We start from the raw sequence: 287,377 nt of genomic DNA, 5'->3' as shown, positions 1-287,377 counted from the left end.
CCTTTAACGTAGTAAAACGTCCCAAGATGCGTCACAGGAGTATTTTAAGATTTTTTTTTTAAAATTTGACACCGTGCCAATTAAGAAGAAATTAGCGCAGGTGACCAAAAGTTGGGTCAAAGAGCTAAGTTTTAAGGAGCACCTTAAAGCACAATAGAGAGGTTTAGGGAGGGAGTTCCAGAGCTTGGGGGCCCAAGCAGCTGAAGGCACGGCCGCCGATGGTTGAGCAGTTTTAATCAGGGATGCTTAAGGGGGGAAGAATTCGAGGAGCACAGACATCTTGGGCGGGGTGGGGGTGTTAGTGAGGCTGAAAGAGATTAGAGATAGGGAGGGAGGCGATGCCCTGCAAGGATTTGTAAACGAGGATGAGAATTTTGAAATCGGGGCGTTGCCGGACCAGGAGCCAATGTAGGTCAGCGAGCACAGGGGGTGATGGGTGAGTGGGACTGGGTGCGAGTTAGGACACGGGTCAGCGAGCACAGGGGGTGATGGGTGAGTGGGACTCAGTGCGAGTTAGGACATGGGGCAGCGAGCACAGGGGGTGATGGGTGAGTGGGACTCGGTGCGAGTTAGGACACGGGGCAGTGAGCACAGGGGGTGATGGGTGAGCGGGACTGGGTGTGAGTTAGGACACGGGGCAGCGAGCACAGGGGGTGATGGGTGAGCGGGACTCGGTGCGAGTTAGGACAGGGGTCAGCGAGCACAGGGGGTGATGGGTGAGTGGGACTGGGTGTGAGTTAGGACACGGGGCAGCGAGCACAGGGGGTGATGGGTGAGCGGGACTGGGTGTGAGTTAGGACACGGGGCAGCGAGCACAGGGGGTGATGGGTGAGCGGGACTCGGTGCGAGTTAGGACAGGGGTCAGCGAGCACAGGGGGTGATGGGTGAGTGGGACTGGGTGTGAGTTAGGACACGGGGCAGCGAGCACAGGGGGTGATGGGTGAGCGGGACTCGGTGCGAGTTAGGACACGGGTCAGCGAGCACAGGGGGTGATGGGTGAGTGGGACTGGGTGTGAGTTAGGACACGGGGCAGTGAGCACATGGGGTGATGGGTGAGTGGGACTCGGTGCGAGTTAGGACACGGGGCAGTGAGCACAGGGGGTGATGGGTGAGTGGGACTCGGTGCGAGTTAGGACACGGGGCAGTGAGTACAGGGGGTGATGGGTGAGCGGGACTGGGTGTGAGTTAGGACACGGGGCAGCGAGCACAGGGGGTGATGGGTGAGTGGGACTCGGTGTGAGTTAGGACACGGGGTCAGTGAGCACAGGGGGTGATGGGTGAGTGGGACTGGGTGTGAGTTAGGACACGGGGTCAGCGAGCACAGGGGGTGATGGGTGAGTGGGACTGGGTGTGAGTTAGGACACGGGGCAGCGAGCACAGGGGGTGATGGGTGAGTGGGACTCGGTGTGAGTTAGGACACGGGGCAGCGAGCACAGGGGGTGATGGGTGAGTGGGACTCGGTGCGAGTTAGGACACGGGGCAGTGAGCACAGGAGGTGATGGGTGAGTGGGACTCGGTGCGAGTTAGGACACGGGGGTCAGTGAGCACAGGGGGTGATGGGTGAGCGGGACTGGGTGTGAGTTAGGACAGGGGGCGATGGGTGAGTGGGACTCGGTGCGAGTTAGGACACGGGGGCAGCGAGCACAGGGGGTGATGGGTGAGCGGGACTCGGTGCGTTAGGACACGGGGGCAGCGAGCACAGGGGGTGATGGGTGAGCGGGACTCGGTGCGAATTAGGACACGGGGCAGCGAGCACAGGGGATGATGGGTGAGCGGGACTCGGTGCGAGTTAGGACACGGGGTCAGCGAGCACGGGGTGATGGGTGAGCGGGACTCGGTGCGAGTTAGGACACGGGGCAGCGAGCACAGGGGGTGATGGGTGAGCGGGACTCGGTGCGAGTTAGGACACTGGACAGCGAGCACGGGGGGGGTGATGGGTGAGCGGGACTCGGTGCGAGTTAGGACACGGGGCAGCGAGCACGGGGGGTGATGGGTGAGCGGGACTCGGTGTGAGTTAGGACACGGGGGCAGCCGAGTTTTGGATCACCTCTAGTTAACGTAGGGTAGAACGTGAGAGGCCAGCCAGGAGTGCGTTGGAATAGTCAAGTCCAGAGGTAACACAAACGCACGGATGAGGGCTTCAGCAGCAAATAAGCTGAGGCAGGGGCGGAGACGGGCGATGTTAGAGATGGAATTAGAAGAGTTGTATATCCAAGTTTGCAGATGACACAAAGTGAGGAGGCACAGTACGTTTTGTGCATGGGAGCAGGAAGTTGTAAAGGGACACAAACAGATTAAGTGAGCGGGCAAAACTGTGGCAGATGAAAGACAGTTGGGGTCAAATTTGTTCTCATAATACTCCTGAGAAGCGTCGTTGGACTTTAAAGACGCTATATAAATATAAGTTGTTGTTGTCATCCACTTTGGATCCAAGGAAGACCAATGGGACTATTTTATTGGGTCGAGACTATGAGCTGTGAAGGAGCAATGGGATTTGCCACGTACACAACTCACGATGCAAGCGGACAGAAAGATATCAAATGCATGCTTTGCCTTTATCTCAAATAGGCTGGAATACAAAGGGGTGAAAGTTGTGTCAAGCTCTGGTCTGACTATATTAGACTTGCAAGAACGGTTCCAGGGATGAGGGACTTCAGTGACGGGGAGAGACTGGAGAAGCTGGGGTTGTTCTCCTTGGAGCAGAGAAGGTTGAGAGGAGATTTGATCGAGGTTCAAAATCACAAGGGGTCTGGACAGAGTAGATCGAGAGAAACTGTTCCCATTGGTGGAAGGGCCGAGAACCAGAGGGGACAGATTTAAGGTGAACTAAAGGCGACATGAGGGAAAATATTTTTCCGCAGCGAGTGGTTAGGATCTGGAATGCGCTGCCTGAGAGGGTGCTGGAGGCAGACTCAATCGTGGCTTTTGAAAGTGGATAAGTAGCTGAAGGAAAAAAAATTGCAGGGCTACGGGGAAAGTGCAGGAGAGTGAGACTGACTGAAGTGCTCTTGCAGAGAGCCGGCACGGGCTCGAAGGTTCCGAATGGCCTCCTTCTGTTCCTGTGTAACAGGCTCGAGGGGCTGAATGGGCCTCCTCCTGTTCCTGTGTAACAGGCTCGAGGGGCTGAATGGGCCTCCTCCTGTTCCTGTGTAACGGGCTCGAGGGGCTGAATGGGCCTCCTCCTGTTCCTGTGTAACAGGCTCGAGGGGCTGAATGGGCCTCCTCCTGTTCCTGTGTAACAGGCTCGAGGGGCTGAATGGGCCTCCTCCTGTTCCTGTGTAACAGGCTCGAGGGGCTGAATGGGCCTCCTCCTGTTCCTGTGTAACAGGCTCGAGGGGCTGAATGGTCCTCCTCCTGTTCCTGTGTAACGGGCTCGAGGGGCTGAATGGGCCTCCTCCTGTTCCTGTGTAACAGGCTCGAGGGGCTGAATGGGCCTCCTCCTGTTCCTGTGTAACAGGCTCGAGGGGCTGAATGGGCCTCCTCCTGTTCCTGTGTAACAGGCTCGAGGGGCTGAATGGGCCTCCTCCTGTTCCTGTGTAACAGGCTCGAGGGGCTGAATGGGCCTCCTCCTGTTCCTGTGTAACAGGCTCGAGGGGCTGAATGGGCCTCCTCCTGTTCCTGTGTAACAGGCTCGAGGGGCTGAATGGGCCTCCTCCTGTTCCTGTGTAACAGGCTCGAGGGGCTGAATGGGCCTCCTCCTGTTCCTGTGTAACAGGCTCGAGGGGCTGAATGGGCCTCCTCCTGTTCCCGTGTAACAGGCTCGAGGGGCTGAATGGGCCTCCTCCTGTTCCTGTGTAACAGGCTCGAGGGGCTGAATGGGCCTCCTCCTGTTCCTGTGTAACAGGCTCGAGGGGCTGAACGGGCCTCCTCCTGTCTTTCTGCGAACTGTTAGTTTGATTTTTCTGTGATTTCGAAAACTTTAAAGAATTTGTTTTCGGTGGACATGAGCCTGATGGGGGACAGGAAACATTTTTTAAAATGTTGGAAGGGATGGTTGTTGCAGATGTGAACAGGCTGTTTAACATGGGCAGCATGTTAAGCGAGAAAGACTGAACATTCGCCAGCTCCAGCAAGAGGAGACATGTCCAAGATGTTCCCTTCTGCAGTGGAAATGGATCAATCTTGGCAAAAACATCAAGGCTTAGTCAATTACCTAGTTCAAAGAGGAGCTGCATAGACACCTGGTTGGGAATGGGATTGGAGGTTACTGGGGCAGGTAAAGGGTCAGATGGTCAGTTACCACAGGACACGATTGTTCCAACACTGTCCCATCGAACACTCCCGGGGCAGGTACAGGGGGTTAGATACAGAGTAAAGCTCCCTCTACACTGTCCCATCAAACACTCCCAGGGCAGGTACAGGGGGTTAGATACAGAGTAAAGCTCCCTCTACACTGTCCCATCAAACAATCCCAGGGCAAGTACAGGGGGTTAGATACAGAGTAAAGCTCCCTCTACACTGTCCCATCAAACACTCCCAGGGCAGGTACAGGGGGTTAGATACAGAGTAAAGCTCTCTCTACACTGTCCCATCAAACACTCCCAGGGCAGGTACAGGGGGTTAGATAAAGAGTAAAGCTCCCTCTACACTGTCCCATCAAACACTCCCAGGGCAGGTACAGCACGGGGTTAGATACAGAGTAAAGCTCCCTCTACACTGTCCCATCGAACACTCCCAGGGCAGGTACAGGGGGTTAGACACAGAGTAAAGCTCCCTCTACACTGTCCCATCAAACACTCCCAGGGCAGGTACAGGGGGTTAGATACAGAGTAAAGCTCCCTCTACACTGTCCCATCAAACACTCCCAGGGCAGGTACAGGGGGTTAGATACAGAGTAAAGCTCCCTCTACACTGTCCCATCAAACACTCCCAGGGCAGGTACAGGGGGTTAGATACAGAGTAAAGCTCCCTCTACACTGTCCCATCAAACACTCCCAGGGCAGGTACAGGGGGTTAGATACAGAGTAAAGCTCCCTCTGCACTGTCCCATCAAACACTCCCAGGGCAGGTACAGGGGGTTAGATACAGAGTAAAGCTCCCTCTACACTGTCCCATCAAACACTCCCAGGGCAGGTACAGGGGGTTAGATACAGAGTAAAGCTCCCTCTACACTGTCCCATGTAACACTCCCAGGGCAGGTACAGCACGGGGTTAGATACAGAGTAAAGCTCCCTCTACACTGTCCCATCGAACACTCCCAGGGCAGGTACAGGGGGTTAGATACAGAGTAAAGCTCCCTCGACACTGTCCCATCAAACACTCCCAGGGCAGGTACAGGGGGTTAGATACAGAGTAAAGCTCCCTCTACACTGTCCCATCAAACACTCCCAGGGCAGGTACAGGGGGTTAGATACAGAGTAAAGCTCCCTCTACACTGTCCCATCAAACACTCCCAGGGCAGGTACAGTACAGGGTTAGATACAGAGTAAAGCTCCCTCTACACTGTCCCATCAAACACTCCCAGGGCAGGTACAGGGGGTTAGATACAGAGTAAAGCTCCTTCTACACTGTGTCATCAAACACTCCCAGGGCAGGTACAGGGGGTTAGATACAGAGTAAAGCTCCCTCTGCACTGTCCCATCAAACACTCCCAGGGCAGGTACAGCACGGGGTTAGATACAGAGTAAAGCTCCCCCTACACTGTCCCATCAAACACTCCCAGGGCAGGTACAGGGGGTTAGATACAGAGTAAAGCTCCCTCTACACTGTCCCATCAAACACTCCCAGGGCAGGTACAGGGGGTTAGATACAGAGTAAAGCTCCCTCTACACTGTCCCATCAAACACTCCCAGGGCAGGTACAGGGGGTTAGATACAGAGTAAAGCTCTCTCTACACTGTCCCATCAAACACTCCCAGGGCAGGTACAGCACGGGGTTAGATACAGAGTAAAGCTCCCTCTACACTGTCCCATCAAACACTCCCAGGGCAGGTACAGCACGGGGTTAGATACAGAGTAAAGCTCCCTCTACACTGTCCCATCAAACACTCCCAGGGCAAGTACAGGGGGTTAGATACAGAGTAAAGCTCCCTCTACACTGTCCCATCAAACACTCCCAGGGCAGGTACAGCACGGGGTTAGATACAGAGTAAAGCTCCCTCTACACTGTCCCATCAAACACTCCCAAGACAAGTACAGGGGGTTAGATACAGAGTAAAGCTGCCTCTACACTGTCCCATCAAACACTCCCAGGGCAAGTACAGGGGGTTAGATACAGAGTAAAGCTCCCTCTACACTGTCCCATCAAACACTCCCAGGGCAGGTACAGGGGGTTAGATACAGAGTAAAGCTCTCTCTACACTGTCCCATCAAACACTCCCAGGGCAGGTACAGCACGGGGTTAGATACAGAGTAAAGCTCCCTCTACACTGTCCCATCAAACACTCCCAGGGCAGGTACAGCACGGGGTTAGATACAGAGTAAAGCTCCCTCTACACTGTCCCATCAAACACTCCCAAGACAAGTACAGGGGGTTAGATACAGAGTAAAGCTGCCTCTACACTGTCCCATCAAACACTCCCAGGGCAAGTACAGGGGGTTAGATACAGAGTAAAGCTCCCTCTACACTGTCCCATCAAACAATCCCAGGGCAAGTACAGGGGGTTAGATACAGAGTAAAGCTCCCTCTACACTGTCCCATCAAACACTCCCAGGGCAGGTACAGGGGGTTAGATACAGAGTAAAGCTCTCTCTACACTGTCCCATCAAACACTCCCAGGGCAGGTACAGGGGGTTAGATAAAGAGTAAAGCTCCCTCTACACTGTCCCATCAAACACTCCCAGGGCAGGTACAGCACGGGGTTAGATACAGAGTAAAGCTCCCTCTACACTGTCCCATCAAACACTCCCAGGGCAGGTACAGGGGGTTAGACACAGAGTAAAGCTCCCTCTACACTGTCCCATCAAACACTCCCAGGGCAGGTACAGGGGGTTAGATAAAGAGTAAAGCTCCCTCTACACTGTCCCATCAAACACTCCCAGGGCAGGTACAGGGGGTTAGATACAGAGTAAAGCTCCCTCTACACTGTCCCATCGAACACTCCCAGGGCAGGTACAGGGGGTTAGACACAGAGTAAAGCTCCCTCTACACTGTCCCATCAAACACTCCCAGGGCAGGTACAGGGGGTTAGATACAGAGTAAAGCTCCCTCTACACTGTCCCATCAAACACTCCCAGGGCAGGTACAGGGGGTTAGATACAGAGTAAAGCTCCCTCTACACTGTCCCATCAAACACTCCCAGGGCAGGTACAGCACGGGGTTAGATACAGAGTAAAGCTCCCTCTACACTGTCCCATCGAACACTCCCAGGGCAGGTACAGGGGGTTAGATACAGAGTAAAGCTCCCTCTACACTGTCCCATCAAACACTCCCAGGGCAGGTACAGGGGGTTAGATACAGAGTAAAGCTCCCTCTGCACTGTCCCATCAAACACTCCCAGGGCAGGTACAGGGGGTTAGATACAGAGTAAAGCTCCCTCTACACTGTCCCATCAAACACTCCCAGGGCAGGTACAGGGGGTTAGATACAGAGTAAAGCTCCCTCTACACTGTCCCATCAAACACTCCCAGGGCAGGTACAGCACGGGGTTAGATACAGAGTAAAGCTCCCTCTAAACTGTCCCATCGAACACTCCCAGGGCAGGTACAGAGGGTTAGATACAGAATAAAGCTCCCTCGACACTGTCCCATCAAACACTCCCAGGGCAGGTACAGGGGGTTAGATACAGAGTAAAGCTCCCTCTACACTGTCCCATCAAACACTCCCAGGGCAGGTACAGGGGGTTAGATACAGAGTAAAGCTCCCTCTACACTGTCCCATCAAACACTCCCAGGGCAGGTACAGTACAGGGTTAGATACAGAGTAAAGCTCCCTCTACACTGTCCCATCAAACACTCCCAGGGCAGGTACAGGGGGTTAGATACAGAGTAAAGCTCCTTCTACACTGTGTCATCAAACACTCCCAGGGCAGGTACAGGGGGTTAGATACAGAGTAAAGCTCCCTCTACACTGTCCCATCAAACACTCCCAGGGCAGGTACAGCACGGGGTTAGATACAGAGTAAAGCTCCCCCTACACTGTCCCATCAAACACTCCCAGGGCAGGTACAGGGGGTTAGATACAGAGTAAAGCTCCCTCTACACTGTCCCATCAAACACTCCCAGGGCAGGTACAGGGGGTTAGATACAGAGTAAAGCTCCCTCTACACTGTCCCATCAAACACTCCCAGGGCAGGTACAGGGGGTTAGATACAGAGTAAAGCTCTCTCTACACTGTCCCATCAAACACTCCCAGGGCAGGTACAGCACGGGGTTAGATACAGAGTAAAGCTCCCTCTACACTGTCCCATCAAACACTCCCAGGGCAGGTACAGCACGGGGTTAGATACAGAGTAAAGCTCCCTCTACACTGTCCCATCAAACACTCCCAGGGCAAGTACAGGGCGTTAGATACAGAGTAAAGCTCCCTCTACACTGTCCCATCAAACACTCCCAGGGCAGGTACAGCACGGGGTTAGATACAGAGTAAAGCTCCCTCTACACTGTCCCATCAAACACTCCCAAGACAAGTACAGGGGGTTAGATACAGAGTAAAGCTGCCTCTACACTGTCCCATCAAACACTCCCAGGGCAAGTACAGGGGGTTAGATACAGAGTAAAGCTCCCTCTACACTGTCCCATCAAACACTCCCAGGGCAGGTACAGGGGGTTAGATACAGAGTAAAGCTCCCTCTACACTGTCCCATCAAACACTCCCAGGGCAGGTACAGGGGGTTAGATACAGAGTAAAGCTCCCTCTACACTGTCCCATCAAACACTCCCAGGGCAGGTACAGGGGGTTAGATACAGAGTAAAGCTCCCTCTACACTGTCCCATCAAACACTCCCAGGGCAGGTACAGTACAGGGTTAGATACAGAGTAAAGCTCCCTCTACACTGTCCCATCAAACACTCCCAGGGCAGGTACAGGGGGTTAGATACAGAGTAAAGCTCCTTCTACACTGTGCCATCAAACACTCCCAGGGCAGGTACAGGGGGTTAGATACAGAGTAAAGCTCCCTCTACACTGTCCCATCAAACACTCCCAGGGCAGGTACAGCACGGGGTTAGATACAGAGTAAAGCTCCCTCTACACTGTCCCATCAAACACTCCCAGGGCAGGTACAGCACGGGGTTAGATACAAAGTAAAGCTCCCTCTACACTGTCCCATCAAACACTCCCAGGGCAGGTACAGCACGGGGTTAGATACAGAGTAAAGCTCCCTCTACACTGTCCCATCAAACACTCCCAGGGCAGGTACAGTACAGGGTTAGATACAGAGTAAAGCTCCCTCTACACTGTCCCATCAAACACTCCCAGGGCAGGTACAGTACAGGGTTAGATACAGAGTAAAGCTCCCTCTACACTGTCCCATCAAATACTCCCAGGGCAGGTACAGGGGGGTTAGATACAGAGTAAAGCTCCCTCTACACTGTCCCATCAAACACTCCCAGGGCAGGTACAGCACGGGGTTAGATACAGAGTAAAGCTCCCTCTACACTGTCCCATCAAACACTCCCAGGGCAGGTACAGCACGGGGTTAGATACAAAGTAAAGCTCCCTCTACACTGTCCCATCAAACACTCCCAGGGCAGGTACAGCACGGGGTTAGATACAGAGTAAAGCTCCCTCTACACTGTCCCATCAAACACTCCCAGGGCAGGTACAGTACAGGGTTAGATACAGAGTAAAGCTCCCTCTACACTGTCCCATCAAACACTCCCAGGGCAGGTACAGTACAGGGTTAGATACAGAGTAAAGCTCCCTCTACACTGTCCCATCAAACACTCCCAGGGCAGGTACAGGGGGTTAGATACAGAGTAAAGCTCCCTCTACACTGTCCCATCAAACACTCCCAGGGCAGGTGCAGCATGTGTTCTGTATTGATGTGTGTATCGTCCTGGTACCTTAAATGTAATGTAAGCACAATGCTACCCCACAGAGGGCGCTGTGGTGGGAAACCTGGAAGTACCTGCAACAGGCACTATATAAGGCTGACCACCACACCTGGGAGGCACTCTGGAGCTGAACAATAAAGGACGAAGGTCACAGCAGTTAGACTTACACCAGACCGTGTGGAGTCGGTGATTTGTGTGCTACATACACCACATTGGCGACGAGGAAGCGGACGAACTCCACGTAACCATGGCTACTCTGGGCTCGCTAAAGGATTTTACCGTGGGCAATGATTGGGAGGTCTTTACGGAAAGGCTCGAGTACTACTTCACAGCAAACGACCTGACGGAGGACACGGACGCAATGAGAGAGAAGCGTAAGGCGATATTGCTCTCCAGTTGTGGAGATGAGGTTTACTGTCTCGTCAGGGATTTGCTGGCACCCGCGAGCGCCAGGGACAAGTCATACGAGGAGCTGACTGAACCCGTTCGTGACCAGTTGAAACCGAAGGGGAGCATCCTCACGGCCAGGGCCTCCTTCACAAGCTGCTAGCCACGGAACCCACAGTCACTCTGACAAAGGCCATCGCTACCAGCCGGGCAGATATGACCTCGACTTGCAGCACCAAGCAGATGATCCAGACGGTCTCGAACCCGGCAGGCACTGTCCACAGGATAGCGCCCGCCACGGACAAAACTGCAGAACGTGGCTCTGCCCGGGGCAGAGAGCACGGACCTCGGGGTCCTGGAACTCAGAGTCCGCTGAGGGGGGGCCAATCAAGCAGCACCATGCTGGCGCTGTGGAGGAAGCCATGGGGCTCACCGGTGCAGGTTTGCAGAGTACACGTGCAATACCTGCCACGTTAAAGGCCACCTTCAGCGTATGTGTAAAAGAAATCGGACTCACCGTGTGGCTGAGGAGATGGGGGATACTGTTCAGCGAGGAGCAGGCAGAAGAAGATGAGGTGTTGGGACTGTACACGTGTACCGACAATTCGCCCCCAGTGATAAGGGAAGTAAAAATCAACGGAGTCCCGGTGAGTATGGAAGTGGACACGGGCTCGGGTCCGTCGTCGATGAGTCGGAGAACTTTTGATAAACTGTGGATTAACCCAGCTGCACGACCCGAGCTGGTCCCGGTCACGGCGAAGCTGTGTACCTACACCAGGGAACTAATACCTGTTCTCGGCAGAGCGACGGTGCAGGTATCCCACGGGGACGAGACGCACGGTTTACCTCTGTGGGTCGTCGCAGGCGATGGGCCGACACTCCTCGGCCGGAGGTGGATGGGGACGGTCCGTGGGAGCTGGGAAGACTTCACCACTCCCCGGGGTGCTGCCCTGCCCCGGGTCCCCAGAGAGCAGCGCCGACCGAGCTGGAGCTGGAGCTGCAGCCTCACTCCACCCACAGGCAAGCGCCAGGCCCCCGGACCTCAGGCCACAGAGACCCTGCAGCCTCAGCCCCCACAGGCAAGCAGCCCTGCAAGAGAGGGGCCTAGTGGGTTTGGGGGGGGGGGCGCGCTGCGGGCGGGGTGCGAGGGATCCAGGATGGCCGGCGGATCAGAGGGGCAGAGGCGGGAAGCGGAGGCAGCAGCTGGAGGTCGGGGGTCACGGCGGCCGCGGGGGAGGCGGCAAGTGCGGCCGCCGGGGAGACCGCGACGGGCGCAGGGGGAGGCGGCTACGGCGGCCGCCGGAGAAGCGACAACGGCCGCAGGAGAGGCGGCAAGTCAGGCGGCAGCGGAGGGGAGCGGAGGCTGCGGCGGCGGAGGGCATCCGGAGCGGCGGAGAGCAAGATGGCGGCAGCATCGTGTTCAGAGCATCAAAGATGGCGGCGCCCAAGGAGAAGCCTCGTGGAATCCTCCTGCATCAAAAATGGCGCCTTAAAAAGGAAATGCACCCGGGAGTCTTAAAAGGGCCTTACCATGAGTTGGTCCCCACAAAGGGCTTCTGTAAGGCAGAGCGAGTCTAAAATGAGCTATGTTATGCAAATTTATAACAAGAATTAATTTTTTTATGCTGAATGGCCACATATTTGTGTAAAATAATGGATGAAGTACAATTAATGATAAGGGCTAACAAGGAAATCAAGGATCCGTTACCAGTCAATAACTAAGTTAATGTACCAGATAACATGTACCATACTAACGCACTGTCTATGCCTACCTGCCTTCTGTTGGACAAGTGTGATGTTCTGTATTGATGTGTGTATTGTCGTCCTGGGTCCTGGTGTGGGGGGGGAAGTGTGATGTTATCGAATGATGTGTGTATCGTCCTGGTACCTTAAATGTAATGTAAGCACAATGCTACCCCACAGAGGGCGCTGTGGTGGGAAACCTGGAAGTACCTGCAACAGGCACTATATAAGGCTGACCACCACACCTGAGAGGCACTCTGGAGCCGAAGGTCACAGCAGTTCGATTTACACCAGACCGTGTGGAGTCAGTGATCTGTGCGCTACATACACCACAGCATGGGTTTGTTTTTTTTACGCTGTCTGTCTCTCGGTGGGGTATGGGTGCTAACTGGCCTCCCATATGGCCATTTCTCAAGTGAGCCCAGTCAACCCATTCCTGCTGATGTGCGCACTTTCAGACCGGGATCAGGTGCAGGAACCCTGGCTGATTTCTCTCCTATCTCTTTCTCCCTTTTCCTTCCATCCCCCTTTTCCTTCCTCCCCTCCCCTAACTCGGAAGCAAGGAGGCCCGTGGAGATACCCCCTCTGGCTAAGATCTGCTCACGGCAACAAACCAGGGATAGAACTGTCGATCAGTCCCACTGAGCCAGAGGCAGGGAGAGCCGAGAGCCTTTGTGTAAAATATCTTGGGTTTATTTGTTTGCAATAGAGAGAGCGCGATACGCAAGAGGGAGGTGGATGGAGGGTCCCTACTTCTGGCCCTCGTCCGCAACGGCGGGTGGGATTAATTTCTTGAACGTTAGGTTCTGGAAGAGCGGCTGCATAAACATCCCGGTGGTCCCACAAATGCACACGACCACGAAGATCCACAGGAAGAGACGATCGACCACCATGGCAACGTATTTCCAGTCCTCGACCACCTGGAAGCACAGAAGAACTTGCATTTATATAGCGCCTTTCACTGCCTCAAGACCTTCCCATAGCGTTCTATGTTTCTATGGATGAAGCACTGTTTTTTTTGAACTGCGGTCACTGTTGTAATGCGAGGAACACGTCAGCTTAATATCTGTGCAGCAAACCCCCACAAACAGCAATGTGACAATGACCCAGATCGTCTTGTTTTGTGATGTTGATTGAGGGATAAATATTGGCCCCCGGACACCTGACAGAACTCCCCCTGCTCTTTGAAAGAGTTGCCGTGGGATCTGAGGGCAGACGGGGCCTCGGTTTAACATCTCAGCTGAAAGACGGCCCCTCCGACAGTGCGACGCTCCCTCAGTACCGCCCCTCCGACAGTGCGGCGCTCCCTCAGTACCGCCCCTCCGACAGTGCGGCGCTCCCTCAGTACCGCCCCTCCGACAGTGCGGCGCTCCCTCAGTACCGCCCCTCCGACAGTGCGGCGCTCCCTCAGTACCGCCCCTCCGACAGTGCGGCGCTCCCTCAGTACCGCCCCTCCGACAGTGCGGCGCTCCCTCAGTACCGCCCCTCCGACAGTGCGGCGCTCCCTCAGTACTGCCCCTCCGACAGTGCGGCGCTCCCTCAGTACCGCCCCTCCGACAGTGCGGCGCTCCCTCAGTACCGCCCCTCCGACAGTGCGGCGCTCCCTCAGTACCGCCCCTCCGACAGTGCGGGGCTCCCCAGTACTGCCCCTCCGACAGTGCGGCACTCCCTCAGTACTGCCCCTCCGACAGTGCGGCGCTCCCTCAGTACTGCCCCTCCGAAAGTGCGGCACTCCCTCAGTACCGCCCCTCCGACAGTGCGGCGCTCCCCCAGTACTGCCCCTCCGACAGTGCGGCACTCCCTCAGTACTGCACGGGGAATATCAGCCTGGATTTTGTGCTCGAGCCTCTGGAGCAGGACTCGAACCCACGACCTTCTCTCTCAGGCGGAAGAGCTACCCACTGAACCACGGCCGAAGATAGGATTAAAGATCCAACAACTATTTGGTCTCCTGCCACCCACACTGGGTTATTAATGAGAACTGAGATGCGCTGTGATCCCAATACTGACCCCTGCTGAACACCACTTCTCGGATCCGAAAACCTCCATTAACTCAGCCTCTGCTGTCTGACCTTTGCTGCCCATCCATGCCACCCCCACTCCCCTTAATACCATCTGCGCCTTAACTTTACAACAAGCCTCCTATGTGGCAGCTTATCCAATGCCCTTTGAAAGTCCATATACAATGCATCCACTGCAATTCCTTGATCAACACCTTCCGTTACTTCCTCAAACAACTATTACGTTTGGCCGACACAATGTGGCTTTTACAAATCCACGCCAGCCGTTGTTAATCCAGGTTCGTTTCCCGACCTCAACTCATTCTTTCCCAGGGTCTCAAGACTGCGGAAACACAAAAAACAGGAGCAGGAGTAGGCCATTCGGCCCCTCGAGCCTGCACCGCCGTTCAATATGATCATGGCTGATCCTCTATCTCAACACCTTATTCCCGCTTTCTCCCCATACCCCTTGATGCCTTTTGTGTCCAGAAATCTATCTATCTCCCTCTTAAATATATTCAGTGACTTGGTCTCCACAGCCTTCTGTGGTCGAGAATTCCACAGGTTCACCTCCCTCTGAGTGAGAACATTTCTCCTCATCTCGCTCCTAAATTTCCTGCCCCGTATCCTGAGACTGTGTGACCCCTTGTTCTAGACTTCCCAGCCCCGGGGGAAAACATCCTCCCCGCATCCAGTCTGTCCAACCCCGTCAGAATTTTATACATTGCAATGAGATCCCCTCATTCTTCTAAACTCCAGTGAATACAGGCCCAGTCGACCCAATCTCTCCTCATACGACAGTCCTGCCATCCCAGGAATCAGTCTGGTGAACCTTCGCTGCACTCCCTCTGTGGCAAGTATATCCTTCCTTAGGTAAGGAGACCAAAACTGCACACAATGCTCCAGGTGCGGTCTCACCAAGGCCCTGTATAACTGCAGTAAGACATCCTTGCTCCTGTACTCGAATCCTCTCGCAATGAAGGCCAACATACCATTTGCCTTCCGAACTGCTTGCTGCACCTGCATGTTTGCTTTCAGTGACTGGTGTACAAGGACACCCAGGTCCCTCTGTACATCCACACTTCCCAAGCTATCACCATTTCAATAATACTTTGTCCTTACGTTTTTCCGACCAAAGTGGATAACTTCACATTTATCCACGTTATACTGCATCTGCCATGTGTTTGCCCACTCACTCAACCTATCTAAATCGCCTTGCAGCGTCTCCTCACAACTCACAATCCCACCGAGTTTTGTGTCATCAGCAACCGAGGAAATATTACATTTGGTTCCCTAATCAAATCATGTGTATATATATATTGTGAATAGCTGGGGCCCCAGCACTGATCCCTTGCTTCCCTCATTTATTGCCTTCTACAACCAGCTGGCTTCTTTCAACATGTCCCCCCAGCGCCCAAGCTTGGTGGCATCCAAGCCCCTAGAAGCTGGATTTCCCTCGCCTGTTTCTGCTATTCTTACCAGGCGTGGCTCCCTGCATGCTGGGCCTTGGCCAATCCCCGGGGTTGGACGAACGGGAGAGACGCACAGGCAGCAAAGGGCAAACTGGTCCGTCAACCCACCCCACAGGAGTGCCTGGGCACATGGAGACCAGACACCAGGGGGGGGGTCGTAATTCGCACGCGTTTGATGGGGTGTCAACGCCCAAATGCCGATTTTTACCGCCAGCCGTTAGGTGCGGGCCAAATTCAGTTTGTACGCCCAAAGGTGAGAGAGCAGCGCTAAAAAGTGACGTTGCCCACTCACGCTCGGGCGGGAGCTCGGTGGGGGGGGGGGCCGACTGAATTTCGCAACGGGAGGCTCGCTCGAAAACGGGAAGAACCAAAGAAAACTCAACCTTCTCCGGCCCCACACACAAACTTCCCCACTGTTGCAATCAATGAAATGATGAAATAAAGAAAGAAAGAAACCTTTGCTTGGTCTCTGGGCGAATACGCCCGAGTAACCACGATGTTCCCTCCACTTTTCCCCGTCGGCCTAGCGGTTAGACACCCGGACAAATCAAACATCGCCGGAGCGGCGCACAGGGGGCGTTGCACGCTGGATGACGTCACCACACGGGTGGCGATCGAGGATGCAGAGTTGTCTCTTGGCCTCTCTGCCCAAGAGCCAACCAAATTTCTCCGGAGCCATGGTCGGCCCTCAACACCGATGGCAGACCCTTGCCGCCCCGTTAGTCGCCTATATTGACAACGAGCAGACACCGACGACGAGATCCAACACCGCCTCCAGTGCGCCAGTGCAGCCTTCGGCCGCCTGAGGAAAAGAGGGTTCGAAGACCAGGCCCTCAAATCTGCCACCAAGCTGACGGTCTACAGGGCTGTAGTGATACCCGCCCTCCTGTATGGCTCAGAGACGTGGACCATGTACAGTAGACACCCCAAGTCGCTGGAGAAATACCACCCAACGATGTCTCCGCAAGATCCTACAAATCCCCCGGGAGGACAGACGCACCAACGTTAGCGTCCTCGACCAGGCCCAACATCCCCAGCATCGAAGCACTGACCACACTCGACCAGCTCCGCTGGGCGGGCCACATTGTCCGCATGGTTCCCCCCCAGACACGAGACTCCCAAAGCGAGCGCTCTACTCGGAACTCCTTCACGGCAAGCGAGCCAAAGGTGGGGCAGAGGAAACGTTACAAGGGACCACCCTCAAAGCCTCCCTGATAAAGTGCAACATCCCCCACCGACACCTGGGAGTCCCTGGGCCCAAAGACCCAGTCCGCCCGGAGTGGAGGAAGTGCATCCGGGAGGGGCGCTGAGCACCTCGAGTCTTGTCGCCGAGAGCGTGCAGAAACCAAGCGCAGGCAGCGGAAGGAGCGTGCGGCAAACCAGTCCCACCCTCCCCTTCCCTCAACCCCTGTCTGTCCCACCTGTGACAGGGGACTGTGGCTCTCGTATTGGACTGTTCAGCCACCTGAGGACTCATTCTAAGAGACTTCCTTGATTCTGAGGGACTGCCTATGATGGTAACGGGAACTTCACCCTCCCCTCCCCCCCCCCACCCCGGCATGGTCGCCAAAGGTGGGGCAAGGGGGGATGCACAAGCGTTTGATCCCCAATTTCACAGAAAAACACAACGGCGGACTCACGCTCTGATCATCGTCCTCGCTTTGCATGTGATCGGCGATGAACTCCACACCGTCCATTGTCTCCTCGACCCTGTGGCCGCAGGACTGCGGGTGGGGCGACCTCTGCCGCTGGTCCCGCAGCCCGTCGGTGCCCTTGGGCAGCTCCGCGCACCGCGCCCTGCCCTCGCGCACCGAGGCCCGGTTGAGCAGGCAAGCGCAGGGCTGCGGGCCGTCCCTGGGCGGGAGCCAGGGGCCCCCGGGCCCCCCACCGCCGGCGCCCCCTCCTCCGGCGGCCGACGCCCTCCCCCGCTGCTGGCGCAGCCGCTGCTTGGCGCAGTTGTTGCGGGGCTTCTTCATGAAGAGGACGGCGGGCAGCTTGTCCAGGAACACCAGCTTGACCCACGGGGGCATGGTGTGGGTGGTGGGCGAGCGGTGGTGCACGTTGAGCACGCACACGCTGGTCACGATGGAGAAGGTCACCAGCACCATGGTGAACATCAGGTACTTGCCGATCAGCGGCACGTCCAGCGAGGTGGGCGGCACGATCTTGGAGATGAGCAGCAGGAAGACGGTGAGGGCGAGCAGCACGGAGATGCAGAGGGTCATCTTCTCCCCGCAGTCCGAGGGCAGGTAGAAGACCAGGATGGCCAGGGAGGTGATGAGCATGCAGGGAATGATGAGGTTGATGGTGTAGAAGAGCGGCTTGCGGCGGATGATGAAGTCATAGGTGATGTCCACGTAGGTGTGGTCGGCCGGGTTCTCGTTCCGCCGGCCCGGCAACGCCACAATGTCCCACTCGCCGCTCGGCGTGAAGTCGTCCAGGCTGGCCACGTCCGAGCGCAGCACCAGGTCGATCTCCGTGCGGTCGTAGGTCCACGAGCGGAACTTGAGCGTGCAGTTCTGCTGGTCGAAGGGGAAGTGCTTGACCTCGATCTTGCAGGCGCTCTTGTAAATGGCGGGGGGCAGCCAGAAGATGCTGCCGTCGTACGAGACCACCGCGTTGGAGTAGAAGGACACCTCGTACGTTCCGTCGGCGCTGCAAGGGAGAGAAAGACCTGCGTTTACAATCGCGCCTCCAAACACCACCCGCCACGGACGTCTCGAAGCGCCTGACAGCCAACGGACTCCTTTTGGAGTGCCGTCACTCTGGCAAACGTGGCGGCTCAATTTGTGCACAGCAAGATCCCACAAAACAGCAAGGTGATAATACGAACGTAAGCAATAGGAGCAGGGGTCGGCCGTTCGGCCCCTCGAGCCTGCTCCGCCATTTAATACGATCATGGCTGATCCGATCATGGACTCAGCTCCACTTCCCCGCCCGCTCCCCTTATCGGTTAAGAAACTGTCTCTCTCTGTGTCTGAAATTTATTCAATGTCCCGGCTTCCACAGCTCTCTGAGGACGCGAATTCCACAGATTTACAACCCTCTGAGAGAAGAAATTTCTCCTCATACATAAGAATTAGGAACAGGAGTAGGCCATCTAGCCCCTCGAGCCTGCTCCGCCATTCAACAAGATCATGGCTGATCTGGCCGTGGACTCAGCTCCACTTACCCGCCCGCTCCCCGTAACCCTTAATTCCCTTATTGGTTAAAAATCTATCTATCTGTGACTTGAATACATTCAATGAGCTAGCCTCAACTGCTTCCTTGGGCAGAGAATTCCACAGATTCACAACCCTCTGGGAGAAGAAATTCCTTCTCAACTCGGTTTTAAATTGGCTCCCCCCGTATTTTGAGGCTGTGCCCCCTAGTTCTAGTCTCCCCGACCAATGGAAACAACCTCTCTGCCTCTATCTTGTCTATCCCTTTCATTATTTTAAATGTTTCTATAAGATCACCCCTCATCCTTCTGAACTCCAACGAGTAAAGACCCAGTCTACTCACATCTCAGTTTTAAATGGACGTCCCTTATTCTAAGACCATGCCCCCTAGTTCTAGTCTCCCCCATCAGTGGAAACATCCTCTCTGCATCCACCTTGTCGAGCCCCCTCATAATCTTATACGTTTCGATAAGATCACCTCTCATTCTTCTGAATTCCAATGAGTAGAGGCCCAACCTCCTCAACCTTTCCTCATAAGTCAACCCCCTCATCCCCGGAATCAACCGAGTGAACCTTCTCTGAACTGCCTCCAAAGCAAGTATATCCTTTCGTAAATATGGAAACCAAAACTGCACGCAGTACTCCAGGTGTGGCCTCACCAATACCCTGTATAACTGTAGCAAGACTTCCCTGCTTTTATACTCCATCCCCTTTGCAATAAAGGCCAAGAAGACCCAGATCATCTGTTTTAGTGATGTTGGTTGAGGGATAAATATTGGCCCCAGGACACCGGGGAGAACTCCCCCTGCTCTTCTTCCAATAGAGGCCCCGGGATCTTTTACATCCACCCGAGAGGGCAGACGGGGCCTCGGTTTTAACGTCTCATCCAAAAGACGGCACCTCATCCCGGACTCCCGCTCCTGATCACCGTCCAGTGACTCTTGCATGTGTCGGATGAGGCCACGAGTTTCGCCCCCACCCCACTATTCCCCAGTCCATCCATTATAGGTGCATTTATATAGCACCTTTAACTTAGTAAAAGTCCCAAGGCGCTTCACAGGAGAGTGACAAGACAAAATAAATAAATTTGACACCGAGCCACATAAGAATAAATTAGGGCAGGTGACCAAAAGCTTGGTCAAAGAGGCAGGTTTTAAGGAGCGTCTTGAAGGAGGAAAAAGAGAGAGGCGGAGAGGTTTAGGGAGGGAGTTCCAGAGCTTGGGGCCCAGGCAGCTGAAGGCACGGCCTCCGATGGTGGAGCGATTATAATCAGCGATGGTCAGGAGGGCAGAATTAGAGGAGCGCAGAGATCTCGGTGGGTTGTGGGGCTGGAGGGGGTTACAGAGATGGGGAGGGGTGTAGGGGCTGGAGGAGGTTACAGAGATAGGGAGAAGTGTAGGGGCTGGAGGAGGTTACAGAGATAGGGAGGGGTGTAGGGCTGGAGGAGGTTACAGAGGTAGGGAGAGGTGTAGGGGCTGGAGGAGGTTACAGAGATAGGGAGGGGTGTAGGGGCTGGAGGAGGTGACAGAGATAGGGAGGTGTGCAGCGCTAGAGGAGGTTACAGAGATAGGGAGGGGTGTAGGGGCTTGAGGAGGTTACAGAGATAGGGAGGGGTGTAGGGTTGGAGGCGGTTACAGAGATAGGGAGGAGTGTAGGGGCTGGAGGAGGTTACAGAGATAAGGAGGGGTGTAGGGGCTGGAGGAGGTTACAGAAATAGGGAGGGGTGTAGGGGCTGGAGGAGGTTACAGAGATAGGGAGGGGTGTAGGGGCTGGAGGAGATTACAGAGATAGGGAGGGGCGAGGCCATGGAGGGAATTTGAAAACGAGGATGAGAATTTTGAAATCGAGGTGTTGCTTAATCGGAAGCCAATGTAGGTCAGTGAGCACAGTGGGTGATGGGTGAGTGGGACTCGGTGTGAGTTAGGACACGGGTCAGTGAGCACAGGGGGTGATGGGTGAGTGGGACTGGGTGTGAGTTAGGACACGGGGGCAGCGAGCACAGTGGGTGATGGGTGAGCGGGACTCGGTGCGAGTTAGGACACGGGGCAGTGAGCACAGTGGGTGATGGGTGAGCGGGACTCGGTGTGAGTTAGGACACGGGTCAGTGAGCACAGGGGGTGATGGGTGAGTGGGACTGGGTGTGAGTTAGGACACGGGGGCAGCGAGCACAGTGGGTGATGGGTGAGTGGGACTCGGTGTGAGTTAGGACACGGGGCAGTGAGCACAGGGGGTGATGGGTGAGTGGGACTGGGTGTGAGTTAGGACACGGGGTCAGTGAGCACAGGGGGTGATGGGTGAGTGGGACTGGGTGCGAGTTAGGACACGGGGTCAGTGAGCACAGTGGGTGATGGGTGAGTGGGACTCGGTGTGAGTTAGGACACGGGGTCAGCGAGCACAGGGGGTGATGGGTGAGTGGGACTGGGTGCGAGTTAGGACACGGGGCAGTGAGCACAGGGGGTGATGGGTGAGCGGGACTGGGTGTGAGTTAGGACACGGGTCAGTGAGCACAGGGGGTGATGGGTGAGTGGGACTCGGTGCGAGTTAGGACACGGGGTCAGTGAGCACAGGGGGTGATGGGTGAGTGGGACTGGGTGTGAGTTAGGACATGGGGTCAGTGAGCACAGGGGGTGATGGGTGAGTGGGACTGGGTGCGAGTTAGGACACGGGGGCAGTGAGCACAGGGGGTGATGGGTGAGCGGGACTCGGTGCGAGTTAGGACACGGGGTCAGCGAGCACAGGGGGTGATGGGTGAGCGGGACTCGGTGCGAGTTAGGACACGGGGGCAGTGAGCACAGGGGCTGATGGGTGAGCGGGACTCGGTGCGAGTTAGGACACGGGGCAGTGAGCACAGGGGCTGATGGGTGAGCGGGACTCGGTGCGAGTTAGGACACGGGGCAGCCGAGTTTTGGATCACCTCTAGTTTACGCCAGGTAGAATTTGGGAGACCAGCCAGGAGTGCGTTGGAATAGTCAAGTCTGGAGGTATTAAAGACACGGATGAGGGTTTCAGCAGCGGATGAGCTGAGCCAGGGGTGGAGACGGGCGATGTTACAGAGGTCCTTAAGAGAATGGGAATAATGGGAGCGAAGAGGTGCGACAAGGGTCCCCTTCATTTCTTGACCCCCCTCCCCAATTTGATCTTGTCCCCGGTAAAGTTGTGTTGCTTCTGTCCCTAGTCATGGACGATAAGCCCCCGGCCCCCCGAAGGGTTAAAGCTCAGCTGGAACCTCAGTGAATGGTGGAAGCCGATTGGTTACCTACTTGTTATACAGCACCACATCTGGCAGCCAGATGTGTGTGGAGGGTAGGCGAACCTGTTCAATCCCCTCGTGCTCCGCTGGGTTCCACCTCAGTCGATAATCGTTCCATTCCTGGCAGAGAGAAAGCCAACAGGTCACAACCCAGCCAACCCACCAAACACTCCCAGGGCAGGTACAGGGGGTTAGATACAGAGTAATGCTCCCTCTACACTGTCCCATCAAACACTCCCAGGGCAGGTACAGGGGGTTAGATACAGAGTAATGCTCCCTCTACACTGTCCCACCAAACACTCCCAGGGCAGGTACAGGGGTTAGATACAGAGTAAAGCTCCCTCTACACTGTCCCACCAAACACCCCAGGGCAGGTACAGGGGGTTAGATACAGAGTAATGCTCCCTCTACACTGTCCCATCAAACACTCCCAGGGCAGGTACAGGGGTTAGATACAGAGTAATGCTCCCTCTACACTGTCCCACCAAACACCCCAGGGCAGGTACAGGGGGTTAGATACAGAGTAATGCTCCCTCTACACTGTCCCACCAAACACCCCAGGGCAGGTACAGGGGGTTAGATACAGAGTAATGCTCCCTCTACACTGTCCCACCAAACACTCCCAGGGCAGGTACAGGGGTTAGATACAGAGTAAAGCTCCCTCTACACTGTCCCATCAAACACTCCCAGGGCAGGGTCAGGGGGTTAGATACAGAGTAAAGCTCCCTCTACACTGTCCCATCAAACACTCCCAGGGCAGGTACAGCATGGGGTTAGATACAGAGTAAAGCTCCCTCTACACTGTCTCATCAAACACTCCCAGGGCAGGCACAGGGGGTTAGATACAGAGTAAAGCTCCCTCTACACTGTCCCATCAAACACTCCCAGGGAGGTACAGGGGGTTAGATACAGAGTAAAGCTCCCTCTACACTGTCCCACCAAACACTCCCAGGGCAGGTACAGGGGGTTAGATACAGAGTAAAGCTCCCTCTACACTGTCCCATCAAACACTCCCAGGGCAGGTACAGGGGGTTAGATAAGAGTAAAGCTCCCTCTACACTGTCCCATCAAACACTCCCAGGGCAGGCACAGCACGGGGTTAGATACAGAGTAAAGCTCCTTCTACACTGTCCCATCAAACACTCCCAGGGCAGGGACAGGGGGTTAGATACAGAGTAAAGCTCCCTCTACACTGTCCCCATCAAACACTCCCAGGGCAGGTACAGGGGGTTAGATACAGAGTAAAGCTCCTTCTACACTGTCCCATCAAACAATCCCAGGGCAGGTACAGGGGGTTAGATACAGAGTAAAGCTCCCTCTACACTGTCCCATCAAACACTCCCAGGGCAGGTACAGGGGGTTAGATAAGAGTAAAGCTCCCTCTACACTGTCCCATCAAACAATCCCAGGGCACATACAGGGGGTTAGATACAGAGTAAAACTCCCCCTGAAGGAGGGCGTGTTCTCACTGACCTGTGTGAGCCAGACGTTGGTGGTCATTATCTGTTCCCGTTCATGCTGAAAAACAAGATACAACAGTTAACGTTTGATATTAATCAGGATTTCACAGAGATTGATTTCAGTCCTGCTACCTGCTGTGATCACCCACCCTTGAGAGCCTTACAGAAAGTGTCTGTCTGTGCCTACCTGTGTGGAGACGCTCTCCCCGACTGTTACCCCACACATCGAACACAGAGTGTGGCTGTGACGTGGGAGGGAGATAGTGAGCCAGGCTCTGCATTCCCCACAGACAGCCTGCCTCTCCTCTCTGCTTCTGTGTCTCAATATCGCTGTCTGCCTGTGTCTCTCTCCATCTTCCCCCGCCGGCCCATTCCCCTCCTCTCCCCCTCCTTCTCTCCCCGCACTCTCTCTCCCTCCCTCTCTCTCACTCTCCCCCCACCTCATTCCCCTCCTCTTCCCCTCCCTCTCTCTCACTCTCCCCCCCTCATTCCCCTCCTCTCCCCCTCCCTCTCTCCCCCCCCTCTCCATCCCTCTCTCTCACTCTCCCCCCCCCTCACTCCCCTTCTCTCCCCCTCCCTCTCTCCCCCCCTCTCCCTCCCTCTCTCTCACTCTCCCCCCCTCACTCCCCTTCTCTCCCCCTCCCTCTCTCCTTTTCTCCCTCTCCCTCTCTCCCTCCCTCTCTCCTTCCCTCTCTCGCTCCTTCCCTCTCCCCCTCCCTGTCACCCTCCCCCTCCTTTTCTCGTCCCCCCCCTCTCTCTCCCACCCCCTTCCTCTCTCACTCCTTCCCTCTCCCCATCTCTTACCCTTCCCTTCTTTCTCCCCTCCCTTTCCCCCTTTTACTTTACTCCCCCCCCCTTTCTTTCACCCCTCTCTCCCTCCCTCCCGCCTCCCCTCCCCCCGTCTCTCTCTCTCCCTCCCTCCCGCCTCCCCTCTCCCCCTCCCCCCGTCTCTCTCTCTCCCTCCCTCCCGCCTCCCCTCTCCCCCTCCGCCCCCTCCCCCGTCTCTCTCTCTCCCTCCCTCCCGCCTCCCCTCTCCCCCTCCGCCCCCTCCCCCCGTCTCTCTCTCTCCCTCCTCCCCGCACCCCTGCCCGCCCTCACTCCCCGCAGTGCCGGGTGCCCTCACCACACTGATGAGCTGTGCCAGGGAGACCATGAGCTGTACGGAGACCAGCTGTGAGCCGTTGGTTGCCGGGCGGATCAGTTTGTTGTAATGTGCGGGGTTCAGGAGATGGATGACCAGCCGTTCTTCTGTGGAGATCGACAGACCCCCTGAAACACAAAGAAGTGTTTTTTTACACAAAATAAATCTTCCACTCGTCCCCTGAAGGTGCTGACTCTCACTGGGGTACAGGTCCCCTCCCCTGAAGGTGCTGACTCTCACTGGGGTACAGGTCCCCTCCCCTGAAGGTGCAGACTCTCACGGGGTACAGGTCCCCTCCCCTGAAGGTGCTGACTCTCACTGGGGTACAGGTCCCCTCCCCTGAAGGTGCTGAGTCTCACTGGGGTACAGGTCCCCTTCCCTGAAGGTGCTGACTCTCACTGGGATACGGGTCCCCTCCCCTGAAGGTGCTGACTCTCACTGGGGTACAGGCCCCCTCCCCTGAAGGTGCTGACTCTCACTGGGGTACAGGTCCCCTCCCCTGAAGGTGCTGACTCTCACTGGGGTACGGGTCCCCTCCCCTGAAGGTGCTGACTCTCACTGGGGTACGGGTCCCCTCCCCTGAAGGTGCTGACTCTCACTGGGGTACAGGTCCCCTCCCCTGAAGGTGCTGACTCTCACTGGGGTACAGGTCCCTCCCCTGAAGGTGCTGACTCTCACTGGGGTACGGGTCCCCTCCCCTGAAGGTGCTGACTCTCACTGGGGTACAGGTCCCCTCCCCTGAAGGTGCTGACTCTCACTGGGGTACAGGTCCCCTCCCCTGAAGGTGCTGACTCTCACTGGGGTACAGGCCCCTCCCCTGAAGGTGCTGACTCTCACTGGGGTACAGGTTCCCTCCTTCCCTTCAGGTACTGGGAAAAACACTCCTGTATATATTATATAATAACACACTGTGTGCTACTGGGAAAAACACTCCTGTATATATTATATAATAACACACCGTGTGTTACTGGGTATAACACTCCTGTATATATTATATAATAACACACCGTGGGTTACTGGGTATAACACTCCTGTATATATTATATAATAACACACTGTGTGTTACTGGGTATAACACTCCTGTATATATTATATAATAACACACTGTGTGTTACTGGGTATCACACTCCTGTATATATTATATAATAACACACTGTGTTACTGATTATAACACTCCTGTATATATTATATAATAACACACTGTGTGTTACTGGGTATAGCACTCCTGTATATATTATATAATAGCACACCGTGTGTTACTGGGTATAACACTCCTGTATATATTATATAATAACACACTGTGTGTTACTGGGTATAGCACTCCTGTATATATTATATAATAGCACACTGTGTGTTACTGGGTATAACACTCCTGTATATATTATATAATAACACACCATGTGTTACTGGGTATAGCACTCCTGTATATATTATATAATAACACACTGTGTGTTACTGGGTATAATACTCCTGTATATATTATATAATAACACACCGTGTGTTACTGGGTATAACACTCCTGTATATATTATATAATAACACACTGTGTGTTACTGGGTATAATATTCCTGTATATATTATATAATAACACACCGTGTGTTACTGGGTATCACACTCCTGTATATATTATATAATAACACACTGTGTTACTGGGTATAATACTCCTGTATATATTATATAATAACACACCGTGTGTTACTGGGTATAACACTCCTGTACATGTTATATAATAACACACTGTGTGTTACTGGGTATAATACTCCTGTATATATTATATAATAACACACTGTGTGTTACTGGGTATAACATTCCTGTATATATTATATAATAACACAGTGTGTGTTACTGGGTATAACATTCCTGTATATATTATATAATAACACACCGTGTGTTACTGGGTATAACACTCCTGTATATATTATATAATAACACAGTGTGTGTTACTGGGTATAACACTCCTGTATATATTATATAATAACACACTGTGTGTTACTGGGTATAACACTCCTGTATATATTATATAATAACACAGTGTGTGTTACTGGGTATAACACTCCTGTATACATTATATAATAACACACTGTGTGTTACTGGTTATAACACTCCTGTATATATTATATAATAACACACTGTGTTACTGGGTAAAACACTCCTGTATATGTTATATAATAACACACCGTGTGTTACTGGGTATAACACTCCTGTATATGTTATATAATAACACACCGTGTGTTACTGGGTATAATACTCCTGTATATATTATATAATAACACACCGTGTGTTACTGGGTATAATACTCCTGTATATATTATATCATAACACACCATGTGTTACTGGGTATAACACACCTGTATATATTATATAATAACACGCTGTGTGTTACTGGGTATAATACTCCTGTATATATTATATAATAACACACCGTGTGTTACTGGTTATAGCACTCCTGTATGTATTATATAATAACATACTGTGTGTTACTGGATATAACACTCCTGTGTATATTGTATAATAACACACTGTGTTACTGGTTATAACACTCCTGTATATATTATATAATAACACACTGTGTGTTACTGGGTATAACACTCCTGTATATATTATATAATAATACACTGTGTGTTACTGGGTATAACACTCCTGTATATATTATATAATAACACACTGTGTGTTACTGGTTATAACACTCCTGTATATATTGTATAACATAGAAACATAGAAACATAGAAAATAGGTGCAGGAGTAGGCCATTCGGCCCTTCTAGCCTGCACCGCCATTCAATGAGTTCATGGCTGAACATGCAACTTCAGTACCCCCTTCCTGCTTTCTCGCCATACCCCTTGATCCCCCTAGTAGTAAGGACTTCATCTAACTCCTTTTTGAATATATTTAGTGAATTGGCCTCAACAACTTTCTGTGGTAGAGAATTCCACAGGTTCACAACTCTCTGGGTGAAGAAGTTTCTCCTCATCTCGGTCCTAAATGGCTTACCCCTTATCCTTAGACTGTGACCTCTGGTTCTGGACTTCCCCAACATTGGGAACATTCTTCCTGCATCTAACCTGTCTAACACCGTCAGAATTTTAAACGTTTCTATGAGGTCCCCTCTCATTCTTCTGAACTCCAGTGAATACAAGCCCAGTTGATCCAGTCTTTCTTGATAGGTCAGTCCCGCCATCCCGGGAATCAGTCTGGTGAACCTTCGCTGCACTCCCTCAATAGCAAAAATGTCCTTCCTCAGGTTAGGAGACCAAAACTGTACACAATACTCCAGGTGTGGCCTCACCAAGGCCCTGTACAACTGTAGCAACACCTACCTGCCCCTGTACTCAAATCCCCTCGCTATGAAGGCCAACATGCCATTTGCTTTCTTAACCGCTTGCTGTACCTGCATGCCAACCTTCAATGACTGATGTACCATGACAACCAGGTCTCTTTGCACCTCCCCTTTTCCTAATCTGTCACCATTCAGATAATAGTCTGTCTCTCTGTATTTACCACCAAAGTGGATAACCTCACATTTATCCACATTATACTTCATCTGCCATGCATTTGCCCACTCACCTAACCTATCCAAGTCGCTCTGCAGCCTCATAGCATCCTCCTTGCAGCTCACACTGCCACCCAACTTAGTGTCATCCGCAAATTTGGAGATACTACATTTAATCCCCTTGTCTAAATCATTAATGTACAGTGTAAACAGCTGGGGCCCCAGCACAGAACCTTGCGGTACCCCACTAGTCACTGCCTGCCATTCTGAAAAGTACCCATTTACTCCTACTCTTTGCTTCCTGTCTGACAACCAGTTCTCAATCCATGTCAGCACACTACCCCCAATCCCATGTGCTTTAACTTTGCACATTAATCTCTTGTGTGGGACCTTGTCGAAAGCCTTCTGAAAGTCCAAATATACCACATCAACTGGTTCTCCCTTGTCCATTCTACTGGAAACATCCTCAAAAAATTCCAGAAGATTTGTCAAGCATGATTTCCCTTTCACAAATCCATGCTGACTTGGATCTATCATATTACCTCTTTCCAAATGCACTGCTATGACATCCTTAATAATTGATTCCATCATTTTACCCACTACCGATGTCAGGCTGACTGGTCTATAATTCCCTGTTATCTCTCTCCCTACTTTTTTTAAAAGTGGGGTTACATTGGCTACCCTCCACTCCATAGGAACTGATCCAGAGTCAATGGAATGTTGGAAAATGACTGTCAATGCATCCACTATTTCCAAGGCCACCTCCTTAAGTACTCTGGGATGCAGTCCATCAGGCCCTGGGGATTTATCGGCCTTCAATCCCATCAATTTCCCCAACACAATTTCCCGGCTAATAAGGATTTCCCTCAGTTCCTCCTCCTTACTAGACCCTCCGACCCCTTTTATATCCGGAAGGCTGTTTGTGTCCCCCTTAGTGAATACCGAACCAAAGTACTTGTTCAATTGGTCTGCCATTTCTTTGTTCCCCGTTATGACTTCCCCTGATTCTGACTGCAGGGGACCTACGTTTGTCTTTACTAACCTTTTTCTCTTTACATATCTATAGAAACTTTTGCAATCCGTCTTAATGTTCCCTGCAAGCTTCTTCTCGTACTCCATTTTCCCTGCCCTAATCAAACCCTTTGTCCTCCTTGGCTGAGTTCTAAATTTCTCCCAGTCCCCGGGTTCGCTGCTATTTCTGGCCAATTTGTATGCCACTTCCTTGGCTTTAATACTATCCCTGATTTCCCTAGATAGCCACGGTTGAGTCACCTTTCCTTTTTTATTTTTACGCCAGACAGGAATGTACAATTGTTGTAGTTCATCCATGCGGTCTCTAAATGTCTGCCATTGCCCATCCACAGTCAACCCCTTAAGTATCATTCGCCAATCTATCCTAGCCAATTCACGCCTCATACCTTCAAAGTTAGCCTTCTTTAAGTTCTGGACCATGGTCTCTGAATTAACTGTTTCATTCTCCATCCTAATGCAGAATTCCACCATATTATAGTCACTCTTCCCCAAGGGGCCTCGCACAACGAGATTGCTAATTAATCCTCTCTCATTACACAACACCCAGTCTAAGATGGCCTCCCCCCTAATTGGTTCCTCGACATATTGGTCTAAAAAACCATCCCTTATGCACTCCAGGAAATCCTCCTCTACCGAGGCATGTCGTGAAGTCAAGATCACTCTGGACCTGCACCTTTATTTCACAGCTCTGGAATGCTGCACTTGCCTGAGACCTGTCCTTATATACCTGTCTCTTGCAAGTGCACCCCTGGTGGTAAGGTATGCTGGTGGTTACAGGTCATATCTTATTACAGTCATGTATAGCATGTTAGATACAGTTATATATAATAATGTAAGACACATGACAGAAAATGCTGGAAACACTGGGCAGGTCAGGCAGCAAGTGTAGAGAGAGAGAGAGACAGAGTTAAGGGTTGCAAGAACTCTTGTGATTAAAAATCTGAAACACCAACTCTGCTTCTCTGTCCAGCTTATTCGCAACATTTGATGTTGCTGTTTCCAAGAGCTGCAGGATTTTGCATTCGAACGAGAATCGGGGAATGGACATAATTTGGGTTGTTATTTGTGCAATCGCAATTTGTGGGTTGCATTTGACACAAGAGCTTTGGCATCGCAAGATTTTACGGCACAGTTACTCACCTGTGAGGCCGGCGAGGATCCAGACGCAGATCACAAAAGCCATTTCTGCCCAGCCAGCTCCGGCTTGACATCTCCCTGGAGAGCGGCGCTCCGTCCGGCGGTGGAAGAGGCCAAAGTGGGACACGCACGCCAGTCCCAGGCTCAGAGCCGGCATGGGTGGAGAGGGGAGAAGTGGCTGGGTGGGAGGGGAATGTCCTGGGGGGGGCCGGCCCGGGTGCTGGGAGCTGAATGGTCCTCCCCTTCGCCTCGCTGTTCAATCTCAGCTTTTCTCCTGCCCCCAGCCCCCAGCCGCTTGCTTTCAACCAACCACAGCTCTGCAGCTCAATGGAGCGAGGCTGCGAGAGCAGGACGGGGGAGGGAGACAGACAGAGAAAGGCGAACTCCAGATCCAGGTCTGGTGTGGGAGACGCCTGCTCCATCGGCCCACAGAGCTTTTGCTCCTGTTTAATATTGATCATCCACACTTGCAATCTTCATCATCAGACTATAGACTAGTGGGGGTGCCGCAGGGCTCAGTGCTGGGACCCCAGCTCTGTACAATATACATCAATGATTTAGACAAAGGAATTGAGTGTAATATCTCCCAGGTTTGCAGATGACACTGAGCTGGGTGGCGGTGTGAGCTGTGAGGAGGACGCTAAGAGGCTGCAGGGTGACTTGGACAGGTTAGGTGAGTGGGCAAATGCATGGCAGATGCAGTATAATGTGGATAAAATGTGAGGTTATCCACTTTGGGGGCAAAAACGCGAAGGCAGAATATTATCTGAATGGTGACGGATTAGGAAAAGGGGAGGTGCAGCGAGACCTGGGTGTCTCGGTACATCAGTCATTGAAGGTAGGCATGCAGGTACAGCAGGCGGTGAAGAAGGCAAATGGTATGTTGGCCTTCATAGCGAGAGGATTTGAGTATAGGAGCAGGGAGGTCTTACTGCAGTTGTACAGGGCCTTGGTGAGGCCACACCTGGAATATTGTGTTCAGTTTTGGTCTCCTAATCTGAGGAAGGACGTTCTTGCTATTGAGGGAGTGCAGCGAAGGTTCACCAGACTGATTCCCGGGATGGCAGGACTGACATATGAAGAAAGACTGGATCGATTGGGCCTGTATACATTGGAGTTTAGAAGGATGAGAGGGGATCTCATAGAAACATATAAAATTCTGACGGGACTGAACAGGTTAGATGCAGGAAGAATATTCCCGATGTTGGGGAAGTCCAGAACCAGGGGTCACAGTCTAAGGATAAGGGGTAAGCCATTTAGGACCGAGATGAGGAGAAACTTCTTCACTCAGAGAATTGTGAACCTGTGGAATTCCCTACCACAGAAAATTGTTGAGGCCAGTTCGTTGGATATATTCTAAAGGGAGTTAGATGTGGCCCTTACGGCTAAAGGGATCAAGGGGTATGGAGAGAAAGCAGGAATGGGGTACTGAGGTGAATGATCAGCCATGATCATGTTGAATGGTGGTGCAGGCTCGAAGGGCCGAATGGCCTGCTCCTGCACCTATTTTCTATGTTTCTATGTTTCTATCATAGGCAGTCTCTCGAAACGAGGATGACTTGTTTCCACGCCAAAAAGGGATGAGTTCACAGGTGTTTCAATGAAGGACCTAATATTCCGGATCCCGAACTACATCCTGAAGGGTGGACGATGCCTGTGGGTGGATTTTTTAACGTGGGGTGACCGTTGCACACCAGCCACCACACGGGCTTGACAGAGCGAGGTCTTGGTGCAGGGGCAAGGGTTAACCAGGACGACTGGAGACCAGCCCTGCTGCACGGGCCTAGTGCGCCCACATATCGCACAGTGTGGGCTGGGCCCGTGCTGTCCCTGGGCCCCGAACTCTCGCCTCCCCTGGGCCCCGATCACGTCCCTCTACAATCTCTCGCCGCTCCTTTGCCCCTCCTGCTGTGCCTGCCCGCACTGCAATCAGCGACCTGGCTTCGCAGCCGTCGCTCTCCTGCAGTGGTATACCGACGCACGCTGCTCCCTCTGATGGCCCCGGGCTGCTGATGGTCTTGCAGGCCAGGGTCGGGCTGATTTCCGGGTCGGGCTGCCGCATGTTGCTCACTCTAATGCAGCCTTTCAATCACAGTAAATCCTCTTCAATTCACTAACGTGGCCATCTGCAATATTCACCTGACAAAGATTTGCATTTGTATAGCGCCTATCACGACCACCATCCGTCCCACAGTGCTTTGCAGCCAATGAAGTACTTTTGGCAGTGCCGTCGCTGGTGTATTTGGACTTCCAGAAGGCATTTGACAAGGTGCCACATAAAAGGTTACTGCACAAGTTAAAAGTTCACGGGGGTTGGGGGTAATATATTAGCATGGATAGAGGATTGGCTAACAAACAGAGAACAGAGAGTTGGGATAAATGGTTCATCCTCTGGTTGGCAATCAGTAACTAGTGGGGTACCGCAGGGATCAGTGCTGGGACCCCAACTATTTACAATCTATATTAACAACTTGGAAGAAGGGACCGAGTGTAAAGTAGCCAAGTTTGCTGATGATACAAAGATGGGAGGAAAAGCAATGTGTGAGGAGGACATCTGCAAAAGGACACAGACAGGCTAAGTGAGTGGGCAAAAATTTAGCAGATGGAATATAATGTTGGAAAGTGTGAGGTCATGCACTTTGGCAGAAAAAAACCAAAGAGCAAGTTATTATTTAAATGGAGAAAGATTGCAAAGTGCTGCAGTACAGCGGGACCTGGGGGTACTTGTGCATGAAACACAAAAGGTTAGTATACAGGTACAGCAAGTGATCAGGAAGGCCAATGGTATCTTGGCCTTTATTGCAAAGGGGATGGAGTATAAAAGCAGGGAAGTCTTGCTCCAGTTATACAGGGAATTGGTGAGGCCACACCTGGAGTACTGCGTGCAGTTTTGGTTTCCATATTTACGAATGGATAGACTTGCTTTGGAGGCAGGTCAGAGAAGGTTCACTCGGTTGATTCCGGAGATGAGGGGGTTGAGTTATGAGGAAAGGTTGAGGAGGTTGGGCCTCTACTCATTGGAATTGAGAAGAATGAGAGGTGATCTTATCGAAACGTGTAAGATTATGAGGGGGCTTGACAAGGTGGATGCAGAGAGGATGTTTCCACTGATGGGGGAGACTAGAACTAGGGGGCATGGTCTTAGAATAAGGGGCTGCCCATTTAAAACTGAGATGAGAAATTTCTTCTCTCAGAGGGTTGTAAATCTGTGGAATTCTCTGCCTCAGAGAGCTGTGGAAACTGGGTCATTGAATAAATTTAAGACAGAGATGAACAGCTTCTTAACCAATAAGGGGATAAGGGGGCGGGCAGGGAAGTGGAGCTGAGTCCATGATTGGATCAGCCATGATCGTATTAAATGGCAGAGCAGGCTCGGGGGGCCGAATGGCCAACTCCTGCTCCTATTTCTTATGTTTTTATGTAAAGTGGGAGACGCGCTTGCTTTTGGGAGTCTTGTGTCGGAGCATACGGAAAATATGGCCTGCCCAACGGAACTGCTCGAGTGTGGTCAGTGCTTCGATGCTGGGGATGTTGGCCTGATCGAGGACACTGACGTTGGTGCGTCTGTCCTCCCATGGGATTTGCAGGATCTTGCAAAGGCAGCGAAACTCGACTCGAGACTCCCAAAGCAAGCGCTCTACTCGGAACTCCTTCACAGCAAACGAGCCAAAGGTGGGCAGAGGAAACGTTACAGAGACCACCCTCAAAGCCTCCCTGATAAAGTGCAACATCCCCACCGACACCTGGGGGTCCCTGGCCCAAAGACCTGTCCGCCCTAAGTGGAGGAAGTGCATCCGGGAGGGCGCTGAGCACCTCGAGTCTCGTCGCCGAGAGCGTGCAGAAACCAAGCGCAGGCAGCGGAAGGAGCGTGCGGCAAACCAGTCCCACCCTCCCCTTCCCTCAACCACTGTCTGTCCCACCTGTGACAGGGGACTGTGGCTCTCGTATTGGACTGTTCAGCCACCTTAGGACTCATTGTTAGAGTGGAAGCAAGTCTTCCTCGATTCCGAGGGACTGCCCATGATGATGATGATGTGAGAAACGCGGCAGCTCAATTTGCGCACAGCAAGCTCCCACACACAGCAATGTGATAATGACCCAGAGCATCTGTTTTTTTGTTATGTTGATTCAGGGATAAGTTCGACAAGACACCGGAGCGAACTCCCCTGCTCTTCTTTGAAATAGTGGCTGTGGGATTTTTTGAAGTCCACCTGAGAGGGCAGACGGGGCCTCAGTTTAACGCTTCATCCGAAAGACGGCACCTCCGGCAGTGCGGCGCTCCCTCAGTACTGCCCCTCCGACATTGCGGCACTCCCTCAGTACTGCCCCTCCGACAGTGCGGCGCTCCTTCAGTACTGCCCCTCCGACAGTGCAGCACTCCCTTAGTACCACCCCTCTGACAGTGCGGCGCTCCCTCAGTACAGCCCCTCCGACAGTGCGGCGCTCCCTCAGTACTGCCCCTCCGACAGTGCGGCGCTCCCTCAGTACCGCCCCTCCGACAGTGCGGCGCTCCCTCAGTACTGCCCCTCCGACAGTGCGGCGCTCCCTCAGTACTGCCCCTCCGACAGTGCGGCACTCCCTCAGTACTGCCCCTCCGACAGTGCGGCGCTCCCTCAGTACTGCCCCTCCGACAGTGCGGCGCTCCCTCAGTACTGCCCCTCCGACAGTGCGGCGCTCCCTCAGTACTGCCCCTCCGACAGTGCGGCGCTCCCTCAGTACTGCCCCTCCGACAGTGCGACGCTCCCTCAGTACCGCCCCTCCGACAGTGCGGCGCTCCCTCAGTACTGCCCCTCCGACAGTGCGGCACTCCCTCAGTACTGCCCCTCCGACAGTGCGGCGCTCCCTCAGTACTGCCCCTCCGACAGTGCGGTGCTCCCTCAGTACTGATGCCATCCATTTCTCTAAATTGGGTAGAGGAAATGTGTTCTTATTGCCAAGTAATGTATTGCCAGCCTGCAATTAAAAAGACAAAATGTTGGCAAACACTCAGCAGGTCAGGAAGCATCTGTGCAGAGAGAAATAGAAACAGAGTTAACTTTTCAGGTCGGTGGACTTTCATTACAGGAACAGGAGGCCATTCAGCCCCTCGATCCTGTTACACAGGAACAGGAGGAGGCCCATTCAGCCCCTCGAGCCCGTTACACAGGAACAGGAGGAGGCCCATTCAGCCCCTCGAGCCCGGTACACAGGAACAGGAGGAGGCCCATTCAGCCCCTCGAGCCTGGTACACAGGAACAGGAGGAGGCCCATTCAGCCCCTCGAGCCTGGTACACAGGAACAGGAGGAGGCCCATTCAGCCCCTCGAGCCTGTTACACAGGAACAGGAGGAGGCCCATTCAGCCCCTCGAGCCTGTTACACAGGAACAGGAGGAGGCCCATTCAGCCCCTCGGGCCTGTTACACAGGAACAGGAGGAGGCCCATTCAGTCCCTCGAGCCTGTTACACAGGAACAGGAGGAGGCCCATTCAGCCCCTCGAGTCTGTTACACAGGAACAGGAGGAGGCCCATTCAGCCCCTCGAGCTTGTTACACAGGAACAGGAGGAGGCCCATTCAGCCCCTCGAGCCTGTTACACAGGAACAGGAGGAGGCCCATTCAGTCCCTCGAGCCTGTTACACAGGAACAGGAGGAGGCCCATTCAGACCCTCGGGCCTGTTACACAGGAACAGGAGGAGGCCCATTCAGCCCCTCGAGCCTGTTACATAGGAACAGGAGGAGGCCCATTTAGCCCATCGAGCCTGTTACACAGGAACAGGAGGAGGCCATTCAGCCCCTCGAGCCTGTTACACAGGAACAGGAGGAGGCCCATTTAGCCCCTCGAGCCTGTTACACAGGAACAGGAGGAGGCCATTCAGCCCCTCGAGCCTGTTACACAGGAACAGGAGGAGGCCATTCAGCCCCTCGAGCCTGTTACACAGGAACAGGAGGAGGCTCATTCAGCCCCTCGAGCCTGTTACACAGGAACAGGAGGAGGCCCATTCAGTCCCTCAGGCCTGTTCCACCCTTCAGTGAGATCACGGCTTCTTAACTCCTTCTACCCACCTTGGTTCTTTACCCTGAATCCCCTAACCCAACAAAAATCTATCGATTGCAGTTTTGACATTTTCAATTGACTCTGCCCCCACGGTGCTACCTGGCCTCGACAGCTTTTGGGGGAGAGAGTTCCAGGTTCCCGCTCCCCTTTGTGTGAAGAAGTGTTTCCTGCCATCACCCCTGAACGACCGGGCTCGAATTTTAAGGTGATGCCCCCTTGTTCTGGCCTCCCCCCACCAGAGGATATAGTTTCTCTCTCTATCCTATCCCAGGTGAAAACTATCTTCCTCGGAGATGGTAACGGGGCTATAAAATGGGCAATACCAACCCACCCAACCCACCGCCCCAGCACTTTTGCTTAAATGTCTGTTCCATTAGAGAAACATAGAAACATAGAAAATAGGTGCAGGAGTAGGCCATTCGGCCCTTCGAGCCTGCACCACCATTCAATAAGATCATGGCTGATCATTCACCTCAGTACCCCTTTCCTGCTTTCTCTCCATACCCCTTGATCCCTTTAGCCGTAAGGACCACATCTAACTCCCTCTTGAATATATCCAACGAACTGGCCCCAACAACTTTCTGTGGTAGAGAATTCCACAGGTTCACCACTCTCTGGGTGAAGAAGTTTCTCCTCATCCTAAATGGCTTACCCCTTATCCTTAGACTGTGTCCCCTGGCTCTGGACTTCCCCAACATCGGGAACATTCTTCCTGCACCTTAACCTGTCCAGTCCCGTCAGAATTTTATATGTTTCTATGAGATCCCCTCTCATCCTTCTAAACTCCAGTGAATATAAGCCGAGTCGATCCAGTCTTTCTTCATAGGTCAGTCCTGCCATCCCGGGAATCAGTCTGGTGAACCTTCGCTGCACTCCCTCAATAGCAAGAACATCCTTCCTCAGATTAGGAGACCAAAACTGAACACAATATTCCAGGTGAGGCCTCACCAAGGCCCTGTACAACTGCAGTAAGACCTCCCTGCTCCTATACTCAAATCCCCTCGCTATGAAGGCCAACATACCATTTACCTTCACCCCCTGCTGTACCTGCATGCCAACTTTCAATGACTGATGTACCATGACACCCAGGTCTCGTTGCACCTCCCCTTTTCCTAATCTGTCACCATTCAGATAATAGTCTGCCTTCCTGTGCACCTCCCCGCCCCGCCTTGTACCATCATTTATTCCTTCCTGCCCGACACCCAACACCTCTATTCTTCCTTTCCCCCTAGCGCCCCGCTTTCTGTCTCTCGCAGTCTCCCAGTTCTGACAAGAGGACTTTGAGCTGAAACGTTAACTCTGTTTCTCTCTCTCCGCAGATGCTGCCCGATCCGCTCAGCGTAAAACCTCGCTCCTTCACCCAGCTTTTGGTCACCTGTCCTAACTCCTCCTTCGGTGACTCGGTGCCCAATTTTGTCCGCTCCTGTGAAGTGCCTCGGGACGTTTTATTGCATTAAAGGCGCTATATAAATGCAAGTAGCTGTTGTTGTGGGTGTTTGTGCGAAGGCAGTATCGGGCTCGGCTGTGCAACTCCCTTATGGTCCTGTAAAGTACTGCCTCTCCGACAGTGCGGCACTCCCTCAGTACTGCCTCTCCGACAGTGCGGCACTCCCTCAGTACTGCCTCTCCGACAGTGCGGCACTCCCTCAGTACTGCCCCTCCGACAGTGCGGCGCTCCCTCAGTACTGCCCCTCCGACAGTGCGGCGCTCCCTCAGTACTGCCCCTCCGACAGTGCGGCACTCCCTCAGTACTGCCCCTCCGACAGTGCGGCGCTCCCTCAGTACTGCCCCTCCGACAGTGCGGCGCTCCCTCAGTACTGCCCCTCCGACAGTGCGGCACTCCCTCAGTACTGCCTCTCCGACAGTGCGGCACTCCCTCAGTACTGCCTCTCCGACAGTGCGGCACTCCCTCAGTACTGCCTCTCCGACAGTGCGGCACTCCCTCAGTACTGCCCCTCCGACAGTGCGGCACTCCCTCAGTACTGCCTCTCCGACAGTGCGGCACTCCCTCAGTACTGCCCCTCCGACAGTGCGGCGCTCCCTCAGTACTGCCTCTCCGACAGTGCGGTGCTCCCTCAGTACTGCCTCTCCGACAGTGCGGCGCTCCCTCAGTACTGCCTCTCCGACAGTGCGGCGCTCCCTCAGTACTGCCCCTCCGACAGTGCAGCGCTCCCTCAGTACTGCCCCTCCGACAGTGCAGCGCTCCCTCAGTACTGCCGTCCGACAGTGCGGCGCTCCCTCAGTACTGCCCCTCAGACAGTGCAGCGCTCCCTCAGCACTGCCCCTCCGACAGTGCAGCGCTCCCTCAGTACTGCCCTCCGACAGTGCAGCACTCCCTCAGTACCGCCCCTCCGACAGTGCGGCGCTCCCTCAGTACCGCCCCTCCGACAGTGCGGTGCTCCTTCAGTACCGCCCCTCCCACAGTGCGGCGCTCCCTCAGTACCGCCCCTCCCACAGTACGGCGCTCCCTCAGCACTGCCCCTCCGACAGTGCGGCGCTCCCTCAGTACTGCCCCTCCCACAGTACGGCGCTCCCTCAGTACTGCCCCTCCCACAGTACGGCGCTCCCTCAGCACTGCCCCTCCCACAGTACGGCGCTCCCTCAGCACTGCCCCTCCGACAGTGCGGCGCTCCCTCAGTACTGCCCCTCCGACAGTGCGGCGCTCTCTCAGCACTGCACTGGGAGTGTCAGTCTGGATTATGTGCTCACGCCCCTGGAGTGGGACTTGAACCCACAACCTTCTGACTCGGAGGCGAGTGTGCTGCCCACTGAGCCACAGCAGATACTTTAAGGATTAAAGCATGGCCATCATGCGACTGTGGAGTTCCTAATCAGACCCTGGAGCACATCATCGAGCCCTGCCCTCAGAGGGAATTCCCAGGCACCCTGCGGGATCTCCACGCTGTTACACCGGAAGCTTTGGCCTGGATATCCAACTCGGATATTGACGTTTGATTTGCTTTGAGATGACCATACGGAAGAGGAAGCTGTGACGTTGGCCGCATGGGTGAGTGACCAGATGGCCAGGGTCTGTGGAGGTACAACAACAACTTGTATTTATATAGCGCCTTTCACCGAGTGAAACTATTATGTCTGTCATGTACTTATGATTGACTCCACGAGGCAATGTGTTGTACTCAAACTGTAGTGACCTTGGTCCTTTATTCGTAACTCCAGAGTGAGGCACACGTATGGTGGGCAGCCTTTTATACAGCCCCTGTCACCAGGGCAGGAAACCCCGGTCTCCACCAGTTGCACCCTCTAGTGGTGCCAGCATAGTATATACACAGTGTAAACCTTATTGATAGTACATCAGGTAACAAGTCTCCATCTTACGCAACTATACAGTGACTACACAGAGAGTACATCTATAGTCTGCATATATAACAGAAACATCCCAAGGTGTTTCACAAGAGTTTCATGCGATAAAAATTTAACACCGAGCTACATAAATAGAAATTAGGGCAGGGCTTGTTTAAAGACGGGGGTTTTAAGGAGTGTCTTGAAGGAGGAGAGAAAGTTAGAGAGGCGGAGATGTTTAGACAGAGAGTTCCAGAGCTTGGGGCCCAGGCAGCTGAAGGCACGGCCACCGATGGTGGAGCGATTATAATCAGGGATGCTCAGGAGGGCAGAGTTAGAGGAGTGCAGAGATCTCGGGGGGTTGTGGGGCTGGAGGAGGTTACAGAGATAGGGAGGGGTGTAGGGGCTGAAGGAACTTACAGAGATAGGGAGGGGTGTAGGGGCTGGAGGAGGTTACAGAGATAGGGAGGGGTGTCAGGGCTGGAGGAGGTTACAGAGATAGGGAGGGGTGTAGGGGCTGAAGGAGGTTACAGAGATAGGGAGGGGTGCAGGGGCTGAAGGAACTTACAGAGATAGGGAGGGGTGTAGGGGCTGGAGGGGGTTACAGAGATAGGGAGGGATGTAGGGGCTGGAGGAGGGTACAGAGATAGGGAGGGGTGTAGGGGCTGGAGAAGGTTACAGAGATAGGGAGGGGTGTAGGGGCTGGAGGAGGTTACAGAGATAGGGAGGGATGTAGAGGCTTGAAGAGATTGTAGAGATAGGGAGGGGTGTAGGGGCTGGAGGGGGTTACAGAGATAGGGAGGGGTGTAGGGGCTGGAGGAGGTTACAGGATAGGGACGGGTGTAGGGCTGGAGGAGATTACAGAGATAGGGAGCGGTGTAGGGTTGAAGGAGGTTACAGAGATAGGGAGGGGGTTACGGGCTGGAGGAGGTTACAGGATAGGAAGGGGTGTAGGGGCTGAAGGAGGTTACAGAGATAGCGAGTGTTGTAGGGGCTGGAGGAGGTTACAGAAATAGGGAGGGGTGTAGGGCTGGAGGAGGTTACAGAAATAGGGAGGTGTGTAGGGCTGGAGGAGGTTACAGAGATAGGGAGGGGTGTAGGGCTGGAGGAGGTTACAGAAATAGGGAGGGGTGTAGGGGCTGAAGGAGGTTACAGAAATAGGGAGGGGGCGAGGAGGCTGTGGAGGGATTTGTAAAGAAAGATGAGAATTTTGAAATCAAGGCATTGTTTAACCGGGAGCCAATGTAGGTCAGCGAGCACAGGGGGTGATGGGTGAGCGGGACTCGGTGCGAGTTAGGACACGGGGTCAGTGAGCACAGGAGGTGATGGGTGAGTGGGACTCGGTGCGAGTTAGGACATGGGGCAGCGAGCACAGGGGGTGATGGGTGAGCGGGACTGGGTGCGAGTTAGGACATGGGGCAGCGAGCACAGGGGGTGATGGGTGAGTGGGACTGGGTGTGAGTTAGGACACGGGGCAGTGAGCACAGGGGGTGATGGGTGAGCGGGACTGGGTGCGAGTTAGGACATGGGGCAGCGAGCAGAGGGGGTGATGGGTGAGCGGGACTCGGTGCGAGTTAGGACACGGGGTCAGTGAGCACAGGGGGTGATGGGTGAGCGGGACTCGACGAGTTAGGACACGGGGTCAGTGAGCACAGCGGGTGATGGGTGAGTGGGACTGGGTGTGTGTTAGGACACGGGGCAGTGAGCACAGGGGGTGATGGGTGAGTGGGACTGGGTGCGAGTTAGGACACGGGGTCAGTGAGCACAGAGGGTGATGGGTGAGTGGGACTGGGTGTGAGTTAGGACACGGGTCAGTGAGCACAGGGGGTGATGGGTGAGCGGGACTGGGTGCGAGTTAGGACACGGGGTCAGTGAGCACAGGGGGTGATGGGTGAGCGGGACTGGGTGCGAGTTAGGACACGGGGTCAGTGAGCACAGGGGGTGATGGGTGAGCGGGACTGGGTGCGAGTTAGGACACGGGGTCAGCGAGCACAGGGGGTGATGGGTGAGCGGGACTGGGTGTGAGTTAGGACACAGGGTCAGTGAGCACAGGGGGCGATGGGTGAGTGGGACTGAGGTGCGAGTTAGGACACGTGGCAGTGAGCACAGAGGGTGATGGGTGAGCGGGACTCGGAGCGAGTTAGGACACGGGGTCAGTGAGCACAGGGGGTGATGGGTGAGTGGGACTGGGTGCGAGTTCGGACACGGGGCAGTGAGCACAGGGGGTAATGGGTGAGTGGGACACGGTGTGAGTTAGGACACGGGGCAGTGAGCACAGGGGGTGATGGGTGAGTGGGACACGGTGTGAGTTAGGACACGGGGCAGTGAGCACAGGGGGTGATGGGTGAGCGGGACTTGGTGTGAGTTAGGACACGGGGGCAGTGAGCACAGGAGGTGATGGGTGAGTGGGACTGGGTGTGAGTTAGGACACGGGGCAGTGAGCACAGAGGGTGATGGGTGAGTGGGACTGGGTGTGAGTTAGGACACGGGGTCAGTGAGCACAGGGGGTGATGGGTGAGTGGGACTGGGTGTGAGTTAGGACACGGGGTCAGTGAGCACAGGAGGTGATGGGTGAGCGGGACTGGGTGTGAGTTAGGACACGGGGGCAGTGAGCACAGGAGGTGATGGGTGAGCGGGACTGGGTGTGAGTTAGGACACGGGGGCAGTGAGCACAGGGGGTGATGGGTGAGTGGGACTGGGTGTGAGTTAGGACACGGGGTCAGTGAGCACAGGGGTTGATGGGTGAGTGGGACTGGGTGCGAGTTAGGACACGGGGTCAGTGAGCACAGGGGGTGATGGGTGAGCGGGACTCGGTGTGAGTTAGGACACGGGGTCAGTGAGCACAGGGGGTGATCGGTGAGTGGGACTGGGTGCGAGTTAGGACACGGGGGCAGTGAGCACAGGGGGTGATGGGTGAGTGGGACTGGGTGCGAGTTAGGACACGGGGCAGCGAGCACAGGGGGTGATGGGTGAGCGGGACTCGGTGCGAGTTAGGACACTGGGTCAGCGAGCACAGGGGGTGATGGGTGAGTGGGACTGGGTGCGAGTTAGGACACAGGTCAGTGAGCACAGGGGGTGATGGGTGAGTGGGACTGGGTGTGAGTTAGGACACGGGGCACAGGGGGTGATGGGTGAGTGGGACTGGGTGCGAGTTAGGACACAGGTCAGTGAGCACAGGGGGTGATGGGTGAGTGGGACACGGTGCGAGTTAGGACATGGGGTCAGTGAGCACAGGGGGTGATGGGTGAGTGGGACTGGGTGTGAGTTAGGACACGGAGTCAGTGAGCACAGGGGGTGATGGGTGAGTGGGACACGGTGCGAGTTAGGACACGGGGTCAGTGAGCACAGTGGGTGATGGGTGAGTGGGACTCGGTGCGGGTTAGTACACGGGGTCAGTGAGCACAGGGGGTGCTGGGTGAGCGGGACTCTGTGCGAGTTAGGACACGGGGTCAGTGAGCACAGGGGGTGATGGGTGAGTGGGACTCGGTGTGAGTTAGGACACGGGGCAGTGAGCACAGGGGGTGATGGGTGAGCGGGACTGGGTGTGAGTTAGGACACGGGTCAGTGAGCACAGGGGGTGATGGGTGAGTGGGACATGGTGCGAGTTAGGACACGGGGTCAGTGAGCACAGGGGGTGATGGGTGAGTGGGACTCGGTGTGAGTTAGGACACGGGGGTCAGTGAGCACAGGGGGTGATGGGTGAGTGGGACTGGGTGTGAGTTAGGACACGGGGCAGTGAGCACAGGGGGTGATGGGTGAGTGGGACTGGGTGTGAGTTAGGACACGGGGGTCAGTGAGCACAGGGGGTGATGGGTGAGTGGGACTCGGTGCGAGTTAGGACACGGGGTCAGCGAGCACAGGGGGTGATGGGTGAGTGGGACTGGGTGCGAGTTAGGACACGGGTCAGTGAGCACAGGGGGTGATGGGTGAGTGGGACTGGGTGTGAGTTAGGACACGGGGTCAGCGAGCACAGGGGGTGATGGGTGAGTGGGACTCGGTGTGAGTTAGGACACGGGGTCAGTGAGCACAGGGGGTGATGGGTGAGTGGGACTGGGTGTGAGTTAGGACACGGGGGCAGCGAGCACAGGGGGTGATGGGTGAGCGGGACTGGGTGCGAGTTAGGACACGGGGCAGTGAGCACAGGGGGTGATGGGTGAGCGGTACTCGGTGCGAGTTAGGACACAGGGCAGTGAGCACAGGGGGTGATGGGTGAGTGGGACTGGGTGCGAGTTAGGACACGGGGCAGCGAGCACAGAGGGTGATGGGTGAGCGGGACTGGGTGCGAGTTAGGACACGGGGCAGTGAGCACAGGGGGTGATGGGTGAGCGGGACTCGGTGCGAGTTAGGACACGGGGCAGTGAGCACATTGGGTGATGGATGAGTGGGACTGGGTGCGAGTTAGGACACGGGGTCAGTGAGCACAGGGGGTGATGGGTGAGCGGGACTCGGTGCGAGTTAGGACACGGGGTCAGTGAGCACAGGGGTGATGGGTGAGCGGGACTCGGTGCGAGTTAGGACATGGGACAGTGAGCACAGGGGGTGATGGGTGAGTGGGACTGGGTGTGAGTTAGGACACGGGTCAGCGAGCACAGGGGGTGATGGGTGAGCGGGACTCGGTGCGAGTTAGGACACGGGGTCAGTGAGCACAGGGGGTGATGGGTGAGTGGGACTGGGTGCGAGTTAGGACACGGGGTCAGTGAGCACAGGGGGTGATGGGTGAGTGGGACTGGGTGCGAGTTAGGACACGGGGTCAGTGAGCACAGGGGGTGATGGGTGAGTGGGACTGGGTGCGAGTTAGGACACGGGGCAGCGAGCACAGGGGGTGATGGGTGAGTGGGACTGGGTGCGAGTTAGGACATGGGGTCAGTGAGCACAGGGGGTGAGGGGTGAGTGGGACTGGGTGCGAGTTAGGACACGGGGCAGTGAGCACAGGGGGTGATGGGTGAGCGGGACTCGGTGCGAGTTAGGACACGGGGTCAGCGAGCACAGGGGGTGATGGGTGATCGGGACTCGGTGCGAGTTAGGACACGGGGCAGTGAGCACAGGGGGTGATGGGTGAGTGGGACTGGGTGCGAATTAGGACACGGGGCAGCGAGCACAGAGGGTGATGGGTGAGTGGGACTGGGTGCGAGTTAGGACACAGGGCAGCGAGCACAGAGGGTGATGGGTGAGCGGGACTGGGTGCGAGTTAGGACACGGGGCAGTGAGCACAGGGGGTGATGGGTGAGCGGGACTCGGTGCGAGTTAGGACACGGGGCAGTGAGCACAGGGGGTGATGGGTGAGTGGGACTGGGTGCGAGTTAGGACACGGGGCAGCGAGCACAGAGGGTGATGGGTGAGCGGGACTTGGTGCGAGTTAGGACACGGGGCAGTGAGCACAGGGGGTAATGGGTGAGCGGGACTCGGTGCGAGTTAGGACACGGGGCAGTGAGCACAGTGGGTGATGGGTGAGTGGGACTGGGTGTGAGTTAGGACACGGGGCAGTGAGCACAGGGGGTGATGGGTGAGTGGGACTCGGTGCGAGTTAGGACACGGGGTCAGTGAGCACGGGGTGATGGGTGAGTGGGACTCGGTGCAAGTTAGGACATGGGTCAGTGAGCACAGGGGGTGATGGGTGAGTGGGACTGGATGTGAGTTAGGACACGGGGCAGTGAGCACAGGGGGTGATGGTTGAGCGGGACTCGGTGCGAGTTAGGACACGAGTTTTGGATCACCTCGAGTTTCCGTGGGGTGGAAGATGTGATCGTCAGTCAGCAGTGAAAAGGCTGGATGGGGACAGAGACTGCGCCATGACTGAAGTAGCCCTTGTCTGCAGAGCCCTATATATAGATTTGTGCCGAGGAGCCTGCGGGATATCTATAACCTACATACAAGCTCGAGCTGACATTACCCTTCAACTCTCACTGGAGTTGAGATGAATAGGGTAAAAAAACAGTGTCTGTAATAGGCACTGTGTTAATTTTTTTAATTGCGGTCCCGATCTCAGTGACCCATCATCATACTCTACTCATCTTCATCAGAGCCAGTCCCTCGGGATCGAGGGAGACTTGCTTCCACTCTTAGAATGAGTGCTTAGGTGGCTGAACAGTCCCAATACGAGAGCCACTGTCCCCTGTCACAGGTGGGACAGACAGTGGTTGAGGGAAAGGGGAGGGTGGGACAGGTTTGCCGCACGCTCCTTCCGCTGCCTGCGCTTGGTTTCTGCACGCTCTCGGCGACGAGACTCGAGGTGCTCAGCGCCCTCCCGGATGCACTTCCTCCACTTAGGGCGGACTGGTCTTTGGCCAGGGACCCCCAGGTGTCGGTGGGGGATGTTGCACTTTATCAGGGAGGCTTTGAGGGTGGTCCCTTGTAACGTTTCCTCTGCCCACCTTTGGCTCGTTTGCCCGTGAAGGAGTTCCGAGTAGAGCGCTCGCTTTGGGAGTCTCGTGTCTGGGGGGCATGCGGACAATGTGGCCCTGCCCAGCGGAGCTGGTCGAGTGTGGTCAGTGCTTCGATGCTGGGGATGTTGGGCCTGGTCGAGGACGCTAACGTTGGTGCGTCTGTCCTCCCGGGGGATTTGCAGGATCTTGCGGAGACATCGTTGGGTGGTATTTCTCCAGCGACTTGAGGTGTCTACTGTACATGGTCCATGTCTCTGAGCCGTACAGGAGGGCGGGTATCACTACAGCCCTGTAGACCATGAGCTTGGCGATAGGTTTGAGGGCCTGGTCTTCAAACCCTCTTTTCCTCAGGTGCACTGGAGGCGGTGTTGGATCTCACTCACTCACTGCTAACGCTGCCAGCTTTTAGTGGACTGTCTGTGGGACCTTTCCTTTTGCCAATATTCTCCACCCCTCCCCTGGTGGCTGTTTGTTTTTTTTTGCCTCTGTTGCCCCGATGTGGGCGTCGCTGGCAAGGCCGGCATTTATTGCCCATTGAGGAGTTGCTTCCCTCGTTCCCTCGCGCACTCGGCCTCTCTCGGTTCAAACCTCCGCGTCGGGCACTTTGAGAATCTGAATTCGCTGCAGAGAATCTGGAAATGAAGAGCAGGGTCTCAGTAAAAGTGACCACCAGGCCGTGGGATTGTCCAAACTGGTTCACGGATCTCCCTCTCAGGGAGGGTTCCTGCCGTCCTTACCCGGGCCGGGCTTATAAATGACTCCAGACCCCAATGGGCAAATAGGGATGGGCAATAAACGGTGCACACTGCAGCCACGGTGCGCCGGTGGTGGAGGGAGTGAGTGTTGAAGGTGGTGGGTAGCGTGGCCCATCGAGCGGGGCTGCTTTGTCCTGGATGGTGTCGAGCTTCTCGAGTGTTTGTTGGAGCTGCAACTCACCCAGGCAAGTGGGGAGTGTTCCATCACACTCCTGACTTGTGCCTTGTAGATGGTGGGAGAGGCTTTGGGGAGTCAGGAGGTGAGACACTGGCCACAGAATACCCAGCCTCTGACCCGCTCTTGTGGCCACAGTATTTATGTGGCTGGTCCAGTTCAGTTTCTGGTCAATGGTGACCTCCCAGGATGTTGATGGTGGGGGATTCGGCGATGGTAATAGCAAGGGGCGCTGGTTAGACTCTCGCTTGTTGGAGATGGTCATTGCCTGGCACTTGTGCAACGCGAATGTTACTTGCTGTTATATCTGTAATGCCCTGATGACTGACTCCACGAGGCAATGTGTTGTACTCAAACTGGAGTGACCTTGGTCCTTTATTCGTAACTCCAGAGTGAGGCACACGCATGGTGGGCAGCCTTTTATACTGGGCCCTGCACACCTATGCAGGTGAGCCTCAGGTCTCCCACTGCAGTGCCCTCTGGTGGGCAGCCTCTGCCACAGGGGCAGGAAATCCCGGTCTCCACCAGTTGCACCCTCTAGTGGTGCCAGCATAGTATATACACAGTGTAAACCTTATTGACAGTACATCAGGGAACAAGTCTCCATCTTATGCAACTATACAGTGACTACACAGAGAGTATATCTGTAGTCTGCATATATATAACACTTGCCACTTATCAGCCCAAGCCTGGATGTTGCCCAGATCTTGCTGCAAGCGGACACGGACTGCTCCATTATCTGCAGAGTTGCGAATGGAACTGAACACTGTGCAGTCATCAGCGAGCATCCCCACTTCTGACCTTACAAATTGTTCTGAAACCAGGTCTGTGGTTCCGTGTCCCACTCTGCCCTGAGTGAGTTGCTCTCTGGGACGGCGGGGGGAATGGGAGGGGGAGGGGTTTGCGATGGCTTTTGGTGCCCCTTGGGCCTGTAGAGATGGCCAGCGTTCCTCCCCCGATCACTGACTGACCCTGTGACCCCTCCGCCACCCGCTGCAAAGGTCACTTGGCTGAGATCAGGAGCGTGCCCAGTTTGCGGGTGACCTTCCTCCCACAGTTGAATAGCCCTCCGACACCCGCCGTCACGCACAGGAAGGGTGGCGATTGGGTAGTGAGAGAGAGGGCGGACGGTGCATGTGGGACTCCCGGAACCCGGCCAGAGTCAGAGACGAGAGGGAGAGAGACAGAACTATGTTCCATTACGTAACTGGTGCTTTATGAAGGTTATTACGTCATTTAGAGCGTTGGAAAAGCTCTGCTGGGAAAGGGAGTTGTTTGAGAAACCGGTTGAACATGAAGCTGTCAGCATAAAAGTGAGACTGGGCCTCGAACTGCAACACTCACTTTCCTCCTCTTGTCAGTAACACTCAGCTCTGAGTGTTACTGCCCTCTGCTGCTGGCTCAGGCACTGCAATTCATTTTTAACCTTGCTGTTCAGAAAGGACTGACTCTCACTGGGGTACAGTCCCACACACACTGACTCTCACTGGGGTACAGTCCCACACACACTGACTCTTACTGGGGTACAGTCCCACACACACTGACTCTCACTGGGGTACAGTCCCACACACACTGACTCTCACTGGGGTACAGTCCCACACACACTGACTCTTACTGGGGTACAGTCCCACACACACTGACTCTCACTGGGGTACAGTCCCACACACACTGACTCTCACTGGGGTACAGTCCCACACACACTGACTCTCACTGGGGTACAGTCCCACACACACTGACTCTCACTGGGGTACGGGTCCCACACACACTGAATCTCATTGGGGTACGGGTCCCACACACACTGACTCTCACTGAAATACAGTCCCACACACGCTGACTCTCACTGGGGTACAGTCCCACACACACTGACTCTCACAGGGGTACAGTCCCACACACACTGACTCTCACTGGGGTACGTGTCCCACACACACTGACTCTCACTGGGGCACGGGTCCCACTCACACCGACTCTCACTGGGGTACAGTCCCACACACACTGACTCTCACTGGGGTACAGTCCCACACACACTGACTCTCACTGGGGTACAGTCCCACACACACTGACTCTCACTGGGGTACGGGTCCCACACACACTGACTCTCACTGGGGTACAGTCCCACACACTGACTCTCACTGGGGTACAGTCCCACACACTGACTCTCACTGGGGTACGGGTCCCCCACACACTGACTCTCACTGGGGTACAGTCCCACACACACTGACTCTCACTGGGGTACGGGTCCCACACACACTGACTCTCACTGAAATACAGTCCCACACACGCTGACTCTCACTGGGGTACAGTCCCACACACACTGACTCTCACTGGGGTACAGTCCCACACGCACTGACTCTCACTGGGGTACAGTCCCACACACACTGACTCTCACTGGGGTACAGTCCCACACACACTGACTCTCACTGGGGTACGGGTCCCACACACACTAACTCTCACTGGGGTACGGGCCCCACACACACTGACTCTCACTGGGGTACAGTCCCACACACACTGACTCTCACTGGGGTACGGGTCCCACACACACTGACTCTCACTAGGGTACGGGCCCCACACACACTGACTCTCACTGGGGTACGGGTCCCACACACACTGACTCTCACTGGGGTACGGTCCCACACACACTGACTCTCACTGGGGTACGGTCCCACACACACTGGGGTATGGAGTCATAGAAGTTTACAACACAGAAGCAGTCAAAATCCCACTTTCCAGCTCTGGGTCCGTAGCCCTGTGGGTTACGGCACTTCAAGTGTACATCCAGGTACTTTTTAAATGTGGTGAGGGTTTCTGCCTCTACCACCCTTTCAGGCAGTGAGTTCCCCCCCAGAACCCCACCACCCTCTGGGTGAAGAAATTTCCCCTCAAATCCCCTCTAAACCTCCCCCCAATTACTTTCAATCTCTGCCCCCTGGTTGTTGACCCCTCTGCCAAGGGAAACAGGTCCGTCCTATCCACTCTATCCAGGCCCCTCATCATTTTACACATCACAGGCAGTCCCTCGAACGAGGATGACTTGCTTCCATACCCAAAGGGATGAGTTCACAGGTGTTTCAATGAAGGACCCGATGTTCCAGTCCTGAACTCCAGGGGTGGAAGATGCCTGTGGGTGGGTTTGTTTAACGTGGGGTGACCGTTGCACACCAGCCACCACACGGGGCTTGACCGAGCGAGGTCTTGGTCCAGGGGCAAGGGTTAACCAGGACGACTGGAGACCTGCTGTGCCGCACGGACCCAGTGCACGCACACATATCGCACAGTGTGGGCTGGGCCCGTGCTGCCCCTGGGCCCCGGGCCTCTTCGGGGCCCCACACCCTCATTTGCCGCACCTCCGCCCACGATCTCTCACCGCTCCTCCGCCACAAGCACTCACCATACCTCCGCCACGATCTCTCACCGCTCCTCCGCCACAAGCACTCACCATACCTCCGCCACGATCTCTCGCCGTTGCTCTGCCATGATCTCTCGATCACTCTGCAGTTCACCAACACCATCAGGGAGCTCCGAGGACATTCGGTTCATTATTTAGAGTAATAAAGTAGTCGAGGATAGAGTACAAAAGCAGGGAAGTCCTGCTACACCTGTACAGGGTATTGGTGAGGCCACACCTGGAGTACTGCGTGTTGGTCGGCGTATTTAAGGAAGGATATTGTCTTGGGGTTACTAGCCACCAGGGGGCGGCACTGTCGGAGGTCAATATGCTGCACGCACGTATGTGCGGGCCAGGTATATAAAGCTCGCCACCATGTAATGTGGGAACTTTGGACCGGAATAAAGGTGAGCCAGGTTTGCAACTGAATGAGTTTACAGTATTCAGTCTATCGAGTTATTACATACATAACAGATACTTGCATTGGAGGCAGTTCAGAGAAGGTTCACTCGGTTGATTCCGGGAGATGAGGGGGTTGACTTATGGGGAAAGGTTGGGCCTCTGCTCATTGGAGTTCAGAAGAATGAGAGGTGATCTTATCGAAACGTATCAGATTATGAGGGGGCTTGACAAGGTGGATGTAGAGAGGATGTTTCCACTGATGGGGGAGACTAGAACTAGGGGGCACAATCAGATGTTCCACAGATGCAAGTCTGTTCAGTCTTTTGTAGTTTAATAGTTTTGTGGTGTTGTAATTCTGCCCGCTTGCCCATCCCCCGATTTCCATCGCTCCACCATCGGCGGCCGTGCCTTCAGCTGCCTGGGCCCCAAGCTCTGGAACTCCCTCCCGAAACCTCTCCGCCTCTCTCTCCTCCTTTAAGGCGCTGCTTAAAACCGACCTCTTTGAACAAGCCAGTCATAATATGGCCTTGTGCGGCTCGGTGTCAAATTTTTATAATGTTCCTGTGAAGCACCTTGGGACGTTTTACTACGTTAAAGGCGCTATATAAATACACATTGTTATTGAATAAGAAACACCTCAATCAGGTCTCCCCTCAGCCCCCTCTGTTCTAAAGAAAACAACCCCAGCCTATCCAATCTTTCCCCATCGCTAAAATTCTCCAGTCCAGTGCAACATCCTGGTAAATCTCCTCTGTACCCTCTCTAGTGTAACATCCTGGTAAATCTCCTCTGTACCCTCTCTAGTGCAACATCCTGGTAAATCTCCTCTGTACCCTCTCTAGTGCAACATCCTGGTAAATCTCCTCTGTACCCTCTCTAGTGCAACATCCTGGTAAATCTCCTCTGTACCCTCTCTAGTGCAACATCCTGGTAAATCTCCTCTGTACCCTCTCTAGTGCAACATCCTGGTAAATCTCCTCTGTACCCTCTCCAGTGCAACATCCTGGTAAATCTCCTCTGTTCCCTCTCTAGTACAACATCCTGGTAAATCTCCTCTGTACCCTCTCTAGTGCAACATCCTGGTAAATCTCCTCTGTACCCTCTCCAGTGCAACATCCTGGTAAATCTCCTCTGTACCCTCTCTAGTGCAACATCCTGGTAAATCTCCTCTGTATCCGCTCCAGTGCAACATCCTGGTAAATCTCCTCTGTACCCTCTCTAGTGCAACATCCTGGTAAATCTCCTCTGTACCCTCTCTGGTGTAACATCCTGGTAAATCTCCTCTGTACCCTCTCCAGTGCAACATCCTGGTAAATCTCCTCTGTACCCTCTCCAGTGCAACATCCTGGTAAATCTCCTCTGTACCCTCTCTAGTGCAACATCCTGGTAAATCTCCTCTGTATCCGCTCCAGTGCAACATCCTGGTAAATCTCCTCTGTACCCTCTCTAGTGCAACATCCTGGTAAATCTCCTCTGTACCCTCTCTAGTGCAACATCCTGGTAAATCTCCTCTGTACCCTCTCCAGTGCAACATCCTGGTAAATCTCCTCTGTTCCCTCTCTAGTACAACATCCTGGTAAATCTCCTCTGTACCCTCTCTAGTGCAACATCCTGGTAAATCTCCTCTGTACCCTCTCCAGTGCAACATCCTGGTAAATCTCCTCTGTACCCTCTCTAGTGCAACATCCTGGTAAATCTCCTCTGTATCCGCTCCAGTGCAACATCCTGGTAAATCTCCTCTGTACCCTCTCTAGTGCAACATCCTGGTAAATCTCCTCTGTACCCTCTCTGGTGTAACATCCTGGTAAATCTCCTCTGTACCCTCTCCAGTGCAACATCCTGGTAAATCTCCTCTGTACCCTCTCCAGTGCAACATCCTGGTAAATCTCCTCTGTACCCTCTCTAGTGCAACATCCTGGTAAATCTCCTCTGTATCCGCTCCAGTGCAACATCCTGGTAAATCTCCTCTGTACCCTCTCTAGTGCAACATCCTGGTAAATCTCCTCTGTACCCTCTCTAGTGCAACATCCTGGTAAATCTCCTCTGTACCCTCTCCAGTGCAACATCCTGGTAAATCTCCTCTGTTCCCTCTCTAGTACAACATCCTGGTAAATCTCCTCTGTACCCTCTCCAGTGCAACATCCTGGTAAATCTCCTCTGTACCCTCTCCAGTGCAACATCCTGGTAAATCTCCTCTGTACCCTCTCTAGTGCAACATCCTGGTAAATCTCCTCTGTACCCTCTCTAGTGCAACATCCTGGTAAATCTCCTCTGTACCCTCTCCAGTGCAACATCCTGGTAAATCTCCTCTGCACCCTCTCCAGTGCAACATCCTGGTAAATCTCCTCTGTACCCTCTCCAGTGCAACATGAGAAGCGTTACAGGAAGCAAGCGCGAAACCGAATGGGAATTGCACTCATATGCACATTAATGCAAATGCCCATATTGCAAGGGGGTTGGAGTGCCAGAGTAACAAAGTCTTGCTACAATTGTACAGGGCTTTGGTGAGACCACACTTGGAGTTGTGGACAGTCTCGATCTCCTTATTTAGACAGGTTAGGTGAGTGGGAAAATGCATGGCAGATGCAGTATAATGTGGATAAATGTGAGGTTATCCACTTTGGTGACAAAAACAGGAAGGCAGATTATTATCTGAATGGTAACAGATTAGGAAAAGGGGAGGTGCAGCGAGACCTGGGTGTCATGGTACATCAGTCATTGAAAGTTGGCATACAGCAGGCGGTGAAGAAGGCAAATGCTATGTTGGCCTTCATAGCGAGAGGATTTGAGTATAGGAGCAGGGAGGTCTTACTGCAGTTGTACAGGGCCTTGGTGAGGCCTCACCTGGAATATTGTGTTCAGTTTTGGTCTCCTAATCTGAGGAAGGACGTTCTTGCTATTGAGGGAGTGCAGCGAAGGTTCACCGACTGATTCCCAGGATGGCAGGACTGACATATGAGGAGAGACTGGATCGACTGGGCCTGTATTCACTGGAGTTTAGAAGAATGAGAGGGGATCTCATAGAAACATATAAAATGCTGACGGGACTGGACAAGTTAGAGGCAGGAAGAATGTTCCCAATGTTGGGGAGTTCCAGAACCAGGGATCACAGTCTAAGGATAAGGGGTAAGCCATTTAGGACCGAGATGAGGAGAAACTTCTTCACCCAGAGAATTGTGAACCTGTGGAATTCTCTACCACAGAGAGTTGTTGAGGCCAGTTCGTTGGATATATTCAAAAGGGAGTTAGATGTGGCCCTTACGGCCAAAGGGATCAAGGGGTATGGAGAGAAAGCAGGAGTGGGGTACTGAAGTTGCATGATCAGCCATGATCATATTGAATGGTGGTGCAGGCTCGAAGGGCCGAATGGCCTGATCCTGCACCTATTTCCTATGTTTCTATGTTTCTATCACAGGCAGTCCCTCGTAACGAGGATGACTTGCTTCCATGCCAAAAGGGATGAGTTCACAGGTGTTTCAATGAAGGACCTGACATTTCAGATCCCGAACTACATCCTGAAGGGTGGAAGATGCCTGTGGGTGGGTTGTTTTAACGTGGGGTGACTGTTGCACACCAGCCACCACACGGGGCTTGACAGAGCGAGGTCTTGGTCCAGGGGCAAGGGTTAACCAGGACGACTGGAGACCAGCTCTGCTGCACGGACCCAGTGCGCCCACATATCGCACACAGTGTGGGCTGGGCCCGTGCTGCCCCTGGGCCCCTCGCCTCTTCTGGGCCTCACATCCCTCTACGAACTCTCTCCACTCCCTCGCCCCGACCTCGCTGCTCCTGCTGGACCTGCCCACACTGCCGTCAGCCGTCGCCTTCCTGCAGCAGCACGCACTGCTCCCTGCCGTGGTATACTGCCGTACGCTGCTCCCTCCACTGGCCCCGGTCTGCCGATGGTCTTGCTGAGGAAGGATATACTTGCCTTGGGGGCAGTTGCAACAGAGGTTCACCAGACTGATCCCTGGGACGAGAGGGCTGTCCGATGAGTAGAGATTGAGCAAATTGGGCCTATATTGGGTCAGCTGTGGCTCAGTGGGCAGCACTCTCGCCTCTGGGTCAGAAGGTTGTGGGTTCAAGTCCCACTTCGGGGACTTGAGCACACAATCCAGGCTGACACTCCCAGTGCAGTACTGAGGGAGCGCCGCACTGTCGGAGGGACTGTACTGAGGGAGCGCCGCACTGTCGGAGGGGCTGTACTGAGGGAGTGCCGCACTGTCGGAGGGGCGGTACTGAGGGAGCGCCGCACTGTCGGAGGGGCAGTACTGAGGGAGCGCCGCACTGTCGGAGGGGCGGTACTGAGGGAGCGCCGCACTGTCGGAGGGACAGTACTGAGGGAGCGCCGCACTGTCGGAGGGGCAGTACTGAGGGAGCGCCGCACTTTCGGAGGGGCAGTACTGAGGGAGCGCCGCACTGTCGGAGGGGCGGTACTGAGGGAGCGCCGCACTGTCGGAGGGGCGGTACTGAGGGAGCGCCGCACTGTCGGAGGGGCGGTACTGAGGGAGCGCCGCACTGTCGGAGGGGCGGTACTGAGGGAGCGCCGCACTGTCGGAGGGGCAGTACTGAGGGAGCGCCGCACTGTCGGAGGGGCAGTACTGAGGGAGTGACTGTCGGAGGGGCAGTACTGAGGGAGTGCCGCACTGTCGGAGGGGCAGTACTGAGGGAGCGCCGCACTTTCGGAGGGGCAGTACTGAGGGAGCGCCGCACTGTCGGAGGGGCAGTACTGAGGGAGAGCCGCACTGTCGGAGGGGCAGTGCTGAGGGAGCGCCGCACTGTCGGAGGGGCAGTACTGAGGGAGCGCCGCACTGTCGGAGGGGCAGTGCTGAGGGAGCATCGCACTGTCGGAGGGGCAGTACTGAGGGAGCGCCACACTGTCGGAGGGGCAGTACTGAGGGAGAGCCGCACTGTCGGAGGGGCAGTACTGAGGGAGCGCCACACTGTCGGAGGGGCAGTACTGAGGGAGTGCCGCACTGTCGGAGGGGCAGTACTGAGGGAGAGCCGCACTGTCGGAGGGGCAGTACTGAGGGAGCGCCACACTGTCGGAGGGGCAGTACTGAGGGAGCGCCGCACTGTCGGAGGGGCAGTGCTGAGGGAGTGCCGCACTGTCGGAGGGGCAGTGCTGAGGGAGCGCCGCACTGTCGGAGGGGCAGTGCTGAGGGAGCGCCGCACTGTCGGAGGGGCAGTACTGAGGGAGCGCCGCACTGTCGGAGGGGCAGTGCTGAGGGAGCATCGCACTGTCGGAGGGGCAGTACTGAGGGAGCGCCGCACTGTCGGAGGGGCAGTACTGAGGGAGCGCCGCACTGTCGGAGGGGCAGTGCTGAGGGAGCGCCGCACTGTCGAAGAGGCAGTACTGAGGGAGTGCCGCACTGTCGGAGGGGCAGTACTGAGGGAGCGCCGCACTGTCGGAGGGGCAGTACTGAGGGAGCGCCGCACTGTCGGAGGGGCAGTACTGAGGGAGCGCCGCATTGTCGGAGATGCCGTCTGTCGGATGAGACGTTAAACCGAGGCCCCGTCTGCCCTCTCGGGTGGATGTAAAAGATCCCGGGGCCACTATTGGAAGAAGAGCAGGGGGAGTTCTCCCCGGTGTCCTGGGGCCAATATTTATCCCTCAACCAACATCACTAAAACAGATGATCTGGGTCATTATCACATCGCTGTGTGTGGGAGCTTGCTGTGCGCAAATTGTGCTGCTGCGTTTCCCACATTACAACAGTGACCACACTCCAAAATTACTTCATTGGCTGTAAAGCGCTTTGGGATGTCGTGGTAATGAAAGGCGCTATATAAATGCAAGTCTTTCTTTATACTCTCTGGAGTTTAGAAGAATGAGAGGGTGATCTCATTGAAACATACAACATTCTTACAGGGATTGACAGGGTAGATGCAGGGAGGGTTGGGGAGTCTAGAACCAGGGGGTCACACAGTCTCAGGATAAGGGCTCAGCCATTGAGGACTGAGATGAGGAGGAATTTCTTCACTCAGAGGGTGGTGAATCTTTGGAATTCTCTGCCCCAGAGGGCTGTGGAGGCTCAGTCGCTGAGTATATTCAAGGCCGAGATCGAGAGATTTTGGGATATTAAGAGAATCGAGGGATCAGGCGGGAAAGTGGAGTGCAGAACCTCCCAAACCCGCGACCTCTGCCGCCTAGAAGGACAAGGGCAGCAGGCGCCTGGAAACACCACCACCTCCACGTTCCCCTCCCAGTCACACACCATCCCGACTGGGAAATATATCGGCCGTTCCTTCATCGTCGCTGGGTCACAATCCTGGAACTCCCTCCCTAACAGCACTGTGGGAGCACCTTCACCACACGGACTGCAGCGGTTCAAGAAGGCGGCTCACCACCACCTTCTCAAGGGGCAATTAGGGACGGGCAATAAATGCCGGCCTTGGCCAGCAACGCCCACATCCCAGGAACGAATAAAAAGAAGTTGAGGTGGCAAATCAGCCGTGATCTCATTGAATGGCTGACTCCTGCTCCTAATTCTTATTTTCTTATGTATCAGTAAGTTGCGCATGGTAATCCGGAATTAATTGAACCCACGCCCTTCTGAATCAGAGGTGAGTCATCATAGGCAGTCCCTCGAATGAGAATGGCTTGCCTGCACACCAAAAGGGCTGAGTTCATCGATGTTTCAATGGAGGACCCTGTAATGTATGTACATAAGGTCTGCCCACCACCAGGGGGCACTACCGTCGGAGGTCCTAGGGTCATAGGTACACTGTGCTGGGCCCGGTATATAACCTGAACTTCACCTTTGTATCTTCACTTCTGGAAGCCATTCAAGACTGACCTGGTCACTGGCTCACAGTACGGAGTTCAGTGTATCATTTCATACACCACAACTGGCGACGAGGCAAATACAAACCCAAAAGTATGGCGAGCACAGCACGATCGAGTAGTGTTGGAATTCTCGAGAGATTCAATGAGGGAGAGGATGCGGGAGGTTTCACGGATCATCTTGACCAGTACATCGTGGCAAACGACCCAAACAAAGATGAGGGTGCAGAGAAGCACAGGGCAGTTCTGTGGCCCCACAACCTCTGCGCTCATCAAGAATCTGCTCTCACCCACTCTTCCGACAGAAAAGGATGACAAAGAACGGTGTGCTCTAGTTCGGGAACAGCTTAAACCCACGGAAGGAATCCTCATAATCCAGATATCGCTTCCATACGCACGTTCGTCCAGAAGGCCAGGATGTAGCGGCATTTGTTGCCGGCCTGAGACGTCTTGCAGGCCCTCGCAAATTTAGGTCTGCGTTGGAAGACACGCTGCGTGACCTTTGCGTGATCGGGGTCAACCACGAGGCGATCTTAAGTAAGCTGCTGGCTGTGGAGACGCCGGACCTCAGCAAGGTCGCCACCACCGCCCAGGCTTGCCTGTCCACGCAGAAAAGCACGAAGCAGATACCGCGACAAGACCGGAACTCCACACCAAGTACTGTGTACAAAATTGTATCGGCGGCTGGCAGAGCTGCACATGGCAGGGCCTACCCGACTGCGTCTGCAAGGCCGGGAGCCGCTCAAAGCCCGCCTTCGAGGGCCTACCCGACCGCGTCTGCAAGGCCGGGAGCCGCTCAAAGCCCGCCTTCGAGGGCCTACCCGACTGCGTCTGCAAGGCCGGGAGCCGCTCAAAGCCCGCCTTCGAGGGCCTACCCGACTGCGTCTGCAAGGCCGGGAGCCGCTCAAAGCCCGCCTTCGAGGGCCTACCCGACTGCGTCTGCAAGGCCGGGAGCCACTCAAAGTTCGCCATCGGGCGCAAATCCGAGCTGAACGTGTTGGCATTGCGGGGGGGGCAATCACCGGCCCCATCAGTGCCGCTTCAGAGGGTGTGCGAAGAAGGGGCACCTTCAGCGGACGTGTGCACAGCAGAGCAAGCGTGCTGCGACACACCACGTGGACGATGATCAAACCCAGCGTGGATCTGGCGATGCAGCCCGAGGCATTTGAGAGCTCCGAGGAGGAAGTGTACAGCGTACGTGCGTTCCGAACAAAAAGCCAACCGGTAATGATGGAGGCAAAATTAAACGGCGTGTCGGTATCCATGGAATTAGACACGGGTACGAGTCAATCGACAATGAGCCAGAGGACGTTCAAAAAGCTGTGGGAGACCCAAGCTGAGTCCGATAAATACGAAGTTGCGTTCCTACACCAAAGAGCTCATACCAGTGATCGGTAGTGCAGCAGTAAGAGTGTCGTACGAGGGAGCGGTTCATGATCTACCGTTATGGATTGTCCCGGGCAACGGCCCATTGTTATTCGGCAGGAGTTGGCTCGAGAAAATAAAATGGAAATGGTACGATATCAAAGCTTTGCCATCAGCAGATGATGATTTGTGTGCTCAAGGGCTGAGCAAATTTCCCTCACTGTTTGAACCGGGAATTGGCAGCTTCAGGGGAGCCAAGGTGCAGATTCACCTCGGCCCAGACGCAAGGCCCATCCATCACAAAGCCAGGGCGGTCCCGCACATGATGAGAGAAAAGGTCGAGCTCGAACTGGACAGGCTACAACGCGAGAAGGTCATCTCACCGGTCGAATTTAATGAATGGGCCAGTCCCATTGTTCCGGTGTTAAAGAGCGACGGCACAGTCAGGATTTGTGGAGACTACAAGGTCACGATCAACCGAGTTTCGAAACAAGATCAGTACCCGCTACCGAAAGCTGATGACCTGTTTGCAACGCTAGCCCGGGGGAAAATCGTTCACCAAATTGGATCTAACGTCGGCCTACGTGACACAGGAACTGGTTGAATCATCAAAGAAACATACGAGCATCAACACGCAGAAAGGACTGTTTATTTACAACAGGTGCCCTTTTGGCATTCGTTTGGCGGCAGCCATATTTCAGAGAAACACGGAGAGCCTATTTGAAATCCGTCCCCAGGACCGTGGTATTCCAAGACGACATCCTAGTCATGGGTCGTGAAACCTCCGAGCACCTGCACAATCTGGAAGAGGTTCTGCGTCGTCTGGACAAAGTGGGACTCAGGCTGAAACGTTTGAAGTGCGTTTTCATGGCACCAGAGATCGAATTCCTTGGACGAAAGATTGCTGCAGACAGAATCAGGCCTACAGCCGCGAAAACAGAGGCCATCAAAAATGCGCCCAGGCCCCAGAATGTGACGGAGCTGCGTTCGTTCCTGGGTCTTCTCAACTACTTCGGTAACTTCTTACCCAAATTGAGCAGAGTATTAGAGCCTTTGCACAAGTTGCTCAGGAAAGGAGACAACTGGGTGTGGGATGAACTTCAAGACAGAGCCTTTGAGAAGGCTAGAAATCTGTTGTGTTCCCACAAGCTACTGGTACTGTATCACCCATGCAAACGTCTAGTTTTGACCTGTGATGCGTCATCCTATGGGGTCAGCTGCGTACCCCAGCAAGCCAATGAGTCAGGCAAACTACAACCAGTTGCATACGCGTCTCGAAGCCTGTCCGAGGCGGTAAGAGCTGACGGCATGATAGAGAAAGAGGCTTTAGCATGTGTTTATGGGGTAAAAAAAATGCACCATTACCTGTTTGGGCTTCGCTTCGAGGTAGAAACCGATCACAAGCTGCTTATATTGTTGTTCTCGGAACACAAAAGTGTTACATATGTCGACTTGTATTTACTCTGTACAGCCACCAGAGGGCTCATCCCCTGGAGTCCCAAGGGATCCCATAACCCCTTGGGAGCACAGGTATTTAAGGAGGCTTCACAGGTTGGAGAGGCACTCTGGAGACCTGCAATAAAAGACTACGGTCACACTTTACTTTGAGCTCACAGTGTTCAGTCTGACTCTTTCTCCATACACAACAACTGGCGACGAGATACAGATAGCAAACCCAAAGATGCAGAGAACAGTGGGCATCCTGGAGAAATTTTCGAAGGGAGATGATTGGGAAACTTTTGTGGAGCGACTCGACCAATACTTCGTGGCCAACGAGCTAGATGGGGAAGAGAGCGCTGCCAAAGGAAGGGCGATCCTCCTCACCGTCTGTGGGGTACCAACGTATGGCCTCATGAAGAACCTGCTCACTGCAGCAAAACCCACGGAGAAATCGTACAATGATTTGTGCACACTGGTCCGAGAGCATTTGAACCCGAAGGAAAGCGTTCTGATGGCGAGGTACCGGTTCTACACCTACAAAAGTTCTGAAGGCCAGGAAGTGGTGAGTTACGTCGCTGAGCTAAGACGCCTTGCAGGACATTGCGAATTTGAAGGACATTTGGAGCACAAGCTCAGAGACTTTTTCGTACTTGGCATTGGCCACGAAACCATACTTCGCAAACTTTTGACTGTAGAGACCCCAACCTTGAGTAAGGCCACAGCGATAGCCCAGGCGTTCATTGCCACCAGTGACAATACGAAGCAAATCTCTCAGCACACAAGTGCTGCTACAAGTACTGTGAACAAAGTGATGTTGTTTTCGAATCGCAACGTACAGGGCAGGTCACACGTACCTGCAGCTACATGTTCGCAAATGTCTCAGAGTCCACCATCGAGGGTGATGAATGCAAGGCCATTAACGCTTTGTTGGCGCTGCGGAGGTGATCATCATTTCCATTCATGCCGCTTCAAAGGATACGTTTGCAAAGGTTGTGGAACAATGGGACACCTCCAACGAGTGTGCAGGCGAGCTGCTAAGCCTGTTAAACCTGCAAACCACCACGTTGCAGAGGAGGATCACGACAAAACAGAGCCTCAGATCGAGAAGGCAGAGGTACATGGGGTGCACACATTCACCATGACTTGTCCCCCCGATAATGCTGAATGTTGAACTAAATGGACTCCCGGTGTCAATGGAGCTGGACACAGGCGTGAGCCAGTCCATCATGGGCAAAAAGACTTTCGAAAGGTTGTGGTGCAACAAGGCCTCAAGGCCAGTCTTAACTCCAATTCGCACGAGACTAAGAATTTACACAAAAGAACTGATTCCTGTAATCAGCAGTGCTACCGTAAAGGTCTCCTACGATGGAGCGGTGCACAAGCTCCCACTCTGGGTGGTACTGGGCGATGGTCCCACGCTGCTCGGCAGGAGCTGGCTGGGAAAGATACGCTGGAACTGGGACGACGTCTGAGCGCTATCGCCCGCTGACAACACTTCGGGTGCCCAGGTCTTAAACAAATTTCCTTCGCTGTTCGAACCAGGCATCGGGAAATTTCAAGGAGCAAAAGTGCAGATCCACCTAATTCTGGGGTCACGACCCATCCATCACAAGGCAAGAGCAGTACCGTACATAATGAGAGAAAGGGTAGAGATTGAGCTAGACCAGTTACAAAGAGAGGGCATCATTTCACCGATCGAGTTCAGCGAGTGGGCCAGTCCGATTGCCCCAGTCCTCAAGGGAGATGGCATCGTCAGAATCTGTGGCGATTACAATGTAACTAGCAATCGTTTCTTCCTGCAGGACCAATACCCACTACCAAAGACCGACGACCTCTTTGCAACGCTGGCGGGAGAAAAGACGTTCACGAAGCTGGATCTGACTTTAGCCTACATGACGCAGGAACTGAAGGAATCATCAAAGGCCCTCATCTGTATCAACACACACAAAGGTCTTTTTGTTTATAACAGATGCCTGTTTGGAATCCGATCAGCGGCGGCGATATTCCAGAGAATCATGGAAAGTTTACTGAAGTCAGTCCCGCACACCGTGGTCTTCCAGGACGACATCTTGGTCACAGGTCGGAACACAGTTGAGCACCTGCAGAACCTGAAGGAGGTTCTTAGTCGACTCAACCGCATGGGGCTCAGGTTAAAACGCTCGAAGTGCGTTTTCCTGTCGCCTGAAGTGGAGTTCCTGGGAAGGAGGATTGCGGTGGACAGCATCAAACCCACCAACGCGAAGACGGAGGCAATCGAGAACGCACCGAGGCCACAGAACGTAACAGAGCTGCGGTCGTTTCTGGGACTCTTGAATTACTTTGGTAACTTCTTACCGGGTCTCAGCACCCTGCTAGAACCACTGCATGTCTTACTACGAAAAGGGGCGAATGGTTTGGGGCAAAAGCCAAGAAAATGCCTTTGTAAAAGCGAGAAAATTGTTATGCTCAAACAAATTGCTTGTGTTGTATGATCCATGTAAGCGTTTTGTACTAGCATGTGATGTGTCGTCATATGGCGTCAGGTATGTATTGCAACAAGCTAATGATTGCGGGAAACTGCAACCGGTTGCTTATGCATCCAGGAGTCTGTCTAAGGCTGAGAGAGCCTACAACATGATTGAAAAAGAAGAGTTAGCGTGTGTTTATGGGGTAAAGAAAATGCATCAATACCTGTTTGGGCTAAAATTCGAATTGGAAACTGACCATAAGCCACTTATATCCCTGTTTTCCGAGAGTAAAGGGATAAATACGAACGCATCAGCCCGCAAGCAGAGATGGGTGCTCACGTTGTCCGCATACAACTACGCCATCCACCACAGTCCAGGCACAGAAAACTGCGCCGATGCTCTCAGTAGGCTGCCATTGCCCACCACGGGGGTGGAAATGGCGCAGCCCACAGATCTAGCCATGGTTATGGAAGCATTTGAGAGTGAGCAATCACCCGTCACTGACCGGCAGATCAAAACCTGGACAAGCCAGGACCCCTTATTATCTCTAGTCAAAAGCTGTGTGCTTCACGGGAGCTGGTCCAGTGTCCCAGTGGAAATGCAGGAAGAGATAAAGCCGTTCCAGAGGCGCAAAGGTGAAATGTCTATACAGGCAGACTGCCGTCTGTGGGGCAATCGAGTAGTGGTCCCCAAGAAGGGCAGAGACACCTTCATCAATGACCTCCACAGTACCCACCCAGGCATCGTAATGATGAAAGCGATAGCCAGATCCCACGTGTGGTGGCCCGGTATCAATGGGTCCTGCGTTCACAGATGTAATACATGCTCGCAGTTAAGCAATGTACCCAGGGAGGCCTGGCTAAGTTTATGGTCTTGGCCCTCCAAACCGTGGTCTAGGGTACACATCGACTATGCAGGCCCGTTCTTGGGTAAAATGTTCCTTGTGGTTGTAGATGCGTACTCCAAGTGGATTGAATGTGAGATAATGTCGGCTAGCACGTCCGCTGCCACCACTGAAAGCCTGCGGGCCATGTTTGCCACACACAACTTACCCGATGTCCTGGTGAGCGACAACGGGCCATGTTTTACCAGTGCCAAGTTCAAAGAATTCATGACCCGTAACAGGATTAAATTTCCTGGAATGTATTAGGGATGGTTTTCTAGACCAATATGTTGAAGAACTAACTAGAGAGCTGACCATCCTAGACTGGGTGATGTGTAATGAGAAAGGACTAATTAACAATCTTGTTGTGCGAGGCCCCTTGGGGAAGAGTGACCATAATATGGTAGAATTCTTTATTAGGATGGAGAGTGACACAGTTAATTCAGAAACTAGGGTCCTGACCTTAAGGAAAGGTAACTTCGATGGTTTGAGGCGTGAATTGGCTAGAATAGACTGGAAAATGATACTTAAAGGGTTGACGGTGGATTGGCAATGGCAAACATTTAAAGATCACATGGATGAACTTCAGCAATTGTACATCCCTGTCTGGAGTAAAAATAAAACTGGGAAGGTGGCTCAATCGTGGCTAACAAGGGAAATTAAGGATAGTGTTAAATCCAAGGAAGAGGCATATAAATTGGCAAGAAAAAGCAACAAACCTGAGGACTGGGAGAAATTTAGAATTCAGTAGAGGAGGACAAAAGGTTTAATTAAGAGGGGGGAAATAGAGCACGAGAAGAAGCTTGCCAGGAACATAAAAACTGACTGCAAAAGCTTCTATAGATATATGAAGAGAAAAAGATTAGTGAAGACAAATGTAGGTCCCTTACAGTCGGATTCAGGTGAATTTATAATGGGGAACAAAGAAATGGCAGACCAATTGAACAAATACTTTGGTTCTGTCTACACTAAGGAAGACACAAATAACCTTCCGGATGTACTAGGGGATAGTGGGTCTAGTGAGAAGGAGGAACTGAAGGATATCCTTATTAGGTGGGAAATTGTGTTAGGGAAATTGGTGGGATTGAAGACTGATAAATCCCTGGGGCCTGATTGTCTGCATCCCAGAGTACTTAAGGAAGTGGTCCTAGAAATAGTGGATGCATTGGTGATCATTTTCCAACAGTCTATCGACTTTGGATCAGTTCCCATGGACTGGAGGGTAGCTAATGTAACACCACTTTTTAAAAAAGGAGGGAGAGAGAAAACGGGTAATTATAGACCGGTTAGCCTGACATCAGTAGTGGGGAAAATGTTGGAATCAATTATTAAAGATGCAATAGCAACGCATTTGGAAAGCAGTGACAGGATCGGTCCAAGTCAGCATGGATTTATGAAAGGGAAATCATGCTTGACAAATCTTCTAGAATTTTTTGAGGATGTAACTAGTAGAGTGTACAAGGGAGAACCAGTGGATGTGGTGTATTTGGTCTTTCAAAAGGCTTTTGACAAGGTCCCACACAAGAGATTGGTGTGCAAAATCAAAGCACATGGTATTGGGGGTAATGTACTGACGTGGATAGAGAACTGGTTGGCAGACAGGAAGCAGAGAGTCGGGATAAACGGGTCCTTTTCAGAATGGCAGGCAGTGACTAGTGGAGTGCCGCAGGGCTCAGTGCTGGGACCCCAGCTCTTTACAATATACATTAACGATTTGGATGAAGGAATTGAGTGTAATATTGCCAAGTTTTCAGATGACACTAAGCTGGGTGGCGGTGTGAGCTGTGAGGAGGATGCTATGAGGCTGCAGGGTGACTTGGACAGGTTAGGTGAGTGGGCAAATGCATGGCAGATGCAGTATAATGTGGATAAATGTGAGGTTATCCACTTTGGGGGCAAAAACGCGAAGACAGAATATTATCTGAATGGCGGCAGATGAGAAAAAGGGGAGGTGCAACGAGACCTGGGTGTCATGGTTCATCAGTCATTGAAAGTTGGCATGTAGGTACAGCAGGCGGTGAAGAAGGCAAATGATATGTTGGCCTTCATAGCGAGAGGATTGGAGTATAGGAGCAGGGAGGTATTACTGCATTGTACAGGGCCTTGGTGAGGCCTCACCTGGAATATTGTGTTCAGTTTTGGTCTCCTAATCTGAGGAGGGACGTTCTTGCTATTGAGAGAGTGCAGCGAAGGTTCACCAGACTGATTCCCAGGATGGCAGGACTGAGATATGAGGAGAGACTGGATCAACTGGGCCTTTATACATTGGAGTTTAGAAGGATGAGAGGGCATCTCATAAAAACATACAAGATTCTGACGGGATGGGACAGGTTAGATGTGAGTAGATTGTTCCTGATTTTGGGGAAGTCCAGAACCAGGGGTCACAGTCTTAGGATAAGGGGTAGGCCATTTAGGACTGAGTTGAGGAGAAAATTCTTCACTCAGAGTGTTGTTAACCTGTGGAATTCCCTGCCGCAGAGAGTTGTTGATGCCAGTTCATTGGATATATTCAAGAGGGAGTTAGATATGGCCCTTACGGCTAAAGGGATCAAGGGGTCTGGAGAGAAAGCGGGAAAGGGGAACTGAAGTTGCATGATCAGCCATGATCTTATTGAATGGTGGTGCAGGCTTGAAGGGCCGAATGGCCTGCTCCTGCACCTATTTTCTATGTTTCAAACATGTCACATCTGCCCCGTTTAAACCAGCGTCCAATGGTCAGGCAGAGAGAGCAGTGCAAACCATCAAGCAAGGCTTGAAGAGGGTAACTGAAGGCTCACTGCAGACTCGCCTATCCCGAGTCCTGCTTAGCTACCGCACGAGATCCCACTCACTCACTGGAATCCCACCTGCTGAACTGCTCATGAAAAGAGCACTTAAGACAAGGCTCTCGTTGGTTCACCCTGATCTACATGAACAGGTAGAGAGCAGGCGGCTTCAACAAAGTGCATACCATGATAGCGCAAATGTGCCACACGAGATTGAAGTCAATGATCCTGTATTTGTATTAAATTATGGACAAGGTCCCAAGTGGCTTCCCGGCACTGTCGTGGCCAAAGAGGGGAGCAGGGTGTTTCGGGTCAAACTTTCAAATGGACTCATTCACCGGAAACACTTGGACCAAATCAAACTCAGATTCATGGACTATCCTGAGCAACCCACCTTGGACCTTACCTTTTTTGATCCCCCAACATACACACCAGTGGCAACCGACACCACGGTTGACCACGAAGCAGAACCCATCATCCACAGCAGCCCTGCAGGGCCCAACACACCAGGCAGCCCAGCAAGGCCAGCTGCACAGCAGCCCAGCGAGGGCCCAACAAATGATTCAACAACACCAGCTTTCACACCGAGACGATCAACCAGGGCAAGAAGGGCCCCAGATCGACTCACCTTGTAAATAGTTACACTATTGACTTTGCCGGGGAAGGGTTGTTATCTATGTGGACTTGTATTTACTCTGTACAGCCACCAGAGGGCTCATCCCCTGGAGTCCCGAAGGATCTCATAATCGTTTGGGAGCACAGGTACTTAAGGAGGCCTCCCAGGTTGGAGAGGCACTCTGGAGACCTGCAATAAAAGACTAAGGTCGCACTTTACTTTGAGCTCACAGTGTTCAGTCTGACTCTTTCTCCATACACAAAAGTTGTGTTCCCACAAGCTACTGGTACTGTATGACCCATGCATGCGTCTAGTTTTGACCTGTGATGCGTCGTCCTATGGGGTCGGCTGCGTCCCCCAGCAAGCCAATGAGTCAGGCAAACTACAACCAGTTGCGTACGCGTCTTGAAGCCTGTCCAAGGCATGGAAGAGAAAGAGGCTTTAGCATGTGTTTATGGGGTAAAAAAATGCACCAGTACCTGTTTGGGCTTCGCTTCGAGGTAGAAACCGATCACAAGCCGCTTATATCATTGTTCTCGGAACATAAAGGTATCAATACCAACGCGTCGTCCCGCATCCAGAGGTGGGCGCTGACATTATCGGCCTATGATTATGTCATTCGCCATAGACCAGGCACCAACAACTGCACTGATGCATTGAGCCGGTTACCGTTGCTCACACTGAAGGTGGAAACGCCAGTGCCCGCAGAGCTACTTATGGTCACGGATGCCTTTGAGAGTGAAGGGTCGCCTGTCACTGCTCAACAAGTTAACACCTGGACCAGCCAGGATCCGACCCTATCGGTTGTAAAACGTTGCGTTCTTAACGGGGACTGGTCGACCATCCCCAAGGAAATGGGTGATGAAACCAAACCGTACAGCCGATGCAAAGATGAGCTTTCCATCCAGTCCGACTGTTTACTGTGGGGTAATCGTGTTGTAATACCCAAGAAAGGCAGGGCGAGATTTGTACGGGAATTACATAGCACACATCCCGGGATTGTCATGCTGAAGGCCATCGCCAGGTCCCATGTTTGGTGGCCTGGCATTGACTCAGACTTAGAGTTATGCGTGCATCAGTGCAACACTTGCACGCAGTTAAGCAATGCCCCAAAGGAAGCTCCGCTCAGTCTGTGGTGATGGCATCCAAACTGTGATCTAGAATCCCCATCGACTTTGCGAGCCCCTTCCTCGGTAAAATGTTTTTTGTGGTGGTGGATGCATACTCCAAATGGATAGAATGTGTGATCATGTCATCCAGCAATTCCACTGCCACCATTGAGAACCTGAGAGCCATGTTTGCCACACATGGTTTTCCAGACATCGTTGTCAGCGACAACGGACCATGTTTCACGAGCTTGGGGTTTCAAGAGTTCATGAAACGCAACGACATAAAACACATGAGGTCAGCCTCATTCAAACCCGCGTCCAATGGTCAAGCGGAGCGGGCAGTTCAAACCCTCAAACGCGCAACTCACGGTTCCTTGCAGACACGCCTGCCACGCATACTGCTCAGTTACAGGACAAGGCCACACACGCTCACTGGGGTCCCGCCTGTGGAACTATTGATGAAGAGAGGCCTCAAAACCAGGCCCTCTCTAGTCCATCCTGACCTTAACGATCATGTCGAAACCCGACGTCAACACCAGCCGCAGTGTCACGCGACATATCTGTAAATGACCCAGTGTATGTTCATAACCATGGTCAAGGGCCCAAGTGGCTCCCGGGTAATGTTACGGAGAAGGAGGGTGTATATGGTATATGGTTAAGCTCAAGAATGGGCAGATGTGCAGGAAACACATTGATCAAATCAAGCGACGACGAACCGGAACAGATGGAAGAAGACAACGCGAGCTTAGACGACCAGCCAACTCCCGTCCAGCCATCAGAAGAACCCACTGTGGTCAACCCCCAGCCCCGAGTCGAGAGAGACTCGGAAAGCACTGGGATTGTACTGAGACGGTCAACCAGGGAGCGAAGGACTCTGGACCGTCTGAACTTGTAATATGGACTTGTGCCAACAACTGGGGGGGGGGGGGGGGTGATGTAATGTATGTACATAAGGTCTGCCCACCACCAGAGGGCACTACCGTCGGAGGTCCTAGGGTGGTAGGTACACTCGTGCTGGGCCCGGTATATAACCTGAACTTCACCTTTGTATCTTCACTTCTGGAAGCCATTAAAGACTGACCACGTTACACCTAGCCACCGGCTCACAGTATGGAGTTTATTGTATCATTTCATACACCATAGACCCGATATTCCAGTCCTGAACTCCAGGGCTGGAAGATGCCTGTGCGTGGATTTTTTTAGCTTGTGGTGGCCGTTACACATCAGTCACCACACGGGCTTGACAGAGCTAGGCCTGTATCCAGTGGCACGTGAGTAGGGAGCTTGCTACCCACTGAACCACGGCTGGGACTAAACGATAAATATTTATTTGTCTCAGAAAGAAAAAAGTGCTGTTTCTGGCCCATTTACTGTTGGTCGACTCCCCATTTACCGTGACTGTGCGTATCCATATTTTCTGCTGTGACTAAACACTATACCAGCTCCCCAGGTACATCTTTACTGCTTTGGGTGATCTGTTCCCCAGGCTGAGCACGACATGGGATCATAGAAAGTTACAGCGCGGGAGGAGGCCATTCGGCCCATCGTGTCCACGCCGGCCGACCAAGAGCCACCCGGCCTAATCCCACTTTCCCGCTCTCGGTCCGTAGCCCTGTAGGTTACGGCACTTCAGGTGCACATCCAAATGTGGTGAGGGTTTCTGCCTCTACCACCCTTTCAGGCAGCGAGTTCCCCCCCAGAACCCCACCACCCTCTGGGTGAAGACATTTCCCCTCAAATCCCCTCTAAACCTCCCCCCGAATTACTTTCAATCTATGCCCCCTGATTGTTGACCCCTCTGCCAAGGGAAACAGATCCGTCCTATCCACTCTATCCAGGCCCCTCATCATTTTATACACCTCAATCAGGTCTCCCCTCAGCCTCCTCTGGTCTAAGGAAAACAACCCCATCCTATCCAATCTTTCCTCCACTAAAATTCCCCAGTCCAGGCAACATCCTGGTAAATCTCCTCTGTACCCTCTCCAGTGCAACATCCTGGTAAATCTCCTCTGTACCCTCTCCAGTGCAACATCCTTGTAAATCTCCTCTGTACCCTCTCCAGTGCAACATCCTGGTAAATCTCCTCTGTACCCTCTCTAGTGCAACATCCTGGTAAATCTCCTCTGTACCCTCTCCAGTGCAACATCCTGGTAAATCTCCTCTGTACCCTCTCCAGTGCAACATCCTGGTAAATCTCCTCTGTACCCTCTCCAGTGCAACATCCTGGTAAATCTCCTCTGTACCCTCTCCAGTGCAACATCCTTGTAAATCTCCTCTGTACCCTCTCCAGTGCAACATCCTGGTAAATCTCCTCTGTACCCTCTCCAGTTCAATCGCATCTTTCCTGTAATGTGATGACCAGAACTGCACGCAGTACTCCAGCTGTGGCCTAACTAGTGTTTTATACAGTTCAAGCATAACCTCCCTGCTCTGGTATTCTATGCCTCGGCTAATGAAGGCAAGCATTCCGTATGCCTTCTTAACCACCTTATCCAGCTGGCCTGCTGCCTTTACGGATCTGTGGACATGCACTCCAAGGTCCCTTTATTGGAGGACACAAAAAATCTGCAAAAGGACATAGACAGGCTAAGTGAGTGGGCAAAAATTTGGCAGATGGAGTATACTATTGGAAAGTGTGAGGTCATGCACTTTGGTAGAAAAAAAATCAAAGAGCAAGTTATTATTTAAATGGAGAAAGATTGCAAAGTGCTGCAGTACAGCAGGACCTGGGGGTTACTTGTGCAGGAAACACAAAAGGTTAGTATGCAGGAACAGCAAGTGATCAGGAAGGCCAATGGTATCTTGGCCTTTATTGCAAAGGGGATGGAGTATAATCTCAGGATTGCTACCAGTGCCACTTGCTAGTCAGAGTAGGAATCGCAGGATAGCGCAGATGAATATGTGGCTTGAGGAGTGGTGCAGAAGGGAGGGATTCAAATTCCTGGGACATTGGAACCGGTTCTGGGGGAGGTGGGACCAGTACAAACCGGACAGTCTGCACCTGGGCAGGATCGGAACCAATGTCCTCGGGGGGGTGTTTGCTCGTGCTGTTGGGGAGGAGTTAAACTAATATGGCAGGGGGATGGGAACCTATGCAGGGAGGCAGAGGGAAATAAAATGGAGTCAGAAGCAAAATATAAAAAGGAGAATAGTAAAAGTGGAGGGCAGAGAAACCCAAGGCAAAAAACAAAAAGAGCCACATTACAGCAAAGTTCTAAAGGGGCAAAGTGAGTTAAAAAAAACAAGCCTGAAGGCTCTGTGCCTCAATGCGAGGAGTATTCGGAATACGGTGGATGAATTAACTGCGCAGATAGCAGTTAACGGATATGATGTGATTGGCATCACGGAGACATGGCTCCAGGGTGACCAAGGCTGGGAACTCAACATCCAGGGGTATTCAACATTTAGGAAGGATAGGCAGAGAGGAAAAGGAGGTGGGGTGGCGTTGCTGGTTAAAGATGAAATCAATGCACTAGTAAGGAGGGACATTAGCCTGGATGATGTGGAATCGGTATGGGTGGAGCTGCGGAATACCAAAGGGCAGAAAACGCTGGTGAGAGTTGTGTACAGACCACCAAACAGTAGTAGTGAGGTTGGGGACAGCATTGAACAAGAAATAAGGGATGTGTGCAATAAAGGTACAGCAGTTATCACGGGTGACTTTAATCTACACATTGATTGGGCTAACCAAACTGGTAGCAATGCGGTGGAGGAGGATTTCCTGGAGTGTATTAGGGATGGTTTTCTAGACCAATATGTAGAGGAACCAACCAGGGAGCTGGCCATCCTAGACTGGGTGATGTGTAATGAGAAGGGACTAATTAGCAATCTTGTTGTGCGAGGCCCCTTGTAGAAGAGTGACCATAATATGGTAGAATTCTTTATTAAGATGGAGAGTGACAAAGTTAATTCGGAAACTAGGGTCCTGAACTTAAGGAAAGGTAACTTCGACGGTATGAGACATGAATTGGCTAGAATAGACTGGCAGAGGATACTCAAAGGGTTGACGGTGGATAAACAATGGCAAACATTTAAAGATCACATGGATGAACTTCAGCAATTGTACATCCCTGTTTGGAGTAAAAATAAAACTGGGAAGGTGGCTCAACCGTGGCTAACAAGGGAAATGAAGGATAGTGTTAAAACCAAGGAAGAGGCATATAAATTGGCCAGAAAAAGCAGCAAACCTGAGGACTGGGAGAAATTTAGAATTCAACAGAGGAGGACTAAGGGTTTAATTAAGAGGGGGAAAATAGAGTTCGAGAGGAAGCTTGCAGGGAACATAAAAACTGACTGCAAAAGCTTCTATAAATTTGTGAAGAGAAAAAGATTAGTGAAGACACACGTAGGTCCCTTGCAGTCGGATTCAGGTGAATTTATAATGGGGAACAAAGAAATGGCAGACCAATTGAACAAATACTTCGGTTCTGTCTTCATGAAGGAAGACACAAATAACCTTCCAAAGGTACGAGGGGACAGTGGGTCTAGTGAGAAGGAGGAACTGAAGGATATCCTTATTAGGCGGGAAATTGTGTTAGGGAAATTGATGGGATTGAAGGCTGATAAATCCCCGGGGCCTGATAGTCTGCATCCCAGAGTACTTAAGGAAGTGGCCCTAGAAATAGTGGATGCATTGGTGATCATTTTCCAACAGTCTATCGACTCTGGATCAGTTCCCATGGACTGGAGGGTAGCTAATGTAACACCACTTTTTAAAAAAGGAAGGAGAGAGAAAATGTGTAATTATAGACCGGTTAGCCTGACATCAGTAGTGGGGAAAATGTTGGAATCGATCATGAAGGATGAAATAGCAGCGCATTTGGAAAGCAGTGACAGGATCAGACCAAGTCAGCATGGATTTATGAAAGGGAAATCATGCTTGAGGAATCTTCTAGAATTTTTTGAGGATGTAACTAGCAGAGTGGACAAGGGAGAACCAGTGGATGTGGTGTATTTGGACTTTCAGAAGGCTTTTGACAAGGTCCAGCACAAGGGATTGTTGTGCAAAATCAAAGCGCATAGTATTGGGGGAAATATACTAACATAGATAGGGAACTGGTTGGCAGGCAGGAAGCAGAGAGTCGGAATAAACAGGTCCTTTTCAGAATGGCAGGCAGTGACTAGTGGAGTGCCGCAGGGCTCAGTGCTGGGACCCCAGCTATTTACAATATACATTAATGATTTAGATGAAGGGATAGAGTGTAATATCTCCAAGTTTGCACATGACACTAAACTGGGTGGTGGTGTGAGCTGTGAGGAGGACGCTACGAGGCTGCAGGGTGACTTGGACAGGTTAGGTGAGTGGGAAAATACATGGCAGATGCAGTATAATTTGGATAAATGTGAGGTTATCCATTGTGGGGGCAAAAACACGAAGGCAGAATATTATCTGGATGGCGGCAGACTAGGAAAAGGGGAGGTGCAACGAGACCTGGGTGTCATGGTATGGATGTAACTAGCAGAGTGGACAAGGGAGAACCAGTGGATGTGGTGTATTTGGACTTTCAGAAGGCTTTTGACAAGGTCCAGCACCTTGCAGGTACAGCAGGCGGTGAAGAAGGCAAATGGTATGTTGGCCTTCATAGCTAGGGGATTTGAGTATAGGAGCAGGGAGGTCTTACTGCAGTTGTACAGGGCCTTAGTAAGGCCTCACCTGGAATATTGTGTTCAGTTTTGGTCTCCTAGTCTGAGGAAGGACGTTCTTGCTATTGAGGGAGTGCAGCGAAGGTTCACCAGACTGATTCCAGGGATGGCTGGGCTGTCATATGAGGAGAGACTGAATCAACTGGACCTTTATTCACTGGAGTTCAGAAGGATGAAAGGGGATCTCATAGAAACGTATAAGATTCTGACGGGACTGGACAGGTTAGATGCGGGAAGAATGTTACCGATGTTGGGGAAGTCCAGAACCAGGGGACATAGTCTTTGGATAAGGGGTAGGCCATTTAGGACTGAGTTGAGGAGAAACTTCTTCACTCAGAGAGTTGTTAACCTGTGGAATTCTCTGCCGCAGAGAGTTGTTGATGCCAGTTCACTGAATATATTCAAGAGGGAGTTAAATATTGCTCTTACGGTTAAGGGGATCAAGGGGTATGGAGAGAAAGCAGGAAAGGGGTACTGAAGGAATGATCAGCCATGATCTTATTGAATGGTGGTGCAGGCTCGAAGGGCCGAATGGCCCATATGTTTCTATGTTTCTAAAAGCAAGGAAGTCTTGCTACAGTTATACAGGGTATTGGTGAGGCCACACCTGGAATACTGCGTGCAGTTTTGGTTTCCATATTTACGAAAGGATATACTTGCTTTGGAGGCAGTTCAGAGAAGATTCACTCGGTTGATTCCGGGGATGAGGGGGTTGACTTATGAGGAAAGGTTGAGGAGGTTGGGTCTCTACTCATTGGAATTCAGAAGAATGAGAGGTGATCTTATCGAAACGTATAAGATTATGAGGGGGCTTGACAAGGTGGATGCAGAGAGGATGTTCCCACTGATGGGGGAGACTAGAACTAGGGGGCATGGTCTTAGAATAAGGGGCAGCCCATTTAAAACTGAGATGAGGAGGAATTTCTTCTCTCAGAGGGTTGTAAATCTGTGGAATTCACTGCCTCAGAGAGCTGTGGAAGCTGGGACATTGAATAAACTTAAGACAGAAATAGACAGTTTCTTAACCGATAAGGGGATAAGGGGTTATGGGGAGCGGGCAGGGAAGTGGACCTGAGTCCATGATCGGATCATCCATGATCTTATTGAATGGCGGAGCAGGCTCGAGGGGCCGAATGGCCGACTCCTGCTCCTATTTCTGATGTTCTTATGTTCCTCTACACTTCAAAATGGCCTACCATTTAATGTGTATACCCTTTCCTTATTAGCCCTCCCCAAGTGCATCACCTCACACTTCTCCAAATTACATTCCATTTGCCACTGTTCTGCCCACCTGACCAGTAGATTGATATCCTCCTGCAGCCCATGACTTTCCTCTTCATTAATAACCGACTCAGCCAATTTTAGTGTCATCTACAAACTTTTTAATCATACCCCCATCTTCAAACTTATACCACAAATGTGTACCAGAAAAAGTCTTTCCCCCTCTAAATCTATCAGCATAACCCTCTATTCCCTTCTCCCCCATGTGTTTATCCAGCCTCCCCTTAAATACATCGATACTATTCGCCTCAACCCCTCCCTGTGGCAGCGAGTTCCACATTCTCACCGCTCTCTGGGTAAAGAAGTTTCTCCTGAATTCCCCATTGGATTTCTGGGTGACGATCTTATATTGATGGCCTCTAGTTATACTCTTCCCCACAAGTGGAAACATTCTCTCTGTATCCACTCCATCAAAACCTTTCATCATTTTAACGACCTCTATTAGGTCACCCCTCAGCTTCAAGAGAAAAGAGACCCAGCCTGTTCATCCTTTCCTGATATATATACCCCTCGCATTTCTAGTATCACCCTTGTAAATCTTCTCTGCACCCTCTCCAGTGCCTCTTTATCCTTTTTATAATATGGCGAACAGAATTCTGACGGGATTGGACAGGTTAGATACAGGAAGAATGTTCCCGATGTTGGGGAAGTCCAGAACCAGGGGTCGCAGTCTAAGTATCCCACAGCTAATTAAATGCCCTCTCGATCATGATCGATTGACTCGCCCCCGTGTCCAGTTCCATCGATACCGGTATCCTGTTAAACTTCACATTAATTAAAATTGGTTTACTCTTGGTTATGAAGGAGTATAGTCCATACACTTCCTCCTCTGGTATCTCGGATTGTGTATCCAGATCTGCGCTAGTCTGAGTCTCATCCTCCACGTGGTGCGTCACAGCTCTCTTGCTCATCTGCGGACACTTGCGCTGAATAGATAGGCGTTTCTGCGGCCGCAACCGAGACTCCAGGAAGGTATGTTGCCTCCCTGGTGCAAGGGTCAAGGATGTCTCGGAACGGGTGCAGGACATTTTGGAAAAGGGAGGGTGAACAGCCAGTTGTCGTGGTGCATATAGGTACCAACGATATAGGTAAAAAATGGGATGAGGTCCTACGAGACGAATTTAGGGAACTAGGAGTTAAATTAAAAAGTAGGACCTCAAAAGTAGTAATCTCAGGATTGCTACCAGTGCCACGTGCTAGTCAGAGTAGGAATCGCAGGATAGCTCAGATGAATACGTGGCTTGAGGCATGGTGCAGAAGGGAGGGATTCAAATTCCTGGGACATTGGAACCGGTTCTGGGGGAGGTGGGACCAGTACAAACCGGATGGTCTGCACCTGGGCAGGACCGGAACCAATGTCCTAGGGGGAGTGTTTGCTAGTGCTGTTGGGGAGGGGTTAAACTAATATGGCAGGGGGATGGGAACCTATGCAGGGAGACAGAGGGAAATAAAATGGAGTCAGAAGCAAAAGATAGAAAGGAGAATAGTAAAAGTGGAGGGCAGAGAAACCCAAGGCAATAAACAAAAAGGGCCACATTACAGCAAGATTCAAAAGGGGGAAAGTGTGTTAAAAAGACAAGCCTGAAGGCTCTGTGCCTCAATGCGAGGAGTATTCGTAATACGGTGGACGAATTAACTGCACAGATAGCAGTTAACGGGTATGATGTAATTGGCATCACGGAGACATGGCTCCAGGGTGACCATGACTGAGAACTCAACATCCAGGGGTATTCAGCATTTAGGAAGGATAGGCAGAGAGGAAAAGGTGGCGTTGCTGGTTAAAGAGGAAATTAATGCACTAGTAAGAAGGGACATTAGCCTGGATGATGTGGAATCGGTATGGGTGGAGCTGCGGAATACCAAAGGGCAGAAAACGCTAGTGGGAGTTGTGTACAGACCAGCAAACAGTGGTAGTGAGGTTGGGGACAGCATCAAACAAGAAATAAGGGATGTGTGCAATAAAGGTACAGCAGTTATCATGGGCGACTTTAATCTACACATTGATTGGGCAAACCAAACTGATAACAATGCGGTGGAGGAAGATTTCCTGGAGTGTATTAGGGATGGTTTTCTAGACCAATATGTAGAGGAACCAACTAGAGAGCTGGCCATCCGAGACTGGGTGATGTGTAATGAGAAGGGACTAATTAACAATCTTGTTGTGCGAGGCCCCTTGGGGAAGAGTGACCATAATATGGTAGAATTCTTTATTAAGATGGAGAGTGACACAGTTAATTCAGAAACTAGAGTCCTGAACTTAAGGAAAGGTAACTTCGACAGTATGAGATGTGAATTGGCTAGAATAGACTGGCAAACGATACTGAAAGGGTTGATGGTGGATAAACAATGGCAAACATTTAAAGATCACATGGATGAACTTCAGCAATTGTACATCCCTGTCTGGAGTAAAAATAAAACGGGGAAGGTGGCTCAACCGTGGCTAACAAGGGAATTAAGGATAGTGTTAAATCCAAGGAAGAGGCATATAAATTGGCCAGAAAAAGCAACAAACCTGAGGACTGGAAGAAATTTAGAATTCAACAGAGGAAGACAAAGGTTTAATTAGGAGGGGGAAAATAGAGTATGAGAGGAAGCTTGCAGGGAACATAAAAACTGACTGCAAAAGCTTCGATAAATACGTAAAGAGAAAAAGATTAGTGAAGACAAATGTAGGTCCCTTGCAGTCGGATTCAGGTGAATTTATAATGGGGAACAAAGAAATGGCAGACCAATTGAACCAATATTTCGGTTCTGTCTTCACAAAGGAAGATACAAATAACCTTCCGAACGTACTAGGGGACAGTGGGTCTAGTGAGGAGGAGAAATTGAAGGATATCCTTATTAGGCGGGAAATTGTGTTCGGGAAATTGATAGGATTAAAGGCTGATAAATCCCCAGAGGACTTAAGGAAGTGGCCCTAGAAATAGTGGATGCATTGGTGATCATTTTCCAACAGTCTATCGACTCTGGATCAGTTCCTATGGACTGAAGGGTAGCTAATGTAATACCACTTTTTAAAAAAGGAAGGAAAGAGAAAGCGGTTAACTATAGACCGGTTAGCCTGACATCAGTGGTGGGGAAAATGTTGGAATCAATCATTAAAGATTAAAAAGCAGCACATTTGGAAAGCAGTGACAGGATCGGTCCAAGTCAGCATGGATTTATGAAAGGGAAATCATGCTTGACAAATCTTCTGGAATTTTTTGAGGATGTAACTAGTAGAGTGGACAAGGGAGAACCAGTGGATGTGGTGTATTTGGACTTTCAAAAAGCTTTTGACAAGGTCCCGCACAAGAGATTGGTGTGCAAAATCAAAGCACATTGTATTGGGGGTAATGTACTGACGTGGAGAGAGAACTGGTTGGCAGACAGGAAGCAGAGAGTCGGGATAAACGGGTCCTTTTCAGAATGGCAGGCAGTGACTAGTGGGGTGCCGCAGGGCTCAGTGATGGGACCCCAGCTCTTTACAATATACATTAATGATTTAGATGAAGGAATTGAGTGTAATATCTCCAAGTTTGCAGATGACACTAAACTGGGTGGCGGTGTGAGCTGTGAGGGGGACGCTAAGAGGCTGCAGGGTGACTTGGACAGGTTAGGTGAGTGGGCAAATGAGAGGCAGATGCAGTATAATTTGGATAAATGTGAGGTTATCCACTTTGGTGGCAAAAACAGAAAGGTAGATTATTATCTGAATAGTGACAGATTAGGAAAAGGGGAGGTGCAACGAGACCTGGGTGTCATGGTACATCAGTCATTGAAAGTTGGCATGCAGGTACAGCAGGCGGTGAAGAAGGCAAATGGTATGTTGGCCTTCATAGCGAGAGGATTTGAGTATAGGAGCAGGGAGGTCTTACTGCAGTTGTACAGGGCCTTGGTGAGGCCACACCTGGAATATTGTGCTCAGTTTTGATCTTCTAATCTGAGGAAGGACATTCTTTCTATTGAGGGAGTGCAGCGAAGGTTCACCAGACTGATTCCAGGGATGGCTTGACTGTCATATGAGGAGAGACTGGATCAATTGGGCGTGTATTCACTGGAGGTTCGACGGATGAGGGGGGATCTCATAGAAATGTCTAAGATTCTGATGAGATGGGACAGGTTAGATGCGGGAAGAATGTTCCCGATGTTGGGGAAGTCCAGAACTTGGGACATAGTCTTAGGATAAGACGTAAGCTATTTAGGACTGAGATGTGGAGAAACTTCTTCACTCAGAGAGTTGTTAACCTGTGGAATTCCCTGCCGCAGAGAGTTGTTGATGCCAGTTCATTGGATATATTCAAGAGGGAGTTAGATATGGCCCTTACGGCTAAAGGGATCAAGGGGTATGGAGAGAAAGCAGGAAAGGGGTACTGAGGGGAATGATCGGCCATGATCATATTGAATGGTGGTGCAGGCTCGAAGGGCCGAATGGCCGACTCCTGCACCTATTTTCTATGTTCCTATGTTTCTATGGAGATGCCCCACTCTCACTGAGCCTCTGCGACTATATTGCTTAAATCGGCACAGCTGGTGCCGGTGATTTCCCCTACAACGCCAACACGGAGAAGTCGGATACATTCCCGCTGGCGGACTTTGGGCAGTCACAGGTTTCGCGAACACAGCCGGATAGGCCCTGCCATGTGCTGCTCTGCCGATCGCCGAATCGATCGCATTTACCGTACTTGCCGAGGTTCGGTTCTTCACCGCTATTTGCTTTAGACTCCTGTCCGTCGTCACACATGATTGAGCGATCTGGATGGCCCTTTTTAAGTCCAACTCCTCCACCGCCAGAAGTTTGCACAGGGTCACCTCGTGGTTGATACCGATAACAAAAGTCCCGCAGCATGTCCACCAACACCGTCCCGAACTTACACGGTCCGGCTAGACGTCTCAGGTCGGCAACGAATTCCGCCGCGCTCTGGCCCTCCGATTGAACGTGTGTATATACCCTGTATCTCGAGATGATGCCGTCATCTGGCTTGAGGTGCTCCCGTACCAATGTACACAACTCCTCGTACGTTTTCTCTGTTGGATCACTCGGCATGAGTAGATTCTTTATCAGACCGTAGATCTTCGAACCGCACACAGTGAGGAACACGGCCCGGCGCCAATCTGTATCGTCGACCCCCTGCATTTAGTTGGCCACGAAGTACTGGTTCAAACGGCTCACACAGTCTTCCCAATCTTCTCCCTCCTCCACGAATCGCTCTAAAAATCCAATCGTGCTCATTTTACAACCAAAGGTTCTTGTATTCTCGTCGCCAAATGTTATGTTTGCAATAAAGGTTCAAACTGAGTAGTGTTTAACGAAGCAAGGTATACCCTTGGCTCTGCTTTATTTAGGCCCAAAGTGCCTGACTCACAGAATGGCTGGCCTTTTATACCAGAGCAGCACCATGTGCGTGCTACTCAGTGACCTCCAACAATGACACCACCTGGTGGCTACAAGCTGCATGTACATACATGACACTGTTGTAATGTGGGAAACGCGGCAGCCAATTTGCGCACAGCAAGCTCCCACACACAGCGATGTGATAATGACCCGGATCGTCTGATTTAGTGATGTTGATTCCAGAGGGCAGTTAAGAGTCAACCACATCGCTGTGGGTCTGGAGTCACATATCGGCCAGACCGGGGTAAGAGCGGCAGATTTCCCTCCCTAAACGGACATTAGTGAACCAGACGGGTTTTTTTTACGACAATCTGGTAGATTCACGGGGCCCGAAATTGAAGAACTTACCGCCCACTGCCGCTGAAATTCCTCTGCAACATTCGCCCAGTTGCCACTTTCGACGTGGCCTGGAACGGGCGGATGGCGATAGCCGCCGGGAAGCGTGCACCGATGTCAGCGGACGGCAGAGCCGCTAAATGCGAGCGGGAGTCAGCGGCAGTCGGCAGCAGAAAAACTGCGTACAGTTTTGGTTTCCGTATTTACGAAAGGATAGACTTGCTTTGGAGGCAGTTCAGAGAAGGTTCACTCGGTTGATTCCGGAGATGAGGGGGCTGACTTATGAGGAAAGGTTGAGTAGGTTGGGCCTCTACTCATTGGAGTTCAGAAGAATGAGAGGTGATCTTATCGAAACGTATAAGATTATGAGGGGGCTCGACAAGGTAGATGCAGAGAGGATGTTGAAACATAGAAAATAGGTGCAGGAGCAGGCCATTCGGCCCTTCGAGCCTGCACCACCATTCAATAAGATCATGGCTGATCATTCTCTCAGTACCCCTTTCCTGCTTTCTCTCCATACCCCTTGATCCCTTTAGCTGTAAGGGCCACATCTAACTCCCTTTTGAATATATCTAATGAACTGGCCTCAACAACTTTCTGTGGTAGAAAATTCCACAGGTTCACAATTCTCTGAGTGAAGAAGTTTCTCCTCATCTCGGTCCTAAATGGCTTACCCCTTATCCTTAGACTGTGTCCCCTGGTTCTGGACTTCCCCAACATCGGGAACATTCTTCCTGCATCTAACCTGTCCAGTCCCGTCAGAATTTTATATGTTTCTATGCGATCCCCTCTCATTCTTCTAAATTCCAGTGAATACAAGCCTGGTCGATTAAATCTTTCTTCATATGTCAGTCCTGCCATCCCGGGAATCAGTCTGGTGAACCTTCGCTGCACTCCCTCAATAGTAAGAACGTTCTTCCTCAGATTAGGAGACCAAAACTGTACACAATATTCCAGATGTGTCCTACCAAGGCCCTGTACAACTGCAGTAAGACCTCCCTGCTCCTATACTCCAATCCTCTCGCTATGAAGGCCAACATGCCATTTGCCGCCTTCACCGCCTGCTGTACCTGCATGCCAACTTTCAATGACCAATGTACTGTGACACCCAGGTCTCGTTGCACCTCCCCTTTTCCTAATCTGTCACCATTCAGATAATATTCTGCCTTCCGGATATAAAAGGGGTCAAAGGGTTTAGTAAGAAGGAGGAACTGAGGGAAATCCTTATAAGTCGGGAAATTGTGTTGGGGAAATTGATGGGATTGAAGGCCAATACATCCCCAGGGCCTGATGGTCTGCATCCCAGAGTACTTAAGGAGGTGGCCTTGGAAATAGTGGATGCGTTGACAGTCATTTTCCAACATTCCATTGACTCTGGATCAGTTCCTATGGAGTGGAGGGTAGCCAATGTAACCCCACTTTTTAAAAAAGGAGGGAGAGAGAAAACAGGGAATTATAGACCGGTCAGCCTGACATCGGTAGTGGGTAAAATGATGGAATCAATTATTAAGGATGTCATAGCAGCGCATTTGGAAAGAGGTGACATGATAGGTCCAAGTCAGCATGGATTTGTGAAAGGGAAATCATGCTTGACAAATCTTCTGGAATTTTTTGAGGATGTTTCCAGTAGAGTATACAAGGGAGAACCAGTTGATGTGGTGTATTTGGACTTTCATAAGGCTTTCGACAAGGTCCCACACAAGAGATTAATGTGCAAAGTTAAAGCACATGGGATTGGGGGTAGTGTGCTGACATGGATTGAGAACTGGTTGTCAGACAGGAAGCAAAGAGTAGGAGTAAATGGGTACTTTTCGGAATGGCAGGCAGTGACTAGTGGGGTACCGCAAGGTTCTGTGCTGGGGCCCCAGCTGTTTACATTGTACATTAATGATTTAGACGAGGGGATTAAATGTAGTATCTCCAAATTTGCGGATGACACTAAGTTGGGTGGCAGTGTGAGCTGCGAGGAGGATGCTATGAGGTTGCAGAGTGACTTGGATAGGTTAGGTGAGTGGGCAAATGCATGGCAGATGAAGTATAATGTGGATAAATGTGAGGTTATCCACTTTGGTGGTAAAAACAGAGAGACAGACTATTATCTGAATGGTGACAGATTAGGAAAAGGGGAGGTGCAACGAGACCTGGGTGTCATGGTACATCAGTCATTGAAGGTTGGCATGCAGGTACAGCAGGCGGTGAAGAAAGCAAATGGCATGTTGGCCTTCATAGCGAGAGGATTTGAGTACAGGGGCAGGGAGGTGTTACTACAGTTGTACAGGGCCTTGGTGAGGCCACACCTGGAGTATTGTGTACAGTTTTGGTCTCCTAACTTGAGGAAGGACATTCTTGCTATTGAGGGAGTGCAGCGAAGGTTCACCAGATTGATTCCTGGGATGGCGGGACTGACATATCAAGAAAGACTGGATCAACCGGGCTTGTATTCACTGGAGTTCAGAAGAATGAGAGGGGATCTCATAGAAACGTTTAAAATTCTGACAGGTTTAGACAGGTTAGATGCAGGAAGAATGTTCCCAATGTTGGGGAAGTCCAGAACCAGGGGACACAGTCTAAGGATAAGGGGTAAGCCATTTAGGACTGAGATGAGGAGAAACTTCTTCACCCAGAGAGTGGTGAACCTGTGGAATTCTCTACCACAGTAAGAAGTTGAGGCCAATTCACTAAATATATTCAAAAAGGAGTTAGATGTAGTCCTTACTACTAGGGGGATCAAGGGGTATGGCGAGAAAGCAGGAAGGGGGTACTGAAGTTTCATGTTCAGCCATGAACTCCTTGAATGGCGGTGCAGGCTCGAAGGGCCGAATGGCCTACTCCTGCACCTATTTTCTATGTTTCTATGTTTCTTCCTGTTTTTGCCACCAAATGCGGGGAGACTAGAACTCGGGGGCATAATCTTAGCATAAGGGGCCGCCAATTTAAAAACTGAGATGAGGAGGAATTTCTTCTCTCAGAGGGTTGTAATCTGGAATTCGCTGCCTCAGAGAGCTGTGGAAGCCGGGACATTGAATAAATTTAAGACAGAGATAGACAGTTTACTGAAACGATTAGGGAATAAGGGGAGCGGGCGGGGAAGTGGAGCTGAGTCCATGATCGGATCAGCCATGGTCTTATTAAATGGTGGATTAGACTCGAGGGGCCGAATGGCCGACTCCTGCTCCTATTTCTTGTGTACTTTAACGGGGTGGTCCGCTGGCTGGAGGCTGGTCTGTCCCCGATGGTGGAGAAGGAGATGGGGAAAAAAAAAAGGTTGGTGCACTATTTTTGTATTTTTTGTCTTTACAGGTACTTTCCTGGAGGGGTTGCCCTTAAGGTCTTCAGATGTTTTCAAAAACATTTTTCATTGATCCTTTTTGCTTTGCAGGTTTTCAACACTCCGTGGTCCCGACTCCATCCTCAGTGACACATGGGCGGTAAGCCCCTCTGCCGCCGGGAATGAGACCGCCCGCCGGCTGATGCCCGGATTGGCGATTCGAGGGACCTGTCCGATGAAAACCCCGCTCAAATTACCGTCCGGTACCTCGGCAATCCTTTGGGCAGCCGGAGGTGTTCATCAAAGTCGGGCCTTTAGTTACCATGAGGAGAAATGTTCTCACTCCGAGGGAGGTGAACCTGTGGAATTCTCGACCACAGAAGGCTGTGGAGGCCAAGTCACTGAATATATTTAAGAGGGAGTTAGATAGACTTCTAGACACAAAAGGCATCCAGGGGTATGGGGAGAAAGCAGGAATATGGTGTTGAGAGAGAGGATCAGCCATGATCATATTGAATGGCGGTGCAGGCTCGAGGGGCCGAATGGCCTGCTCCTGCTCCTATTGTCTATGTTTCTATGTTTCACCGATCATCATCATAGGCAGTCCCTCGGAATCGAGGGAGACTTGCTTCCACTCTAATGAGTCCTTAGGTGGCTGAACAGTCCCAATACGAGAGCCACAGTCCCCTGTCACAGGTGGGACAGACAGGGGTTGGGGGAAGGGGAGGGTGGGACTGGTTTGCCGCACGCTCCTTCCGCTGCCTGCGCTTGGTTTCTGCACGCTCTCGGCGACGAGACTCGAGGTGCTCAGCGCCCCTCCCGGATGCACTTCCTCCACTTGGGGCGGACTGGTCTTTGGGCCCAGGGACTCCCAGGTGTCGGTGGGGATGTTGCACTTTATCAGGGAGGCTTTGAGGGTGGTCCCTTGTAACGTCTCCTCTGCCCACCTTTGGCACGTTTGCCGTGGATGAGTTCTGAGTAGCGCGCTTGCTTTGGGAGTCTCGTGTCTGGGGGACCATACGGACAATGTGGCCCTGCCCAGCGGAGCTAATCACTGACACTATCTTTTTAATCCCAGATTTATTTAATTAACTGAATTTAATTTAGCCAGCTGCCAGGGTGGGATCTGACTTGTGTCCCCAGGATCAAAATCTTTGCCAGGGCGATGTCTGCTCGCCTTGGCGCCGTGCTGGACCACATGATCCACCCCGACCAGTCCTACACGGTCCCGGGCCGGACAATCCACGACAACATCCATCTGGTCCGGGACCTCAGCCATCACTCCCAGGAGGCTGGTCTGTCGGTCGCCTTCCTATCCCTCGACCAAGAGAAGGCGTTCGACAGGGTGGATCACGACTATCTGTTCGGGACTCTGCGCGCTTTCGGGCTCGGGACGCATTTCGTCGCCCGGATCCGACTTTTGTACGCCGCTGCGGAGTGTCTGATTAAGGTTAACGGGTCCTTGACGGCGCCCCTTCGCTTTGGGAGAGGGGTGCGCCAGGGATGCCCCATGTCCGGCCAGTTATACGCCGTTTGCGTGGAGCCTTTCCTGCGCCTCTTGCGGACGAGGTTGACGGGACTGGCTCTGCAAGGGCCGGGCGTGGAGGTTGTCCTCTCAGCTTACGCCGATGACGTGCTCCTCGCGGTAGAGGATCCCGCTGACCTGCGGAGGATGCGTGAGTGCCAGGAGATTTACTCGGCCGCAACCTCCGCCAGGATCAACTGGGAGAAATGTTACGGACTCCTGGTGGGTCAGTGGCGGGTGGACTCCCTGCCGGAGGAGCTTAGGCCTTTTGCCTGGAGCACGACCCATCTCCTCTATCTGGGAGTCTACCTTAGCCCCGACGAGGGAGCCTGGCCGGCGAACTGGCAGGAGCTGGAGGCCAAGGTCGCCGCTCGCCTAGGGCGCTGGACAGGACTGCTCCGAGTGCTGTCCTACAGGGGTCGAGCGCTAGTCATAACCCAGCTGGTGGCCGCCATGTTGTGGTACCGGCTGGTCACTTTGACCCCTCCCCCTGCGTTTGTCGCCAAGATACAGAAGGAGCTGGTGGACTTCTTCTGGAACAACAGGAAGCACTGGGTCTCTGCCGCGGTCTTGAGGCTCCCGCTTGGGGAGGGCGGTCAGTCGTTGGTGTGCGTCAGCGCCCAGCTCGCGACTTTCCGTCTTCAGACCCTGCAGAGATACCTTTACGTCGAGCCCCCTCCCAGGTGGCGTGCTCTGGCGGCGTATTTCTTCCGCCAGCAGCGCGACCTCAACTACAACACGCAGCTCCTGTTTGTGAGCTTGGGGGGGCGTCAGGACCACCGTCCAGGAGCTGCCTGTCTTTTACAAGGAACTCACCAGGGTCTGGAACAAAGTCTCCACCAAGCGCAGCTCTCCGCCGGCTGGAGTGGCGGCTGTCCTGCAGGAGCCGCTGCTCGGGAATCCGTACCTTCACGACCGAGGTTTTAGGTGGCGGTCGGACGAGAGGGCTGTGGCTGGTGAGGTGACCAGGGTCAGGGACCTGCTCGGTGGCGGAGGAGCGGGTTGGATGGCGCCAGACACGCTGGCGCGGCGCCTAAATTCGGCCGACGTCCGCCGCGCGGCCGATGCCATCGAGTCGCTAAAAACAGCTCTGGGCCCTGACTCCGTTAGGTGCATCGAGGAGGCTCAAGCACGTGGGGAGATCCCGTCCGAACTGACCCCCGTCCGGACAGAATTCCTCATCGGCGCCAAACCCCGGAACCTCCCTCAGGAGCCGGCGCCTCACAACTTGAGCCGCCTCGGGGAAATCCCCTCCGTGCCTTTCAGTTCCGCGCGGAGGGGTTTCCTGTACGGGCTGCTCCTGCATCACTCTCAACCTTGCCATCCTCGTCTGCCGTCCGGACACGCCATGGCGTACATCTTGCCGTCCGGAGGAGGCGGGGGTCCCCGATGGAGGGCTCTCTACGCGGGAGTCCTCCCACTATTTATCGGGGACTTGGCCTGGAGGGTGGTGCACGGAGCAGTGCCGTGCAATAAATTTTTAAGCCGGTTCACGGGCTCCCAGGCCGCCTGTAATTTCTGCGGTCTGGAGGAGTCCGTGTTCCACGTGTAACGTTCAGTGTGTGAGGTTGCAGCCCCCTGTTCCATTATTTAAAGGGGCTGCTCCTCAATTTCTGGTTGCACTTCAGTCCCACACTCCTGATCTTTGGGCACCCTGTGCGGGGGGGGGGGGAGCGGGGCAGGTCCGAGGGCCTCCTCGTAGGACTGCTCCTGGGCACGGCCAAGGGGGCCATCGGCCGGTCCAGGCAGCGGGCGGTCGAGGGGGTCGTTCAGCCCCGACTGCCTGCCTCTCTTCCGCGGTTACATCCGAGCCAGGGTGTCCCTGGAGACGGAGCACGCGGTGTCCACCGGTACGCTCGCGGCCTTCCGCGAGAGGTGGGCGCCGGAGGGACTGGAGTGCATCATCACCCCCGCCAACCAAACTTTAATTTGATTTTATATGTTTTAAAGTTTAATTTGTTTTTATTGCCAGTTTTAGTGTCCCCTCCCCTTTTATAGGGGGCACTTGTAAAATATATCATTTTAATGCCCCAAAAAAATCACCAAAAAAACTACAAAAAATAAACAAAAAAATAACACATAAAAGGGCCTTGAAAAATGTTTGGAGTGTCCCCCAGATTGATTTAATGTTTATTTTTTTGTCCCCAAAAGAGTTGTGTCCCCAGGATCTCCCTGCTGGATTACTGGTCCAGTAACAAAACCACTGTGTTATTGTACCCCCAAAAGCCAGGACATTGGGAGGAGGTCTCAGCCCAGTAACATCACCCCACGAATAGAGACTGGATCGACTGGGCTTTTAGTCACTGGAGTTTAGAAGGATGAGAGGGGATCTCATAGAAACATATACAATTCTGACGGGACTGGACAGGTTAGATGCAGGAAGAATGTTCCCGATGTTGGGCAAGTCCAGAACCAGGGGACACAGTCTAAGGATAAGGGGTAAGCCATTTAGGACCGAGATGAGGAGAAACTTCTTCACTCAGAGAATTGTGAACCTGTGGGGTGAAGGAGCGGCGAGAGATTGTAGAGGGACGTGATCAGGGCCCAGGAGAGGCGAGAGTTCGGGGCCCAGGGTCCCAGGGGCAGCACGGGCCCAGCCCACACTGCGATATGTGTGCGCACTGGGTCCGTGCAGCAGAGCTGGTCTCCAATCGTCTTGGGTAACCCTTGCTACTAGGCCAAGCCCGTGTCAAGCCCGTGTGGTGGCTGGTGTGCAACGGCCACCCCACGTTAAAAAAATCCACGCACAGGGCATCTTCCACCCTTCAGGATGTAGTTCGGGATCCGGAATATCGGGTCCTTCATTGAAACACCTGTGACCTTTTTGACGTGGAAACAAGTCATCGTCAAGTCGAGGGGACTGTCTATGATGATGAACCTGTGGAATTCCCTACCCGCAGAGAGTTGTCGAGGCCAGTTCGTTAGATATATTCAAAAGGGAGTTAGATGTGGCCCTTACGGCTAAAGGGATCAAGGGGTACGGAGAGAAAGCAGGAATGGGGTACTGAGGTGAATGATCAGCCATGATCTTATTGAATGGTGGTGCAGGCTCGAAGGGCCGAATGGCCTACTCCTGCACCTATTTTCTATGTTTCTAATATAAGCCTAGTCGATCCAGTCTTTCTTAATATATCAGATCTGCCATCCAAGTCATGTAACTGAAATTTGCAAAGAATTTAAATGTTTACCCCCAAATGTAGTTTTAAAAGAAGCAGGTGCCCAATGAATTAAGGGAGGGGGGTGTGGGGGCGTGGAGGAGGGAGAGGGTCAGAATAATAAATACATTTAACAACAAACCCACAGGAAGGAACTATTTCTGGCAGGGGGCAGCAGTGCCTTGTCATTTCGGTCGCTGGATGCAAATCTCTTCCGGGGTGGGCGCTCGCAGCTTTAAGAGCGGGTGTCGCTTTAAGAAGCCACAGTTCCTCTTTCTCTCTCTCTCTCTCTCTCCCTCTCCCTTCTCTCTTTCCCCTTTTCTCGGATCTCACGGGTTTTTGGTCGCGAACAGGATGGACGCCGGGACCTTGGGCTGTTCGCTGTCGCCATTTTGGGAGGTTGAGAAGAAGTTTTAGGCGATTTCCCAGCTTGGTTATCTGCTCTTTGGCCGGGGGGAGGGTGGGGTCGGGGGGGGGAAAGAGAAGACCCCCAAAAAAATCCACATTTTTTGTTCTGATTCTTGTTCCTGTCTCTCTCCGAGAGAGGGAGGAGGAGGAGGAGGAGGAGGAGGGAGGTGGGTGAACAGTCCTTGCCTGGCCCAGTCTGTAGAAGTTGGGCTTCTCTCCTCTCTCTCCAATCTTCCTCTCTTTCCCCCCCCCCCTTCCCTCCCCTCTCTTCCCCTCCCCTTTAGTCTTATTATCCTGCCCCCTTGCTCTCTCTCTGTCGCTTTGTGTCTGGGGGGGGAGAGAAATCAGACTTTGTCCAGGGGGAGGGCGCAGAGAGATTTGCTTTTTATATATTTCTGAAGCCTTTTTTTTTAAATTCCGGCCGTCGGAGATGGTGATAAAATGTCGAGTTCTGCGCTGAAACAAGAACTGAAATTACTCGAGTCCATCTTTCACCAGAAACACGAACGTTTTCGCATCGTGTCGGGTTCCCTGGACGAGATCAGCTGTCAGTTCGTCACCCAGGAGCAGGTTCTGGTCATTCACTGTAACATCACGGTAAGGAAACTGACGCGAAACTCGCACACGCAGAGCAGGAGCGGTAACTGATTCGGCCACCCAAGGGGGTGAAACTCACCCGAGGCATTTCTGTGCAGGGGAGACACGGGAGGAGAAACTCACCCGAGGCATTTCTGTGCAGGGGAGACACGGGAGGAGAAACTCACCCGAGGCATTTCTGTGCAGGGGAGACACGGGAGGAGAAACTCACCCGAGGCATTTCTGTGCAGGGGAGACACGGGAGGAGAAACTCACCGAGGCATTTCTGTGCAGGGGAGACACGGGAGGAGAAATTCACCCGAGGCATTTCTGTGTGTGTGTGTGTGTGTGTGTGTGTGGGGGGGGGGGAAAGAAAGAGACACAGGAGGAGAAATTAACAACGCAACGCAGCAATCCACGGCCTGAAACTCACATTTGTAGCCAGAAATTGACACACTGTTTCCAGGAAAAATAGCTACGTTTGTATCCCCCCCGTCAAAATGGCAACATTCATTCACCAAACTGCAACATTGTATTGTGCTGGGTTGCAGAGTGCAACATTGTATCCTCCAAAATTGTATCCGACACACAGCCTTTAGAACAATAACCAGGGCCTTTCACAGTCCCTGTCCCTTAATTTAAAACGAAGCGATTGCATTCCTCTCATTCCCAGCCCTCCCTTGTATCCAGAAAGGGTTCACCCCCCCACCTCACCTTTTAGTGTTACCCTCTCTTCGTCCTCCCGGAAAAAGGCAATACCTCCTTTTTTGTTAATGCGAGGCGTTGCAGTGTGTGTGTGTGTGTGTCTAAGCAAGGCCAAGAAATAGGAAAAAAATAAGGCGAGGCCTCAAAGTTTCTGCATTGAAAGGGAGCATTTAGCAAAACAAAAAGAGGGGGCTACTGGTTCCCGGAGAGGCGGAAGAGAATTGTGTGTGTGTTTTTTTTAAACACAAGCGTTGCACCAATTTTATAGATTTAAAAAAAAAATGCGTGTACATATATTTCTCTGTCGTGTTGCAAATCAAGATTAGGCTTGTAGTTAAATTAGGCCCAGTTCCTGGTTTATTGTAAACACAGACCAATATCAGTGTTGCTCAGCTGATTCTAAGAGTGCTTTTGTTTTGAACAGGCCTCGCAAGGATATTAGTATTTATTATTGGAGTACAGGTCCACAGATCCCTGAAGGCAGCAGGCCAGGTGGATAAGGTGCTTAAGAAGGCATACGGGATACTTGCCTTTATTAGCCGAGGCACGGAATACAAGAGCAGGCGGGTTATGCTTGAACTGTATAAAACACTGGTTAGGCCACAGCTGGAGTACTGCGTGCAGTTCTGGTCACCACGTTACAGGAAAGATGTGATTGCACTGGAGAGGGTGCAGAGGAGATTTACCAGGATGTGATCGCACGAGAGAGGGTACGGAGGAGGTGTATCAGGATGTTGCCAGGACTGGAGAATTTTAGCAATGAGGAAATACTGGATAGGCTGGGGTCGTCTTTTGGAACAGAGGAGGCTGAGGGGAGACTTAATTGAGGTGTATAAAATTATGAGGGGCCTGGATAGAGTAAAGTAATTGGAAGGAGGTTTAGAGGGGATTTGAGGGGAAATTTCTTCACCCAGGGGGTGGTGGGGGTCTGGGGGGGAACTCACTGCCTGAAAGGGTGGTAGAGGCAGAAACCCTTACCACATTTAAAAAGTATTTGGATGTGCACTTGGAAGGTGTGGGTATTGGGTGAAGGTACAATCACACTGCTGCATCCAGGCCTCACCCGAGGTGACATTTGGTGTCTGCGAATGTCTGCTTATCCCGAAACTCTGATGTCTGTGTCCTAACTCGCACCGAGTCCCGCTCACCCATCACCCCCTGTGCTCGCTGCCCCGTGTCCTAACTCGCACCCAGTCCCGCTCACCCATCACCCTCTTTGCTCACTGCCCCGTGTCCTAACTCGCACCGAGTCCCACTCACCCATCACCCCCTGTGCTCACTGACCCGAGTCCTAACTCGCACCCAGTCCCGCTCGCCCATCACCCCCTGTGCTCACTGACCCGTGTCCTAACTCGCAACGAGTCCCACTCGCCCATCGCCCCCTGTGCTCACTGACCTACATTGACACCAGTCTATCAATGCCTCGATTTAAAAAAAAAAAAAAATTCTCCTCCTCGTTTGCAAATCCCTCCATGGCCTCACCCCCTCCCTATCTCTGTAACCTCCTCCAGCCCCACAAACCCCCGAGATCTCTGTCCTCCTCCAATTCCGGCCTCTTGCCCATCCCCCGGATTTCCATCACTCCATCGGTGGCCGTGCCTTCAGCTGCCTGGGGCCCCAAGCTCTGGAACTCCCTCCCTAAACCTCTCCGCCTCTCTCCTCCTTTTAAGACGCTCCTTAAAACCTCCCTCTTCGACCCAGCTTTGGGTCACCTGTCCTGATCTCCCCTTATGTGGCTCTGTCAAATTTAGTTTGATACTTGCTCCTGTGAATCGCCTTGGGACGTTTCACTATGTTAAAGGCGCTATATAAATACACGTTGTTTGAGTTACGGGAGAATGGCTGTGAATCTGTACCCCAGCGAGAGCCTGGATGTTTGGGAGAGGAGACGAGGGGGCAAAAATTGGAAGGGGACTGACAGCGGGTCCCAGGTACTGTGGGGTCTGGACTGTGGGCACTTACTGTCCTCTCTGGAGTGGCAGACTGACGAGACCCTGCTTATCGGTTGGGGTGGTGCTGGAGGGAGCCTGGTTAAGATTAAGTGTTAAATAAAAATGATGCTTCTAGTGATTCCATCATTCTGAGGGGCTGATCCTGAAGGCTGCCTTCTGTGGTGCATTATATAATCCTAATTCCACAGAATTTCAGTTTTAGATTTATCGGGGCGTTTTGTCCTCGAGTCCACAATACCCCTCACTCCTGAACCAGTGTGCAAGGGCCTGTGGGTAATGCATGGAGGGTGGGTTTCATAGATTCTTTAAATTTGGGAGATATCAATGTTACTGGCTGCAACACCCCTACATAAATAATACTCCTGTACATATTCTATAATAACACACTGCGTTACTGGGTATAACACTCCTGTATATATTCTATAATAACACACTGCGTTACTGGGTATAACACTCCTGTATATATTCTATAATAACACACTGTGTTACTGGGTATAACACTCCTGTATATATTCTATAATAACACACCGTGTGTTACTGGGTATAACACTTCTGTATATATTCTATAATAACACACTGCGTTACTGGGTATAACACTCCTGTATATATTCTATAATAACACACTGCGTTACTGGGTATAACACTCCTGTATATATTATATAACACACTGTTACTGGTCTAACACTCGTGTATATATTATATAATAACACACCATGTGTTACTGGGTATAACACTCCTGTATATATTCTATAATAACACACTGTGTTACTGGGTATAACACTCCTGTATATATTATATAATAACACACCGTGTGTTACTGGGTATAACACTCTGTATATATTCTATAATAACACACCGTGGGTTACTGGGTATAACACTCCTGTATATATTCTATAATAACACACTGCGTTACTGGGTATAACACTCCTGTATATATTCTATAATAACACACTGCGTTACTGGGTATAACACTCCTGTATATATTCTATAATAACACACTGCGTTACTGGGTATAACACTCCTGTATATATTATATAATAACACACCGTGTGTTACTGGGTATAACACTCCTGTATATATTATATAATAACACACCGTGGGTTACTGGGTATAACACTCTGTATATATTCTATAATAACACACCGTGGGTTACTGGGTATAACACTCCTGTATATATTATATAATAACACACCGTGCGTTACTGGGTATAACACTCCTGTATGTATTATATAATAACACACTGTTACTGGGTATAACACTCCTGTATATATTATATAATAACACACCGTGTGTTACTGGGTATAACACTCCTGTATATATTATATAATAACACACCGTGTGTTACTGGGTATAACACTCTTGTATATAAGAACATAAGAATTAGGAGCAGGATTCGGCCATTCGGCCCCTCGAGCCTTCTCCATCATTCAATGAGATCATGGCTGACCTTTGACCTCAACTCCACTTTCCCGCCCGATCCCTCGATTCCCTCAATATCCAAAAATCTATCGATCTCAGCCTTGAATATACTCAACAACTGAGCCTCCACAGCCCTCTGGGGCAGAGAATTCCAAAGATTCACCACCCTTTGAGTGAAGAAATTCCTCCTCATCTCAGTCCTCAATGGCCGACCCCTTATCCTGAGACTGTGTGACCCCTGGTTCTAGACTCCCCAGCCCCGGGGGAAACACCCTCCCTGCATCTACCCTGTCAAGCCCTGTAAGAATGTCGTATGTTTCAATGAGATCACCGCTCATTCTTCTTAACTCTGGAGAATATCGGCCTAGTCTACTCAATCTCTCCTCATAGGACAATCCCCCCCATCCCAGGAATCAGTCTGGTGAACCTTCGCTGCACTCCCTCTGTGGCAAGTATACCCTTCCTTAGGTAAGGAGACCCAAACTGTGCACAGTACTCCAGGTGTGGTCTCACCAGAGCCCGATATAATCGCAGTAAGACGTCTTTACTCTTATGCTCAAATCCTCCTGTAATAAAGGCCAACATACTATTTGCTTTCTTAATCGCTTGCTGTACCTGCAGGTTAACTTTCAGTGATTGTTGTACAGGGACACCCAGGTCCCTCTGAACACCAACATTTCCCAATCTCTCACCATTTAAAAAATACTCTGCTTTTCTATTCTGACCAAAGTGAATAACTTCACATTTCTCCACATTATATTCTATTTGCCACGTTCTTGCCCACTCACTGAGCCTGTCTGTAGCCCCTTGAGGCCTCTTTGCATCCTCCTCACAACTTGCATTCCCACCGAGCTTTGTATCATCAGCAAACCTGGATAAATTACATTTGGTCCCCTCATCCCAATCATTGATATATATTGTGAATAGCTGGGGCCCCAGCACTGATCCCTGCGGTACTCCACTAGTTACAGCCTGCCAACCCGAGAATGACCAGTTTATTCCTACTCTGTGTTTTCAGTCCGTTAACCAATCCTCAATCCATGCTCGTATATTACCCCCAATCCCATGAGCCTTAATTTTGTTTAATAACCTCGTGTGTGGCACCTTATCGAATACCTTCTGAAAATCCAAATATACCACATCCACTGGTTCCCCCTCATCTATTCTGCTAGTTACAAGCTCAAAAAACCCTCTGATTTGGCAGACACGATTTCCCTTTCATACATCCATGTTGATTCTGCCCCATCCTATTAAAGTGCCCTGTCACCACTTCCTGAATAGATTCTAGCATTTTCCCTACTACTGATGTCGGGCTAACTAGCCTGTAGTTCCCCGTTTATACTCTCTCTCTCCTTTTTTACATGATATTTTCTCCCTTCCAATTCGCAGGAACTGTTCAAGAGCCAGTGTAATTTTGGAAGATGACAACCAATGCATCCGCTATCTCTATAGCCACCTCCTTTCAAAGCCCTAGGATGTAGGTCATCAGGTCCAGGGGATTTATTGGCTTTCACTCCCATTAATTTCTCCAGTATTATCTTTTTTTTCCTAATACTAATTTCTTTTCAGTTCCTCATTCTCGCTAGAGCCTTGGCACTCCACTATCGCTGGGAGATATTTGTGTCTTCTTCCGTGAAGACAGACACACACTATTTAATTTCTCTGCCATTTCCATATTCCCCATTATAATTTCTCCTGTCTCAGCCTATAGGGGACCCACATTTACTTTAGCTAATTGTTTCCCTTTTACATCCCTATAGAAGTTTTTACCATCTGTTCTTGTGCCTCTCGCTAGTTTACACTCATTCTATTTTCCCTTTTATCAATTTCTTGGTCCTTCTTTGCTGAATTCTAAAATGCTCCCAATCCCCAGGCATGCAGCTCTTTATGGCAACATTATAAGCCTCTTCCTTTGATCTAATACTATCTTTAACTACACTTGTTAGCCATGGTTGGGCCACTTTTCCTGTGGGATTTTTGTGCCTTAAAGGAATGTATGTTTGATGTAAATGATGTTTTAATTCTTTAAATGCTAGTTTTTGATGCCTACCTTTCTCATTCTCCCTTAGCCAACTCCACCCTTATACCGACATAGTTTCCTTTGTTTAGATTTAAGACTTTTTTTTAATATATATAATATATGTGGGTACTGGGTTATAATGCTGCTATATATATTATATAATAACACACGGTGTGTTACTGGGTATAACACTCCTGTATATATTATATAACACACTGCGTTACTGGGTATAACACTCCTGTATATATTATATAATAACACACTGCGTTACTGGGTATAACACTCCTGTATATATTATATAATAACACACTGTGTGTTACTGGGTATAACACTCCTGTATATTTTATAATAACACACCGTGTGTTACTGGTATAACACTCCTGTATATATTATATAATAACACACCGTGTGTTACTGGGTATAACACCATTTTACTGAATGAAACTGTTCTGTATGCCTGTTAGATAAAACAAGTGCACATATTTATAAATTGTTTGATTCTAGCCTGGTGTGATTTTGAGAGGAGGCACATTTGTGTATTTTGTTTAGTCAGTCGGCCCGAATTCAGTCACTGCAGAATCTGCTCCTCGGACACTCTATCGGTGAGCGTATGTTTATTCTTTGTTAATCTCCAGTATTGCTGACAGGACAGATTTAAAAAAAACATTGCCTCAGCAGCTAATGATCTCAGCTTGCTCATAAATTGAGTCCCAGGCTTGACTAGGCCCAAGTTGGTCATCGTAGCTGCAATTTAAGTCACAACTGAATTCTTCACAAATATCTAATTACCTTAAACAGCCACCAGACTTTTAGTGACAATTTTAAAAGGGTAATTTGCTTTTGCTGCTTAAATGAAAGTTGTTGGTGTAAATAGATTGATTCCCTTCTGTGTCTGATGTGGAATACGTTTGTGAGAATTATTGAGAATTTTAGCGATGAGGAAAGATTGGATAGGCTGGGGTTGTTTTCTTTGGAACAGAGGAGGTTGAGGGGAGACCTGATTGAGGTATATAAAATTGAGGGGTCTGGATAGGAAGGACCTGTTTCCCTTGGCAGAGTGGTCAACAACCAACGGGCAGAGATTGAAAGTAATCAGTAGGAGGATGAGAGGGGATTCAAGGGGAAATTTCTTCACCCAGAGGGTGCTGGGTGTTTGACAGGAGGATAGAGGTGGAGAGGTTTAGCGAGGGAGCTCCAGAGCTTGGGGCCCCAGGCAGCTGAAGGCACGGCCACTAATGGTGGAGCGATTTATAATCAGGCATGCATAAGAGGGCAAAGTTAGAGGGGCGCAGACATCTCGGGTGGGGTTGTAGGGACTGGAGGTGGTTACAGAGATAGGGAGGGGTGTAGGGGCTGGTGGTGGTTACAGAGATAGGGAGGGGTGTAGGGCTGGAGGAGGTTAGAGATAGGGAGGGGTGTAGGGGCTGGAGGTGGTTACAGAGATAGGGAGGGGTGTAGGGGCTGGTGGTGGTTACAGAGATAGGGAGAGTTGTAGGGGCTGGAGGAGGTTACAGAGATAGGGAGGGGTGTAGGGGCTGGAGGAGGTTAGAGATAGGGAGGGGTGTAGGGGCTGGAGGAGGTTACAGAGATAGGGAGGGGTGTAGGGGCTGGAGGAGGTTACAGAGATAGGGAGGGGTGTAGGGGCTGGAGGGGGTTACAGAGATAGGGAGGGGTGTAGGGGCTGGAGGAGGTTACAGAGATAGGGAGGGGTGTAGGGGCTGGAGGAGGTTAGAGATAGGGAGAGTTGTAGGGGCTGGAGGAGGTTACAGAGATAGGGAGGGGCGAGGGCCATGGAGGAATGTGTAAACAAGGGTGAGAATTTTGAAATCGAGGCGTTGCTAAACCAGGAGCCAATGTAGGTCAGCGAGCACAGGGGGTGATGGGTGAGCGGGACTCGGTGCGAGTTAGGACACTGGGGCAGTCGATTTTTGGATCACCTCTCCTTTACATAAGGTAGAACGTGGGAGGCCGGCCAGGAGTGCGTTGGAATAGTCAAGTCTGGAGGGGAACAATCCCACCTTGTCCTGCCTGTCCGAAAGTGGAGAGGTGATGAATTGGTGGGAAGTGTACAGGAGCCTCCCGCAGGGTGTAGCGGGGGAGGGGGCAGAGGTAAGGGGCTGCCAATGATCCTGGCTTGGCCGGCGAACGGAGTTGAGTCATGTTGATTTAAGGTGGGCCTGTCTGTCACGTGTCCTGCTCTCCGTCTCCTTCGGTCCTTCTTGTGGACAACAGCTGGTTTTGTTCGCAAACGTACTTTCGTACCCCTTTCCTGGGAAAAAAGACTTTCATTTCTATGGCGCCTTTCACGACCACCGGGTGTCTCAAAGCGCTTTACAGCCAATGAAGTACTTTTGGAGTGTGCTCACTGTTGTAATGTGGGAAACGCGGCAGGCAATTTGCGCACAGCAAGCTCCCACACACAGCAATGTGGTAATGACCCAGATCATCTGTTTTACTGATGTTGATTGAGGGATAAATATTGGCCCCAAGACACCAGCAATACCTCCCTGCTTTTCTTCCAAATAATGACCGTGGGATATTTTACATCCACTTGAGAGCAGACGGGGCCTCTGTTTAGTATCTCATCCCAAAGACAGTACCTCTGACAGTGCGGCGCTCCCTCAGCGCTACCCCTCCGACAGTGCGGCACTCCCTCAGCGCTGCCCCTCCGACAGTGCGGCGCTCCCTCAGCACTGCCCCTCCGACAGTGCGGGGCTCCCTCAGTACTGCCCCTCCGACAGTGCGGCGCTCCCTCAGCGCTACCCCTCCGACAGTGCGGCGCTCCCTCAGTACTGCCCCTCCGACAGTGCGGCGCTCCCTCAGTACTGCACTGCAGTGTCAGCCTGCATTATGGGCTCAAATCTCACGCATAGGGCTTGACCCCACAACCTTCTGTGAGAATTTAGAACTGTATAATGCTGGGGTACAGTACTGGTGGGTACAGGTCTGTCACTGTGTAACACTGGGGTACAGTACTGGTGGGTACAGGTCTGTCACTGTATAACACTGGGGTACAGTACTGGTGGGTACAGGTCTGTCACTGTATAACACTGGGGTACAGTACTGGTGGGTACAGGTCTGTCACTGTGTAACACTGGGGTACAGAACTGGTGGGTACAGGTCTGTCACTGTATAACACTGGGGAACAGTACTGGTGGGTACAGGTCTGTCACTGTATAACACTGGGGTACAGAACTGGTAGGTACAGGTCTGTCACTGTATAACACTGGGGTACAGTACTGGTGGGTACAGGTCTGTCACTGTATAACACTGGGGTACAGTACTGGTGGGTACAGGTCGGTCACTGTATAACACCGGGGTACAGTACTGGTGGGTACAGGTCTGTCACTGTATAACACTGGGGTACAGTACTGGTGGGTACAGGTCGGTCACTGTATAACACTGGGGTACAGTACTGGTGGGTACAGGTCTGTCACTAATTCTTCTGCTGAGAATCCTGCCCTCGGGAAACGTGGCTGAGGTCCGGATCGATTGGGACCGTGTTTTGCCGGTGTGGTGTGAGGCCGTACAAGCTCGATGGGCTGAACGACCCTTGTCTAGAAACCCACCTACTGTTGGAATGATTAAACGCTGAGGATATAATCGAGGGAGGCCTTTCAGTGAACTCTGTGCAGGCTGCAATTGCCACGCTGTTATAACTTTCCTTGCGCCTTCATTCACCCGCCAGAAGAAGATAGTGTGGGGAAGAAATGTGTTAAATAGCAAGGGCTTACCGCAGCATACCGTGGTTCATGATGGGAGCTATCAAACGTTGTAAAAGGGACTCTATCAAACGGTGAAGTATTGGACTCCACGTTATTGGCTCGTAGAATCATACGATCCGATTGGGCCCATCATTCCTGTGCCGGCTCTGTGACAGAGCGATCCAATCAGTCCCACTTCCCCCCCTGCTCTTTCCCCACAACCTGCCACATTCTTCCCTTTTTAAAGAAAGACTTGCATTTATATAGCGCCTTTCTAGACCAGCGGACGCCTCAAAGCGCTTTACAGCCAATGAAGTACTTTTGGATTGTGGTCACTGTTGTATTGTGGGAAACATCCATCAGAAGGATGCTGAGACGGTGGATATGGGATCCCGCCTGCTGTGCAGACAAGTAGTAATACTTCATTCGAATGCAGGAGTTTAGGGGGTGATTTGATGGCAGTGTTTGAAAATATGAAGCGCAGGTACAGCATGGGGTTAGAAACAGAGTAAAGCTCCCTCCACACTGTCCCATCAAACACTCCCAGGGCAGGTACAGCATGGGGTTAGAAACAGAGTAAAGCTCCCTCTACACTGTCCCATCAAACGCTCCCAGGGCAGGTACAGGGGGTTAGATACAGAGTAAAGCTCCCTCTACACTGTCCCATCAAACACTCCCAGGGCAGGTACAGGGGGTTAGATACAGAGTAAAGCTCCCTCCACACTGTCCCATCAAACACTCCCGGGGCAGGTACAGCACGGGGTTAGATACAGAGTAAAGCTCCCTCCACACTGTCCCATCAAACACTCCCAGGGCAGGTACAGGGGGTTAGATACTGAGTAAAGCTCCCTCTACACTGTCCCATCAAACACTCCCAGGGCAGGTACAGGGGGTTAGATACAGAGTAAAGCTCCCTCTACACTGTCCCATCAAACACTCCCAGGGCAGGTACAGCATGGGGTTAGATACAGAGTAAAGCTCCCTCCACACTGTCCCATAAAACACTCCCAGGGCAGGTACAGCATGGGGTTAGATACAGAGTAAAGCTCCCTCCACACTGTCCCATCAAACACTCCCAGGGCAGGTACAGGGGGTTAGATACAGAGTATAGCTCCCTCTACATTGTCCCATCAAACACTCCCAGGGTAGGTACAGGGGGTTAGATACAGAGTAAAGCTCCCTCTACACTGTCCCATCAAACACTGCCAGGGCAGGTACAGGGGGTTAGATACAGAGTAAAGCACATTCGACACAGAAACATAGACAATAGGTGCAGGAGCAGGCCATTCGGCCCTTCGAGCCTGCTCCACCATTCAATAAGATCATGGCTGATCATTCCCTCAGTACCCCTTTCCTGCTTTCTCTCCATACCCCTTGATCCCCCTAGCAGTAAGGGCCACATCTAACTCCCTTTTGAATATATCCAATGAACTGGCATCAACAACTCTCTGCGGTAGAGAATTCCACAGGTTAACAACTCTCTGAATGAAGAAGTTTCTCCTCATCTCGGTCCTAAATGGCTTACCCCTTATCCTTAGACTGTGTCCCCTGGTTCTGGACTTTCCCAACATCGGGAACATTCTTCCTGCATCTAACCTGTCCAGTCCCGTCAGAATCTTGTATGTTTCTATGAGATCCCCTCTCATCCTTCTAAACTCCAGTGAATACAGGCCCAGTTGATCCAGTCTCTCCTCATATGTCAGTCCTGCCATCCCGGGAATCAGTCTGGTGAACCTTCGCTGCACTCCCTCAATAGCAAGAATGTTCTTCCTCAGATTAGGAGACCAAAACTGAACACAATATTTCAGATGAGGCCTCACCAAGCCCCTGTACAACTGCAGTAAGATTTCCCTGCTCCTATACTCAATCCCCTAGCTATGAAGGCCAACATATCATTTGCCTTCTTCACCCCCTGCTGTACCTGCATGCCAACTTTCAATGACTGATGTACCATGACACCCAGGTCTCGTTGCATCTCCCCTTTTCCTAATCTGTCACCATTCAGATAATATTCTGTCTTCGCGTTTTTGCCCCCAAAGTGGATAACCTCACATTTATCCACATTATACTGCATCTGCCATGCAGTTGCCCACTCACCTAACCTGTCCAAGTCACTCTGCAGCCTCTTAGCGTCCTCCTCACAGCTCACACCCCCACCCAGTTCAGTGTCATCTGCAAACTTGGAGATATTACACTCAATTCCTTCATCCAAATCGTTGATGTATATTGTAAAGATCTGGGGTCCCAGCACTGAGCCCTGTGGCACCCCACTAGTCACTGCCATTCTGAAAAGGACCCGTTTATCCTGACTCTGCTTCCTGTCTGCCAACCAGTTCTCTATCCACGTCAGTACATTACCCCCAGTACCATGTGCTTTAATTTTGCACACCAATCTCTTGTGTGGGACCTTGTCAAAAGCCTTTGAAAGTCCAAATACACCACATCTACTGGTTCTCCCTTGTCCACTCTACTCGTTACAGCCTCAAAAAATTCCAGATTTGTCAAGCATGATTTCCCTTTCATAAATCCATGCCGACTTGGACCGATCCTGTCACTGCTTTCCAAATGCACTGCTATTACATCTTTAATAATTGATTCCAACAGTTTCCCCACTACTGATGTCAGACTAACCGGTCGATAATTACCCACTTTCTCTTTCCCTCCCTTTTTTAAAAAAAAAAAGTGGTGTTACATTAGCTACCCTCCAGTCCATAGGAACTTATCCCGAGTCGATAGACTGTTGGAAAATGATCAATGCATCCACTATTTCTAGGGCCACTTCCTTAAGTACTCTGGGATGTAAACTATCAGGCCCTGGAGATTTATCAGCCTTCAATCCCATCAATTTCCCTAACACAATTTCCTGCCTAATAAGAATATCCTTCAGTTCCTCCTTCTCACTAGATCCTAGGTCCCCTAGTACTTCCGGAAGGTTATTTGAGTCTTCCTTCGTACTCTATTTTCCCCCTCCTAATTAAACCCTTTGTCCTCCTCTACTGAATTCTAAATTTCTCCCAGTCCTCAGGTTTGCTGCTGCTTCTGGCCAATTTATATGCCTCTTCCTTGGATTTAACACTATCCTTAATTTCCCTTGTTAGCCACGGTTGAGCCACCTTCCCCGTTCTATTTTTACTCCAGACGGGGATGTACAATTGCTGAAGTTCATCCATGTGATCTTTAAATGTTTGCCATTGCCTATCCACTGTCAACCCTTTAAGTATCATTTGCCAGTCTATTCTAGCCAATTCATGCCTCATACCATCGAAGTTACCTTTCCTTAAGTTCAGGACTCTCGTTTCTGAATTAACTGTGTCACTCTCCATCCTAATAAAGAATTCTACCATGTTATGGTCACTCTTCCCCAAGGGGCCTCGCACAAAAAGATGACTAATTAGTCCTTTCTCATTACACATCACCCAGTCTAGGATGGCCAGCTCCCTGGTTGGTTCCTCGACATATTGGTCTCGAAAACCATCCCTAATACACTCCAGGAAATCCTCCTCCACCGCATTGCTACCAGTTTGGTTAGCCCAATCAATATGTACATTAAAGTCACCCATGATAACTGCTGTACCTTTATTGCACGCATCCCTAATTTCATGTTTGATGGTATCCCGAACCCTACTACTGTTTGGTGGTCTGTACACAACACCCACTAGCGTTTTCTGCCCTTTGGTATTCCGTAGCTCCACCCATACCGATTCCACATCATCCAAGCTAATGTCCTTCCTTACTATTGCGTTAATTTCCTCTTTAACCAGCAATGCCACCCCACCTCCTTTTCCTTTCTGTCTATCCTTCCTAAATGTTGAATACCCCTGGATGTTGAGTTCCCAGCCTTGGTCACCCTGGAGCCATGTCTCCGTGATCCAATCACATCATATCCGTTAACTGCTGTCTGCGCAGTTAATTCATCCACCGTATTACGAATACGCCTCGCATTGAGGCACAGAGCCTTCAGGCTTGTCTTTTTCACACACTTTGCCCCTTTAGAATCTTGCTGTAATGTGGCCCTTTTTGTCTTTTGCCTTGGGTTTCTCTGCCCTCCACTTTTACTTTTCTTCTTTCTATCTTTTGTTTCTGCCCCCATTCTACTTCCCTCTGTCTCCCTGCATAGGTTCCCATCCCCCTGCCATATTAGTTTAACTCCTCCCCAACAGCACTAGCAAACACTCCCCCTAGGACATTGGTTCCGATCCTGCCCGGGCGCAGACTGTCCGGTTTGTACTGGTCCCACCTCCCCCAGAACCGGTTCCAATGTCCCAGGAATTTGAATCCCTCCCTGCTGCACCACTCCTCAAGCCACGTATTGATCTGCGCTATCCTGCGATTCCTACTCTGACTAGCACGTGGCACTGGTAGCAATCCTGAGATTACTACCTTTGAGGTCCTACTTTTTAATTTAGCTCCTAGCTCCCTAAATTTGTCTCGTAGGACCTCATCCCTTTTTTACCTATATCGTTGGTGCCTATATGCACCACGACAACTGGCTGTTCAACCTCCCTTTTCAGAATGCCCTGCACCCGCTCCGAGACATCCTTGGCCCTTGCACCAGGGAGGCAACATACCATCCTGGAGTCTCGGTTGCGGCCGCAGAAACGCCTATCTATTCCCCTCACAGTAGAATCCCCGACCACTATCGCTCTCCCACTCTCTTTCCTGCCCTCCTGTGCAGCAGAGCCAGCCACGGTGCCATGAACTTGGCTGCTGCTGCCCTCCCCTGATGAGTCATCCCCTTCAACAGTACCCAAAGCGGTGTATCTGTTTTGCAGGGGGATGACCGCAGGGGACCCCTGCACTACCTTCCTTGCACTGCTCGTCCTGTTGGTCACCCATCCCCTATCTGGCTGTGTACCCTTTACCTGCGGTGTGACCAACTCACTAAACGTGCTATTGACGTCATTCTCAGCATCGCGGATGCTCCAGAGTGAATCCACCCGCAGCTCCAGGGCCGCAATGCGGTCTGTCAGGAGCTGCGGGCGGATGCAGCCTGATATCGAATGCAATGCTCAGGCGAGCACCCTACTTACTGTACCAGTGTGACGATCTTTATCATTTCACAAATCGGCCTCTGTGAGGCTGCCGGGTTAGCGATAGTTGCCGCTGGATTGTCAGGTTCCCCAATGGCCAGCAATGAGGAGATATAAGAGCTCGGTTAGTTGGGGTTGAGCTATGTACAAGCATGCCTTGCGTTTGTGTGTGTGTTGCGTCTATCACAACCTCCCGATGTCCCAAAGCGCTTTACAGCCAATGAAGCGCTTATTCTGGAACTCCCTCCCTAAACCTCTCCGCCTCTCTTTCCTCCTTCAATACGCTCCTTAAAACCTACCTCTACGACCCCAGCTTTTGGTCACCTGCCCTAATTTCTCCTTGTGTGGCACGGTGTCACATTTTTTTATCGTATAACGCTCCTGTGAAGCGCCTTGAGATGTTTCACTACGATAAAGGCGCTATATAAATACAAGATGTTGTAATCGCCTCAATCTACGCTCGAGGGAATACAATCGCAGTCTGTGCGTCCTGTCCTCGGGATTTAACCCTTGCAGCTCTGCTATCCGCCTGGTGAGTTTCCAGTCACGGTATGCGGGCCAAGACTCTCGATGGCGGCTGGACCCAGCAGCAACGGAGAATACCCGGGCTTTGGGGAGGGGCGGGGCTTTGGGGAGGGGCGGGGCTTTGGGGAGGGGCGGGGATTTAGCTCGGCGAAATTCCGGTCTTTCTCCCGAATCAACAGGCAACATGTGAACATAAGAATTAGGAGCAGGATTTGGCCCCTCGAGCCTGCTCCGCCATTTAATACGATCATGGCTGATCCGATCATGGACTCAGCTCCACTTCCCTGCCCGCCCCCTTATCGGTTAAGAAACTGTCTATCTCTGTCTTAAATTTATTCAGTGTCTCGGCTCCCACAGCTCTCTGAGGCAGCGAATTCCACAGATTTACAACCCTCTAAGAGAAGAAATTCCTCCTCGTCTCAGTTTTAAATGGGCGGCCCCTTATTCTAAGACCATGCCCCCTAGTTCTAGTCTCCCCCATCAGTGGGAACATCCTCTCTGCATCCACCTTGTCGAGCCCCCCTCATAATCTGATACGTTTCGATAAGATCACCTCTCATTCTTCTGAATTCCAATGAGTAGAGGCCCAACCTACTCAACCTTTCCTCATAAGTCAACCCCCTCATCCCCGGAATCAACTGAGTGAACCTTCTCTGAACTGCCTCCAAAGCAAGTTTATCCTTTCGTAAATATGGAAACCAAAATTGCGCGCAGTATTCCAGGTGCGACCTCACCAATACCCTGTATAGCTGTAGCAAGACTTCCCTGCTTTTATACTCCATCCCCTTTGCAATAAAGGCCAAGATACCATTGGCCTTCCTGATCACTTGCTGTACCTGCATACTAACCTTTTGTGTTTCATGCACAAGTACCCCCAGGTCCCACTGTACTGCGGCACTTTGCAATCTTTCTCCATTTAAATAATAACTTGCTCTTTGGTTTTTTTCTGCCAAAGTGCATGACCTCACACTTTCCGACATTATATTCCATCTGCCAAATTTTTGCCCACTCACTGAGCCTGTCTCTGTCCTTTTGCAGATTTTGTGTGTCCTCCTCACACATTGCTTTTCCTCCCATCTTTGTATCGTCAGCAAACTTGGCTACGTTACACTCGGTCCCTTCTTCCAAGTCGTTAATATAGATTGTAAATAGTTGGGGCCCCAGCACTGATCCCTGCGGTACCCCACTAGTTACTGATTGCCAACCAGAGAATGAACCATTTAACCCGACTCTCTGTTCTCTGTTCGTTAGCCAATCCTCTATCCATGCTAATATATTACCCCCAACCCCGTGAACTTTTATCTTGTGCAGTAACCTTTTATGTGGCACCTTGTCAAATGCCTTCTGGAAATCCAAATACACCACATCCACTGGTTCCCCTTTATCCACCCTGTTCGTTACATCCTCAAAGAGCTCCAGCAAATTTGTCAAACATGATTTCCCTTTCAGAAATCCATGCTGACTCTGCCTGACCGAATTTTGCTTTTCCAAATGTCCCACTACTGCTTCTTTAATAATGGACTCCAATATTCCGTGATTGCCTCACTTGGCCCAGTGTGCTCGATCTGATCTGTGCAGTGACTGCTCGTAAGCTGCTCTTTTATCCTCCCCTCCCATCCTGTGTGGAGCTCGCTGATATCAGGGTGGGGTGGGGTGCGAGGGAGGAGGGAGGAGGGAGGAGGGAGGAGGGAGGAGGGAGGAGGGAGGAGGGAGGAGGGAGGAGGGAGGAGGGAGGAGGGAGGGGAGAGTTACTGGGTTGTTATGATACCGCTGGGTGAGCGGCTCGGTTCCTGATCCGCTGACCCCTCCCACCCCGCACGCGTTTCCAATTTTGGGGCAGGACAGCCTCCGGCTCCGCCGCGATGCCTGGCTGTGGCCGAATAGCCTGCTGTTTTGGCTGGCCGCCTTCCCCGCCCTCGGGAGCCCGCCCCTGCGGAAGCGTGCCGGCTGCAGTGTCCAACGCACCCCGTGTCTCCCGACGCGGCCCGGGCAGGGAGCTTGGTGGGCTATTCGACTGTGGGAGGCGGCAAGGCTGAGCCCGAGCCCCTGCCCGCTAGGTGGCAGAGGTCACTTGGAGAGTGGGGAGTGGTGATGAACCTACCCCCTTCCCCACCCCACCACCCACTTGACCAATAAAGCCCAATTGTGACCCGTGACACTAGACAATGAGTGGTCAGAGAGCAGGGACCTTTGGAGCCTCCCTCGGTTCAGTGACGCATCCCCCTGTTGTAACTTTAACCTGTGCGTCCCTAGGGGGCATTTTAATAAGTTCCATCTCTTGCATTATTTGTGCTCGGTAAAAGACAGCACTGATGGGGTCTCGGGATCTGGCTGATCTCCTTCGGACCGCCCCATAAAAGGTACGTCTTCAGCCGCCTGTGGTTTTTGGGTGGGGAAGGGGTTCTGATCCTGGCCCCCTGCTCGCTGGTGACTGGCCTCTTCGTGTCCAGGTCGTCTCCTGGCCTTGCCACGTACCCACCCGATGCCGTGGCTGAGTTGCTGATTGTGGCTTTGGTCCCATTGGACCTCCTGAGGGAATTTGGGGCGAGGGGAGGGAAGAGGAGGGTGTGGGGAGGACGATGAGGTAATGAAGGGAGGGCGTGGGATGGGAGACGAGATGAGGGAGTGGGGTGGGAGAGGAGAGGAGGGTGATGGGGAGGACGATGAGCTAGTGAAGGGAGGGCGTGGGATGGGAGACGAGATGAGGGAGTGGGGTGGGAGAGGAGAGGAGGGTGATGGGAGGGAGTGGATCGGGGGGGGGGGCGTGGGGTGGGAGCCGAGACGAGGGGTTGGGAGGGAGTGGGGTGGGCGCGGAGGGAGTAGATTGGGAGACAAGGGGATGGGAGGACGCGGATGATGGGTGGGAGTGGAATGAGGAGGGGGCTGGCTGGGAGACGGAGATGGGAGGGTGTCAGGTCAGATACAGTCGCTTCTCAACTGGGTACAGTACCCTCGTGGTTATGATACCGGAGTAATGATCCGGAGACACGGATCCCACCCCGGCAGCTGGGAATTCCAATTCACTTAATCAAATAAATCTGGAATAAAGGAGCTAGTATCCGTGAATGGTGGCTCTGAAATCAGTGAATTGTCGTACAACCACATCTCGTTCACTCGTGTCCTTCAGGGAAGGAAATCTGCCGGTCTGGCCAATATGCGACTCCAGACCCCACAGCAATGTGATTGTGTTATGTCTTTAGATGCTCTGATAATAACTCCACGAGGCAATGTATTGCACTTGAACTGTAGTGACCTTAGTCCATTTAATACAACTCCAGAGTGAGGATCACACCTGGTGGCCTGCCTTTTATACTAGGCCAGGCACACCTGTACAGGCAACCTACAAGTCTCCCACTGCAGTGCCCTCTGGTGGCACATCATCTGTAATAGTACAAGCAGTAAACATGTCTGGATACATGACAGGTTGACCCTTAACTGCCCCCTGAAAAGGCCCAGCGAGACACTCGGGCTAATGAACGCTGGCGTTTATATCTAGAGGACTAGAATACAAGATGTTAAGCTGCAGCTGTACAAAACCCTAGTTAGACCACACCTGGAGCACTGTGAGCAGTTCTGAGCACCACACCATCACCATCTCGGGGAATGGGCTATAAATGCTGGCAGTGCCAGTGACACCCAGGAATATTTTATTTGGTTAAGTGGCCCTAGAAATAGTGGATGCATTGGTGATCATTTTCCAACAGTCTATTGACTCTGGATCAGTTCCTATGGACTGGAGGGTAGCTAATGTAGCACCACTTTTTTAAAAAGGAGGGAGAGAGAAAACAGGGAATTACAGACCGGTCAGCCTGACATCGGTAGTGGGTAAAATGATGGAATCAATTATTAAGGATGTCATCGCAGTGCATTTGGAAAGAGGTAATATGATAGGTCCAAGTCAGCATGGATTTGTGAAAGGGAAATCATGCTTGACAAATCTTCTGGAATTTTTTGAGGATGTTTCCAGTAGAGTGGACAAGGGAGAACCAGTTGATGTGGTATATTTGGACTTTCAGAAGGCTTTCGACAAGGTCCCACACAAGAGATTAATGTGCAAAGTTAAAGCACATGGGATTGGGGGTAGTGTGCTGACATGGATTGAGAACTGGTTGTCAGACAGGAAGCAAAGAGTAGGAGTAAATGGGGACTTTTCAGAATGGCAGGCAGTGACTAGTGGGGTACCGCAAGGTTCTGTGCTGGGGCCCCAGCTGTTTACATTGTACATTAATGATTTAGACGAGGGGATTAAATGTAGTATCTCCAAATTTGCGGATGACACTAAGTTGGGTGGCAGTGTGAGCTGCAGGGAGGATTCTATGAGGCTGCAGAGCGACTTGGATAGGTTAGGTGAGTGGGCAAATGCATGGCAGATGAAGTATAATGTGGATAAATGTGAGGTTATCCACTTTGGTGGTAAAAACAGAGAGACAGACTATTATCTGAATGGTGACAGATTAGGAAAAGGGAAGGTGCAACGAGACCTGGGTGTCATGGTACATCAGTCATTGAAGGTTGGCATGCAGGTACAGCAGGCGGTTAAGAAAACAAATGGCATGTTGGTCTTCATAGCGAGGGGATTTGAGTACAAGGGCAGGGAGGTGTTGCTACAATTGTACAGGGCCTTGGTGAGGCCACACCTGGAGTATTGTGTACAGTTTTGGTCTCCTAACCTGAGGAAGGACATTCTTGCTATTGAGGGAGTGCAGCGAAGGTTCACCAGACTGATTCCCGGGATGGTGGGACTGACCTATCAAGAAAGACTGGATCAACTGGGCTTGTATTCACTGGAGTTCAGAAGAATGAGAGGGGACCTCATAGAAACGTTTAAAATTCTGACGGGGTTAGACAGGTTAGATGCAGGAAGAATGTTCCCAATGTTGGGGAAGTCCAGAACCAGGGGACACAGTCTAAGGATAAGGGGTAAGCCATTTAGGACCGAGATGAGGAGGAATTTCTTCACCCAGAGAGTGGTGAACCTGTGGAATTCTCTACCACAGAAAGTTGTTGAGGCCAATTCACTAAATATATTCAAAAAGGAGTTAGATGAAGTCCTTACTACTCGGGGGATCAAGGGGTATGGCGAGAAAGCAGGAATGGGGTACTGAAGTTGCATGTTCAGCCATGAACTCATTGAATGGCGGTGCAGGCTCGAAGGGCCGAATGGCCTACTCCTGCACCTATTTTCTATGTTTCTATGTTTCTAAGAGATTGGTGTGCAAAATCAAAGCACATGGTATTGGGGGTAATGTACTGACGTGGAGAGAGAACTGGTTGGCAGACAGGAAGCAGAGAGTCGGGATAAATGGGTCCTTTTCAGAATGACGGGCAGTGACTAGTGGGGTGCCGCAGGGCTCAGTGCTGGGACCCCAGCTATTTACATTAATGATTTAGATGAAGGAATTAAATGTAATATCTCCAAGTTTGCAGATGACACTAAGCTGGGTGGCGGTGTGAGCTGTGAGGAGGACGCTGAGAGGCTGCAGGGTGACTTGGACAGGTTAGGTGAGGAGGCAAATGCATGGCAGATGCAGTATAATGTGGATAAATGTGAGGTTACCCACTTTGGTGGCAAAAACAGGAAGGCAGAATATTATCTGAATGGTGACAGATTAGGAAAAAGAGGAGGTGAAACGAGACCTGGGTGTCATGGTACATCAGTCATTGAAGTTTGGCATGCAGGTATAGCAGGCGGTGAAGAAGGCAAATAGCATATTGGCCTTCATAGCTAGAGGATTTGAGTATAGGAGCAGGGAGGTCTTACTGCAGTTGTACAGGGCCTTGGTGAGGCCACACCTGGAATATTGTGTACATTTTTGGTCTCCTAATCTGAGGAAGGACTATTACTATTGAGGGAGTGCAGCGAAGGTTCACCAGACTGATTCCGGGGATGGCAGGAATGCCATATGAGGAGAGACTGGATCAACTGGGTCTTTATCCACTGGCGTTTAGAAGAATGAGAGGAGATCTCATAGAAACACAAAATTCTGACGTGACTGGACGGGTTCGAAGCAGGAAGAATGTTCCCGTTGCTGGGGAGTTCCAGAACCAGGGGACACAGCCTAAGGATAAGGGGTAAGCCATTTAGGACCGAGATGAGGAGAAACTTCTTCACCCAGAGAATTGTGAACCTGTGGAATTCTCTACCGCAGAGAGTTGTTGAGGCCAGTTCGTTGGATATAGTCAAGAGGGAGTTAGATGCGGCCCTTACGGCTAAAGGGATCAAGGGGTATGGGGGGAAAGCAGGAATGGGGTACTGAGGGGAATGATCAGCCATGATCTTATTGAATGGTGGTGCAGGCTCGAAGGGCCGAATGGCCTGCTCCTGCACCTATTTTCGATGTTTCTATGTTCCTGCGTTGATCGTACTGTCGTATCCTCCTGTTCCAGGAGTCCTATCCCTCGGTGCCGCCCATATGGTTCGTGGAGTCCGACGATCCAAATTTGGCTGCAGTGTTGGAGCGTCTCACCGACATAAAGAAAGGCAGCACACTGGTGAGTGTCGGGTGGTGGGGGGCGGGGGGAGGGGTCGGGCGGGGCGGGGGGAGGGGTCGGGCGGGCGGGCAAGGGGTTATTAACACACGGCGGGAATTTTCCCCAATCGTGGCTTCCCGGTCAGGAACAGTAGTCGCGACACTGGTTAGCTAGGCTGTTTTTGTTTTTTTTTTAAATAAAAAAGCAAACCAGGAACTAGGGTTTATTTCTCGAGGGATAGAATTGAAAAGTAGGGAAGTTATGCTAAACATGTATCGAACCTTGGTTAGACCGCACTGCGCACAGTTCTGGTCGCCGTAATTATTTAGAAAAGGGATATAGAGGCACTGGAGAGAAGGGCGGGGTGAGGCCAAAGTTCAGAACGAGTGAAATGTCTTCTTTTGTAACCCAGTGGATTCAGAATCGACTTGTGCCTTTTTTGAGTAACATTTAAGTTCCTTATGCTCATCGATTTGTTTCGAAAAAGATGAATTTAGTCAAATTCGAGCCAGGCCGTTCAGGGGTGATGTCGAGAAGCACGTCTTCACACACAGGGCAGCGGGAGTCTGGAACTCTCTTCCCTCAAAAGGATGCATCAATTGAAATTTTTGAAGACTGAGCGAGATTTGTTATTGGGTACGGGCATGTAGGGATACGGGGCCAAGTGCTGACGTATGGAGTTCAGCTCGAGATCTCGTTCCGAGACAAAGCAATTTACAGCGCAGAAGGAGGCCATTCCGGCCCGTCGTGTCCGCGCCGGCCAACAAAGAGCCGCACGGCCCTCGGTCAGCACCCCTGAAGGTTACATATAAACCTACGAACAATGACCAATGGCGGAAAGGCAAAGAGCACCCACCAACCCAACCAGTCCGCCCCACACAACTGCGACACCCCTTACACTGAAACATTCTACACTCCACCCCGACCGGAGCCACGTGATCTCCCGGGAGAGGCAAAAACCAGATTTAAAAACCCAGGCCAATTTAGGGAGAAAAAAAATCTGGGAAAATTCCCCTCCAACCCACCCAGGAGATCACCCTGGCCGTATTCGATTCCCTGCCGTACTTATCATTATATCTGTGCCGGCCAACAAAAGGGTCATCCAGTCTACTCCCAATGACCAGCTCTAGGTCCGTAACCCTGCAGGTTACGGCACTTCAAGTGCCCATCCAAGCATCTCTTAAAAGTGGTGAGGCTTTCTGCATCCACCACTCTTCCAGGCAGTGAGAGTGACGGAACAGGCTCGAGGGGCTGAGAGGCCTCGTTCTCCTCCCACAATCCATCTGGTTCATCTTCTGCCATCCCGGTGGTTGCCGTGACACTCACAGCCATTTCTCCGTAAACCTCTCGTTTCCTTGTGTCAGAAACCGGAGCAGGAGTCGGCCATTCGGCCCCTCGAGCCCTGCTCCGCCATTCAATGAGATCACGGCTGATCTTCCACCTCAACTCCACTTTCCCCATATCCCTCGATTCCAACAATGTATCGATCCCTCTCTGCCTTGAATACCCTCAACAACTGAGCCTCCACAGGCCTCTGGGGCAGAGAATTCCAAAGATTCACCACCCTCTGAGTGAAGAAATTCCTCCTCATCTCAGTCCTCAATGGCCGAGCCCTTATCCTGAGACTGTGACCCCCTGGTTCTAGACTCCCCAGCCCGGGGGAAACATCCTCCCTGCATCTACCCTGTCAAGCCCGCTTAAGAATTTGATACGTTTCAATGAGATCACCTCCCATTCTTCTAACCTCCAGAGAACATGGGCCCATCCTTTAGATGGTTCTTTTGAGATCTGGCTTGTGGCCAGCTGGACTGGTGGGGAGCAGAGTTCATTCTGCCCCGTGCTCCTCGATTGAAAGATTTGGGGCTGTTCTTCAAATCAATCCAGTGGCCACAACGTGACATTCAAGGAAAAGGGGTCCGTCGACAGAGTGAGGAGGGGCATGGGAGGCCATGGGAGCATGGCGCCTGGCTGGAGAGGGTCGATGGGCTGAATGGGTGTCTCTGCCCTTCTGTCCCTCCCCCTCTCTCTCTCTGTCCCTCTCTGTCCCTCTCTCTCTCTCTCTCTCTCTCTCTCTCTGTCCCTCTCTCTCTCTCTCTCTCTCTCTCTCTGTCCCTCTCTCTGTCCCTCTCTCTCTCTCTCTCCTCTGTCCCTCTCTCTCTCTCTCTGTCCCTCTCTCTCTCTCTCTCTCTGTCCCTCTCTCTCTCTGTCCCTCTCTCTCTCTCTCTCTCTCTCCCTGTCCCTCTCTCTCTCTCTCTCTCTCTCTCTGTCCCTCTCTCTGTCCCTCTCTCTGTCCCTCTCTCTCTGTCCCTCTCTCTGTCCCTCTCTCTCTCTCTCTCTCTCTGTCCCTCTCTCTCTCTCTCTCTGTCCCTCCTCTCTCTCTCTCTGTCCCTCTCTCTCTCTCTCTGTCCCTCTCTCTCTCTCTCTGTCCCTCTCTCTCTCTCTCTGTCCCTCTCTCTCTCTCTCTGTCCCTCTCTCTCTCTCTCTGTCCCTCTCTCTCTCTCTCTGTCCCTCTCTCTCTCTCTCTGTCCCTCTCTCTCTCTCTCTGTCCCTCTCTCTCTCTCTCTCTCTCTCTCTCTGTCCCTCTGTCCCTCTCTCTCTCTCTCTGTCCCTCTGTCCCTCTGTCCCTCTCTCTCTCTCTCTCTGTCCCTCTGTCCCTCTCTCTCTCTCTCTCTCTGTCCCTCTCTCTCTCTCTCTCTCTCTCTCTCTCTCTGTCCCTCTCTCTCTCTCTCTCTCTCTCTCTGTCCCTCTCTCTCTCTCTCTCTCTCTCTCTCTGTCCCTCTCTCTCTCTCTCTCTCTCTCTCTCTGTCCCTCACTCTCTCTCTCTCTCTCCCTGTCCCTCTCTCTCTCTCTCTCCCTGTCCCTCTCTCTCTCTCTCTCTCTGTCCCTCTCTCTGTCCCTCTCTCTGTCCCTCTCTCTCTGTCCCTCTCTCTGTCCCTCTCTCTCTCTCTCTGTCCCTCTCTCTCTCTCTCTGTCCCTCTCTCTCTCTCTCTCTCTCTCTCTCTGTATCTCTCTCTGTCTGTCCCTCTCTGTCTGTCCCTCTCTGTCTGTCCCTCTCTGTCTGTCCCTCTCTGTCTGTCCCTCTCTGTCTGTCCCTCTCTCTGTCCCTCTCTCTGTCCCTCTCTCTGTCCCTCTCTCTGTCCCTCTCTCTGTCCCTCTCTCTCTCTCTCTCTCTCTCTCTCTCTCTCCCTCTCTGTCCCTCTCTATCTCTCTCTGTCCCTCTCTATCTCTCTCTGTCCCTCTCTATCGCTCTCTGTCCCTCTCTGTCCCTCTCTGTCCCTCTCTGTCCCTCTCTGTCCCTCTCTCTCTCTCTCTGTCCCTCTCTATCTCTCTCTGTCTCTCTCTATCTCTCTCTGTCCCTCTCTATCTCTCTCTGTCCCTCTCTATCTCTCTCTGTCCCTCTCTATCTCTCTCTGTCCCTCTCTATCGCTCTCTGTCCCTCTCTGTCGCTCTCTGTCCCTCTCTGTCGCTCTCTGTCCCTCTCTGTCGCTCTCTGTCCCTCTCTGTCGCTCTCTGTCCCTCTCTGTCGCTCTCTGTCCCTCTCTGTCGCTCTCTGTCCCTCTCTGTCGCTCTCTGTCCCTCTCTGTCGCTCTCTGTCCCTCTCTGTCGCTCTCTGTCCCTCTCTGTCCCTCTCTGTCGCTCTCTGTCCCTCTCTGTCGCTCTCTGTCCCTCTCTGTCCCTCTCTGTCTCTCTCTGTCCCTCTCTGTCCCTCTCTGTCCCTCTCTGTCCCTCTCTGTCCCTCTCTGTCCCTCTCTGTCCCTCTCTGTCCCTCTCTGTCCCTCTCTGTCCCTCTCTGTCCCTCTCTGTCCCTCTCTGTCCCTCTCTGTCCCTCTCTGTCCCTCTCTGTCCCTCTCTGTCCCTCTCTGTCCCTCTCTGTCCCTCTCTATCTCTCTCTGTCCCTCTCTCTCTCTCTCTGTCCCTCTCTCTCTCTCTCTGTCCCTCTCTATCTCTCTCTGTCCCTCTCTCTCTCTCTCTGTCCCTCTCTCTCTCTGTCCCTCTCTCTCTCTCTCTCTGTCCCTCTCTCTCTCTCTGTCCCTCTCTCTCTCTCTCTGTCCCTCTCTCTCTCTCTCTGTCCCTCTCTCTCTCTCTCTCTCTCTCTCTCTCTCTCTCTCTCTGTCCCTCTCTCTTCCTCTCTATCTCTCTCTGTCTGTCCCTCTCTGTCTGTCCCTCTGTCTGTCCCTCTCTCTGTCCCTCTCTCTGTCCCTCTCTGTCCCTCTCTGTCCCTCTCTCTCTCTCTCTCTCTCTCTCTCCCCTCTCTCTCCCTCTCTATCGCTCTCTGTCCCTCTCTATCTCTCTCTGTCCCTCTCTATCTCTCTCTGTCCCTCTCTATCTCTCTCTGTCCCTCTCTCTCTCTCTCTGTCCCTCTCTCTCTCTCTCTCTCTGTCCCTCTCTCTCTCTGTCCCTCTCTCTCTCTGTCCCTCTCTCTCTCTCCCTCTCTCTCTCTCTCTCTCTGTCCCTCTCTCTCTCTCTCTGTCCCTCTCTCTCTCTCTGTCCCTCTCTCTCTCTCTCTGTCCCTCTCTCTCTCTCTCTGTCCCTCTCTATCTCTCTCTGTCCCTCTCTCTCTCTCTCTCTCTCTCTGTCCCTCTCTCTCTCTCTGTCTCTCTCTCTCTCTCTCTCTCTCTGTCCCCCTCTCTCTCTCTCTCTCTGTCCCTCTCTATCTCTCTCTGTCCCTCTCTATCTCTCTCTGTCCCTCTCTATCGCTCTCTGTCCCTCTCTGTCGCTCTCTGTCCCTCTCTGTCGCTCTCTGTCGCTCTCTGTCCCTCTCTGTCCCTCTCTGTCGCTCTCTGTCCTCTCTGTCGCTCTCTGTCGCTCTCTGTCGCTCTCTGTCGCTCTCTGTCGCTCTCTGTCCCTCTCTGTCCCTCTCTGTCGCTCTCTGTCCCTCTCTGTCTCTCTCTGTCCCTCTCTGTCCCTCTCTGTCCCTCTCTGTCCCTCTCTGTCCCTCTCTGTCCCTCTCTGTCCCTCTCTGTCCCTCTCTGTCCCTCTCTGTCCCTCTCTGTCCCTCTCTGTCCCTCTCTGTCTCTCTCTCTCTCTCTCTCTCTCTGTCCCCCTCTCTCTCTCTGTCTCTGTCCCCCTCTCTCTCTCTGTCTCTGTCCCTCTCTCTCTCTCTCTCTCTGTCCCTCTCTATCTCTCTCTGTCCCTCTCTCTCTCTCTGTCCCTCTCTCTCTCTCTGTCCCTCTCTCTCTCTCTGTCCCTCTCTCTCTCTCTGTCCCTCTCTCTCTCTCTGTCCCTCTCTCTCTCTCTGTCCCTCTCTCTCTCTCTGTCCCTCTCTCTCTCTCTGTCCCTCTCTCTCTCTCTGTCCCTCTCTCTCTCTCTCTGTCCCTCTCTCTCTCTCTCTGTCCCTCTCTCTCTCTCTCTGTCCCTCTCTGTCCCTCTCTGTCCCTCTCTGTCCCTCTCTGTCCCTCTCTGTCCCTCTCTGTCCCTCTCTGTCCCTCTCTGTCCCTCTCTGTCCCTCTCTGTCCCTCTCTGTCCCTCTCTGTCCCTCTCTGTCCCTCTCTGTCCCTCTCTGTCCCTCTCTGTCCCTCTCTGTCTCTCTCTGTCTCTCTCTCTCTGTCCCCCTCTCTCTCTCTCTGTCCCCCTCTCTCTCTCTCTCTCTGTCCCCCTCTCTCTCTCTCTCTGTCTCTCTCTCTCTCTCTCTCAAGAACATAATAACATAAGAATTAGGAACAGGAGTAGGCCATCTAGCCCCTCGAGCCTGCTCCGTCATTCAACAAGATCATGGCTGATCTGGCCGTGGACTCAGCTCCACTTACCCGCCCGCTCCCCGTAACCCTTAATTCCCTTATTGGTTAAAAATCTATCTATCTGTGACTTGAATACATTCAATGAGCTAGCCTCAACTGCTTCCTTGGGCAGAGAATTCCACAGATTCACAACCCTCTGGGAGAAGAAATTCCTTCTCAACTCGGTTTTAAATTGGCTCCCCCGTATTTTGAGGCTGTGCCCCCTAGTTCTAGTCCCCCCGACCAGTGGAAACAACCTCTCTGCCTCGATCTTGTCTATCCCTTTCATTATTTTAAATGTTTCTATAAGATCACCCCTCATCCTTTTGAACTCCAAGGAGTAAAGACCCAGTCTACTCAATCTATCATCATAAGGTAACCCCCTCATCTCCGGAATCACCCTAGTGAATCGTCTCTGTACCCCCTCCAAAGCTAGTATATCCTTCCTTAAGTAAGGTGACCAAAACTGCACGCAGTACTCCAGGTGCGGCCTCACCAATACCCTGTACAGTTGCAGCAGGACCTCCTGCTTTTGTACTCCATCCCTCTCGCAATGAAGGTCAACATTCCATTCACCTTCCCGATTACCTGCTGCACCTGCAAACTAACTTTTTGGGATTCATGCACAAGGACCCCCAGGTCCCTCTGCACCGCAGCATGTTGTAATTTTTTCCCATTCAAATAATATTCCCTTTCACTGTTTTTTTTTCCCCAAGGTGGATGACCTCACGCTTTCCGACATTGTATTCCATTTGCCAAACCTTAGCCCATTCGCTTAACCTATCCAAATCTCCTTGCAGCCTCTCTGAGTCCTCTATACAACCCGCTTTCCCACTAATCTTTGTGTCATCTGCAAATTTTGTTACACTACACTCTGTCCCCTCTTCCAGGTCATCTATGTATATTGTAAACAGTTGTGGTCCCAGCACCAATCCCTGTGGCACACCACTAACCACCGATTTCCAACCCGAAAAGGACCCATTTATCCCGACTCTCTGCTTTCTGTGAGCCAGCCAATTCTCGATCCATGCTAATACATTTCCTCTGGCTCCGCGTACCTTTATCTTCTGCAGTAACCTTTTGTGTGGCACCTTATCGAATGCCTTTTGGAAATCTAAATACACCACATCCATCGGTACACCTCCATCCACCATGCTCGTTATATCCTCAAAGAATTCCAGTAAATTAGTTAAACATGATTTCCCTTTCATGAATCCATGTTGCATCTGCTTGATTGCACTATTCCTATCCAGATGTCCCGCTATTTCTTCCTTAATGATAGTTTCAAGCATTTTCCCCACTACAGATGTTAAACTAACTGGCCTATAGTTACCTGCCTTTTGTCTGCCCCCTTTTTTAAACAGAGGTGTTACATTAGCTGTTTTGCAATCCGCTGGTACCTCCCCAGAGTCCAGAGAATTTTGGTAGATTATAACAAATGCATCTGCTATAACTTCCGCCATCTCTTTTAATACCCTGGGATGCATTTCATCAGGACCAGGGGACTTGTCTACCTTCAATCCCATTAGCCTGTCCAGCACTACCTCCCTAGTGATTGTGATCATCTCAAGGTCCTCCCTTCCCACATTCCTGTGACCAGCAATTTTTGGCATGGTTTTTGTGTCTTCCATTGTGAAGACGGAAGCAAAATAATTGTTTAAGGTCTCAGCCATTTCCACATTTCCCATTATTAAATCCCCCTTCTCATCTTCTAAGGGACCAACATTTACTTTAGTCACTCTTTTCCGTTTTATATATCTGTAAAAGCTTTTACTATCTGTTTTTATGTTTTGCGCAAGTTTACCTTCGTAATCTATCTTCCCTTTCTTTATTGCTTTTTTAGTCATTCTTTGCTGTTGCTTAAAATCTTCCCAATCCTCTAGTTTCCCACTAACCTTGGCCACCTTGTACGCATTGGTCTTTGATTTGATACTTTCCTTTATTTCCTTGGTTATCCACGGCTGGTTATCTCTTCTCTTGCCGCCCTTCTTTTTCACTGGAATATATTTTTGTTGAGCACTATGAAAGAGCTCCTTAAAAGTCCTCCACTGTTCCTCAATTGTGCCACCGTTTAGTCTGTGTTTCCAGTCTACTTTAGCCAACTCTTCCCTCATCCCACTGTAGTCCCCTTTGTTTAAGCATAGTACGCTCATTTGAGACACTACTTTCTCATCCTCAATCTGTATTACAAATTCTCTCTCTCTGTCCTCTCTCTCTCTCCCTCTCTGTCCTCTCTCTCTCTCTCCCTCTCTGTCCTCTCTCTCTCTCTCTCTCCCTCTCTGTCCTCTCTCTCTCTCTCTCTCTCTCTGTCCTCTCTCTTCTCTCTCTCTCTGTCCTCTCTCTTCTCTCTCTCTGTCCTCTCTCTTCTCTCTCTCTGTCCTCTCTCTTCTCTCTCTCTGTCCTCTCTCTTCTCTCTCTCTGTCCTCTCTCTTCTCTCTCTCTGTCCTCTCTCTCTCTCTCTCTCTGTCCTCTCTCTCTCTCTCTCTCTCTCTCTGTCCTCTCTCTCTCTCTCTCTCTCTCTCTGTCCTCTCTCTCTCTCTCTCTCTCTCTCTCTGTCCTCTCTCTCTCTCTCTCTCTGTCCTCTCTCTCTCTCTCTCTCTCTCTCTCTCTCTGTCCTCTCTCTCTCTCTCTCTCTGTCCTCTCTCTCTGTTCTCTCTCTCTGTCCTCTCTCTCTCACTCTTTCCTCTTTCTCCCTGCAGCTTCTTCAACACTTAAAGCGAATAATCTCCGACCTGTGCAAACTGTACAACCTCCCGCAACACCCAGACGTTGAGATGTTGGACCAGCCGTTACCGACAGAACAGGTAGGGGGGAGCGTGGGAGAGGAGGAGGAGGAGGAGGAGGAGGAGGAGGAGGGGGAGGGCTGTGAGAAAAGCTTGTTCAAGGAAGGAATAACTTGCATCTCTCCAGCGCCTTTCACAACCGTTGGACGTCCCAAAGTGCTTTCCAGCCAATGCAGCACTTTCTGACACGTAGTCACTGTTGTAATGTGCGAACCACCAATTTGTGCACAGCAAGCTCCCACGAACAGCAACGTGATCGTCGTTCAAAAGATGGCCCCTCCGACAGTGCGGCGCTCCCTCAGTACCGCCCCTCCGACAGCGCGGCGCTCCCTCAGTACTGCCCCATCGACAGCGCGGCGCTCCCTCAGTACTGCCCCTCCGACAGTGCGGCGCTCCCTCAGTACTGCCCCTCCGACAGTGCGGCCCTCCCTCAGTACCGCCCCTCCGACAGTGCGGCCCTCCCTCAGTACTGCCCCTCCGACAGTGCGGTGCTCCCTCAGTACTGCCCCTCCGACAGCGCGGCACTCCCTCAGTACTGCCCCTCCGACAGCGCGGCACTCCCTCGGCACCGCCCCTCCGACAGTGCGGCCCTCCCTCAGTACTGCCCCTCCGACAGTGCGGCGCTCCCTCAGTACTGCCCCTCCGACAGCGCGGCACTCCCTCAGCACTGCCCCTCCGACAGAGCGGCGCTCCCTCAGTACTGCCCCTCCGACAGCGCGGCACTCCCTCAGTACCTCCCCTCCGACAGCGCGGCACTCCCTCAGTACTGCCCCTCCGACAGCGCGGCGCTCCCTCAGCACTGCCCCTCCGACAGCGCGGCACTCCCTCAGTACTGCCCCTCCGACAGTGCGGCACTCCCTCAGTACCGCCCCTCCGACAACGCCAGCCTGGTTTTAAATGCTCAAGTCCCTGGAGTGGGACTTGAACCCACAACCTTCTGACTATGAGGTGAGAGTGCTGCCCACTGAGCCCCGGCTGACACCAGGTATGCTGTAGTGAGGCCTGTGTCCGTGGGGAGGTATTGCTTTAGGAGGCAAATGCTGTGAGGCCTAAAGCCAGGAGCTTGCCCGCATGCCTTCTTGGGCAGCAGATAGTCTATGACTTCCCCGTTTACTTTAGAAACCCTGTCCCTCCCATCCGCATGACTCTCGCCCCATTTGCTGCCTGTCCGTCCAATTGGGAGTGACTTTGGGAGGGGGCAGTCGGAGGGAGGGGGTACAGATTTGTACCTGGCACCTCTCCGATTGGGCTTGTCCAAGTTTGGCCATTTGCCACACTGCCGGTGCCCACCCCGTTGCCTGGCAGGGTGCCGTGCGTTGCCTCCGGTTGGTGCTCGGTGTCACCACAGCCCTTTCTGTGAGCATGCTGACAATTTCTCTCTCTCTCTCTCTCTCTCTCTCTCTCTTTCAGAGCACAAGGGATGACGTGACGTCCGAGGAGGAGGACGAGGAAATGGCAGAGGTGAGGGCCTTCTCTTCACCCCCCCGTGAGCAGGAGGCTGTTCAGTTCAGGGTCTCCCTCCTCCCCTTAAAAGGAAAAAAGACTTGCATTTCTATAGCGCCTTTGAGGACCACCGGACGTCCCAAAGTGCTTCACAGCCAATGAAGTACTTTTTGGAGTGTGCTCACTGTGGTAATGTGGGAAATGCAGCAGCCAGTTTGCGCACAGCAAGCTCCCACACACAGCAATGTGATAATGACCCAGATCATCTGTTTTAGTGATGTTGGTTGAGGGATAAATATTTGCCCCAGGACACCGGGGAGAACTCCCCCTGCTCTTCTTCCAATAGTGGCCCCGGGATCTTTTACATCCACCCGAGAGGGCAGACGGGGCCTCGGTTTAATGTCTCATCCGCAAGACGGCACCTCCGACAGTGCGATGCTCCCTCAGTACCGCCCCTCCGACGGTGCGGAGCTCCCTCGGTACCGCCCCTCCGACAGTGCGGCGCTCCCTCATTACCGCCCTCCGACAGTGCGGCGCTCCCTCATTACCGCCCCTCCGACAGTGCGGCACTCCCTCAGTACCGCCCCTCCGACAGTGCGGCGCTCCCTCGGTACCGCCCCTCCGACAGTGAGGTGCTCCCTCAGTACCGCCCCTCCGACAGTGCGGCACTCCCTCAGTACCGCCCCTCCGACAGTGCGGCGCTCCCTCGGTACCGCCCCTCCGACAGTGAGGTGCTCCCTCAGTACTGCCCCTCCGACAGTGCGGCACTCCCTCGGTACTGCCCCTCCGACAGCGCAGAGACTAAAACTGTACGCAGTACTCCAGGTGTGGCCTCACCAACACCCTGTACAGTTGTAGCAGGGCTCTCCTGCTTTAATACTCTATCCCCCCCCCCCTTGCAATAAAGGTGAGGGGGCTGTGCCTCGCTGGGTGTTGTGACGGCCTGCCCATGTCTCCCGCCCGCTCACTGCTCTCGCTCTGTTTCCCCCCTCCCCCCCCCCCCCCTCCCCTCAGGACAACGAGGACCTGGACCATTACGAAATGAAGGAAGAGGAGCCGGCCGAGGGCAAGAAATCCGAGGACGAAGGGATCGGGAAGGAGAACCTGGCGATATTGGAGAAGATAAAAAAGAACCAGAGGCAAGATTACCTCAACGTACGTGTCTGTAGGGGACCTCGGCCGCCTGAGTTACTGTGACCTCTGTGCTTTGCGTGATGCTCGGACTCCGCTCGCGATGTGTGTGCGCGCGCGCGCGCGCGGTGTTTAAAGCGCCGGGTGACACCGAGCCCCAAGGAACAGCAAGATCCCAGGTTCCGTTCCTGGCCTGTGTCGCGTTGGCTGATTGCGGTCTGCGTGGGTGTGGAGAGGGAAGTGAAGGGTATAACGGTTGACTGGTGGTGATGTGACGGGAAGGCTGTTTCCAGTGGGGGGGGGTGTTCCCGCAGGGCTCCGTACTGGGTCCCTTGCTTTTTGTGGTACACATCAGCGATTTAGACTTAGCATGGCGGCCTCTACCTGTGGGGGGGTCGGGGCCATAAAAGGGGCAGCGAGTGACCCCCCGCCGGATGGTATACCACGGCCAGGTTCAGCGCGAGCTGGTGCAGGAGGGGCGACAGCAGCGAAGTGTGACGTCGTCAAGGTCCAGGTCGGTGATTGGAGCGCGGGGCAGGTACAGCAGGAGCGGCGAGGGCGAAGGAGCGCCGAGAGATTGCAGAGGGACGTGATCGGGGCCCAGGGGAGACGAGGGCCCGGGGTCCCAGGCCCAGCCCCACACTGAGCGCACTGGGTCCGTGCAGCAGAGCAGGTCTCCAGTCGTCCTGGTTAACCCTTGCCCCTGGACCCAGGCCTCGCTCTGTCAAGCCCCGTGTGGTGGCTGGGTGTGCAACAGGTCACCCCACGTTAAAACAATCCACCCACAGGCACCTTCCACCCTTCAGGATCTGGAATATTAGATCCTTCACTGAAACACCTGTAAACTCATCCCTTTTTTCGCCGTGGAAGCAAGTAATCCTCGAGGCACTGCCTATGACGATGATGAGACTTGAATGTAGGGGGTATGATTCAGAAGTTTTCAGATGACACTAACATCGGCCGTGTGGTTGATGATGAAGAAGAAAGCTGCGGACTGCAGGAAGATAGCAATGTACTGGTCAGAACAGTGGCAAATGGAATTCAATCTGTCTGGAGAAGTGTGAGGTGATGCATTTGGGGAGGGCTAACAAGGCGAGGGAATACACATTAAATGGTAGGGCACTGAGAAGTGTAGAGGAACAGAGGGGCCTGGGAGTGCAGGGCCACAGATCCCTGAAACATAGAAACAAGTTGCAGGAGCAGGCCATTCGGCCATTCGAGCCTGCACCGCCATTCAATAAGATCATTCACCTCAGTACCCCTTTCCTGCTTTCTCTCCATACCCCTTGATCCCTTTAGCTGTAAGGGCCACATCTAACTCCCTCCTGAATATATCTAATGAACTGGCCCCAACAACTTTCTGCGGTAGAGAATTCCACAGGTTCACAACTCTCTGAGTGAAGAAGTTTCTCCTCATCTCGGTCCTAAATGGCTTACCCCTTATCCTTAGACTGTGATCCCTGGTTCTGGACTTCCCCAACATCGGGAACATTCTTCCCGCATCTAACCTGTCCAATCCCGTCAGAATTTTATGTTTCTATGAGATCCCCTCTCATCCTTCTAAATTCCAGTGAATATAAGCCCAGTCGATCCAGTCTTTCTTCATATATCAGTCCTGTCATCCCGGGAATCAATCTGGTGAAGGTAGCAGGCCAGGTGGATAAGGTGGTTAAGAAGGCATACGGAATGCTTGCCTTTACCAGCCGAGGCATAGAATACAAGAGCAGGGGAGTTATGCTTGAACTGTTATAAAACACTAGTTAGGCCGCAGCTGGAGTACTGCGTGCAGTTCTGGTCACCACATTACAGGAAAGATGTGATTGCACTAGAGAGGGTACAGAGGAGATTTACCAGGATGTTGCACTAGAGAGGGTACAGAGGAGATTTACCAGGATGTTGCACTGGAGAGGGTACAGAGGAGATTTACCAGGATGTTGCACTGGAGAGGGTACAGAGGAGATTTACCAGGATGTTGCACTAGAGAGGGTACAGAGGAGATTTACCAGGATGTTGCACTGGAGAGGGTACAGAGGAGATTTACCAGGATGTTGCACGAGAGAGGGTACAGAGGAGATTTACCAGGATGTTGCTCTAGAGAGGGTACAGAGGAGATTTACCAGGATGTTGCACTAGAGAGGGTACAGAGGAGATTTACCAGGATGTTGCACTAGAGAGGGTACAGAGGAGATTTACCAGGATGTTGCTCTAGAGAGGGTACAGAGGGAGAATTTTAGCGATGAGGAAAGATTGGATAGGCTGGGGTTGTTTTCTTTGGAACAGAGGAGGCTGAGGGGAGACCTGATTGAGGTGTATAAAATGATGAGGGGCCTGGATAGAGTGGATAGGACGGACCCGTTTCCCTTGGCAGAGGGGTCAACAACCAGGGAGCACAGATTGAAAGTAATTGGGGGGGAGGTTTAGAGGGGATTTGAGGGGAAATGTCTTCACCCAGAGGGTGGTGGGGGAACTCACTGCCTGAAAGGGAGGTAGAGGCAGAAACCCTCACCACATTTGGATGTGCACCTGAAGTGTCGTAACCTACAGGGCTACGGACCGAGAGCGGGAAAGTGGGATTGGGCCGGGTGGCTCTTGGTCGGCCAGCACGGACACGATGGGCCGAATGGCCTCCTTCCGCGCTGTAAATGTCTGAGATTCTAACTGCCCTTTCCTGCATTGCCCCCAGACCCCTCGATTCCCTTTAATGTTCTTGGCGCTTGTGTCTAATGACCGCACGTGACTGCGGCCAAGCACCTGGTGCATGCTGGGAGCCGGCAGTGCGGAGGGTTAACTGTCGCAGATGTTGATCTTCCGCTGGCTGTTTTGTTTTCCAGGGGGCGGTGTCCGGGTCTGTTCAGGCCACTGACCGACTTATGAAAGAGCTCAGGGATATTTACCGGTCAGAGAGTTTTAAAGCGGGTAAGGACAAGCTGTTTACCGGTTGATTACGTCGCACTGGGGCCTGCGTTTACACCAGCTTCATCCCCCTGGCAGTATTTAAAAGACAGACTTGCATTTATATCGCGCCTTTCACGACCACCAGATGTCTCGAGGCGCTTCACAGCCAATGGAGCACTTTTTGGAGTGTGGTCACTGTTGAAACGCAGCAGCCAAATTGCGCACAGCAAGCTCCCACACACAGCGATGTGATAATGACCCGGATCGTCTGTTTTAGTGATGTTGGTTGAGGGATAAATATTGGCCCCAGGACACCGGGGAGAACTCCCCCTGCTCTTCTTCCAATCGTGGCCCCGGGATCTTTTACATCCACCCGAGAGGGCAGACGGGGCCTCGGTTTAACGTCTCATCCGAAAGACGGCACCTCCGACAGTGCGGCGCTCCCTCAGTACTGCCCCTCCGACAGTGCGGCGCTCCCTCAGTACTGCCCCTCCGACAGTGCGGCGCTCCCTCAGTACTGCCCCTCCGACAGTGCGGCGCTCCCTCAGTACTGCCCCTCCGACAGTGCGGCACTCCCTCGGTACTGCCCCTCCGACAGTGCAGCGCTCCCTCAGTACTGCCCCTCCGACAGTGCGGCGCTCCCTCAGTACTGCCCCTCCGACAGTGCGGGGCTCCCTCAGTACTGCCCCTCCGACAGTGCGGGGCTCCCTCAGTACTGCCCCTCCGACAGTGCGGCGCTCCCTCAGTACTGCCCCTCCGACAGTGCGGCGCTCCCTCAGTACTGCCCCTCCGACAGTGCGGCGCTCCCTCGGTACTGCACTGGGAGTGTCGGCCTAGATTTGTGAGCTTGGGTTCCTGGAGTGGGACTTGAACCCACAACCTTCTGACTCGGGGGGTGGGGATGAGAGTGCTGCCCACTGAGCCACGATCTCGGTCGCTATCGGAGCAGAGAACATTAAAGAATTGAAGAGGGGGTTCGAGGGGGAGAAAGTGAATGGATCGTTGCAGATTGGAAACGATGAGTTTGGAGACGGTCTCTTGGCGCAGCATGTTGATTGGCTTATTCTTTTGCCCAATAGGAAACTATGCAGTTGAACTCGTCAACGACAGCCTGTACGACTGGAACGTAAAAATCCTAAAGTAAGTGACTATTCCGAATGCGCGCGGAGTCTAACGTCCTCGGTAACGCGGTAAAGGGGAGATTGCGGTCCCTTGCCTGCCGTGTGGCCATAGTCTGTTTTCCTCCCCCCCCCTCCCCCCACCCCATTTCTATGGTAGGTTCCAATATGACTGCCTCCGTCGGCACAATCCAAGATGGCGGGCTGGGTGGGAGGGGCATGTGAAACGGCGACCAATGACCGTTCAAGGCTGGGTCAGCCCACCGCGCCCCACCCAATCAATGCCGACTGGCCACTGCGGTCACCCTGAAGGGAAGGTCAGAGGTCAGGCTGTGACCTTTCTGCTAACTCGGGCGCGATCCGACCCCGAGAGCGATGGGGCGACAGGCCTCTGTCCGCCCTCCCGTCTCAGCTCTCCGGGACCGTCCTGTGTCAGTTCATGCGGGGGACTGGGGAGCCCACGACACGAAACCGTCCCAAAAAAAACGTAGATTGAGAGGGGGCAGCTGCTTATGGAGATGATTCAGTAATTCCCACCCCACCCACCGGTCACTCACACCTGGGGACCGCACGCTGTCGGTGACCGAGATTTGTCTTACACACTTAGTTTGTGTTGTGTGATCATCTTCTGCTCCCTGCACTGCACTGGGGGAATAACCCCGCTTTTATCGGGAGCCGTTTCGGTCAGGAGTTCTGTTTTGTTGTAGTTCGTAGCGACTCTTTCGTCTTAAATAGATACTGTAGACTGTTTGCTGTAGTGTGCTGTTTAAATAGATTCTGTTATCTGTCTGCTGTAGTGTTTAAATAGATACTGTAGACTGATGTAATGTTTAAATAGATACTGTAGACTGTTTGCTGTAGTGCTGTTTAAATAGATACTGTAGACTGTTTGCTGCAGTGTGCTGTTTAAATAGATACTGTAGACTGTTTGCTGCAGTGTGCTGTTTAAATAGATTCTGTTATCTGTCTGCTGTAGTGTTTAAATAGATACTGTAGACTGATGTAATGTTTAAATAGATACTGTAGACTGTTTTCTGCAGTGTGCTGTTTAAATAGATTCTGTTATCTGTCTGCTGTAGTGTTGAAATAGATACTGTAGACTGATGTAATGTTTAAATAGATACTGTAGACTGTTTGCTGCAGTGTACTGTTTAAATGGACTCTGCTGTAAAATTGACTGTTGAGTCCTGCCATAAGTTCCCCCTGCCCCACCTCCAGCTCATTGGCTGACACGGTGGCGTCAATAGACACTCCCGAATCACAGAAACATTAGCATGCAGGTACAGCAAGTGATCAGGAAGGCAAATGGAATGTTGACCTTTATTGCAAGGGGGATAGAGTATAAAAGCAGAGAAGTCCCGCTACAACTGTACAGGGTATTGGTGAGACCACACCTGGAGTACTGTGCACAGTTTTGGTCTCCTTACCTAAGGAAGGATATACTTGCCTTAGAGGGAGTGCAACGAAGGTTCACCAGATGCCTGGGATGGGTTGACCTATGATGAGAGACTGGACTATGATGAGATACTCTTTGGAGTTTAGAAGAGGTGATTTCATTGAAACATATAAAATTCTAGGGCTTGACAGGGTAGATGCAGGGAGGGTGTTTCCCCCGGGCTGGGGAGTCTAGAACCAGGGGTCTCAGTCTCAGGATAAGGGGTCGGCCATTGAGGACTGAGATGAGGAGGAATTTCTTCACTCAGAGGGTGGTGAATCTTTGGAATTCTCTGCCCCAGAGGGCTGTGGAGGCTCAGTCGTTGAGTATATTCAAGGCCGAGATCGATAGATTGTTGGAGTCGAGGGGAATGGAGGGATCGGGCGGGAAGGTGGAGTTGAGGTGGAAGATCAGCCGTGATCTTACTGAACAGTTTGGTGATTTTTGTCTGGGGATTGCAGTGGTTGGAGGAGAGAAGCGGTCTGAGGACCCCTGTACCGTCGCTCCCGCGTGAGCCCTGGCTGGAAGCGTGCACGCGGGCGACCCTTGACCCTCCCGTGAGGGTTGTAAACTGTGACCTCCGCTCTGGTTGGCTGTCGCTGTGCGAGGGAGGTGGGTGTGCGCCATTGACTGACTTTTCGGCTGTTTTGTTTTGCTTGCAGAGTTGACCAGGACAGCGCTTTGCATAACGACCTCCAGATCCTGAAAGAGAAAGAAGCAGTCGACTTTATTTTGTTAAATTTCTCTTTTAAAGTAAGTTTACCCGGGGGGAGGGAGGAGGAGAGAAAGGGGAGGATGGAGCGTTCGGCTGGCCAGTGGGGCTGGCCCTTGAACACCAGCTACAGTGGTGGAGTATTGGCTGTGTGACCCGGACTGGTCATTTGGTGAGCGCGAGTTCCAATCCCACCACGGCACTCAAAGAATCTGAATTCTGCCGTACAACCGGCCCTGGTGAGACCACACCTGGACTATTGTGTACAGTTCTGGTCTCCTTACAAAGGTTGAGTAGGTTGGGCCTCTACTCATTGGAATTCAGAAGAACGAGAGGTGATCTTATCGAAATGTATCAGATTATGAGGGGGCTCGACAAGGTGGATGCAGAGAGGATGTTTCCACTGATGGGGGAGACTAGAACTAGGGGGCATGGTCTTAGAATAAGGGGCCGCCCATTTAAAACTGAGATGAGGAGGAATTTCTTCTCTCCTGAGGGTTGTAAATCTGTGGAATTCGCTGCCTCAGAGAGCTGTGGAAGCCGGGACATTGAATAAATTTAAGTCAAATAGACAGTTTCTTAACCGATAAGGAGTTATGGGGAGCGGGCAGGGAAGTGGAGCTGAGTCCATGATCAGGTCAGCCGTGATCTTATTAAATGGCGGAGCAGGCTCGAGGGGCCGTATGGCCGACTCCTGCTCCTATTTCTTATGTTCTTACCCAAGGAAGGATATACTTGCCATAGAGTGTCTAATATAGAGCTCTCTCTGGTGGACTACTGTGGTAGTGCAACTACTGTTGCGTATAAAAGGATCATGTGCCAAGGTCACATGTCCAGTTCCAGCGCAGCCATCTTGTGTATATGTTCGTTTGTGATGTCATAAAGAATATATCGCAGAGGGAGTGCAGCGAAGGTTCACCAGACTGATTCCTGGGATGGGGGGATTGTCCTATGAGGAGAGATTGAGCAGACTGGGCTGATACTCTCTGGAGTTTAGAAGAATGAGAGGTGATCTCATTGAAACATACAACATTCTTACAGGGCTTGACAGGGTAGATAGAAACATAGAAACATAGAAAATAGGTGCAGGAGTAGGCCATTCGGCCCTTCTAGCCTGCACCGCCATTCAATGAGTTCATGGCTGAACATGCAACTTCAGTACCCCCTTCCTGCTTTCTCACCATACCCCTTGATTCCCCTAGTAGTAAGGACTTCATCTAACTCCTTTTTGAATATATTTAGTGAATTGGCCTCAACAACTTTCTGTGGTAGAGAATTTCACAGGTTCACCACTCTCTGGGTGAAGAAATTCCTCCTCATCTCAGTCCTAAATGGCTTACCCCTTATCCTTAGACTGTGTCCCCTGGTTCTGGACTTCCCCAACATTGGGAACATTCTTCCTGCATCTAACCTGTCTAACCCCGTCAGAATTTTAAACGTTTCTATGAGGTCCCCTCTCATTCTTCTGAACTCCAGTGAATACAAGCCCAGTTGATCCAGTCTTTCTTGATAGGTCAGTCCCGCCATCCCGGGAATCAGTCTGGTGAACCTTCGCTGCACTCCCTCAATTGCAAGAATGTCCTTCCTCAGGTTAGGAGACCAAAACTGTACACAATACTCCAGGTGTGGCCTCACCAAGGCCCTGTACAATTGTAGCAACACCTCCCTGCCCTTGTACTCAAATCCCCTCGCTATGAAGGCCAACATGCCATTTGCTTTCTTAACCGCCTGCTGTACCTGCATGCCAACCTTCAATGACTGATGTACCATGACACCCAGGTCTCGTTGCACCTCTCCTTTTCCTAATCTGTCACCATTCAGATAATAGTCTGTCTCTCTGTTTTTACCACCAAAGTGGATAGCCTCACATTTATCCACATTATACTTCATCTGCCATGCATTTGCCCACTCACCTAACCTATCCAAGTCACTCTGCAGCCTCATAGAATCCTCCTTGCAGCTCACACTGCCACCCAACCCAGCAGGGAGGGTGTTTCCCCCGGGCTGGGGAGTGTAGAACCAGGGGTCACACAGTCTCAGGATAAGGGGGCGGCCATTGAGGACTGAGATGAGGAGGATTTTCTTCACTTGGAGGGTGGTGAATCTTTGGAATTCTCTGCCCCAGAGGGCTGTGGAGGCTCAGTCATTGAGTATATTGAAGGCTGAGCTCGATAGATTTTTGGAATATTAAGAGAATGGAGGGAAAGTGGAGTTGAGGTCAAAGATTGGCCATGATCTTATTGAATGGCGGAGCAGGCTCAAGGGGCCGAATGGCCGACTCCTGCTCCTACTTCTTATGTTCTTGTGAGCGCCTGTAGTCCGAGAGGTATCTTTGATTCAGATTTTGATTCAGTCTAAAACTCAAGCTATCTGGATTCAGGCAGCATTGCTGTTTCCAAAAGGAGTTGGATAGATACCTGGTCGGGATGTGATTGTAGCTTTTCACCATTTAGAAAAATCAGTGGAGGTCCAAAGAGACTTGGGGGGGGGGGGGGGTAAATAGTTCATTAAAATGTCACGGACAGGTCCAGAAAATAATCCAAAAAGGCCAATGGAACGCTGGCCTTTATATCCAGAGGAATAGAACAGAAGGAGGGTATAGGTTATACTGCAGCTGTACAAAGCCCTGGTTAGACCACACCTGGAGCACTGTGAGCAGTTCTGGGCACCTTGGGGAGGATATATTGGCCTTGGAGGGAGTGCAGCGTAGGTTTACCAGAATGATGCCTGCAATCCAAGGGTTAATTTACGAGGAGAGATTACACAAAGTAGGGCTGTATTCCCGAGAATTTAGACAGCTAAGGGGGTGATCTGATCTAAGTTTTCAGGATATTAAAGGGAACAGATAGGGTAGGTACAGAGACTATTCCCACTGGTTGGGGAGTCTAGGACCAGGGGGCAGTCTAAACATTAGAGCCAGACCAATTAAGGAGTGAAATTAGGAAACATTTCTGCACACAAAGGGTGGTAGAGGTTTGGAACCTTCTTCCGCAAATTGCAATCGATGCTGGATTAATTAATTTTAAATCTGAGATTGATAGCTTTCTGTTAACCAAAGGTATTAAGGGAAATGGGCCAAAGTCGGGTGTGTGGAGTTAGGTCGCAGATCAGCCGTGATCTGATTAAATGGCGGAACAGGCTCGAGGGGCTGAATGAGCTTCCTCCTGTTCCTGTGTAACAGGCTCGAGGGGCTGAATGGGCCTCCTCCTGTTCCAGTGTAACAGGCTCGAGGGGCTGAATGGGCCTCCTCCTGTTCCTGTGTAACAGGCTCGAGGGGCTGAATGGGCCTCCTCCTGTTCCTGTGTAACAGGCTCGAGGGGCTGAATGGGCCTCCTCCTGTTCCTGTGTAACAGGCTCGAGGGGCTGAATGGGCCTCCTCCTGTTCCTGTGTAACAGGCTCGAGGGGCTGAATGGGCCCCCTCCTGTTCCTGTGTAACAGGCTCGAGGGGCTAAATGGGCCTCCTCCTGTTCCTGTGTAACAGGCTCGAGGGGCTAAATGGGCCTCCTCCTGTTCCTGTGTAACAGGCTCGAGGGGCTGAATGGGCCTCCTCCTGTGCCCGAGTTCCTCTGCTTTTGATGCTTGGGCTGTGGAGTGACCATGAGGGGGAGTGTACATGGACTGTGGGAGGGGATTGAATGGGGCTGATGGGGTGGATTTGCTCTCTGGTACGGGGGTACTGAGTATTTGACCATTCTCTTGTTCTCTCGCAGGATAATTTCCCTTTCGACCCACCCTTTGTACGAGTCGTATCTCCAGTGCTCTCTGGGGGGTAAGTACAGTGTTTCCTGTCTATTGCCTCTTTGTTTAAACGTTGGGAATGACCAAACACAGATACATGAGAGGTGTTACACTTTGGGAGGAAGAATAGGGAGGTCACTTATTACTGGGAAAGTGTGAGTCTACGTGGGGTAGAGGAACAAAGGGATCTCGGATACAAATACTCAAATCACTAAAAGTTGCGACACTGGTTAGCAAGGCTGTAAAAAAAAAAAAGCAAACCAGGAACTAGGGTTTTTTTTCTCGAGGGATAGAATTGAAAGTAGGGAAGTTATGCTAAACCTGTATCGAACCTTGGTTAGACCACACTTGGAGCATTGTGTACGGTTCTGGTCACCATATTATAATAAGGATATAGAGGCACTGGAGAGGGTGCAGAGAAGATTTACAAGGATTATATCAGAAATGCGAGGGTATGCATATCAGGAAAGGATGAACATGCTGGGGGTCTCTTTTTCTTGAAAAGGCTGAGGGGTGAGCTAATAGAGGTCGTTAAAATGATGAAAGGTTTTGATGGAGTGGATACAGAGAGAGTGTTTCCACTTGTGGGGAAGAGCATAACTAGAGGCCATCAATATAAGATCGTCACCCAGAAACCCAACGGGGAATTCAGGAGAAACTTCTTTACCCAGAGAGCGGTGAGAATGTGGAACTCGCTGCCACAGGGAGGGGTTGAGGCGAATAGTATCGATGTATTTAAGGGGAAGCTGGATAAACACATGGGGGAGAAGGGAATAGAGGGTTATGCTGGTAGATTTAGATGGGGAAAGACGGGAGGAGGCTCGAGTGGAGCAGAAACGCCGGCACGGACTGGTTGGGCTGAATGGCCTGTTTCTGTGCTGTATGTCCGATGTAATCCATTCGGGAGCAGTGATCCTGTGAGATGGGCGGTGTTTACCGAGGACCTGTTGCCTCGCTGCTGTCTGTGATGTCAGAAATCTCAGCCTCCCATTCCATCATACGGTTCAGCATCCATAATTTTCCATTTTTCTTTTAAATGTATTTCCCTGCAACCACTCCGACCTTGACCTTTGGTGTGGGTCTGCCAGAGGATCCGTGAGAAGGTCGGAGAGCCCTTCAGTGTCAGCCGTGGCTCAAGTGGGTAGTACGCTCGTCTCGGAGCCCGAAGGTTGTGGGTTCAAGTCCAACTCCAGGGACTTGAGCACATAAATCCAGGCTGACACTCCCCTGCAGTGCTGAGGGAGCACCGCACTGTCGGAGGGGCAGTACTGAGGGAGCGCCGCACTGTCGGAGGGGCAGTACTGAGGGAGTGCCGCACTGTCGGAGGGCCGGTGCTGAGGGAGTGCCGCACTGTCGGAGGGCCGGTGCTGAGGGAGTGCCGCACTGTCGGAGGGCCGGTGCTGAGGGAGTGCCGCACTGTCGGAGGGCCGGTGCTGAGGGAGTGCCGCACTGTCGGAGGGGCGGTGCTGAGGGAGTGCCGCACTGTCGGAGGGGCAGTACTGAGGGAGTGCCGCACTGTCGGAGGGGCAGTACTGAGGGAGTGCCGCACTGTCGGAGGGGCAGTACTGAGGGAGTGCCGCACTGTCGGAGGGGCAGTACTGAGGGAGTGCCGCACTGTCGGAGGGGCAGTACTGAGGGAGTGCCGCACTGTCAGAGGGCCGGTGCTGAGGGAGCGCCGCACTGTCGGAGGGGCAGTACTGAGGGAGTGCCGCATTGTCGGAGGGGCAGTACTGAGGGAGCGCCGCACTGTCGGAGGTGCTGTCTTTCGGATGAGACATTAAACCGAGGCCCCGTCTGCCCTCTCGGGCGGATGTAAAAGATCCCGGGGCCACTATTGGAAGAAGAGCAGGGGGAGTTCTCCCCGGTGTCCTGGGGCCAATATTTATCCCTCAACCAACATCACTTTAAAAAAAAAAAAAAAATTAGATGATACTTAAGGAGGTGGCCTTGGAAATAGCGGATGTTTTGACAGTCATTTTCCAACATTCCATTGACTCTGGATCAGTTCCTATCGAGTGGAGGGTAGCCAATGTAACCCCACTTTTTAAAAAAGGAGAGAGAGAAAACAGAGAATTATAGACCGGTCAGCCTGACATCGGTAGTGGGTAAAATGATGGAATCAATTATTAAGGATGTCAGCAGCGCATTTGGAAAATGGTGACATGATAGGTCCAAGTCAGCATGGATTTGTGAAAGGAAAATCATGCTTGACAAATCTTCTGGAATTTTTTGAGAATGTTTCCAGTAGAGTGTACAAGGGAGAACCAGTTGATGTGGTGTATTTGGACTTTCAGAAGGCTTTCGACAAGGTCCCACGCAAGAGATTAATGTGCAAAGTTAAAGCACATGGGATTGGGGGTAGTGTGCTGACATGGATTGAAAACTGGTTGGCAGACAGGAAGCAAAGAGTAGGAGTAAATGGGTACTTTTCAGAATGGCAGGCAGTGACTAGTGGGGTACCGCAAGGTTCTGTGCTGGGGCCCCAGCTGTTTACATTGTACATTAATGATTTAGACGAGGGGATTAAATGTAGTATCTCCAAATTTGCGGATGACACTAAGTTGGGTGGCAGTGTGAGCTGCGAGGAGGATGCTATGAGGCTGCAGAGTGACTTGGATAGGTTAGGTGAGTGAGCAAATGCATGGCAGATGAAGTATAATGTGGATAAATGTGAGGTTATCCACTTTGGTGGTAAAAACAGAGAGACAGACTATTATCTGAATGGTGACAGATTAGGAAAAGGGGAGGTGCAACGAGACCTGGGTGTCTCGGTACATCAGTCATTGAAGGTTGGCATGCGGTTAAGAAAGCAAATGGCATGTTGGCCTTCATAGCGAGGGGATTTGAGTACAGGGGCAGGGAGGTGTTACTACAGTTGTACAAGGCCTTGGTGAGGCCACACCTGGAGTATTGTGTACAGTTTTGGTCTCCTAACTTGAGGAGGGACATTCTTGCTATTGAGGGAGTGCAGCGAAGGTTCACCAGACTGATTCTCGGGATGGCGGGACTGACATATCAGGAAAGACTGGATCAACTGGGCTTGTATTCACTGGAGTTCAGAAGAATGAGGGGGGACCTCATAGAAACGTTTAAAATTCTGACGGGTTTAGACAGGGTAGATGCAGGAAGAATGTTCCCGATGTTGGGGAAGTCCAGAACCAGGGGTCACAGTCTAAGGATAAGGGGTAAGCCATTTAGGACCGAGATGAGGAGAAACTTCTTCACCCAGAGAGTGGTGAACCTGTGGAATTCTCTACCACAGAAAGTTGTTGAGGCCAATTCACTAAATATATTCAAGAAGGAGTTAGATGAAGTCCTTACTACTAGGGGGATCAAGGGGTATGGTGAGAAAGCAGGAATGGGGTACTGAAGTTGCATGTTCAGCCATGAACTCATTGAATGGTGGTGCAGGCTCGAATGGCCTACTCCTACACCTATTTTCTATGTCTATGTCTCTATGATCTGTGTCATTATCACAGTGCTGTTTGTGGGAGCTTGGGTGTGCTCATTTCCTATGTTACAACAATGACTACACTTCAAAAAGTACTTCATTGGCTGTAAAACATTGAGACGTCTGGTGGCCATGAAAGACCCGATGGTTTGTCCTCCTTTCTCTTCTCTCTCCTCTCTGTCTCGTTCTTTTCTCCCTCCTCCCTCCATCTTGCTGTGTGCCAAACGGTTGCTGCATTTATCTACATGGTGAATTGAAACAATTTATCGGGGGGGGGGGAAGGTGGTGAAGGACTGGGGAGATGTGACGTGTGCTATACGGGTTCAAGCCACCGAGAGTTACTGCCGTGTCTCTGTGTTTAACATTCCTCTGGGCCGTCCCTCACCTGTGCCCGTCTTATTCTCACAGTTACGTTCTCGGAGGGGGAGCAATTTGCATGGAACTCCTCACAAAACAGGTGAGTGAGCAACGAGTTATTCAAATAGAAAGCCCTTTTCTCCCCCCCCCGCTACCCCCTCACGCAGTCTTGACACATCATTTGATCGCTCCTAGCATTAACAAAGGGGTCGGGGCCATTCAGCCCATCAAGCCTGTGTCCGTTCTATCCCTTTAACTGAAGCTACTATAATGGAGCCCCCCCCCCCCCCCAGTGGGCTACTGTGGTAATGCAACTACAGGTTGGACCTCTCTGGACACAACCTGTGCCGCAACAGAGAATTTTCCGAAGCACGGGAGGTCACGCTTACCGGTACCTGTTGACAGCGTGCAGGCTCCTGTCTATATGTGTGTGTGTGTGTGCGCGCGCGTGCTGGCAGCCTGTGGGAGGTTCCTTCAGCACCCGTGCACACGCTCGACGACTGACAGCCAATCACCGCACGCACTCGCCGACTGACGGCCAATCACCACACACACACACACACACACACACTCGCTGACTGACGGCCACTCCGAGCCAATCACCGCACGCACTCGCTGACTGACGGCCACTCCGAGCCAATCACTGCACGCACTCGCTGACAGCCAATCGCCGCACGCACTCGCCGACTGACGGCCAATCACCACACACACACACACACACACACACACACTCGCTGACTGACGGCCACTCCGAGCCAATCACCGCACGCACTCGCTGACTGACGGCCACTCCGAGCCAATCACTGCACGCACTCGCTGACAGCCAATCGCCGCACGCACTCGCTGACAGCCAATCGCCGCACGCACTCGCTGACAGCCAATCGCCGCACGCACTCGCTGACTGACGGCCAATCACCACACACACACACACACACACACACACACTCGCTGACTGACGGCCACTCCGAGCCAATCACCGCACGCACCCGCCGACAGCCAATCGCTGCACGCACTCACTGACTGACAGCTCCTCCCAGCCAATCACAACTTTTGAAAGCAAACCCTGCTCTCCCTCGGGCCCAACTAATGCCGAACCACGGATGTTTCTGGACCAGAGAGGTCCGACCTGTACTGATGTAAATGATAAAGGGATCACGTAGCAATGTCACATGAGAGGTTTTCTGTGTAAGAGCCATCCTGTATAATGTGTGCTTCTCAGTGATGTCGTAAGCATATATCACAGCTACCTATTCTAATATATTCCATATTCTCTTTTTTTTTAAAACCCTGCGGGAAGATGGGGAGAAACTGTTTCTGGTGGCAGGAACCTCGGTAACCAGAGGACGCCGTGTTAAGATAATCGGCAAAAAAAAAAGGCGGGGGTGGGAAAATGAGATTTTTTAAATTTCACACGAGTTGTTGTGATCGGGAACGCGCTGCCTGAAAGGGCGGTGGGAGCAGATTCTATCGTGACTTTCAAACCGGGAATTGGATAAATACTTGAAAATGTGCCGGGCTGTGGGGAAAGAGCAGGGGGGGGGGGGGGGGGGGGTTAAAGAGTGGGACTGATTGGGTCGCTCTGTCACAGAGCGGGCTCGATGGGCCGAATGGTCAGCCTCCTGTGCTGTGCGATTTTGTGATGTAACAGTTTGATATAACCTAGGGGCTCGCTTGGCCCCTTCAGAGGGGCAGTTAAGGGTCAACCCTGTTGGTGTGGGGTCTGGAGTCACATGCAGGCCCAGACCGGGTAAGGACGGGGGTGGGTGTGTTCACGGACCCAGTAGGGTTTTTTGGGATTACAAATTCTCCAAACTGCCGTGGTGGGAATTGAACTGGCATTCTCTGGATCATGGGTTCACTGCCATGACTACGACGTGCATTCAAAATAGCCTGCGACTATTGAGCAGTGAGCCAGATATTTGTATCCTGCGGGCAATGCCTCTGGCGCCCGCGACTGGCCGTGCAGCCTCGACCAAGATTCCCCCTCTCTCTCTCTCTCTCGTAGATCCAAGCCCAGCCGGCGAGTGCCGGAGCGATATTCGACTGTGGCGTGCATCGCAGCCCAGCCTGATCCTTTCTGCTCCTGCAGGAGCTCGAGCCCAGACTCCAGACGTGACCCTCCAGGGCAGCGCTGAGGGAGTGCTGCACTGTCGGAGGTGCCGTTTTTGCGGACGAGGGGGCTGAATTCTGGGGAACCCTTTCCTGAAGTGGCTCCGGTGGATGTTGAAGATTCTGAGCAGGGTGGCGTTAGTCGCGGAGCAGGGAGCTCTCCCGGTGTGGTGTCTGGCATTTCTGCACAGCCCGCACACAGCTATGTAAATATCAACTGCACAAATTAGGGTTGTATTCTCTCGAATTTCGAGGGTCAAGGAGTGATTTGATCGGTTTTCAAGCCATTACGGGGAACAGATGGGTAGATAGACACACAGATCATTAAAATGTCACGGACAGGTACAGAAAATAATCAAAAAGGCTGATGGAACGCTGGTCTTTATATCGAGAGGACTAGAATACAAACGGGTAGAAGTTATGCTGCAGCTGTACAGAGCCCTGGTTAGACCACACCTGGAGCACTGAGAGCAGTTCTGGGCACCACACCTTGGGGAGGCTACACCGGCCTAGGAGGGAGTGCAGCGTAGGTTTACCAGAATGATACCCGCACTCCAAGGGTTAATTTACAAACTGTATTCCCTGGAATTTAGACGGTTAAAGGGTGATCTGATCAAAGTTTTCAGGATATTAAAGGGAACAGATAGGGTAGGTATAGAGACTATTCCCGCTGGTTGGGGAGTCTAGGACCAGGGGCCATAGTGAGAAATTAGGAAACATTTCCACAAACAAAGGGTGGGATGTTTGGAACTCTCTTCCGCAAACAGCAATTGATGATGGATCAATTAATATTAAATCGGAGATTGATAGATTTTTGCTCACTGTGTTGAGGGATATGGAGCAAAGGCGGGTGGATGGAGTTAGGTCGCAGATCAGCCATGATCTGAATGAATGGCGGAACAGGCTGAATGGGCCTCCTCCTGTTCCGGTGTAACAGGCTCGAGGGGCTGAATGGGCCGCCTCCTGTTCCTGTGTAACGGACTCGAGGGGCTGAATGGACCTCCTCCTGTTCCTGTATAACAGGCTCGAGGGGCTGAATGGGCCTCCTCCTGTTCCTGTGTAACAGGCTCGAGGGGCTGAATGGACCTCCTCCTGTTCCTGTATAACGGGCTCGAGGGGCTGAATGGACCTCCTCCTGTCCCTGTGTAACAGGCTCGAGGGGCTGAATGGGCCTCCTCCTGTCCCTGTGTAACAGGCTCGAGGGGCTGAATGGGCCTCCTCCTGTTCCTGTGTAACAGGCTCGAGGGGCTGAATGGGCCTCCTCCTGGTCCTGTTGATGTCTCTCTGCGCAGTGCTGACCCGATTCCTGGGCAAGGGTTTGCTCCGTGTTATCGGAGGGTCTACGTCGACAGCACACGATCCTCTGCGTGTGCCGGGCTTAACCTTGTTTCCTTTTCGATGTCGTTATCCTCTTTCCTCCCCCATCTCCTCCTGCCAGGGCTGGAGTAGTGCTTACTCCATCGAGTCCGTCATTATGCAGATCAGTGCGACGCTGGTGAAGGGGAAGGCAAGGATTCAGTTCGGGGCCAATAAGGTAAGGGAGGTACGGATCAAGCGATCATGGGACACTTCCCATGTGGTCTCCATTACTCTATAATAGTATTGACGCGCGGTTAAGGGGCGGGCGGGGGTCGTGTCAGTGGAGATTGTTTGTGCGCTCCGCCCCTCGTTATCGCAGAGGATGAACTCTGGTCCTGTCAGTGCATCACGCTGTACCCTCACCCTAGCCCTTGTAAGCAAATTAACCATCACCATCAGCCCAGCACTACCTCACTGTAGCGCACGGCAACAGTCTTCTGGTCCATGAATCCTGCTCCTTCCACGACCCATGTCCACACTCTCCTCTCCTCTACCACCCATTTAATCTCCTCCCATAGCCCACTCTACCCATCCATTTTAATCGATCACCACTTAGTCAAAGTCCAGGGGCTGCAGCACAAAATCCAGGCTGACACTGTCACTGCAGCACTGTCGGAGGGGCAGTACTGAGGGAGCTCCGTACTGTCGGAGGGGCAGTACTGAGGGAGCTCCGTACTGTCGGAGGGGCAGCACTGAGGGAGCGCCGCACTGTCGGAGGGACAGTACTGAGGGAGCGCCGCACTGTCGGAGGGAGGGTACTGAGGGAGTGCCGCACTGTCGGAGGGACAGTACCAAGGGAGTGCCGCACTGTCGGAGGGAGGGTACTGAGGGAGTGCCGCACTGTCGGAGGGACAGTACTGAGGGAGCGCCGCACTAAACCAAGGCCCCTTTCTGCGCTTTGCGACGTCCCGAGCTTGTGCAAGAAATGCAAATCTTTGTTTCTAACAAACCCTGTCTTCTCCTCTCTTCCAGTCACAGTACAGCCTGACACGGGCGCAGCAGTCCTATAAATCGCTGGTTCAGATTCATGAGAAAAATGGTACGAGACAGACCAGAGCTTGAAACTATAAACTCCTTCTTCCATTCCCCACTCTGGGGGTTTCTGTGTCCTGTTGCCAATGCGCCCCATGTGGCAGGTTCCACAGCTGCCCTGTGCTGCCCCCACCAACAGGCCATTCTGCGTGCGTGAACCTAGACAGTGAGCGATTGAGATATTTGACCGTGGTGGGCATCACAGCCCAGCCCGATTCTGTTTTCACCGGATGCTCGGGGGGGGAGCTCACACAAGCCGCTCGAGCCCATAATTGAGGCTAAATGCTCCGCTGTCTGATTGTGTCATTCCTCAGATGAGACGCTGAACTCTGGGGCCCTCTCCTTGTGGCTCGATTGGATGTTAAAGTCCTGCGTGGGGGGTTTTATTCATCTGAGAATTCTCCCAATGTCCTTCACCTCGGTGTTTTTCCGACGTTTCCCTGGGTAACCGCCGTTGCACTCCCCCAAAAAGTAGTAATTAACTCTGTGAATTGACGCTCTGATATTGAAATATTACCTGACTCCTTTGAACGGGTTGGTCATTGTTGTCAGTGTCCATTTCAACAGCGCATGAAATCCTGTGATATAATTCTAGATTGTATCTGGAGAGAGCACGTTGAGCTCTCGCACTGGGGTACAGTACTGGTGGGTACAGGTCTGTCCCTGTATAACACTCCCCATTAATTCCAGGACATTAAGCCCGGAGAACAGTAAGTTTGCTGGTTAATTATCAGACCCCCTGATGTGATTTACAGATGAGTTTTGTGTTCTCTAGGCTGGCTAACATGTTGAGTTAGCGCACTGTACTTTCACCTCTGCATCCTGGTCTGCCCCCAGCCCAGATTCCTTGTCTGTTGGCTGCAAACGGACCAGGCCTGGGTGCCCTTAGCTCAGTTTCTGTGTGCGTGTCCTCACAGACACAGCCCTGCTTGTAATGTGGCAGAAAGTGCACTGTTCATGTCAGGTGGGTTTGAGAGCTCTGGTGTTGGGGGTGCATTGTTTAGGGGTGTTGCTGCTCCTTGACTATTGTACGTCACGCACAGACACGCAGTTTGAGCCTAAAACCTTGTGAGTTTGTAAATTTGGGTCCATTGGGATTGTGTACAGTGGGAGTGAACGGGTTACCACTGTTTCATACTATTTTGCCTTCTTTCTGCCCGCAGGTTGGTATACTCCACCCAAAGAAGACGGCTAGCCATGCCGGAGGTTGCGTTTTGAGGACCAATAAAGCTGCACCAGTTGGGAAAACTCCATTTTATCGATAGCTGCCTCTTTTTCCCTCTCCCACCCCAACCCCTCCCCGTCCCACCTCCCCTCTCCCCTACCCCACCCCCCCCCCCCTCCGAGAGAGAGAGACAGAGAGGCGAATGGGCTTCAGCCGGACCCTTGGATCATTTACTTATTATAAAATAAAAACCTGTATATACAAGTATACATCTGCACACTCGTGGACAAATACTGCAAACCCTTTCTCTCGCCAGGCCCTGTATTGGGTCTTCTGCAGACTCTTTAATCCACTTCATGTAAACTGGATTTCGAATAGATTCTGCATCTAGTTATTGTTTATTTTGTTTTTCTGCCCTTACTCCCCCTCCACCTCACTCTAACTAGGTATCAATGTGGACAGTTAATTTATTTTTTTCTCTCTTCACACGCACCTTTTTTCTCCCCTTTTTTTTGTTTAAAAAAAAAATGTATGCTGGTTTTTGTGAAGATGTGTATCTTTCTGAACAGATAATTACAGTTTATTAATGACTGCAGCTTCTCTGTTTCCTGCCTGGTGTCTCAAGGTCGCGCATAAGGTAGGGCGGTGAGCGCGAGCCAGGGAGGGTGTTGTCTGATTGACTGGAGGGAGGGGGATATCTTTGTTAGTGTTTCCCCATATCTTGTGGAGGAAATGTACCTACCAAATAGGGGCAGGGGTTGGGTTCAGTTCAGTGCTGGGGTCTTTCTCCACAGGTTCGAGCTTGACAATACGGAGGCTGATCAACACGTACTCTGGTTTCAAATTTCAAATCCACCTTTATTGTGTATTCTCAGCCCTGGGGTTTGTTCCCTCGTCAGCTCCGCCTTCAGTCCTCATCGGCGATGGAAAATGTCAAGATGTGCGGCTTTTATATATAAAAAAAAAAACACACATATACACACGGTCTGATTCAACAGAAGGTTACAGACACACAGCTCCTGGGGGGAGCAATTCCCAGCCTCCTCCCCCAACCTCCCAGTATTCCCACCCTCGACCTTGGGTATTCCTCCCTCTCCCATTCCTGCTCTTGCGGCCCACCCTCCATATTCTCCCGCACCCAGCAAAGGGCTGCTCCAGCAAGACACTGTCTCGTTTCCCTCCCCTTCAATCACCACCCACCGTTCCCGACGTACAGCATCTCCCTTGCGTTAGGACCTGTGGGTTATTTTTCTATCCCCCCCTCCCTCCAATGCGTTGTAGTGGAGGTCGGGCGGGTCAAGGACAAGTGGGCTCTGGCTAACAGGGGACACCCCTGTGTTTTTTTTTTTTTTATAAAACGGCCCACCCCATTGGACGTCGTGACCTCAAAGAGCGATCCTCCCCGGCACGGGATTGGACGGGATCCTGTCTGCCGTCCAATCACCTGCCTGCACGCGTGGACAAGCTCTCCAGAGGGGAGGCGACCATCCCAGCGAGAGTCAGGTGTCTACCCCCCCACCCCCCCCCCCCGTCCCACCCCCCCCCGTCCCACCCCCCCCCGTCCCACCCCACCGTGTTTGTCGCTTCATTTCCCGCCACGCATTTTTACCTCTGCCTCGTGGAAGCCGACAATGCTTCCCTTCAGAATGGTGCCATCCATCTTGCGATTGCCCATGACTCCTGGTTAGAGAGGAACAAGAACAGGTTTTAATGCTGATAATTCTCCAGTACCATATTTTCATTCAGCCACCTTTTTAAAAACAAAAAAAAGAGTCCTTGCATTTATAGGTCTCGCTATCCCTCCCTCTCTGGTGCCTGGCCCGAGAGACCATTCTCCGTCAGGTGAGCGTACACCGATTACATTACAATATATTGATCCCAAATATGAATCGATTAGGCCAGAGGAAACAACCTCTCAGCACCTTTAGAACGTTATATCTTTCAATGAGATCACCTTTCCTCCTAAACTCCAGAGAATATCGGCCCAGTCTACTCAATCTCTCCTCATAGGACAATCCCCCCCATCCCAGGAATCAGTCTGGTGAACCTTCGTTGTACTCCCTCTTTGGCAAGTGTATCCTTTCTTAGATAAGGAGACCCAAACTGTGCACAATACTCCAGCTGTGGTCTCACCAGGGCCCAATATAATTGCATAGCAAAGCAGGTCTCCAGTCGTCCTGGTTAACCCTTGCCACTGGACCAAGACCTAGCTCTGTCAAGCCCCGTGTGGTGGCTGGTGTGCAACGGTCACCCCACGTTAAAACAATCCACCCACAGGCATCTTCCACCCCCTCAATTGGAGTTCAGGACTGGAACATCGGGTCCTTCATTAAAACATCTGCGAACTCATGTGGAAGCAAGTCATCCTCGTTCGATATAATTGTAGCAAGACTTCCTTACACTCATACTCCCTTGCGCTGAAGGCCAACGTCCCATTTGCCTTCCTAATTGGTCAAATACTTGGATCCACTGATAAGACGTTTCCAAACAAGGCACAAAAGCACTGGAAGAAATGTGGGTTTAACCAGGTGTGTCCCTTTAAGGAAACTAATCCAGTGCTTGCTGCATTACACTTCTCTGTGCCTGAAATGGGCAGATTGGGAGGTCAGTTGAAAGGCTGTATGCTATTGCTCGGGAAAGGGTAGCTGTAGATTGGCAGATGCTTGTAAATCTGGCCTTTACGTTTGGGGGCCACACCAGATCATGCTTTTTAAAAAAAAAAAGTGCTGTTGGCTGACGGATTAATATTGGCCCGGGGAGAGCTCCCCTGCATTTCTTCTAATAGTGGCCCTGGGATCTTTTACACCCACCTGAGAATGCAGACATGGGCCTTGGTTCAATGTCTCATCCGAAAGACAGCATCTCCCATGGCGCGCGGCACTCCCTCGGTACGGCGCGCGCTCCCTCGGTACGGCGCTCCCTCCCTCCCTCCCTCGGTACCGCCCCTCCCTCCCTCGGTACGGCTCCTCCCTCGGTACCGCCCCTCCCTCCCTCGGTACCGCCCCTCCCTCCCTCGGTACGGCGCTCCCTCCCTCCCTCCCTCCCTCGGTACGGCGCTCCCTCCCTCCCTCCCTCGGTACCGCCCCTCCCTCGGTACGGCGCTCCCTCCCTCCCTCGGTACGGCGCTCCCTCCCTCCCTCGGCACCGCCCCTCAGACTTGCCTTGCTCCAGGACGAAGGGTTGGACCAGAGGCGGGACGGCCCAGAACTCGTCGTTGTCCAGAGATTTCACCGACGTTACCGGGACGCAGGCCGAGCTCCCGGAATCCACGTAGAACAGAATGAGACGGCTCTGCACCACATCAATGATCCAGCATCTTCAAAATCAAAAAAGAGGGGCAAGGTAGGATTTAAGATGGAATCCTTAGATCAGAACACAAGGAGGGAGGGCCAGCAGCGAGTAATCTGTTGTGGTGATAATGGTCAAATGTTGCTGTGGGTGTAGGGGCAGGGATAGCCAGTTGTGCCGTATCTAACCCCCCCCCCCCCCGCAACAGTCCACCTTACTCAGGCCTCAAACCTTACCCTGTTTTTGCACACCCCCCACAAAGCGGCTCCTAAATCGATATTGACGATTGCTGCCATCCTCTTGCAGTCGGCTGACAACAACAACTCATTGATACAGCGCCTTCAACGTACTGAAACATGCCAAGACGCTTCACGGGATCGTACATCAGACCCGAAAAATTGACAGCGAGCCACGGGAGGAGATATCAGGGCTGATGACCAAAAGCTGGGGCAAAGAGGTCGGTTTTAAGGAGAGTCTTAAAAGGAGGAGAGGGGCGGAGAGGTTTAGAGAGAGAGAATTCCAGAGTGTAGGACCCAGGCAGCTGAAGGTACAGACGCCGATGGTGGAGCGATTGAAATCGGGGGATGCTTAAGGGGTTTTAGGGAGGGAGTTCCAGAGCTTGGGGCCCAGGTGGCTGAAGGCATAGCCGCCGATGGTTGAGCGATTGAAGTCGGCACACACACACACACACACTTTCGAGCAGGGGGCTCACCAGAAAGTGATTTATCTTTTTATTCTGCACCTCGCCTTTAAAAGGACGAGGCCAGTTAATGCCGTACGCCACCATCCAGCCGAGAAGAGCCCACTCAGTACAGACCTGGGCTTGATACCCAGGCCCTGCCCGGATCTGGATTTTGACAAGAAAAATGTCGCTGTACTGAATGTGCAATCTGCTTGCAGTACTCACTCCGGGCAGCTGGTGGTACTGTGCACAACACAACACAGACACTGGCACCAATGCGACGGGAAGTACGTCTAACCAGTGTCGCTGGGAGGGCCAACAAAGCTGGAACTCACTCCAGGAGTTCAGGTGGCCCGAGAGCAGGTCCCAGCCTGGCACTCTGATCTCTGCCAGCTCAGCACTGGACCCGTGACCAGTACACTCCACACTATATGGGTGCTGGAGACAGTTTCAGTTCCCGACACCCCTGTCCATTAAAAGACAGGAACAGCATTTCTTTACAGACAGAGTGCCTTTCACCCGCTTAGGACGTCCCAAAGCGCTTTACAGCCAATGAAGTACTTTTGTTTTAAAAGTGTGGTCAGTGTTGTAATGCGGGAAGTCAAGTGCGCACAGCAAGCTCCCAAAAACCCATCATCATCATAGGCAGTCCCTCAGAAATCGAGCAAGACTTGCTTCCGCTCCTGAAGTGAGTCCTTTGGTGGCTGAACAGTCCAATACGAGAGCCACAGTCCTTGTCACAGGTGGGCCAGACAGTAGTTGAGGGAAGGGGAGGGTGGGACTGGTTTGCCGCACGCTCCTTCCGCTGCCTGCGCTTGGTTTCTGCACGCTCTCGGCGACGAGACTCGAGGTGCTCAGTGCCCTCCCGGATGCACTTCCTCCACTTAGGGCGGACTGGTCTTTGGGCCCAGGGACTCCCAGGTGTCGGTGGGGATGTTGCACTTTATCAGGGAGGCTTTGAGGGTGTCCCTGTAACGTTTCCTCTGCCCACCTTTGGCTCGTTTACAGCGATGTGATAAAGTGCAACATCCCCACCGACACCTGGGAGTCCCTGGGCCAAAGACCAGTCCGCCCTAAGTGGAGGAAGTGCATCCGGGAGGGCGCTGAGCACCTCGAGTCTCGTCGCCGAGAGCATGCAGTAACCAAGCGCAGGCAGCGGAAGGAGCGTGCGGCAAACCTGTCCCACCCTCCCCTTCCCTCAACCACTGTCTGTCCCACCTGTGACCGGGACTGTGGTTCTGTATTGGACTGTTCAACCACCTAAGGACTCAGTTTAAGAGTGGAAGCAAGTCTTCCTCGATTCCGAGAGACTACCTATGATGAATGCCGAACACAATCTGTTTCAGTGATGTTGGTTGAGGGATAAATATTGGCCCCAGGACACCAGGGAGAACTCCCCCTGCTCTTCTTCCAATAGTGGCCCCGGGATCTTTTACATCCACCCGAGAGGGATGAGGCCCCGGTTTAGCCTTTAATGGGTAGGTACTCAAAGTGGCAGGATGTGACTAGTGGTGTCCTGCAGGGATGTGTGTTGGGCTCATTACAACAGTGACTACATTTCAAAAGCACTCTTGGCTGTAAAGTGCTTGGAGACATCCGGTGGTCATGAAAGGCGCTACAGAAATGCAATTCTTTCTTTCAACTATTCACCGTATATATTAACGACTTGGATGATGGCATAGAAAGATATATAACCAAATTTGCTGATGAGACAAAGATAGGCGACACTGTTAGCAGGGTAGACTGAAGCTTCGAATTACACAGGGATATCGACAGATTAAGTGAATGGGTAAAACTGTGGCAAACGTGAGACCATCCACTTTGGACCTAAAAAGGATAGAACGGGATAGCGAGGGGATTAGAGTATAGGAGCTGGGAGGTCTTACTGCAGTTGTACAGGGCCTTGGTGAGGCCTCACCTGGAATATTGTGTTCAGTTTTGGTCTCCTAATCTGAGGAAGGACATTTTGGCTATTGAGGGAGTGCAGCGAAGGTTCACCACTCTTTTGGTTGGAAACAAAATTAACCAGTTAAATCAAGTGCCCCTTGATCTGGGGGACACTCCAAACACTTATCAAGGCCCTTTTTTGTGGGGTTTTCTGGGCACTAAAACCATAAATTATACAAGTGCCCCCTATAAAAGGGGAGGGGGACACTAAAACGCGGCAATAAAACAAATTAAACTTTAAAACATGGAAAATCAAATTAAAATTCTGTTGCCGGGGGTGATGGTGCACTCCAGTCCCTCCGGCGCCCACCTCTCGCGGAAGGCCGCGAGCGTACCGGTGGACGCCGCGTGCTCCATCTCCAGGGACACCTTGCCTCGGATATAACTGCGGAAGAGAGGCAGGCAGGCGAAGGTTCACCAGACTGATTCCCGGGATGGCAGGACTGACATATGAAGAGAGACTGGATCGCCTGGGCTTATATTCACTGGAATTTAGAAGAATGAGAGGGGATCTCATAGAAACATATAAAATGCTGACGGGACTGGACAGGTTAGATGCAGGAAGAATGTTCCCAATGTTGGGGAAGTCCAGAACCAGGGCTCACAGTCTGAGGATAAGGGGTAAGCCATTTAGGACCGAGATGAGGAGAAACTTCTTCACTCAGAGAATTGTGAACCTGTGGAACTCTCTACCACAGAAAGTTGTTGAGACCAGTTCGTTAGATATATTCAAAAGGGAGTTAGATGTGGCCCTTACAGCTAAAGAGATCAAGGGATATGGAGAGAAAGCAGGAATGGGGTAGAGGTGAATGATCAGCCATGATCATATTGAATGGTGGTGCAGGCTCGAAGGGCCAAATGGCCTGCTCCTGCACCTATTTTCTATGTTTCTATGTTCTCAATGGTGGAAAGCTAAAAACAGTGGAGGTCCAAAGAGGCTTGGGGCGGGGCCATGTACATAGTTCATTAAAATGTCATGAACAGGTACAGAAAGTAATCAAAAAGGCCAATGGAACGCTGGCCTTTATATCTAGAGGACTAGAATACAAGGGGGTAGAAGTTATGCTGCAGCTGTACAAACCCTGGTTAGACCACACCTGGAGCACTGAGCAGTTCTGGGCATCACACCATCACCATCTCAGGGGGCAATGCGGGAAGGCCAATAAATGTCTGCCCTCTCGGGTGGATGTAAAAGATCCCGGGGCCACTATTGGAAGAAGAGCAGGGGGAGTTCTCCCCGGTGTCCTGGGGCCAATATTTATCCCTCGACCAACATCACTAAAACAGATGATCCGGGTCATTATCACATCGCTGTGTGTGGGAGCTTGCTGTGCGCAAATTGAGCTGCTGCGGTTCCTAAATTACAGCAGTGACCGCGCTCCAAAACTCATCATCGTAGGCAGTCCCTCGGAAGCGAGGAAGACTTGCTTCCACTCTTAAAGTGAGTCATTAGGTGGCTGAACAGTCCAATACGGGAGCCACAGTCCCCGTCACAGGTGGGACAGATAGCGGTTGAGGGTAAAGGAGAGTGCTTCATTGGCTGTAAAACGCTTTGGGACGTCCGGTGGTCGTGAAAGGCGCTATATAAATGCAAGTGTGCTGTATCATTCGACGATCGGGTGTTGAAGGAGTGAGGTCCCCATCGGTGTGGTTCCAGCACCAACCCGGGGGGGGCGTGAACCCCACCCAGCCCTCCCCACCCTCCCCCTCGCAACCAGGGAGCTCACCGACCTGTTCCATTCTCCGTCCTCTCCCGGGAACTCGGCCATGCAGCGCTGACCTCGCTGCATCTCGTCTTTCTTGAGGAACGGCTGCTCCTTAGTAACCACGGACAGCGCGTTGAACAGCTGGCACATCTTGACGTAGGTCTCCTGTCGGAAAATAAATCGTTCTGGTTAAATCTCAAAACCCCAGGCGGCTGGACATTTGCCTCTTCCTTCTCCCCCGACTGCGCGCCCCCCCCCCCCCGCACTTCCTCATCAGGCAAAGAACGTGAATTTATATAGCCCCTTTCACCACCCCAGGATATCCCAAAGCCCTTCACAGCCAATGAAGTGTTTCTCGAGTTTAGTCCATTGTTGGGACATCAGGCTCGCCACCTTCTCGATGGGCAATGAACGCCGGCCTTGCCAGCGATGTGAACAAATTTATTTTTAAGGTCGCTGGGCCCCCTTACCGGAGTCAGGTTCATGGCCCAAAAGAATGGTGCGTGAGGGAACGTATCCATGACCATCAGTCCGACCTCCCCTTGCACCTTCCTGCTCTCACCGATCCACCCGATGTCCTTGAAACAACTGGTCAGCATCTGAACCAACATCAAGCTCCTGGAGAGAACAAACCTCGAGAATTACAGCGACATAAGAGATGGTTGGATGGGCACTTAAAGTGCCGTAACCTGCAGGGTTACGGACCTAGAGCTGGTAATTGGGGTTAGACTGGATGACCTTTTGTTGGCCGACACAATATTAATGGTAAGTACTGCAGGGAATCGAAAACGGCCAGGGTGATCTCCTGGACTAGTGTCGATCGCCTGGATGGGTCGGAGGAATTTTCCCAGATTTTTTTCTCCCTAAATTGGCCTGGGTTTTTAATCTGGTTTTTGCCTCTCCCAGGAGATCACCTGGCTCCGAGTTGGGGTGGAGTGTAGAATGTTTCAATGTTTCTGTCGCAGTTGTGTGAAGCGGACTGGTTGGGCTGGGTGCTCTTTACCGTTCCGTCATTGTTCATTGGTTTATATGTAACCTTCAGGGCTGCTGACCGAGGGCCGTGGGGCTCTTTGTCGGCCGGCGCGGACACAATGGGCCAAAATGGTCTCCTGCGCTGTAAACCTCTATGAATGTACAGCACGGACACAGGCCATTAGGCCCATTGGGTCCGTGCCGGGGTTTATGCTCCACACCAGCCCCCTCCCACCCCTCTCCATCTCACCCCATCACCATAACCCTCGTCCTTTCTCCCCCATATACTTGTCCAGCCTCCCCTTAAATACATCGATACTATTCGCCTCAACCCCTCCCTGTAGCAGCGAGTTGCACATTCTCACCCCTCTCTGGGTAAAAATTCTGGAATCATTGAACAGCAGAGCACAGAAGACCATTCGGCCCATCAAATCTGCGCAAACAAGTTAGTCCCACTCCCCCAATCTTTCCCCATACCACTGAAAAATAATCCTCCTTCAAGTATTTATCCAACTCCCTTATGAAGGCTGCTTTTGAATCTGTATCCAATGCCCTATCAGGTGCTTTATCCTCAAGGCGCCTCTGGTTGTTTTGACAATCTGTGTCCCTCTGGTTACCGACCCTCCTGTCCCTGGGAACCGTTTCTCTTTATTTATTCAATCTGAACATGATTCTGGAACACCTCTATCAAAGATCCTCTTGGCCTTCTCTGCTCCAAGGAGAACAACCCCAGCTTCTCTAACCTATCCACTATTCCAATATTTCTGTTGGATTTATTGGTGACTATCTGATATTTCAGGCCTTATATTTAGACTCCCCACAAGTGGAAATACCTACTCTACATCCACCCTATCGAACCCCTTCATAATGTTATAGACCTCTGTTCGGTCACTCCTCAGCCTCCTCTTTCAGTTTCTGCAATCACAGTGTCACCCGTGGCTCAGTAGGCAGCACCCTCACCTCTGAGTCAGAAGGTCGTGGGTTCGAGTCCCACTCCAGGGACTTGGAACACTAAAATCTAGGTTGACGCACCCAGTGCAGTACTGAGGAAGAGCCGCACTGCGCTGTCGGAGGGGCGGTACTGAGGGAGCGCCGCGCTGTCGGAGGAGCGGTACTGAGGGAGCGCCGCGCTGTCGGAGGGGCGGTACTGAGGGAGCGCCGCGCTGTCGGAGGGGCGGTACTGAGGGAGCGCCGCGCTGTCGGGGGGGCGGTACTGAGGGAGCGCCGTACTGTCGGGGGGGCGGTACTGAGGGAGTGCCGTACTGTCGGGGGGGCGGTACTGAGGGAGCGCCGCGCTGTCGGGGGGGCGGTACTGAGGGAGCGCCGCACTGTCGGAGGGGCGGTACTGAGGGAGCGCCGCACTGTCGGAGGGGCGGTAGTGAGGGAGCGCCGCGCTGTCGGAGGGGCGGTAGTGAGGGAGCGCCGTACTGTCGGGGGGGCGGTACTGAGGGAGCGCCGCACTGTCGGAGGGGCGGTACTGAGGGAGCGCCGTACTGTCGGGGGGGCAGTACTGAGGGAGTGCCGCACTGTCGGAGGGGCGGTACTGAGGGAGCGCCGTACTGTCGGGGGGGCGGTACTGAGGGAGCACCGCACTGTCGGAGGGGCAGTACTGAGGGAGTGCCGCACTGTCGGAGGGGCGGTACTGAGGGAGCGCCGTACTGTCGGGGGGGCGGTACTGAGGGAGCACCGCACTGTCGGGGGGGCGGTACTGAGGGAGCGCCGCGCTGTCGGGGGGGCAGTACTGAGGGAGCGCCGCGCTGTCGGGGGGGACATCTTTCAGATGAGACGTAAAAGATCCCATAGCTACTATTTCAAACAGCAAGGGAGTTCTCCCCGTTGTCCTGGGGCCAATATTTGGTTATGTTGATTGAGGGATTTATGTTGATTGAGGGATAAATATTGACACCAGGGATAACTCCCCTGCTCTTCTTTGAAATAGTGCCATGGGATCTTTTGCATCTACCCAAGAGGGCAGTAGGGCCTCAGTTTAACGGCCCCTCCGACAGTGCGGTGCTCCCTCAGTCCTGCCTAGATTTTTGTGAAGTCCCTGGAGTGGGACTCGAACCCACAACCTTCTGACTCCGAAGCCAGAGTGCTGCCCACTGAGCCACAGATCAAACCCTGGACCTACTGGCCTGCGTGGCTCCGTTGGACAAGTGTTGGGAGTAACCGCCGTTGACCCAGTCCCTGGTATTTTTAACCGCCCTGTCACAGCAGGGGGAAACAAATGGTCGCCCATATACCTCATCTCCAGAGGGACTGCGTAGCTCGCCTGGCCTCCATCTTTGACTGGCTGAGAGATGGACAAGGTTTCTGAGGGAGAGGAAGAGAAGGAGGGAAGTAACAGTCCACAAAGAGAGAGGGAAGCAATCCAGCTTGCACAATCCGCCCCGTTCCTTTCCCCATCCCCATGCATGTTTAATGGAGATGAGCCAGCATTCCTGTGCCCAATAGTACGGTGGTTGGTCCATGCAGCGATGGAACTCTGGGCCAGTGTGTGTGTGTGAGATGGCCTCAATGGTTCAATAGCACACTCACTAACTCACTTTTAACATTCTCGTCCTCGTGTTCAAATCCCTCCGTGGCCTCCTTGCCACCCCCCCAATCTCTCTAAACTCCTCCAGCCCCTACACCCTTCCCTATGTAACCTCCTCCAGCCCCTACACCCTTCCCTATCTCTGTAACCTCCTCCAGCCCCTACACCCTTCCCTATGTAACCTCCTCCAGCCCCTACACCCCTCCCTATCTCTGTAACCTCCTCCAGCCCCTACACCCCTCCCTATCTCTGTAACCTCCTCCAGCCCCTACACCCCTCCCTATGTAACCTCCTCCAGCCCCTACACCCCTCCCTATCTCTGTAACCTCCTCCAGCCCCTACACCCCTCCCTATCTCTGTAACCTCCTCCAGCCCCTACACCCCTCCCTATGTAACCTCCTCCAGCCCCTACACCCCTCCCTATCTCTGTAACCTCCTCCAGCCCCTACACCCCTCCCTATCTCTGTAACCTCCTCCAGCCCCTACACCCCTCCCTCTCTCTGTAACCTCCTCCAGCCCCTACACCCCTCCCTATCTCTGTAACCTCCTCCAGCCCCTACACCCTTCCCTATCTCTGTAACCTCCTCCAGCCCCTACACCCCTCCCTATCTCTGTAACCTCCTCCAGCCCCTACACCCCTCCCTATCTCTGCAACCTCCTCCAGCCCCTACACCCCTCCCTATATCTGTAACCTCCTCCAGCCCCTACACCCCTCCCTATCTCTGTAACCTCCTCCAGCCCCTACACCCCTCCCTATGTAACCTCCTCCAGCCCCTACACCCCTCCCTATCTCTAACCTCCTCCAGTCCACTTCCAGTTCTGCACTCCTCCAATTCTGGCCTATTGAGCCTCCCCCCACCCCCGATGTCCATCGCTCCACCATTGGCGGCCGTGCCTTCAGCTGTCCAGGTCCCAAAGCTCTGGAATTCCCTCCCTAAACCCCTCCGTGCCTCTCTTCTCCTTTAAGACCCACCTCTTGGACTAAGCTTTTTGTCACCTGTTCTAATATCATCTCCTCTGGCTCGGCGTCAATGTCTGTCTGATTTACGCTCCTGTGAAGCGCCTTGGGACATTTTACGCAGTTACAGGCATTGCATGGGGCCCGGCCCAGCAGGCTGTGCGGCCCCCCCCCCCCCCGGCCTGCGAGCACCATCGGAGCAGCGTGGCGGTGTACCACTCCAGGGAGCAGCACGTGCTGGAGCAGGAGAGCAACGGCAGCGAAAAGGGACGTCATCAAGGTCCAGGTCGGTGATTGGAGCGTGGGCAGGTACAGCAGGAGCGGCGAGGTCGGGGCGAGGGAGCAGCGGCGAGAGATTGTAGAAGGACGTGATCGGGGCCCAGGGGCAGCACGAGCCCAGCCCACACTGTGCGATATGTGCGCGCACCTGGTCCGTGCAGCAGAGCTGGTCTCCAGTCGTCCTGGTTAACCCTTGCCACTGGACCAAGGCCTAGCTCGGTCAAGCCCGTGTGGTGGCTGGTGTGCAACGGCCACCCCACGTTAAAACAATCCACCCACAGGCATCTTCCACCCTTCAGGATGGAGTTCGGGATCCGGAATATTAGGTCCTTCATTGAAATACCTGTGAACTTTGACGTGGAAGCAAGTCATCCTCGATTCGAGGGACTGCCTATGGTGATCAAATGCAAGGTGTGGTTGCTGTTACGTAGGTTCAAATGGGTGAAGTAGAGACTGACTGGCACCCAGCAAGTGTCAGTACCTTCAGATGGGCAGGGTGTCAGATAGCTGAAACCTTCAGTGGGCACAGCTGCTCAGGAGGGAGATACTGGCCTTGGAGGGGGCAGCAGCGCAGATTCACCAGCATACCGGGGCTAAAAGGGTTAAATTTATGAGGACACGCTGCATAAACTTGACTTGTGTTCTCTCGATTGAGGTGTTTAAAATGTTAAAAAGATTCGATGCGGACTTCAGTGACGGGGAGAGACTGGAGAAGCTGGGGTTGTTCTCCTTGGAGCAGAGAAGGTCGAGAGGAGATTTGATCGAGGTGTTCAAAATCACGAGGGGTGTGGACAGAGTAGAGAGAGAGAGAAACTGTTCCCATTGGGGGAAGGGTGGAGAACCAGAGGGCACGGATTTAAAGTGAATGACTTGAGGAAAAACTTTTAGGGTCGGGAACGCGCTGCCCGAGGGTGGTGGAGGCAGACACAATCGTGGCTTTCAAAAGGGAGTTGGATAAGTGTCTGAAGGAAAATATTTGCACGGTTACGGGGGAGTGGGACTATCTGAATTGGCACGGGCTCGACAGGCCGAATGGCCTCCTCATGTGCTGATTCTAGGGTAGAGTGAGAAACTATTTTCTCTGGTGAAGAAACAAAAATACAGGAGCGTGATCTTAAAATCCGAGCTAGGCTATTTAGGAGTGAAATCGGGAAACACTTTTTCCCCCCGAAGGCTAGTGGGAATCTGGAACCCTCTTCCCCCAAAAGGCTGTGGAGGCTGGGGGTCAGTTGGAGCTTTCAAAACAGAGATTGATAGATTTTTGTTGGGTAAGGGTTACGGAACCGAGGCGGGCTAATGGCGTTAAGGTACAGATCAGCCGTGATCTGATTGAATGGGGGGGAACAGGCTCGAGGGGCTGAATGGGCCTCCTCCTGTTCCTGTGTAACAGGCTCGAAGGGCTGAATGGGCCTCCTCCTGTTCCTGTGTAACAGGCTCGAGGGGCTGAATGGGCCTCCTCCTGTTCCTGTGTAACAGGCTCGAGGGGCTGAATGGGCCTCTCCTGTTCCTGTGTAACAGGCTCGAGGGGCTGAATGGGCCTCCTCCTGTTCCTGTGTAACAGGCTCGAGGGTCTGAATGGGCCTCCTCCTGTTCCTGTGTAACAGGCTCGAGGGGCTGAATGGGCCTCCTCCTGTTCCTGTGTAACAGGCTCGAGGGGCTGAATGGGCCGTCTCCTGTTCCTGTGTAACAGGCTCGAGGGGCTGAATGGGCCTCCTCCTGTTCCTGTGTAACAGGCTCGAGGGGCTGAATGGGCCTCCTCCTGTTCCTGTGTAACAGGCTCGAGGGGCTGAATGGGCCTCCTCCTGTTCCTGTGTAACAGGCTCGAGGGGCTGAATGGGCCTCCTCCTGTTCCTGTGTAACAGGCTCGAGGGGCTGAATGGGCCTCCTCCTGTTCCTGTGCAACAGGCTCGAGGGGCTGAATGGGCCTCCTCCTGTTCCTGTGTAACAGGCTCGAGGGGCTGAATGGGCCTCCTCCTGTTCCTGTGCAACAGGCTCGAGGAGCTGAATGGCCCTCCTCCTGTTAATGTAAATCAGTGTGTGGGGCAGGAGCTAAAAACCAGGTGAGGCACGGACTCATCCGGTTTGTATCTCAGAGAGTAGAGTCTGGAAATATAATTCCTTTTGACTCAGGCACCCGTGGCGGTAATGTGGGACTACCAGGCACTACAACAACAACAACAACAACTTGTGTTTATTGGAAAACTGCAAATGTAACGCCCCTATTTAAAAAAGGAGGCAGTCAAAAAGTGGGAAACTATAAACCAGTTAGTCGAACATCTGTGGTTGGGAAAATGTTGGAGTCTATTATTAAAGAAGCAGTAGTGGGACATTTGGAAAAGCAAAATTCGGTCAAGCAGAGTCAGTCTGGATATATATATGAAGGGGAAGTCATGTTTGACAAATTTGCTGGAATTCTTTGAGCAGGGTGGCTAAAGGGGAACCAGTGGATGTGGTGTATTTGGATTTCCAGAAGGCATTTGACAAGGTGCCACATAAAAGGTTACTGCACAAGATAAAAGTTCACGGGGTTGGGGGTAATATATTAGCATGGATAGAGGATTGGCTAACTAACAGAGAACAGAGAGTCGGGATAAATGGTTCATTCTCGGGTTGGCAACCAGTAACTAGTGGGGTGCCGCAGGGATCAGTGCTGGGACCCCAACTATTTACAATCTATATTAACGACTTGGAAGAAGGGACTGAGTGTAACGTAGCCAAGTTTGCTGATGATACAAAGGTGGGAGGAAAAGCAATGTGTGAGGAGGACACAAAAGATCTGCAAAAGGACAGACAGGTTAAGTGAGTGGGCAAAAAATTTGGCAGATGGAATATAAAGTTGGAAAGTGCGAGGTCATGCACTTTGGCAGAAAAAAAATCAAAGAGCAAGTTATTATTTAAATGGAGTAAGATTGCAAAGTGCCGCAGTACAGCGGGACCTGGGGGTACTTGTGCATGAAACACAAAAGGATAGTATGCAGGTACAGCAAGTGATCAGGAAGGCCAATGGAATCTTGGCCTTTATTGCAAAGGGGATGGAATATAAAAGCAGGGAAGTCTTGCTACAGTTATACAGGGTATTGGTGAGGCCACACCTGGAGTACTGCGTGCAGTTTTGGTTTCCATATTTACAAAAGGATATACTTGCTTTGGAGGCAGTTCAGAAAAGGTTCACTAGGTTGATTCCGGAGATGAGGGGGTTGACCTATGAGTTGGGCCTCTACTCATTGGAATTCAGAAGAATGAGAGGTGATCTTATCGAAATGTAGGAGAGGGTTTGACAAGATGGATGCAGATGGGGAAGACTAAAACTCATAATGTTAGTTTTAAATGGGCGGCCCCTTATCCTGAGAGGAGGAGGAATTTCTTCTGTCAGAGGGCTGTAAATCTGTGGAATTCGCTGCCTCAGAGAGCAGTGGAAGCTGGGACATTGAATAAATTTAAGATCAAGAGAGACAGTTTCGTAAACGATAAAGGGTTATGGGGAGCAAGCCGGGAAGTGGAGCTGAGTCCATGATTGGATCAGCCATGATCGTATTAAATGGCGGAGCAGGCTCGAGGGGCCGTATGGCCAACTCCTGCTCCTATTTCTTATGTTTTATATAGCGCCTTTAACGTAGTGAAATGTCCCAAGGCGCTTCACAGGAGTATTATCAGATTAAAAATTTGACACCAAGCCTCATAAGGAGAAATTAGGGCAGGTGACCAAAAGCTGGGTCAAAGAGGTCGGTTTTAAGGAGCGCCTTAAAGGAGGAAAGAGGGGAGAGAGAGGCGGAGAGGTTTAGGGAGGGAGTTCCAGAGCTTGGGGCCCAGGCAACGGAAGGCACGGCTGCCGATGGTTGAACGATTATAATCAGGGATGCTCAAGAGGCAAGAATTAGAGGCGTGCAGACATCTCGAGAGGTTGTGGGGCTGGATGAGAGTACAGAGATAGGGAGGGGCGAGGCCGTGGAGGGATTTGAAAACAAGGATGACAATTTTAAAATCGAGGCGTTGCCAATGTTGGTCAGCGAGCACAGGGCTGATGGGTGAGCGGGACAAGGGGTAGCCGAGTTTTTCATTACCTCACCTCTAGTTTATGTAGGATAGAATGTGGGAGGCCAGCCTGGAATGCGCTGGAGCAGTCAAGTCTGGAGGTAACAAAGGCACGGATGAGGGTTTCAGCAGCGGATGAGCTGAGGCAGGGGCGGAGACGGGCGATGTTACGGAGGTGGAAATAGGTGGTCTTAGTTATGCTGCAGTTGTGGGCTCGGAAGCCAATTACAGGGTCAAGTATGATGCCGAAGTTACGAACATGTGGTTCAGCCTCAGACAGGAGTTGGGGAGCGGGGTGGAGTCAGTGGCTGGGGAACGGAGTTTGTGGCGGGGACCGAAAACAATGGCTTCAGTCTTCCCAATATTCAATTGGAGAAGATTTTTGCTCATCCAGAACTGGATGTGGGACAAGCAGTCTGACAATTTAGAGACCGAGGAGGGGGTCGAGAGAAGTGGGGGTGAGGCAGAGCTGGGTGTCGTCAGCGTACAAGTGGGAACTGGCTACAAGGCAGAAATATTAATCATGGGACACCCAGCAGTGATGGCTCAGCCATCGGTCAATGGCAGGGTTCATGTGGTTTACATGTCAAAACTCATTTACTGTCTGATTCTCACTCCCACAATAGGGATATAGGGAATTAGAGGGAATCTGGGTACGAGCATCAAAGGCGGGTGAATGCAGTTGAGACAAGTTGAGATTATTCATGGTCTAATTGAATGGCGGTGCGGGTTCGAGGGGCCGAATGGCGGTCTCCTGTTCCCAAGTTCCCCCCTGTGTAAATGGAGCCCGCAAAAGGGAGCGGGAAGGAGTCACAGAAAGTACTTACTACTCCCTCCGCCAGAGTCTTTGTCAACCTTCTCCAGAGCCTGTGAAAAACAAGAGAGGGGGTACAGTATTCGTGTTATATATGTAAACCTGTAAATACCTTGTTTAACCACCAGAGGGCTCATCCCCTGGAGTCCCAAGGGATCCCACAATCCCTTGGGAGCACCTGTACTAAAGGAGGCCTCATAGGCTGGAGAGGCACGCTGGAGACCTGTAATAAAAGACTACGGTCACACTTTACTTTGAGCTCACAGTATCTGGTCAGACTCTTTATTCATACATAACGAGGACATTCTGTAAGGTGACATTGGCGATTGAAGCACAGGTCAGAAGAACGGTTTGTCCACCACAGGTGCCGGCCAACCACACTCCCGTTACTTCAGCCGCTCCTCGTAGGTCAGTATGTTGTCTCATCGCAGGTTCATCATCGCCAAGCCCAAACCCCTCCCTACCGACACACTCTTTCCAGCAGGAGCATGGAGCCTGGCTGATTTTCTCTCTTCCCCCTTGGCCCATTCCGGCCCATCGTGTCCGCGCCGGCCGACAAAGAGCCACCCGGCCTAATCCCACTTTCCAGCTCTCGGTCCGTAGCCCTGTAGGTTACGGCACTTCAGGTGCACATCCAGGTACTCTTTAAATGTGGTGAGGGTTTCTGCCTCTACCACCCTTTCAGGCCGTGAGTTCCGCCCCAGACCCCCACCACCCTCTGGGTGAAGAAATTTCCCCTCAAATCCTCTAAACCTCCCCCCAATTACTTTAAATCTATGCCCCCTGGTTACTGACCTCTCTGCTAAGAGAAATAGGTCCATCCTATCCACTCTATCCAGGCCCCTCATAATTTTACACACCTCAATAAGGTCTCTCCTCAGCCTCCTCTCAAAGAAAACAACCCCAGCCTATCCAATCTTTCCTCATCGCTAAAATTCTCCAGTCCAGGCAACATCCTGGTAAATCTCCTCTGTACCCTCTCTAGTGCAACATCCTGGTAAATCTCCTCTGTACCCTCTCTAGTGCAACATCCTGGTAAATCTCCTCTGTACCCTCTCTAGTGCAACATCCTGGTAAATCTCCTCTGTACCCACTCTAGTGCAACATCCTGGTAAATCTCCTCTGTACCCTCTCCAGTGCAACATCCTGGTAAATTTCCTCTGTACCCTCTCTAGTGCAACATCCTGGTAAATCTCCTCTGTACCCTCTCTAGTGCAACATCCTGGTAAATCTCCTCTGTACCCTCTCTAGTGCAACATCCTGGTAAATCTCCCCTGCACCCTCTCTAGTGCAACATCCTGGTAAATTTCCCCTGCACCCTCTCCAGTGCAACATCCTGGTAAATCTCCTCTGTACCCTCTCCAGTGCAACATCATGGTAAATCTCCTCTGTACCCTCTCTAGTGCAACATCCTGGTAAATCTCCCCTGCACCCTCTCTAGTGCAACATCCTGGTAAATCTCCCCTGCACCCTCTCCAGTGCAACATCCTGGTAAATCTCCTCTGTACCCTCTCCAGTGCAACATCATGGTAAATCTCCCCTGCACCCTCTCCAGTGCAACATCCTGGTAAATCTCCTCTGTACCCTCTCCAGTGCAACATCATGGTAAATCTCCCCTGCACCCTCTCTAGTGCAACATCCTGGTAAATCTCCTCTGTACCCTCTCTAGTGCAACATCCTGGTAAATCTCCCCTGTACCCTCTCCAGTGCAACATCCTGGTAAATCTCCTCTGTACCCTCTCCAGTGCAACATCATGGTAAATCTCCCCTGCACCCTCTCTAGTGCAACATCCTGGTAAATCTCCTCTGTACCCTCTCTAGTGCAACATCATGGTAAATCTCCCCTGCACCCTCTCCAGTGCAACATCCTGGTAAATCTCCTCTGTACCCTCTCCAGTGCAACATCCTGGTAAATCTCCTCTGTACCCTCTCTAGTGCAATCACATCCTTCCTGTAATGTGGTGACCAGAACTGCCCGCAGTACTCCAGCTGCAGCTTAACCAACCGGTGTTTGATACAGTTCAAGCATAACCTCCCTGCTCTTGTATTTTATGCCTCGGAGGGCGATTTGGCCTCCAGCGCTGGACGAGGAGCGACCTGAGGCGTGACTGCGGCCTCGAGTCCGGGAGACCCCCCCCCCCCCCCCGGGAACACATCCCGCCAGCTGCCGGCGAGGGTTGGTTTTGAGGGCGGGCAGCTGGTTCCCCACTCAGCGTCGAACGCAGCCTGTCGAATGGAGAGTCAAGACTACGAACTTTTCCCCCGTCACACACGGAACACAACAACCCCACCACCACGCTCTGGGTACCCGCTCTTACCGGCAACTCCACCTGCGCCGACTCGGTTGGTATCGCAGAGTCCCGCAACTTGCCCAGGTTTCTCACCACGAGCCGCCGCCCGTTGTAGAAGGTGTTGTTCAGATGACTGACGGCGAGCGCCACATTTTCAGCGTTTCCCACGTCGACAAAAGCGTAGCTGGCGAGGGAGGAGGAGAGGGGAATATCCATGAGAACGCGACATAACGGAGCCCTAACTGGGCACGGACACACACACGACATTTCTCATCTTAGTCGTAAATGGCCGACCCCTTATCCTGAGACTGTGACCCCTGGTTCTAAACTCCCCAGCCCGGGGGGGAACATCCTCCCTGCCAATCCCCCTCAGAATATTATATGTATCAATATAGATCATCATCTCGGCTCACAGAGAATACTGGAAGAGGCTGGTGTCCATAGAGTGGTTTCCCCAGCAAGAGCTGCAGAAGACAAGGAGAGCATGTGTGTTCAAATCCCTCCATGGCCTCGCCCCTCCCCATCTCTGTAACCCCCTCCAGTCCCTACACCCCTCCCCACCTCTGTAACCCCCCTACACCCCTCCCCATCTCTGTAACCTCCTCCAGCCCCTACACCCCTCCCTATCTCTGTAACCCCCTTTAGCCCCTACACCCCTCCCTATCTCTGTAACCCCCTCCAGCCCCTACACCCCTCCCTATCTCTGTAACCTCCTCCAGTCCCTACACCCCTCCCCATCTCTGTAACCTCCTCCAGCCCCTACACCCCTCCCTATCTCTGTAACCCCCTCCAGCCGCTACACCCCTCCCTATCTCTGTAACCCCCTCCAGCCCCTACACCCTTCCCTATCTCTGTAACCTCCTCCAGCCCCTACACCACTCCCTATCTCCGTAACCCCCTCCAGCCCCTACACCACTCCCTATCTCTGTAACCTCCTCCAGCCCCAACACCCCTCCCTATCTCTGTAACCTCCCCCAGCCCTACACACCTCCCTATCTCTGTAACCCCCTCCAGCCCTACACACCTCCCTATCTCTGTAACCTCCTCCAGTCCCTACACCCCTCCCCATCTCTGTAACCTCCTCCAGCCCCGCAACCCCTCCCCATCTCTGTAACCTCCTCCAGCCCCTACACCCCTCCCTATCTCTGTAACCTCCTCCAGCCCCGCAACCCCTCCCCATCTCTGTAACCTCCTCCAGCCCCTACACCCCTCCCTATCTCTGTAACCCCCTCCAGCCCCTACACCCCTCCCTATCTCTGTAACCCCCTCCAGCCCCTACACACCTCCCCATCTCTGTAACCTCCTCCAGCCCCTACACCCTTCCCTATCTCTGTAACCTCCTCCAGCCCCTACACCACTCCCTATCTCCGTAACCCCCTCCAGCCCCGCAACCCCTCCCTTTCTCTGTAACCTCCTACAGCCCCTACACCCCTCCCTATCTCTGTAACCTCCTCCAGCCCCTACACCCCTCCCTATCTCTGTAACCTCCTCCAGCCCCTACACCCCTCCCCATTTCTGTAACCTCCTACAGCCCCTACACCCCTCCCCATCTCTGTAACCTCCTCCAGCCCCTACACCCCTCTCGATCTCTGCGTTCCTCCAATTGTGGCCTCTTGCCCATTCCCCCGATTTTAATCGCTCCACCATCGGTGGCCGTGCCTTCAGTTGCCTAGGCCCCAAGCTCAGGAACTCCCTCCCGAAACCTCTCCACCTCTCTCTCCTCCTTTAAGACGCTCCTTAAAACCTACCACTCTGGTCACCAGTCCCAATGTCTCCTTATGTGGCTTGGTGTCCAATTTTGTCTGATAACGCTCCTGTGAAGCGCCTTGCGATGACTTGCTGTGTGAAAGGTGCTATATAAATACAAGCTGTTGGCGTGACCAAGTCGAACGACGGATCTGTAACTTACCACTTTTGCCCCGACACCACTTTGCGAACCTTCACGGGCTCGAAGGCAGCAAACAGCTGCATGATCTGGTCCTGAGAAGAAAGAAAGAGAATTCTACAGCCCCATCATAAGAAATAGGAGCAGGTGTTGCCATTCGGCCCCTCGAGCCCGCTCCGCCGTTCAATAAGATCATGGCTGATCTGATCATGGACTCAGTTCCACTTCCCTGCCTGCAACCACCAGGCGTCTTAACGCACTTTATAGCCAATGAAGTACTTCTTTGAAGTGTAATCCCTGTTGCAATGTAGGAAACGCGGCAGCCAACTTGCGCACAGCAAGCTCCCATAAACAGCAATGTGATAATGACCCAGATCATCTGTTTATTTTGATCGAGGGACTAATATTGGCCCCAGGATACCGGGGATAACTCCCCTGCTCTTCTTTGAAATAGTGGCCGTGGGACCTTTTACATCCGCCTGAGGGGGCAGACGGGACCTCGGTTTAACGTCTCAGCCAAAAGATGGCACCTCCAACAGTGCGGCACTCACTCAGTACCGCCCCTCCGACAGTGTGGCGCTCTCTCAGTACCGCCCCTCCGACAGTGCGGCGCTCCCTCAGTACCGCCCTTCCGACAGTGCGGCGCTCCCTCAGTACTGCCCCTCCGACAGTGCGGCGTTCCCTCAGTACCGCCCCTCCAACAGTGCGGAGCTCCCTCAGTACTGCCCCTCCGACAGTGCGGCGCTCCCTCAGTACTGCCCCTCCGACAGTGCAGCACTCCCTCAGTACCGCCCCTCCGACAGTGCGGCACTCCCTCAGTACCGCCCCTCCGACAGTGCGGCGCTCCCTCGGGAGTGTCAGCCTAGATTTGTGTGTTCAGGTCCCTGGAGCGGGACTTGAACCCACAACCTTCTGACTCGGAGGCGAGAAAGCTACCCATTGAGCCACTAACACAAAAGTGACCCGATTTACCTCTACGATCTCGGACGGAAGGTTTCCGATATAAACATCGCTCCTTTTCAGAGCTGCGATAAATCAGAATAAAAAGGGTTAATTAGATACACGTTTAAAGAAGTGGGATTGATGAAAACTTGCCACCCCACCCCCCCACGCATCTTCTAACAATAGTCACTGACTCTTGGGAACCAGTGACCCGCCAGTATCTCACCCAAGGGGCTAGTCTTCAAATCAGCAGGGAATTCCGTCATGGGCGGCATCACAGCCAAGTCCCAATACGCTCCTCTCTACATACGCATGCACACAGCATTCAGTGGACGGATTGGGAACACGGGTTGTGGTCTCGCTGCTCACCCCAGCCACAGGGGAGTCCAACGTGTGCCATCTCACATGCTGCCCTGGTACCCATCGTCCCCGTCATAGACCGGGGAATGGAACCTGGGGGCCTCACAGAACTGTGTCTCTCGTTTCTAAACTGGGACATTTATTAGGAACAGAGGAATTGCTGGATGAGATAAAGACGCAGGTCAGTCTAACTTGCCTTCTACCATCCTGGTAGTCGCATGATCCAAGGATTAAAAAGGAGCTGTTGACCAATCAATCACAGCAACAACAACTTGTATTTATAAAGCACCTTTAACATAGTGAAACATCCTAAGGCGCTACATAGGAGTATTATGAGATAACACTGCATAAACTTATGGTCATCCAAAATTCGGCTGCCCCGTGTCCTAACTCGCACCGAGTCCCACTCACCCATCACCCCCTGTGCTCGCTGCCCCGTGTCCTAACTTGCACCCAGTCCCGCTCACCCATCACCCCCTGTGCTCACTGCCCCGTGTCCTAACTCGCACCCAGTCCCGCTCACCCATCACCCCCTGTGCTCGCTGCCCCGTGTCCTAACTGACACCCAGTCCCGCTCACCCATCACCCCCTGTGCTCGCTGCCCCGTGTCCTAACTCACACCCAGTCCCGCTCACCCATCACCCCCTGTGCTCACTGCCCCGTGTCCTAACTCGCACAGAGTCCCACTCACCCATCACCCCCTGTGCTCGCTGCCCCGTGTCCTAACTCGCAACGAGTCCCGCTCACCCATCGCCCCCTGTGCTCGCTGCCCCGTGTCCTAACTCGCAACGAGTCCCGCTCACCCATCGCCCCCTGTGCTCACTGACCCCGTGTCCTAACTCGCACCGAGTCCCACTCACCCATCACCCCCTGTGCTCGTTGACCTACATTGGCTCCTGGTTAAACAACGCCTCGACTTCAAAATTCTCATCCTTGTTTTCAAATCCCTCCATGGTCCTCGCCCCTCCCTATCTCTGTAATCTCCGCTAGCCCCTTCACCCCTCCTTATCTCTGTAAACCCCTCCAGCCCTACACCCTTCCCTATCTCTGTAATCTCCTCCAGCCCCGACATCCCTCCCTATCTCTGTAACCTCCTCCCACCCCTACACCCCTCCCTATCTCTAACCTCCTCCAGCCCCTACACCCCTCCCCATCACTGTAACCTCCTCCAGCCCCTACACTCCTCCCTATCTCTAACCTCCTCCAGACCCTACACCCCTCCCTATCTCTAACCTCCTCCAACCCCACACCCCTCCCTATCTGTGTAACCTCCTCCAGCCCCTACACCCCTCCCTATCTCTAACCTCCTCCAGCCCCTACACCCCTCCCCATCACTGTAACCTCCTCCAGCTCCTACGCCTCTCCCTATCTGTGTAACCTCCTCCAGCCCTGCACCCCTCCCTATCTGTGTAACCTCCTCCAGCTCCACAACCCCCCAGAGATATCTGTGCTCCTCTAATTCTGCCCTCTTGAACATCCCTGATTATAATCACTCCACCATCGGCGGCCATGCCTTCAGCTGCCTGGGCCCCAAGCTCTGGAACTCCCTCCCTAAACCTCTCCGCCTCTCTCTCCTCCTTCAAGACGCTCCTGAAAACCGATCTGTTTGACCCAGCTTTTGGTCACCTGTCCTGATTTCTCCTTATGCAGCTCGGTGTCAATTTTTAAATTTCATAATATACCCGAGAAGTGCCTTGGAATGTTTCATTACGCTAAAGGCGATACATAGATACACGGTTGTTGTGCCATAACCACATCATGTCTTCAATTACTCATAGACTGCATGCCAAAATGGAAAAAAGCTCTCATATGTTGAACCAGGGGAGCTCAGGGAAACTTGAAGAAAGGCCAGACACAAGCTCGCCCATTTACCGGCGGTCTTTCTTGGTTCCAATCTCTTGTTCGATGCGCCCTCGAGGCAAAACAACCTCCGAGACTGCTGCTGGTCCGTGCTGTCATTCTTCGATCTGCGACCAACACAGAAAGACTTGCATTTATATGGCGCTTTTCACGACCACTGGACGTCTCAAATCACTTCACAGCCAATGAAGTTCTTTTGGAGTGTGGTCACTGTTGTAATGTGGGAAACGCGGGGCAGCTCAATTTGTACACAGCAAGCTCCCACACACAGCAATGTGATAATGACCCGGATCATCTGTTTTAGTGATGTTGGTTGAGGGATAAATATTGGCCCCAGGACACCGGGGAGAACTCCCCCTGCTCGTCTTCCAATAGTGGCGTGGGATCTTTTACATCCACCTGAGAGCGCAGACGGGGCCTCGGTTTAATGTCTCATCCAAAGGACGGCGCCTCCAACAGTGCGGCGTTCCCTCAGTACCGCCCCTCCAACAGTGCGGCGCTCCCTCAGCACTGCCCCTCCAACAGTGCGGCGCTCCCTCAGTACCGCCCCTCCAACAGTGCGGCACTCCCTCAGTACCGCCCCTCCAACAGTGCGGCGCTCCCTCAGTACTGACCCTCCGACAGTACGGCGCTCCCTCAGCCTCAGTTATGGGCTCAGGTCCCTGAAATGGGACTTGAACCCACAACCTTCCGACTCAGAGGCGAGAGTGCTGCCCACTGAGCCACGCATGACTCCTTATCAAAAAGCCTTTCAAGCTTCATCCAACATCTACCTCCAACAGAGGTGAGTGGAGAGAGATCGGCAGACTGATTCCCGGGATGGCAGGACTGACATATGAGAAGAGACTGGATTGACTAGGCTTGTATTCACTGGAGTTCAGAAGAATGAGAGGGGATCTCAGAAACATATAAAATTCTGACGGGATTGGACAGGTTAGATGCAGGAAGAATGTTCCCGATGTTGGGGAAGTCCAGAACCAGGGGTCACAGTCTAAGGATAAGGGGTAAGCCATTTAGGACCGAGACGAGGAGAAACTTCTTCACCCAGAGAGTGGTGAACCTGTGGAATTCGCTACCGCAGAAAGTTGTTGAGGAGAGTTCGTTAGATATATCCAAAAGGGAGTTAGATGTGGCCCTTACGGCTAAAGGGATCAAGGGGTATGGAGAGAAAGCAGGAAAGGGGTACTGAAGTTGCAAAAATGATCAGCCATGATCATATTGAATGGTGGTGCAGGCTCGAAGGGCCGAATGGCCTACTCCTGCACCTATTTTCTATGTTTCTAACCTGCGATTCACTGCTCCGAGAATAAGGGGGTACCTGCGTACAAATTACAGTTAAAGCACTAAACCAGCCAGTCCTCTGAACCTTGAACTGATCCCAAGGATCGGGGTTTATTGGATACCGATAGCTCTGCTTTCCTCTCCCCACTCCCCCTGTCCCCGGCTCACTGGATAAATGCTTCACAGTGTAAGTTAGCAAATCCTGGCTAGGTAGAGGTTAAGGTGCTACACGACTGGTCCTCAGTGCCCCTGGGTTAATAATCCACTGAAGTTTGCAAATTTAACGCGTGCCTGTGGGCGGCAAGACAGGAGCTGCTCCGCGGTGATGCCTCACACAGTCAAATAGTCAACATTACCTGCTCGAGGTCACACAGGACTGGGCTCTTGGGCGTATGAAGCGTGTGTAGCCCATAACCCCCAGAGACAAGGGACTGTGTGAACACAGACCCAGAGTTTGGAAGCATCACCTACAACCCCGCCCACAACCCAAGATTGTGCATCTATATTTAAACAAAGTGATTTTGTACAAGACTCACATTCTCAGTTTCTCCATCGGCTTCCTCACACCTGCAAAAGTTTAGAGCAGCCAGTCAGCTTCAATTATGAGGGAAGATTCTGACAGTTTTTAAGTTTGAGCAATTAAATAACGACTTAAAACGCAGGTTAAATGATGCATTTCTCACACAGGCTCTGTTAATTCCCCAGGGTCACAGCCGTTTGCTGCTGAAAGCACGACTCCACTGGACCGGAACATCAAGTACAGATGTGGAATGCCTAACGGACACCCGGGAGTGAGTTACAGGCTGGGATCTAATCGGGGGGTTTATATATAGAATAACAGATACCCGGGAGAGAGTTACAGGCTGGAATCTAATCAAGGGGTTCGGGGGGGTTTATATATAGAATAACAGATACCCGGGAGTGAGTTACAGGCTGGAATCTAATCGATGGGTTCGGGGGGTTTATATATAGAATAACAGATACCCGGGAGTGAGTTAAAGACTGGAATCTAATCGAGGGGTTTGGGAGGTTTATATATAGAATAACAGATACCCCGGGAGTGAGTTACAGGCTGGAATCTAATCGAGGGGTTCGGGGGATTTATATATAGAATAACAGATACCCCGGGAGTGAGTTACAGGCTGGGGTATAATCGAGGGGTTCGGGGGGGTTTAGAAATAGAACAGATACCCCGGGAGTGAGTTATAGGCTGGAATCTTATCGAGGGGTTCGGGGGGGTTTATATATAGAATAACAGATACCCGGGAGTGAGTTACAGGCTGGAATCTAATCGAGGGGTTCGGGGGGTTTATATATAGAATAACAGATACCCAGGAGTGAGTTACAGGCTGGGATCTAATCGAGGGGTTCGGGGGGTTTATATATAGAATAACAGATACCCGGGAGTGAGTTACAGGCTGGAATCTAATCGAGGGGTTCGGGGGGGTTTATATATAGAACAGATACCCGGAGTGAGGTACAGGCTGGAATCTAATCGAGGGGTTCGGGGGGGGGGTTTATATATAGAACAGATACCCCGGGAGTGAGGTACAGGCTGGGGTATAATCGAGGGGTTCTGGGGGGTTTATATATAGAACAGATACCCGGAGTGAGGTACAGGCTGGAATCTAATCGAGGGGATTATATATAGAATAACAGATACCATGGAGTGAGTTACAGGCTGGAATCTAATCGAGGGGTTCGGGGGGGTTAATATATAGAATAACAGATGCCCGGGAGTGAGTGACAGACTGGAATCTAATCGAGGGGTTTGGGGGGACTTTATACATAGAATAACAGATACCCGGGAGTGAGTTACAGGCTGGAATCTAATCGAGGGGTTTGGGGGGTTTATATATAGAATAACAGATACCCGGGAGTGAGTTACAGGCTGGAATCTAATCGAGGGGTTCGGGGGGTTTATATATAGAATAACAGATACCCCGGGAGTGAGTTACAGGCTGGAATCTAATCGAGGGGTTCGGGGGTTTATATATAGAATAACAGATACCCGGGAGTGAGTTACAGGCTGGGATCTAATCGAGGGGTTCGGGGGGTTTATATATAGAATAACAGATACCCCGGAGTGAGTTACAGGCTGGAATCTAATCGAGGGGTTCGGGGGGTTTATATATAGAATAACAGATACCCGGGAGTGAGTTACAGGCTTGGATCTAATCGAGGGATTCGGGGGGGTTTATATATAGAACAGATACCCGGGAGTGAGGTACAGGCTGGGGTATAATCGAGGGGTTCGGGGGGGTTTATATATAGAATAACTGATACCCGGGAGTGAGTTACAGGCTGGGATCTAATCGAGGGGTTCGGGGGGTTTATATATAGAACAGATACCCCGGGGGTGAGTTACAGGCTGGAATCTAATCGAGGGGTTCAGGGGGTTTATATATAGAATAACAGATACCCGGGTGTGAGTTACAGGCTGGAATCTAATCGAGGGGTTCGGGGGTTTATATATAGAATAACAGATACCCGGGAGTGAGTTACAGACTGGGATCTAATCGAGGGGTTCTGGGGGGTTTATATATAGAATGACAGATACCCGGGAGTGAGTTACAGACTGGGATCTAATCGAGGGGTTCGGGGGGTTTATATATAGAATAACAGATACCCGGGAGTGAGTTACAGGCTGGGATCTAATGGAGGGGTTCGGGGGTTTTATATTTAGAATAACAGAAACCCGGGAGTGAGTTACAGGCTGGGGTATAATCGAGGGGTTCGAGGGGGTTTATATATAGAACAGATACCCCGGGAGTGAGTTATAGGCTGGAATCTAATCGAGGGGTTCGGGGGATTTATATATAGAACAGATACCCGGAGTGAGGTACAGGCTGGAATCTAATCGAGGGGTTCGGGGGGGGGTTTATATATAGAATAACAGATACCCGGGAGTGAGTTACAGGCTGGAATCTAATCGAGGGATTCGGGGGGGGGGGGGTTTATATATAGAATAACAGATACCCGGGAGTGAGTTACAGGCTGGAATCGAATCGAGGGGTTCGGGGGATTTATATATAGAATAACAGATACCCCGGGAGTGAGTTACAGGCTGGAATCTAATCGAGGGGTTCGGGGGGGGGGGGGGGTTTATATATAGAATAACAGATACCCGGGAGTGAGTTACAGGCTGGAATCGAATCGAGGGGTTCGGGGGATTTATATATAGAATAACAGATACCCCGGGAGTGAGTTACAGGCTGGAATCTAATCGAGGGGTTCAGGGGTTTATATATAGAATAACAGATACCCGGGAGTGAGTTACAGGCTGGAATCTAATCGTGGGGGTTTATGTATACAATAACGGATACCTGGGAGTGAGTTACAGGCTGGAATCTAATCGAGGGGTTCGGGGGGGTTTATATATAGAATAACAGATACCCGGGAGTGAGTTACAGGCTGGAATCTAATCGAGGGGTTTATATATAGAATAACAGATACCCGGGAGTGAGTTACAGGCTGGGGTCTAATCGAGGGGTTCGGGGGGTTTATATATAGAATAACAGATACACGGGAGTGAGTTACAGGCTGGAATCTAATCGAGGGGTTCGGGGGGTTTAAATATAGAATAACAGATACCCGGGAGTGAGTTACAGGCTGGAATCTAATCGAGGGGTTCGGGGGTTTTATATATAGAATAACAGATACCCGGGAGTGAGTTACAGGCTGGAATCTAATCGTGGGGTTCGGGGGGGGTTTATATATAGAATAACGGATACCCGGGAGTGAGTTACAGGCTGGAATCGAATCGAGGGGTTCGGGGGGGTTTACATATAGAATAACGGATACCCCAGGAGTGAGTTACAGGCTGGAATCTAATCGAGGGGTTCGGGGGGTTTATATATAGAATAACAGATACCCGGGAGTGAGTTACAGGCTGGAATCTAATCGTGGGGTTCGGGGGAGGTTTATATATAGAATAACAGATAATCGGGAGTGAGTTACAGGCTGGAATCTAATCGAGGTGTTCGGGGGGTTTATATATAGAATAACAGATACCCGGGAGTGAGTTACAGGCTGGAATCTAATCGTGGGGTTCGTGGGAGGTTTATATATAGAATAACAGATACCCGGGAGTGAGTTACAGGCTGGAATCTAATCGAGGGGTTCGGGGGGTTTATATATAGAATAACAGATACCCGGGAGTGAGTTACATGCTGGGATCTAATCGAGGGGTTCGGGGGGGTTTATATAAAGAACAGATACCCGGGAGTGAGGTACAGGCTGGGGTATAATCGAGTGGTTCGGGGGGGTTTATATACAGAATAACTGATACCCGGGAGTGAGTTACAGGCTGGGATCTCATCGAGGGGTTCGGGGGGTTTATATATAGAATAACAGATACCGGGAGTGAGTTACAGACTGGGATCTAATCGAGGGGTTCTGGGGGGTTTATATATAGAATGACAGATACCCGGGAGTGGGTTACAGGCTGGGATCTTATCGAGGGGTTCGGGGGGGTTTATATATAGAATAACAGATACCCGGGAGTGAGTTACAGGCTGGGGTATAATCGAGGGGTTCGGGGAGGTTTATATATAGAACAACAGATACCCGGGAGTGAGTTACAGGCTGGAATCTAATCGAGGGGTTCGGGGGGTTTATATATAGAATAACAGATACCCAGGAGTGAGTTGCAGGCTAGGATCTAATCGAGGGGTTCGGGGGGTTTATATATAGAATAACAGATACCCCGGGAGTGAGTTACAGGCTGGAATCTAATCGAGGGGTTCGGGGGGTTTATATATAGAATAACAGATACCCCGGGAGTGAGTTACAGGCTGGAATCTAATAGAGGGGTTCGGGGGGGTTTATATATAGAATAACAGATACGCGGGAGTGAGTTGCAGGCTGTAATCTAATCGTGGGGTTCGGGGGGTTTATATATAGAATAACGGATACCCGGGAGTCAGTTACAGGCTGGAATCTAATCGAGGGGTTGGGGGGGTTTATATATAGAATAACAGATACCCGGGAGTGAGTTACAGGCTGGGATATAATGGAGGGGTTCAGGGGTTTATATAGAACAGATACCCGGGAGTGAGGTACAGGCTGGGGTATAATCGAGGGGTTCATATATAGAACAGATACCCGGGAGTGAGTTGCAGGCTGGGATCTAATCGAGGGGTTTGGGGGGTTTATATATAGACTAACAGATACCCGGGAGTGAGTTACAGGCTGGAAGCTAATCGAGGGGTTCAGGGGGGTTTATATATAGAATAACAGATACCCGGGAGTGAGTTACAGGCTGGAATCTAATCGAGGGGTTCGGGGGTTTTATATATAGAATAACAGATACCCGGGAGTGAGTTACAGGCTGAAATCTAATCGGGGGGTTCGGGGGGTTTATATATAGAATAACAGATACCCGGGAGTGAGTTGAAGGCTTGAATCTAATCGAGGGGTTCGGGGGGTTTATATATAGAATAACAGATACCCGGGAGTGAGTTACAGGCTGGAATCTAATCGAGGGGTTTGTGGGGTTTATATATAGAATAACAGATACCCCGGGAGTGAGTTACAGGCTGGAATCTAATCGAGGGGTTCGGGGGGTTTATATATAGAATAACAGATACCCCGGGTGTGAGTTACAGGCTGGAATCTAATCGAGGGGTTCGGGGGGGTTTATATATAGAATAACAGATACGCGGGAGTGAGTTACAGGCTGGAATCTAATCGTGGGGTTCGGGGGGTTTATATATAGAATAACAGATACCCGGGAGTGAGTTACAGGCTGGAATCTAATCGAGGGGTTCGGGGGGTTTATATATAGAATAACAGATACCAGGGAGTGAGTTACAGGCTGGGGTATAATCGAGGGGTTCGGGGGGGTTAATATATCGAATAACAGATACCCGGGAGTGAGTTACAGGCTGGAATCTAATCGAGGGGTTCGGGGGGGTTTATATATAGAATAACAGATACCCGGGAGTGAGTTACAGGCTGGTGTATAATCGAGGGGTTCGGGGGGGTTTATATATAGAACAACAGATACCCGGGAGTGAGGTACAGGCTGGAATCTAATCGAGGGGTTCGGGGGGTTTATATATAGAATAACAGATACCCCGGGAGTGAGTTACAGGCTGGAATCTAATCGAGGGGTTCGGGGGGGTTTATATATAGAATAACAGATACCCGGGAGTGAGTTACAGGCTGGTGTATAATCGAGGGGTTCGGGGGGGTTTATATATAGAACAACAGATACCGGGAGTGAGTTACAGGCTGGAATCTAATCGAGGGGTTCGGGGGGTTAAGATATAGAATAACAGATACCCAGGAGAGAGTTACAGGCTGGAATCTAATCGAGGGGTTCGGGGGGGTTTAATATATAGAATAACAGATACCCGGGAGTGAGGTACAGGCTGGGATATAATGGAGGGGTTCAGGGGTTTATATATAGAACAGATACCCGGGAGTGAGGTACAGGCTGGGGTATAATCGAGGGGTTCGGGGGGGTTTATATATAGAACAGATACCCGGGAGTGAGTTACAGGCTGGGATCTAATCGAGGGGTTCGGGGGTTTATATATAGAACAGATACCCGGAGTGAGGTACAGGCTGGGATCTAATCGAGGGGTTCGGGTGGGTTTATATATAGAATAACGGATACCCCGGGAGTGAGTTACAGGCTGGGGTATAATCGAGGGGTTCGGGGGGGTTTATACATAAAATAACAGATACCCGGGAGTGAGTTACAGGCTGGAATCTAATCGAGGGGTTCGGGGGGGTTTATATATAGAATAATAGATACCCGGGAGTGATTACAGGCTGGAATCTAATCGAGGGGTTTATATATAGAATAACAGATACCCGGGAGTGAGTTACAGGCTGGAATCTAATCGAGGGGTTCGGGGGTTTATATATAGAATAACAGATACCCGGGAGTGAGTTACAGGCTGGAATCTAATCGAGGGGTTTATATATAGAACAGATACCCGGGAGTGAGGTACAGGCTGGGGTATAATCGAGGGGTTCAGGGGTTTATATATAGAACAGATACCCGGGAGTGAGTTACAGGCTGGAATCTAATCGAGGGGTTCGGGGGGTTTATATATAGAATAACAGATACTCGGGAGTGAGTTCCAGGCTGGAATCTAATCGGGGGGTTCGGGGGGGGGTTTATATGTAGAATAACGGATACCCGGGAGTGAGTTACAGGCTGGAATCTAATCGAGGGGTTTGTGGGGTTTATATATAGAATAACGGATACCCGGGAGTGAGTTACAGGCTGGAATCTAATCAAGGGGCTCGGGGGGGTTTATATATAGAATAACAGATACCCGGGAGTGAGTTGTAGGCTGGTATCTAATCGAGGGGATCGGGGGCTTTTTATATAGAATAACAGATACCCGGGAGTGAGTTACATGCTGGAATCTAATCGAAGGGTTCGGGGGGGGTTTATATACAGAATAACGGATACCCAGGAGTGAGTTACAGGCTGGAATCTAATCGAGGGGTTCGGTGGGGGGGGGGTTTATATTTAGAATAACAGATACCCGGGAGTGAGTTACAGGCTGGAATGTAATCGAAGGGTTCGGGGGGTTTATATATAGAATAACAGATACCCGGGAGTGAGTTGCAGGCTGGAATCTAATCGAGGGGTTCGGTGGGGGGGGGGTTTATATATAGAATAACAGATACCCCGGGAGTGAGTTACAGACTGGAATCTAATCGAGGGGTTCGGGAAGTTTATAGACAGAATAACAGATACCCGGGAGTGAGTTACAGGCTGGAATCTAATCGAGGGGTTCGGAGGGGTTTATATATAGAATAACGGATTCCCGGGAGTGAGTTACAGGCTGGAATCTAATCGAGGGGTTCGGGGGGTTTATATACAGAATAACGGATACCCAGGAGTGAGTTACAGGCTGGAATCTAATCGAGGGGTTCGGTGGGGGGGGGGTTTATATATAGAATAACAGATACCCGGGAGTGAGTTACAGGCTGGAATCTAATCGAGGGGTTCGGGGGGTTTATATATAGAATAACAGATACCCGGGAGTGAGTTACAGGCTGGGATCTAATCGAGGGGTTCGGGGGGGTTTATATATAGAATAACAGATACCCGGAGTGAGGTACAGGCTGGGGTATAATCGAGGGGTTTAGGGGTTTATATATAGAACAGATACCCGGGAGTGAGTTACAGGCTGGAATCTGATCGAGGGGATCGGGGGCTTTATATATAGAATAACAGATACCCGGGAGTGAGTTACATGCTGGAATCTAATCGAAGGGTTCGGGGGGGGTTTATATACAGAATAACGGATACCCAGGAGTGAGTTACAGGCTGGAATCTAATCGAGGGGTTCGGTGGGGGGGGGGGGGTTTATATATAGAATAACAGATACCCGGGAGTGAGTTACAGGCTGGAATGTAATCGAAGGGTTCGGGGGGTTTATATATAGAATAACAGATACCCGGGAGTGAGTTGCAGGCTGGAATCTAATCGAGGGGTTCGGGGGGGTTTATATATAGAATAACAGATGCCCGGGGGTGAGTTACAGGCTGGGATCTAATCGAGGGGTTCTGGGGGTTTATATATAGAATAACAGATACCCGGGAGTGAGTTGCAGGCTGGGATCTAATCGAGGGGTTCGGGGGTTTATATATAGAATAACAGATACCCGGGAGTGAGTTACAGGCTGGAATCTAATCGAGGGTTTCGGGGGGGGGGTTTATATATAGAATAACGGATACCCGGGAGTGAGTTACAGGCTGGAATCTAATCGAGGGGTTCGGGGGGGTTTATGTACAGAATAACGGATACCCGGGTGTGAGTTACAGGCTGGAATCTAATCGAGGGGTTCGGGGGGGGGGGGGGTTTATATAGAGAATAACAGATACCCGGGAGTGAGTTACAGGCTGGAATCGAATCGAGGGGTTCGGGGGGGGTTTATATATAGAATAACAGATACCCGGGAGTGAGTTACAGGCTGGGATCTAATGGAGGGGTTCGGGGGGGGTTTATATATAGAATAACAGATACCCGGGAGTGAGTTACAGGCTGGGATCTAATGGAGGGGTTCGGGGGTTTAATATAGAATAACAGATACCCGGGAGTGAGTTACAGGCTGGAATCTAATCGTGGGGTTCGGGGGGGTTTATATATAGAATAACGGATACCGGGAGTGAGTTACGGGCTGGAATCTAATCGAGGGGTTCGGGGGGGTTTATATATATATAGAATAACAGATACCCGGGAGTGAGTTACAGGCTGGAATCTAATCGAGGGGTTCGGGGGGTTTATATATAGAATAACAGATACCCAGGAGTGAGTTACAGGCTGGGATCTAATCGAGGGTTTCGGGGGGTTTATATATAGAATAACAGATACCCGGGAGTGAGTTACAGGCTGGAATCTAATCGAGGGGTTCGGGGGGGTTTATATATAGAACAGATACCCGGAGTGAGGTACAGGCTGGGGTATAATCGAGGGGTTCGGGGGGGTTTATATATAGAACAGATACCCGGAGTGAGGTACAGGCTGGAATCTAATCGAGGGGTTCGGGGGGGGGTTTATATATAGAACAGATACCCCGGGAGTGAGGTACAGGCTGGGGTATAATCGAGGGGTTCTGGGGGGTTTATATATAGAACAGATACCCGGAGTGAGGTACAGGCTGGAATCTAATCGAGGGGATTATATATAGAATAACAGATACCATGGAGTGAGTTACAGGCTGGAATCTAATCGAGGGGTTCGGGGGGGTTTATATATAGAATAACAGATGCCCGGGAGTGAGTTACAGACTGGAATCTAATCGAGGGGTTTGGGGGGACTTTATACATAGAATAACAGATACCCGGGAGTGAGTTACAGGCTGGAATCTAATCGAGGGGTTTGGGGGGTTTATATATAGAATAACAGATACCCGGGAGTGAGTTACAGGCTGGAATCTAATCGAGGGGTTCGGGGGGTTTATATATAGAATAACAGATACCCCGGGAGTGAGTTACAGGCTGGAATCTAATCGAGGGGTTCGGGGGTTTATATATAGAATAACAGATACCCGGGAGTGAGTTACAGGCTGGGATCTAATCGAGGGGTTCAGGGGGTTTATATATAGAATAACAGATACCCCGGAGTGAGTTACAGGCTGGAATCTAATCGAGGGGTTCGGGGGGTTTATATATAGAATAACAGATACCCGGGAGTGAGTTACAGGCTGGGATCTAATCGAGGAATTCGGGGGGGTTTATATATAGAACAGATACCCGGGAGTGAGGTACAGGCTGGGGTATAATCGAGGGGTTCGGGGGGGTTTATATATAGAATAACTGATACCCGGGAGTGAGTTACAGGCTGGGATCTAATCGAGGGGTTCGGGGGGTTTATATATAGAACAGAAACCCGGGAGTGAGTTACAGGCTGGGGTATAATCGAGGGGTTCGAGGGGGTTTATATATAGAACAGATACCCCGGGAGTGAGTTATAGGCTGGAATCTTATCGAGGGGTTCAGCGGGGTTTATATATAGAATAACAGATACCCGGGAGTGAGTTACAGGCTGGGGTATAATCGATTGGTTCGGGGAGGTTTATATATAGAACAACAGATACCCGGGAGTGAGTTACAGGCTGGAATCTAATCGAGGGGTTCGGGGGGTTTATATATAGAATAACAGATACCCAGGAGTGAGTTACAGGCTGGGATCTAATCGAGGGGTTCGGGGGGTTTATATATAGAATAACAGATACCCGGGAGTGAGTTACAGGCTGGAATCTAATCGAGGGGTTCGGGGGATTTATATATAGAACAGATACCCGGAGTGAGGTACAGGCTGGAATCTAATCGAGGGGTTCGGGGGGGGGGGTTTATATATAGAATAACAGATACCCCGGGAGTGAGTTATAGGCTGGAATCGAATCGAGGGGATCGGGGGCTTTATATATAGAATAACAGATACCCGGGAGTGAGTTACAGGCTGGAATCTAATCGAGGGATTCGGGGGGGGGGGGGTTTATATATAGAATAACAGATACCCGGGAGTGAGTTGCAGGCTGGAATCGAATCGAGGGGTTCTGGGGAATTTATATATAGAATAACAGATACCCCGGGAGTGAGTTACAGGCTGGAATCTAATCGAGGGGTTCGGGGGGGGGGGGGGGGGGTTATATATAGAATAACAGATACCCGGGAGTGAGTTACAGGCTGGAATCGAATCGAGGGGTTCGGGGGATTTATATATAGAATAACAGATACCCCGGGAGTGAGTTACAGGCTGGAATCTAATCGAGGGGTTCGGGGGGTTTATATATAGAATAACAGATACCCGGGAGTGAGTTACAGGCTGGAATCTAATCGTGGGGGTTTATATATAGAATAACAGATACCCGGGAGTGAGTTACAGGCTGGGGTCTAATCGGGGGGTTCGGGGGGTTTATATATAGAATAACAGATACACGGGAGTGAGTTACAGGCTGGAATCTAATCGAGGGGTTCGGGGGTTTTATATATAGAATAACAGATACCCGGGAGTGAGTTACAGGCTGGAATCTAATCGTGGGGTTCGGGGGGGGGTTTATATATAGAATAACGGATACCCGGGAGTGAGTTACAGGCTGGAATCGAATCGAGGGGTTCGGGGGGGTTTACATATAGAATAACGGATACCCCAGGAGTGAGTTACAGGCTGGAATCTAATCGAGGGGTTCGGGGGGTTTATATATAGAATAACAGATACCCGGGAGTGAGTTACAGGCTGGGGTATAATCGAGGGGTTCGGGGGGGTTTATATATAGAATAACAGATACCCGGGAGTGAGTTACAGGCTGGGGTATAATCGAGTGGTTCGGGGGGTTTATATATAGAATAACAGATACCCAGGAGTGAGTTGCAGGCTAGGATCTAATCGAGGGGTTCGGGGGGTTTATATATAGAATAACAGATACCCCGGGAGTGAGTTACAGGCTGGAATCTAATCGAGGGGTTCGGGGGGTTTATATATAGAATAACAGATACCCCGGGAGTGAGTTACAGGCTGGAATCTAATCGAGGGGTTCGGGGGGGTTTATATATAGAATAACAGATACGCGGGAGTGAGTTGCAGGCTGTAATCTAATCGTGGGGTTCGGGGGGTTTATATATAGAATAACGGATACCCGGGAGTCAGTTACAGGCTGGAATCTAATCGAGGGGTTGGGGGGGTTTATATATAGAATAACAGATACCCGGGAGTGAGTTACAGGCTGGGATATAATGGAGGGGTTCAGGGGTTTATATAGAACAGATACCCGGGAGTGAGGTACAGGCTGGGGTATAATCGAGGGGTTCATATATAGAACAGATACCCGGGAGTGAGTTGCAGGCTGGGATCTAATCGAGGGGTTTGGGGGGTTTATATATGGACTAACAGATACCCGGGAGTGAGTTACAGGCTGGAAGCTAATCGAGGGGTTCAGGGGGGTTTATATACAGAATAACAGATACCCGGGAGTGAGTTACAGGCTGGAATCTAATCGAGGGGTTCGGGGGTTTTATATATAGAATAACAGATACCCGGGAGTGAGTTACAGGCTGGAATCTAATCGGGGGGTTCGGGGGGTTTATATATAGAATAACAGATACCCGGGAGTGAGTTGAAGGCTTGAATCTAATCGAGGGGTTCGGAGGGTTTATATATAGAATAACAGATACCCGGGAGTGAGTTACAGGCTGGAATCTAATCGAGGGGTTTGTGGGGTTTATATATAGAATAACAGATACCCCGGGAGTGAGTTACAGGCTGGAATCTAATCGAGGGGTTCGGGGGGTTTATATATAGAATAACAGATACCCCGGGTGTGAGTTACAGGCTGGAATCTAATCGAGGGGTTCGGGGGGGTTTATATATAGAATAACAGATACCCGGGAGTGAGTTGCAGGCTGGAATCTAATCGAGGGGTTCGGGGGGTTCATATATAGAATAACAGATACCAGGGAGTGAGTTACAGGCTGGGGTATAATCGAGGGGTTCGGGGGGGTTAATATATCGAATAACAGATACCCCGGGAGTGAGTTACAGGCTGGAATCTAATCGAGGGGTTCGGGGGGGTTTATATATAGAATAACAGATACCCGGGAGTGAGTTACAGGCTGGTGTATAATCGAGGGGTTCGGGGGGGTTTATATATAGAACAACAGATACCCGGGAGTGAGGTACAGGCTGGAATCTAATCGAGAGGTTCGGGGGGTTTATATATAGAACAGATACCCGGAGTGAGGTACAGGCTGGGGTATAATCGAGGGATTCGGGGGGGTTTATATATAGAACAACAGATACCCGGGAGTGAGTTACAGGCTGGAATCTAATCGACGGGTTCGGGGGGTTAAGATATAGAATAACAGATACCCAGGAGAGAGTTACAGGCTGGAATCTAATCGAGGGGTTCGGGGGGGTTTAATATATAGAATAACAGATACCCGGGAGTGAGGTACAGGCTGGGATATAATGGAGGGGTTCAGGGGTTTATATATAGAACAGATACCCGGGAGTGAGGTACAGGCTGGGGTATAATCGAGGGGTTCGGGGGGGTTTATATATAGAACAGATACCCGGGAGTGAGTTACAGGCTGGGATCTAATCGAGGGGTTCGGGGGTTTATATATAGAACAGATACCCGGAGTGAGGTACAGGCTGGGATCTAATCGAGGGGTTCGGGTGGGTTTATATATAGAATAACGGATACCCCGGGAGTGAGTTACAGGCTGTGGTATAATCGAGGGGTTCGGGGGGGTTTATATATAAAATAACAGATACCCGGGAGTGAGTTACAGGCTGGAATCTAATCGAGGGGTTCGGGGGGGTTTATATATAGAATAATAGATACCCGGGAGTGATTACAGGCTGGAATCTAATCGAGGGGTTTATATATAGAATAACAGATACCCGGGAGTGAGTTACAGGCTGGAATCTAATCGAGGGGTTCGGGGGTTTATATATAGAATAACAGATACCCGGGAGTGAGTTACAGGCTGGAATCTAATCGAGGGGTTTATATATAGAACAGATACCCGGGAGTGAGTTACAGGCTGGGGTATAATCGAGGGGTTCGGGGGGTTTATATATAGAATAACAGATACCCAGGAGTGAGTTACAGGCTGGAATCTAATCGAGGGGTTCGGGAGTTTATATAGAATAACAGATACCCGGGAGTGAGTTACAGGCTGGAATCTAATCGAGGGGTTCGGGGGGGTTTATATATAGAACAGATACCCGGAGTGAGGTACAGGCTGGGGTATAATCGAGGGGTTCAGGGGTTTTCTATAGAACAGATACCCGGGAGTGAGTTACAGGCTGGAATCTAATCGAGGGGTTCGGGGGGTTTATATATAGAATAACAGATACTCGGGAGTGAGTTCCAGGCTGGAATCTAATCGGGGGGGGGTTTATATGTAGAATAACGGATACCCGGGAGTGAGTTACAGGCTGGAATCTAATCAAGGGGCTCGGGGGGGTTTATATATAGAATAACAGATACCCGGGAGTGAGTTGTAGGCTGGAATCTAATCGAAGGGTTCGGGGGGGGTTTATATACAGAATAACGGATACCCAGAAGTGAGTTACAGGCTGAAATCTAATCGAGGGGTTCGGTGGGGGGGGGGGTTTATATATAGAATAACAGATACCCGGGAGTGAGTTACAGGCTGGAATGTAATCGAAGGGTTCGGGGGGTTTATATATAGAATAACAGATACCCGGGAGTGAGTTGCAGGCTGGAATCTAATCGAGGGGTTCGGGGGGTTTATATATAAAATAACAGATACCCCGGGAGTGAGTTACAGACTGGAATCTAATCGAGGGGTTCGCGGAGTTTATAGACAGAATAACAGATACCCGGGAGTGAGTTACAGGCTGGAATCTAATCGAGGGGTTCGGAGGGGTTTATATATAGAATAACAGATACCCGGGAGTGAGTTACAGGCTGGAATCTAATCGAGGGGTTCGGGGGGTTTATATATAGAATAACAGATACCCGGGAGTGAGTTACAGGCTGGGATCTAATCGAGGGGTTCGGGGGGGTTTATATATAGAATAACAGATACCCGGAGTGAGGTACAGGCTGGGGTATAATCGAGGGGTTTAGGGGTTTATATATAGAACAGATACCCGGGAGTGAGTTACAGGCTGGAATCTGATCGAGGGGATCGGGGGCTTTATATATAGAATAACAGATACCCGGGAGTGAGTTACATGCTGGAATCTAATCGAAGGGTTCGGGGGGGGTTTATATACAGAATAACGGATACCCAGGAGTGAGTTACAGGCTGGAATCTAATCGAGGGGTTCGGTGGGGGGGGGGTTTATATATAGAATAACAGATACCCGGGAGTGAGTTACAGGCTGGAATGTAATCGAAGGGTTCGGGGGGTTTATAGATAGAATAACAGATACCCGGGAGTGAGTTGCAGGCTGGAATCTAATCGAGGGGTTCGGGGGGGGTTATATATAGAATAACAGATGCCCGGGGGTGAGTTACAGGCTGGGATCTAATCGAGGGGTTCTGGGGGTTTATATATAGAATAACAGATACCCGGGAGTGAGTTGCAGGCTGGGATCTAATCGAGGGGTTCGGGGGGGGGGGGGGGGTTATATAGAGAATAACAGATACCCGGGACTGAGTTACAGGCTGGAATATAATCGAGGGGTTCTGGGGGTTTATATATAAAATAACAGATACCCCGGGAGTGAGTTACAGACTGGAATCTAATCGAGGGGTTTATCGACAGAATAACAGATACCCGGGAGTGAGTTACAGGCTGGAATCTAATCGAGGGGTTCGGAGGGGTTTATATATAGATAGAATAACGGATACCGGGAGTGAGTTACAGGCTGGAATCTAATCGAGGGGTTCGGGGGGGTTTATGTACAGAATAACGGATACCCGGGTGTGAGTTACAGGCTGGAATCTAATCGAGGGGTTCGGGGGGGGGGGGGGGTTTATATAGAGAATAACAGATACCCGGGAGTGAGTTACAGGCTGGAATCGAATCGAGGGGTTCGGGGGATTTATATATAGAATAACAGATACCCCGGGAGTGAGTTACAGGCTGGAATCTAATCGAGGGGTTCGGGGGGGGTTTATATATAGAATAACAGATACCCGGGAGTGAGTTACAGGCTGGGATCTAATGGAGGGGTTCGGGGGTTTAATATAGAATAACAGATACCCGGGAGTGAGTTACAGGCTGGAATCTAATCGTGGGGTTCGGGGGGTTTATATATAGAATAACGGATACCGGGAGTGAGTTACGGGCTGGAATCTAATCGAGGGGTTCGGGTGGTTTATATATAGAATAACAGATACCCGGGAGTGAGTTACAGGCTGGGGTATAATCGAGGGGTTCGGGGGGGTTTAGAAATAGAACAGATACCCCGGGAGTGAGTTATAGGCTGGAATCTTATCGAGGGGTTCGGGGGGTTTATATATAGAATAACAGATACCCGGGAGTGAGTTACAGGCTGGAATCTAATCGAGGGGTTCGGGGGGTTTATATATAGAATAACAGATACCCAGGAGTGAGTTACAGGCTGGGATCTAATCGAGGGGTTCGGGGGGTTTATATATAGAATAACAGATACCCGGGAGTGAGTTACAGGCTGGAATCTAATCGAGGGGTTCGGGGGGGTTTATATATAGAACAGATACCCGGAGTGAGGTACAGGCTGGGGTATAATCGAGGGGTTCGGGGGGGTTTATATATAGAACAGATACCCGGAGTGAGGTGCAGGCTGGAATCTAATCGAGGGGTTCGGGGGGGGGTTTATATATAGAACAGATACCCCGGGAGTGAGGTACAGGCTGGGGTATAATCGAGAGGTTCTGGGGGGTTTATATATAGAACAGATACCCGGAGTGAGGTACAGGCTGGAATCTAATCGAGGGGATTATATATAGAATAACAGATACCATGGAGTGAGTTACAGGCTGGAATCTAATCGAGGGGTTCGGGGGGGTTTATATATAGAATAACAGATGCCCGGGAGTGAGTTACAGACTGGAATCTAATCGAGGGGTTTGGGGGGACTTTATACATAGAATAACAGATACCCGGGAGTGAGTTACAGGCTGGAATCTAATCGAGGGGTTTGGGGGGTTTATATATAGAATAACAGATACCCGGGAGTGAGTTACAGGCTGGAATCTAATCGAGGGTTCGGGGGTTTTATATATAGAATAACAGATACCCCGGGAGTGAGTTACAGGCTGGAATCTAATCGAGGGGTTCGGGGGTTTAATATAGAATAACAGATACCCCGGGAGTGAGGTACAGGCTGGAATCTAATCGAGGGGTTCGGGGGGTTTATATATAGAACAGATACCCGGAGTGAGGTTACAGGCTGGGGTATAATCGAGGGGTTCGGGGGGGTTTATATATAGAACAACAGATACCGGGAGTGAGGTACAGGCTGGAATCTAATCGAGGGGTTCGGGGGGTTTATATATAGAACAGATACCCGGAGTGAGGTACAGGCTGGGGTATAATCGAGGGATTCGGGGGGGTTTATATATAGAACAACAGATACCCGGGAGTGAGTTACAGGCTGGAATCTAATCGACGGGTTCGGGGGGTTAAGATATAGAATAACAGATACCCAGGAGAGAGTTACAGGCTGGAATCTAATCGAGGGGTTCGGGGGGTTTAATATATAGAATAACAGATACCCGGGAGTGAGGTACAGGCTGGGATATAATGGAGGGGTTCAGGGGGTTTATATATAGAACAGATACCCGGGAGTGAGGTACAGGCTGGGGTATAATCGAGGGGTTCGGGGGGGTTTATATATAGAACAGATACCCGGGAGTGAGTTACAGGCTGGGATCTAATCGAGGGGTTCGGGGGTTTATATATAGAACAGATACCCGGAGTGAGGTACAGGCTGGGATCTAATCGAGGGGTTCGGGTGGGTTTATATATAGAATAACGGATACCCCGGGAGTGAGTTACAGGCTGTGGTATAATCGAGGGGTTCGGGGGGGTTTATATATAAAATAACAGATACCCGGGAGTGAGTTACAGGCTGGAATCTAATCGAGGGGTTCGGGGGGGTTTATATATAGAATAATAGATACCCGGGAGTGATTACAGGCTGGAATCTAATCGAGGGGTTTATATATAGAATAACAGATACCCGGGAGTGAGTTACAGGCTGGAATCTAATCGAGGGGTTCGGGGGTTTATATATAGAATAACAGATACCCGGGAGTGAGTTACAGGCTGGAATCTAATCGAGGGGTTTATATATAGAACAGATACCCGGGAGTGAGTTACAGGCTGGGGTATAATCGAGGGGTTCGGGGGGTTTATATATAGAATAACAGATACCCAGGAGTGAGTTACAGGCTGGAATCTAATCGAGGGGTTCGGGAGTTTATATAGAATAACAGATACCCGGGAGTGAGTTACAGGCTGGAATCTAATCGAGGGGTTCGGGGGGGTTTATATATAGAACAGATACCCGGAGTGAGGTACAGGCTGGGGTATAATCGAGGGGTTCAGGGGTTTTCTATAGAACAGATACCCGGGAGTGAGTTACAGGCTGGAATCTAATCGAGGGGTTCGGGGGGTTTATATATAGAATAACAGATACTCGGGAGTGAGTTCCAGGCTGGAATCTAATCGGGGGGTTCGGGGGGGGGTTTATATGTAGAATAACGGATACCCGGGAGTGAGTTACAGGCTGGAATCTAATCAAGGGGCTCGGGGGGGTTTATATATAGAATAACAGATACCCGGGAGTGAGTTGTAGGCTGGAATCTAATCGAAGGGTTCGGGGGGGGTTTATATACAGAATAACGGATACCCAGAAGTGAGTTACAGGCTGAAATCTAATCGAGGGGTTCGGTGGGGGGGGGGGTTTATATATAGAATAACAGATACCCGGGAGTGAGTTACAGGCTGGAATGTAATCGAAGGGTTCGGGGGGTTTATATATAGAATAACAGATACCCGGGAGTGAGTTGCAGGCTGGAATCTAATCGAGGGGTTCGGGGGGTTTATATATAAAATAACAGATACCCCGGGAGTGAGTTACAGACTGGAATCTAATCGAGGGGTTCGCGGAGTTTATAGACAGAATAACAGATACCCGGGAGTGAGTTACAGGCTGGAATCTAATCGAGGGGTTCGGAGGGGTTTATATATAGAATAACGGATACCCGGGAGTGAGTTACAGGCTGGAATCTAATCGAGGGGTTCGGGGGGTTTATATATAGAATAACAGATACCCGGGAGTGAGTTACAGGCTGGGATCTAATCGAGGGGTTCGGGGGGGTTTATATATAGAATAACAGATACCCGGAGTGAGGTACAGGCTGGGGTATAATCGAGGGGTTTAGGGGTTTATATATAGAACAGATACCCGGGAGTGAGTTACAGGCTGGAATCTGATCGAGGGGATCGGGGGCTTTATATATAGAATAACAGATACCCGGGAGTGAGTTACATGCTGGAATCTAATCGAAGGGTTCGGGGGGGGTTTATATACAGAATAACGGATACCCAGGAGTGAGTTACAGGCTGGAATCTAATCGAGGGGTTCGGTGGGGGGGGGGTTTATATATAGAATAACAGATACCCGGGAGTGAGTTACAGGCTGGAATGTAATCGAAGGGTTCGGGGGGTTTATAGATAGAATAACAGATACCCGGGAGTGAGTTGCAGGCTGGAATCTAATCGAGGGGTTCGGGGGGGGTTATATATAGAATAACAGATGCCCGGGGGTGAGTTACAGGCTGGGATCTAATCGAGGGGTTCTGGGGGTTTATATATAGAATAACAGATACCCGGGAGTGAGTTGCAGGCTGGGATCTAATCGAGGGGTTCGGGGGGGGGGGGGGTTATATAGAGAATAACAGATACCCGGGACTGAGTTACAGGCTGGAATATAATCGAGGGGTTCTGGGGGTTTATATATAAAATAACAGATACCCCGGGAGTGAGTTACAGACTGGAATCTAATCGAGGGGTTTATCGACAGAATAACAGATACCCGGGAGTGAGTTACAGGCTGGAATCTAATCGAGGGGTTCGGAGGGGTTTATATATAGAATAACGGATACCCGGGAGTGAGTTACAGGCTGGAATCTAATCGAGGGGTTCGGGGGGGTTTATGTACAGAATAACGGATACCCGGGTGTGAGTTACAGGCTGGAATCTAATCGAGGGGTTCGGGGGGGGGGGGTTTATATAGAGAATAACAGATACCCGGGAGTGAGTTACAGGCTGGAATCGAATCGAGGGGTTCGGGGGATTTATATATAGAATAACAGATACCCCGGGAGTGAGTTACAGGCTGGAATCTAATCGAGGGGTTCGGGGGGGGTTTATATATAGAATAACAGATACCCGGGAGTGAGTTACAGGCTGGGATCTAATGGAGGGGTTCGGGGGTTTAATATAGAATAACAGATACCCGGGAGTGAGTTACAGGCTGGAATCTAATCGTGGGGTTCGGGGGGGTTTATATATAGAATAACGGATACCGGGAGTGAGTTACGGGCTGGAATCTAATCGAGGGGTTCGGGTGGTTTATATATAGAATAACAGATACCCGGGAGTGAGTTACAGGCTGGGGTATAATCGAGGGGTTCGGGGGGGTTTAGAAATAGAACAGATACCCCGGGAGTGAGTTATAGGCTGGAATCTTATCGAGGGGTTCGGGGGGGTTTATATATAGAATAACAGATACCCGGGAGTGAGTTACAGGCTGGAATCTAATCGAGGGGTTCGGGGGGTTTATATATAGAATAACAGATACCCAGGAGTGAGTTACAGGCTGGGATCTAATCGAGGGGTTCGGGGGGTTTATATATAGAATAACAGATACCCGGGAGTGAGTTACAGGCTGGAATCTAATCGAGGGGTTCGGGGGGGTTTATATATAGAACAGATACCCGGAGTGAGGTACAGGCTGGGGTATAATCGAGGGGTTCGGGGGGGTTTATATATAGAACAGATACCCGGAGTGAGGTGCAGGCTGGAATCTAATCGAGGGGTTCGGGGGGGGGTTTATATATAGAACAGATACCCCGGGAGTGAGGTACAGGCTGGGGTATAATCGAGGGGTTCTGGGGGGTTTATATATAGAACAGATACCCGGAGTGAGGTACAGGCTGGAATCTAATCGAGGGGATTATATATAGAATAACAGATACCATGGAGTGAGTTACAGGCTGGAATCTAATCGAGGGGTTCGGGGGGGTTTATATATAGAATAACAGATGCCCGGGAGTGAGTTACAGACTGGAATCTAATCGAGGGGTTTGGGGGGACTTTATACATAGAATAACAGATACCCGGGAGTGAGTTACAGGCTGGAATCTAATCGAGGGGTTTGGGGGGTTTATATATAGAATAACAGATACCCGGGAGTGAGTTACAGGCTGGAATCTAATCGAGGGGTTCGGGGGGTTTATATATAGAATAACAGATACCCCGGGAGTGAGTTACAGGCTGGGATCTAATCGAGGGGTTCGGGGGGTTTATATATAGAATAACAGATACCCCGGAGTGAGTTACAGGCTGGAATCTAATCGAGGGGTTCGGGGGGTTTATATATAGAATAACAGATACCCGGGAGTGAGTTACAGGCTGGGATCTAATCGAGGGATTCGGGGGGGTTTATATATAGAACAGATACCCGGGAGTGAGGTACAGGCTGGGGTATAATCGAGGGGTTCGGGGGGGTTTATATATAGAATAACTGATACCCGGGAGTGAGTTACAGGCTGGGATCTAATCGAGGGGTTCGGGGGGTTTATATATAGAACAGATACCCCGGGGGTGAGTTACAGGCTGGAATCTAATCGAGGGGTTCAGGGGGTTTATATATAGAATAACAGATACCCGGGAGTGAGTTACAGGCTGGAATCTAATCGAGGGGTTCGGGGGGTTTATGTATAGAATAACAGATACCCGGGAGTGAGTTACAGGCTGGAATCTAATCGAGGGGTTCTGGGGATTTATATATAGAACAGATACCCGGAGTGAGGTACAGGCTGGAATCTAATCGAGGGGTTCGGGGGGGGGTTTATATATAGAATAACAGATACCCGGGAGTGAGTTACAGGCTGGAATCTAATCGAGGGATTCGGGGGGGGGGGGGGGGGTTTATATATAGAATAACAGATACCCGGGAGTGAGTTACAGGCTGGAATCTAATCGAGGGGTTCGGGGGGGGGGGGGGTTTATATATAGAATAACAGATACCCGGGAGTGAGTTACAGGCTGGAATCGAATCGAGGGGTTCGGGGGATTTATATATAGAATAACAGATACCGCGGGAGTGAGTTACAGGCTGGAATCTAATCGAGGGGTTCGGGGGGTTTATATATAGAATAACAGATACCCCGGGAGTGAGTTACAGGCTGGAATCTAATCGAGGGGTTCGGGGGGTTTATATATAGAATAACAGATACCCGGGAGTGAGTTACAGGCTGGAATCTAATCGTGGGGGTTTATGTATACAATAACGGATACCTGGGAGTGAGTTACAGGCTGGAATCTAATCGAGGGGTTCGGGGGGGTTTATATATAGAATAACAGATACCCGGGAGTGAGTTACAGGCTGGAATCTAATCGAGGGGTTTATATAGAGAATAACAGATACCCGGGAGTGAGTTACAGGCTGGGGTCTAATCGAGGGGTTCGGGGGGTTTATATATAGAATAACAGATACACGGGAGTGAGTTACAGGCTGGAATCTAATCGAGGGGTTCGGGGGGTTTAAATATAGAATAACAGATACCCGGGAGTGAGTTACAGGCTGGAATCGAATCGAGGGGTTCGGGGGGGTTTACATATAGAATAACGGATACCCCAGGAGTGAGTTACAGGCTGGAATCTAATCGAGGGGTTCGGGGGGTTTATATATAGAATAACAGATACCCGGGAGTGAGTTACAGGCTGGAATCTAATCGTGGGGTTCGGGGGAGGTTTATATATAGAATAACAGATAATCGGGAGTGAGTTACAGGCTGGAATCTAATCGAGGGGTTCGGGGGGTTTATATATAGAATAACAGATACCCGGGAGTGAGTTACAGGCTGGAATCTAATCGTGGGGTTCGGGGGAGGTTTATATATAGAATAACAGATACCCAGGAGTGAGTTACAGGCTGGAATCTAATCGAGGGGTTCGGAGGGTTTATATATAGAATAACAGATACCCGGGAGTGAGTTACAGGCTGGAATCTAATCGAGGGGTTCGGGGGATTTATATATAGAATAACAGATACCCGGGAGTGAGTTACAGGCTGGGATCTAATCGAGGGGTTCGGGGGGTTTATATATAGAATAACAGATACCCCGGAGTGAGTTGAAGGCTTGAATCTAATCGAGGGGTTCGATGGGTTTATATATAGAATAACAGATACCCGGGAGTGAGTTACAGGCTGGAATCTAATCGAGGGGTTTGTGGGGTTTATATATAGAATAACAGATACCCCGGGAGTGAGTTACAGGCTGGAATCTAATCGAGGGGTTCGGGGGGTTTATAGAAAGAATAACAGATACCCCGGGAGTGAGTTACAGGCTGGAATCTAATCGAGGGGTTCGGGGGGGTTTATATATAGAATAACAGATACGCGGGAGTGAGTTACAGGCTGGAATCTAATCGTGGGGTTCGGGGGGTTTATATATAGAATAACGGATACCCGGGAGTCAGTTACAGGCTGGAATCTAATCGAGGGGTTCGGGGGGTTTATATATAGAATAACAGATACCAGGGAGTGAGTTACAGGCTGGGGTATAATCGAGGGGTTCGGGGGGGTTAATATATCGAATAACAGATACCCCGGGAGTGAGTTACAGGCTGGAATCTAATCGAGGGGTTCGGGGGGGTTTATATATAGAATAACAGATACCCGGGAGTGAGTTACAGGCTGGTGTATAATCGAGGGGTTCGGGGGGGTTTATATATAGAACAACAGATACCCGGGAGTGAGGTACAGGCTGGAATCTAATCGAGGGGTTCGGGGGGTTTATCTATAGAACAGATACCCGGAGTGAGGTACAGGCTGGGGTATAATCGAGGGGTTCGGGGGAGTTTATATATAGAACAACAGATACCCAGGAGAGAGTGACAGGCTGGAATCTAATCGAGGGGTTCGGGGGGGTTTAATATATAGAATAACAGATACCCGGGAGTGAGGTACAGGCTGGGATATAATGGAGGGGTCCAGGGGTTTATATATAGAACAGATACCCGGGAGTGAGGTACAGGCTGGGGTATAATCGAGGGGTTCGGGGGGGTTTATATATAGAACAGATACCCGGGAGTGAGTTACAGGCTGGGATCTAATCGAGGGGTTCGGGGGTTTATATATAGAACAGATACCCGGAGTGAGGTACAGGCTGGGATCTAATCGAGGGGTTCGGGTGGGTTTATATATAGAATAACGGATACCCCGGGAGTGAGTTACAGGCTGGGGTATAATCGAGGGGTTCGGGGGGGTTTATATATAAAATAACAGATACCCGGGAGTGAGTTACAGGCTGGAATCTAATCGAGGGGTTCGGGGGGGTTTATATATAGAATAATAGATACCCGGGAGTGAGTTACAGGCTGGAATCTAATCGAGGGGTTCGGGGTTTATATATAGAATAACAGATACCCGGGAGTGAGTTACAGGCTGGAATCTAATCGAGGGGTTTATAGATAGAACAGATACCCGGGAGTGAGTTACAGGCTGGGGTATAATCGAGGGGTTCGGGGGGTTTATATATAGAATAACAGATACCCAGGAGTGAGTTACAGGCTGGAATCTAATCGAGGGGTTCGGGAGTTTATATAGAATAACAGATACCCGGGAGTGAGTTACAGGCTGGAATCTAATCGAGGGGTTCGGGGGGGTTTATATATAGAACAGATACCCGGAGTGAGGTACAGGCTGGGGTATAATCGAGGGGTTCAGGGGTTTATATATAGAACAGATACCTGGGAGTGAGTTACAGGCTGGAATCTAATCGAGGGGTTCGGGGGGTTTATATATAGTATAACAGATACCCGGGAGTGAGTTCCAGGCTGGAATCTAATCGGGGGGTTCGGGGGGGGGGTTTATATATAGAATAACGGATACCCGGGAGTGAGTTACAGGCTGGAATCGAATCAAGGGGCTCGGGGGGGTTTATATATAGAATAACAGATACCCGGGAGTGAGTTGTCGGCTGGAATCTAATCGAGGGGATCGGGGGCTTTATATATAGAATAACAGATACCCGGGAGTGAGTTACATGCTGGAATCTAATCGAAGGGTTCGGGGGGGGTTTATATACAGAATAACGGATACCCAGGAGTGAGTTACAGGCTGGAATCTAATCGAGGGGTTCGGGGGGGTTTATATATAGAACAGATACCCGGAGTGAGGTACAGGCTGGGGTATAATCGAGGGGTTCAGGGGTTTATATATAGAACAGATACCTGGGAGTGAGTTACAGGCTGGAATCTAATCGAGGGGTTCGGGGGGTTTATATATAGAATAACAGATACCCGGGAGTGAGTTCCAGGCTGGAATCTAATCGGGGGGTTCGGGGGGGGGGGGTTTATATATAGAATAACGGATACCCGGGAGTGAGTTGTAGGCTGGAATCTAATCGAGGGGATCGGGGGCTTTATATATAGAATAACAGATACCCGGGGGTGAGTTACATGCTGGAATCTAATCGAAGGGTTCGGGAGGGGTTTATATACAGAATAACGGATACCCAGGAGTGAGTTACAGGCTGGAATCTAATCGAGGGGTTCGGTGGGGGGGGGGGTTTATATATAGAATAACAGATACCCGGGAGTGAGTTACAGGCTGGAATGTAATCGAAGGGTTCGGGGGGTTTATATATAGAATAACAGATACCCGGGAGTGAGTTGCAGGCTGGAATCTAATCGAGGGGTTCGGGGGGGTTTATATATAGAATAACAGATGCCCGGGGGTGAGTTACAGGCTGGGATCTAATCGAGGGGTTCTGGGGGTTTATATATAGAATAACAGATACCCGGGAGTGAGTTGCAGGCGGGATCTAATCGAGGGGTTCTGGGGGTTTATATATAGAATAACAGATACCCCGGGAGTGAGTTACAGGCTGGGATCTAATCGAGGGGTTTATATATAGAATAACAGATACCCGGAGTGAGGTACAGGCTGGGGTATAATCGAGGGGTTTAGGGGTTTATATATAGAACAGATACCCGGGAGTGAGTTACAGGCTGGAATCTGATCGAGGGGATCGGGGGCTTTATATATAGAATAACAGATACCCGGGAGTGAGTTACATGCTGGAATCTAATCGAGGGGTTCGGGGGTTTATATATAGAATAACAGATACCCGGGAGTGAGTTACAGGCTGGAATCTAATCAAGGGGCTCAGGGGGTTTATATATAGAGTAACAGATACCCGGGAGTGAGTTATAGGCTGGAATCTAATCGAGGGGATCGGGGGCTTTATATATAAAATAACAGATACCCGGGAGTGAGTTACATGCTGGAATCTAATCGAAGGGTTCGGGGGGGGTTTATATACAGAATAACGGATACCCAGGAGTGAGTTACAGCTGGAATCTAATCGAGGGGTTCGGTGGGGGGGGGGGGGGTTTATATATAGAATAACAGATACCCGGGAGTGAGTTACAGGCTGGAATCGAATCGAGGGGTTCGGGGGGGTTTATATATAGAATAACAGATACCCCAGGAGTGAGTTACAGGCTGGAATCTAATCGAGGGGTTCGGGGGGTTTATATATAGAATAACAGATACCCGGGAGTGAGTTACAGGCTGGAATCTAATCGTGGGGTTCGGGGGGGTTTATAAAGAATAACGGATACCTGGGAGTGAGTTACAGGCTGGAATCTAATCGAGGGGTTCAGGGGGGTTTATATATAGAATAACAGAGACCCCGGAGTGAGTTACAGGCTGGAATCCAATCGAGGGGTTCGGGGGGGTTTATATATAGAACAGATACCCGGGAGTGAGTTACAGGCTGGAATCTAATCGTGGGGTTCGGCGGGGTTTATATATATAAGATACCCGGGAGTGAGTTACAGGCTGGGATCTAATCGAGGGGTTCGGGGGTTTATATATAGAATAACAGATACCCGGGAGTGAGTTACAGGCTGGGATCTAATGGAGGGGTTGGGGGGTTTTATATATAGAATAACAGATACCCGGGAGTGAGTTACATGCTGGGATCTAATCGAGGGGTTCAGGGGTTTTATATTTAGAATAACAGATACCCGGGAGTGAGTTACAGACTGGAATCTAATCGAGGGGTTCGGGGGGTTTATATATCGAATAACAGATACCCGGGAGTGAGTTACAGGCTGGAATCTAATCGAGGGGTTCAGGTGGTGTATATGTAGAATAACAGATACCCGGGAGTGAGTTACAGGCTGGGGTATAATCGAGGGGTTCGGGGGGGTTTATATATAGAATAACAGATACCCCGGGAGTGAGTTACAGGCTGGAATCTTATCGAGGGGTTCGGGGGGCTTTATATATAGAATAACAGATACCCGGGAGTGAGTTACAGGCTGGGGTATAATCGAGGGGTTCGGGGAGGTTTATATATAGAACAACAGATACCCGGGAGTGAGTTACAGGCTGGAATCTAATCAAGGGGTTCGGGGGGTTTATATATAGAATAACAGATACCCAGGAGTGAGTTACAGGCTGGGATCTAATCGAGGGGTTCGGGGGGTTTATATATAGAATAACAGATACCCGGGAGTGAGTTACAGGCTGGAATCTAATTGAGGGGTTCGGGGGGGTTTATATATAGAACAGATACCCGGAGTGAGGTACAGGCTGGGGTATAATCGAGGGGTTCAGGGGTTTATATATAGAACAGATACCCGGGAGTGAGTTACAGGCTGGGGTATAATCGAGGGGTTTGGGGGGGGTTTATATATAGAACAAATACCCGGAGTGAGGTACAGGCTGGGGTATAATCGAGGGGTTCGGGGGGTTTATATATAGAACAGATACCCCGGAGTGAGGTACAGGCTGGAATCTAATAGAGGGGTTCAGGGGGGGGGTTTATATATAGAACAGATACCCGGGAGTGAGTTACAGGCTGGAAGCTAATCGAGGGGTTCAGTGGGGTTTATATATAGAATAACAGATACCCCGGGAGTGAGTTACAGGCTGGAATCTAATCGAGGGGTTCGGGGGGGTTTATATATAGAATAACAGATACCCGGGAGTGAGTTACAGGCTGGAATCTAATCGAGGGGTTCGGGGGTTTTATATATAGAATAACAGATACCCGGGAGTGAGTTACAGGCTGGAATCTAATCGGGGGGTTCGGGGGGTTTATATATAGAACAGATACCCGGGAGTGAGTTAAAGGCTGGAATCTAATGGAGGGGTTCGGGGGTTTTATATATAGAATAACAGATACCCGGGAGTGAGTTACATGCTGGGATCTAATCGAGGGGTTCGGGGGGTTTATATATAGAATAACAGATACCCGGGAGTGAGTTACAGGCTGGTGTATAATCGAGGGGTTCGGGGGGTTTATATATAGAATAACAGATACCCGGGAGTGAGTTACAGGCTGGTGTATAATCGAGGGGTTCGGGGGGGTTTATATATAGAACAGATACCCGGGAGTGAGGTACAGGCTGGAATCTAATCGAGTGGTTCGGGGGGTTTATATATAGAACAGATACCCGGAGTGAGGTACAGGCTGGGGTATAATCGAGGGGTTCGGGGGGTTAAGATATAGAATAACAGATACCCAGGAGAGAGTTACAGGCTGGGGTATAATCGAGGGGTTCGGGGGGGTTTATATATAGAACAGATACCCGGGAGTGAGTTGCAGGCTGGGATCTAATCGAGGGGTTCGGGGGTTTATATATAGAATAACGGATACCCCGGGAGTGAGTTACAGGCTGGGGTATAATCGAGGGGTTCGGGGGGGTTTATATATAAAATAACAGATACCCGGGAGTGAGTTACAGGCTGGAATCTAATCGAGGGGTTCGGGGGGGTTTATATATAGAATAATAGATACCCGGGAGTGAGTTACAGGCTGGAATCTAATCGAGGGGTTTATATATAGAATAACAGATACCCGGGAGTGAGTTACAGGCTGGAATCTAATTGAGGGGTTCGGGGGTTTATATATAGAATAACAGATACCCGGGAGTGAGTTACAGGCTGGAATCTAATAGAGGGGTTCAGGGGGGGGGTTTATATATAGAACAGATACCCGGGAGTGAGTTACAGGCTGGAATCTAATCGAGGGGTTCGGGGGGGTTTATATATAGAATAACAGATACGCGGGAGTGAGTTACAGGCTGGAATCTAATCGTGGGGTTCGGGGGGTTTATATATAGAATAACGGATACCCGGGAGTCAGTTACAGGCTGGAATCTAATCGAGGGGTTCGGGGGGTTTATATATAGAATAACAGATACCAGGGAGTGAGTTACAGGCTGGGGTATAATCGAGGGGTTCAGGGGGGTTTATATATAGAACAGATACCCGGAGTGAGGTACAGGCTGGGGTATAATCAGGGGGTTCGGGGGGTTTATATATAGAATAACAGATACCCGGGAGTGAGGTACAGGCTGGGGTATAATCGAGGGGTTCAGGGGGGTTTATATATAGAATAACTGATACCCGGGAGTGAGTTACAGGCTGGTGTATAATCGAGGGGTTCGGGGGGTTTATATATAGAATAACAGATACCCGGGAGTGAGTTACAGGCTGGTGTATAATCGAGGGGTTCGGGGGGGTTTATATATAGAACAACAGATACCCGGGAGTGAGGTACTGGCTGGAATCTAATCGAGGGGTTCGGGGGGTTTATATATAGAACAGATACCCGGAGTGAGGTACAGGCTGGGGTATAATCGAGGGGTTCGGGGGGTTAAGATATAGAATAACAGATACCCAGGAGAGAGTTACAGGCTGGGGTATAATCGAGGGGTTCGGGGGGGTTTATATATAGAACAGATACCCGGGAGTGAGTTGCAGGCTGGGATCTAATCGAGGGGTTCGGGGGTTTATATATAGAATAACGGATACCCCGGGAGTGAGTTACAGGCTGGGGTATAATCGAGGGGTTCGGGGGGGTTTATATATAAAATAACAGATACCCGGGAGTGAGTTACAGGCTGGAATCTAATCGAGGGGTTCGGGGGGGTTTATATATAGAATAATAGATACCCGGGAGTGAGTTACAGGCTGGAATCTAATCGAGGGGTTTATATATAGAATAACAGATACCCGGGAGTGAGTTACAGGCTGGAATCTAATTGAGGGGTTCGGGGGTTTATATATAGAATAACAGATACCCGGGAGTGAGTTACAGGCTGGAATCTAATCGAGGGGTTTATATATAGAACAGATACCCGGGAGTGAGTTACAGGCTGGGGTATTATCGAGGGGTTCGGGGGGTTTATATATAGAATAACAGATACCCAGGAGTGAGTTACAGGCTGGAATCTAATCGAGGGGTTCGGGAGTTTATATAGAATAACAGATACCCGGGAGTGAGTTACAGGCTGGAATCTAATCGAGGGGTTCGGGGGGGTTTATATATAGAACAGATACCCGGAGTGAGGTACAGGCTGGGGTATAATCGAGGGGTTCAGGGGTTTATATATAGAACAGATACCCGGGAGTGAGTTACAGGCTGGAATCTAATCGAGGGGTTCGGGGGGTTTATGTATAGATTAACAGATACCCGGAGTGAGTTACAGGCTGGAATCTAATCGAGGGGTTCGGGGGTTTATATATAGAATAACAGATACCCGAGAGTGAGTTCCAGGCTGGAATCTAATCGGAGGGTTCGGGGGGGGGTTTATATATAGAATAACGGATACCCGGGAGTGAGTTTCAGGCTGGAATCTAATCAAGGGGCTCGGGGGGGTTTATATATAGAATAACAGATACCCGGGAGTGAGTTGTAGGCTGGAATCTAATCGAGGGGATCGGGGGCTTTATATATAGAATAACAGATACCCGGGAGTGAGTTAAAGGCTGGAATCTAATCGAAGGGTTCGGGGGGGGGTTTATATACAGAATAACGGATACCCAGGAGTGAGTTACAGGCTGGAATCTAATCGAGGGGTTCGGTGGGGGGGGGGGGGGGGGTTTATATATAGAATAACAGATACCTGGGAGTGAGTTACAGGCTGGAATCGAATCGAGGGGGTTCGGGGGGTTTATATGTAGAATAACAGATACCCGGGAGTGAGTTACAGGCTGGAATGTAATCGACGGGTTCGGGGGGTTTATATATAGAATAACAGATACCCGGGAGTGAGTTACAGACTGGAATCTAATCGAGGGGTTTATATACAGAATAACGGATACCCGGGTGTGAGTTACATGCTGGAATCTAATCGAAGGGTTCGGGGGGGTTTATATACAGAATAACGGATACCCAGGAGTGAGTTGCAGGCTGGAATCTAATCGAGGGGTTCGGGGGGTTTATATATAGAATAACAGATACCCGGGAGTGAGTTACAGGCTGGAATCTAATCGTGGGGTTCGGGGGGGTTTATATACAGAATAACGGATACCTGGGAGTGAGTTACAGGCTGGAATCTAATCGAGGGGTTCGGGGGGGTTTATATATAGAATAACAGAGACCCCGGAGTGAGTTACAGGCTGGGGTATAATCGAGGGGTTCGGGGGGTTTATATATAGAATAACAGATACCCGGGAGTGAGTTACAGGCAGGAATCTAATCGAGGGGTTCGGGGGGTTTATATATAGAACAGATATCCCGGGAGTGAGTTACAGGCTGGAATCTAATCGAGGGGTTCGGGGGGTTTATATATAGAATAACAGATACCCGGGAGTGAGTTACAGGCTGGAATCTAATCGAGGGGTTCGTGGGGTTTAAATATAGAATAACAGATACCCGGGAGTGAGTTACAGGCTGCAATCTAATCGAGGGGTTCGGGGGTTTATATATAGAATAACAGATACCCGGGAGTGAGTTACATGCTGGGATCTAATGGAGGGGTTCTGGGGTTTTATATATAGAATAACAGATACCCCGGGAGTGAGTTACAGGCTGGAATCTAATCGAGGGGTTCGGGGGGTTTAAATATAGAATAACAGATACCCGGGAGTGAGTTACAGGCTGGAATCTAATCGTGGGGTTCGGGGGGGTTTATATATAGAATAACGGATACCCGGGAGTGAGTTACAGGCTGGAATCTAATCGAGGGGTTCGGGGGGTTTATATATAGAACAACAGATACCCGGGAGTGAGTTACAGGCTGGAATCTAATCGTGGGGTTCGGGGGGGTTTACATATAGAATAACAGATACCCGTGAGTGAGTTACAGGCTGGGATCTAATCGAGGGGTTCGGGGGGGTTTATATATAGAACAGATACCCGGGAGTGAGGTACAGGCTGGGGTATAATCGAGGGGTTCGGGGGGTTTATATATAGAATAACTGATACCCGGGAGTGAGTTACAGGCTGGGATCTAATCGAGGGGTTCGGGGGGTTTATATATAGAACAGATACCCCGGGGGTGAGTTACAGGCTGGAATCTAATCGAGGGGTTCGGGGGGGTTTACATATAGAATAACAGATACCCGGGAGTGAGTTGTAGGCTGGAATCTAATCGAGGGGTTAGGGGGGTTTATATATAGAACAACAGATACCCGGGAGTGAGTTACAGGCTGGAATCTAATCGAGGGGTTCGGGGGTTTATATATAGAATAACAGATACCCGGGAGTGAGTTACAGGCTGGGATCTAATGGAGGGGTTGGGGGGTTTTATATATCGAATAACAGATACCCGGGATGAGTTACATGCTGGGATCTAATCGAGGGGTTCGGGGGTTTTATATTTAGAATAACAGATACCCGGGAGTGAGTTGCAGGCTGGAATCTAATCGAGGGGTTCGGGTGGTTTATATATAGAATAACAGATACCCGGGAGTGAGTTACAGGCTGGGGTATAATCGAGGGGTTCGGGGGGGTTTATATATAGAATAACAGATACCCCGGGAGTGAGTTACAGGCTGGAATCTTATCGATGGGTTCGGGGGGGGTTTATATATAGAATAACAGATACCCGGGAGTCAGTTACAGGCTGGGGTATAATCGAGGGGTTCGGAGAGGTTTATATATAGAACAACAGATACCCGGGAGTGAGTTACAGGCTGGAATCTAATCGAGGGGTTCGGGGGGTTTATATATAGAATAACAGATACCCAGGAGTGAGTTACAGGCTGGGATCTAATCGAGGGGTTCGGGGGGTTTATATATAGAATAACAGATACCCGGGAGTGAGTTACAAGCTGGAATCTAATCGAGGGGTTCAGGGGTTTATATATAGAACAGATACCCGGAGTGAGGTACAGGCTGGGGTATATCGAGGGGTTCGGGGGGGTTTATATATAGAACAGACACCCGGAGTGAGGTACAGGCTGGAATCTCATCGAGGGATTCAGGGGGGGGGGGTTTATATATAGAACAGATACCCCGGAGTGAGGTGCAGGCTGGGGTATAATCGAGAGGTTCGGGGGGGGGGGTTTATATATAGAACAGATACCCCGGGAGTGAGGTACAGGCTGGGGTATAATCGAGGGCTTCTGGGGGGTTTATATATAGAACAGATACCCGGAGTGAGGTACAGGCTGGAATCTAATCGAGGGGATTATATATAGAATAACAGATACCATGGAGTGAGTTACAGGCTGGAATCTAATCGAGGGGTTTGGGGGGTTTATATATAGAATAACAGATACCCGGGAGTGAGTTACAGGCTGGAGTCTAATCGAGGGGTTCGGGGGTTTTATATATAGAACAACAGATACCCGGGAGTGAGTTACAGGCTGGAATCTAATCGGGGGGTTCGGGGGGTTTATATATAGAATAACAGATACCCGGGAGTGAGTTAAAGGCTGGAATCTAATCGAGGGGTTCGGGGGTTTATATATAGAAAATAACAGATACCCGGGAGTGAGTTACAGGCTGGAATCTAATCGAGGGGTTTGGGGGGTTTATATATAGAATAACAGATACCCGGGAGTGAGTTACAGGCTGTGAATCTAATCGAGGGGTTTGGGGGGTTTATATATAGAATAACAGATACCCGGGAGTGAGTTACAGGCTGGAATCTAATCGAGGGGTTCGGGGGTTTTATATATAGAACAACAGATACCCGGGAGTGAGTTACAGGCTGGAATCTAATCGGGGGGTTCGGGGGGTTTATATATAGAATAACAGATACCCAGGAGTGAGTTACAGGCTGGGATCTAATCGAGGGGTTCGGGGGGTTTATATATAGAAAATAACAGATACCCGGGAGTGAGTTACAGGCTGGGATCTAATGGAGGGGTTGGGGGGTTTTATATATAGAACAGATACCCGGGAGTGAGTTACATGCTGGGATCTAATCGAGGGGTTCGGGGGTTTTATATTTAGAATAACAGATACCCGGGAGTGAGTTACATGCTGGGATCTAATCGAGGGGTTCGGGGGTTTTATATATAGAATAACAGATACCCGGGAGTGAGTTCCAGACTGGAATCTAATCGAGGGGTGCGGGGGGTTTATATTTAGAATAACAGATACCCGGGAGTGAGTTACAGGCTGGGATCTAATCGAGAGGTTCGGGAGGTTTATATATAGAATAACAGATACCCGGGAGTGAGTTACAGGCTGGAATCTAATCGAGGGGTTCGGGTGGTTTATATATAGAATAACAGATACCCGGGAGTGAGTTACAGGCTGGGGTATAATCGAGGGGTTCGGGGGGGGTTATATATAGAATAACAGATACCCCGGGAGTGAGTTACAGACTGGAATCTAATCGAGGGGTTCGGGGGGGGGGGTTTATATAGAGAACAACAGATACCCGGGAGTGAGTTACAGGCTGGGGTATAATCGATTGGTTCGGGGAGGTTTATATATAGAACAACAGATACCCGGGAGTGAGTTACAGGCTGGAATCTAATCGGGGGGTTCGGGGGGTTTATATATAGAATAACAGATACCCAGGAGTGAGTTACAGGCTGGGATCTAATCGAGGGGTTCGGGGGGTTTATATATAGAAAATAACAGATACCCGGGAGTGAGTTACAGGCTGGGATCTAATGGAGGGGTTGGGGGGTTTTATATATAGAACAGATACCCGGAGTGAGGTACAGGCTGGGGTATAATCAGGGGGTTCGGGTGGTTTATATATAGAACAGATACCCGGGAGTGAGTTACAGGCTGGGGTATAATCGAGGGGTTCAGGGGGGTTTATATATAGAACAGATACCCGGAGTGAGGTACAGGCTGGGGTATAATCAGGGGGTTCGGGGGGTTTATATATAGAATAACAGATACCCGGGAGTGAGGTACAGGCTGGGGTATAATCGAGGGGTTCAGGGGGGTTTATATATAGAATAACTGATACCCGGGAGTGAGTTACAGGCTGGGGTATAATCAGGGGGTTCGGGGGGTTTATATATAGAATAACAGATACCCGGGAGTGAGGTACAGGCTGGGGTATAATCGAGGGGTTCAGGGGGGTTTATATATAGAATAACAGATACCCGGGAGTGAGGTACAGGCTGGGGTATAATCGAGGGGTTCAGGGGGGTTTATATATAGAATAACTGATACCCGGGAGTGAGTTACAGGCTGGGGTATAATCGAGGGGTTCAGGGGGGTTTATATATAGAATAACAGATACCCGGGAGTGAGTTACAGGCTGGAATCTAATCGAGGGGTTCGGGGGGTTTATATATAGAATAACAGATACCCGGGAGTGAGTTACAGGCTGGAATCTAATCGAGGGGTTCGGGGGGTTTATATATAGAATAACAGATACCCGGGAGTGAGTTACAGGCTGGAATCTAATCGAGGGGTTCAGGAGGTTTATATATAGAATAACAGATACCCGGGAGTGAGGTACAGGCTGGGGTATAATCGAGGGGTTCAGGAGGTTTATATATAGAACAGATACCCGGGAGTGAGTTACAGGCTGGGGTCCGATGGTCCACTTTCACACACACAGGAGATGAGCCATTCGGCCCCTCTAGCTCTTGACAGCGTCCCCCTTTTAAGTCTGACAGGCGGGCGTTGTGTGACGGCGAGACAAGGCGGGCAATGGTGAAGCTTTCCGACCAACGGGTTGACCTGCTGCCCCTGACCTGGGGTGTGTGTGTGTGTGGCCTGACGGAGACTCCATTTTCCCTCCCACCGAACTGGGTGAGGAGAGGGGCCGTGGCGGGGCACAATATCGGGTCTAATAATTGCAGGCGGCCAAGGGGAATGGCCATCGGGTGTCAGGCTGGCCGGCTGAGCCCCCCCGCGCCCAGGATGGCGACAGATTGTCCGTCTCTTTCCCCACCCGCCACCGCCACCATCTTGTCCTCACCGGCCATGGCGTCACGTGCTCTGCACCCTGCAGCTGGTCCGCGCCGGCCGGAAGTGACGCACCTCACCGGGCACCCCCCCCAACCCGCTTTTAAACCCTTTTATACCCCACCAAACCCCGCTTTCCACCACCCCCACCCACCCCCGGTCGACACAAGACGGGCTTCGGGACGGGCCTGGATCTGTTTTGGCGGCCGCCAGCGCCCGGGAAAGGTCGGTTGCCCCGCACTGTTGCCGCCCGTGCGTCACTTCCGCCCCGCAGCGGCGGCGGCCATTTTTCTTTTTGCATACGGGGCATTTGGGTTTCGGAGCGGGAAAAGGAGCGCGGCGGCGTCAGGCGGCGCGGCAGCCATTTTGTCCGCATGGCCTCCCTCACCTCAAGGAGCAGTTCGATCCCCCCCCCCCCCTCCAAAAAAAAGGAAGGCAACATCAGGAGAAACTTAACTGGAACAGACACATCAGGACCGTGCAGACGGACGCCCGCATCCCAAAAAAGGAATTTAAAACCGAAAGAAAAACTCCCTGGGCAGGAGCGGAAGACGTTCGATATTTGTTGGCCGAAATTCGGTCAAGTACTAGCTTCGACGTCAAGCGGCGTCCAAGCATCGCCACACCCCCCCCACCCCCGCCGCCTCCGGCTGAAATCTCATTCAGCCCTGCGGCAAAAGCGCCAACAGGCTAACGCCGCGCCATTAACGCCCACCGCCCGCGTGGTGACGCCATCCTGCGTGCAAGGCCCCTCCCCCCCCCCCCCCTTGGCGCCTCTATTGCAGGCTCGAAGGGCCGAATGGCCGACTCCTGCTGCATCTATTTTCGATGTTTCCTATTTTCTATGTTGCGGTATGTGGTTTGAGCGCCAGACCTTCTTACCGCCTGGGCAACATTGTCGCCGTTGGCGGTTCACTCGAACAAAGATGACTTGCATCCACGCCAAAAGGGATAGAAACATAGAAAATAGGTGCAGGAGTAGGCCATTCGGCCCTTCGAGCCTGCACCACCATTCAATAAGATCATGGCTGATCATGCAACTTCAGTACCCCATTCTTGCTTTCTCTCCATACCCCTTGATCCCTTTAGCCGTAAGGGCCACATCTAACTCCCTCTTGAATATATTTAGTGAATTGGCCTCAACAACTCTCTGCGGTAGAGAATTCCACAGGTTCACCACTCTCTGGGTGAAGAAGTTTCTCATCTCGGTCCTAAATGGCTTACCCCTTATCCTTAGACTGTGACCCCCTGGTTCTGGACTTCCCCCAACATCGGGAACATTCTTCCTGCATCTAACCTGTCCAGTCCCGTCAGAAATTGATAATGTTTCTATGAGTTCGCAGTGTGATGGAACGCTCTCCACTTGCCTGGATGTGTTTGTGAAGCTTGACACCATCCAGGACAAAGCAGCCCCGCTCGATGGGCCACGCTATCCACCACCTTCAACACTCACTCCCTCCACCACCGGCGCACCGTAGCTGCAGTGTGCACCGTCTACAAGATGCACCGCGGCAACTCGCCAAGGCTTCTTCGGCAGCACCTCCCAAACCCGCGACCTCTACCCCCTAGAAGGACAAGGGCAGCAGGTCCATGGGAACACCACCACCTCCACGTTCCCCTCCCAGTCACACACCATCCCCACTGGGAAATATATCGGCCGTTCCTTCATCGTCGCTGGGTCACAATCCTGGAACTCCCTCCCTAACAGCACTGTGGGAGCACCTTCACCACACGGACTGCAGCGGTTCAAGAAGGCGGCTCACCACCACCTTCACAAGGGGCAATTAGGGGGATGGGCAATAAATGCCGGCCTTGCCAGCGACGCCCACATCCCAGGAACGAATGAAAAGGAGGTGGTGCTGGAAGCCACCCGTGTTGCTGCCCCTCTGCCCATTGCCCCCTCCTCTGTGGCCCCACCGCCTCAGCTCATCCGCTGCCAAAACCCTCGGCCCACACCTTTCTCGGCTCACCGACTATTGCCGGTGCTCTCCCGGCCAACCTCCCAATCCCTCCGTGAACTTCAGCTCATCCCAAGAAACTCTTGCACTCCCCCCCCCCCCCCGCCCCACCCCATGCCCCCACACCTTCTCGTTCAACCCTGTGCTCGCTGCCCCAGTGTCCTAACTCGCACCGAGTCCCGCTCACCCATCACCCCCTGTGCTCACTGCCCCCGTGTCCTAACTCGCACCGAGTCCCGCTCACCCATCACCCCCTGTGCTCGCTGCCCCCGTGTCCTAACTCACACCGAGTCCCGCTCACCCATCACCCCCTGTGCTCGCTGACCTGCATTGGCTCCCAGTTTAGCAACGCCTCGATTTCAAAATTCTCATCCTTGTTTACAAATCCTTTCATGGCCTCGCCCCTCCCTATCTCTGTAACCTCCTCCAGCCCCTACACCCCTCCCTATCTCTGTAACCCCCCTCCAGCCCCTACACCCCTCCCTAACTCTGTAACCTCCTCCAGCCCCTACACCCCTCCCTATCTCTGCAACCTCCTCCAGCCCCTACACGCCTCCCTATCTCTGTAATCCCCTCCAGCCCCTACACCCCTCCCTATCTCTGTAACCTCCTCCAACCCCTACACCCCTCCCTATCTCTGTAACCCCCCTCCAGCCCCTACACCCCTCCCTAACTCTGTAACCTCCTCCAGCCCCTACACCCCTCCCTATCTCTGTAACCTCCTCCAGCCCCTACACCCCTCCCTATCTCTGTAACCTCCTCCAGCCCCTACACCCCTCCCTATATCTGTAACCTCCTCCAGCCCCTACACCCCCTCCCTATCTCTGTAACCCCCTCCAGCCCCTACACCCCTCCCTATCTCTGCAACTCCCTCCAGCCCCCTACACCCCTCCCTATCTCTGTAACCTCCTCCAGCCCCTACACCCCTCCCTAACTCTGTAACCTCCTCCAGCCCCTACACCCCCTCCCTATCTCTGTAACCTCCTCCAATCCCACAACCCTCCCTATCTCTGTAACCTCCTCCAGCCCCTACACCCCTCCCTATCTCTGTAACCTCCTCCAGCCCCTACACCCCTCCCTAACTCTGTAACCTCCTCCAGCCCCTACACCCCTCCCTATCTCTGTAACCTCCTCCAGCCCCTACACCCCTCCCTATCTCTGTAACCTCCTCCAGCCCCTACACCCCTCCCTATATCTGTAACCTCCTCCAGCCCCTACACCCCCTCCCTATCTCTGTAACCCCCTCCAGCCCCTACACCCCTCCCTATCTCTGCAACTCCCTCCAGCCCCCTACACCCCTCCCTATCTCTGTAACCTCCTCCAGCCCCTACACCCCTCCCTAACTCTGTAACCTCCTCCAGCCCCTACACCCCCTCCCTATCTCTGTAACCTCCTCCAATCCCACAACCCTCCCTATCTCTGTAACCTCCTCCAGCCCCTACACCCCTCCCTATCTCTGTAACCTCCTCCAGCCCCTACACCCCTCCCTATCTCTGTAACCTCCTCCAGCCCCTACACCCCTCCCTATCTCTGTAACCTCCTCCAGCCCCTACACCCCTCCCTATCTCTGTAACCTCCTCCAGCCCCTACACCCCTCCCTATCTCTGTAACCTCCTCCAGCCCCTACACCCCTCCCTATCTCTGTAACCTCCTCCAGCCCCTACACCCCTCCCTATCTCTGTAACCTCCTCCAGCCCCTACACCCCTCCCTATCTCTGTAACCTCCTCCAATCCCACAACCCTCCCTATCTCTGTAATCTCCTCCAGCCTCTACACCCCTCTCTACCTTTGTAACCCCCTTCAGCCCCTACACCCCTCCCTATCTCTGTAACCCCCTCCAGCCCCTACACCCCTCTCTACCTTTGTAACCCCCTCCAGCCCCTACACCCATCCCTATCTCTGTAACCTCCTCCAGCCCCTACACCCCATCCCTATCTCTGTAACCTCCTCCAGCCCCTACACCCCTCCCTATCTCTGTAACCCCCTCCAGCCCCTACACCCCTCCCTATCTCTGTAACCCCCTCCAGCTCCTACACCCCTCCCTAACTCTGTAACCTCCTCCAGCCCCTACACCCCCTCCCTATCTCTGTAGCCTCCTCCAATCCCACAATCCTCCCTATCTCTGTAATCTCCTCCAGCCTCTACACCCCTCTCTACCTTTGTAACCCCCTCCAGCCCCTACACCCCTCCCTATCTCTGTAACCTCCTCCAGCCCCTACACTCCTCTCTACCTTTGTAACCCCCTCCAGCCCCTACACCCCTCCCTATCTCTGTAACCTCCTCCAGCCCCTACACCCCATCCCTATCTCTGTAACCTCCTCCAATCCCACAATCCTCCCTATCTCTGTAATCTCCTCCAGCCTCTACACCCCTCTCTACCTTTGTAACCCCCTCCAGCCCCTACACCCCTCCCTATCTCTGTAACCCCCCTCCAGCCCCTACACCCCTCCCTAACTCTGTAACCTCCTCCAGCCCCTACACCCCCTCCCTATCTCTGTAACCTCCTCCAATCCCACAACCCTCCCTATCTCTGTAACCTCCTCCAGCCCCTACACCCCCTCCCTATCTCTGTAACCTCCTCCAATCCCACAACCCTCCCTAACTCTGTAACCTCCTCCAGCCCCTACACCCCTCCCTATCTCTGTAACCTCCTCCAGCCCTACAACCCCCTGAGATTTCCGCGCTCCTCTAATTCTGCCCTCTTGAGCATCCCTGATTATAATCACTCCACCATCGGCGGCCATGCCTTCAGCTGCCTGGGGCCCCAAGCTCTGGAACTCCCTCCCTAAACCTCTCCCCCTCTCCTCCTTTAAGACGCTCCTTAAAACCTACCTCGCTGCCCCAGCTTCTGCCGTAATGTCTTGTTGTGCGGCTGGGTGTCAAATTTACCTTTTTGTTTTGCTTGTAACACTTGCTGTGAATCGGCTTGGGACATTAAAGGCGCTATATAAATCAAAGTTGCTGTTGCTGGAGCACATCACTTGTGTAGAACCGAATTTCAAAGGAGCCTTCCGATGGGCTGCTCTGCAAGAACAACTGCATTTTAAGTTAACGCAGAGTTGTGGCTGTCAAACAAATGGTCAGCTGAGTCCTGCCTTGAAAGCTTGTTCTGGGACTGACTGTGTGTCTCAGTTAAAACAGGAACGAATACAATAGCTGTAGATGGAAAATGTGTGTGTGTGTGCGTGTTTTTTTTTTCCAACTTCTGTTGAATTGTCAGGTGTCTAGCGGTGGAAGTGGCTGAGCTTGTCATCACTCAAGCTCACAATGGCAGGAAGGTGGCGTTTGAAGGCTGGTGAGAGGAGTGAGCTGTGTGGAATAGCCAACGTCTGCAGTGGTCGGACGTCTTCGGAGGGAGGTTGTACGGCTGGAATCCCGGGAAGGCACAAGGTTAGAGGAAAATGTAACCGGCGGATCGCACAGGGGCTGTGTCGACTTCTCCTGTCTCTGGATGTTTGTACCAGACGTCGACTGAACAGTTAACAGTTTGTAGATTGTACGGCACTCTGACTTAGACCGGGGGAAGTGGGGGTGGGCACATCTGCAGGACTGGTGATAACGTCGCAGCAACAGACCCCCCCCTTGCGTCGGCCCACCCACACGCTCCCCCCCCCCCCCCACCCCCCCGCCCCTCCGCCCTGCGCGAGCCGGGCTACCACCGGCCATGGCCAAGTGGTTCAAGGAATTCCAGCTCAGCCTGAAGACTCGTCCCAAGCCGGAGGGGACGGGAGCATCCGCGGGGGGCCGGACAGACGGCGAGGGGGCGAGCAGGATCCGGCGAGCCGCCCAGGGGGACGCGAACCCGCGGGGGGCCGGGAGAGAGGCGAAGACGGCCGCCGAGAGGAGGCAAGGGGAGTCGGGGCTGGGAAAACTCGGGAAAGTCGTCAGCGCTGGGATCCAGGGGCGGACGTCCGGGCTCCACGGCAAAACCGGGAGCGGCACTCTGCTGCGCGGCAAACTCCCGGAGCCCAATAAGGGCCTGGTTCCGCCGGGCAAGAGTCCGGCCGGGCTGATGAAGAACGGGTTGACGATAAAGAAGGGTAACGGGAAGGCCCCCAAAGGACCCGGGGAGAATGGGATCAGCATCCCCGGCAGAAACAGCAAGAATTCCGCGGCGGACTCCGGGAGCGGCGACGACGCCGGCAAACTGCTGAGAAACCCCGCCTTGAAAGCGGGGCCGAATCCCGGCAAATCCGGACAGGGCTTCTCCGGCAAGCTGGGCTTGAACCCCGGCAAAATGACCAGGAAGAGCCCGGCCAAGACCGAATCGAAGCCGGAGGCGAAGGCGGAGGGGAAAACCGGGAAGGCGGACCCGAAAGCGGGGAAGGCCGATGTCAAAAGCGGCAAAGCCGATCCGAAGGCCAAGAAGGCGGACTTGAAAACCGTGAAGCCCGAGGCGAAAACTGGGAAGACGCCCGATTCGAAAGCCGGCAAGACCGCGGGCCCGGCCCCTGGGAAAACCGGCCTGAATCTGGGAAAAATAACCGTGACCAGCCCCGGGAAAAACGCCCCGAAATCCGGCAAGACGGGACCGAGCCCCGGGAAAGCAGGATTGAATCTTGGGAAGATAACTGGGGCCAACCCCGGGAAATCGGGGCCCAGCCCCGGGAAGCTGTCGGGTTCCAACTATCTTGCGCCCAAACACAGGCTGATCAAAGTGGAGAATCAAGAGAAAAACGGGAAGAATCTGAGGAACAGGATTCCAAACGTGCGGGAGGATGAAGAGAGTGGGAAATCCAAGCAAGACACGGTAGGGAGTGGTTCAATTCTTAGCGGGATACGTTATCTTATTAAGGCGTATGGGACTCTGAGGGGGCCTGACAGGGTAGATGCAGAGAGGATGTTTCCCCTCGTGGGGGAATCTCGAACTAGGGGGCATAGTCTCAGAATAAGGGGCCGCCCGTTTAAAACCGAGATGAGAAATTTCTTCTCTCAGAGGGTTGTAAATCTGTGGAATTCGCTGCCTCAGAGAGCTGTGGAAGCCGGGACATTGAATAAATTGCGAAGGTTCACCAGACTGATTCCCGGGATGGCAGGACTGACAAAAAAGGGGAAACTGGATTGACTGGGCCTGTATTCACTGGAGTTTAGAAGGATGAGAGGGGATCTCATCGAAACATATCAAATTCTGAGGGGACGGGACAGGTTAGATGCAGGAAGAATGTTCCCGATGTTGGGGAAGTCCAGAACCAGGGGTCACAGTCTAAGGATAAGGGGTAAGCCATTTAGGACCGAGATGAGGAGAACCTTCTTCACTCAGAGAGTTGTGAACCTGTGGAATTCCCTACCGCAGAGAGTTGTTGAGGCCAGTTCATTGGATATATTCAAGAAGGAGTTAGATGTGGCCCTTACGGCTAAAGGGATCAAGGGGTATGGAGAGAAAGCAGGAAAGGGGTACTGAGGTGAATGATCAGCCATGATCTTATTGAATGGTGATGCAGGCTCGAAGGGCCGAATGGCCTACTCCTGCACCTATTTTCTAAGTTTCTATGTTTCTAAATTTAAGACAGAAATAGACAGTTTCTTAACCAATAAGGGGTTACGGGGAGCGGGCAGGGAAGTGGAGCTGAGTCCATAATCAGATCAGCTATGATCTTATTAAATGGCGGAGCAGGCTCGAGGGGCCGAATGGCCTACTCCTGCTTCTATTTCTTATGTTCTTATCTTATTGAGGCATATGGGATTCTGAGGGGGCTCGACAGGGTAGATGCAGGGAGGATGTTTCCCCTCGTGGGGGAATCCTGAACTAGGGGCAGAGTTTCAGAATAAGGGGCCGCCCATTTCATACAGAAATGAGGAGGAATTTCTTCTCTCAGAGGTTTGTAAACCTGTGGAATTCTCTGCCCCAGAGAGCTGTGGAGGCTGGGTCATTGAATATATTTAAGGTGGAGATAGATTTTTGAGCGATAAGGGAATAAAGGGTTATGGGGAGCGGGCGGAGAAGTGGAGCTGAGTCCATGATCGGATCAGCCATGATCTTATAGAATGGTGGAGCAGGCTCGAGGGGCCGAATGGCCGACTCCTGCTCCTATTTCTTATGTTCTTATGGTCTTATTTACAGTGGCTCAGCACGTCAGACAATTAACTGCTTTTAAACTGCTGTGACATGTTACATAGGTAAGTGCAGCACCCACTGCGTACAAACAATGTCCCACAAACATCATTTAGCAGAATTAATATTTAATGTGTTAACTGCTGGTGTTGGTTACGAAAGAAAGACTTGCATTTATATAGTGCCTTTCACAACCACAGGACATCCTGAAGCGCCTCACAGCCAATTTTTCGAAGTGTAGTCGCTGTTGTAATGTCGGAAACACGGTGGCCAATTTAGGCACAGCAAGCTCCCACAAACAGCAATACAATTGTAATGTATTTGCTTCATGGGTTCTTTGCTTAAGAATTCACAGCAACACATTGCTATTAAGAACTAGTTGGTTTATCAGCAAAGGTTTAACAATCACACGACACTTTACCAGTTCATCCACCTTCCCATCGTGGATCCCCCGAACCCAACTGGCCGGGGTTTTATTGAGACTTGTGAACATCATGTGACTGGCTAAGCCCCGCCCAACTCAACAGCTCTGCCAACCGGTGAGCTACTCACATGGTGCACACGCTACCATAATGACCAGATAATCTGTTTCGGTGATGTTGGTTGAGGGATAAATATTGGCCCCAGGACACCGGGGTGCGCCGCACTGTCGGAGGGGCAATACTGAGGGAGTGCCGCACTGTCGGAGGGGCGGTACTGAGGGAGCGCCGCACTGACAGAGGGTGGTACTGAGGGAGCGCCGCACTGTCGGAGGGGCGGTACTGAGGGAGCGACGCACTGTCGGAGGGGCAGTACTGAGGGAGCGCCGCACTGTCGGAGGGGTGGTACTGAGGGAGCGCTGCACTGTCGGAGGGACGGTACTGAGGGAGCGGCGCACTGTCGAAGGGGCAGTACTGAGGGAGCGCTGCACTGTCGGAGGGGCAGTACTGAGGGAGCGCTGCACTGTCGGAGGGGCAGTACTGAGGGAGCGCTGCACTGTCTGAGGGGCAGTACTGAGGGAGCGCCGCACTGTCGGAGGGGTGGTACTGAGGGAGCGCTGCACTGTCGGAGGGACGGTACTGAGGGAGCGACGCACTGTCGGAGGGGCAGTACTGAGGGAGCGCCGCACTGTCGGAGGGGTGGTACTGAGGGAGCGCTGCACTGTCGGAGGGACGGTACTGAGGGAGCGGCGCACTGTCGAAGGGGCAGTACTGAGGGAGCGCTGCACTGTCGGAGGGGCAGTACTGAGGGAGCGCTGCACTGTCGGAGGGGCAGTACTGAGGGAGCGCTGCACTGTCGGAGGGGCAGTACTGAGGGAGTGCCGCACTGTCGGAGGGGCAGTACTGAGGGAGTGCTGCACTGTCGGAGCGCTGCACTGTCGGAGGGGCAGTACTGAGGGAGTGCCGCACTGTTGGAGCGCCGCACTGTCGGAGGGGCAGTACTGAGGGAGTGCCGCACTGTCGGAGGGGCAGTACTGAGGGAGCACCGCACTGTCGGAGGGGCAGTACTGAGGGAGTGCCGCACTGTTGGAGGTGGCATCTTTCGGATGAGACGTTAAACCGAGGCCCCGTCTGCCCTCTCGGGTGGACGTAAAACATCTCACAAAACTATTTTGACATGGGGCCAATATTTATCCCTCAATCAACAGATGATCTAGGTCATTATCACATTGCTGTTTGTGGGAGCTTGCTGTGTGCAAATTGGCTGCCGCGCTTCCCACATTACAACAGCGACCACACTTTTTTTTTAAAAAGTACATAATTTGCTGTAATGCGCTTTCGGGTGTCTGGCAGTCGTGAAAGGCGCTATATAATTGCAAGTCTTTCTAATAGGTTTGTGCAGTCGGGTAGCCCCACACTGATTATCGTGTCCCTGACTCAACTCTACTCCTGACAGATCATCATTGTGGAGGATTATGCGGATCCCTACGACGCCAAGAAACGAGAGACGGGACAGAATGAGGCGGAGCGGGTGGGTGAGAACGATGGCTACATGGAACCGTACGATGCACAGCAGATGATCACAGGTAATGTGCTCCCTCAGTACTGCCCCTCCGACAGTGCGGCGCTCCCTCAGTACCGCCCCTCCGACAGTACGGCGCTCCCTCAGTACCGCCCCTCCGACAGTGCGGCGCTCCCTCAGTACTGCCCCTCCGACAGTGCGGCGCTCCCTCAGTACTGCCCCTCCGACAGTGTGGCGCTCCCTCAGTACTGCCCTCCGACAGTGCGGCACTCCCTCGGTACTGCCCCTCCGACAGTGCGGCACTCCCTCGGTACTGCCCCTCCGACAGTGCGGTGCTCCCTCAGTACTGCCCACCGACAGTGCGGCGCTCCCTCAGTACTGCCCCTCCGACAGTGCGGCGCTCCCTCAGTACTGCCCTCCGACAGTGCGGCGCTCCCTCAGTACTGCCCTCCGACAGTACGGCGCTCCCTCAGTACTGCCCCTCTGACAGTGCGGCACTCCATCAGTACTGCCGGATATAAAAGAGGTCAGAGGGTCTAGTAAGGAGGAGGAACTGAGGGAAATCCTTATTAGTTGGGAAATTGTGTTGGGGAAATTGATGAGATTGAAGGCCGATAAATCCCCAGGGCCTGATGGACTGCATCCCAGAGTACTTAAGGAGGTGGCCTTGGAAATAGCGGATGCATCGACAGTCATTTTCCAACATTCCATTGACTCTGGATCAGTTCCTATGGAGTGGAGGGTAGCCAATGTAACCCCACTTTTTAAAAAAGGAGGGAGAGAGAAAGCAGGGAATTATAGACCGGTCAGCCTGACCTCAGTAGTGGGTAAAATGATGGAATCAATTATTAAGGCTGTCATAGCAGCGCATTTGGAAAATGGTGACATGATAGGTCCAAGTCAGCATGGATTTGTGAAAGGGAGATCATGCTTGACAAATCTTCTGGAATTTTTTGAGGATGTTTCCAGTAAAGTGGACAAAGGAGAACCAGTTGATGTGGTATATTTGGACTTTCAGAAGGCTTTCGACAAGGTCCCACACAAGAGATTAATGTGCAAAGTTAAAGCACATGGGATTGGGGGTAGTGTGCTGACGTGGATTGAGAACTGGTTGTTAGACAGGAAGACAAGAGTAGGAGTAAATGGGTACTTTTCAGAATGGCAGGCAGTGACTAGTGGGGTACCGCAAGGTTCTGTGCTGGGGCCCCAGCTGTTTACATTGTACATTAATGATTTAGACAAGGGGATTAAATGTAGTATCTCCAAATTTGCTGGTTGGGTGGCAGTGTGAGCTGCGAGGAGGATGCTATGAGGCTGCAGAGTGACTTGGATAGGTTAGGTGAGTGGGCAAATGCATGGCAGATGAAATATAATGTGGATAAATGTGAGGTTATCCACTTTGGTGGTAAAAAGAGAGACAGACTATTATCTGAATGGTGACAGATTAGGAAAAGGGAAGGTGCAACGAGACCTGGGTGTCATGGTACATCAGTCATTGAAGGTTGGCATGCAGGTACAGCAGGCGGTAAAGAAAGCAAATGGCATGTTGGCCTTCATAGCGAGGGGATTTGAGTACAGGGGCAGGGAGGTGTTGCTACAGTTGTACAGGGCCTTGGTGAGGCCACACCTGGAGTATTGTGTACAGTTTTGGTCTCCTAACCTGAGGAAGGACATTCTTGCTATTGAGGGAGTGCAGTGAAGGTTCACCAGACTGATTCCCGGGATGGCGGGACTGACCTATCAAGAAAGACTGGATCAACTGGGCTTGTATTCACTGCAGTTCAGAAGAATGAGAGGGGACCTCATAGAAACATTTAAAATTCTGACGGGGTTAGACAGGTTAGATGCAGGAAGAATGTTCCCAATGTTGGGGAAGTCCAGAACCAGGGGACACAGTCTAAGGATAAGGGGTAAGCCATTTAGGACCGAGATGAGGAGAAACTTCTTCACCCAGAGAGTGGTGAACCTGTGGAATTCTCTACCACAGAAAGTTGTTGAGGCCAATTCACTAAATATATTCAAAAGGGAGTTAGATGAAGTCCTTACTACTCGGGGGATCAAGGGGTATGGTGAGAAAGCAGGAAGGGGGTACTGAAGTTTCATGTTCAGCCATGAACTCATTGAACGGCGGTGCAGGCTAGAAGGGCTGAATGGCCTACTCCTGCACCTATTTTCTATGTTTCTATGTTTCTATGTTTCTATGCCCCTCTGACAGTGCGGCGCTCCCTCAGTACCGCCCCTCTGACAGTGCGGCGCTCCATCAGTACTGCCCCTCCGACAGTGCGGCGCTCCCTCAGTACTGCCCCTCCGACAGTGTGGGGCTCCCTCAGTACTGCCCCTCCGACAGCGCGGCGCTCCCTCAGTACTGCCCCTCCGACAGCGTGGCGCTCCCTCAGTACTACCCCTCCGACAGTGCGGCGCTCCCTCAGTTCTGCCCCTCCGACAGTACGCCGCTCCCTCAGTACCGCCCCTCCGACAGCGCAGTACGGCGCTCCCTCAGTACTGCCCCTCCGACAGCGCAGTACGGTGCTCCCTCAGTACTGCCCTCCGACAGCGCAGTACGGCGCTCCCTCAGTTCTGCCCTCCGACAGCGCAGTACGGCGCTCCCTCAGTACTGCCCCTCCGACAGCGCAGTGCGGCGCTCCCTCAGTTCTGCCCTCCGACAGCGCAGTGCGGCGCTCCCTCAGTACTGCCCTCCGACAGCGCAGTACGGCGCTGCCTCAGTACCGCCCCTCCGACAGCGCAGTGCGGCGCTCCCTCAGTACCGCCCCTCCGACAGCGCAGTACGGCGCTCCCTCAGCATCGTGCTGGGTGGGTCAGCCTAGATTTATGTGCTCAAGTCCCTGGAGTTGAGGGAGAAGAGGGAGGCGACTGCGTTGACGAGGCCAAGCCCAGAAAGCTGGCTCCGGTACAAGCCTTTAAACATCCCCTTCCTCGCAGCCCAGTTCCTGTGACCGGGTCAGGGGTGGTGTTCAGCGACTGACGCCTCGCTGGCGGAAAGCGGCGGAATTTTTTCCTGCCCTCGTGTGAGGGAGAGATAAGGGACACCGGGGCGGTGGGCGGGGGGGAGGGGGAAGTGAGACGGTCAGTGCTGACCTTTGGGGTTGTGACCTCTGAACCCGGCTACAGTGTGTCCGATGCTGGACAAAATGCTGGGTTATTTTCCAGCTCGTGCAGGCCATTGTACAAACATCTCTTTAAACTTTTTTTCCACCCCTCTACATTCATTGTGAGACCGACTGAAGGGAAGTATATTAATTTGTGTTGCCAGAGTCACAGAAATATAAAGAGATATACTTGGACACATACCGCCCCACTCCAGTGGCCCCAGACTACGCTGCTGCAGAATAAAAGAAAGATTTGGATTTATATAGCGCCTTTCACAATCGTATGATATCTCAAAGCGCTTCACAGCCAGTGAAGAACTTTTTAATGAAGAGTTTTAATGCAGGAAATGTGGCAGCCAATTTGCGCACAGCAAACTCCCACGAACATTAACGTGATAAAGACTGGATAATCTCTTTTAGTGATGTTGATTGAGGGATAAATATTGGCCCCAGGACACCGGGGAGAACTCCCCCTGCTCTTTGAAATAGTGTCATGGGATCTTTTACGTCCACTTGAGAGACCTCGATTTAACGTCTCATCTGAAATACGGCACCTCCGACAGTGCGGCGCTCCCTCAGTACTGCACCTCCGACAGTGCGGCACTCCCTCAGTACCGCCCCTCTGACAGTGCGGCACTCCCTCAGCACTGTCCCTCCGACAGTGCGGCGCTCCCTCAGTACCGCCCCTCCGACAGTGCGGCGCTCCCTCAGTACCGCCCCTCCGACAGTGCGGCGTTCCCTCAGTACTGCCCCTCCGACAGTGCAGCACTCCCTCAGTACCGCCCCTCCGACAGTGCGGCGCTCCCTCAGTACCGCCCCTCCGACAGTGCGGCGCTCCCTCAGTACTGCCCCTCCGACAGTGCAGCACTCCCTCAGTACCGCCCCTCCGACAGTGCGGCACTCCCTCAGTACTGCCCCTCCGACAGTGCGGCGCTCCCTCAATACTGCCCCTCCGACAGTGCGGCGCTCCCTCAGTACTGCCCCTCCGACAGTGCGGCGCTCCCTCAGTACTGCCCCTCCGACAGTGCGGCGCTCCCTCAGTACCGCACTGGGAGTGTCAGCCTAGATGTTTATGTCCCTGGAGTGGGACTTGAACCCACAGCTCTCTGACTCAGAGACGAGATGCGACCCGCGAAGGAAATCTCTGTGAGGAGCTGCAGCACTCTCTGCCTGACCTGCAAAAGGTTAATGAATCTCCAGCTGCATATAATGTCAGGAAGTGAGCGACTAGGCAGCGGAAGGCCAGAATAAAAGATTTTGTTCTTTTTATTAATATAATTTCTGCCTGTTGTTTGTGCCGAGTTCCTGATCACCGATATTGGTGGAGCAGCGTTTTTGAAATTTACCTTTTAACTCTGTTAACCCCATGCGCACCATCACACACCGCTTAAAATGATCAGCTGTGTGCAACTTAGCAACACAGTAAGCAAGAATCGCATTTATATCGGGCTGTTCACCACCACAGGATGTCCCAAATCTGTTGAGGGGAAAAGTTGGCCAACACACTAGGTAGAACTGCCATGCTCTTCTTTGCGATAGCGCCGTGAGATCTTGTACTGCCCCTCCGACAGTGCAGCACTCCCTCAGTACTGCCCCTCCGATAGTGCAGCACTCCCTCAGTACTGCCCCTCCGACAGTGCGGCGCTCCCTCAGTACTGCCCCTCCGACAGTGCAGCACTCCCTCAGTACTGCCCCTCCGACAGTGCAGTGCTCCCTCAGCACTGCCCCTCCGACAGTGAGGCGCTCCCTCATTATTGCCCCTCCGACAGTGCGGTGCTCCCTCAGTACTGCCCCTCCGACAGTGCGGCGCTCCCTCAGAATTTTTTGAGGATGTAACTAGTAGAGTAACTAGGATGGACAAGGGAGAACATAAGAACATAAGAACATAAGAATTAGGAACAGGAGTACATCTAGCCCCTCGGGCCTGCTCCGCCATTCAACAAGATCATGGCTGATCTGGCCGTGGACTCAGCTCCACTTACCCGCCCGCTCCCCATAACCCTTAATTCCCTTATTGGTTAAACCAGTGGATATGGTATATTTGGATTTTCAAAAATCTTTTGACAAGGTCCCACACAAGAGGTTAGTGTGCAAAATTAAAGCACAAGGTATTGGGGGTAATGTATTGACGTGGATAGAGAACTGGTTGGCAGACAGGAAACAGAGAGTCGGAATACATGGGTCCTGTTCAGAATGGCAGGCAGTGACTAGTGGGTTGCCGCAGGGTTCAATGCTGGGACCCCAGCTATTTACAATATACATTAATGATTTAGATGAAGGAATTGAGTGTAATATCTCCAAGTTTGCAGATGACACTAAACTGGCTGGCGGTGTGAGCTGTGAGGAGGACGCTAAGAGGCTGCAGGGTGACTTGGACAGATTAGGTGAGTGGGCAAATGCATGGCAGATGCAGTATAATATGGATAAATGTGAGGTTATCCACTTTGGTGGCAAAAACAGGAAGGTAGAATATTATCTGAATGGTGACAGATTAGGAAAAGGAGAGGTGCAACAAGTCCTGAGTGTCATGGTACATCAGTCATTGAAAGTTGGTATGTTGGCCTTCATAGCGAGGGGATTTGAGTATAGGAGCAGGGAGGTCTTACTGCAGTTGTACAGGGCCTTGATGAGACCACACCTTGAGTATTGTGTGCAGTTTTGGTCTCCTAATCTGAGGAAGGACGTTCTTGCTATTGAGGGAGTGCAGTGAAGGTTCACCAGACTGATACCTGGTATGGCAGGACTGACACATGAGAAGAGACTGGATCGACTAGGCTTATATTCACTGGATTGTAGAAGAATGAGAGGGGATCTCATGGAAACATATAAAATTCTGACAGGATTGGACAGATTAGATGCAGGAAAAATGTTCCCAATGTTGGGGAAGTCCAGAACCAGGAGTCACAGTCTAAGGATAAGGGGTAAGCCATATAGGACCGAGATGAGGAGAAACTTCTTCACTCAGAGAGTTGTAAACCTGTGGAATTTTCTACCCCAGAAAGTTGTTGAGGCCAGTTCATTGGATATATTCGAAAGGGAGTTAGATGTGGCCCTTACGGCTAAAGGGATCAAGGGGTATGGAGAGAAAGCAGGAAAGGGGTACTGAGGTGAATGATCAGCCATGATCTTATTGAATGGTGGTGCAGGCTCGAAGGGCCGAATGGCCGACTCCTGCACCTATTTTCTATGTTTCTATGTTTCTATGTAGTACTGCCCCTCCGCCAGTGCGGTGCTCCCTCAGTACTGCCCCTCCGCCAGTGCGGTGCTCCCTCAGTACTGCCCCTCCGCCAGTGCAGGGCTCCCTCAGTACTGCCCCTCCGCCAGTGCGGTGCTCCCTCAGTACTGCCCCTCCGCCAGTGCGGCGCTCCCTCAGTACTGCCCCTCCGCCAGTGCGGCGCTCCCTCAGCACTGCCCCTCCGCCAGTGCGGTGCTCCCTCAGTACTGCCCCTCCGACAGCGCAGTACGGCGCTCCGTCAGTACTGCCCCTCCGACAGTGCGGCGCTCCCTCAGTACTGCCCCTCCGACAGTGCGGCACTCCCTCAGTACTGCCCCTCCGACAGTGTGGCGCTCCCTCAGTACCGCCCCTCCGACAGTGCGGCGCTCCCTCAGTACTGCCCCTCCGACAGTGCGGCGCTCCCTCAGTACTGCCCCTCCGACAGTGCGGCGCTCCCTCAGTACCGCCCCTCCGACAGTGCGGCGCTCCCTCAGTACTGCCCCTCCGACAGTGCGGTGCTCCCTCAGTACTGCCCCTCCGACAGTGCGGCGCTCCCTCAGTACCGCCCCTCCGACAGTGCGGAGCTCCCTCAGTACTCCCCCTCCGACAGTGCGGCGCTCCCTCAGTACTGCATTGGGAGTGTCAGCTTCGCGTGGTCGGTCGTACACTTGTCTCTCAGCCAGAACAGTGACTGTGCAAAGGTACTTCATTGGCTGCGAAGTGCTTTGGGATGCCGTGCGTTTGTGAAAGGCGTTGTATCAATGCAAGTTCCTTCTTCCCTCTGCCTCTGTTGGCAGGCAGGTCGGCGAGGGACCTGGTTTCTCTGCCAAAGAATGTGTGTCACGCATGAGAACGCAACACCTGAGGTCGCTGTGACTATCTTTTCATCGCTTCTGCTATTGGAGCTGAGCTCCGCTAACTCAACATCGACTGTGGGTTGAAACTACTGCTTCCCTGCCTCTGCAAGGGCTCGGTGATGGAGACCTCTTCCCCCCTCAGCCATCAACAACAACATCAACTTTCATTTATATAGCGCCTTTAACATAGAAACATCGAAAATAGGTGCAGGAGCAGGCCATTCGGCCCTTCGAGCCTGCACCACCATTCAATATCATGGCTGATCATTCACCTCAGTACCCCTTTCCTGCTTTCTCTCCATACCCCTTGATCCCTTTAGCCGTAAGGGCCACATCTAACTCCCTTTTGAATATATCCAATGAACTGGCCTCAACAACTTTCTGTGGTAGAGAATTCCACAGGTTCACCACTCTCTGGGTGAAGAAGTTTCTCCTCATCTCGGTCCCAAATGGCTTACCCCTTATCCTTAGACTGTGACTCCTGGTTCTGGACTTCCCCAACATCAGGAACATTCTTCCTGCATCTAACCTGTCCAATCCCGTCAGAATTTTATATGTTTCTATGAGATCCCCTCTCATTCGTCTAAATTCTATTGAATATAAGCCGAGTCGATCCAGTCTTTCTTCATATATCAGTCCTATCTTTCCGGGAATCAGTCTGGTGAACCTTCGCTGCACTCCCTCAATAGCAAGAATGTCCTTCCTCAGATTAGGAGACCAAAACTGAACACAATATTCCAGGTGTGGCCTCACCAAGACCCTGTACAACTGCAGTAAGACCTCCCTGCTCCTATACTCAAATCCTCTCGCTATGAAGGCCAACATGCAATTTTCCATCTTCACCGCCTGCTGTACCTGCATGCCAACTTTCAGTGACTGAGGAACCATGACACCCAGGTCTCGTTGCACCTCCCCTTTTATTAATCTGTCACCATTCAGATAATCTGCCTTCCTGTTTTTGCCACCAAAATGGATAACCTCACATTTATCCACATTATACTGCATCTGCCATGCATTTGCCCACTCACCTAACCTGTCCAAGTCACACTGAAGCCTCTTAGCATCCTCCTCACAGCTCACACCACCACCCAGCTTAATATCATCTGCAAACTTGGAGATATTACATTCAATTCCATCGTCTAAGTCATTAATGTATATTGTAAATAGCTGGGGTCCCAGCACTGAACCCTGCGGCACCCCACTAGTCACTGCCTGCCATTCCGAAAAGGACCCATTTATCTCGACTCTCTGCTTCCTGTCTGCCAACCAGTTCTCTATCCACGTCAGTATATTACCCCCAATACCATGTGCTTTAATTTTGCACACTAATCTCTTGTGTGGGACCTTGTCAAAAGCCTTTTGAAAGTTTAAATACACCATATCCACTGGTTCTCCCTTGTTCAGTCTACTAGTTATATCCTCAAAAAATTCTAGAAGGTTTATCAAGCATGATTTCCCTTTCATAAATCCATGCTGAATTGGACCGATCCTGTCACTGCTTTCCAAATGCGCTGCTATTTCATCTTTAATAATTGATTCCAACATTTTCCCCACCACTGATGTCAGGCTGACCAGTCTATAATTACCTGTTTTCTCTCTCTCCCTTTTTTAAAAAGTGGTGTTACATTAGCTACTCTCCACTCCATAGGAACTGATCAGAGTCGATAGAGTGTTGGAAAATGACCACCAATGCATCCACTATTTCTAGGGCCACTTCCTTAAGTACTCTGGGATGCAGCCTATCAGGCCCTGGGGATTTATCGGCCTTCAATCCCATCAATTTCCCTAACACAATTTGCTGACTAATAAGGATTTCCTTTAGTTCCTCCTTCTCACTAGATCCTCCGTCCCCTAGTATTTCCGGAAGGTTATTTGTGTCTTCCTTAGTGAAGACAGAACCAAAGTATTTGTTCAATTGGTCTGCCATTTCTTTGTTCCCCATTATAAATTCGCCTGATTCTGCCTGATTATGTTTGTCTTCACTAGTCTTTTTCTCTTCACATATCTATAGAAGCTTTTGCAGTCAGTTTTTATGTTCCCTGCAAGCTTACTCTCATACTCTATTTTTCCCCTCCTAATTAAACCCTTTGTCCCCCTCTGCTGAATTCTAAATTTCTCCCAGTCCTCAGGTTTGTTGCTTTTTCTGGCAAATTTATATGCCTCTTCCTTGGATTTAACACGATCCCTAATTTCCCTTGTTAGCCACGGTTGAGCCACCTTCCCCGTTTTACTTTTATGCCAGACAGGGCTGTACAATTGTTGTAGTTCATCCATGTGATCTTTAAATGTCTGCCATTGCTTATCCACCGTCAACCCTTTAAGTATCCTTTAACGTAGTGAAATGTTCCAAGGCGCTTCACAGGTGTATCATGAGATAAAGATTTGACACCAAGCCGCACAAGTAGACATTAGGGCAGTTGACCAAAAGCTCGGTCAAAGAGGTAGATTTTAAGGAGCGTCTTGATAATAAGAACATTAGAAATAGGAGCAGGAGTAGGCCATTCGGTCCCTCGAGCCTGTTCCGCCATTTAATCAGATCATGGCTGATCTGATCATGGACTCAGCTCCACTTCCCTGCCCGCTCCCCATAACTCCAAAATCTGTCTATCTCCACCTTAAATATATTCAATGACCCTGCTATTGTGTTCCTAACACAGATGAGACTGCACACAGGGAGGTTAAAGTAACAGTGACCTCAGTCTTTAATAAGACACTCCAGAGTGAGGAACAGGTCTTCGGGGCCGGCTTATATACAGTGCTCCCAAGGGATGCTGGGATCCCTTGGGACTTCAGGGGATGAGCTCCCTGGTGGCGGAGCATGGGAGTGCATGCTTTACAGATACACAACATCACTCCCCCCGCCAAAGTCAAAGTGAAAACTATTTACAAGGTGAGGCGGTCGGGAGCCTTTCTTTCCCTGGTGGACCGCCTCGGTACAAATGTCTGTTCTGGTGTGTTGGCTGTGCCCTCGCTGGGCTGGCGTGTTGTTGGCCCTGCAGGGCTGCTGGGTGAGACCGGCCTTGCTGGGCTGTTGGGCGTGATGGGTTTGATTTCCTGGTCCGGCGTGGTGTCGTTGATCCTTTGGGTGTGTGTTGTTGGTTCGAAAAAGGTGGTGTCTGCTGTGGGTTGTTCAGGGCAGTCTGTGAACCGCAGCCTCGTTTGGTCCAGGTGCTTTCTGCAAATTTGTCCATTGTCTAGTTTGACTGCAAACACCCTATTCCCTTCTTTAACTATCACCGTGCCCGCGATCCACTTGGGACCATGTCCATAGTTTAGCACATACACAAGGTCATTCAGATCAATTTCCCGTGACACAGTGACACAACCATCGTTTACATTTTGTTGCTGCCGCCTGCTCTCTACCTGATCATGCAGGTTGTGGTGAACCAGCGAGAGTCTGGTTTTAAGTGTCCTTTTCATGAGTAGCTCAGCCGGGGGCACCCCTGTGAGCGAGTGGGGTCTCGTGCGGTAGCTGAGCAGTACTCGGGACAGGCGGGTTTGGAGTGAGCCTTCTGTGACTCGTTTAAGACTCTGTTTGATGGTTTGTACTGCCCGCTCTGCCTGCCCATTGGAGGCTGGTTTAAACGGGGCTGAGGTGACATGTTTGATTCCATTGCGGGTTTTGAATTCCTTAAATTCGGCACTGGTGAAACATGGCCCGTTGTCACTGACCAGTATGTCAGGCAGGCCGTGGGTGGCAAACATGGCCCTCAGTCTTTCACTGTTCTGGCGTCACAAGCTAGCACAAGTCTTTTACACGGGTTATACAATAGAAGCAGCTTGTTGGAGCATAAAATGTTTCTGGCTTTCTCAAAAGCAATTACTTGTTTTTTTCCCCATACCCAGTTCTCACCTTTGCGCAATAACACATGTAGGGGCTCTAAAAGGGTGCTTGACCCCAGTAGGAAGTTACCAAAATAGTTGAGGAGTCCCAGGAATGACCGCAGCTCCGTGATGTTCTGTGGCCTGGGCGCGTTCCTGATAGCCTCTGTCTTGGCGTCTGTGGGCCGAATGCCGTCCGCCGCAATCTTTCTCCCCAAAAACTCCACTTCTGTTGCCATGAAAACGCATTTTGACCTCTTCAGCCGCAGCCCTACGCGATCCAGTCACTGGAGGACCTCCTCCAGGTTTTGTAGGTGCTCGCCGGTGTCCCGATCCGTGACCAATAAGTCGTCCTGAAAGACCACCGTGTGTGGTACCGACTTGGGTAGGCTCTCCATGTTTCTCTGGAAGATCGCTGCAGCCGACCGAATTCCAAACGGGCATCTGTTGTAGATGAACAGTCCCTTGTGCGTGTTGATGCAGATGAGGCCCTTCGAAGAATCCTCCAGCTCCTGCGTCATGTAGGCCGAAGTCAGGTCAAGCTTGGTGAACGTCTTGCCTCCTGCCAGCATCGCAAATGGGTCATCTGCCTTAGGTAGCGGGTATTGGTCCTGTAGCGAGAAACGATTAATAGTTCCTTTATAATCGCCGCAAATCCTGACCGTGCCATCACTTTTGAGTACTGGAACAATTGGGCTGGCCCACTCGCTGAATTCCACTGAGGAGATGATGCCCTCGCGTTGCAGCCTGTCCAGCTCGATTTACACTCTCTCCCTCATCATGTGAGGTACCGCTCGCGCCTTGTGGTGAATGGGTCGTGCCTCTGGGACCAAGTGGATCCGCACCTTCGCCCCGGAAAAGTTTCCAATGCCTGGCTCAAAAAGGGAAGGAAATTTGTTCAGAACCTGGGTACATGAGGCCTCATCGACATGTGATCGTGCTCGGATGTCATCCCAGTCCCAGCGGATGTTGCCCAGCCAGCTCCTTCCAAGCAGTGTGGGGCCATCGCCCGGGACAATCCAGAGTGGCAGTTCGTGCACCGTGCCCTCGTAGGTGATCTTGACCATGGCGCTGCCCAGGACAGTAATAAGCTCTTTGATGTACATTCTCAGTTTCATGTGGATGGGGCTCAGGGCTGGTCTGAGTGCCTTGTTGCACCACATTCTCTCAAACATCTTTTTACTCATGATGGATTGGCTAGCGCCAGTGTCCAGTTCCATGGCTACGGGTAAGCCATTCAATTTTACGTTTAGCATTATAGGTGGGCATTTCGTCAGAAATGTGTGTACCCCGTGTACTTCAGCATCTGCCTCCTCTCTCTGAGGCTCGAAATTGCTTCCTCTGCCACGTGGTGCTTAGCAGGTTTTGCAGAGCTTGCAGCTCATTTGCAAGCTCGTTGGACGTGCCCCATTGTTCCACAGCTCTAGCAAACATACCCTTTGAAGCGGCATGAATAGGCTGAATGGAAGCCTCCACAACGCCAACAAGGTGTGAATTGCCTTGCATTCATCCTTTGTTGGGGACTCTGAGTCATCTGGGTCACCTGAGGCCTGCTGGCAGTTGCAGACTCGTGGGTTCTGCCCTGTACATTTCTGCTCGCAAACAATTCCAGTTAATTTATGAACATTGCTAGCACTTGTGTGCTGAGAGATTTGTTTGGTGTTATCACTGGTGGACATAAACGCCTGTGCTATCGCAATGGCCTGACTGAGGGTCCGTGTCTCTACAGTTAAAAGTTTTCATAGGATGATCTCGTGGCCAATGCCCAGTACAAAAAAGTCTCTGAGCATCTGCTCCAGGTAGCCATCAAACTCACATTGTCCTGCAAGTCGCCTTAGCTCGGCGACGTAGCTCGCCACTTCCTGACCTTCAGATCGCTGGCACGTGTAGAACCGATACCTCGCCATCAGCACGCTCTCTCTCGGGTTAAGATGCTCCCGAACCAGTGTACACAGCTCCACATACGACTTATCTGTGGGTTTCACCGGAGCCAGAAGTTTCTTCATGAGGCTGTAGGTCGGTGCCCCGCAGACTGTGAGGAGGACCGCTCTCCTTTTTGCAGCGCTTCCTTCTCCATCCAGCTCGTTGGCTACAAAGTACTGGTCCAGCCATTCGACATAGGCTTCCCAGTCCTCACCCTCCGAGAACTTCTCCAGGATGCCCACAGTTTGCTGCATCTTTGCGTTGGATTCGTATTCTCGTCGCCAGTTATTGTGTTCCTAACACAGATGAGACTGCACACAGGGAGGTTAAAGTAACAGTGACCTCAGTCTTTATTAACAGGCCTTAGGGGCCGGCTTATATACAGTACTCCCAAGGGATGCTGGGATCCATTGGGACTTCAGGGGATGCGCTCCCCGGTGGTGGAACATGGGAGTGCATGCTTTACAGATACACAACACCAGCCTCCACAGCTCTCTGGAGCAGAGAATTCCATAGATTTACAACCCTCGAAGAGAAGAAATTCCTCCTCATCTCAGTTTTAAATGGGTGGGCCCTTGAAGGAGGAAAGAGAGGTCGAGAGGTGGAGATGTTTAGGGAGGGAGTTCTAGGGCTTGGGGCCCAGGCAACAGAAGGCATGGCCACCGATGGTTATAATCAGGGATGCTCAAGAGGGCAGAATTGGAGGAGCGCAGACATCTCGCGGGGGTTGTGAGGCTGGAGGAGATTATAGAGCTAGGGAGGGGCATAGGGGCTGGAGGAGTTTACAGAGATAGGGAGGGGTGTCGGGGCTGGAGGAGGTTACAGAGATAGGGAGGGGTGTAGGGTTGGAGGAGGTTACAGAGATAGGGAGGGGTGTCGGGGCTGGAGGAGGCTACAAAGATAGGGAGGGGTGTAGGGGCTGGAGGAGGTTACAGAGATAGGGAGGGGTGTCGGGGCTGGAGGACGTTACAGAGATAGGGTGGGGTGTAGGGGCTGGAGGAGGTTACAGACACAGGGAGGGGTGTAGGGACTGGAGGAGGTTACAGGGATAGGGAGGGGTGTAGGGGCTGGAGGACGTTACAGAGATTGGGAGGGGGCGAGGAGGCCATGGAGGGATTTGTAAAGAAAGATGAGAATTTTGAAATCAAGGCGTTGCTTAACTGGGAGCCAATGTAGGTCAGCTAGCACAGGTGGTGATGGGTGAGTGGGACTGGGTGTGAGTTAGGACACGGGGCAGTGAGCACAGGGGGTGATGGGTGAGTGGGACTCAGTGCGAGTTAGGACACGGGGCACAATGGGTGATGGGTGAGCGGGACTGGGTGCTAGTTAGGACACGGGGCAGTGAGCACAGGGGGTGATGGGTGAGTGGGACTGGGTGCTAGTTAGGACACGGGGCAGTGAGCACAGGGGGTGATGGGTGAGCGGGACTCGGTGCGAGTCAGGACACGGGGCACAGGGGGTGATGGGTGAGCGGGACTGGGTGCTAGTTCGGACACGGGGCAGTGAGCACAGGGGATGATGGGTGAGCGGGACTCGGTGCGAGTTAGGACACGGGGCACAGGGGGTGATGGGTGAGCGGGACTCAGTGCGAGTTAGGGCACGGGGCACAGGGGGTGATGGGTGAGCGGGACTCGGTGCGAGTTAGGACACGGGTCAGTGAGCACAGGGGGTGATGGGTGAGCGGGACTCGGTGCGAGTTAGGACACGGGGGCAGTGAGCACAGGGGGTGATGGGTGAGCGGGACACGGTGCGAGTTAGGACACGGAGCACAGGGGGTGATGGGTGAGCGGGACTCGGTGTGAGTTAGGACACGGGGCACAGGGGGTGATGGGTGAGCGGGACTCGGTGCGAGTTAGGACACGGGGCACAGGGGGTGATGGGTGAGCGGGACTCGGTGCTAGTTAGGACACGGGGCAGTGAGCACAGGGGGTGATGGGTGAGCGGGATTGGGTGCGAGTTAGGACACTGGGGCAGTGAGCACAGGGGGTGATGGATGAGCGGGACTCGGTGCGAGTTAGGACACGCGGCGCAGGGGGTGATGGGTGAGCGGGACTCGGTGCTAGTTAGGACACGGGGCAGTGAGCACAGAAGGTGATGGGTGAGCGGGACTGGGTGCGAGTTAGGACACGGGGCAGTGAGCACAGGGGGTAATGGGTGAGCGGGACTCGGTGCGAGTTAGGACACGGGGCACAGGGGGTGATGGGTGAGCGGGACTCAGTGCGAGTTAGGGCACGGGGCACAGGGGGTGATGGGTGAGTGGGACTCGGTGCGAGTTAGGACACAGGTCAGTGAGCACAGGGGGTGATGGGTGAGCAGGACTGGGTGCTAGTTAGGACACGGGGCACAGGGGGTGATGGGTGAGCGGGACTCGGTGCGAGTTAGGACACGGGGCACAGGGGGTGATGGGTGAGTGGGACTGGGTGTGAGTTAGGACACGGGGCAGTGAGCACAGGGGGTGATGGGTGAGTGGGACTGGGTGTGAGTTAGGACACGGGGCAGTGAGCACAGGGGGTGATGGGTGAGCGGGACTGGGTGTGAGTTAGGACACGGGGTCAGTGAGCACAGGGGGTGATGGGTGAGCGGGACTGGGTGTGAGTTAGGACACGGGGTTAGTGAGCACAGGGGGTGATGGGTGAGCAGGACTCGGTGCGAGTTAGGACACGGGGTCAGTGAGCACAGGGGGTGATGGGTGAGTGGGACTGGGTGTGAGTTAGGACACGGGGTCAGTGAGCACAGGGGGTGATGGGTGAGCGGGACTGGGTGTGAGTTAGGACACGGGGTCAGTGAGCACAGGGGGTGATGGGTGAGCGGGACTGGGTGTGAGTTAGGACACGGGGTAGTGAGCACAGGGGGTGATGGGTGAGCAGGACTCGGTGCGAGTTAGGACACGGGGTCAGTGAGCACAGGGGGTGATGGGTGAGTGGGACTGGGTGTGAGTTAGGACACGGGGTCAGTGAGCACAGGGGGTGATGGGTGAGCGGGACTGGGTGTGAGTTAGGACACAGGGTCAGTGAGCACAGGGGGTGATGGGTGAGCAGGACTCGGTGCGAGTTAGGACACGGGGGCAGCCGAGTTTTGGATCGCCTCTCGTTTACGTACGGTAGAACGTGGGAGGCCGGCCAGGAGTGCGTTGGAGTGATCAAGTCGCACTGCAGCTGTCCGGTGCTGATAACACTGCGGCGATGGATGGGGAGTGGGGCGTATCTGGTTACCGTGCTGCACGCGAGAGCAGGGTGGGCGACACCGACGGACCAGCGAACTCTCCCGCTGCACAGCAAGCAGAGACATCCTCTCCACGGGTACGAATGTGGCATGTGCGCAGCCCGCAGAGGAAGCGGGAGAGAGAGGGAGGAAACGGGCTGAGGAAACTGCACCCTGGAAACAATACAACACATCTACGTTTGGAAAATCGTCTGGAGGGGAGACAGGATTCCGAGAACAACCGGCTTAACTGTTTTACTGCTGAAAACCCACGGGCTCTCCCACTCACAGAAACAAAACAAGAAAGATTTTCATTTCTATAGCGCCCTCAGGACGTCCCAAAGTGCTTTGCAGCCAATGAAGTACTTTTCAAGTGTCGACATTGTGGGAAACGCCAAAAATGCGCACAGCAAGCTCCCACACACAGTAAATGTGATAATGACCCAGATCATCTGTTTTAGTGATGTTGGTTGAAGGGATAAATATTGGCCCCAGGACACCGGGGAGAACTCCCCCTGCTCTTCTTCCAACACTGCGGGAAGATGGGGAAAAACTGTTTCCAGTGGCAGGAAGCTCGGTAACCAGATGGACACCGAGTTAAGTTAATCGGCAAAAAAAAAAAGCCGGCAGCGGGGGGAAGGGCGGACAGTCGATTTTTTTAACGCAGCGAGCTGTTGTGATCGGGAACGCGCTGCCTGAAAGGGCGGTGGGAGCAGATTCAATAGTGACTTTCAAACCGGGAATCGGATAAATACTGGAAGGGGAAATAATATTGCAGGGCTTTGGGGAAAGAGCAGTGGGGAGTGTGGGACTGATTGGATCGCTCTGTCACAGAGTCGGCACAGGAATGATGGGCCCAATGGGATCCTCCTGTGCTGTAAGATACTATGATGATAGAGGCCATGGTATCTTTTATGTCCACCTGAGAGAGCAGACGGGGCCTCGGTTTGATGTCTCATCCGAAAGATGGCACCTCTGACAGTGCGGCGCTCCCTCAGTACTGCCCCTCCGACAGTGCGGGGCTCCCTCAGTACTGCCCCTCCGACAGTGTGGCGCACCCTCAGTACCGCCCCTCCGACTGTGCGGCGCTCCCTCAGTACTGCCCCTCCGACAGTGCGGCACTCCCTCAGTACCGCCCCTCCGACAGTGCGGCGCTCCCTCAGTACTGCCCCTCCGACATTGCGGCGCTCCCTCAGTACCGCCCCTCCGACAGTGCGGCGCTCCCTCAGTACTGCCCCTCCGACAATGCGGCGCTCCCTCAGTACCGTCCCTCCGACATTGCGGCGCTCCCTCAGTACTGCCCCTCCGACAGTGCGGCACTCCCTCAGCACTGCCCCTCCGACAGTGCGGCACTCCCTCAGAATTCCCCATCCGACAGTGCGGCGCTCCCTCAGCACTGCCCCTCCGACAGTGCGGCACTCCCTCAGTACTGCCCCTCCGACAGTGCGGCACTCCCTCAGCACTGCCCCTCCGACAGTGCGGCACTCCCTCAGCACTGCCCCTCCGACAGTGCGGCGCTCCCTCAGCACTGCCCCTCCGACAGTGCGGCATAATACTCCATTTGAGGCCGACCCAGTGTTTCAGAAGCTTCACCGTGATGGCCACGTTTTTATGCAGTTAACAGATGAACTGACCTTTATTTGTTTTGTGCCCCCCCCCTATTCAGAGATTCGCAGGCGAGGGTCGAAGGACCCACTGGGGAAGTCTCTGTTGTACGACAGTCCCTACGAGCCGGGGGAGATGGGAGCCAAGCCCGAGGCACCTGGGAGCTCGGGCCTGGAGAGGGCGGGGAACCAGCGGCCCATGGACAGCTGCCTGCCCGAGAACGACGAGCGGCCAGCCGCAGAGTATGAGCAGCCCTGGGAGTGGAAGACGGAACAGATCGTGAAAGCATTCGCAGGTACAACGGCAACAATAACCACAGCTTGTATTTATCGTATAGTATTAGGCGGTCCCTCGTGTCGAGGGTGACTTGCTTCCAAGGGATGAGTTCACAGGTGTTTCAGTGAAGGACCTAATATTCCGGATCCCGAACTCCATCCTGAAGGGTGGAAGATGCCCTGGGGGTGGATTGTTTTGCCGTGGGGGTGACCTGTTGCACACCCAGCCGCCACACGGGGCTTGACCGAGCGAGGTCTTGGTCCCAGGGGCAAGGGTTACCCAGGACGACTGGAGACCTGCTCTGCTGCACGGACCCAGTGCGCGCTCACATGATCCTGAGTGAAATGTCCCGAGACACTTCACAGGAGTGTTATGAGATTTTAGAAATTTGACACCGAGCCGCATAAGGGGGAATTAGCGCCGGTGACCAAAAATCTGAGTCAAAGAGGTTGGTTGGTCTTAAGGAGCGTCTTGAAGGAGGAGAGAGAGAGGTGGAGAGGTTTAGGGAGGGAGTTCCAGAGCTTGGGGCCCCAGGCAGCTGAAGGCACGGCCACCGATGGTGGAGTGATTATAATCGGGGTAGCTCAGGAGGGCAGACATCGAGGAGCGCAGACATCTTGGGGGCGGGTGGGGGAGCAGCGGTTACAGAGATAGGGAGGGGTGTAAGGGTTGGAGGAGGTTACAGAGATAGGGAGGGGTGTAGGGGCTGGAGGGAGGTTACAGAGATAGGGAGGGGTGTAGGGGCTGGAGGGAGGTTACAGAGATAGGGAGGGGTGTAGGGGCTGGAGGAGGTTACAGAGATAGGGAGGGGTGTAGGGGCTGGGGGAGGTTACAGAGATAGGGAGGGGTGTAGGGGATGGAGGAGGTTACAGAGATAGGGAGGGGTGTAGGGGCTGGAGGGGGTTACAGAGATAGGGAGGGGTGTAGGGGCTGGAGGGAGGTTACAGAGATAGGGAGGGGTGTAGGGGCTGGAGGAGGTTACAGAGATAGGGAGGGGTGTAGGGGCTGGAGGAGGTTACAGAGATAGGGAGGGGTGTAGGGGCTGGAGGAGGTTACAGAGATAAGGAAGGGTGTAGTGGCTGGAGGAGGTAACAGAGATAGGGAGGGGTGTAGGGGCTGGAGGGGGGTTACAGAGATACGGAGGGGTGTAGGGGCTGGGGGAGGTTACATAGATAGGGAGGGGTGTAGGGGCTGGAGGAGGTTACAGAGATAGGGAGGGGTGTAGGGGCTGGAGAAGGTTACAGAGATAGGGAGGGGTGTAGGGGCTGGAGGAGGTTACAGAGATAGGGAGGAGTGTAGGGGCTGGGGAAGGTTACAGAGATAGGGAGGGGTGTAGGGCTGGAGGAAGTTACAGAGATAGGGAGGGGTATAGGGGCTGAAGGAGGTTCAGAGATAGGGAGGGGTATAGGGGCTGGAGGAGGTTCAGAGATAGGGAGGGGTGTAAGGGCTGGAGGAGGTTACAGAGATCGGGAGGGGTGTAGGGGCTAGAGGGGGTTACAGAGATAGGGAGAGGTGCAGGCTGGAGGAGGTTACAGAGATAAGGAGGGATGTAGGGGCTGGAGGAGGTTACAGAGATAAGGAGGGATGTAGGGGCTGGAGGAGGTTACAGAGATAAGGAGGGGTGTAGGGGCTGGAGGAGGTTACAGAGATAGGGAGGGGTGTAGAGGCTGGAGGGGGGTTACAGAGATAGGGAGGGGTGTAGGGGCTGGAGGAGGTTACAGAGATAGGGAGGGGTGTAGGGGCTGGAGGGGGTTACAGAGATAGGGAGGGGTGTAGGGCTGGAGGAGGTTACAGAGATAGGGAGGGGTATAGGGGCTGGAGGAGGTTATAGAGATAGGGACGGGTGTAGGGGCTGGAGGAGGTTACATAGATAGGGTGGGGTGTAGGGGCTGGAGTTGGTTACAGAGATAGGGAGGGGTGTAGGGTTTGGAGGGGGGTTACAGAGATAGGGAGGGGTGTAGGGGCTGGGGGAGGTTACATAGATAGGGAGGGGTGTAGGGGCTGGAGGAGGTTACAGAGATAGGGAGGAGTGTAGGGGCTGGAGGAGGTTACAGAGATAGGGAGGGTTGTAGGGCTGCAGGAGGTTACAGAGATAGGGAGGGGTGTAGGGGCTGGAGGGGGTTACAGAGATAAAGGGGTGTAGGGGCTGGAGGAGGTTACAGAGATAGGGAGGGGTGTAGGGGCTGGAGGAGGTTACAGAGATAGGGAGGGGTGTAGGGGCTGGAGGAGGTTACAGAGATAGGGAGGGGTGTAGTGGCTGGAGGGGGGTTACAGAGATAGGGAGGGGTGTAGGGGCTGGAGGAGGTTACAGAGATAGGGAGGGGTATAGGGGCTGAAGGAAGTTCAGAGATAGGGAGGGGTGTAGGGGCTGGAGGAGGTTCAGAGATAGGGAGGGGTGTAGGGGCTGGAGGAGGTTACAGCGATCGGGAGGGGTGTAGGGGCTAGAGGAGGTTACAGAGATAGGGAGGGATGTAGGGGCTGGAGGAGGTTACAGAGATAGGGAGGGGTGTAGAGGCTGGAGGAGGTTACACAGATAGGGAGGGGTGTAGGGGCTGGAGGAGGTTACAGAGATAGGGAGGGGTGTAGAGGCTGGAGGGGTTTACAGAGATAGGGAGGGGTGTAGGGGTTGGAGGAGGTTACAGAGATAGGGAGGGGTGTAGGGGCTGGAGGAGGTTACAGAGATAGGGAGGGGTGTAGGGGCTGGAGGAGGTTACAGAGATAGGGAGGGGTGTAGGGGCTGGAGGGGGTTACAGAGATAGGGAGGGTTGTAGGGGCTGGCGGAGGTTACAGAGATAGGGAGGGGTGTAGGGCTGGAGGAGGTTACAGAGATAGGGAGGGGTATAGGGGCTGAAGGAGGTTCAAAGATAGGGAGCGGTGTAGGGGCTGGAGGAGGTTACATAGATCGGGAGGGTTGTAGGGGCTAGAGGGGGTTACAGAGATACGGAGAGGTGTAGGCTGGAGGAGGTTACAGAGATAAGGAGGGATGTAGGGGCTGGAGGAGGTTACAGAGATAAGGAGGGGTGTAGGGGCTGGAGGAGGTTACAGAGATAGGGAGGGGTGTAGAGGCTGGAGTGGGGTTACAGAGATAGGGAGGAGTGTAGGGGCTGGGGAAGGTTACAGAGATAGGGAGGGGTGTAGGGCTGGAGGAAGTTACAGAGATAGGGAGGGGTATAGGGGCTGAAGTAGGTTCAAAGATAGGGAGGGGTATAGGGGCTGGAGGAGGTTCAGAGATAGGGAGGGGTGTAAGGGCTGGAGGAGGTTACAGAGATCGGGAGGGGTGTAGGGGCTAGAGGGGGTTACAGAGATAGGGAGAGGTGTAGGCTGGAGGAGGTTACAGAGATAAGGAGGGATGTAGGGGCTGGAGGAGGTTACAGAGATAAGGAGGGGTGTAGGGGCTGGAGGAGGTTACAGAGATAGGGAGGGGTGTAGAGGCTGGAGGGGGGTTACAGAGATAGGGAGGGGTGTAGGGGCTGGAGGAGGTTACAGAGATAGGGAGGGGTGTAGGGGCTGGAGGGGGTTACAGAGATAGGGAGGGGTGTAGGGCTGGAGGAGGTTACAGAGATAGGGAGGGGTATAGGGGCTGGAGGAGGTTATAGAGATAGGGACGGGTGTAGGGGCTGGAGGAGGTTACATAGATAGGGAGGGGTGTAGGGGCTGGAGTTGGTTACAGAGATAGGGAGGGGTGTAGGGTTTGGAGGGGGGTTACAGAGATAGGGAGGGGTGTAGGGGCTGGGGGAGGTTACATAGATAGGGAGGGGTGTAGGGGCTGGAGGAGGTTACAGAGATAGGGAGGAGTGTAGGGGCTGGAGGAGGTTACAGAGATAGGGAGGGTTGTAGGGCTGCAGGAGGTTACAGAGATAGGGAGGGGTGTAGGGGCTGGAGGGGGTTACAGAGATAAAGGGGTGTAGGGGCTGGAGGAGGTTACAGAGATAGGGAGGGGTGTAGGGGCTGGAGGAGGTTACAGAGATAGGGAGGGGTGTAGGGGCTGGAGGAGGTTACAGAGATAGGGAGGGGTGTAGTGGCTGGAGGGGGGTTACAGAGATAGGGAGGGGTGTAGGGGCTGGAGGAGGTTACAGAGATAGGGAGGGGTATAGGGGCTGAAGGAAGTTCAGAGATAGGGAGGGGTGTAGGGGCTGGAGGAGGTTCAGAGATAGGGAGGGGTGTAGGGGCTGGAGGAGGTTACAGAGATCGGGAGGGGTGTAGGGGCTAGAGGAGGTTACAGAGATAGGGAGGGATGTAGGGGCTGGAGGAGGTTACAGAGATAGGGAGGGGTGTAGGGGCTGGAGGAGGTTACACAGATAGGGAGGGGTGTAGGGGCTGGAGGAGGTTACAGAGATAGGGAGGGGTGTAGAGGCTGGAGGGGTTTACAGAGATAGGGAGGGGTGTAGGGGTTGGAGGAGGTTACAGAGATAGGGAGGGGTGTAGGGGCTGGAGGAGGTTACAGAGATAGGGAGGGGTGTAGGGGCTGGAGGAGGTTACAGAGATAGGGAGGGGTGTAGGGGCTGGAGGGGGTTACAGAGATAGGGAGGGTTGTAGGGGCTGGCGGAGGTTACAGATATAGGGAGGGGTGTAGGGCTGGAGGAGGTTACAGAGATAGGGAGGGGTATAGGGGCTGGAGGAGGTTCAAAGATAGGGAGGGGTATAGGGGCTGGAGGAGGTTCAGAGATAGGGAGCGGTGTAGGGGCTGGAGGAGGTTACATAGATCGGGAGGGTTGTAGGGGCTAGAGGGGGTTACAGAGATACGGAGAGGTGTAGGCTGGAGGAGGTTACAGAGATAAGGAGGGATGTAGGGGCTGCAGGAGGTTACAGAGATAAGGAGGGGTGTAGGGGCTGGAGGAGGTTACAGAGATCGGGAGGGGTGTAGGGGCTGGAGGAGGTTACAGAGATAGGGAGGGGTGTAGGGGCTGGAGGGGGTTACAGAGATAGGGAGGGGTGTAGGGGCTGGAGGAGGTTACAGAGATAAGGAGGGGTGTAGGGGCTGGAGGAGGTTACAGAGATGGGGAGGGGTGTAGGGGCTGGAGGAGGTTACAGAGATAGGGAGGGGTGTAGGGCTGGAGGAGGTTACAGAGATAGGGAGGGGTGTAGGGGCTGGAGGAGGTTACAGAGATAGGGAGGGATGTAGGGGCTGGAGGAGGTTACAGAGATAAGGAGGGGTGTAGGGGCTGGAGGAGGTTACAGAGATAGGGAGGGATGTAGGGGCTGGAGGAGGTTACAGAGATAGGGAGGGGTGTAGGGGCTGGAGGAGGTTACAGAGATAAGGAGGGGTGTAGGGGCTGGAGGAGGTTACAGAGATAGGGAGGGATGTAGGGGCTGGAGGAGGTTACAGAGATAAGGAGGGGTGTAGGACTGGAGGGGTTACAGAGATAGGGAGGGGTGTAGGACTGGAGGGGGTTCCAGAGATAGGGAGGGGTGTAGGACTGGAGGGGTTACAGTGATAGGGAGGAGTGTAGGACTGGAGGGGGTTACAGGGATAGGGAGGGGTGTAGGGGCTGGAGGAGGTTACAGAGATAGGGAGGGGTGTAGGGGCTGGAGGGGGTTACAGAGATAGGGAGGGGTGTAGGGCTGGAGGAGGTTACAGAGATAGGGAGGGGTGTAGGGGCTGGAGGAGGTTACAGAGATAGGGAGGGATGTAGGGGCTGGAGGAGGTTACAGAGATAAGGAGGGGTGTAGGGGCTGGAGGAGGTTACAGAGATAGGGAGGGATGTAGGGGCTGGAGGAGGTTACAGAGATAAGGAGGGGTGTAGGACTGGAGGGGTTACAGAGATAGGGAGGGGTGTAGGACTGGAGGGGGTTCCAGAGATAGGGAGGGGTGTAGGACTGGAGGGGTTACAGTGATAGGGAGGAGTGTAGGACTGGAGGGGGTTACAGTGATAGGGAGGGGTGTAGGACTGGAGTGGTTGCAGTGATAGGGAGGGGTGTAGGACTGGAGGGGGTTACAGTGATAGGGAGGGGTGTAGGACTGGAGTGGTTGCAGTGATAGGGAGGGGTGTAGGACTGGAGGGGGTTACAGTGATAGGGAGGGGTGTAGGACTGGAGTGGTTGCAGTGATAGGGAGGGGTGTAGGACTGGAGGGGGTTACAGAGATAGGAAGGGGTGAGGCCCCAGTGTGTGTGAGTGTGTGTTGTGTGCAGGACAGGAGAGGGCTCAGCTGTGATGCTGTCCGTTATCAAACAGCTGTCAATGCTCACACTGGGAAGAACTGGGTGAAGAGCTGGAAGGGACGGGAGAGGGGGGAAGGGGCTCTTAGAAACAGGACCCACCACACGAGAGAGATTGAAGGAGGTGTGATGCCCCACTGAGAAGGTGAAATGTCCCTTGACCGATACTTTGGGGGTGAAATTCGGTCGCGCCTGTGTCGCGATGTTAATCCAGGCGGAGCGCTACTTTTAGCGGCTTGAAAAGGTTTACATCTCCCGCCCAGAAATTCGTCAGAATGGGGTGAAGATTTGACAGGGACAATAAATCAGCCGACACACACTAGAGCTGGTGGGGGAGTGCGATAACGGATGTTTGGTCGGTACAATGCCGGCCCATTGCACATGCGCAGAACTCCGAATCAGATCCCGCGAAAAGCCGAGTCTGAAAGTCGCGGGCGTCATGGTAACGCACCCGTTATAGTTTTCCAAATCACTTGTTTCCAAGCTGCACTGCTCTGTCTGCTGCAAACTCGCAGGCTCACGCACCGTGCTGTGTGTAAACGTTGCATTGACTGTGACCTCCGAGGGAAGTGCTTCCTCATCCCTTTCATCATCATAGGCAGTCCCTCGGAATCGAGGAAGACTTGCTTCCACTCCTGAAGTGAGTTCTCAGGTGACTGAACAGTCCATTACGAGAACCACAGTCCCTGTCACAGGTGGGACAGATAGTTGATAAGGGAAAGGGAGGGTGGGACTGGTTTGCCGCACGCTCCTTCCACTGCCTGCGCTTGGTTGCTGGAGAAATACCACCAACGATGTCTCCGCAAGATCCTACAATTCCCCTGGGAGGACAGACGCACCAACGTTAGCGTCCTCGACCAGGCCAACATCCCCAGCATCGAAGCACTGACCACACTCGACCAGCTCCGCTGGGCAGGGCCACATTGTCCGCATGCCCCCCAGACACGAGACTCCCAAAGCAAGCGCTCTACTCGGAACTCCTTCACGGCAAACGAGCCAAAGGTGGGCCAGAGGAAACGTTATTAGGGACCACCCTCAAAGCCTCCCTGATAAAGTGCAACATCCCCACCGACACCTGGGAGTCCCTGGGCCCAAAGACCAGTCCGCCCTAAGTGGAGGAAGTGCATCCGGGAGGGGCGCTGAGCACCTCGAGTCTCGTCGCCGAGAGCGTGCAGAAACCAAGCGCAGGCAGCGGAAGGAGCGTGCGGCAAACCAGTCCCACCCTCCCCTTCCCTCAACCACTGTCTGTCCCACCTGTGACAGGGGACTGTGGCTCTCGTATTGGGCTGTTCAGCCACCTGAGGACTCATTGTTAGAGTGGAAGCAAGTCTTCCTCGATTCCGAGGGACTGCCTATATGATGATGATCTGCGTGAAGGAGTTCCAAGTAGAGCGCTTGCTTTGGGAGTCTCTTTAAGTAGCCTCATCCCTTGAAGTAGCCGCCAGTTAACGACACTGCAAGCCTGTACCGACTGTTTTTCCAGACGTCGTTATTGGCGGGCGCTCAATGAGGCGCACGCACCCAGTTTACTGACCGGGGCACAAGCGTCAGCAGCCCGGCGCTAATGGTTTGCGCCCCCTGGTGAGCCGCGGATGAATTTTCCATCGGGCACTAAAATATGCGCGCCCGGTCGCGAAACTCCAACACTTGCATTAACTGAGGCTATGCACCACCGTAAATCCAGCCCTTTGTCCAACACTGTTTGCCACTTTCTGCCTCTCTCCCGCCTTAGTCCAGTTTGACTCCGCAGAGAGAGCATCGCCGCCCAAAGAGGAGAAGGTTAGGCACGACCACAGGCACCCGAGCTGGACGCAAAAGGTCCTAAAGCAACAGAGCGGCGAGGCAGGAGAGAAGGTGGACCCAACCATTCCCTTAGAGAAACAAGTGTAAGTGACGGTCTATAAGGGAATAAGGGGTTACGGGGAGCGGGCAGGGAAGTGGAGCTGAGTCCATGATAGAAACATAGAAACATAGAAAGTAGTTGCAGGAGTAGGCCATTCGGCCCTTCGAGCCTGCACCACCATTCAATATGATCATGGCTGATCATTCACCTCAGTACCCCTTTCCTGCTTTCTCTCCATACTCCTTGATCCCTTTAGCCGTAAGGGCCACATCTAACTCCTTCTTGAATATATCGAACGAACTGGCCTCAACAACTTTCTGTGGTAGAGAATTCCACAGGTTCACAATTCTCTGAGTGAAGAAGTTTCTCCTCATCTCGGTCCTAAATGGTCTACCCCTTATCCTTAGACTGTGACCCCTGGTTCTGGACTTCCCCAACATCGGGAACATTCTTCCTGTATCTAACCTGTCCAGTCCCGTCAGAATTTTATATGTTTCTATGAGATCCCCTCTCATCCTTCTAAACTCCAGTGAATACAGGCCCAGTCGATCCAGTCTCTCCTCATATGTCAGTCCTGCCATCCCGGGAATCAGTCTGGTGAACCTTCACTGTACTCCCTCAATAGCAAGAATGTCCTTCCTCAGATTAGGAGACCAAAACTGAACACAATATTCTAGGTGTGGCCTCACCAAGGCCCTGTACAACTGCAGTAAGACCTCTCTGCTCCGATACTCAAATCCTCTCGCTATGAAGGCCAACATACCATTTGCCGCCTTCACCGCCTGCTGTACCTGCATGCCAACTTTCAATGACTGATGTACCATGTCACCCAGGTCTCGTTGCACCTCCCCTTTTCCTAATCGGCTGATCTTTAAGGGAATAAGGAGTTATGGGGAAGTGGAGCTGAGTCCATGATCGGATCTGCCATGATCGTATTGAATGGTGGAGCAGGCTCGAGGGGTCATATGGCCTACTCCTGCTATTTCTTATGTTCTTATGATATCCCCTCCCTTGTTCCCCTGAAGCTCCCGCGACCCAATTCTGCCGTGTTCTCACAGTGTTGAACCCCATCTTACGGGAGCAGGAGTCGGCCATTCGGCCCCTTGAGACTGCTCCGCCATTCAATATCACGGCTGGTCTTCCACCTGAACTCCACTTTCCCGCCCTAATCCGTAAAGCGCTTTAAGGTGTCCGGTGGTCATGAAAGGCGCTATATAAATGCAAGTCTTTCTTTTCGTGAACCCTTGATTCCCTGAGTGTCCACAAATCGATCGAGCTCAGCCTTGAATATACTCAAGGACTGAGCCTCAACAGCCCTCTGGGGCAGAGAATTCCAAAGATTCACCCCCGTCTGAGTGAAGAAATTCCTCCTCATCTCAGTCCTCAATGGCCGAGCCCTTATCCTGAGACTGTGTGACCCCCTGGTTCGAGACTCCCCAGCCCCGGGGGGAAACACCCACCCTGCATCTACCCTGTCAATCCTCTCAAAATCTTAAACGTTTCAATGAGATCACCTCTCATTCTTCGAAACTCCAGAGAGAATCGGCCCAGTCTACTCAATCTCTCCCCATTAGGACAGCCCTCTCATTCCAGTGATCAATCCAGTGAACTGTCGTTGCACCGCCTCCAAGGCAAGTATATCCTTCCTTAGGTAAGGAGACCAAAACTGTGCACAATACTCGTACTCTTAACTCATACCTCCCCCTGACCTCAAACTATGGAACTCCTCATCTCCCTCCTTCCTCCATTTTACAGAGTTTGAAGACCCAAACCTGAGGCCAACTACATCTTCATTTACCAAATCCTTTCTCCTGCGCTTTCTCAAGCTTGGCACCCAACACTCTGGGCCTTGAACCTTCACCCAGGTTTAATTGTCATTTCCATTTTCCCACGCGCCTCCGAGTCAGAAGGTTGTGGGTTCAAGTCCCACTCCAGAGATTTAAGCAAAAAATCTAGGCCTACACTCCCAGTTCCAGTACTGAGGGAGCGTCGCACTGTCGGAGGGGCGGTACTGAGGGAGCGCCGCACTGTCGGAGGGGCGGTACTGAGGGAGCGCCGCACTGTCGGAGGGGCAGTACTGAGGAAGTGCCGCACTGTCGGAGTGGCGGTACTGAGGGAGTGCCGCACTGTCGGAGGGGCGGTACTGAGGGAGTGCCGCATTGTCGGAGGGGCGGTACTGAGGGAGTGCCGCATTGTCAGAGGGGCAGTACTGAGGGAGCGCCGCACTGGTCGGAGGGGCGGTACTGAGGGAGCGCCGCACTGTCGGAGGGGCAGTACTGAGGGAGTGCAGCACTGGTCGGAGGGGCGGTACTGAGGGAGCGCCGCACTGGTCGGAGGGGCGGTACTGAGGGAGCGCCGCACTGTCGGAGGGGCGGTACTGAGGGAGCGCCGCACTGGTCGGAGGGGCGGTACTGAGGGAGCGCCGCACTGTCGGAGGGGCAGTACTGAGGGAGCGCCGCACTGTCGGAGGGGCGGTACTGAGGGAGCGGCGCACTGTCGGAGGGGCGTTACTGAGGGAGCGCCGCACTGTCGGAGGGGCGTTACTGAGGGAGCGCCGCACTGTCGGAGGGGCGGTACTGAGGGAGCGCCGCACTGTCGGAGGGGCAGTACTGAGGGAGCGCCGTACTGTCGGAGGGGCGTTACTGAGGGAGCGCCGCACTGTCTGAGGGACAGTACTGAGGGAGCGCCGCACTGTCGGAGGGGCAGTACTGAGGGAGCACCGCACTGTCGGAGGGGCGGTACTGAGGGAGCGCCGCACTGTCGGAGGGTCGGTACTGAGGGAGCACCGCACTGTCGGAGGGGCAGTACTGAGGGAGCGCCGCACTCTTGGAGGTGCCATCTTTCGGATGGGACGTTAAACCGAGGCCCCGTCTGCCCCCTCAGGTGGATGTAAAAGATCCCGGGGCCACTATTGGAAGAAGAGCAGGGGGAGTTCTCCCCGGTGTCCTGGGGCCAATATTTATCCCTCAACCAACATCACTAAAACAGATGATCCGGGTCATTATCACATTGCTGTGTGTGGGAGCTTGCTGTGCGCAAATCGGCTGCCGCATTTCCTACATTACAACAGTGACTACACTTCAAAAAGTACTTCCTTGGCTGTAAAGCGCTTTGGGACGTCCGGTGGTCGTGAAAGGCGCGATATAAATGCAAGTCTTTCTTTCAGATGGTATCACGGAGCAGTCACCCGGATGGAGGCAGAGTCTCGGCTGCAGGCGTGTAAGGAGGCAAGTTATCTGGTGCGAAACAGCGAGTCAGGAAACAGCAAGTATTCTCTTGCCTTAAAGTAAGTATTCAGACGGTCTCGGGCTCCTGTGCTGGGCAGACGTGCTGGAGATAGAGGTCTTTAATAGGTTTTGACCGAGTGCAAACCAGGAACTAGGGTTTAATTTTAGAGTTATGGAATTGAAAAGTAGGGAAGTTATGCTAAACCTGTATCGAACCTTGGTTAGATCACACTTGGAGCATTGCGTACAGTTCTGGTCGCCATATTATAAAAAGGATATAGAGGCACTGGAGAGGGTGCAGAGAAGATTTACAAGGATGGTACCTGTTGTGTATAGAAGAACTTCACGGGGCTGAGTACTGTGAGCTAAACTTAGTGTTACCTTAGTCTTCTTTGGTACAACTGCAGAGTGCCTAAACAACATGACAGCCAACCTTTTATACTGGTCCTCCACATGTGTGCAGGTGACCATTGGGACTCTGGTGGCAAGTATTACATAGTTACATACATAACTTTTTTAAAAAGTAGGGAGAGAGAAAACGGGGAATTATAGACCGGTTAGCCTGACATCAGTAGTGGGGAAAATGTTGGAATCAATTATTAAAGATGAAATAGCAGCACATTTGGAAAGCAGTGACAGGATCGGTCCAAGTCAGCATGGATTTATGAAGGGGAAATCATGCTTGGCAAATCTTCTAGAATTTTTTGAGGATGTAACTGGTAGAGTTGACAAGGGAGAACCAGTGGATGTGGTGTATTTGAACTTTCAAAAGGCTTTTGACAAGGTCCCACACAAGAGATTGGTGTGCAAAATTAAAGCACATGGTATTGGGGGTAATGTACTGATGTGGATAGAGAACTGGTTGGCAGACAGGAAGCAGAGAGTCGGGATAAACGGGTCCTTTTCAGAATGGCAGGCAGTGACTAGTGGGGTGCCGCAGGGCTCAGTGCTGGGACCCCAGCTATTTACAATATACATCAATGATTTAGACGAAGGAATTGAATGTAATATCTCCAAGTTTGCAGATGACACTAAACTGGGTGACGGTGTGAGCTGTGAGGGGGATGCTCAGAGGCTGCAGGGTGACTTGGACAGGTTAGGTGAGTGGGCAAATGCAGAATGTTATCTGAATGGCAGCAGATTAGGAAAAGGGGAGGTGCAAAGTGACCTGGGTGTCATGGTTAATCAGTCATTGAAGGTAGGCATACAGGTACAGCAGGCAGTAAAGAAAGCAAATGGCATGTTGGCCTTCATTGCGAGAGGATTTGAGTATAGGAGCAGGGAGGTCTTACTGCAGTTGTACAGGGCCTTAGTGAGGCCTCACCTGGAATATTGTGTTCAGTTTTGGTCTCCTAATCTGAGGAAGGATGTGCTTGCTATTGAGGGAGTGCAGCGAAGGTTCACCAGACTGATTCCCGGGATGGCAGGACTGACATATGAGGAGAGACTGGATCGACTGGGCTTATACTCACTGGAATTTAGAAGAATGAGAGGGGATCTCATGGAAACATATAAAATTCTGACGGGACTGGACAGGTTAGATGCAGGAAGAATGTTCCCGATGTTGGGGAGTTCCAGAACCAGGGGTCACAGTCTAAGGATAAGGGGTAAGCCATTTAGGACCGAGATGAGGAGAAACTTCTTCACTCAGAGAGTGGTGAACCTGTGGAATTCTCTACCACAGAGAGTTGTTGAGGTCAGTTCATTGGATATATTCAAAAGGGAGTTAGATGTGGCCCTTACGGCTAAAGGGATCAAGGGGTATGGAGAGAAAGCAGGAATGGGTACTGAGGTGAATGATCAGCCATGATCTTATTGAATGGTGGAGCAGGATCGAAGGGCTCCTGCACCTATTTTCTACGTTTCTATGTACTCCATGTAATCCGAAAGACGGCACCTCCGACAGTGCGGCACTCCCTCAGCACTGCAGTGGGAGCGTCGGCCGAGAGTTATGTGCTCAAATCTCTGGAGCGGTGGCTCGGACCCACAACCTTCGTGAATTGGGAGGGTGGGGGGGGGGTGGTTGGGGTAACAATAGACAAATGGCACTGACACTCTCTCTCTCTCTCCTGCTATTGTCCGCTCCGTACAGAACCAGCCAGGCATGTGTCCACATCATATTGGCCCAGACCAAGGAGAATAAATACACGCTGAACCAGAACAGCGCCCTCTTCGATAGCATTCCCAAGCTGGTGCACTACTACTGCAACGAGAAGCTCCCCTTCAAGGACGCGGAACACATGACTCTCCTGTATCCTGTGCACAATGTGCAGCAATAGTTTTGTGCAGCCGCCCGTCAGTGCATCCTGGTGAAGAGGGGGAGAACAGGCCACAAAAGTGGGCCCTCCCAAAACCAACTCCAACCGACGGACGAGGAGGAGAAAGCGAGAGAGAGAGGAATCATAACCCGAGAACACCCCAAACCCCAGCCTACCAAAACCAACTCCCAACTGAGTGAGCGAGAGAGCGAGAGAGCGAGAGTGCGAGGGGAAGGGGTTTGCAGCCCAGATATTGCAGAGGTAAGAGGCGTGACAGACCAGCGGGCAGGTACAACAGGAGGAGACGCAGGCCACAGATTGCAGCCGATAACCCGGCGTCGACACGCAACAACTCACCGGCCGGACAAACCTTCCGGCGAGGAGGAACACACAATCACGAAATGGCCGCCGTTCTGGACCCAGGGGATCACCGGGTTAAATTAAAACAGGGGGAAAGAGAGGTGAGTTAGAAATGAAGCCGTATTGAGAGGGCAGAGCCTGTGCACGCTCATGTTCCAGAACCAGCCCAGAATGAAGGGACGAAGGTCTCCTTCTTCCATTGGCTGTACGTGAGGTGAACCGCGAACATCCTCGACTTGTCTCCTTGGTGCTGGCTATGTTGGCAATCGCACTCGTAGACCCACAGGGCAACACGAGCGGGGAAGGGAACAAAGTCACAAGTCACCCGCGACTCCGAGGGATTGCCAAAGAAGAAGAAGAGATGGGGCCAGTCTCCCGACATAGCGTTCATGCACATTGTTCACAGAGCGTAGAGGGAGCTTTACTCTGTATCTAAGCCCCTGCTGTACCTGCCCTGGGAGTGTTTGATGGGACAGTGTAGAGGGAGCTTTACTCTGTATCTAACCCCATGCTGTACCTGTCCTGGGAGTGTTTGATGGGACAGTGTAGAGGGAGCTTTACTCTGTATCTAACCCCGTGCTGTGCCTGCCCTGGGAGTGTTTGATGGGACAGTGTAGAGGGAGCTGTACTCTGTATCTAACCACATGCTGTACCTGTCCTGGGAGTGTTTGATGGGACATTGTAGAGGGAGCTTTACTCTGTATCTAACCACATGCTGTACCTGCCCTGGGAGTGTTTGATGGGACAGTGTAGAGGGAGCTTTACTCTGTATCTAACCCCGTGCTGTACCTGCCCTGGGAGTGTTTGATGGGACAGTGTAGAGGGAGCTTTACTCTGTATCTAACCCCGTGCTGTACCTGCCCTGGGAGTGTTTGATGGGACAGTGTAGAGGGAGCTTTACTCTGTATCTAACCCCATGCTGTACCTGCCCTGGGAGTGTTTGATGTGACAGTGTAGACGGAACTTTACTCTGTGTTTAACACCATGCTGGACCTGCCTGGGAGTGTTTGACGGGACAGTGTAGAGGGAGCTTTACTCTGTATCTAACCCCGTGCTGTACCTGCCCTGGGAGTGTTTGACGGTACAGTGTAGAGGGAGCTTTACTCTTTATCTAATCCCGTGCTGTACCTATCCTGGGAATGTTTGACGGTACAGTGTAGAGGGAGCTTTACTCTATATCTAACCCGTGCTGTACCTGCCCTGGGAGTGTTTGATGGGGACAACGTAGAGGGAGCTTTATTCTGTATCTAACCCCCTGTACCTGCCCTGGGAGTGTTTGATGGGACAGTGTAGAGGGAGCTTTACTCTGTATCTAACCTCCTGTACCTGCCCTGGGAGTGTTTGATGGGGACAGTGTAGAGGGAGCTTTGCTCTGGATCTAACCCCGTGCTGTACCTATCCTGGGAATGTTTGACGGTACAGTGTAGAGGGAGCTTTACTCTATATCTAACCCGTGCTGTACCTGCCCTGGGAGTGTTTGATGGGGACAACGTAGAGGGAGCTTTACTCTGTATCTAACCCCGTGTTGTACCTGCCCTGGGAGTGTTTGATGGGGCAGTGTAGAGGGAGCTTTACTTTGTATCTAACCCTGTGCTGTGCCTGCCCTGGGAGTGTTTGATGGGACAGTGTAGAAGGAGCTTTATTCTGTATCTAACCCTGTGCTGTACCTGCCCTGGGAGTGTTTGATGGGACAGTGTAGAGGGAGCTTTATTCTGTATCTAACCCCGTGCTGTACCTGCCCTGGAAGTGTTTGGTGGGACAGTGTAGTGGGAGCTTTAATCTGTATCTTCCATGCTGTACCTGCCCTGAGAGTGTTTGATGGGATAGTGTAGAGGGAGCTTTACTCTGTATCTAACCCCCTGTACCTGCCCTGGGAGTTTTTGATGGGACAGTGTAGAGGGAGCTTTACTCTGTATCTAACCCCGTGCTGTACCTGCCCTGGGAGTGTTTGATGGGACAGTGCAGAGGGAGCTTTACTCTGTATCTAACCCCATGCTGTACCTGCCCTGGGAGTGTTTGATGGGACAGTGTAGAGGGAGCTTTACTCTGTATCTAACCCCATGCTGTACCTGCCCTGGGAGTGTTTGATGTGACAGTGTAGACGGAACTTTACTCTGTGTTTAACACCATGCTGGACCTGCCTGGGAGTGTTTGACGGGACAGTGTAGAGGGAGCTTTACTCTGTATCTAACCCCGTGCTGTACCTGCCCTGGGAGTGTTTGACGGGACAGTGTAGAGGGAGCTTTACTCTTTATCTAATCCCGTGCTGTACCTATCCTGGGAATGTTTGACGGTACAGTGTAGAGGGAGCTTTACTCTATATCTAACCCGTGCTGTACCTGCCCTGGGAGTGTTTGATGGGACAGTGTAGAGGGAGCTTTACTCTGTATCTAACCCCCTGTACCTGCCCTGGGAGTGTTTGATGGGACAGTGTAGAGGGAGCTTTACTCTGTATCTAACCCCCTGTACCTGCCCCGGCAGTGTTTGATGGGACAGTGTAGAGGGAGCTTTACTCTGTATCTAACCCCATGCTGTACCTGTCCTGGGAGTGTTTGATGGGACATTGTAGAGGGAGCTTTACTCTGGATCTAACCCCATGCTGTACCTGCCCTGGGAGTGTTTGATGGGACAGTGTAGAGGGAGCTTTACTCTGTATCTAACCCCATGCTGTACCTGTCCTGGGAGTGTTGACGGGGACAGTGTAGAGGGAGCTTTGCTCTGGATCTAACCCCGTGCTGTACCTGCCCTGGGAGTGTTGACGGGGCAATGTAGAGGGAGCTTTACTCTGTATCTAAACCGCTGTACCTGCCCTGGGAGTGTTTGATGGGACAGTGTAGAGGGAGCTTTTCTCTGTATCTAACCCCATGCTGTACCTGTCCTGGGAGTGTTTGATGGGACATTGTAGAGGGAGCTTTACTCTGTATCTAACCGCGTGCTGTACCTGCCCTGGGAGTGTTTGATGGGACAGTGTAGAGGGAGCTTTACTCTGTATCTAACCCCGTGCTGTACCTGTCCTGGGAGTGTTTGATGGGACAGTGTAGTGGGAGCTTTACTCTGTATCTAACCCCATGCTGTACCTGCCCTGGGAGTGTTTGATGGGACAGTGTAAAAGGAGCTTTACTCTGTATCTAACCCTGTGCTGTACCTGCCCTGCGAGTGTTTGATGGGACAGTGTAGAGGGAGCTTTATTCTGTATCTAACCCCGTGCTGTACCTGCCCTGGAAGTGTTTGGTGGGACAGTGTAGTGGGAGCTTTAATCTGTATCTTCCATGCTGTACCTGCCCTGAGAGTGTTTGATGGGATAGTGTAGAGGGAGCTTTACTCTGTATCTAACCCCCTGTACCTGCCCTGGGAGTGTTTGATGGGACAGTGTAGAGGGAGCTTTACTCTGTATCTAACCCCGTGCTGTACCTGCCCTGGGAGTGTTTGATGGGACAGTGTAGAGGGAGCTTTACTCTGTATCTAACCCTATGCTGTACCTGCCCTGGGAGTGTTTGATGGGACAGTGTAGAGGGAGCTTTACTCTGTATCTAACCCCATGCTGTACCTGCCCTGGGAGTGTTTGATGTGACAGTGTAGACGGAACTTTACTCTGTGTTTAACACCATGCTGGACCTGCCTGGGACTGTTTGACGGGACAGTGTAGAGGGAGCTTTACTCTGTATCTAACCCCGTGCTGTACCTGCCCTGGGAGTGTTTGACGGGACAGTGTAGAGGGAGCTTTACTCTGTATCTAACCCCATGCTGTACCTGTCCTGGGAGTGTTTGATGGGACATTGTAGAGGGAGCTTTACTCTGTATCTAACCGCGTGCTGTACCTGCCCTGGGAGTGTTTGATGGGACAGTGTAGAGGGAGCTTTACTCTGTATCTAACCCCGTACTGTACCTGTCCTGGGAGTGTTTGATGGGACAGTGTAGTGGGAGCTTTACTCTGTATCTAACCCCGTGCTGTACCTGCCCTGGGAGTGTTTGATGGGACAGTGTAGAAGGAGCTTTACTCTGTATCTAACCCTGTGCTGTACCTGCCCTGCGAGTGTTTGATGGGACAGTGTAGAGGAAGCTTTATTCTGTATCTAACCCCGTGCTGTACCTGCCCTGGAAGTGTTTGGTGGGACAGTGTAGTGGGAGCTTTAATCTGTATCTTCCATGCTGTACCTGCCCTGAGAGTGTTTGATGGGATAGTGTAGAGGGAGCTTTACTCTGTATCTAACCCCCTGTACCTGCCCTGGGAGTGTTTGATGGGACAGTGTAGAGGGAGCTTTACTCTGTATCTAACCCCGTGCTGTACCTGCCCTGGGAGTGTTTGATGGGACAGTGTAGAGGGAGCTTTACTCTGTATCTAACCCTATGCTGTACCTGCCCTGGGAGTGTTTGATGGGACAGTGTAGAGGGAGCTTTACTCTGTATCTAACCCCATGCTGTACCTGCCCTGGGAGTGTTTGATGTGACAGTGTAGACGGAACTTTACTCTGTGTTTAACACCATGCTGGACCTGCCTGGGAGTGTTTGACGGGACAGTGTAGAGGGAGCTTTACTCTTTATCTAATCCTGTGCTGTACCTGCCCTGGGAGTGTTTGATGGGACAGTGTAGAGGGAGCTTTTCTCTGTATCTAACCCCATGCTGTACCTGCCCTGGGAGTGTTTGATGGGACAGTGAAGAGGGAGCTTTACTCTGTATTTAACACCGTGCTGGACCTGTCCTGGGAGTGTTTGATGGGACAACGTAGAGGGAGCTTTATTCTGTATCTAACCCCCTGTACCTGCCCTGGGAGTGTTTGATGGGGACAGTGTAGAGGGAGCTTTGCTCTGGATCTAACCCCGTGCTGTACCTGCCCTTGGAGTGTTGACGGGGCAATGTAGAGGGAGCTTTACTCTGTATCTAACCCCGTGTTGTACCTGCCCTGGGAGTGTTTGATGGGGCAGTGTAGAGGGAGCTTTACTTTGTATCTAACCCTGTGCTGTGCCTGTCCTGGGAGTGTTTGATGGGACATTGTAGAGTGAGCTTTACTCTGTATCTAACCTCCTGTACCTGCCCTGGGAGTGTTTGATGGGACAGTGTAGAGGGAGCTTTACCCTGTATCTAACCCAGTGCTGTACCTGCCCTGGGAGTGTTTGATGGGACAGTGTTGAGGGAGCATTACTCTGTATCTAACTCCCTGTACCTGCCCTGGGAGTGTTTGATGGGACAGTGTAGAGGGAGCTTTACTCTGTATCTAACCCCGTGCTGTACCTGCCCTGGGAGTGTTTGATGGGATAGTGTAGTGGGAGCTTTACTCTGTATCTAACCCCGTGCTGTACCTGCCCTGGGAGTGTTTGATGGGACAGTGTAGAGGGAGCTTTACTCTGTATCTAACCCCGTGCTGTACCTGTCCTGGGAGTGTTTGATGGGACAGTGTAGAGGGAGCTTTACTCTGTATCTAACCCCGTGCTGTACCTGCCCTGGGAGTGTTTGATGGGACAGTGTAGTGGGAGCTTTACTCTGTATCTAACCCCGTGCTGTACCTGCCCTGGGAGTGTTTGATGGAACAGTGTAGAGGGAGCTTTACTCTGTATCTAACCCCGTGCTGTACCTGTCCTGGGAGTGTTTGATGGGACAGTGTAGAGGGAGCTTTACTCTGTATCTAACCCCGTGCTGTACCTGCCCTGGGAGTGTTTGATGGGACAGTGTAGTGGGAGCTTTACTCTGTATCTAACCCCGTGCTGTACCTGCCCTGGGAGTGTTTGATGGGACAGTGTAGAGGGAGCTTTACTCTGTATCTAACCCCGTGCTGTACCTGCCCTGGGAGTGTTTGATGGGACAGTTTAGAGGGAGCTTTACTCTGTGTCTAACCCCGTGCTGTACCTGCCCTGGGAGTGTTTGATGGGACAGTGTAGAGGGAGCTTTACTCTGTATCTAACCCCCTGTACCTGCCCTGGGAGTGTTTGATGGGACAGTGTAGAGGGAGCTTTACTCTGTATCTAACCCCGTGCTGTACCTGCCCTGGGAGTGTTTGATGGGACAGTGTAGAGGGAGCTTTACTCTGTATCTAACCCCGTGCTGTACCTGCCCTGGGAGTGTTTGATGGGACAGTGTAGAGGGAGCTTTACTCTGTATCTAACCCCGTGTTGTACCTGCCCTGGGAGTGTTTGATGGGACAGTGTAGAGGGAGCTTTACTCTGTATCTAACCCCCTGTACCTGCCCTGGGAGTGTTTGATGGGACAGTGTAGAGGGAGCTTTACTCTGTATCTAACCCCGTGCTGTACCTGCCCTGGGAGTGTTTGATGGGACAGTGTAGAGGGAGCTTTACTCTGTATCTAACCCCGTGGTGTACCTGCCCTGGGAGTGTTTGATGGGACAGTGTAGAGGGAGCTTTACTCTGTATCTAACCCCCTGTACATGCCCTGGGAGTGTTTGATGGGACAGTGTAGAGGGAGCTTTACTCTGTATCTAACCCGGTGCTGTACCTGCCCTGGGAGTGTTTGATGGGACAGTGTCGAGTGAGCTTTACTCTGTATCTAACCCCGTGCTGTACCTGCCCTGGGAGTGTTTGATGGGACAGTGTAGAGGGAGCTTTACTCTGTATCTAACCCCCTGTACCTGCCCTGGGAGTGTTTGATGAGACAGTGTAGAGGGAAAGCTTTACTCTGTATCTAACCCCGTGTTGTACCTGCTCTGGGAGTGTTTGATGGGACAGTGTAGAGGGAGCTTTACTCTGTATCTAACCCCCTGTACCTGCCCTGGGAGTGTTTGATGGGACAGTGTAGAGGGAGCTTTACTCTGTATCTAACCCCCTGTACCTGCCGTGGGAGTGTTTGATGGGACAGTGTAGAGGGAGCTTTACTCTGTATCTAACCCCGTGCTGTACCTGCCCTGGGAGTGTTTGATGGGACAGTGTAGAGGGAGCTTTACTCTGTATCTAACCCCCTGTACCTGCCCTGGGAGTGTTTGATGGGACAGTGTAGAGGGAGCTTTACTCTGTATCTAACCCCCTGTACCTGCCCTGGGAGTGTTTGATGGGACAGTGCAGAGGGAGCTTTACTCTGTATCTAACCCCCTGTACCTGCCCTGGGAGTGTTTGATGGGACAGTGTAGAGGGAGCTTTACTCTGTATCTAACCCCCTGTACCTGCCCTGGGAGTGTTTGATGGGACAGTGTAGAGGGAGCTTTACTCTGTATCTAACCCCGTGCTGTACCTGCCCTGGGAGTGTTTGATGGGACAGTGTAGAGGGAGCTTTACTCTGTATCTAACCCCGTGCTGTACCTGCCCTGGGAGTGTTTGATGGGACAGTGTAGAGGGAGCTTTACTCTGTATCTATCACTGGGAACAAGTCACATTTCCCAGCAGCAACATCCCTCACCTCGATGAGCGAATCAATGTTTATAAATGAAGAGCCAACTTGCTACTTGACAATAGTTGCTGCGTTGCACGTTGCGAAGTGTTTTGAGGCATATAACTGGATAAGAGGCAAGATTACTGTAAGTGTTACCTTGATCCTAATGTGTGACGCTCTCTTGGAAAGCACTCGAACGTGTGTTATTCTTTATATTAAATACAAACTTCTGGTCTTCTTCCTGCTTGCCTCTTTTTATTTATTCTTCCTGAGATGTGGGTGTCGCTGGCCAAGGCCGGCATTTATTCCCATCCCTAAATCGCCCCTTGAGAAGGTGGTGGTGAGCCGCCTTCTTGAACCGCTGCAGTCCGTGTGGTGAAGGTGCTCCCACAGTGCTGTCAGGGAGGGAGTTCCAGGATTGTGACCCAGCGACGATGAAGGAACGGTCGATATATTTCCAAGTCGGGATGCTGTGTGCAGTGGCATAACTAGAGCATGTGGGCCCGAATGCAAACATAGCAATTGTATTTTTATAAATAAAATATAGAGCATAGACTTTTCTTAATTAACAACAGTTGCATTCTATCTGAAAGAAAATAGTTTAACATTTTTTTTACAAAAAAATTATTATCGGGTTTTCGGTCCTATTTCGATTTCGTTTGGTTCAATTTCGCTGAAATATTTCCTTGTCTTAAAAACGAATTATTTAATTAAAAATTTCATTTCAATTTCGCCTTTTGTTCGGTTCAATTTCACTGACTCTAAAAATGAAACCAATAACTCAACATTCAACTCTAACAACTCCTCAAAATTACAGAAAAATAACTAGTGAACGACAGGAAACAATAATAAAAAATCATAACGATGGAAAGGTTCTGAAATTGCAGCATAACGAGGGATTATCGCAGTACAGTAGAAATATTGTAAAAAGATACTTAACAATAGGAATAGTAGAAAATTCGTCAAAGGGTATCCGATTGTGAAGAGTCCCTCTTATCCAAGATGGAAGACGGCCTTAGTGCTGTAACATCAGGGGATTGTGGTGGATAACATCATAGGCAGTCCTTCGGAATCGAGGAAGACTTGCTTCTTTGTTCTTTGATGGCTGAACAGTCTGACACGAGAGCCACAGACCCTGTTACAGGTGGGACAGACATTAGTCGAGGGAAGGGGTTAGTGAGGCTGGTTTGCCGCACGCTCCTTCCGCTGTCTGCGCTTGATCTCTTCATGCTCCTTGCGTCGAGACTCGAAGAGCTCAGCGCCCTCCCGGATGTATTTTCTCCATTTAGGGCGGTCTGCGGCCAGGGTCTCCCAGGTGTCGGTGGGGGATGTCGCACTTTACCAGGGAGACCTTGAGGGTGGTCCCTTGTAACGTTTCCCTCTGCCCACCTTTGGCTCGTTTGCCGTGAAGGAGTTCCGAGTAGAGCATTTGCTTAGGGAGTCTCGTATTTGGCATGCGGACAATGTGGCCCTGCCCAGCGGAGCTGGTCGAGTGCGGTCAGTGCTTCGATGCTGGGGATGTCGGCCTGGTCGAGGACGCTAACGTTGGTGCGTCTGTCCTCCCGGGGGATTTGCAGGATCTTGCGGAGACATCGTTGGTGATATATCTCCGGCGACTTGAGGTGTCTGCTGTACATGGGCCATGTCTCAGATCCATACAGGAGGGCGGGTATTACGACAGCCGTGTAGACCATGAGCTTGGTGGTAGATTTGAGGGCCTGGTCTTCAATCACTCTTTTCCGCACGCGGTCGAAGGCTGCTCTGACGCACTGGAGGCGGTGCTGAATCTCCGCATCAATGTCTGCCTTTGTTGATAAGAGGCTCCCGAGGTATGGGAAATATTACTGCAACATGAAAAGATATATTAGGATGTCCCTAAAGAGAAGCCACATTAATTAAAACGTTACTTATTATATATCATATTACTATTCGAATGATATAGTTATTTAAAATTTTAGCAACATTGAATTGAAAACAATTATTAAATAATTCGTTTTGGGAATTTTTGCGGCGAAATTGAACCGAATTTTTTCATTAAATAATTAGTTTTTAAGATAAGGATATATTTCGGCGAAATTGAACCGAGCAAAAGCGAAATAGGACCGAAAAACCAATAAAATTAAAAATTTGGGGGAAAAAAGTCCTAACGTTCAGGCAAGGGCCCCAGTGCCACTGCATTGGCTGCATTGGTGTAGTTATCAGAATGGCAGGCAGTGACTAGTGGGGTGCCGCAGGGATCAGTGCTGGGACCCCAGCTATTTACAATATACATTAATGATTTAGATGAAGGAATTGAGTGTAATATCTCCAAGTTTGCAGATGACACTGAGCTGGGTGGCGGTGTGAGCTTTGAGGAGGATGCTAAGAGGCTGCAGGGTGACTTGGACAGGTTAGGTGAGTGGGCAAATGCATGGCAGATGCAGTATAATATGGATAAATGTGAGGTTATCCACTTTGGTGGCAAAAACACAAAGGCAGAATATTATCTGAATGACGACAGATTAGGCAAAGGGGAGGTGCAACGAGACCTGGGTGACATGGTACATCAGTCATTGAAAGTTGGCATGCAGGTACAGCAGGCGGTGAAGAAGGCCAATGGCATGTTGGCCTTCATAGCTAGGGGATTTGAATATAGGAGCAGGAAGGTCTTACTGCAGTTGTACAGGGCCTTCGTGAGGCCTCATCTGGAATATTGTGTTCAGTTTTGGTCTCCTAATCTGAGGAAGAATGTTCTTACTATTGAGGGAGTGCAGCGAAGGTTCACCAGACTGATTCCCGGGATGGCAGGACTGACATATGAGGAGAGACTGGATCGACTGGGCCTTTATACACTGGAGTTTAGAAGAATGAGAGGGGATCTCATAGAAACATATAAAATTCTGACGGGATTGGACAGGTTAGATGCAGGAAGAATGTTCCCGATGTTGGGGAAGTCCAGAACCAGGGGTCACAGTCTAAGGATAAGGGGTAAGCCATTTAGGACCGAGATGAGGAGAAACTTCTTCACTCAGAGAATTGTGAACCTGTGGAATTCTCTGCCGCAGAGTGTTGTTGAGGCCAGTTCGTTAGATATATTCAAGAGGGAGTTAGATGTGGCCCTTACAGCTAAAGGGATCAAGGGGTATGGAGAGAAAGCAGGAAAGGGGTACTGAGGTGAATGATCAGCCATGATCATATTGAATGGTGGTGCAGGCTCGAAGGGCCGAATGGCCTGCTCCTGCACCTATTTTCGAGGTTTCTATGTTATGACACTGGGTGTGTGATTTGGAGGGGAACATGGAGGTGGTGGTATTCCCATGCGCCTGCTGCCTTGGTCCTTCTCAGTGGTAGAGGTCGTGGGTTTGGGACGTGTTTCCTGCATTACAACACTGACTACACTTCAAGAAACAGTACTTGATTGGCTATCAAGCGCTTTGGAATGTCTGGTGGTTGTGAAAAGCGCTTAATATCAATGCAAGTTTTATTTCTTTATGTACGCCAGCATGTACTGGTTGGGCTGAATGGACTGTTTAGAAACATCAAAACATAGAAATTTACAGCGCAGAAGGAGGCCATTCCGGCCCGTCGTGTGCGAGCCGGCCGACAAAGAGCCGCACGGCCCTCGGTCAGCAGCCCTGAAGGTTACATATAAACCTACGAACAATGAACAATGACGGAAAGGCAAAGAGCACCCACCAGCCCAACCAGTCCGCTTCACACAACTGCGACACCCCTTACACTGAAACATTCTACACTCCACCCCGACCGGAGCCAGGTGATCTCCTGGGAGAGGCAAAAACCAGATTTAAAAACCCAGGCCAATTTAGGGAGAAAAAAAATCTGGGAAAATTCCCCTCCAACCCATCCAGGCGATCGACACTAGTCCAGGAGATCACCCTGGCCGTTTTCGATTCCCTGCAGTACTTACCGTTATATCTGCGTCGGCCAACAAAAGGTCATCCAGTCTAACCCCAATGACCAGCTCTAGGTCCGTAACCCTGCAGGTTACTGCACTTTAAGTGCCCATCCAACCATCTCTTAAAAGTGGTGAGGGTTTCTGCATCCACCACCCTTCCAGGCAGCGAGTTCCAGATCCCCACAACCCTCTGTGTAAAGAAGCACCCCTCAAACCCCCTCTAAACCTTCCACCAACCACCTTAAAACTATGGCCCCTCGCAATAGACCCCTCCACCAATGGAAATAGACCCTTACTATCCACTATGTCCAGGCCCCTCAATATTTTGTACACCTCAATGAGGTCTCCTCTCAACCTCCTCGGTTCCAATGAGAACAACCCCAGCCTATCCAATCTGTCCTCATAACTAAGAATCTCCAGTCCAGGCAGCATCCTAGTAAATCTCCTCTGGACTCTTTCTGTGACATGTAAAATGAACGGGGACTGAATCCTCAATTATTACATAATTTTAATCATAGAATCATAGAAAATTACGACACAGAAGGCGGTCAATCGACCGGCTGTGTCCATGTCGGTCGAAAAAGAGCTATCTAGCCTAATTCCAGCTCCCAACACGAGGTCCGTAGCTCTGTAGGTTACGGCACTTCAGGTGCACATCCAGGTACTTTTTAAATGTGCTGAGGGTTTCTGTCTCTACCACCCTTTCAGGCAGTGAGTTCCAGACCCCCACCACCCTCTGGGTGAATTTTTCCCCCTCAAATCCCCGCTAATCCACTACCAACTACTTTAAATCTGTGCCCCTGGTTGTTGACCCCCTCTGCTAAGGGAAATAGGTCCTTCCGATCCACTCTATCCAGGCCCCTCATAATTTTATACACCTCAATTAAATCTCCCCTCGGCCTCCTCTGTTCCAAAGAAAACAACCCCAGCCTATCTAGTGTTTCCTCGTAGCTAAAATTCTCCAGTCCAGGCAACATCCTCGTAAATCTCCTCTGTACCCTCTCCAGTGCAAGCACATCTTTCCTGTAACGCAGTGACTGTCATGTATCTTACATTATTATTTATAACTGTATCCTAACATGCTATACATGACTGTAATAAGATATGACCTGTAACCACCAGCATACCTTACCACCAGGGGTGCACTTGCAAGAGACAGGTATATAAGGACAGGTCTCAGGCAAGTGCAGCATTCCAGAGCTGTGAAATAAAGGTGCAGGTCCAGAGTGACCTTGACTTCACTACATGCCTCGTGTGAATCTGTACTGAGGGGACAGGACTTTACAGTGGCGACGAGTTACGGGATTACAGAATCCACAGAATGGCGAACAACGGATCAGATGAAAAGTACAATGCGGGAGACAATTGGGAGGACTTTATAGAAAGGCTCCAGCAAAGCTTTGTAACCAAAGACTGGTTAGGCGACGATAAGGCAGACAAGAGAAGGGCCCATCTCTTGACCAGCTGTGGCTCGAAAACATACGCTTTAATGAAGGATCTGTTGGCACCCGAGAAACCAGCAAGCAAGTCGTTTGAAGAATTGAGCACACTGGTAAGAGACCACCTGAAGCCAGCGAGCAGCCTACACATGGCCAGACACAGGTTCTACAACTACAGACGCTGTGTGGGCCAGAGCATACCCGACTTCGTGGCGGAACTTCAGAGGTTGGCTAGTTTATGTGAGTTCTCCAATGAACTGAGGAGAGAAATGCTGAGAGACTTTTTCATTGAAGGAATAGGCCACACAGGCATATTCCGAAAGCTCATAGAGACCAAGAACCTGACCTTAGAGGCAGCAGCACTGGTTGCACAGACATTCTTGGTAGGGGAAGAAGAAACAAGGTTGATTGACAATGCAGGTACAACAACTAACGAAATATCGGAACAAGAAGTTCACAGCACTAAACAAGCTGCTACCCCCACACACCAGACAAAACCGGGAGAACAGGCTCTCGACAGCAGGCAGAAGCCATCAAGGGCCACAGGAACGGCCGTTCACACCTCATCAACTCACAATGTGAGCAATCAACTACAAACTGAGAGAAGCTCAAGAGAAATCAGCCAGACGCAGCTCATTCTTTGGGAACACTTTGAACAATGGAACAGGTCTGTGCTGGAGGTGTGGGGGTGGGCACTCGTCAAGGGAATGTCGATTTCAACAGGCTGTTTGCAGGAACTGTGAATACACAGGGCATTTGGCCCGCATGTGCAAAAAAACGGCAGCTCGGCTGGTATACGAATCGGATGGGTCGGAAAGCGGACCAGAAGATGGTGGGGACAGTACCCGGGACACCAATGTACAGCGGGTCAACACGATCAATGGCCGCTGCTCCTACAACAGGACGCCTCCTATAATGCTGAGGGTCCTACTCAACGGGATATCTGTCAACATGGAGCTGGATACGGGAGCGAGTCAATCTCTCATGGGCGCTCAACAATTTGAACAACTGTGGCCGCATAAAAGAGACAGACCAAAACTCACAAGGGTCGACACCAAACTAAGGACCTATACCAAAGAAATCGTACCAGTCCTCAGCAGCGCCATGCTCTCAGTCACACACAAAGGGACAGTGAACCGACTTCCCCTGTGGATTGTCCCCGGAGACCCCCCAGCACTGCTGGGGAGAAGCTGGCTGGCAAAACTAAACTGGAAATGGGATGATGTCCATGCCATGTCATTAGAGGAACGGACCTCCTGCTCAACAGTTATAAAGCGATTTGAACATCTCTTTCAGCCAGGTGTGGGCACTTTCAAAGGGGCCAAAGTCAAAATCTACATCACACAGGATGCTAGACCGGTCCATCACAAGGCCAGAGCTGTACCCTATGTGATGAGGGAAAAGATTGAACACGAACTAGACAGGCTTCTGCGGGAAGGCATTATATCACCTGTGGAATTTAGCGACTGGGCAAGTCCCATCGTCCCAGTCATGAAGCCTGATGGATCCGTACAAATCTGTGAGGACTACAAATCTACCATAAACAGAGTCTCCCTACAGGACCAGTACCCGCTGCCCAGAGCGGAGGACTTATTTGCCACATTAGCTGGAGGTAAACTTTTCTCAAAACCAGACCTCACATCTGCGTATATGACGCAAGAATTGACCGAGGAATCCAAGCTACTCACCACCATCAACACACATCGAGGCCTTTTTATGTACAATCGATGTCCATTCGGCATCAGGTCGGCAGCTGCCATATTCCAGCGCAACATGGAGAGTCTGCTCAAGTCCATCCCGGGGACGGTTGTATTTCAAGACGACATACTTATCACGGGCAGGGACACCGACTCCCATCTCCGTAATTTGGAGGAAGTACTAAAGCGGTTGGATCGGGTAGGCCTACGAGTCAAGAAATCCAAGTGTCTGTTTCTCGCAGCCGAGGTTGAATTTTTGGGCAGAAGGATTGCCGCTGATGGAATCCGCCCAACAGAGTCCAAAACAGAAGCAATTAGCCTGGCGCCCAGGCCCCGGAATGTCTCGGAACTGCGCGCCTTTCTCGGGCTACTCAATTACTTTGGGAACTTTATGCAGAACTTAAGCACGCTGCTGGAGCCTCTCCACGTGCTACTCAGGAAGGGGTGCGATTGGTTTTAGGGGGACGCCCAGGAACGCGCCTTCAATAAGGCACGCAACCTTCTGTGTTCCAACAGTGTTTTGACTTTCTTTGACCCAGGTAAAAAGCTAGTTCTCACATGCGATCCGTCAGCGTATGGGGTCGGGTGCGTTTTGCAACATGTCAATAGTGCGGGCAAATTACAACCCATAGCTTATGCCTCCAGGTCACTTTCGCGGGCAGAGCGCGGGTACGGAATGGTAGAGAAGGAGGCGCTCGCGTGCGTGTACGGTGTCAAAAAGATGCACCAATACCTTTTCGGGGCCAAGTTCGCGTTAGAAACTGACCACAAGCCCCTCACGTCCTTCCTATCCAAGAGCAAGGCAATAAACGCCAACGCCTCGGCGCGAATTCAACGGTGGGCACTCATGCTGGCGTCCTACGACTACACCATAAGGCACAGACCAGGCACAGACAACTGTGCCGACGCGCTCAGCAGGCTATCCCTGGCGACCACGGAAGGGTCTGACGAACAGGACTGTGAGATAGTCATGGCAATCAATGCCTTTGAGTCCACAGGTTCGCCCATGACGGCTCGCCAAATCAGAGCCTGGACGGCCAGCGACCCCACGTTATCCTTAGTAAAAAGATGTGTCCTAACCGGTGACTGGGCAGAGGCTCGCGATGCCTGCCCCGAGGAATTAAAACCCTTTCACAGGCGCATGCATGAGCTGTCACTACAAGCAGACTGCCTGATGTGGGGCAGCCGAGTAGTCATGCCTCTGCGAGGCAGAGAGGCATTTGTCCGGGAGCTCCACCGTGAGCACCCGGGGATCGTTCTCATGAAGGCCATAGGCAGATCCCACGTCTGGTGGTCTGGTATTGACGCGGACTTGGAGCTCTGCGTCCGAAGGTGCACCATTTGTGCCCAACTCAGCAATGTCCCCAGGGAGGCTCCACTGAGCCCCTGGCCCTGGCCCACCAAACCGTGGTCGCGGGTGCACGTAGACTATGCGGGCCCATTTATGGGCAAAATGTTCCTCATAGTTGTAGATGCATTTTCAAAGTGAATCGAATGCACCATTTTAAACTCGAGCACAACCTCCACCACTGTGGAGAGCCTCGCAACCATGTTTGCAACGCACGGAATCCCTGACATATTGGTCAGTGACAACGGTCCGTGCTTCACCAGCGCAGAATTCCAAGACTTTATAATTGACCACGGCATAAATCACGTCAAGACGGCACAGTTCAAGCCGGCCTCCAACGGCCAGGCGGAGAGAGCAGTGCAAATCATTAAACAAGGCATGCTTAAAATCCAAGGTCCCACGCTGCAGGGTCGCCTGTCGCGACTGCTGCTGGCATACAGATCTCGTCCGCACTCACTGACTGGGATCCCCCCCGCGCAACTGTTGATGAAAAGGACTTTAAAAACAAGGCTCTCATTAATCCTCCCAGACATGCACGAAATCGTTGAGGCAAAGCGCAGTAAGCTGACTGAGTACCATGACAGAAATTTGAGGGGGAGATGGAATGAGATAGGGGACAAAGTGTTTGTACTAAACTATGGCAGGGGTCCCAAATGGCTTGCAGGGACAGTAACGGGCAAGGAAGGAAACAGGCTACTGGTAGTACAAATGGACAGTGGCAAAACCTGCCGGAGGCATGTAGACCAAGTCAAAAGCAGATTTACCAACAACACTGCGGAGCCAGAGGCAGACTACAATGTGGAACTCGCACCACACCTGGTGGACAGACAGAGGGAATAACCTGAGGAAAGGGCAATCCCAACAGCCCAGGCAAGTCAACAACAATCACATCAATCGAAACAGACAGCCCAGGCGAGATACCAGCAACCACACCCAAAGAAAAACAGACACCAAGGCAAACAACTGAACCACAACTCAGACGCTCCACGCGAGAGCATAGACCACCTGAGAGACTGAACCTATAAAGACAATAAGACCTTGGGGGAGGGTGATGTCATGTATCTTACATTATTATATATAACTGTATCCTAACATGCTATACATGACTGTAATAAGATATGACCTGTAACCACCAGCATACCTTACCACCAGGGGTGCACTTGCAAGAGAGAGGTCTATAAGCACAGGTCTCAGGCAAGTGCAGCATTCCAGAGCTGTGAAATAAAGGTGCAGGTCCAGAGTGACCTTGACTTCACGACATGCCTCGTGTGAATCTGTACTGAGGGGACAGGACTTTACAGTGACCAGAACTACACGCAGTACTCCAGCTATGGCCTAACCAGTGTTTTATACAGTTCAAGTATAACCTCCCTGCTCTTGTATTATCATCATAGGCAGTCCCTCGGAATCGAGGAAGACTTGCTTCCACTCTAACAATGAGTCCTTAGGTGACTGAACAGCCCAATACGAGAGCCACAGTCCCTGTCACAGGTGGGACAGACAGTGGTTGAGGGAAGGGGAGGGTGGGACTGGTTTGCCGCACGCTCCTTCCGCTGCCTGCGCTTGGTTACTGCATGCTCTCGGCGACGAGACTCGAGGTGCTCAGCGCCCTCCCGGATGCACTCCCTCCACTTAGGGCGGACTGGTCTTTGGGCCAGGGACTCCCAGGTGTCGGTGGGGATGTTGCACTTTATCAGGGAGGCTTTGAGGGTGGTCCCTTGTAACGTTTCCTCTGCCCACCTTTGGCTCGTTTGCCGTGAAGGAGTTCCGAGTAGAGAGCTTGCTTTGGGAGTCTTATGTCTGGGGCATGCGGACAATGTGACCCTGCCCAGTGGAGCTGGTCGAGTGTGGTCAGTGCTTCGATGCTGGGGATGTTGGCCTGGTCGAGGACGCTAATGTTGGTGCGTCTGTCCTCCCGGGGGATTTGCAGGATCTTGCGGAGACATCGTTGGGTGGTATTTCTCCAGCGACTTGAGGCGTCTACTGTACATGGTCCACGTCTCTGAGCCATACAGGAGGGCGGGTATCACTACAGCCCTGTAGACATAGAAACATAGAAAATAGGTGCAGGAGCAGGCCATTCGGCCCTTCGAGCCTGCACCACCATTCAATAAGATCATGGCTGATCATTCACCTCAGATCCCCATTCCTGCTTTCTCTCCACACCCCTCGATCCCTTTAGCCGTAAGGGCCACATCTAACTCCCTCTTGAATATATCCAATGAACTGGCCTCAACAACTCTCTGCAGTTGGGAGCTCGGTGGCAGTCTTGAGGGCCTGGTGATCAAACACTCTCTTCCTCAGGCGGCGAAAGGCTGCACTGGAGGCAGTGTTGGCTATTCTATGTCTCGGCTAATAAAGGCAAGTATTCCGTGTGCCTTCTTAACCACCTTACCTACCAGGCCTGCTACCTTCAGGGATCTGTGGACCTGCACTCCCAGGCCCCTCTGTTCCTCTACACTTCTCAGTGTCCTCCCATTTAATGTGTATTCCCTCGCCTTTTTTTTTTTGAAATTCGTAGCCAATCATTCCAATTCTTTGTCAAATCACAAACGCCAGAGGTCACCTTGCACACGCCAAGGATCACTCTGCGCCAATGCTCTTAGCCAAAAGGCCTGGAGCCACTGCACCGTTCCTGGAAGTACTGCAATACCAGGTTCGTGCCATGAAGGTGGATGGGTCAGGCCCCCCACACACCTCCGTGGAGGTGGATGGGTCAATCCACCCCACCCACCGTGTATTCCCTCGCCTTGTTAGTCCTCCCCAAATGCACTCATTCTTTGTAAAATGGATGGCAATGCTGCATTAGAACCGCAGAAACTTCAATTATCATAAACTTTTAATTTAGTGTGTCTTGACAGGAAGTAATGCATTTAATAATTTTTTATTTAATTGCAATGGAAGCAATGCAAAGTGCCTTTATATAACCAGCAAGGCATCTCGCTCAACACTGACTCCTGTTGGGAGGCAATGGAACTGCAGCAACATGCAGGAGCCCAGGGAGCAAACCTGACCTTTGAGCCGCCTGGTTCGACTGCGCTCCCAGTACTTCCGGCCGGTGACGGCGGACTGACTGACAGCCGGCCGGACCAATCGGAGCCGAGGGTTCTCGCTTCGGGGGGCGGGACAATGGAATGCGGGCGCTATTTGCGGGGGAGGAGGGCGCCCGGAGGCGGCGTTGGGGAGATGGAGCGTTAGTCTCGTCGACGGCGACGGAAAGAGCGGCGCAGAGCGGGCGGAGGAGCGCAAATGTCGGCCGTAAGGGCGGAGCCAATGGGAGCGGGCGGCGCTGGGAGTGATTGACAGCGGCACGGGCCAATCGGAATGGCGCAGCGCGCTGACTGACAGGCAGGCAGCCAATCAAAACGCGTTTTGCAATCCCCGGGGGCGGGACTTGGTGCATTTTTCACTTAAAGCCCTTTTATTCGCGGATTAAAAGCCCCAAATTGTCGGCAAATGGTCGCAAGGGACGGGGGAAGGCAGGGGGAAGGTTCGGGGACCAAGAAAAGCGGCTTGTGGGCGGCAGAAGGGCGTCGGATAATGTTGTGAGCCGGCAGGCAGCGAGCTGGACAGGCCCGCGGCAGGGGGCAAAGGTCAGGAAACTTCCTTGACGACGGCCGGTGGGCGGGACCCGGGCCCGCGATCACGTGGGCAGCCGGCCAATGGGAGTCCGGGAACCGGCGGGGCGGGCTGACGGACAGGCGGCGCGGCCAATCGGCGTCGAGGAAGCGGCCGGGCCTCGGGCTGTGGGAGCGAGGAGGGTCCGGCCATTTATTTATTTATTTATTTATTTATCGGGCCCCCCCAAAAAAAAAACCTCCCGGAGTTTGAATTGTTCCCGGAGCCGCGAGCGGCCGCGGGGGAGCGGAGCGGAGCGGAGCAAGGTGCCCTGAGGGGGAGAGAGGGACTGAGGGAGGGAGGAGTGAGGGGAGGGGGAATGGAGGGAAGGAGTGAGGGGGAGGAGAGGAGGAAGGTGCCCAGGGGGGGAGTGAGGGACTGAGGGAGGGAGGAGTGAGGGGAGGGGGAATGGAGGGAGCAAGGTGCCCTGAGGGGGAGAGAGGGACTGAGGGAGGGAGTGAGGGGAGGGGGGGAGGGACTGAGGGGAGGGGGAATGGAGGGAAGGAGTGAGGGGGAGGAGAGGAGGAAGGTGCCCAGGGGGGGAGTGAGGGACTGGGGGAGGGAGGAGTGAGGGGAGGGGGAATGGAGGGAGGAAGGTGCCCTGAGGGGGAGAGAGGGAGGGATGGAGGGAGGAAGGTGCCCTGAGGGGGAGGGACTGAGGGAGGGAGGAGTGAAGGAGTGAGGGGAGGGGGAATGGAGGGAGGAAGGTGCCCTGAGGGGGAGAGAGGGACTGAGGGAGGGAGGAAGGTGCCCTGAGGGGGAGGGACTGAGGGAGGGAGGAGTGAAGGAGTGAGGGGAGGGGGAATGGAGGGAGGAAGGTGCCCTGAGGGGGGAGAGAGGGACTGAGGGAGGAGGGAGTGGGGAGGGGGGGAGGGACTGAGGGGAGGGGGAATGGAGGGAAGGAGTGAGGGGGAGGAGAGGAGGAAGTTGCCCAGGGGGGGAGAGAGAGAGGGAGGGAGGAGTGAGGGGAGGGGGAATGGAGGGAAGGAGTGAGGGGGAGGAGAGGAGGAAGGTGCCCAGGGGGGGAGTGAGGGACTGGGGGAGGGAGAGTGAGGGGAGGGGGAATGGAGGGAGCAAGGTGCCCTGAGGGGGAGAGAGGGACTGAGGGAGGGACTGGGGGAGGAGTGAGGGGAGGGGGAATGGAGGGGAGGAAGGTGCCCTGAGGGGGGAGAGAGGGAGTGAGGGGGAGGAGAGGAGGAAGGTGCCATGGGGGGGAGTGAGGGACTGGGGGAGGAGTGAGGGGAGGGGGAATGGAGGGAGCAAGGTGCCCTGAGAGGGAGAGTGGGGGAGGGACTGAGGGGACGGAGAGTGGGGGAGGGACTGAGGGGATGGAGGGGGGGGGAGGGAGAGTGGGGGAGGGACTGAGGGGATGGAGGGGGGGAGGGAGAGTGGGGGAGGGAGAGTGGGGGAGGGACTGAGGGGATGGAGGGGGGGAGGGAGAGTGGGGGAGGGACTGAGGGGATGGAGGGGGGGGGGAGGGAGAGTGGGGGAGGGACTGAGGGGAGGGGGAATGGAGGGAAGGAGTGAGGGGGAGGAGGAGGAAGGTGCCCAGAGGGGGAGAGAGGGACTGGGGGAGGTGTGTGGGGAGGGGGAATGGAGGGAGGAAGGTGCCCTGAGGGGGAGAGAGGGACTGAGGGAGGGAGGGAGAGTGGGGGAGGAGTGAGGGGAGGGGGAATGGAGGGGAGGAAGGTGCCCTGAGGGGGAGAGAGGGACTGAGGGAGGGAGGGAGAGTGGGGGAGGAGTGAGGGGAGGGGGAATGGAGGGGAGGAAGGTGCCCTGAGGGGGAGAGAGGGACTGAGGGAGGGAGAGTGGGGGAGGAGTGAGGGGAGGGGGAATGGAGGGAGGAAGGTGCCCAGGGGGGGAATGGAGGGGAGAGAGGGACTGAGGGAGGGAGAGTGGGACTGGGGGAGGAGAGGAGGAAGGTGCCCAGGGGGGGAGTGAGGGACTGGGGGAGGGGGAATGGAGGGGAGGAAGGTGCCCTGAGGGGGAGAGGGAGACTGGGGGAGGGACTGAGGGAGAGAGAGTGGGACTGAGGGAGGGTGGGGGAGGGACTGAGGGGGAGGAGAGGAGGAAGGTGCCCAGGGGGGGAGTGAGAGACTGGGGGAGGGAGAGTGGGGGAGGGTGTGAGGGGAGGGGAGGAAGGTGCCCTGAGGGGGAGAGAGGGACTGGGGGAGAGGGGGAGTGAGAGGGAAGGAGTGAGGGGGAGGAGAGGAGGAAGGTGCCCAGGGGGGAGTGAGGGACTGGGGGAGGGAGAGTGGGGAGGGGAGGAAGGTGCCCTGAGGGGGGAAGAGAGGGACTGAGGGAGGGAGTGGGGGGGAGGGAGAGGGGGAATGGAGGGAAGGAGTGAGGGAGAGGAGGAAGGTGCCCGGGGGGGGAGAGAGGGGGGAGTGAGGGACTGGGGGAGGGAGAGTGAGGGAGGGACTGAGTGGGGGAAGTGCCCAGGGGGGAGGGAGGGAGGGAGTGAGTGAGTGAGGGGAGGAGAGGAGGAAGGTGCTTAGGGGGGGACTGAGGGAGAGTGGGACTGACTGAGGGAGGGAGAGAGAGTGGGACTGAGGGAGGGAGGGAGGAGGATAGGAGGAAGGTGCCCGGGGGGGGAGTGAGAGGAGGAGGGGGGTGGGGGGGGGGGGAAGGAACTGAGGAAGTGAGTGAGAGGAGGAAGGTGCCCGAGGGGGAGTGATGGAGAGAGAGAGAGAGAGAGATATGAGAGGAGTGGGGGAGGAGCATGGTGCCCAGGGGGGAGGGAAGGAAGGAGGGAGATGGGGAATGAAGAGAGAGGGGACTGGGGGAGGGGTGGGAAAGTATGGGAGGGAGAGGAACAGAGTGGAGGGGGGTGAGAGGGAATGATGGGGGAGGAGAGGGAGCAGAGTGGCCCAGGAGCAAGATGCCCAGGTTTATAGTCTGGGTGCTCTGTCTGGGGGGGGGGGGGTGGAGAGAGAGGCCCTGGGCTGCAGCTGGGCCCAGAGCCTGGTTGGGGAGTGGTGGGGGTGGGGGGGGGGGGGGGCAATGGAGAGAGAGAGAGAGAGAGAGAGAGAGAGAGAGAGAGAGAGAGAAAGGGGGGGAGAAAGAGAGATTGGGGGCGATAGAGGGGAATGGGGAGAGAGATTGGGAGAGGGCAATGGGGGAGGGAGGGGGAAATGGCTGGAAAATGTGGGAAAAGGGGATAAAGTTGGGGGTAGGTTGAGAGGGAGAGAGAAAAGTTGAGGGGAAAGGAAAGATTGGGAGAGAGGGGGAAAGGTTTAAAGAGAAGGAAGAAAGGGTAAGAGGGATGGGGGGGAAGGTTGAAACGCGAGGAGAAACGTGGGGGAGAAATGCTGGTTGAAAAAGAACGGGGAAATGTTGGGAGACATGTTGGAGGGGAAAAGGGTTGTTGAGCAAGATAAGGGCTCGTGGTATTGGGGGTAATATACGAACATGGTTAACGGACAGAAAACAGAGCAGGAATAAACCGGACTTTTTCGGGTTGGCAGACTGTAACCAGCGGGGTACCACAAGGATCAGTGCCTGGGCCCCAGCTATTCACAATCTGTATCAATGATTTGGATGAAGGGATCGAGTGCAACGTGTCCCAAGTTTGCTGACAATACAAAGCTAGGTGGGAGAGTAAGCTGTGAGGTGGACACAGAAATGCTGCAATGGGATATAGTCAGGTTAAGCAAGTGGGCAGTAAGATGGCAGTTGGAGTATAATGTGAGGTTATTCACTTCTGTAGCAAGAATATAAAAATAGAATTTTTTTTTTTAAATGGTGAGAAACGATTAAGTGTTCAGAGAGATTTGGGTGTCCTGGTACAAGAGACAACAGTTAGCATGTACAGCAAGCAATTTAGAAGACAAATGGAATATTTGCCTTTATTGCAAGGGGTTGAAGTATTGTAGCCGATTAAGTACTTTTTTTTTTTAAAGTGTGCTCACTGTTGTAATGTGGGAAACGTGGCAGCCAATTTGCGCACAGCAAGCTCCCACAAACAGCGATGTGATAATGACCCAGATCATCCGTTTTTGTTATGTATTGATTGAGGGATAAATATTGGGGAGATTTTCCCCAGCTCTTATTCAAAATGGTGCCATGGGATTCTTTATATCCACCTGAAAGAGCAGACGGGGCCTCGGTTTTAATGTCTTATCGAAAGATGGCACCTCCGACAGCGCAGTATGGCGCTCCCTCAGGACCGCCCCTCCGACAGCGCGGCGCTCCCTCAGCACCGCCCCTCCGACAGTGCAGCACTCCCTCAGTACCGCCCCTCCGACAGCACAGCGCTCCCTCAGTACTGCCCCTCCGACAGCGCGGCGCTCCCTCAGCACCGCCCCTCCGACAGTGCGGCACTCCCTCAGTACCGCCCCTCCGACAGTGCGGTGCTCCCTCAGTACCGCCCCTCCAACACTCCCTCAGTACCGCCCCTCCGACAGTGCGGCGCTCCCTCAGGACCGCCCCTCCGACAGTGCGGCACTCCCTCAGTACCGCCCCTCCGACAGTGCAGCGCTCCCTCAGTACTGCCCCTCCGACAGTGCGGCGCTCCCTCAGTACCGCCCCTCCGACAGTGCGGCACTCCCTCAGTACCGCCCCTCCGACAGTGCGGCACTCCCTCAGTACCGCCCCTCCGACAGTGCGGCGCTCCCTCAGTACCGCCCCTCCGACAGCGCGGCGCTTCCTCAGCACCGCCCCTCCGACAGCGCGGCGCTCCCTCAGTACTGCCCCTCCGACAGCGCGGCGTTCCCTCAGTACTGCCCCTCCAACAGCGCGGCGCTCCCCTCAGTACTGCCCCTCCGACAGCGCGGCGCTCCCCTCAGTACTGCCCCTCCGACAGTGCGGTGCTCCCTCAGTACTGCCCCTCCGACAGCGCGGTGCTCCCCTCAGCACCGCCCCCTCTGACAGTGCGGCGCTCCCTCAGCACCGCCCCTCCGACAGCGCGGCACTCCCTCAATACTGGATTTATGTGCTCAAGTCTCTGGCGTGGGAGTGGGACTCGAACCCACAACCTTCTGACTTGGAGGCAATTGTGCTGCCCACTGAGCCACAGCTGATACAACTGCAAGTAACCGATTGGATGGATGCAATCGCATATATTCAAGGGCACTCGATCTTAGTACGGGGGGCTCCGGAGCTGGGAAGGCAGTATCCTGTTTGGGTGCTCTCCCATGTCAAGGCTCACACGTGCTGGAGGACCATTTGGGTGAGGGGCTGGGGTCAGTCAACGCTCAGGGAACCCGAGCCCAGCTCGCCTTTGGTAGCGTCAGCAGACCGGAAGGAAAATACAATTTGGAAACAAACTAATAGTTTTTATATTTGTGATGTGAAGAAAGATTTACAAGGATGGTACCAGGACTGAGAATGTAGAAGGCTTTAAACCGTGAGGTGTCCTGATGGATCCCTTTTTAAAGTTCTGACTGGGTTGGTTGGTGTCGATGTAGAGAAGATATTTCTACTGGGGGAGCAGGAGCGTGAGAGAGACCAGAACTGGGGGCTATCAATATAAAACAGTCTCTCATTAATCCAGTAGGGAGTTCAGGATTTAGAGCTTGTGTCGAATGGGCCGATACTCTCTGGAGTTTAGAAGAACGAGAGGCGATCTCATTGAAACGCACTCGATTCTGAGGGGGATTGACAGGGTAGATGCAGAGAGGGTGTTTCCCTTCCTGGGCTGGGGAGTCTAGAACCAGGGGGTGTCACAGTCTCAGGATAAGGGCTCGGCCATTTAGGACTGAGATGAGGAGGAATTTCTTCACTCGGAGGGTGGTGAACCTTTGGAATTCTCTGCCCCCAGAGAGCTGCGTCTCTGAGTATATTGAAGGGGCTGAAGGCAAATCGAGGGATCGGGCGGGAAAGTGGAGCTGAGCTGGATGATCAGCAGGCGATCTGATTGAACGGGTTTGTGGCCTCTTGCTGTGCCCAGGCTGCCTGCTTTGCCTGCACGACCCACAGTGTCGGCTCTTGGAGAGCCATTCATTGGCTGTGAAGCCTTTTGGAATTTCCAGAGGTTTTGATTGGCACGTCAGAAATAAAGATTTGTGGTGGTGGAGCGGGTGGTTTTGTCAAAACTATTTTGAAGAAGAGCTGGGGATTTCTCGGTGGTATCTGGGGGGCCAATATTTATCCCAAAACCAACAACGCTTTTTTTAAAAAAAAAAAAGCACTTGATATGAGTCGTTGTTACATTGCTGAATGTGGGAGCGAGCTGCCGTAAAATGGCTACTGCGTTTCCCACATTGCAAAATGGCAGCTGGTTACTATTCCCCTCTTAATGTCACTGACCCCTCTCTCTCTCTCTCTCTCCTTTTTCTCTCTCTCTCTCTCTCTCTCCCCTTCCGTTTCAGGTGGAGTTACCGTGCGACCTTGTGTACGGGGGCTACGTGTTGTGTAATCCATGGACCTGAGACTGCGAGGCTCCTTTCCCGCTCCTCGCGACGTCCCGTCTCTCCAGCGTTCCCACAGGTACCGTCTTGTTCCAGCCGCCTGCGCGCGCGCTCTCTGGGGCTTATCGCTGACCCCGACCAGACATTTTTAAAGAGTCGGGGGCGGAGAGAACCTTGGGATAAAAATGTGCTGTGCGTTCTAATCTCTAAAGGAATGTTTGACTGTACTCTGAGCAAAGGCGCCAGTATTTCTGCAACACGAGTAATTTTCAGATCTGTGCAGGTCCACAGATCCCCGAAAGTAGCAGGCCAGCTGGATAAGGCGGTTTAGAAGACATACAGCATGCGTGCCTTCATTAGCCGAGGCATAGAATACAAGAGCAGGGAGGTTATGCTTGAACTGTATAAAACACTAGTTAGGCCACAGCTGGAGTACTGCGGGCAGTTCTGGTCACCACATTACAGGAAGGATGTGATTGCACTAGAGAGGGTACAGAGGAGATTTACCAGGATGTTGCACTGGAGAGGGTACAGAGGAGATTTACCAGCATGTTGCACTGGAGAGGGTGCAGAGGAGATTTACCAGGATGTTGCACTAGAGAGGGTACAGAGGAGATTTACCAGGATGTTGCACTAGAGACGGTACAGAGGAGATTTACCAGGATGTTGCACTAGAGAGGGTACAGAGGAGATTTACCAGGATGTTGCACTAGAGACGGTACAGAGGAGATTTACCAGGATGTTGCACTGGAGAGGGTACAGAGGAGATTTACCAGGATGTTGCACTAGAGAGGGTACAGAGGAGATTTACCAGGATGTTGCACTAGAGACGGTACAGAGGTGATTTACCAGGATGTTGCACTAGAGAGGGTACAGAGGAGATTTACCAGGATGTTGCACTAAAGAGGGTACAGAGGAGATTTACCAGGATGTTGCACTGGAGAGGGTACAGAGGAGATTGACCAGGATGTTGCACTAAAGAGGGTACAGAGGAGATTTACCAGGATGTTGCACTAGAGACGGTACAGAGGAGATTGACCAGGATGTTGCACTGGAGAGGGTACAGAGGAGATTTACCAGGATGTTGCACTAAAGAGGGTACAGAGGAGATTTACCAGGATGTTGCACTGGAGAGGGTACAGAGGAGATTTACCAGGATGTTGCACTAGAGAGGGTACAGAGGAGATTTACCAGGATGTTGCACTAGAGAGGGTACAGAGGAGATTTACCAGGATGTTGACTGGACTGGAGAATTTTAGCGATTAGGAAAGATTGGATAGGCTGGGGTTGTTTTCTTTGGAACAGAGGAGGCTGAGGGGAGACCTGATTGAGGTGTATAAAATGATGAGGGGCCTGGATAGAGTGGATAGGACGGACCTGTTTCCCTTGGCAGAGGGGTCAACAACCAAGGGGCACAGATTGAAAGTAATTGGGGGAAGGTTTAGAGGGGATTTGAGGGGAAATTTCTTCACCCAGAGGGTGGTGGGGGTCTGGAACTCACTGCCTGAAAGGGTGGCAGAGGCAGAAACCCTCACCACATTTGGATGTGCGCCTGAAGTGCCGTAACCTACAGGGCTACGGACGAGAAAGGAAAAGTGGGATTAGGCCGGGTGGCTCTTGGCCGGCCGGTGCGGACACGATGGGCCTCCCGCGCTGTAACTTTCTCTGATTCTATTCTACGATCAGCCATGAGCAGGGAGGTCTTACTGCAGTTGTACAGGGCCTTGGTGAGGCCATACCTGGAATATTGTGTACAGTTTTGGTCTCCTAATCTGAGGAAGGACATTCTTGCTATTGAGGGAGTGTAGCGAAGGTTCACCAGACTGATTCCCGGGATGGCAGGACTGACATATGAGGAGAGACTGGATCGACTAGGCTTATATTCACTGGAATTTAGAAGGATGAGAGGGGATCTCATAGAAACATATAAAATTCTGACGGGACTGGACAGGTTAGAGGCAGGAAGAATGTTCCCGATGTTGGGGAAGTCCAGAACCAGGGGTCACAGTCTAAGGATAAGGGGTAAGCCATTTAGGACCGAGATGAGGAGAAACTTCTTCACCCAGAGAGTGGTGAACCTGTGGAATTCTCTACCACAGAAGTTGTTGGGGCCAGTTCGTTCGATATATTGAAAAGGGAGTTAGATGTGGCCCTTACGGCTAAAGGGATCAAGGGGTATGGAGAGAAAGCAGGAAAGGGGTACTGAGGTGAATGATCAGCCATGATCATATTGAATGGCGGAGGAGGCTCGAGGGGCTGAACAGCCTCCTCCTGTTCCTACAATGTTAAAAGTAAAGCGAGTGAATATTTGCAACAGAAAGATTTAAAGGGGATCGAGACACTTTCGGAGCGCGGAACAAGCACGACCTCGGGACTTCCCAAAGCGCTTTACAGACAACGGAGCAGCTTTTGAAGTGAAGTCATTGTTGCAATTAGGCATGGATGTCGGAAACGCAGTATCCAATTGGCACACAGCAAGCAGCAATGTGATAATGAGCAGATCATCTGTTTTTAGTGATGTTGGTTGAGGGATGCAGTTGGCCTCCAGGACACCGGGGAGAACATCCCATGGGATCTTCGATAGCCACCTGAGAGCAGACGGGGCCTCGGTTAAACGTCTCATCCAAAAGACGGCCCCTCGGGCTCCCTCAGTACTGCACTGTGATTTTATGCTCGTGTCTGTGGAGCGGGTTCTGAACTCGCGACCTCCTGAGGCGCGAGTGCTCCCAGCTGAGCCACAGCTGACACGTAGCTGATCTCAATAAATCACTTGCCCTCTGTTAATGCGTCATCACCAGCAGAAGGTAGGGGAACAGCCCAGGCCACACAGGAAACCACAAGAGGCACACATCCTACCCTGGGCACGACCGTCTGTGTCAAGCGGCAGCTTAAAGCTGCACCCCCGCCCCCCGCCCCTGATTTCACCGGTTCAAAAAGCAATATTAAATGTGTGGTTCGGCGAAGGAATTATTTTCAGAAATGGCCGCAGTCATTAATGCCCAAAGAGGAAGCTGTCACGGTGAGTGGGGATGGGGGTTATAACCTCTCTGCTATCTGTCGCCACTTCAATCCCACATTCTCCCTTTTATGTGTGCGTGTGTGTGAGTGTGTGGTTTGCAGTGTGTGTGTGTGTGTGTGTGTGTGTGTGTGTGTGTGACATACTGCATGTGTCATGCGTGTGTGTGTGAGGCATTGTAGCATTCCCTCTGTGTCCCTCTTCTTCCTCTCCTCCAACAAGACCACCTCTTAAAATCCACCTCTCGGGCCAAACCTTTGGAACCCACCACCCCACACCATAACATAAGAAATAGGAGCAGGAGTCGGCCATTCGGCCCCTCGAGCCTGCTCCGCCATTCAATGAGATCGCGGCCGATCCGATCATGGACTCGGCTCCACTTCCCCATAACCCTTCACTCCCTTATCGTTCAAAAATCTGTCTCTCTCCGCCTTAAATATACAATACGCTTTGGCGAGGTGTCCTTGTTTTACATTTTTCAGTGAAGCATCTCAGGATTTTTTGACGTTAAAGGTGGTATGTCAATGCCAGTGTGTGAGACGCAGTGCATTGTATCGTGTCTGTGTAACACACAGCGTTAGAATGGCCACGTCTTGACACTGACGGTGTGTGAAGCTGATTGCACTGAGTTCAGGCGAGAAGCTCGGCTGCCGCGTGTCCTAACTCGCACCCAGTCCCGCTCACCCATCACCCGCTGTGCTCACTGCCCCGTGTCCTAACTCGCACCCAGTCCCGCTCACCCATCACCCGCTGTGCTCACTGACCCCGTGTCCTAACTCGCACCCAGTCCCACTCACCCATCACCCCCTGTGCTCGCTGACCCCGTGTCCTAACTCACACCCAGTCCCGCTCACCCATCACCCGCTGTGCTCACTGCCCCGTGTCCGAACTCTCACCCAGTCCCGCTCACCCATCACCCGCTGTGCTCACTGCCCCGTGTCCTAACTCACACCCAGTCCCGCTCACCCATCACCCGCTGTGCTCACTGCCCCGTGTCCTAACTCGCACCGAGTCCCGTTCACCCATCACCCCCTGTGCCCCATGTCCTAACTCGCACCCAGTCCCGCTCACCCATCACCCGCTGTGCTCACTGACCCCGTGTCCTAACTCGCACCCAGTCCCACTCACCCATCACCCCCTGAGCTCGCTGACCCCGTGTCCTAACTCGCACCCAGTCCCGCTCACCCATCACCCGCTGTGCTCACTGCCCCGTGTCCGAACTCTCACCCAGTCCCGCTCACCCATCACCCGCTGTGCTCACTGCCCCGTGTCCTTGCTCACTGCCCCGTGTCCTAACTCACACCCAGTCCCGCTCACCCATCACCCGCTGTGCTCACTGCCCCGTGTCCTAACTCGCACCGAGTCCCGTTCACCCATCACCCCCTGTGCCCCATGTCCTAACTCGCACCCAGTCCCGCTCACCCATCACCCGCTGTGCTCACTGACCCCGTGTCCTAACTCGCACCCAGTCCCACTCACCCATCACCCCCTGAGCTCGCTGACCCCGTGTCCTAACTCGCACCCAGTCCCGCTCACCCATCACCCGCTGTGCTCACTGCCCCGTGTCCTAACTCTCACCCAGTCCCGCTCACCCATCACCCGCTGTGCTCACTGCCCCGTGTCCTAACTCACACCCAGTCCCGCTCACCCATCACCCGCTGTGCTCCCTGCCCCGTGTCCTAACTCGCACCGAGTCCCACTCACCCATCACCCCCTGTGCCCCATGTCCTAACTCGTACCCAGTCCCGCTCACCCATCACCCGCTGTGCTCCCTGCCCCGTGTCCTAACTCGCACCCAGTCCCGCTCACCCATCACCCCCTGTGCTCGCTGCCCCATGCCCTAATTCGCACCGAGTCCCGCTCACCCATCACCCCCCGTGTGCTCACTGCCCCGTGTCCTAACTCGCACCCAGTCCCGCTCACCCATCACCTGCTGTGCTCACTGCCCCGTGTCCTAACTCTCACCATGTCCCGCTCACCCATCACCCCCTGTGCTCACTGCCCGGTGTCCTAACTCGCACCCAGTCCCGCTCACCCATCACCCCCTGTGCTCACTGCCCCGTGTCCTAACTCACACCCAGTCCCACTCACCCATCACCCCCTGTGCTCACTGCCCCCATGTCCTAACTCGCACCCAGTCCCGCTCACCCATCACCCCTTGTGCTCACTGCCCCCGTGTCCTAACTCGCACCCAGTCCCGCTCACCCATCACCCCCTGTGCCCCATGTCCTAACTCGCACCCAGTCCCGCTCACCCATCACCCGCTGTGCTCCCTGCCCCGTGTCCTAACTCGCACCCAGTCCCGCTCACCCATCACCCCCTGTGCTCACTGCCCCGTGTCCTAACTCGCACCCAGTCCCGCTCACCCATCACCCCCTGTGCTCGCTGCTCCGTGTCCTAACTCTCACCCAGTCCCGCTCACCCATCACCCGCTGTGCTCACTGCCCCGTGTCCTAACTCACACCCAGTCCCGCTCACCCATCACCCGCTGTGCTCACTGCCCCGTGTCCTAACTCGCACCGAGTCCCGTTCACCCATCACCCCCTGTGCCCCATGTCCTAACTCGCACCCAGTCCCGCTCACCCATCACCCGCTGTGCTCACTGACCCCGTGTCCTAACTCGCACCCAGTCCCACTCACCCATCACCCCCTGAGCTCGCTGACCCCGTGTCCTAACTCGCACCCAGTCCCGCTCACCCATCACCCGCTGTGCTCACTGCCCCGTGTCCTAACTCGCACCCAGTCCCGCTCACCCATCACCCTCTGTGCTCACTGCCCCGTGTCCTAACTCGCACCGAGTCCCGCTCACCTATCACCCGCTGACCTACATTGGCTTCCGGTCTGGCAACGCCTCAATTTCAAGATCTCTCCAGCCCCGACACCTTTCCCTATCTCTGTAACCCCCTCCAGCTCCTACACCCCTCCCTATCTCTGTAACCTCCTCCAGCTCCTACACCCCTCCCTATCTCTGTAACCTCCTCCAGCTCCTACACCTTTCCCTATCTCTGTAACCTCCTCCAACCCTCCGAGATCTCTGCGCTCTTCCAATTCTGCCCACCTGAGCATCCCCCGATTTCCATCGCTCCACCATCGGTGGCCGTGCCTTCAGCTGCCTGGGCCCCAAGATCTGGAACTCCCTCCCTAAACCTCTCCGCCTCTCTCTCCCCCATTTTAAGACACTCCTTAAAACCTCTGTCTGTGACCCAGCTTGTGGTCACCTGTCGCTAATATCTCCCCATGTGGCTCAGGGTCAGATTTTGTTTGATTACATTGCTGTGAAGCGCCTTGAGACGTTTTCTCATGTTAAAGGCACTATATAAATGCAGGTTGTTGTTCTGTGCGAGGGGCCTTCGCCAGTGCAGCTTTTTACTGCTGCCCCTTCAGTTTAAACGAAGCAACCCTGCCGGCTGATGGGATGGACGGGAATTATACAAAGTACTTTTGCTTCATGAACTCTGTGAAAGGAATGTACGCAGGTGTGTCAATGTGTCAGCTGTGGCTCAGTGGGCAGCACACTCGCCTCCGAGTCAGCAGGTTGTGGGATCAAGTCCCACTCCAGGGACTTGAGCGCATAAATCTAGGCTGACACTCCAGTGCAGTGCTGTCGGAGGGGCAGTACTGAGGGAGCGCCGCACTGTGCTGTCGGAGGGGCAGTACTGAGGGAGTGCCGCAATGTCGGAGGGGCAGTACTGAGGGAGTGCCGCACTGTCGGAGGGGCGGTACTGAGGGAGCGCCGCACTGTCGGAGGGGCAGTACTGAGGGAGTGCCGCAATGTCGGAGGGGCAGTACTGAGGGAGTGCCGCACTGTCGGAGGGGCGGTACTGAGGGAGTGCCGCACTGTCGGAGGGGCAGTACTGAGGGAGCGCCGCAATGTCGGAGGGGCAGTACTGAGGGAGTGCCGCAATGTCGGAGGGGCGGTACTGAGGGAGTGCTGCACTGTCGGAGGGGCGGTACTGAGGGAGCGCCGCACTGTCGGAGGGGCAGTACTGAGGGAGTGCTGCACTGTCGGAGGGGCGGTACTGAGGGAGTGCTGCACTGTCGGAGGGGTGGTACTGAGGGAGCGCCGCACTGTCGGAGGGGCGTCTTTCGGATGAGACGTTAAACCGAGGCCCCGTCTGCCCTCTCGGGTGGATGTAAAAGATCCCGGGGCCACTATTGGAAGAAGAGCAGGGGGAGTTCTCCCCGGAGTCCTGGGGCCAATATTTATCCCTCAACCAACATCACTAAAACAGACGATCTGGGTCATTGTCACATTGCTGTGTGTGGGAGCTTGCTGTGCACAAATTGGTTGCCGCGTTTCCCACAATACAACAGTGAGCACACTCTGAAAGTAATTCATTGACTGCAAAGCGCTTTGAGACATCCGGTGATCGAGAAAGGCGTTATATAAATGCAAGTGTTTTGTTTGAGGAAGGTTGTTAATTGGAGCAGGCGGACTGCAGTGCTGTTCTCGGTACAGACAGTCTGTACCTTCTGTCGCTGGCTCCAAGAACTGCGCTCGCCCCCGTTTGGTGAGACGCATGTGCTAACTATTTAAACCAGACTGGCTCCAGACTGATCCTTGGCCTCTGAGTGCCGACGGGACAACAAGGCCCTGCGCTGCGCCCAGTTCAATTATTGAACCGTGTCTCAGTGCCACTCTCCCAGGTCTGGGCAGGAAGTGTGCTGGCAGCTGTGAACAATGTGTTTTAGCCTGTGGCCTGCCTCCAGTGGCCCGCCTGAGGGGCCCTGTTCATCATTTCTAGTCCAGACTGTGGGAAGCTGTCGGCTATTCGACTGTGGGAGCCATCACCGCCGATCCTAATACTGTCTTTGCTCTGTGTTTTTGCGGGAACTTCATCAGAAACTTGTCTGGAGCCGTTGCCTTAGCTGATTTATGTATGCTCTCTTTTTTTTTGTTCGACTCTCTTCCTCCCCCAGCGGAGGAGGGGGGGCTTGCTGAGGCCAATTGTCTCTCTTAACTGAAAGAAAAAAAGACTTGCATTTCTATGGCTCCTTTCACATCCTCAGGACATCCCAAAGCACTTTACAGACAATGAAGTACTCTTGGAGTGTGCTCACTGTTGTATTGTGGGAAACGCGGCAGCTCAGTTTGCGCACAGCAAGCTCCCACACACAGCAATGTGATAATGACCCAGATCGTCTGTTTTAGTGATGTTGGTTGAGGGATAAATATTGGCCCCAGGACACCGGGGAGAAGTCCCCCTGCTCTTCTTCCAATAGTGGCCCCGGGATCTTTTACATCCACCCGAGAGGGCAGACGGGGCCTCGGTTTAACGTCTCATCCGAAAGATGGCACCTCCGACAGTGCGGCGCTCCCTCAGTACTGCCCCTCCGCCAGTGCGGTTCTCCCTCAGTACTGCCCCTCCGACAGTGCGGCGCTCCCTCAGTACCGGCGCTCCCTCAGTACCGACCCTCCGACAGTGCGGCGCTCCCTCAGTTCCGACAGTGCGGCGCTCCCTCGGCACCGCCCCTCCGACAGTGCGGCGCTCCCTCAGTACTGCCCCTCCGACAGTGCGGCGCTCCCTCAGTACTGCCCCTCCGACAGTGCGGCGCTCCCTCAGTACTGCCCCTCCGACAGTGCGGCGCTCCCTCAGTACTGGCGCGCTCTCGGCGCCGGCCCTCCGACAGCGCGCGGCTACCCAGTCCTGCTGCCGGGCTGCTCACTCATGTCCGCGAGGAGCGGAGAGACCCAGTGACGGTTTGTGGTCGCTGTGGTTGAGGAAGCTGGGCGGGGAATCCCCGCCGTCGTGGCTCACAGGGCAGTCTCCGTCTGTGTGCGCGCTCTCGTCAATCGCAGCTCCAGGGGAGCTCCCGTTCACCGCCCGAGGCACAGACGCAGCCTGCCCTGGTGAGTCAAGTTGCCTCTGAGGCCCCAGAGCCTTGGTAGGTTTCTCTTCTGCTTTTCCTTCCTCCTGAACACGAGGAGCTGCTCGTCCCATCACGTTGGAGCGAACACACTCTCCCTCTCCCTCTGCACATTGTGTTGGAATTGTTGGTCACACCTCCCGTGCCGACCAGCGCAGTGATTGGCTTTTAACCCTTTCGTGTTTGATCGTGCTTCATCTCAGCCCTGCCCCTCCCCTCCCCTCCCCCCACCAGAGTGTGTCCACACCATTCGTCAAAGGAAAGTCACGGAGTTACTGGAAATCGGGAGTCACGATCGCACAAAGTCAAAATTGCCGCCCCCCCTGCCCAGTGTTGTGTCCAAATATTCTGTCTATCGTAACATCGTCACTATGTGTTGGTGTGTGACGGACCTCCCGAGATAGTGCAGGCCCATTGCTATAAGATCATAAGGAGCAGGAGTCGGCCATTTGGCCCCTCGCGCCATTCAGTAAGATCACGGCTGATCTTCGACCTCAACTCCACTTTCCTGCACTGTCCCCATATCCCTTGATTCCCTTAATCTCCAAAAAATCTATCTTGAATATCATCATCATAGGCGAACCCTCAAACGAGGATGACTTGCTTCCACGCGAGTTCACAGATGTTTGAATGAAGGACCCGATGTTCCAGTCCTGATCTCCAGTTGAGGGGGTGGAAGATGCCTGTGCGTGGATATTTTTTAACGTGTGGTGACCATTGGGCCAAGGACGTTCTTGCTATTGAGGGAGTGCAGCGAAGGTTCACCAGACTGATTCCCGGGATGGCAGGACTGACCTATGAGGAGAGACTGGATCAACTAGACCTGTATTCATTGGAGTTTAGAAGGATGAGAGGGGATCTCATAGAAACATATAAAATTCTGACGGGACTGGACAGGTTAGATGCAGGAAGAATGTTCCCAATGTTGGGGAAGTCCAGAACCAGGGGTCACAGTCTAAGGATAAGGGGTAAGCCATTTAGGACCGAGATGAGGAGAAACTTCTTCACTCAGAGAGTGGTGAACCTGTGGAATTCCCTGCCGCAGAGAGTTGTTGAGGCCAGTTCGTTTGATATATTCAAAAAGGGAGTTAGATGTGGCCCTTACGGCTAAAGGGATCAAGGAGTATGGAGAGAGAGCAGGAATGGGGTGAATGATCAGCCATGATATTGAATGGCGGTGCAGGCTCGAAGGGCCGAATGGCCTGCTCCTGCACCTATTTTCTATGTTTCTCTGTTGCACGTCAGCCACCACACGGACTTGACAGAGCTCGGCCTTTATCCAGTGGCAAGGGTTAACCAGGACGACTGGAGACCTGCTCTGCGCGCACATATCGCAGTATGGGCTAGCTCCCCTATCCCCCCCCCCCATTTACTGCTTATATTTGATATGGCAGTGTCAACATAACAAAAACAGGTTACTTGCTATATCTGCATACTAACTTTTTGTATTTCATGCACAAGGACCCCCAAGTATCCATGTAGACTAGTCGACGTATTATAGGAAGGATGTGATTGCACTGGAGAGGGTGCAGAGGAGATTTACTAGGATGCTGCCTGGAATGGAGCACCTTAGTTATGAGGACAGATTGGATAGGCTGGGGTTGTTCTCATTGGAACTGAGGAGGTTGAGAGGAGACCTCATTGAGGTGTACAAAATATTGAGGGGCCTGGACATAGTGGATAGTAAGGACCTACTTCCATTGGTGGATGGGTCTATTACGAGGGGGCATAGTTTTAAGGTGGGTGGTGGAAGGTCGAGGGGATTTCAGGGGGGGCTTCTTTACACGGAGGGTTGTGGGGATCTGGAACTCGCTGCCTGGAAGAGTGATGGATGCAGAAACCCTCACCACTTTTAAGAGATGGTTGGATGGGCACTTAAAGTGCAGTAACCTGCAGGGTTACGGACCTCGAGCTGGTAATTGGGGTTAGACTGGATGACCTTTTGTTGGATGGAGCAGATATGATGGTAAGTACGGCAGGGAATCGAATACGGCCAGGGTGATCTCCTGGACTAGTGTCGATCGCCTGGATGGGTCGGAGAGGAATTTTCCCAGACTCAACGACTGAGCCTACACAGCCCTCTGGGGCAGAGAATTCCAAAGATTCACCACCCTCTGAGTGAAGAAATTCCTCCTCATCTCAGTCCTCAATGGCCGAGCCTTTATCCTGAGACTGTGTGACCCCCTGGTTCTCGACTCCCCAGCCCGGGGGAAACATCCTCCCTGCATCTACCCTGTCAATCTCTAAGAATTTTGTATCCTTAAAATCCATTGTGTGCGTGTGCAGAGCGATCAGACAAGAGCAGGCTTGACTCTGACATTCCCCTCAGTGTTGAATAGCCCGCCGGGCTGCAGGTCCCCGTTGCCTCCAGGGGGCGCTGCAGCTGAGCCAGCTCCTGTCAATACCTGAACCCCTCTCCGCCACATACACCAGCAGGGCTGACGGGAGAATGGTCAGGACCAGATATCTTCCCGTCTCCCTAAAGAAGAAAGACTTGCATTTCTATAGCGCCTTTAATGACCTCTGGGAAGTCCCAAGGCGCTTTAAAGCCAATGCAGTACGTTTTTGAAGTGTTGTAAAGTGGGAGATGCGGCAGCCACCAGTGCACAGCAAGCTCCCACACACAGCCATGTGCCAATAACCAGATAATCTGTACTTGGCGATGTCTGTTTTGGGATAAATATTGGCTTCAGGGCACTGGGGAGAATTCCCCTGCTCTTCTTCCAATAGAGGCCGTGGAATCTTTTACATCCACCTGCGAGGGCAGACGGGGCCTCGGTTTAAGGTCTCGTCTAAAAGTTAGCCCCTCCGACAGTGCGGCGCTCCCTCAGTACCGCCCCTCCGACAGTGCGGCGCTCCCTCAGTACTGCCCCTCCGACAGTGCGGCGCTCCCTCAGTACCGCCCCTCCGACAGTGCGACGCTCCCTCAGTACTGCCCCTCCGACAGTGCGGCGCTCCCTCAGTACCACCCCTCCGACAGTGCGGCGCTCCCTCGGTACTGCCCCTCCGACAGTGCGGCACTCCCTCAGTACCGCCCCTCCGACAGTGCGACGCTCCCTCAGTACCACCCCTCCGACAGTGCGGCACTCCCTCAGTACCACCCCTCCGACAGTGCGGCACTCCCTCAGTACCACCCCTCCGACAGTGCGGCACTCCCTCAGTACCGCCCCTCCGACAGTGCGGCACTCCCTCAGTACCACCCCTCCGACAGTGCGGCACTCCCTCAGTACCGCCCCTCCGACAGTGCGGCACTCCCTCAGTACCACCCCTCCGACAGTGCGACGCTCCCTCAGTACTGCCCCTCCGACAGTGCGGCACTCCCTCAGTACCACCCCTCCGACAGTGCGGCACTCCCTCAGTACCACCCCTCCGACAGTGCGGCACTCCCTCAGTACCACCCCTCCGACAGTGCGGCGCTCCCTCGGTACTGGCACTGAGTGTGTCAGTCTGGGGTCTTGAACCCACGCCCTTCTAGCTCTGAGGCGAGAGTGCTACTCAGTGAGCCACGGCTGATGCCAAGAAGTGCTGAAGACTGCTGGTACACCCGACCTTATTCAGTAAATGTCGAGCCGGGTTCTCTGTGGGTGAAAGTTAATTATTATTTTGGTTGGTGTGCACCGTCCGCGGAATGCCTTTGAAGTCTCGAGCCTTCTCTTGTTCCACTTTGAGTTCAAAGCTGCAGTGTAGAGCTTTGTAATGTTCCTTCTGTCCAAGTGTGCTCACCTCACCCCTCAGCCAAAAAAAAGGTCAGTGCACCTCTGAACATTTCTTTCATGTTCCTTCTATTTTCCCGATCCCACCGTCCGACACGCTCCCACCTCCCTGCATCCCCACTCTGCCAACATCCAGGTTCATGGCACCATCTCTATTCTTAACGAGGGGCGGTGCTGAGGGACTGTCGGAGGGGCGGTACTGAGGGAGCGCCGCACTGTCGGAGGGGCAGTACTGAGGGAGCGCCGCACTGTCGGAGGGGCAGTACTGAGGGAGCGCCGCACTGTCGGAGGGGCAGTACTGAGGGAGCGCCGCACTGTCGGAGGGGCAGTACTGAGGGAGTGCCGCACTGTCGGAGGGGCAGTACTGAGGGAGCGCCGCACTGTCGGAGGGGCAGTACTGAGGGAGCGCCGCACTGTCGGAGGGGCGGTACTGAGGGAGCGCCGCACTGTCGGAGGGGCGGTACTGAGGGAGCGCCGCACTGTCGGAGGGGCAGTACTGAGGGACTGTCGGAGGGGCGGTACTGAGGGAGCGCCACACTGTCGGAGGGGCAGTCTCTCATCTCTCTCTCTCTCTCTCTCTCTCTCTCTCTCTCTCTCTCTCTCTCTCTCTCTCTCTCCTCTTTCTCTCTCCTCTTTCTCTTCCCCCCCCTCCCCCTGGGCAATCTGTCCCACACACAGCCCAACCTCTGGGACCCTCTCTGTTCCCCCAGTCCACGCCGCTTGGCTGTGGAGTTTTCACTCATGTTGAACGACTTGTTGAGCTTCAGTTTCTGATTGAAACATTCAATAAGGCCTCCTCTGAGGGGCCTATCGTCCGGTGTAATCTGTGTTTTAAACCGTGGCCTGTGCTGGAGTAAAATCTTATTTTTGCAAGTTGGAAAAGCAGGTGTTCTGTTGCTGTTAGGAATGACGGTGACATTTCGAAATAGCTGCTGTGGGAGCGTGTGTGAGAGCGCGTGCGTGTATATAGCATCTTTAATACAGTAAAACGTTTCCAGGCGCTTCACAGGAGTGTTATTGGATACTGAGGCACATGAGTTATTAGGGCAGGTGAGTAAAACCTTGGTCAAAGAGGTCGGTTTTAAGGAGCTTGTTTAATGGAGAAAGAGGTAGAGAGGTTTAGGGAGGGAGTTCCAGAGCTTGGGGCCCCAGGCAGCTGAAGGCACGGCCACCGATGGTGGAGCGATGGAAATCAGGGGGGTGCTGGAGGCCAGAATTGGAGGAGCTGTCCTTAACTCTTGTCCCAATTCCTGCCCGGTGTCTCTCTGTGTTTCCCCAGCACTGGCCCCTCCCTCCCGGGCAGTTTCTCTCCGTTCCTAGATGCTCTGAAGTGTGTATTTATCTGGTGCTCGTCATGAGCTTAAACCGCTGTCGACCGATGCTGTCATTGTCATAGACAGTCCCTCGAATCGAGGATGACTTGCTTCCACGTCATAAAGTTCACCGGTGTTTCAATGAAGGACCTAATATTCCAGGTCCAGAACTCCATCCTGAAGGGTGGAAGATGCCTGTGAGTGGATTTTTTTAACGTGGGGTGACCATTGCACACCAGCCACCACACGGGCTTGTCAGAGCGAGGTCTTGGTCCAGTAGCAAGGATTAACCAGGACGACTGGAGACCAGCTCTGCTGCATGGACCCAGTGCGCCCACATGTCGTAGTGTGAGCTGAGCCGTGCTGCCCCTGGGCCCTCGCCCCTCTTGGGGGCCCCGATCATATCCCTCCAGTCTCCCGCTGCTCCCTCGCCGCTCCTGCAGTATCTGCCCACGCTCCAATCACCGACCTGGACCTTGATGACGTCCCTTTTCACTGCCGTTGCTCTCCTGCTCCAGCACGTGCTGCTCCCTGGAATGGTGCACAGCCTGCTGGGCTAGGCCGCCACGCTGTAGTGTGCTGGGAGTCATCCGGTTGGATCATAGCCTTGCATGCACTCCCGGGATATCGTTTTACAACCGCGCCCTATGCACTCCCCGCCCCAATTTCCACATCTCCTGACTCAATCCCGGGATCCTTTAACATCCCGAGACTTCACAGGAACGTAAATCAGGCAGACCATTGACACTGCCACACAAGGAGTGATTGGGACATGGTGACTGTGATCTGGCCAATGCAGAATCTTTAACCATTAACCTCCCCCCTGCCTCGAGATGTCTGCGCTCCTCGAACTCTGCCCTCCTGAACATCCCTGATTTTAATCGCTCCACCATTGGTGGCCGTGCCTTCTGTTGCCTGGGCCCCAAGCTCTGGAACTCCCTCCCTAAACCTCTCTGCTCTCTCCTCTTCCTTTAAGACGCTCCTTAAGACATACCTCTCTTTGGTCACCTGCGCTAATTTCTACTTATGTGGCTCGGTGTCAAATTTTGTCTGATAATCGCTCCTGTGAAATGCCGTGCGATGTTTCACTACGTTAAAGGTGATCGATAAATACAAGTTGTTTGTATTCCACTCTCCCCACAGGATCAATTCGCTTGCCTGCTTCCCTTAACCTTCATGCGCCTCAGAATGCCAGAGCGATTTCTATCCATGAATCATAGAATCACGCGCGGCACAGGACAAAACCATTTGGCCCATCGTGGATCTCTCGTTCAATCAGTCCCACTCCCCCCTGCTCTTTCAAGTATCTATCCAACTCCCGTTTGAAAGTCACTGTTGAATCTGCTCCCACCGCCCTTTCAGGCAGCGTGTTCCAGACCATAGAATTATACAAAATTTACAGCACGGGAGGAGGCCATTCCGGCCCATCGTGTCCGCGCCGGCCGACCAAGAGCCACCTGGCCTAATCCCGCTTTCCAGCTCTCGGTCCGTAGCCCTGTGGGTTGCGGCACTTCAGGTGCACATCCAAATGTGGTGAGGGTTTCTGCCTCTACCACCCTTTCGGGCAGTGAGTTCCCCCCCCCCCCCAGACCCCCACCACCCTCTGGGTGAAGACATTTCCCCTCAAATCCCCTCTAAACCCCCCCAATTACTTTCAGTCTATGCCCCCTGGTTGTTGACCCCTCTGCCAAGGGAAACCGGTCCGTCCTAGCCACTCTATCAGACCCTTCATAATTTTATCCAATTAGTCCCACTCTCCCTGAACTTTTCCCCCGGGGCCCTGTATTTTTCCCCTTCCAAGTATTTATCCAATTCCCCGTTTTTTTTTTAAAGTTACCATCTGCTTCCAGGCAGCCTCCAGTTCATAATGACCCACACCGTAAAATAAATTCTCCCCCGCACCACCCTGTTCCTGTTCCTTGCTGCTTGCTTTTGCCCCAATTTGCCCGTCTAGCCCCGG

The 287,377-nt window shown here is 52.3% G+C and overlaps 5 protein-coding genes across 6 annotated transcripts in view; 3 read left to right on the top strand and 2 right to left on the bottom strand.

Annotated features, from left to right (window-relative positions):
- Window positions 1-12,813: 12,813 nt before the first annotated feature.
- On the bottom strand, window positions 12,814-30,382 carry LOC139240083 (neuronal acetylcholine receptor subunit beta-2-like). The gene is made up of 6 exons (XM_070868458.1): window positions 30,211-30,382; window positions 24,531-24,676; window positions 23,421-23,465; window positions 21,958-22,067; window positions 17,177-18,191; window positions 12,814-12,984 (listed from the first exon to the last, which is right to left on the bottom strand). Exons 1-6 carry the CDS (start codon window positions 30,362-30,364, stop codon window positions 12,814-12,816), a joined length of 1,641 nt encoding a protein of 546 aa, XP_070724559.1. The 5' UTR covers window positions 30,365-30,382.
- Window positions 30,383-88,905: 58,523 nt separating this feature from the next.
- Window positions 88,906-142,482, top strand: LOC139240154 (ubiquitin-conjugating enzyme E2 Q1). Of its 2 annotated transcripts, none has more exons than XM_070868540.1 (13): window positions 88,906-89,636; window positions 111,358-111,462; window positions 119,858-119,962; window positions 121,352-121,402; window positions 122,399-122,539; window positions 125,347-125,431; window positions 126,490-126,550; window positions 128,626-128,716; window positions 132,387-132,445; window positions 136,274-136,322; window positions 139,770-139,874; window positions 140,663-140,729; window positions 141,886-142,482. In XM_070868540.1, the coding sequence occupies exons 1-13, from the start codon at window positions 89,481-89,483 to the stop codon at window positions 141,915-141,917; spliced, it is 1,107 nt and encodes a 368-aa protein (XP_070724641.1). In that variant the 5' UTR covers window positions 88,906-89,480; the 3' UTR covers window positions 141,918-142,482. The 2 variants fall into 2 exon arrangements, with proteins under 2 accessions (XP_070724641.1, XP_070724642.1); XM_070868541.1 differs by having other exon boundaries at window positions 88,907-89,636; window positions 139,770-139,865.
- A 242-nt stretch (window positions 142,483-142,724) lies between these two features.
- On the bottom strand, window positions 142,725-204,132 carry LOC139240155 (tudor domain-containing protein 10-like). The gene is made up of 13 exons (XM_070868542.1): window positions 204,060-204,132; window positions 168,257-168,287; window positions 166,452-166,546; window positions 164,250-164,302; window positions 163,302-163,372; window positions 161,420-161,576; window positions 159,115-159,154; window positions 152,726-152,795; window positions 149,981-150,128; window positions 149,536-149,675; window positions 145,049-145,203; window positions 143,497-143,567; window positions 142,725-142,833 (listed from the first exon to the last, which is right to left on the bottom strand). The coding sequence occupies exons 1-13, from the start codon at window positions 204,064-204,066 to the stop codon at window positions 142,795-142,797; spliced, it is 1,077 nt and encodes a 358-aa protein (XP_070724643.1). The 5' UTR covers window positions 204,067-204,132; the 3' UTR covers window positions 142,725-142,794.
- Window positions 204,133-209,660: 5,528 nt separating this feature from the next.
- On the top strand, window positions 209,661-246,628 carry LOC139240235 (SH2 domain-containing adapter protein E-like). Its single transcript, XM_070868716.1, has 6 exons — window positions 209,661-210,754; window positions 213,932-214,061; window positions 231,788-232,021; window positions 239,893-240,046; window positions 243,170-243,289; window positions 245,323-246,628. Exons 1-6 carry the CDS (start codon window positions 209,669-209,671, stop codon window positions 245,507-245,509), a joined length of 1,911 nt encoding a protein of 636 aa, XP_070724817.1. The 5' UTR covers window positions 209,661-209,668; the 3' UTR covers window positions 245,510-246,628.
- An 18,625-nt stretch (window positions 246,629-265,253) lies between these two features.
- Window positions 265,254-287,377, top strand: part of LOC139240153 (zinc finger protein 687-like) — a 53,925-nt gene continuing 31,801 nt past the window's right edge. The window contains exons 1-2 of the mRNA XM_070868539.1: window positions 265,254-265,423; window positions 271,469-271,586. The gene's annotated coding sequence lies outside the window, so the exon portion shown is untranslated. The remainder of the gene's footprint in view (window positions 265,424-271,468; window positions 271,587-287,377) is intronic.

Source organism: Pristiophorus japonicus, chromosome 30 (assembly GCF_044704955.1).
Source record: "Pristiophorus japonicus isolate sPriJap1 chromosome 30, sPriJap1.hap1, whole genome shotgun sequence".
NCBI lineage: Eukaryota > Metazoa > Chordata > Chondrichthyes > Pristiophoridae > Pristiophorus > Pristiophorus japonicus.
Note: the sequence above shows the minus strand (reverse complement) of the source record. Positions and strands in the feature narration are given on the sequence as shown.

What these genes read in the sequence shown, in the direction of transcription:
- LOC139240235 (XM_070868716.1), top strand. Translation starts at nt 209,669, where the DNA reads ATGGCCAAGTGGTTCAAGGAATTCCAGCTCAGCCTGAAGACTCGTCCC. An exon ending in TGCACAGCAGATGATCACAG is followed by an intron (nt 214,062 to 231,787) that starts GTAATGTGCTCC and finishes CCCCCTATTCAG; the next exon opens with AGATTCGCAGGCGAGGGTCG. An exon ending in AAGTATTCTCTTGCCTTAAA is followed by an intron (nt 243,290 to 245,322) that starts GTAAGTATTCAG and finishes CGCTCCGTACAG; the next exon opens with AACCAGCCAGGCATGTGTCC.
- LOC139240154 (XM_070868540.1), top strand. Translation starts at nt 89,481, where the DNA reads ATGTCGAGTTCTGCGCTGAAACAAGAACTGAAATTACTCGAGTCCATC. An exon ending in AGCCGTTACCGACAGAACAG is followed by an intron (nt 119,963 to 121,351) that starts GTAGGGGGGAGC and finishes TCTCTCTTTCAG; the next exon opens with AGCACAAGGGATGACGTGAC. An exon ending in TCTCCAGTGCTCTCTGGGGG is followed by an intron (nt 132,446 to 136,273) that starts GTAAGTACAGTG and finishes TTATTCTCACAG; the next exon opens with TTACGTTCTCGGAGGGGGAG.
- LOC139240155 (XM_070868542.1), bottom strand. An exon ending in CGGCGCAGGTGGAGTTGCCG is followed by an intron (nt 159,155 to 161,419) that starts GTAAGAGCGGGT and finishes TGTTTTTCACAG; the next exon opens with GCTCTGGAGAAGGTTGACAA. An exon ending in AGACTCTGGCGGAGGGAGTA is followed by an intron (nt 152,796 to 159,114) that starts GTAAGTACTTTC and finishes CCTCTCCCTCAG; the next exon opens with AAACCTTGTCCATCTCTCAG.
- LOC139240083 (XM_070868458.1), bottom strand. Translation starts at nt 30,364, where the DNA reads ATGCCGGCTCTGAGCCTGGGACTGGCGTGCGTGTCCCACTTTGGCCTC. An exon ending in GATGTGGTGCTGTATAACAA is followed by an intron (nt 18,192 to 21,957) that starts GTAGGTAACCAA and finishes TCTCCCTTGCAG; the next exon opens with CGCCGACGGAACGTACGAGG. An exon ending in GCGAGGACGATGATCAGAGC is followed by an intron (nt 12,985 to 17,176) that starts GTGAGTCCGCCG and finishes CTGTGCTTCCAG; the next exon opens with GTGGTCGAGGACTGGAAATA.